The following is a 243,793-nucleotide window of genomic DNA, read 5'->3' on the forward strand; positions in this document are numbered from 1 at the left end:
CCCACATCCACACACCATCTGCATGGAAACCTTTTCCTCCCAGACAATGGACATAACGTTAGTGCAGATAGGATTGTGGGGAGAGCTTGATTGCTTGACCTATCATGAGATGATGGCCCTTCCATATATCTGACTGACTATTAACACTGTTTTGGCCTGCCTAAAGTTGGTATGGATGTTTGCTACCCACCAGTACCCACCCAGGATTTTAGAGTTAGGGTGTTTTCAAGTGTTTTCAAGTGTTTTCAAGCTGTGTTTAACTTAATCAGTGTCACTGATGCCTGATCTGTACAGTTTGTGGAAGAGCAGCCATATAACTAAATATGACTTACTGTCAGTGGAAACAAAAATATAGTAATCCTGGCTAAAAATAATATTTTGGAAATATAATTTTAGAAGAAAAATGTTTCCAACCAGTCTGCAGCACAGAGAACCAAATCATTCGTATATACAAAACAACATTCATCTAAGTTTATCAGAGAAATATGATGGAAAATATGGATGTTTCTGCTCTCCCTTCCTTTCTCTCAGTGGATAAAAGCTAAGACTTAGATAGTTAATACAGAAGAGTCCAGGGTCAGTCTGTCTTTATCTAATTCATCCTCTATGTGTGTGAGTTTGTGTGCATGCCCAAATGAGAAACACTTTATCACAGAGTCAAAATAGCTCACTGTGTGTGAGCACACGGGGTGTATTAGTGTTCCAATTATTTCTGCTGGGAGTGATTAGGCTTCGAGTCTACAGGAATCCAGGGGTCATATAGGTTACCACTCCATACTCCCCTATCCCACGCACAAATACGCACGCACACACACACGCTTATACAAACATTCCTTTCCCCATAACTCAAAGTTTTACCTTTCAAACTGCATTTTCAAATAGTCACTGCAACTCTCAAGATCTAAGAAAAACAAAAGCACGAGGATTAGAGTGGCTACTGTTTCCCTAGCAGCTAATCCTCAGCCCACACTGTGGCAACATTCGGGGGAGGTGGTCTGTTGAGGGGTCAGTGGGCAGGTCAGCAGGTCATGGTCCTGTTTGAGGTGAAGCTATGGGAGAGGATGATTGAAGCACTGACATGAAGGGACTTAAATATACAGCAAAGGGAGAGTGGGGGTGGGTGGGGGCTCTTTTTTTTCTTAACAGAAGAAAAAAGCGTGGGGTAACCCTTACAATTTAATGTTCCTCACTGTACCTCCTGGAGAGAAGACAAACTACTTACTTTGAGATAAGTTAGGTGGAGACAGGGCATGGGGGGGGGGGTAAAGAAAGACACAAAGACAGATTCAAATGGATGAGAGGAGTGAGAAGGATGTGACGGTGGATAAGGACAAATAAAAGAAGAACAGAATGGCTGACCTTTCGATTACACTGTGGTGCTTTTAAAAAGATCAGAGTGACCAAAACCTGAGATTACAACTTTAACTGCCACTCTGGCCCTGCTTACGTGCCAGCACCTTTTGATTCATAGATTTCTTCTATCTTCTTTCTTGTGTTTCTTTCTCCTTATGCACTCAAACTGACTTGCTTTCAGGTACCTGTGTGTTCACGTGAAGGAGGACAGGTTGTGCAGCAGCTGACTGAGATGACAGCATGCTCTGCATTTATGTGTGGTGAAGATACAGTGGGGAAAAATGATTTGATCTCCTGTTGAATTTGTAAGTTTGCTCACTTACAAAGAAATGACTCTAGTTTTTATAGTAGTTTCATTTTAATGGAGAGAGAGAGAGATGTATCAACCAAGAATTAAAAAAAAAACACTACACATAAAAGTTATGAATTAATTTGCATGTTAGTGAATGAAATAAGCATTTGATCCTAAAGCAAGAAAAACCTTTGTTGCCAAGCACAGCCATAAGACATTTCTTGTAGATGTCACAAGGTTCTCATACACCTCAGGAGGGATTTTGGCCCACTCCTCTTTACCGAAACTCTTTACATCCTTTAGTTTCTTGGCTTGCAGCTTTAGCTCCTTCCACAAAGTTTTCATAACATTGTGTTTTGGTGACTGGCTAAGCCACTCCATGACTTCATTGTGTGACTTTTCTTTGTATTTTGTATTTTGGGCCGTTGTCATGCTGGAAGACCCATCCACGTCCCATCTTCAGTGTTCTGGCTGAACGAAGTTCGCGTCCAAGATTTTATGGCACACGACCCCCATAATTGGACTTTGTGGTGAAGTCATCCAGTACCCTTAGTAGAAAAACAGTCTCGAAGCATAATGTTTCCACTTCCTTGCTTGACTGTGAGGACGGGTTCTTTGGGTCACACTCTGACCCACAGCACTTTCTCCCAAACATTCTCTGAATCATTTAGATGTTTACTGACAAACTTAAGGCGGGTCTGTACATGTGCATGACAAAGTACAACTGCAACAAAAACGTACATTTAATACAGCAGGGTTAAGACCTCTATCAACTTAAAGTTATGTTACTGGTTTGTTTCTTTATAATTTCAAGTATCGATGGTGTTGTGGTAAGAATTAGTACTGTTCGGCTAAGTGAAATGGAGAAAAAAACGGTATATATACACATGCACTAAAGCCTGGGAGCCTCTTAAAAGTAGCGGTGTGATGAGACAGCGATTGAAAATCCAGGTTCTTATGACTACACAATTGTCCTTGGAACATTGCTGAGTGCACACATATATTCATGTCTGTGGAAGCCAAAAACAAGTAAAGTCATGGTTGCCTTGACTGATGTCATGGTTGCAGTGGGAGTGGTGCCTGCTGACTTTAAAAAAAGAGTTTTGTCCTCTAATCTCTGGGCTATCTGGAGCAATTCAGGGCAACGAATGTTTAAAAAAAATATTACCTTAGCTTCCATAGAGACGAGTTAAAAATAAAATCAGTGTTGGCTAAGAAGCGAGGCAAAAAATCATCATTCTTGTTCTGTGTTCAAACACAATGTGTCAAGTTATAAATTATAGCCTCCACTTTGAAAAGATCGTCTACTCACGTATCTCATGTCTGTTTGCTTCCACCAGGTGTTGATGATGTACAGCTGTTTTTTTTTTTAAAGGCATGAGACAACAATGACTTGTTCGCTGCCTGTTTACTTTAAAGTACACTGCAGGGGTGTTTTAAAAACATGTAAAAACAAAAAATCAGGCTTTTAGTAACAGAAAATGGCCATTAACTAAGCTTTGCTGTATATATATATATACACATACTTGATTTTTAAAGCTGAGAAACGTTGCCATACCAAATGTTTAGCATCTTGTATTTCTATGCAACCTTTGGATGAGTTTCCAGCATGAAGTCATAATGATCTGGCCGTGGAGTGAGAGCATTTAAGGGTAGAAGTGTGAACATGTCTCGCCACACACCAGTGGTTAGATTCAAAGACACGGGGTTATAAAATTACAACCTCGTCTGTTTAGCGCATGCAACAACTGTTGCCAGGAAGAACACACACTTAAACTCACACACACGCTCACACAATAAAAACAGTGCAGTTTGATATGTGGTACTAGGTCAGTCCAATCCAAGTTGTATAGTTAGGTCCATGAGTATTTATATAATGATACTACACCACAACAGTAGGTTTTAAATCAGGAATCAAAATGTGATTAAAGTATCAACTGTAAGCTTTAATTGAAGGGAGTTAACAAAAACTTTGCACTAACTTTTTAGGAATTACAGCCATTTTTTATACCTATATAAAAGAAAAAGGATCAAATTCAACCAATAAACAAATTAGCTGTATAATATTTAAACCCTTATTTAAAGACATGTTCATATAAATGCTTAATGCTTCGCATAGATCATTTTCATAGAAATTCATTACCTCTTGGTAATTTTCACATTTTCTTGCTTGAATCATATTTTTGATATATCTTTGTCCCTCCATCACTCTACTGCCATTTTTTTGTTTCTGAGTAATATTTGTCTCTTCAAAGTAAGAAAAAAGTTTGATATCATGTTTGAATCCAGAATCACATGCAAAACCAAAATGGAATTTGGTTATTTATTTAAAAAGTGTCTCTTTTTTTTAAAACATGATTGCTTTTCCTCTGCCTCCAAAATAAAATCAAATATTCCAAGTATGACAGACAGACTTTTTTTAAAAAATTATGTCTTAACAAAATGCAAGTATTGTCAAGAAAGACTGGAGGAATCTTGTCTGGCCATGGATTCAGCTAAGTGACAGCAGAAGTAAGATGAGGTTGTTTTGGGTGTTGTAATCCAACTTTTGGCTGAGGCCCAGTGCTCACCTAACCAAAGTGCCTGGGAGGTGTGAAAGATCAGATGCTTTTATTGGCTAATATTTCACTTAGATACAGGAAAATGTAAGTAATGACTAATACCTTTATACATAAACAAATTTATATAAAAACAAGCTTAAAATGTTCACACGAAGCACACTATTCAAGCCTGGGTGAGAGTGAGTAGATAAAGGAGATGGAGGAGAAAAGACAGGAGCCTCCCACACATTACCTGGAGGCATATTCCCCCTCCTCCCTTTAATTCATTCTGTCATCCACCCTCTCTCCCTGCCTTGTGGCTTTGAGTAGTTGTCACTTTGCCTGTCACATTAGAAAGACAAGAGGGAGGATAAGTAATATAATACATGAAAGCTAATACTGGTGTAGGTCATAGCAGTTTATCAAGTGTCTGTCATCCTGAACGGCAGCTGCTAAAGAAAAAATCCTGTGATTAAAGCTCTTCATGGTGTTGAAGGGAAAATCCTTCACATTAGAGAAATATGCATGCTATTGCTCCCCATCCCTGTATATACTGTTACTTAAATATAAAACAGCTTACCTCACTCCAGTCTCACTGTCAGATATTTCAAAATTTCACAGGAGATGCATCACAAAATGTTATAATATGTATATTACTGGAATAGCAATCAAAGATAATTCCAGTTTACAAAGTAGGTAAGATGTGGTGTCAAAGTCTGCTATTTTTTAAAATTAATTAATTGTGGTAACTAATCATGGATGTGGTGTCATTGCTAAATCTAGGGACATTTGATGCTAAAATAACACAGGCTGACTATACCCAGCACTTTAGCAAAACATGAAACCCCTTTTTAATACCCAGCAATGCTACTGCACAGCAAAACAGTGTCTGCAAACAACTACCATAAGTTAAAGGAAAGTGCTAATTAGCTTTGCTTAGCAACAAGCAGCACCGATCAGTCAAACTCAGCCTAAAAGTAACAACTCTCCACCAGCCTAGAGCTCTAATGAGAAATCGTGCTTTGGGTCATTTTAATTTTGATGTATAGTGTAATTGTAAAGTTTGAGCTAGATTAAACGTGCTGTTGGTGTTTCAGCTGTTTTGCTTCAAATAAATAATAAAAAGTGATTAATCGAACCCGACTGCATATAGTTCATCACTAGAAATCTTTGAAGTGAACTGCACAGACTGGTTTCATTCAGCAAAGCGATTTGATATTTTGATATTTTGTTGTAGACTGCTCACACTTATCTGCAATAATGCTTCAATTTCAAATCATTGTTCTTAAGTTGATCCAGGACGTTTATATGTAATCTGTTACAACAGTAAGTACTTTATCATTCATTTTCATTTCCTCTTACATTTTTAGTTTTATGATCTTTTCTGTTGCTGTAGGATTCCCGGACCTAAGCAAATAGCTCAGGGATTATTCACATTCATCCTGCTGTGACCCGATAGTTTCTATATTTAACAGTGTTGAAAGAAACTTAAGATTAAAAACAAAAACTTATCAAAAGAAGTAGACTGCGAGCTCTTACAGCTAATAACACAAATGTGGTTTATAAATGGGGCCGATGACTGTGTGTGCAGGATAAAAGCAAAAAGAAAAAAGAGAAAGTGAGGGGAGTGAATAAAGAAAGAAACTGGTAGAGGTAGAGAAAGATGAGAGCAGTGGCAAGTCATCTGTGGTTCCCATGGTCCAGAGAATGAGCTGCTTGTGCTCACATGGTTGAATGTGTGTGTGCCATTAGAGTCCCCCCAGAGCGCTGAGACCAAAGGGGTCTCACTGTGACACCTATTATCCCCCGAAACATGACACACCACCAGGGAGGGAGACAAAAACAGAAAAGGCGCTTGAGCCCACATTTCACTTGTGTTATAGCGACTGCTTGCTTGAGCGCGTGTATGCAACTAAACACGCGTGTGCGTTTAAATGTTTCTGCATTTAGCAGCATCTGCTCCGTGTGTTAATGCGCACACATGCTGGCAGAAACTGTGACTGCACACAGACTGAGTTTATGTCTGTGTATGAACTCCCCGTGTGTATATTTCTGTGGTAGATGGTGAAATGCAGCAGATCACTGAACTGTGCCAGGTGTTTGCCTTGGCCACACTTCTAAGGCCTTGACACACATTTTACATAGTCCACGGGGGGAATGTTGTAAGGCTTTGGGGGGCTGTTGGTTTTGTATGCAGAATGAGCACAGTTTAAAGGAAAGGAATGAATTCTTTTCCCTTTCCACTAATTTAACTCACATGATTATACTTAGGTCATGGAACTATTGTAAATGTCTTGATGCATTCTCAATGATCCAGGAAAGTAAATCTCCAAAAGTTGATTCTGTTCATCTGGACATCCAGATGACTTCTTCAGTCTCAGCTGACTGCAGGTTTCCCCACATCTTATAAATAGTACATTTGCATAATGACTGAAACCAGCCCACTGAGGAACAATGGGCTGGGAGGTCAGTCCCTTAATCTCCCACAAAACGCTACGTCCAGATGAACAGAATCAACTTTTGAAGAACTATTGTAAATGTCTTTTCCTTTCACTTTCAATTAGATTTGGTAATCCTCTTGCATTTAGTTTAAGGTGGATTTTTTTCCATGAGAAGTCTCTGAACAGGACATATTGCACAATGAGACGAGGATAGGAGCAGCAGACACAATGTGAAAATGCTAAAAACAAAAACAACAACAAAAAAAAAAAAAGAGGCAACTCCTAGAATGGCCACTTGGAACAAGCAAGATATTCATGGTAAAATTCCCAAATTCAGGCTAAAAACATATTTAGAACCAAGTACAACACAATTTGGGTTTTTTTTTTTATCTAATGTCCCCCTTTTCATAGCTGTACTCATATGTTTATATATTATCAAAGTTAAAAGTTACAGTTTGGTAGCTGCTTGATAGCTAGTAGCCTGTTTGCTAGTCCTGATGCTTTTTTTGCTATTGGTTGTGCTGTTGTCTGTACAACAAGCCATGTTATTTGTCAGATAATAGCTAGCTGACATTGCTAACATGAATTATTATAGCACCACTGATATAGTACTAATGCTATTATGTACATAGCAGGAATTGTTATTTGTCAGATAACAGTTGTCTAACATTGCTAATGTTAGCTGCTGACCTAGCTGTTTCTCCAAACGTGAACAAGTCAAGACTGAAGCACTAATAATGTAAAAATTCATTTCTCAGAGCCCATAAAAGTTATACTTGGCAAATGCATTACTAACCACAAAAATCTGCATACAGCTAAATTATGGTGTGCTATTAACCATGTATGTAATGTTTGCATATGAAAGAACTTATTATTAGACTTAATTAAGTCTATTCAAGCCATGTTTGTGCTTACTTGTGCTCACACCAGTGGGCCTGTCATTAGCTTTGATTGTGTATTTGTTATTTTATGATAGTACTGCAATTTCTGTCTGCAGTGCAAATGAAGTGCAACAAATTGCTTTTTATGGTCACATTATGTTCATTAGCAAAATATCTTACCAAGAAACAGTTTGTCAGTAACTAATAAAAAAATAATAGAGCTTTCTTTGAACAACTTTTACTGCAAAAAATTGCTTCTAAATAAATAGTCACCATAAAAATTGACCCCAAGCTGGCAGAAAATAAGAAAGCATAATACTAATGTTTGACTGAATTGGCCCTTTCACATACATTGTGTAAAATATAGACCATTTTACTTATAACCACATACATGATATCATTAAACCACTACCTGTAGCTGACTTGTCTTCTTCGTGATGCGCAGAGAATCCAGAAAGAAGTAATCAGAGAACACTGCATCCATCACCCAGTTTGTCCAGTTTTGTTATGCTTACTTAACACAAGCAGAATAACGCATTTACAGGACAATATTTATTATACTTATGATCACAAGCAAATTATTGTCTTAGTTCAATTCTCAATACAGAACATGTTAAAGAACAAAATGTGAATTTGCTGTGAATGCATCTGTCTGTCTGCAAACTGCTCTCACTCAATCAGGAAGTGAATGACCAAACTTGGCGCACAGGTACATCTTAGGCCTCTGAAGGTTTTATCTGTGTCACATATGATTTCATCGTGTTACCCAGCAAACCCCTACCAACAAATGGCATTTTGTTAGCAGTTCAACACCTTATAAAAGCATCATTTCGCCTTAATTTAACAACATTAAAATCTAACATTATCTATATAAAATATTATGATGTCATCACATTGCCCAGCATAGCCCGGAGACCAAAGTGACATTTATGAAGCAGAGCAGGACATGGGCATGGATATGTACTATAAATGCTTGAATGTAGATATAGATGAATGTAATGTGGATTAAAAGGAAGATTGGTTTAAGGCGATGCTGAGTATGGAGCAGTGTTTCTTTCATAGCATTTTGGGATGCATATGCAATAACTGTTCCCACCTCCACACTCCAGCCACAAGGCTCTGAAGTTGAAAACACACCCTGTGTTGCTTAAAGGCTTGTGTGTGTGTTTGGGTGGGGTACGGTGGTTGTACAGTAGATATAAGTGGAGGCTGATTGGAGGGGGTCGACTTCAGACATTTTAAACCCTGGCTCCTCTCTTTCTATGGGCCCTATCAGGTTTCCAAAAAAGGCTGCCAGCAACAAAGCAATAGAGAGCCAGAAAAGAGATGGTTCACAAGTCAGAGGGGTGTAGAGTGGTTGCAGGGGTCAGCATAAAGGGGGGTAAAGTAGGTCTGGAGGGAGAGAGAAGAGGAGAAGGGGGGGAGAAAACAAGCAGAAATGGGGCGCAGTAGGAGGCGGGAACATATTTGAAAAAAAAAAAGTGAGGATGTGTAAAATCCTAACAGCGCATAAAGTTAAACTAGAATAAGGAATCGACAAATGAAAGGTAGAAATAGGTTGAAGAAGGCAGAGAGCTAAAAAAAGAAAAGAAGAAAGGTTAGAAATAAAAGAAATTGTGTCCCTTTTTTGAAAGTCAAAGTGCTGCCTGTTCATCCATTTCTTTCCCCCTCTTATTTTTCCTCTGAAGCCATCAAAATAATGGATTGTCACGCTAAATAGCCGGATACAAGAGGGCACAGGGGTTGCCTGAATGGGGGAGAGTTGGGAAGGAGGGGTAATTGTAGGAGGCCAAGAGAGGAGGGTAGTCTGGATAGACAGGGGGCGGACAGACTGATGCATTGGGAATGCTTCAAAGTCAATTTATTCGCTATTAAGGAGCGCAGCCAAAAACAACATGAAAGACGATAATCATTCTGATTCTGAGATTAGGTTTTCATCAGTTTTGCTTTCCAGCTTTGGTTTTGTGGAAAAAAATGTATCAGGCTATTTTATTTCCTTTTTTTCTGATCGACGATTATGAATTTTTGATAAAGTATTTTTCTCGAGTTTGGCTCAGACATTTGTCATGCAGCACTCTCACTACATTAGAGGCACAAGGTTTTTACAAAACACAGAGACAGTCTTTGGTTTCTATCAGAATTCTACACTTTGTTCTTATGGATACAGCTTGAATAATTTTTCAATATTTTAATCTAAAAATGTGTTTTGACTGTTGCAGATAGTCAGCAGACTTTCTTGGAGCGAATCATTTTTAAAGGATTTATAAACGTTCTGGGTAAGATAGGCTTTGAATGCACAAAACAAGATAAAATTTAGTCCATCTGTAGCAACTGAATGTCTGCATATACGAGACAAACCCTCTACCCCACCTTCTTTATTATCTATTATGCGTACATTTCCATTGATTTTCTGCAGGGTGTCCTTATCTATTGTAACACTGCCTGTTATTTGACATTTTGGCTATTTGGGAACTTCTGTTAGCCAAAAATAAATCCCCCGTCCACAAAAAGATCACGTGGTCATAAGAAATTGGTCTCTATTGTCTTCCAGATGTTTCCAAATGCTATCCAGAAACCAAAGACAATATGGTGCTACAAAAAGATATATTTTTCCAGAATAATATTCTGGTGTCAGTTGTGCATTTTTTTTTCTATATTTTAATTTTATTTATTTATTTAATTATTGGTTCTGCTTTTGCTAGACTTTGTATGGAGTTCTATTCTTTTCACCTTTGATATTACTTGCTTGTGTTTTTTTCCTTCTTTTAAAATCATGAATCACAGGGGTTCTTTGATTTATATTTGATGTATCTCAATATTGCAAAAATCAAGACATCTCAGTTCTGTTTAGTCTCCCCAATACAGTATGGCGTGCATGAGTGTTTTGACATACAGGTTTAGCTGTATAAAGCATAAAGGGAACATGAAAAAGATTGTTTATAAAAATGGTGACATACTGTAAAAGGCTTTAGGTGAGATCGTGTCAATAACACAAAAGATCTAAAGGGGCTATTAAAGTGTGAGATAAGAGAAAAAGTGTTTATTTTGCATCTGGATGGTTTCTGGAGGTTCCTGAAAGTCAATTTGCATTAAATCCATATACGGTGCTGCACCAAAAATTTCATTTTGATTGCTTCAACCGCTAGCAGGTTGCCTCAGTCACCCATAGTTTGCACAGAAGATAGCAACTCGGCTAAAAACAATAGAAGCTAATGGAGACCTTTAAAGTAAAATTTGCACCAACGTTTTCTGTTTCCAATTTACTTTTCACTTTTTAAGTTTTGCTCCAACAGAGTGAAATGGTAAGAGTTTGCAGATAAATTGGGATCTTTCATGCAAACAAAGGGGTGCCTGCAGCAACCTGCTTGTAATCAAAGCAATCACAAGAGTTTTAGTGTAGCACCCTCTTTCCAACTGATTTCACCCAGTGCCAGTGAGCAACCAGTCAAAGTTGGGATCGGGAAACACTCATTTTCCGTCACGACTGGTGGTTTCCAGATGGTCAATAAGTGCTCTTTAGGTCTGTGTCCCGTAGGCTTTAGTTGATTAACTTTTGTTGTTTCGGTTGGTTGTTGGTCAACACAGGAAGGGACGACATTCACGCAGTCAGTCAAAGGCTTTAAGACAGTACTTACATATGTCAGTCATGAGGTTGAGGTTGATGTTCTCCATGTGTCTGTGTGGGTTTCCTCTGGCTATGTAGAGCATGAACATGGATATTAGGTGGGATGCAAAATGAGAATAGTGCTTAAATATTCAGACGAAAGTCCTTTGTGAATTTATTTGAGAAAAAGGCTGACTGTGTCTTACAGTGTAGTGTCTTTTGAGTGGCCAGTATGAATAGAACACCTCTATATAAATGCCAGGCCATTCCATTCTGTAAAAACAGTATATTTAAATTCATATCATAAACATGCAATGACTGATTGAGTAATCAACTTGGAATAACAAATACTCAACTAGGAAAAACTTTGGATTTGCACAGCCCAGCTACTTTATCAGAGCCCTTTGGCACACTCATCTGAGCGTAATGTCTGCCTACAAATTCATCTTACTCCCAGGGTTCTTTTTTTACATTGTGTTCTTCACATTTGATTTTTTCAGCTTGTGAACACTCAATCAACAGAATAAAAGAGCCAACAACAGAATTTCAACTTGTCAGCATCCTAGCCAGAACGTTAATGGTACCATAATGCTGCAAATAAAAAAATGCTGTGTCCTTCCTAAAAAAAAAAAAATTGTGGTTTTCTGCTCTTTCGTGCAAATACAGCATTTTATTCTATACCTTTAATAACTTACTAACTTGCATGGATGCATCAGGGGGAATTTAGGGTTCAGACACATCCTTGGGCAAGACCAGGGTGCATCGACATGAGCGAGATCGAATCTGCGTAGATGACCCGTTCTCCCTCGTGAGCCATCCTAAATACATGTACTGAGAGCTGAGAACACTTTGGGCTATTCAGTTTCTACCTTTACTTTTGGAGACTTGTTAATGTTCACAGATGTGGGTGGAAAATTCTCACAGGAACAGTTTAAAGAAAAAAAATTGATTTAAAGGAGACACAAATTACCAACATTCCCCGCTCTCTCGTTATAAATTCTCTCACAATCTTCCTCCTCATCCTCAGGGCTCCTGATTTCCCCTGGTCTGTTTGCATATAACATGCTTTTGATTTACACCCAGTCCCCTGTGAATGTGAGTGCGGGCCTGTGTGCTCGATGTTTGTTTTTCCTCCGGCCTCGCAGTGAATGCTTGCATGTTTGGGTGCATTTATCTCTATGAATGTACATTTCTCAGCTATTCTCTGGGTTGTGAAACAGGAAGGTGAGCCTGACCACGTCCCATGGTGACGTGCTTTAACAATGTGTATTCTGCTTCCAGAAATTTGTCTCATTGGAGCAGTTGGGAGAGTTGGCCGAACATGCAGTGCATCCTCCCCCGATGCTCTGTTCTGCTATGAGAAAGATGAGATGCTGCAATACCTTTATAATGGATTGATGGTGCCTGCGGGTCTTTCAGTGATTTGAACTACAACCAAACATGGTCTCTGTGCAGACTTTCAAATGAAGATACTCCTTTTTTTTCTGGGCATTTATTCAAACGAGCATTGATTTTTCTATGTAAGGCTATGAAGCAGACCGAAGTCCTCATCAAGCAAAGGTTAGCTCTGACAAAGACCATGTGTGGTTAAAACTCAGCGCTGAAGAATCCACAGAAGAAGTATTAATCTACAGAGAATCTAGGGAGAGCGATCTTTCCCTTTGCCCCAAAACTCTTATCAAGTTTAACACCTGGTGACTTGTTGGTTCACAAAATTTATTGTTGTTTTTCACAGATTTGGATCCCGCTGAGCTTCATCTTTTTAGGGCACGCACACTTACACGAAAAAGCGGGATTTTTACGATCACACTTCAAAAGCGTTTTAGTATTTTCAGCTGTCTTCTTGTGTTTGATATCAAAAACATGGTCCACTCAGACTTAAGAATGGCTGAGAGTGATGCTTTTGCTTATTTATTATATTTGTGTTCATTTTTATGTCTCGAGGCAAGAGTTTGAGTATTATTCAAACAAGAGAATTGGCTTGCCCTTCTCGGAAGTCTTTATAGAGCTTGTTCTGAACCAAGAATTGATAGTAAACCATAGTTTTAAAAAAAACTTATAAGCATTCGCTTTAATGTTGCACGTTTACTGTTCCTTGCAGCAGGAAGGAACGGCTGAGTAAAAAGACTAGAGCTGAGAGTTAGATTTTACTGTGCTACTCTGCAACATTAAAAGTGTTTTGTACTTAACTGCAAATGTTGGCGACTTTATTCGCTATGTCAAGTACAATCGTGACATGGAGAATTGAGAGAGAGAGAAAAAAGAAAGGATCGGGGCTGAACTTTGCAAGCACTAAATATAACAAGAGCATGGGGGTTTTAAAGAAGCTGCCTCCAGCCATGCATGCTTCCTCTTCCTCTGCTCTCTCACTCTCTTGAAGATATCATCAGACCACCAAGACTAAACCTATCAGAGCATCTAGTAAATGTGTAAATCCAATAAAGGAGATAAAAAAAAAAAAACATTTTTACAAGTATGTCCTAAAACTGAGAGAAAAGAGTTCCTCCTGGTGGCTATTTTAGGACAAGCACAGATATAGTGCAGGTGTGTGTGTTAAGAAGGATAAGCACCAGACTGTTTATAGACCAAGCTGTTTAAATTAGGTTCTGGTCTTTTATGGATGAAATCTTCAGGAAACATGTGACTATTTAAAACACTAGCTGTGCCAATCTGACAAACTCTCATGCTGCATAGCATGGCTTAAATGTTGTATAACTAATAGCAAAAAATGCATGTAATTGTCAAGTATATTTAGGTACATAATTCTGTGCTTTTGTGTGAGAAAGCGCAATTTTTACTACCACAAAAAGTGGCAAAAAGACACTTTGATGAGCAATGTTTGGACTTAATTATGCCATGACAATGTCTCCAATTGCACCAATATATGTCTATATGTGTTTATTCAATGTGAAAAACCAAACAAGAAATAGGACTTATTTTCTGAAGATTAGAGCAAGTTGTTTTTGTTACAAGGACACTTGTATGGTGGGATTCTCAGAGTCATCTCCCCCAGACGATGTCCTTGCCTTACAAGGTTTCCCGCATCCACAATTCCATAAACCACATAAAGATCCGAGTATCTCTTTCTACAATCTTGTAAAACTTGTTCTCAAAGTAAAGAAACACCACACTCCATTAAAAACATCTGATGAGGAAGATTAAAACAACGAATCTGCAGATAAATATTTTATACTATTTACGTCCTCTACTATATGTTATTAGCTCAAATCTAACCAATTCAAACTCCTCATGTTCATTGTTCATAAAAGAAATCCATACATGCACAAATTAGAGCTCAAAGTTCTTTTTGAGCTTGAGAAACCACAATCACCCCTCTCAACACTCACATGAGTGCACACAGACTTCCCCCTTGGGTATTTGCATACATGCGCATGAGCCTTTTCACACGATAAATGCAAGCAGTGGCAAACAAAAGTATGGGTGCAAATGCATTAGGGCAGTCATGCAAACAAAGGCTTGTGCACTGCAAACAAGTGCACATTCCCTGTCAGTCTGTTAGACGAACGTTCTCCCTTGGCCTCCCCCTTGGACATAAGTACACACACAGCAAGGGAGTGTTTGTGCAAACTCTGTCCTCTCTGGTCTATTTCTGAGGCGATGAGAAAATGATCAAAGCTATGTGACCAGACTCCAGGAATGACCTTCTAACTGTCTCAGGTGTCAATTATTGCACACATACTGCACGCACACCTTCGTTTACTAAGACAAACGTACGTGCAAGACAGATGCAAGCTCATGCACAGGGCTTCAATCTGATAAACTCTTCTAACATATGGAAACAAAATTCTCTGGTGGGTGCGTTTTTTGTTTTTTTTTTTCCACATTAGTGTCTGTACACCATGTCCCTCCTCAAATCCCTCAACATGTCTGGGATGTAGAGATAAATTTAAGATGAGGTTGCTGCAGGGACCCTTTGGTGTCAAGTATCCCCTGCTTGCAGAGCATTTTTCTTCGCATTTTTCTTCACTTTCAGTTGCTAATTATGTCCCCTTTAGCCCATGTAACACAAAAGCATACTTTTTTAAAACGGTAAAAGACAGCTTTCTCCCTCCTTAACTTATCACTAAGCAGTAAAAGTTAATTGCATAGTAGCTATAGAACACTGCCATCAACTGTGTTGCCTTCATATAGATTCTTGCTCCCAGAAGAGATGAAACTTCACCCAGCAACAGAAAGGGGAAAACACTTGCTGTGAAAAGAGGGTGAAGGGGGGTATGACTGAAGAAAATATGTTGTTGGCAGAGCACAGCTTAGTCAATATTATGCAGCAACAGCTACTGCCATGGTGCCATGATGAAGTGATGGCATACATCCATGCACTTCACACGCACAAAAACACACACCAAACAGCAATCATCTATGTAAAACTATAACCGACATATTAGGATTTCCCTATAAGTAAATTCGGCTCATCTACTAGCTTCTGGTCAACTGATTTGATAAAAAAAATACTAGCTCTATTTTTTTGTTTTTGTTTTTGTTTGAGGGTTGTTGTTTTTTTTTTTTGGGGGGGGGGGGTGGTTAGATTTTTCATAATTAAAGACTGGTTAAAAAGTTGAGTATGGAATGCGGTACATTTCTTACCCTCATTGGCTGCCATCTTGGCTATGTAGCTAGTTCATCATTTCAACTTGATAAGGTACCAAGAACAAAACAATAACACACATTTTTCAGGTTGTGCTAGTTTTCGTTTTACTCATATTAATAAAGGCAAGAACAAGCCAATACTCAATACACAGCTTATGGCTGCGCAGTTGTTGTATGCACTACAGAGCAATCCACAACACACATTACTAATACTTCTGGTAGTCTTTGATGTTCAGCTTTTGCAGAAACATGAAGCTGCCAAGTATCTGCAGCCAACTGGGCATCCCACCAGCCATTCCTTGATACTAGTTGCTCACTGGTCTCTCACACTATCTCCCCTCATAGAGTCTTCCCACAAGAGTGATCACCTGTCTGAGTGTTTCAGGCCGCAAACCAGTGTCTACTCCACACCTACCCTAGACAGATAGATGGCTACATAGATAGATAGGTAATATAGTCTTCTCTCTATATGTTTGCATGCATGAGTGTGCGAATGTAAAGGTCAAATCTTAAGCAGTACTATAAATATTCAAAGGAGATGTGACTCTAGTCAATGTCTGCTCAAATTTCGCTTATGCACACACACACACACTCACACACTCACACACGCTCATACATATACACACACATGCACACTGCTTTAGATATTGGGTTATTGCCTAGTTAAAAAAGCCCTCGCCAAGAGCTCCATTGGTGGATCATCATTACAGAGGGGTGTTAATAGTTCTATTGAGCTAGAAGCCAACTATTTCTCACAATACTTCACGTTCTTTCAAATCTCTGATGATAACTAATGGCTCAACCAAACCAGGCCCACACATTTGCACCAGCAATGCTTTTATCCTCCGACTAAGAAATATCTTCATTAATGCACACTCAAATAGCCCGTACTGGATTCCAGCAGTTTCAGAAACCTGCCACTAGAATTTTCAAAATGCAGAATGAGATTCTTTACTCACAAATATGGACAAAAAAAATATGGACATTCTCATTTAATGAAACACTAAAAAAAAGTTTTTCAGTTTACGAATTTGGCTTAAAAGTGACAGATTGTTGTCCGGGTCACAATTTTCCTCATCTATTTCTCTATCTCCTCCTTGCTTTCTCCTTTTATGTTAGTGTTATTTTCCCTCTCTCAGGCACCAGCCCATGGGTCACAAAGCACAGAGGTGATAAATGCTTCCAGGTCACCTCTCCTGTCTCTGGAGGTCAGAGAGAGAGGGTTTCTGCAGTGACAGCAACATGATCAGTCAGCCTCAGCACCAGAGCTGAACCTCCTGACCTGCTTGGTCCCTCACTGCGACCGTTCCAACAGCCTCGTTATGTTTCTTCTCTGAGCACCATCTACAAAACATATCTAACTTAGGGTTCTCGATGTGGAGCCCATTTCCCTCAGTGGCTCTCAGTAAGGTTGTGTGCAGGCAGCACTGAATGAAAAAGAAACTGCCGTATATTTCCTGTAGCTAGTGTAAAGAAATACAACAGTTGTATCACTATTTATTAAAAAACAATAAACTCCTACAGAAATTACACCGAAATCACAATCATTTGACATTTCCAGTTACCCAAAACATTTCTATGTGGTTTCAAATGTGAATAAAAACAGACTGATCTGTTGATGATGCAAATCTCATAGACCCATATTTTATTCAGAACAGAAACACAGAAAACATATCTATTGTTCACATGAGAAAATGTATCATTTTAAGAAGTAATCCCTTTGAGTTGGATGGAACAACAAGCATCAGAAACATTGGAACAAGGCCATGTTTTTCACTGTGTAGCAATAGTCTGTAAAGATCTGGGAAATGAGGAGACCAGCTGATGGACTTTTGACAGAGGACTGTTGTCCCACTCCTGTCTGACTTAGGATTCTAGCAGCTCAACAGTCCTGGATCTACTTATCTCATGTTTGCTTCATGATGCGCCAGATGTTTTTAGTTGGTGGTTTCAGTTTCGTGTGGCTTGTTGAAATATGCAAGGCCTTCCCTTAAAAGGATGTTGTGTGGATGTCAGTATATGTTGCTCTTAAACCTGTATATACCTTTCAGCATTGATGGTGCCTTTCCAGATATGCCAGCTGCTAATTCCATAGGCACTAATGCACCACTGTACCATCAGAGGTGCAGGCGTTTGGACTGTTAACAAACTGGATGGTGCCTCCTCCCTTTAGTTTCCATGTGTTCCAAAAAGAATTTCAGATTTCATTCATCTGACCACAGAACAGTTTTCTACCTTGCCTTAGTCCATTTGAAATTAGCAGAGATGTGGACTGACAGCCTAACCTCAAGAAATGAACAGATTGCCGAACCTCTACCCATGTTGAAAACCTGCCTCTCTAAGATGCTCTTTTTATACCCAATCACGTTAATGACTTGTTGACCATTAACCCGATCAGTTGTGAGATGTTCCTCCAGCTGTTTCTTTTTAGTACCACTTACCTTTCCAGCCTTGTGTTACTCCAGTTCCAACTATTTTTGTTGAGGTTTGTTATTGGCATCAAATTCAAAATGAGCTCATATTTTTATGAACGTGAAGTGTCATTTTAAACCTTTGAAATGTTTTCCATCTTCTATTGGAACTGGGGTTTAAATTGGCAAGTAAAAATATAAACTAAAAGTAACACTTGTAAACATAAGACAGAAGACCTAAACAGACCACAGACTGAGTGACTAACTAGTAGGTCCTTTATAGGCATGATGGGAAATGAGAGCCATTGGTACAGCCTACAGCCTCAAATGTATGTCGGCTTGTTTATTTAAAAAGCCGACACCAAAAAAAGTGCAAGGCTAGAATGAAACAGCTGGTCTTTTAGTAAAGGGACAGACATTAAGTCACCAACTTATTAGTGTTTTGTGACAGTTTATTTACATCAGCAATATCTGCAAACATACAAACATTTTCTTGTCCAATCAGAATACTCGATTTCTGGTATTACTTGACAATACCTACAAATTGCTGTAGTATTTTGGGCACATTTATGAGCACATTACGATTACTGATACTCCAATGCAATTCTAAAGTACATTTTAAAAGTACAGTTTTGAGCTGAGTTAAGCTGTCTACATTATTCTACGTTGTTTGCCTTGCTACACTGCACTCTCTGTGTATTTAGCAAACATTACCAATCCTCCTCAAGCTGATCAGCTCCCCTCTCCTGCTGTGAATTGATGCCTTTGTGCTCCAGCTCCCTCCACTAAAACTAATCTAGTTGACTTTCATAACTAGTATAATCTGATTATAAGTCCCACACAGAACAATGTGGCAGAGGTCACAAACCACTTGCTGAGAAATGCCACAGGCCTGTGTTCTGACTGAGAGCATTCTCCATTAAGCAGTAGATTACACGCTCTGCTGCGTCACTGGAAAAACACAAAAGTCTGCTTAGATTCTTTATGATGATCATAACTCCTCTCTTTGCCCTGACTCCTAATGTGTCTATAAAGACTTGTGCTTTATAAACAAAGGGAAAACTGGATAGTTTTGCTTTCCTTGTAGGCTAGCGTGTAGTACTATTAAGTGGTTTTTGTTCATTAAACAGAACAATGGAGAAGGGAATAAACTTTTTCCTATATACACCAAGACATTTTGTTTTCTAATTGTTGTCTATTCGGTGGTTAGTTTTACCATAAAATAGTAATTTCACTTCATGCTGAACTTAAGTACCTCATATTCTTTTTCAGTACTTCAGATTGACTAATGTTTATGTTTAAACCAACTCTGACATGTGGTGTGTTTCTCTTACAATCACCAGAGAGGAAGGTCCTCCCTGGTTTGTTTGGGTTAGGCAGCAGAGGAATGAGAGGAGGGAGGACAGAGATGGGGCGGAGTGGGAGGTGAGGGGATGATGACAGGGGAAAGGGGGTGTGAGTGAGCGGGGACAATGCTCTGAATTTTAAAAAGGGGAAAAGAAAAACATGGGTGAGAAAGGGAGTGGAGGCTTGGCGAAGAGAAAGGAGAAAGGGTTGGTAAAGGAAAGAGAAGAGAAAGGTGGTAGTAGGAGAGAATGGGACAAGTGGGAGGGGGTGAGATGGCAGAGGAAAGGATGTTTCTGGGAGGATGGGAGTAGAAGAGGAAAGACTGGAGAAAGGGAAGGGTTGAGTCTTTGCAAAGAGTGAATAAAAAATGAAGGAATGGAAGGAAAAAATTGGGAAAGTTAGTGGGGAGAAAATGGAAAACAGGAGGAGGAAGGCACGGACCTTGGGGTTACATTCCTGAAGTGCAACGAGCCTGGTGCTGCTCTGCTGCGCAATGTAAACACAGGGCAGAGACGTGGACTGACAGCCTGTCACAGTGACTCATGATGAGAGAAAGTGAGAGAAAATCTGCTTCTGGAGAAATGAGAACGATAATGGGAGCAATAAAATGTAAAAAATACTGCCTGCCACTAGTACTACCCCCCAGCCTCCTGGCAGTAGTATCTTTAGGTGGGACAAATTCAGTGAAAAAAGGAATAAAGCACCTGGTGCTGTAGCAGCAGAAGACCACACCAAATGCCACTCTTATCAACCGATAACAACAAACTGTGGCTCAGCAAAATTGGCCAACAGAAGATTGGTCAAAAATGTTGGCTGGTATGATGAGTCTCAATTTCTGCTGCAACCGTTGGATGGCAGAGTCTGAAACTGTTATAAACAAAATGAAAGCATGGATCCATCCTGCCGTGTACAAACAAAGTGCTGTAATGTTGTGAAGGATAATTTCTTGGCACACTTTGGGCCTGTTAGTACCAACTGAGAATCACTGCTGACCTTCTGTATATATGTGCGAACACAGCGTACCCATCTCCTGACGTCTGCTCCAGCAGGAGAAAATGCACTCACAAAGCTGAATCATCTCAAACTGGTTTCTTTAAGATGACAGTGAGATCACTCTACTCAAATGACTTCAATAGTCAATAGATCACAATCAAATAGAGCATCTTCCAGGCAGTGTGATGATAGATTCACATCATAGATAGCATCTGATAAAGCTACAGAAGCTGTGTGATGCTACCATGTCATAACAGACCAAAAATCTCAGAGGAATGTTTGGAGCACTTTGCTGAAACTTTGCCATCAAAAATTAAGGAATTCCTGAGGGCTCAAGGGGGTCCAATGTGGTACTAGCAAGGTGTAACTTATAAAATGGCCACTAAGTATATAGTACTGTGTAAAGGTTTTAGGCAGGTGAGAAAAAATGATGCAAACAAAGAATGCTTTTAAAACGGCAGTATTAATCATTTATTTTCATCAATCAACAAAATGAAGTGAATGAACCAAAGTGAAATCTAAATTAAATCAGTATTTGGTATGACCAGCATCCATTCTTCTAGGTACACTTGCACAGTTTTTGAAGAAACTCGGCTGGTGGTTGTTTCAAGCATCTTGGAGAACTAACCACTGATCTTCTGTGGATGTAGGCTTCCTCACATCCTTCTGTCTCTTCATGTAATCCCAGACACACTCGATGATGTGGGGGGCACACGATCACTTCCATTACTTCCTGTTCTTCTTCATGCTGAAGATAGTTCTTAATGACTTTGGCTGTATGATTGGGGTTGTCGTCCTGCTGCAGAATAAATTTGGGGCCAATAAACAATCATTTATATTTCTGAAAGTGTTCTTTGTTTGCAGCGTTTTCTCCCTCCCGCACCTGCCTAAAACTTTTGCACAGCGCTGTAGGTACAAACTTGGTGTATATACAAAAAGACAGTTCAGTGTGACGTGTACACCATATTCACTTGCATCTCCTCTCTCAAAGACTTAATAGTGAGGGAATTACCCTATTTATGGCATGTCCAGTCTACTCTACAACACCTTTCTTGTACTGGGAAGGAAAGTGCAGACACTGATATAATTACACATTAAACACTGTTTCCTTCTTAGGCAGAAGGAAGTTAACTTTGTTTCACAGGCTATCTTAAGACAAGTGTGCTTGGGATCATGAGGTATTTCAGTAACATCCAAATGCACTTGTACACATAAACCTGAAAAAACAATCATATACATGAGCAAGAGTCAGCTCAATTTTGTGGTGCTCGTACTACATCTAGTGTCAGTTTGACTACATTGCAGCTGAAGGTGAACTTGGAGGTTTAAAGCTGCGTGTGGTGTAGTGAAGTGCGAGTGTAACTCTTCCCACAACTTCAGTTAAATTACATAACTTTTATTGGTTGAAAAGGGACACAGACAGAATTTGAAACTCTAAAAACAAAAAGAAAAGATAAATTAGGCACCGAACAAGAGTGTTTCAAGCAAATTTAGGAAATGAAAACACCCTTTAGAGAATTTTTGGTAATTCCAGGGAATGGGGAATAACAGACAGGCTCCTCTTACCAAAAACTGTAAATAGCACAAACATTTTACCGATAAATATCTTCAAGGAAGTAAAAGTTAGACTGAAATAAATATTATGCTTAATAGCATACAAAAGGTTACATGTGATAACCTGAGAACAGTCACCTGAGAAAACGTCAGAATTGTGGAGAAGACCGCAATATCCCCCATTAGGGAACGTTTAACGGCCATTTAAATAAAATACAGAAAAAACACATTTCCCTTGTATTGAACATTGCACCTTACAAGGAAATCTGAAAATACTGGAACTTACTGCACAATACACAAAATTTGCTTAAAATTACAAGTTAATCTGCACAAAATGTTCTGATTTCCAGCTTTTCTTCATCCACATTTTTTCCAGTACATGTCAGTTATTATTTCTGACCCCAATGTAGTACTATTCTATTAAAAAATAAACAAAAACAAAAAAAATCAACACTAAGATGACTGAACTTTTCTTTTTTGTTTATTAAAATAAAAAAAATATATAGTATTTACACTGTTGTTTAAAAATCTAGGGAAAAAAACATTAAAAATTGGCTACAGAAGAAATGTACAGGAGGGGATTTTAAAGTGCAGCAATGACAGTATTTTCTTTTTTTTAAATGACTCATAGTCCACAAGTGACCATTGTAGCGAGTGTGCCAGGTTCTTCCCGCAGTGGTTGGTGTAACAACAAAGTACACATATACATAGTATACAAATACAAACATACATATGTATAATTCTTCTAACTTCTTGTTTTTCGTCTATCGTCACACGGCGTCAGGAGGTATTTCTGTCACAGTTTTCCAGTATTCGACAACAACCTAACCGCACACCGCTGATAAAGTCTGTTTTTTTGCTTTTACATAGTGAAGTCAGCCATTCTCACTTTACTGACGCACTTTGCTTCACCAGTAAAAGAACAAGATATGATACTTCCTCAAACGCTAAAAGTCACAAGTGTTGAGTGTGAAATGTTAATAGCATGTAGTTCCTGGTGATGGGTCACTCACTCTTGGCGAGGCCTGGTGAGGTTATTCCTATTTTGCGTGGAACCAGCTGATCACAGTGTGTAATTGACACAGAGGAGACGATATCTGTCCCTCTAGATCCTTGAACGTGGGTTTAATGTTGTCCTTCACTGGTTCACCCCTCAAGCAGCTTCTTTTTCTCCATTTTTTTCACAAAGTGATATTTCCACCCTGGATTAAATAAAACACAGAAGGAAATAATTAGGCAGAAGGAAAAAACAAGGAAAGCGAAAGCACTATCTGTTCTAATCTACAAGCAGAAATCAAAAGTACAATTTTGATTTCTATGAAAAGTTACACAGATTACTGTGTAATCAAAGTATTATGACTACACTATTATAGACAATTAAACACTTACTTACGCCTCATTTGTATTTACTCTCTCTAGCCTCATACTGCCTCCTGAAAAACAACACAGAGCCTGCCATGAGTTTCTGCACATTTTGAGTTATTCATTCTCTTATTTTCATGTCCCTGCAGTTTTACACATGTGTGCAATTTCTGTGCTCACCTGTCCGTCTTCTCCAGCACAAAACACCTGCAATCATGACCACCACCACCAGTATACAAATGGCTGTCATAATTACTATATCAGTGCTGCGTTGATCCTGATGAGCACCTATCAATGAGAACAAATGTATCAGAATCAAGATTATTACAAAGAACCCCACATGACAAGTATTATGAAATACAGAAAAAAAAGAGTTATTATATTTAATTACCCTGAAGAACTAAAACAAAAAAGTGAACTGAACTAAAAACAAGGCATGTCTGCCTTTTCTTTTCCATGCTGGGGAACTTAAAGGTCAACTTAAACTATTTCATGAAAATGAACTGCCGAATGTTTTAACTGAATCGTTTTCCTTAAATCTGAATTAAACTGAATTCATTTCACAGAACTAACATAAGTACAAACCCCACTGTATGATTAAACTGTATGATTCTTGATTCAGGAAAACGTTTATAGCACACTCTTAGCATATGCAGAAAAGACTCGTTAATCTTTCTTTTTACATTGGGCACAGCAGTAATACTACACTACTACTGCTGTCAGTGCTGATATTGTGATGTTATCAACCCAGCAACCACAATGTATTCACAGTGTCACAGCTTCACTATTTTAACATGAAGGTAAATTAAAAACCACCAAGCAACTGATCAGAAAAGAAAAGGGAACAATCATTATAATTTAATATGTCAAAACATGACATATAGTAAAACTGCAAAGCTCTAAAAAACCTGGAACTTCCCCCACGCACCCACTCTGTTGTTGTATTAATAAACATATAGTAGGCTCAAACAAATTTTACATTTCCATAATACCTCAGTTTAAGAATAAATACAGCACGTAATTTTTATCACGTCAGTCTCAGCAGTAATTTGAGTTTGATTCTGCAGGAAATGCTTTGCTATTCAGTCACTTTCATTCGTCTTGCTGAAAAATGTAATCTAGTAGCCTCACATAAGTTTTAAAAATCTCAAAAATCACAAAAACTCAACCTAAACTGTTCTGTGTCAGCCACACAAATGCTGACAGAATAAGAGGATGTTGCTATGAAATAAAACAATAAAGGGGATATATGCCAAGAGATTTCCACTGGCTTTCAAACTTCCCAAAACTTGTCCAGTAGCTAATTGTGGGAACTACTTTGATAAAGAAATAATTGTCTTTTCTAAGATGAACAGGCTACTCACAGACTGAGAACTCATCCGAAGTGACGTCACCCACGGAGCAGCTGAACTTTATCTCCCCGTTCGAGCAGTTATAACTCACAGCGGTGGTAATGTTATACAGAAATGTACTTGGATTTGGGGAAGAGACAGACTTCACATGTTGCCATATCTGCCTGATGGTCTCATTAGTGCTGGTAACTATAGCCTGAACTATCATGCTGGATTCTGGGTATCCATTATTTGATGTACACGTTGTCTGGCAATTCTGGGTTTCCTCGCTGCAGACTGGAGGACTGAATAAAGGCCTGCTGTACTTTGCTAGAAGAAAGACACAAGGAAAGTGATATCAGCCTGGTGTTTCCAACATGTACAAAGGGACTGGCGTATATATGAATATAAACAAAGAAAACAGCTGTTTTCTTTGTTTATATTTATATTACATGCACATACTTTACACTATTGTAACGCTTCATCTTAAAGGTCTATTCACACTGACAGTCATATAAAAATGAACTTCATGAGATGAATTGAAGACATAAATACCTGTGACACTGAGGGTTATTGAGTCTTCATTAATAATCTGCTCGTCTTTGTACCGAATGTGACATTTGTATTCCCCACTGTGTGAGACCTTTAGGTTATCCATGAACACAGATGAAGTGTTGCGATCAAACTTTGTGTTGTTCCACGTTGCTGGTACTTTTTTAGATTCATAATAACCATTAACAAAGACGTTGTCTCTTTGGAGGTAAAGTAAGTCAATGTTCTTTACTGATTTACCAGAGCAGTGAAAAGTCACATTTCCACCGACCTCCCCTTTGAGAATAGCAGCACCTCCTGTTAAAAAAAAAAAACAAAAAACACAAAAACAAAAAAGGAACAGGGATGAAGTTTTAGGGCATATATCTTTTATTAAAGAAAATATCTAAAGGGAGAAATGAATGCAAACAGTTTCTATTTTAGGGCAGACATGTGTTTCCATGCGGTTTTGTTTAAGCTCCTGCAGAGTTCCGCTGCATGACGCGGTAGGCTAATTTCACTTCTTCATAAGCCCCTTTGTCTTTCCTTTTTGTGCAGAATACACGGAGAGAACTTTTTTGTTTTTCCTGTTTTGAAGTGTGAGTGTTTTTGACTGATTATCTACCAACTCGTAAGAAAACATCTCTGGCTTTAGCTTCCAGATATTCAGATTTTTCTACTAATTGCATTTTCCAGCAGTTCTGGGCTGGACTGGTAGCTGGAAACTGAACAGGGGGCATTAAAGGGACTAAGACAGGAAAGCTATAATATTCTGAAGGAAGACATAGAAAATAGTTTGGAAAATGGGGTTCCTTGCTTTCTTGGTGAGAGTCAGATGAGAAGAAATAGTCAACACTCGTGTTTATACACTAAATTTGAAGCTAAACCCAAAAACCCATTAGCTTAGCTTGTGTTAGCATAGGGTGCTGCTGTAATGGCTGGTCCAGTCATGTGGATGGCAGCTTCCTATTCATTACAAAGATGTGCGAATAGCATTGATCTACACATTCACCTTTTACAAAGAAAGGAAATCTCCTAAAAAGTTTAACTTCTTCATAAGACCACTCCATCAAACTAAGAAAAAATTAAAGTTATGTAAATCTGAGTTGGGGGAGCACACGTTTTGCTTTCTTTCCTTAGCTAGTGATGTGCAACCAAGCATAATACTGTCATATCACACATTCTTATTCATGTAATAAACAACTGGTTTCTATGTTTAACCACAATGAACGAGTGCTGCTGGCAGAACTGCTCACCTGTGACAGTGAAGGGCCAAGTCAGTGTTAGAACAAGAGATAGCAGCAGATCAAGGGAAAACCTTTGAGTTCTAGGAACACAGAAAATGGTGAATCATTAAAGTGGCACGTGGAGATAAAGAATCACACACACTTTTTTTTGCATCAGTGCCTAAAGATGGCTGAGATAGCTGACAGTAACAACAACCAGGAAATAACTGAGACAGTTCAGTAAACAACATCTGTGGCCAAGCAATGATCGTAAAACACAGATAATGAACTTGGGCCAGATTTGCTCTCTTCTGTCACCAACTTCTTGAAGCTAAAATGATCACTTCTCTTTTCAGTTCAAGTAACAACACAAGCGCACACATGAGATCAGTGGGAAGGCTACAAACTCATGTCTGGATCCATAAGCTTTCACATTAACCTTACGCTGATGCCCATAACTAGCTAATATAAATAATTAATAATATAATATTTAAGTAACAGGAGATATATAGGAGGAAACTGCTTTTAAAATTAGAACACCAGAAAATTACATTTCAAAATTTACTTCCTAGTAATCCTTTTGGGCCTTACTTACTGTAAGTCTTACAAGTCCAGTCACAACAGTGGCACATGGATATGTATCAGAGCAACAGTTAATAACAGGAACATGTGACTGGGTGTTAAAATATCAAAAGTGCCCTAACCACACGCTGCCTTGTGCTGAAATCATGATAGGAATGAATAGAAAATCGGAGCATTACTTACAGGAAAAGATACCGGCTCCAGGTGGACGCCTGTTAGAAAGACAAACTGGTTAATCACTGAAATGAAATGTAGTGTGAGATGCCATCAAGTGGCACATGTACACCTGAACACTCAAAAATAACTTGCATGCAGTGATTTCTCACCATTTACATTTGTCAGGAGAATGATAGTTTTGTCTTAAAATATCATTAATGCTACACAAGGGCGATATCAAACACCCAGTCCCGAAACCCACCCAATCCTACCCTTTCAGTGAACTAGAATCTTATTTGAAACATTTGACTGGCTCTTTACAGTCATGTTTTGGGGGAAAACAGGCTGTCTCATCCTGAAAGAACACGCCCAAATGGTTTTCAGTATACAAGAAGCAAAAGGAAAGTCCCAGTCAGTATAAGAGAGGGCTTGTTCTAAAAGGGTGTATTCCTGTACCTGCTAGGAGAAAACAACATTCTAGTTTTCTTTTACTATGCATTTGGTATCATAGGAACCAAATGCTAACCACATAAGCACATAGCTTATTACATATCCTCCCCTGTCTTATATAAATTTGGAAAAATAAAAAATGAAATATAATAAACAAATAGATCAGTTTGTTTCGTCCAACAAGAAGCACAGACTTTATTTGTTTTTGATGAACTAGTTTCACTTGAAATTGTTTCTAAAACTATTCATGAGGAAGTGATCTTTTTTTTTATGTGACTTTGCTGGCAGTGATCAGAAATCTCAGGAAATTCCCACTTGGAAAATCAAATCGGGATTGTTTCAGTTGTAGGATATGGTGTAGTAGGATAAAGCACAAAAAAAAAAAAAAATTACATATGCTTCTCTCCACATTGTCAGTAAATATCTAAAGTGAAGGTGTTTTAAAGAGGCTGACCAGTGGAAACACCCCTACCCTTCACGAGTGGCCATTTAGCAGCAGTGACTGTCATAAGTTGAAACAAAAACAGAGGGAAATCCCAAAGGTCAAGTAACTGCATGGTGTATTTGGTTTCAGGAATACTGATACAAAATGAACTGTGGAAGTGATACTAATGCAGATGGATTTCTTTTTTTTAAATCAAGGACTCAAATTAAGTGACAATTTTATCCAACTCTGATGTGGCCATTGGGGGAGGGTGGTTACATTTCCCTAATGAGACATGTGAGAGTAAGCTGTGAATAGCATTTTGTTTGATATAATGTTACATAAAATAATTTACAGATCTTTGATGTTAAAACAACAGGGCACACCTCCAAACTCTAATGCAAATTACAGTACTTACAAGTATATTTAAAAATAGAATTTCTGATTCTGTGTTGCAAATCAATCTGTGAATGTATTTTGTTTTCCTTTTTTCATTATTGTATTTGCAACTTCTGCTTTATCACTACACTGCTGTGCAAACTGAACAGCATTAATCAGCAAGGCTTTGCAGTACATGGGAATTCCCCTGACGTAATGATTGGAGAGAACACTCATTCTGCTGAGCTATTCTCATACACACATACTCTCCTCTAAACCCCTTTTGTCTTACAAATTAAAAACCTCACACCTGGTTCACACAATCAGCTGAATTCATCCAAATGGAGTTTCACGACTCATCTTCTTTTTAGATTTTTTAATCTAAATGATACTAAACAACAAGCCAGACTGTAAAGGATTCTGTGGAGTGCCTCTGTTTGTCTTCTAATGCTGACACTTTCTGCATTTGACCTTTGTTTTTCCCAGAGACAGCCAAAACACAAAAGTTACTTTCTCTTTCCTTTCTCATTCTCTTAATTATTTGGGTTCATGCATGGTGGACACACTGTTTCATACTAAAGTCGTTTTCCTAGAAAGGCTGTACAGTCACACAGACATTCAGTCGTGCTGAAAAAATATCTACATATAACAGTTTCGATATATGTATATGAATGTCTATCTGTTTATCTGTGTTAAACGCTCAGGATTTTTTTCTCTGCTTTCTCTTTGAGAGCACATCTATACTAGTCGTTACCATTACCGTCACAATTTATACTCCAGAGCTTAAACACATTTCCTGAGAAGCATTCATCCCTCTATACAGCCATCCATTTTCTTCCGGTTATCCGCATTCATTTAACTATAAAACCCTTCTCGGTTCTTTGCTAGCTTTGCAATAAGCATGCTGTCTGTGCAGCTGGTTACAAAGAGTTGTATTAGCAGTATATTTTTTCTGTCCTTGATGCAGTTTCCACTTTACCATGCCATTTTTGTTCTTTTCCATCCATCCAGCTATCCACCTATCTTTCACTTTTCCGGGGGACAGGTCGCGGGGGCAGCAGCCCTAAGAGGACGCCGAGACCTCCCTCTTTCCCCAGCCACCTCCTCCAGTTTATCCGGGGGAACACCGGGGCGTTCCCAGGCCAGCCGAGAGTTTCTGTCCTGGGTCTACCCTTGAGCCCCTCTCGGACGGCTGAACTCCTCACCGTATGTCTAAGGGAGAAGCCACCCTCCTTTCGAAGAAAGCCTATTTTTGCCATTGTATCCGTGATCTCAGTATTAGTTTCAGTTGAACACTTAAAGTTTTAACTTGTATAAGGATTCAGCTCAAGCTACAACCGAACTGTTAATTTGTTCACTGCTCCTGAGGCAAGCTAGAATAAAGCAATGTAAACACCGAGACCCTGACACACATGCCTGCACACTCCGCTTCTCTGTCACTTTCACATAGCCTCGATTGTTTACACAGCAGCTTACATTATTGAGTGACTCACATTATTATTATCATCTAGCATAAGCATGAACGATGATGGTAGCCCGAATCAATTCAAACACTGTTTAAGTATGTGACATTATCAAACTTCAAATGACGCAAACACTCACCATCATGCCGCCGTGCTCTCTGTGTTAAAATGAATCGCTAAATCAATGTAAATTCTTCAACTAGTCTGGTATGCTGAGGGGGCGGGGGGAGGAGGAGCCACATCTCAGTTCCTTTTTCATATGCTAGTAACAACTGATAGCAGTTGTTACTAGCATAAAGGCTAAAGGCATGATCACTGACTGTTTTGAAAATGTAGTTAACGATAACTAGAAAATCTAAATCAAATCGTTGCCTCTTTCACTTGGCAAAATCAACAAGCCTTATAAAGAATTACACAGCTGTGAAGATTTTGATTGTGTGTGTGTGGGTGTGTGTGTGTCTGTGCGTGCCTGCTTTTTTATGTGGTAATACAATCAGCCTAAAACACTTCCGTATGCATCAATTTCTGGCTCATCTGAACATGTGACAGAAATTCTTCTGAAGAAATCCCAAATAGTTCTCCTGGTAACAGACTGTATAAATGAGAAATAAAGAAACTAAAGAGCAAAGTTAACCTTAGTTTATTAGCCCTTTTAAGGTATTGTTCTGGCATCGACTTTATCTGCTCCACTACATGCCAGGAACTAGAGATGGCACGATACCACTTTTTTATGTCCGATACCGATACCGATATCATAAATTTGGATATCTGCCGATACCGATATGAATCCGATATAGTGTTTTTTAATCAACAAAACTGTTTTTTAAAATATCTTGCTGCATTTTGCAAGTCTGCAAGTTCATACTTAAGTTTAAAACGACAACTACACTAAAGCTATTTTGTTATACCTGTATACAAAAAAAATATTTCATAGTTCAGCAATACTGATCAATCTAATAAACTTAGACCTACACCATCCTCCCTATTCTGGTATTTTAAAGAGTACTTAGCGTAAATATTAAGCAACCTAACTAATAGGGTTCCAACTCCCAGCAACAACAAAAATAAATAAATAAAAAATAGGGAACCACCCCTCACGCGCCACCTCATGATGCTTAATCGACGTAATCAACCTTAATTTGATGCAGTGTGAAAAAAAAATGCACAGAAATCAATTATTTTTCAAGAAATATTAAATAGATTCAACATCTTTCTTCAACAAAATTGCAGACTGCACAGATGGTACCTTCCCAAAGGAAAAAGCACTATAGCTTACTAGGGTATATATATTAGACTTAATAGTCACTATATACAGTAATTGACTTCTATTCATTTTACATCAAATTAAAACTTTGTGTGTCAGATAATTATTTATTAAAAGCTAGACATTTTAAATGAGAATAAGAAAGAAAAGTATGTCTTTGTGCCCCCTTTTCCCTGTTAATGCCCTATCGGCCCCCCTGGCTAAACTTTGCTAGATCCGCCCCTGCACAGTTATCAGCTGTAGAAAAAGATCCTGGTGTAGAAAGTAATATTAAATAAATTCTAACAACAGCTTATCAAGCTTAAACGTGCTGCTGTTGTTCAGCCGCTGGTTTCCTCTTTCTGGTGCAAAGTGGGCCAAAAACAAAGATGGACTCACGACAGAAAAGCCGATCAGCTGATCATTTAAGCAGCCGGAGAGCGAGAGGCAGTCGCTTGTTAAGCTTAAGGCAGGAATGCTTTACAAACATTCAGAGATGGACTTACACACTTGCTTTACTTCTCTCGGGGATAACTTTGTCGGAGATGAAATGCCGGGTTGCTAGCGAAGCTCCAAATGCTATCCAGACCACAGGTCCCGCATGCCACAGCCGCTCTATCACGTGATGCATACTGCTCCGACATGCTAACGTTCTGAGGTGAGTTACGGTGTGTTGCAAGTTTTGTGAGGTGCTTTCGTGATATTTAATGGATCGGATTACATTTTTTATTTTTCTCCGATATCCGATCCAGTCATTTAGGTCAGTATCGGACCGATACCGATACGTAATATCGGATCGGTCCATCTCTACCAGGAACATCAGTGCGCTTCAGTCACATTTCACCAAATGTAGGAAAAGGATATTTTCTTTCAGGTTGCACAGTAACACAGACATAAGCAAGCACCCCAGTTTTATTGTTGTAACACAATAAAAAAAATCACATTTTTAAAAAAAGGCTTTAGATGAAACACCATGCGATATTCATTATTCATTATGATTTTCATTTTGAATCTTAGCTAACATGTGTAACTTTGTTTGACAGACTACAGTGAATGTTTCATTGTGCCACCTATGTGACTATGTACTTGGAAACCTATGTACTTGATGTTCGCTAAAACTGGTTAACGCACACAAACACAAAGACTGTGGCTTTCTGTGTGGCCAAGTTATGGACTTTCTCTGTGGCTTTTGACGTTTTATTACAGGCAGTGACCTGTGAGTGTACAGTACACGCCCACCTCTGATTTTTCATATCATCTCTTTGACTAACCACAAAGTGTTTCACATTGACATTATGTTTTTTTGAATTCTTGCCAACTTTTCTAGAACTTCTTTTGTTTTTCTTGTTAAATAATTACAATGTGTCTGATGACACAATTATTAGTTGATTATTTCCCCATATATGACATTTCCAGGTGGACAATTTTCTCATTTCTAGTGTATTAGAAAGGTTATTGTTTAATTTAACAAGTAAATGATAAAGATTTACACACAAAGCATTTCCCTTCAAGTGACCTTTAGCTCAATAAAAATTTTGTTCATACGAAATTATTTGGGATGTTTCTTGTAAAAGTTCTGTTTTCCTTTGCATTGACCTTTTCAAAACACGTTGGTTAGAGTGGCCTCGGTTAAAAGGGGGCGTGTCTAGCTGCGAGGAATAGGGGGAATACCCAAGATGGGCCGGCAATTTCTCACGAGGCCATGAGGTCACTGACACACCCATTTAGAGAAAAGAATTCTCCACAGCACCTGGCAAATATACTCGGATTTAATAACGAAACAATGTGGAAAAGATTTATCAGATAATGTGGGAATTTTTTAATGTATCCAGGGAAAATTTAAGAAACTGCAGTATTGTTTGTAAATGACTCATCCTTATGCTTTTCATTTAACATTTAGATGACAAACCTTTAATGAAAAGGAATATTATTTAATGCACATAAAATACAAAATACATTTTTCTTACAACTTTCATATCAAGATCTTCTACATACTACCTTGAAACTTTGTCTTACTTGCTTGGTGAAAAAGAAACGTGCTGGCAATGAGCACTATGTGGGAGGAAAGGCTCTAAGATTTGAAACAAGACATTAAACAAATCAGCTCGTACCATGTGTGAAACTCCCCTCACACCAAGCAAAGGCTGAATATCTCCGTTAAAATAATTTTACAGGCGTCCCTGCATAAAGCTGCATGTTTATGGCAACAGTATAAGCCATTTAAATGTGCTTATACTGCCTAAAAAAATGATGACCACGATTTACACATTTCTACCAGTCCAAGTCAGATCATCTAATTCCATCTCACCCCATCTCTAGCATCCTCGTCTGTCACACCAACCTCCATCACTAAATCCATTAATCTTTTATGTGGCATTCTTTTTTTCTTCTCCTGCCTGGCAGCTCAATATTCAGCATCCTTTATCCAATATATCGACTTTCCCTCCTCTGCACCTGTCCAAACCATCTCAGCCTTGCCTCTCTAACCAGACCGCTCAGCCCGAGCTGTCCCACTGATATACTCATTTCTAATCCTGTACATTCAGTTCATTCACAATGAAAATGAAAAACAATTTCAATTCTGCCACCTTCAGCTCTGCCTCTTGTCTTTTTGTAAGTGCCACCTCTCCGAACCAAACGTCACAGCAGGTCTCACTGCCCTCTTGTAAACCTTCTCTTTCACTCTTGCTGCTATCCTTCTGTCACAAATCACCCCTGACACTCATCTCCAGCCACACCCTGTCTGCACTCACTTTTTCACCCGTCTTGTGCACTGGATGGCTGACCCCAGGTATTTAAACTCATCTACTTTTGCTATTTTGATCCACCTTTCCACCTGTCTCTCTCTCATTCACATACATGTAATCAGCCTTGCTTCTACTGACTTTCATTTGTCTTCTCTCCAGCACATGCCTCCCCCTCTCCAGATTCTCTTCCACCTGCTCCCTATTCTCACTACGTATAACAATGTCATCTGCAAACATCATAGTTCACAAAGACCCCTGCTTGATCTCATCTGACCTCATACACTACTAATCAAATGTTTGGACACACCTTCTCATTTAATGTTTTTTTCTTTATTTTTACTACTTTCTACATTGTAGATGCATACTGATGATATCAGATAATGAAGATAATATATGAAGCAAGATATATGGAATTATGCAGCAAAGAAAAAAAAGATAACTCTAAAAATGTCTTATATTTTAGATTCTTGACAGTAACCACCCTTTGCTTTGTTGACGATACTGCAAACCCTTGCCCTTCTCTCAATGAGCTTCATGATGTAGTCATCTAAAATGGTTTTCACTTCACAGGTGGGCCTTGTCAGGGTTCATTTGTGGAATTTCTTGCCTTCTTAATGGGCTTGGGACCATCATTTGTGTTGTGCAGAAGTGATCTAATGAGTCCAAATTTGAGATCTTTGGTTCCATCCACCATGTCTTTGTGCAACGCAGAAAAGATGAACAGATGATCTCTATATGCATGGTTCCCACCATGAAGCATGGAGGAGCAGGTGTGGGGGTTCTTTGCTGGTAGCACTGTTGGAGATTTATTCAAAATTGAGGAACACTGAACCAGCATGGCTAACACAGCATCCTGCAGTAACATGCCATCCCATCCGCTTTGTGTTCAGTTGGACCATCATTTATTTTTCAACAGGACAATGACCCCAAACACACCAGGCTGTGTAAGGGCTATTTGACCAAGAAGGAGAGTGATGGAGTGCTGCGCCAGATAGTCTGACCTCCACATTCACCTGACCTAAACCTGATCGAGATGGTTTGGGATGAGATGGACCACAGAGTGAAGGCAAAAGGGTCAACAAGTGCTCAGCATCTCTGGGAACTCCCTCAAAACTGTTGGAAAACCATTTCAGGTGACTACCTCATGAAGCTCATCGAGAGAATGCCAGTACTCAAAGCTGTAATCAAAGCAAAGGGTGGCGGTTTTGAAGAATCTAAAATATAAAACATGTTTTGAGTTATTTCACACTTTTTTGGTTTACTACAAAATTCAGTATTCATTCATTCATAGTTTTGATGCCTTTAGTGAGAATCTATAATGTAAATAGCCATGAAAATAAAGAAAAAACATTAAATTAGAAGGTGTGTCCAAACTTTTGACTGGTAGTGTATGTCAACCTGTCCATCATTACTACAAACAAGAAAGGGCTCAGAGCTGCCCTTGATGTAGTCCCATCCCCACTTTAAACCAATGTGTCACTTATATTGTGGCACTCACCACTATCTCTCTGTCCTCATATATGTCCTGTACCACACTCACATATTTCTTTGTCATTCTTGACATCCTCATATAGTATCACAGTTCCTCTCTTGCCACCCTGATTCATCAGTCCCACTTTAGGGTCTTTGCACGTGCTGTATTAGTAACTGAGTGATTGAAGACTGAACACAAAATTGACTTGAACTCGTATAACGGAAAAGATTGCTTTAGACAGTGATTTGAGAAATGTGTGACCACAGATTTGATTGTCAGTGTTACTAGCTTCTCAGCATTAAAGATAAGTTTGCAATTTTGTAACATACTTACTTTCATATATAACAATATCTTCATTCATGATGTAAATGCGCAACGCGATATGAGCACAGTGTGTGCCAAATGAATCAACGCAGAGTCAGTGAAAGAAACGAAACTACTTACAGAAGGGAATCCCTATTTGTGAAGTGGTTTTTGCCATGTTTACAAGTATGAGTTCCTTATCCAAGACCGAAAATGGTCAGTCTAGGATGAGTAATTTATGTCTGGCAGGGAATCTTTGTCTTAAAGAAGAAGCTAACCACATTAGATAAAACAATACTGATTCAGTTAACACAGCTTACTTACATTGTTCTTAAATTAAATTGTGTGAAAATGAAAGCACACAGCAAACGTGGAGGGGGGCAGCATACACCTAACGTCTACAATGTCCCACTTTCTTTACTAAATAAGATAAACAAACGCGTCATTATTGTTTTGAATCCTTTGCAACATTATTCTTACACAGAAGCATGCTTATTTAAGGTTTCTTTCCTCAGCAACTCACACTGGCTCACAGTAGGCTACCTGACCATTTCCTAATGCTAATATAAAACCTACACTTTTTCTGCCCTCGCGGTTTCGCTCAGTTCGCTTCACAGATTGATAAGATCTTTTAGTTTGAAAATCTAAATCTGCTTGCGTAGCTTCCGGAATGTCGCCGTTGAAACAGTAGCCGAATCGCAAGTATATACTACTCTACTATTAAAGTAACAAGGCAATAAATACTATTGCATTCTAACATTTCTATGTGGTAAAACAAAGCAAAACAAACATTTAATTTAATGTGGCCGCATACGTAAATGCCGCATAAAAACTACGTAGGAATAGCTGTGTCACGTGAAACAAAATCTCGTCGTTGTTACCTGGCAACGACACTAGCATTGACGAACTCCCTTACAAACTGAGAGGGGCAATTTTGCTAAAACTTCAAACCATGGATTAAGCATTCAGAAGCTTTCGGAGTTTGGTTTCTTTTCGAGACATAACGGTATGAAACCAGATATTCTGTAGCTTGACTGTGCGCCGAAAGTGAGCCAGCGAACTGATGCACTGCACTTTAATCTACACAGGCAAGGCTAGTGTTAGCTATTAGCTGATGGTTTACTCTGCCCGTGGCCATTCCTTTGCCACAACCTGGTACTGCTGCTTTCCAGGCATAAGTCTGATTTTAAACAAAACGAAAAAAGCTAGTGGTTTGATGTGCTAACGATGTTTCAGCGCAAAAACAGCTACTAATTTAGCAGGGATGTCAGCACTGGGTCAGTTCAGCGACTCTAAATACTACCCAATAACCTCTAGCTGGACACTGAACCAGTGAATGTAAAAGGTTTCGTGGGTTTACCAACGGTAGGCTGTTCAAATAGAAATTTAGTTTGATAGTATTTGATATTAAGGCATATTTCTTGCTGGATAAAACAGCAAAAAGGCGAGATTATCCTGAATAACCATGTATATCAAAGCCGCTCGTTATGGTTACTTTTAATTATTGTTATTTTTTTATTTAGTCTCAAGATCTATGCTTGATAAGCAATACAATTGTGTTTACTCTTTAAAGACGCATTCCTTTACAATTATTTATCCCTACATTTGGATGTCTTTGCTTTCTTGCTGCCAGTATTTTAGTTCCAGCAGAAAGATGCCACATGGTTCAGATGATGTCCGCAAGAAGTTTATTCTGACCACAACTGGAAACTTCTATGGATTAAAGCCATCATCATCACTGACTGACAGCCCAGAGCTCAATAACTTCTTAGATGATGGAAATGAATTTGTCTTATCTGTCAGCAGACATGACAATGACCTTCGCTTATCAAATAAGGTAAGTTTTCTTTAAAAAAAAAAAAGTTATTAAAAGGGTCACATTACACATCGATAGTTGTTGAACTGATGCAGTGTTTAAATCTATAACATCTTTCAATCTAATCCATATTTAAAAATGAATTATCAATAAATATATTAATGCAATTAATATTTATATCTCTAAATATCAACTTAACAAAGAAATTGATTTGGGTTTGTTTTTTTTTATACATGATTCACTTTCTCCAACTTATCTGGGTGTTCATCAAAGAGGCAGCAGAAGTAGAGATGTTAGACATCCCTCTCTAGATGGTTTGATTAGTCTGCCTGTCAGTGTCCTGCTCCACTCTCCCCTCACTTGTGAACAACATCCGATATACTTGAACTTCTCCACTTGAGGCAGAAACTAATTTCCAACCTAGGGTGGGCACCTTTTTCTGGCTCTGAACTGTGGTCTCTCACACAGAGGTGCTAATTGGAGGGGCAAATAACAAAATGTTATTTGACGTTCTGTACAGTTACCTTCCATGTGTTGACTTGACGGTTTAGTGCCTTTTTAATAAAAAACAACAACAACTCCATCCTTTGACACAGATTGAAGCTGTGGGGGAGACTAGAGAGAATGTGCTGGTGTTCTTCAAGCTGCGTCCCACAGTGATCACAGAAGATAACCTTCATCACAGCCTTCTGGTTTCATCCATGCTGGAGTCTCCCATTAACACCCTCTATCAGGCTGTCAGACAGGTTTTCGCACCTGTACTGCTAAAGGTGAGTCTGTCCCTGTGCATTGAGAGGTTCCAGATATGTTACATGAAAAATCATTATCTGTAGTTAGACTAAGAAAGAAAGTGTTTTTTTTTTCTTTTTGTTTTTTTTTAACTTTCCTTTTGTTCTCTCAAGGATGAGCGTTGGCGTTCTGCATTTGACCCTAAACTGGCTGGCCTCCTGAGTGAGCTGGAGCTGGGTCTGGGTTCAGTAGTTCGCCAGTCTGGGACACAACCTTCTGCCAAGAAGGGTTGCACAGAGGAAGATGTCTTGGGTATGCGCACATATTGTTTGCAGAGTATATTTTAGCAGAAAGGGTGTTAATGAATGGTTATGGTAGTTTTTTAAATTGTTGGATTTTGGAGCGATGTAATCATATGCATAATGAGTGGTAAAACGTCTTGCGAGTATGTGTATATCATTTTGTATATCACTGATTACGTTATGACTTTTAGACATTGTACATCATATTTCTTACACTCTGCAGGCATCCTGACTCCCAGCGATGAGTTCCAGTACTGGGCAGATCTCTCAGAGTCTGCAGAGAAGAGTAGTTTGAGAGAAAGATCTCAACATTTCACTGAGCACTTCAAACCAATACAAAAGGTATGAATGCATGTATCAAGACTTACTCATTTAAAAAATGAATACAAATAAAAATGAATACATTTATATGATGCTAAATATAGTTTTTGTACAAAGGGGGGAAGGTAATTAAACTATGAGATGAGAACTGTATTCTGTTACTGTACTAAGCAATAATTCTATAAATAAGCTGGTAAAGCAATGTTATTTACAATATGACAAATTTAGACATTTAAAATCTTTAAAGCTTAGCACTATATAAGTGCTGTTTTCAACAGTAATTTGTTACTATTACATAGCTGTTAACACACCGAGAGGAAACTAAAAATGATCACTGATCTCTTTGTGTTGCCACCAGGAATACGATGGTCTCGATAGCCTGTCTATGTCTGATGTTATGGATCTGGTGGAACAGAGCAGGGACGCTCTGGATGACATTTGGAGGCAGACTGATTACGACCCTTACCCAGAGACACGCATGGTCCGCCTCATGGATGTCATCGGTAGGACTCTCAGACACACACAAACCAAAAAGGGGAAATGAGAGAAAATATTTGCCAATGACAGTACTTACTTACTCCTTATATTACAAAGTAATAATTGGCCATATTTTGGGAACTGAAACAAATGTCCTTTTTTGTACTTGCTACGCACTGCAATTACGTACTTTATGCTAAAAATAAAATGCTTACATGCTTTAGATTGCAGTGACGTACTATCGAGGTCTCTGGGTTTTGGATAATATGTTGCCAAATATACCTGTTATGTGCCTGTGAAATCTTTTTTAAATTGTTGGGTTTTTTTTAATATGCATATGCATGTAGCAACTGTATTCTTAATCTTCTTTTTGCATTTCTTTATATCTACCTGTACAAGGCGGGGCCCTGGGGAGATTTGTCCAGAGGAAGCTGAGTGGTCTTAAAATCTTTGAGGAACCATTTGTATTAGTGAGAGAGAACCTGAGAACGGGTTTTGCCATCTGTGAACAGTGGGTTGTAGCCTGTGAGCATTTAACTGGACAGGTATGGGAAGCTTCAGAAAATGAGAAAAAATAACAGTGCATTTGGAAAATATTCACAGGGCTTCACTTGTTCTACATTTTGTCACGTTACACATTTTTAATAAATCAGCTAAAATTTCACAGAAACCTTTTTCACTTTGTCATTATGGGGTGTTGTCTGTGAAATCTTCTGGTGAAAACTGAACTTAATCAAGTTTAAAATAATGATGTAACGTGACAAAAAATGGAACAAGTGAAGCGCTGTGAATACTCTCCAAATGTACTGTATGGTGTAAGAAATATATTTTCTTCAAGCTGGAAATAGTGTGTAAAATTTGACAGATACTGTTTCTTCATTTTGTGAATTAAAAGCCAGATGAAGATGATTTGTGTTCAGTCCCGGAAACCTGTTAAATTATTTTTGTTATTTTTTCCTCAGGTGTGGAAGAGACATGCCCCCCACCCCTGGAAGGGAAACAAACACTCCCCGGAAACCCTGCAGTGCCTCGCAAACAGATTGAATGAAGTAAACTGTGGCTCTGTTCCAGAACACTTCTTGTTTACTTTAACGAGAACAGGCAGAATTTTTGTTTTGTTTTGCTTGTTCTTGCACAACCTCTTTGTTGTTTGCTTTGAATACAGCGATTAAATGAAACTTACAGACACACTTTTAATAATCAGTTTCCTTCTTGCTACTTTTTTAGACGTCACATTTAGGTGGAATTTTCCCTCGCATGTTTTCTACTGAAGAACAGAACACAAAAAAGTGTAATATAAGACCAGTAAAAGAGATTGGCCCTTAAAATAAATAGATAAATAGAAAAAAATTGTTTTGGAGCTCTTGTTAAAATACATTCAGGCCTAAGTTTTGTCATTTCATAAGTTGTCAGTCTCTTATAAAGAAGACCTGTTATTAAATAGAGTATTTGATTATTTTTGTTTTTAATTTCAGAAAGGTTTTATTAATTGAAACACATGTAGCCACTATTTCCTCTTCTTTTTTTCTGACAACTATATTTTATCTGCCCTGTTTTCCATGGATGGAACATGGATGTTTGTTACTCTACACTAAGAAGTCACAAGTCATATTGTTGACTCTTGTGAGAATGGATATTGGACACTGATGTGCACACTGTACACTTTTCTGTTTATGTTTTCCAGGTTGTGACTCTACGTGTGGTTCATGAGAAGCTGCTGTGTTTGCTACCAGGAGCGAAGCAACAGGCTCTGACTGTAGAGCGTGTTTTCGAACCATTCTCTGGGCTCAACCCTCTGCATTACAACCCTTATACAGAGGTTCGATATAAAGAACTTCACGTGTCTGTGTATCTTGTTTCTGTCATCTATATGCAACTGTTGTGGATTGTGGTAGACCGAGTGGTAGCAGTTCAAGTGAATCATTGGTATTTATCACTTCTGAAGAATCACAGTTTAAACTACATTTACCACTGAATAGGCTCTGTGTGGCAGAGACGTGCTACCAGATGGCTGGGAAAGTACAGCTGAACTGGTGATAGAAACCAAATTCCAGGAAGATATTTAGTGTGTTCAGAACCAAAGAAGGAAGATAAAGACACTAGGTGGTGGAATGAGGAAGCACAGGAAAGTATTCAAAGAAAGAGGTTGTCCAACAAAAGTCAAGTCAAGTGGCTTTATTGTCATTCCAGCCATGTGCAGTGGTACAATACACAGTGAAACGAGACAACGTTCCTCCAAGACCCTGGTGCTACATATGACATATAACAGACAATCAACAGAGGATTACATAAAGTGCAATGTGCATAAATTGAAAAAACAAAACAAAAAAACAAACAAAGACAGTCCAACACCCAACAGAACAGGATGATACAGACACAAAACAGTGCAGACACAACAGTGCAATAGAAATGTGCAAAAGATTAAGTATTGTGCAAAAAGTCACTTGGTTCATGAAGGTGTGCGTGTGTGTATGAGATTCTGCAGATAAGTGATTGGTAGTGATGTGTATGAAGGTATGTGTGTGTGTGTGTGTGTCAGTCCAGTCACTGAGTGTTCAGGAGTCTGACGACCTGGCGGAAGAAACGGTTTCGCAGTCTGGCAGTGAGGGCCTGAATGCTACGGTACCTGTTGCCAAAAGGCAGCAGGGTGAAAAGTGTATGTGACGGGTGTGTGGGGTCCTCCACAATGCCGGTGGCGTTGCAGATGCAGCGGTTACGATAAGTGTCTGTGATGGAGGGAAGAGAGGCTCCAATGATCTTTTCAGCTGTTCTCACTATCCGTTGTAGGGTAGTGCGATCCAATTTTGTGCAGTTATCATACTAGACAGTGATGCAGCTGCTCAGGACGCTCTCAATAGTCCCTCTGTAGAAGGTGGTGAGAATGGATGGTGGGAGATGGGCTTTTCTCAGCTTCCACAGGAAGTAGAGATCCTAGAAAAATTGGGATTGTCAAGAAGAAGAAGAATAGTAGACAGGTAAATGAAAAAGCTTATAGTGAATTGTATGTAAGGCTGGGTGCTAAGGAAGATTAGATTGGCTTGAAAGGATGTGCAGCAGGTTAGGATGGTTAAAGATGGAGCTGTGAATGTATTTAAAAGTGACAGGAGTGTGTTAAGAAGATGAAAAGAGTACTTTGAGAAGCTGATCAATGAAGGAAATTACAGTGACAGGAATAGATAGAGAAGGAATGATCATCATCAGTGATCATGAAGTGCAGAGGATTAATAATAGCAATCAGTGCTTACTCTGATTTTTTTGTGCTTTTATAGCCTCTTTGGAGAGCAGCAGTGGCTCAGTTTGAGCGTCTAATGGCTCCATCAGAGCAGGAGGTTGCTGGCAGACTGAAGAGCTATATAGCTGATGTACAGGACAACCCACAACAGGTAGTGAAACATCACACTTCAGCTCAGATTGTGAAATATTGTGTGGGTGTGTGCTGATGAGTTAACTTACTGGATTTGCCTGAGTGTGTATTTATTTCCCAGCTATTACAGGTATTTCTGAAACATAAGGAGCTTATAAGACGTCCCACCATCCGCAAAGAACTGCAGTCAGAGAGAGAGACCCTACTGGCGAGATTACTAGACGACAACAAGGGTACATAGTACACACACACACATACATACATACATACATACATATTTTTCTCAGTTTTTGACTTTACAGTGATTTGTCTAAACACTGGAGGATAATACAAACACCTTGAATAAATCCTGTTTATGCATGCTGTATATTTATGTGACAGTGAATGCTGAATTAATGTTGTTTTAACAATGTTATTGTCCATAACAGCTGATTTTATTGTGTAAGGCTGGGAGAAAGAAATTTAGAAATGATTTTGTTTGAATAGAGCAATAAAATTCTATAGATGTTAGAGTGAATGTCCTGAGAGCAGTATGGTGAGTGTCTAGGAATGCTGGTATTAGTTCAGTGTTATATGTTAAATAATATGTCTAATATGTCTTCTCTCTTTTGGGAAACTAGGTGGTAATAAATTGTCACTTCTGATTTCTGACCCCCCCTCTTCTTCTCTTTTGGTTTTCTCAGGTCTGAAAACTGACTTTGAGACACGCTGCCATGGAAGTCCTGGTGACAAGTCTGGCCCTCTTATTGGCCGAAACCTCCCTGAGGTGGTCAACAAAATAGTTTGGGTGCGGCAGCTCCTACACAAGGTGACTGGTTCATTTACAGCTGCCAGAATGGCGATGTAGAGTATGGCACCAACATGTGAGCACACCTCTCCTAACCCTACCTTACTGGCCAAATAGCACCAAACCCAGGCTTCTCCACAGCAACCCAGACTGTCAGTGGCAGCTCATAGATTTACCTGACATTAAAAAAAACTCTCAGTCAACTTTATTGTTATGACACGACATTAATGTCAAAAATTATTGCTACTGGAACTTTTATGGCCCTACACTGTAAATGCCAACAAAATGTAAGATTTACATGAGGTACTGTGTTTAAGCTGGTGATGTACCACTTACTTTTGCTTTAATGATGAACAATTTCTTGTTCATTTACTTTTCTGCATTCATAGTTCAATCAAAATTTTCAACCTCGCTGGATGAAATGCTGCCTCCACTGTTTTTTTTACAGATTACTGTAGACACTTACTGCTATATCTACCTCCTGGCCTCCTCCTTACATACTGATGACAATGAAAAGCAATGTGAAGCAGCATTTTCAAATTTGGATTAATTGCTCCATAAGACCTGCCACTGATTTTCAGTCTAATTTTGTGTAATGAGGCATATTTCGGCTGTTTCTTCCTGTTCCCCTTTTGACAGCCACCCTTTCACTGAAACCGTTTCTGATGAGCCTTCAGAAGTCATTTGGGTCATTTGATAGTCCAGATGCATATCTCAGTTCCTGTGTCAGCTCTTTGCTGGATTTTTTCGTATTTGTTAAAGACAAGGCTTTCAGATACTGTTGATGTGCTGTAGATAATTTTAGGCCTCAACTTCTTGAATTTCCTAAAATATTCAAGTCCTCAAATTGCCCAGTTTCCTCAAAATGCCCAAAGATAGCAAATAAAGTTTTTTCCCATATGTAGACACAATGCTGGCTTATATATTTAGTTAGGTGCCTTTTTTATGCTGGAATAAGTCATAGGTCAGTGTTAGGAGCTTAAAAACATAAAAAAAAAAACTGAAAATGGTCAGGTACAAGGAGTGGACTGAAAATGAGTGAAAAAGCAGCTAATCTTTAAAGAAAAACTTTGGAAAAACTTCAGAAAGTCTGAAGAACAATTGCTCAAGACCACTTTAAAACATTTTGAGACAGTCTCATTCTTGAAAGCAAGATATAAATAAATGTAGAGTGCTCAAGACTTTTGTACAGTGCTATAAAACAACTGTTACATTTGCAGTTTTTTTTTGTTTCTAATATGTCAAATACAAAATAATTTCTGTGACAGTCAAAAGAAAATGTATTTTATTTTCATGTCTTTCATTCTTACAATAGGTGGAAGACTCTGTCCGCCTAGCTGAGGCTCTGCTTTCAGATCTCTCTGGGTTCAAAGGGTTCCTGCATTTCTGTGATGACCTGCTGGAGATTCTGAGGGCCTATGAACAAGAGCAGTTTGAGGACTGGTCAAGAGATATACTTTCTGAGCTGACTGACCCAAAGTCAGGGATCAGGTCTGTAATATTTTGACCTTAGGTTACAAAATCCTAGAAATGAAAGTGTAAAGAAGAACTTCAGTTGAAGCATCACAGAAGAGTATGTTGGTCATTAATATACAAGTTTGAAAGAGGCATGCAATTCTACAATGTTATTAAATCCTTTTGCAATTGTATGCTGTTTTTTTGTATTTTTTATTTAATCATTTAAAATACCCAGAGTGGAACGAATATTGGCTTGAATGGATGTTACATTTTGCACTTCTCTATTCTCACACCCTGTATAGTCTTCAGGCCAGTAACCGTGTGATGGAGCTGGACCATGATGATGGCAGACTCAAGATTCAGTACTCAGACAGACTAGTCAGTCTGCTCAGGGAGGTCAGGCAGCTCTCTGCCCTGGGCTTTTCCATCCCAGCCAAGATACAACTGGCTGCTAATACTGCAGATAAATTCTACAGACAAGCCATTGTCCTAAAACAGGTGAGAGCGGAAGCTAAGACATGCAATATTTTTTCTTTCCTAATTTATTTATATACATTCAGTTGCCACTTCAGTTGTTACGTGCAGGAAGTCCTGAGTTACATCCTGGGTTTGCCCATTGCCCAAAAAAGGTGCTCTGTTGGATTGAGATCTGGTAATCGTGGAGGCCATTTGAGTACAGTTTATAAAGTGCCTAATCACAACAGCAGTTGCCTCAAGGCACTTTATGTTGTAAGGTAAAAAACCCCCACAACAATCAGGTCAGGTGACCCCAAATGAGCAAGCACTTTGGTGACAGTGGGAAGGAAGAATTCCCTTTTAATAGGAAAAAACCTCCGGCAGAACCGGCTATGGCATTTAAATGATGATCAGTATTTAATATGGAGCCTAAGTGTGGCAAGAACATATCCTTCAGACCATCACACCACTACACCAGCACCACCGGCCTGAACCACTGATATAAAGCAGGATAGAGCCATGTTTTCATGTTGTTTACACCAAATACTGACTCTGTCATCTGGATGTTGCAGCAGAAATTGAGATTCATCAGACCAGGGAATGCTTTTTCTAATCTTCTATTGTCCAGACTTGTTGAACCCATGAGAATTTTAGTTTCAATTTCCTGCTACTACCTGACAGGAATGGCATGCAGAATGCTCTTCTGTTAGTAAAGCCCAATATAGCAATAAGGTTTGGTGTGATTTGTGTTCAGAGATACTCTTCTGCATACCTTGGTGGTAACAAATAGTTATTTGAGTTCCTGTTGCCTTCCTGAATTAGTCTGACAAGGTCTTTTTAGTTTGCTTGCTGGTGTTTTCTCTCTTTTAGACCAGTCTCTGTAAACCCTAGAGATGGTTGTGAAGGAAAATCCCAGCAGATCAGCAGTTTCTGAAACGCTCAGATTCAGACTTAGACTAAATTCATTGAGTTGGTGCCATGTGATTGGCTGATTAGATATTTTTGTTAAAGAGCAGTTGAGCATGTATTCCTAACATAGTAGCCAGGGTATATCTGTGTATATCTTTATGAATATCTATTGCTTTTTTTATGCTCGTACTGTTACATATTACCGTTTTCATAGGTTGCTCATTTCTACAACACCATTGACCAGCAGATGATTCCCTCTCAGAGACCTATGATGTTAAATCTTGCCCTGGCCTTTGAGCATGTCATTAAGGTACAGCACACATTTGAAAGTATTGTTTTATAATACTAATTGTATTTATTCTCTTTTCTATGTGTAATGTTATAAGAGTCAAAGTTGATGAGTTGCCAGTACCTTATATATATATATATATATATATATATATATATATATATATATATATATATATATATATATATATATATATATATATATGGTGAACTTTGTTCACCTTGAAAATTTGCCTGCCATCAATTTTGTGTCTTGACGTGGAGATAATCGGTCTGCTTGTCTTTGTAAGAATCCTCGTTCTCAGTCAAAGAAAACAGGAAGTAAGCTGCAGATCACCTGGGACAACCCCAAAGAGTTAGAAGTCTACATTGGCAAGCTGCAGGCTGCTGCTGAAAAACTCTCCACCGAAAACAGGAAGTTACGAAAATGGCACACTGACTTCATTGAGAAGGTGCTAGCAGAGACACAGTATTTAAATTTTTGGCCTTTAGTACAGTTCTTTGCAACAACACTTCCCCACTCAAATTGGAATAAGCAGCAAAAGTCTTACTATTCTCTTTGTTCTTCTCCGTATCTGTGGGTACATTTTTTAGGTCGTGACACTGATGAATGTTGACCTACTGAGACATCAGCAGCGATGGAAGGATGGTCTTCAGGAGCTTCGTGCTGGTTTTGCCACTCTGGAGGCTCAGGTATTGACTGGAGATGTCTTGGATGGAATGTGTCGCAGATGTTTTGCCTAATAGGATTTTTATTTTGTGCATAAAATATTTTTTTACAAATAGTTGCGTTGATTTGGCTATAATAGTAAATAAAAAAAATTAAAATACGGAAGTAAATATGTCTCCATGTTTTCAGCATGAAAACATTCTTATTTCAGGATAAATCATTCTGGATAAATAGTTAAAATATTTTTTGTATAGGAAATAAAAAGTGTGTGTGTGTGCGTTTGTGTCTGTAGGGCTTCAGGTCTGATGACATGCGGGCATGGCGTCAGCACTGGAACCATCAGCTGTACAAAGCTCTTGAACACCAGTATCAGACTGGGCTGGAAGCACTGAACAAGAACTTGCCAGAAATACACATTGATCTCACTTTCAAGTCAGTGCCCAAAATTTCACTTGTCCAGGTTTTGCTTTCTCTCTCTGCCCTCTAACTCTTGTCATCATTTTTCCCTTCTCTGCATTTTCTCTGCATCTGCATTTTCAACTTCTCTTGTCAATAACAGCAACTACTGACTTTTCCCCACACCTCTCACTTCTCACCCTTGGTCATATCAACAGTTTTCTCTAACTCTCTATCACTTCCTCTTTCTTCTAAAAGGGTATCATCGATTAATGTGGATTTAAGAGTAAACCGTGGAATCGTTTTAATCCTGTTCTTGTTAACAGGCAGGGCCGCTTACAGTTCTCGCCACCATTTGAGGAGGTGCGTGCACGCTATTTTAGAGAAATGAAGCGTTTCATCTCGATCCCAAACCAGTTCCGAGGGGTCAGCACCCAGGGGGAGGAGCTCATCTTCAACATCATGATTGACAGGAATGCGTCTGGGTTCCTCACGATTTTCAGCAAGGCTGAGGACCTCTTTAGTCGCCTGGAAGCTATACAACACAAGTTCAAGGTGTTTTGACTTTTATAATTACTCTGAGAGTGATTTGTTATTAACTTTCCTTTAAGAGAGCCTCTGTATAGTGTTTTATGTACAAAAAAGAAAATTTGCATGTTGTGTAACTCTTTGACACCTGGACCGGATTTGAGGCTGGTCAAATTCGGACTCGAGATTTAATAACTTCCGATCAGTTATTTGGCTCAGCACTTAAATCTTTAGTATTATCATCATCATGGTTCTGACTTGATTTTAGTTTCTTTCAGCAGCGTACCATTTTATATATGTACGTATATTTAAAATAATGAAACACTTGTCACAAGTTTCTCACTGAAGCACTGCACTGAGGAATAACTGTATTGCTGTCTTTGAAAGAATGAAACCTGGATCAGTCATTGTTCTCTTTTTTTTTTTTTTTGTATTGAAGCGCTGTTGTTTCACTGCTGTGTTCCCCTGCATACTACCATGACAGAACAGTTTATTGTCTTTTCCCTTTAGTCTGCGATCATGCATGTATAAATTGCAGGGGGAAGCCCTCCGCCCGCACCAGACTTCTCTTTTATCTCATCTTCTCTTTACTTCTCTTTTTATTTAGTCATCTATGTCTTGATGGATGATATCGTTACTGTCACCTTTAAAAATAGGAAATATGCACTGCACCCCGCCTCACTGTGATCCTGTGTGCGTGTGTGTGTGTGCGTGAGTGCAGGAGTGGGTGGTGTTGGGACAGACTGATTTAGAGAAGTTGATCGAGAAGCATTTGAGTTCTGTGCAGGACTGGGAAAGAAATTTCAAAGCCCTGAAAGCCAAGGGAAAAGAGTCAGAACGTTTACCCAGGTACACATCACGTATTAACTAATGTAATTAAACCTGGTGAAATGAAAATGATATTTATGCTTACACATAAGGACAGTAAACATTGCAAAAAGTGTATAGACTGTATTGTTATATACTGTTTATATAACTAGGTCATTCACAGATTGTTTTGATATCTTAAGTGATTTTGTTTGTTACAAGTTAATTGTTAATCGAGTCCTCTGAAGTGTTTTTCTCTGTAACAGCTTGGGAAGGTTTGTTTAATCATACCAGCAAAGATCACACATCAAATTCATAACTTTTAGAAAATGATGCACTCCAGAAAAGCCCAAGGCATTATGTTCTGTTCTCTACTAAGAATTTGTCTCACTGTCTGAGTCAGTGACCTGCTTTATCCATTTATAGTTTTACTTATTATATTTCTTTATTGGGTACAGTTTGTGCAGTTAAAAGTGAACTTACACCACAAATGTAACACTTAACAACTGCATTTCTGTCACTGGCCTCCGTTCTTTGTCAGTCAGGAGAAAGTGGACTGTATCACCGTCAACTGTGAGCCTGTAAAAGCCGCCATAGATGACCTGATTCAGAGGCTGTTTGACATGCTGCTCCTCTCACTTAGGAAATCTATACAAGGTAAACACAGACACCTTGATTTTCCTTGTTTTTTCCAGTATGTAATGTTTGTGGCAGAACGAAAACACTCTAGCCAAGCCCCCACTTTGTTTCTCTCTTTGCATCAATAAATGCTTTTATATAAAAGACATTAAGTGTATCTCACCAATGAAAAAACATTGTTTTATTTCTCTTTCTCAATTTTGTGTCTGTGTTTTGAAAATTTGTTTTCCATTTCTTCAGCTCTAAGATATCCCCTTTGCTCTCACTTTCCCTTTCCTTTTCTGTTTTCCTTTTTTGAAAGTATATTCTCTTCCTTCTTGCTTGCAGGCCACACACAAGCAATAGAAACTTTTGTGACAGAATCAATGGACGCCTTGTCCACTCGACCAGAGAGTATGGAGGAAATTGGTGCGGCTAGTGCCAAATATAACCAGATACTTGCCCGCAAACCTGAAGTAAGACACAAGCACTCCTAAACCCAGCTCGTTAGGGTTTTTTGTAAATTTCTTCCTTCCTTGTTTGTGGGTAATTTTAGAATTCAAGGTTAACTTTCATACACCTAGTAAAACATTTTGCTCCCTGTCAAAGAAATAAAAGCTTTGTCTTCCTTAATGCATTTTACAGTATGTCTCGTCATATTTCTGATTGATTTATAGCATTGGTCCTATAAGTCCACAAGGAACCGTCTAAAATTTAACCATGTCATTTGAAACAAACTGTGCTTCATGTCTATACACAGATTCTACCTCAGTTCCAATTTGCTGAGGAGAAGAACCGCTTGCTACGTGCGGTGGCTGGAGCTGGGCTGGACTCTCTCTCTTCACTCAGGGCCAAGTGGGACAAGCTGGAGCTTGTCATGGAGAGCCACCAGCTAATGGTCAAAGACCAGGTGACATATACTCATACAGACACACTTAGATCAGCTTATTGCTCCAACTGGTTTTTCAGATCCTATTTTCCTCAGAATGACTCCTTCTTTTTCATGCATGGTACTCTCTTAGGTGGAGGTGATGCGAAGTTATGCAGCCAGTCGTATCGATGTTTACAGGGCAGATCTGGAGCGGTTTAAGGCACGCTGGGACCAGCTAAAACCTAAAGATGAGATGCTTGAGACTGGTGATCATGCTGCCCTGCTTGTATGTCTTCAGACAATCAGGGACAAACAGCAAGAGTTTGAGGAGCTAGAGCTTGTGCGCACTAAGCTGCTGTACGTTTATTTTCATTCAGGTTTATTCACTAAGAGATTTAGAATGTTTAAAGTATTTGGGATTTTTATTTCCTTTATCGTGTGCCACATGAAAAACTTGTACAAGATCATTTTCAGTTATGACTCTGGTGTGAAGAGATCGCATTTAGTTCAATTACGGCCAAAAGTCTGACTCTCCTGTGCTCTCCTCAGTGAAGACTGTGCCTATTTCAATCTGGAGACTCCGTCTTTCTCTGTGGCCGAAGAGACAAAAAGAGACATGGAGGAATGCAGCCAAATGTGGGGTCTGTATGAGGAGTGGCACCAAGGGTTCTCAGAGAAGGCCCAGGAAGACTGGATATCATTCAGGTAGAGGGGGGTCATGTTTAGGGCTCATATCTAAACTTTTACGTAGAGTACTGATTATGTTTTTAATCAGTACTATGTGTTTAGTCATGTAATTGTGTGTGTTTTTTCTTTTAATTTACAGGAGTAAAACATATGTATTTGAGGAGTTTTTGTTTACTTGGCAAGAAAGACTAAGAAAACTAGAGCAACCCACTGTGATGTCTGTTAAACTACAAGGGGAAGTCGACAAATACAAGGTATATACTAGTACAGTTCAAGTAATAATATGTCGCTGCCTTCTTTTCGTATTCAATTCAAGTCTTCTTATCTGAAATATGTGTGTATGCTTTGGCTGAGTCAGATATCCAGAAAACTTATTCTGGTTCTTGTTGGAGTTTACTCAGAAAATGTCACAGCAATTAGCTGCTACATTTTCATATACAGTTTGTTTAAGTGGAAACATGACTTAAAAATGTACACAGTTCCATCCTTTCTCCTCGTTTCTCCTTTTTGAGGCAGGGTACACCCTGGACAGGTCGCCAGTCTGTTGCAGGACTAACACATAGACACAGACAACCATTCCCACTCACATTCACACCTATGGGCAGTTTAGAGTTTCCATTTAACCTATCCCCACTAACTGCATGTCTTTGGACTGTGGGAGAAAGCCAGAATACCCGGAGAGAACCCACGCAAATGAGGGGTGAACATGCAAACTCCACACAGAAAGCCCCGGCCTGATGGTGGAATTGAAATCAGGGAACAGTAAGTGCTGCCCTGTCGTACCACCATGCCACCCCCGAGCGGGAATCCCAGCAAAGGTGGGATGTTCCCTCGGGGGCTGTGACGTCTCATTTGAATCTACACGGCTGTGAGGGAAATCTTTAATCTGACTTTATAAGTGATCTAATTACAAATCTTGTTTTGTTTTCTTGTTTTTTGTTTTTGTTTCCTTTTCTTTTTCGTCTCAATATCTAGAACATGATTCCAGTGCTGAAGTATGTACGTGGGGACCACCTGTCTCAGGACCACTGGTTGGACATGTTCCGTTTACTAGGCCTCCCAAGAGGGATGACTTTAGAGAGACTTACCTTTAGTGATCTTCTTGCTGTGGCAAATACCATCATAGAGAAAGCAATGGAGCTCAAGGTCTGTACAAACACACTTTTGAAATTGTATATAAATGTCTTTTTTAGCACCCTAATCTTTAGGGAATCAGAACTCAGTAATTTTCAGTAATGGCATGATAAAGATCGTAACTGATATCTATAAAGCTGCTTTGGCCTGCATTTGTATATTTGGATTGGCCCGAGTTTCGCCTTAATCATGTGTCGTGCAACATGTAGTATACATGGGGTAACGAGAAGCGATTAACACCTCACGACCAGCTCCCGATCAAGAAAATCGCAAGAAAATCAAACCTGTTTGAAATCCTGAGGGTATTAAAGCAACCTCTCACACGGTGCACGCACAAACACAGAAATGGAAGTGAAAAAGTCAGTACATCACGACTCGAAGCTGAGAAATGTTAGTCTTCCAGGTTTTTTAGAAAAAGTTGGCATGTTGGCAGATTTCAGTGATGTGTTGGAAATGTAATGAGGCAAACGGGCGGTCCAGACGCAAAACCCAATATGACTGATGCAGAGGCGTGTGTTTTTTGTGTGTGCATGTGGTGCACATTGATATAGGATCTGAACAGTCGTGCTCAGGCGGAGGTGACGATCAGAGAAGCTCTGAGGGAGCTGGATTTGTGGGGAGCTGCAGCTACCTTCACCCTCACTGAGTACACAGACAGCAGTGGGCGCACTCTCACCCTCATCAAGGACTGGAAGGATATTGTCAACCAGGTAGATGTGGAGCACACATAAAAAAAAGACATCAAGTCAGCTGTTGTGTACAAATATAAAATGCAGATTTGGTTCACAATGCCACACTGAATCTCTGAAGTTTGACTAGGAAAGTAAATTGAGTTTTTTTTTAATTGGTTAGAGTTGACCATAAATCATTTTATGAAAAATAGTCACATCTCCTGGATGGACCTTGCACCCCTCCCTGGTTGTCTGGTTCTCTTTTATGGCCCTCAAAAATCATGTTGTATATGGTGACCCAGAATTGAAAGCAGGTTGTCTGCTATTCAGAAGGTCCATGTTTCGATCCTCAGTTCCTGCAACGCTAAATTTAAGTGCCTTTAGGCAAGATCCTGAATCATCAGTACCATTTGATGCCTCCATCTAGGTTTGCAGGTGTTACATTAAAAATGCGAGTGTAAAAAGGTACTGTATAAATTGCAGTTCATTTATTGTGAACTAAACTAGGAGAAGGTTGAACACAGAGATCTAATGTAGTTAGATCAGGTGCAGTTAGCCTATAAGAAATTGCTGGGCAGCACAGTGCTTGAGATAGTTCAGAGAAATAAGCTAGAAATTAGCTACTTACTTATAGTAAAAAGAATACAAATCGAGATTAAAACCCCTGAAATGTATCCACTTGTTGAAATTCACTAAAGAAGCACTTGTTTGCTAAGATGGAAATGATGGCCAAATAGGAAACTTTAGACATTTTGAACATTCAAGTGGCTAATGAGATTTTTCTGTTTAATGACTCCAGAGGGACAAACAGGCAAATCTTGGCACTTGCATCCCTTTTTGAGAAACAGCTTCAGTTATCTGCTGCGCTCATTCATCCTCATCTTGCTTTACATTTGTCCTGCTGTAGTTAATCTTTTGCCTGTCTAGATTGGATTGTTTTAGATGTTCTATATTGTTGACTATTGAATCTGCGATGGCCTCTAGATATAATTGAGCTTCATTATATCCTTGGATAGGGTGGCACAAGATTGCTGCTTCTTTCCTCTAGTTTAATTTATCAGAGGAAATTGAATAAGAAAAAGAGCCACAAAGGGATTTGCTGCAATTATACACTTTTTTTGTACTAAAGTATTGCTTTTAGTGATTTTAGGCTAACGTGGTTTAAGATACTTCTTGAACACAAATGTATCTGAACATGAGCCCTGAATATACCACATATGGACAAAAGTACAAGACTGCCTACACATACAGTACAGGAGCTTCTCAGCTATGGAAACCTCATCTCAGCAAACTCAGTTTTTGTGCTGATCTTAATGCCAGAGGCGGTCTGGTCGACTTACTGAGTCAACAGAGTGAGGGCGACTTTTACGAACTATGCACCTCAGCACTTGGCACTCTGACACTTTGTGGCTGAGTTTCAGTGGTTTCTGGAAACTTCCACTTTGTAGTAATGCCACTTATTGTGAAATATTTACAAGGGTAGAAATTTCACAAGCTGACTTGTTGCATCAGTGCCACACTTGAATCCAATGAACTCTTTAGAACAGGGGTCTCAAACCAAAATGGGCTGTGGGCCACTGCTGGCACTGTCATCTCATTGGAGGTCCACTTTAGTGTTCAAGTAATACAAAAACAAACAAACAAACAAACAAACACAAAAACACCCACAAATATTTCCAGAAATATAGTGTTTTGCTAGTTTTCTTTAAATGTCAAATATTGTATAACAAGACAAATCTGCAAATGTGAACGTAATTTTTTTTCCTCACTCTTAACTGAGGCCTTTCAACTGCTACTACTTTGAACTATCAAATAAACAAATTGTTACTGTCTTTCTGATCAAACGCGTGGCAGCACTTCTACTCTAATTTTGTTTGTATTTAACAAAATAAAAATGCAGACGTAAGTGTACACATTAGTTTTTGACTTCTAGTGAAAATTTTTTCTTTACAAATAACTCTCTCACTGAACCAACACAGCCAATCCCTCAACATGTTTGTACTCTCTGCTCATATTGTTTTCATATTAAATCATTTTTTGCTTTTTAAAGAACTTATTTCAACATTGCATTCAGCAACAAACAAATCATGCCTACAAAAAAAGTTCAATATGTAATTGCATTACATTTCTTCACGTCAAGTAGGAGTGACGTGGGCCACAAGTGGCCCCCGGGCCGAAAGTTTGAGACCCCTGCTTTAGAATGACCCATACATAAGGTTTGTAGAGGCTTACCAAGATAGAACCCATTGTGTCTGATTGTGAAACAGTGTTATTGTTTTTTAAAAAAATTTTTATATATAATTAGTACTTGCTTCTTTAAATGTTGCTGTCCATATTTACATGCAAATGTTGTTTCAGTACATCAGTGAAATGTTATGTCAGGCAGTTCAAATAAAAGAGCATACTTGACTCAATTGTTAGGGAGACATAGTTGACACTAAATGCCTAAATGACATCTTATGTATTAGGTATTACGTTTTCACCATTTCTCTGTCTATCTAGGTGGGAGATAATCGCTGTCTGCTGCAGTCGCTCAAAGATTCCCCTTATTACCGCAGCTTCCAGGACAAGGTCAGGTCAAGGTCTTTAAATCTATGAATAAACTTTAAGTGCTTAATTTTTTTTATGTATGGAAAAAGTACTTTTCACATACCTTTCTCAGCTTGTATTGGTACATGCAGTTTTTAAAAAACAAATTTGGTTCATTTATATATTAACATTTAATCCCTGATGAAGAAACTGTGACAAAGGTTTGAGTATTTACTCCACGTATATCCAGGTCAGTCTGTGGGAAGTTCGTCTGTCCGACTTGGATGAGTATCTGCTCAGTCTGAATGCCATCCAGAGGCGCTGGGTTTATTTGGAGCCCATTTTTGGACGAGGAGCATTGCCCCGAGAGGAAGCTCGCTTCAAACGAGTTGATGAAGACTTCAGGTACAGTGTGTGCAGCTCTGTGTAATAACACAAATGAAGCGTTTGCCCATTTAGGCACAATGGTGGCTAACACTGATACTTCACAGCAAGAACGTTCCTGATTTGGACCTTTCCTTCTGGTATTTGAATGTGCGCACTCACTACGAGTGCATGAGTTTTCTTTGGGTAGTCTAGCTTCCTCTGACAGTTGAAAGACCTCCATGTTTGCAATGTATAGAATAAAACACTATTTGACTGTGTGGTTAAATGTGGCTTGTAGTCTGACGCACTTTGAGTGTTCAGTAAGATTAGAAAACCACTATATACTACATGTGATAATATACCATAAACTACATGTGGCTTCTCTTTTGCTGACAAATAGAAACTGGCATAACTGAACATCTTCTCGCTCCGTGTCTTAGGTCTATAATGTCAGACATCCAGAGAGACAACAGAGTTGTTTCTCTGAGTTCGAGGGCTGGCATCAGAAACTCCCTCGTCACCATACTGGACCAACTACAGCGCTGCCAAAAGTCACTCAATGAGTTCCTGGAGGTGAATACGCACGTGTGAGAAGACATTTGCTTTCTTTCACATGGGTTTCAAATATCACCACTACCTAAATGTGGTTTTGTGTCTGCATCACAGGAGAAACGGTCTGCCTTCCCACGGTTCTATTTCATTGGGGATGATGATCTGTTAGAAATTCTTGGGCAGGCAACCAACCCTAGTGTCATCCAGTCACACCTAAAAAAACTCTTTGCAGGTCAGAGACATGTGTGTTCTTACATTCTGTTGTTGCTGATGATCGTTTGCATTTATCTGCTGTCGCTCTGTCTTCTGCCTGTTTTCCCCCTTTTGTTATATTTGTTCATATTGTTTGAATCATAACGGTTGTATTGGATAGTGAAGGTAGTCTGCATATATATTCCCTTTGCAGGCATCCACAGTGTTGTGTTTGATGAGCAATGCCAGCACATTGTCGCCATGTGTTCTTTGGAGGGAGAAATTGTGCCACTCAGAAATATTGTACACATTTACAGCCTTGTGGAGGTAAAGCTATGAATGTATATAAATGGATAAATAGTATTATCATTGTTGGAGGTCTAAGGAGGTACTTGTAGTATGTTTATCCTTTTTAAAAATGTATTCAAAGCAACACAAATGTGTATTCATTTTAAACGTTTTATATGCTTTTTCTTTGAACCTTCCTTTGTGGTTCTGCATAAACAGTTTTCCTTCGTTTCTAGGTGTGGTTAAGTGAGCTGTCTGTGGAAATGAAGGAGACCCTAAAGCACTTGCTGTATGAATGTGTGTCAGCAGCAAAGAAAGGGGAAGTGGACCCCTCTCGTTATCCATCACAGGTGCACACACTCATTTATACAACTGCTTTTTAAAAATATTCTTTAAAGCTTGTGATGTAAAAGAAAATACGTTTTTTTTCTCCCCAGCATTAAACAATGTTGCATTTTTTCGTGTAGATCCTGTGTCTGGCTGAGCAAATCCAATTTACTGAAGATGTGGAAAGAGCTATAAAAGAACAAAATTTGCATCAGTTGGAGTTGGAGCTTAACAGCAAATTAGAAGTCTATACCACAGTGGACACCAGCTCTGATAACACAGGTAGGGAACACATTTGTGTTTAAGCATCGGGGAAGATAAAGTATGTGTGCCCATTCAGACAGGTGTAACGTTTCCCTGGACGGCATGAAATTCTGCACACGTGATATGGATTTTATTTAACATATACGTTTAGCTTAGTGTGTGCATACAAGGATTAAAAAAACTTACAGTTAAAAGCAATTTATAACCAACATTAATGAATAAACATCAAATCTGTGATTATTACAACCAGCCAGTTTCTTTCTTCTTCTTATTATTTCCACTCCTCCCTTTAGGGATGGCCATAACAAGTCATCTTACTCTCACTCTATCCGTAGTATCTTTTTCTGTCACACAAACCCTCTGCAGGCCCTCCTTTACTTCATGCCTGAACCTTTTATGTGGATTTCCTCTTTTCTTTTTGCCTGGTAGCTGTCTTCAACGTCCTTTGCCCAACATATCCACTACCTCTCTTTTGCTCATGTCCAAAACAGTCTCAGCCTTGCATCTCTGACTTCATCTCCTATCCCAGCTGACACAGGGCGAGAGGTTGGGTACATGCTGGACAGGTTGCCAGTCTGTCACAGGGCTAACACATAGAGACCGACAACCATTCACACTGTCATTCACATCTGAAGCATATTAAAGCCAATCACCAACTAACCTAACCCTACTAACATGCCTGTCTTTGGAGTGCTTGAGGAAGCCGTAGTATCTGGACAGAACCCACACAGACACGAGGAGAACAAGCAAACTCCACACAGAAAGGCCCTGGCCAGATCCAGGACCATCTTACTGTTCGGCTTTGAGGCAACAGTAATCACCATGTCACTGTGTTCACTAGTGTTTCTACAGTTTTTCTTCCTCTAATCCAAGTATTCAGCTAAACGTAGATGCTAGCTTTAACATTATATATAAAGTGATACAATATAACTGATATATAATAGCAGGGCTACTTGAGTGGAGTCCTATGACCCCTAGTGGCCATATTGGCAATTAGAATTGCCAATATTGACTGGTTACGATCTCTGACATAAGGGTAATGCACAGAAAGACAGAAGAAGTTGTGATAAACAGGAACTACACAATGTTTTTTCCCCAAGAGGTCTTAAAATATTCACGTCTTTGCCCCACACTTGATGTGTGATTTTTCTCTCTCTCTCTGTGGTTATTTCTACAGCAAATTTCACAACCCTTATTTTAGTTTTTGACCTTTCTGTGAGAGTCCAGATAAACAATTGCTACTTAATATGTGTACTTAATCTACATCAGATACTGATCCAAATCTCAGGCTTGGTTGAATCTGTTGGGATTATGAGATGAGTGGGAAATTAATTCCAAATGAGTGTATCACTCATAGTCTCCTAGGAAGCTGCAAAGGGGCAGTAGTACGCTTTAGGCAACATATCTGACAGGCGAATTTAATGACCCGGGGATGAATATATGGCTGCATAAAGCATAACAGCCGACTTTTGCCTCAGAACTCAAATCTGCTTTACTTTTAGATTTAAACAAGTTACTCATTCATGAGATGAAAGCGCCAACAGTACCGACATTTCACAGGACATTGGCGTTCTGGGAAATGGTCAAATTCCAAATCTCTTCTGTCATTTTCTTCATGCTTAACTTCAGCGTGTGGGCTAAATTTGTAGTTGTAGAATACCTTTTATTTTAGTACAGCACTGGATTATATTATATGGAAATATTATATTCTTACATGCACACCTTTTCCATTTATGCCTGTAGCAGTTATTTCCATGATAATACATTATTAAATTACTGGCTTCTGTGTAAAAAACCAAAATATATGGCAATGTTTCTTAGAGATTTCATTAGATAGGACTGACACGCCTAGGTGGTGATGTACTGTAATATTGCAAGTGCTGTTTCTTTTAGCTGTTAAAGAAAAAAAAGGCGGCTTTGGAGTACGTAATTCACTTCTTGTGTCAGGATGGTGCCGGGGGAAGTTTTCATTTTGTTTTCTACTGAAAATGACAAGCTGTATCAAATTGGGGGCTTTTGATAGCTGAAAAGGTTATTATGACTAAACCAGTGTAAAGGCTGCAAAGGCTCATTTTGGACTATTTTGAGTGGTCGTGTCGCTTATTAGTTTTAACTTAACTAATAATGTCTTACTTTTGCTCGTTTATGATTCATTTTGAGAGGAAATGATGGATGCAGGACACCGTTGTGAAAAGGGGTTAAAAAGGGTAAAATCCCTATGTGATGTGCTTTCTTTTAACACCAGTTTGTCTCAAGTGGTTATAAAGTGCTGGGACTGATTAAAGCAGCAAAAGTAATGGCAAGAAAGACAATCTAATTACCCAGTCTGCCTAAAATGTCCATAAATGGTAAATGGCCTGTATTTGTATAGCGCTTTTCTAGTCCCTAAGGACCCCAAAGTGCTTTACACAACCAGTCATCCACCCATTCACACACACATTCACACACTGGTGATGGCAAGCTACATTGTAGCCACAGCCACCCTGGGGCGCACTGACAGAGGCGAGGCTGCCGGACACTGGCGCCACCGGGCCCTCTGACCACCACCAGTAGGCAACAGGTGAAGTGTCTTGCCCAAGGACACAGCAACTGAGACTGTCCAAGCCGGGGCTCGAACCGGAAACCTTCCGATTACAAGGTGAACTCCCAACTCTTCAGCCACGATCGCCTCATAAACTCCACAGGAAGTGAGGAGCCATTTGTTGGTGAGGCAAGACAGGATACATTTGGCAGGATACATTTGGCATACATTTGCTGAAGTAATTTGTATGCATCTCTAGCTAGGCTGACACTATTGATGCATACATGTCAACAAGACTATAAAAGATGCCTAAAAGGTGGCTTGAAGTGGTAAAAAGGAGTGTAGCCATAATTGATTTTGGGGGGTTGCTAGGCAAAAAAAATACACATATAAACAGACCCAGAAGCACCAGTGCTCTCTCTGGGCCTTTGTTCGGACTGAGGGAAAGCAGAAAATATTCCTGTGGTCTGACAGGTCAAATTTTAAAACTCTTAGAAATCCTCCAGGCTAAACAGAAAGGCCATCACTCACTTGTTGTAAGCACACAGTACAAAAGCCAGCATCCTCGATGGTATCAATGCGCATTAGTGCACAGGGCACGGGCAACTTGCCCATACTGAGAGGCCCTTTTAATACTGAATGACATGTATGTGGTTTCTTTGGCCTTTAAAAGAACATTTACTGCTTTCCAGCAATGTCTTTTTGGGGAGAAGGCCTTGCTTATTTCTGTTATATAAGCTCAAATGCTATTTTTTAATACAAATTACAATCCCCTGAAGTCAAGAACTGACACCTGTTTGAAATGATCACCGCTTTACCAAAAGAAAGAGAGAGAAATCCCATATCAAGCAAGAATGTAAAATTCAGGGTTACAGCTGCTGGTCTAATCAGTTCCATAAAACTTGAACAGTGATGAACTAAAGAGGTAATGCAGCACTGTTTTTAATGTTTAAATGTGTTGCCTGAGTCATACTGAAAAAAATCATATTGTTCATTTCAGAATTTCTCAGTTCTACACTGTGGTTTATTCAAATTCAATACACTATTGTAACAAATATTAACTATTTCCTGGCCTGGTTAAATCCAGCACCCTGCATTTACAGATACAATGCTCTTTTATGTCAGAAATGTGTTATTTGTGTACTTTTACAGGTTCTGACACCCTAAAATTTATGCATGTCTCCTTGTACAGAGTCTAGTGTCCTGCAATTGAAGCTGAAGGCCTTGATCCTGGATATTATCCACAACATCAGTGTGGTGAAGCAACTTAACCAGGCAGGAGTTACCACTACTGATGCCTGGGCCTGGAAGAAGCAGCTTCGGTTCTATATGGGGCCGGACCAATGCTGCCACATACATATGGTGGATGCACAATTCAGCTATACCTATGAATACCAGGTGTGATATAGTGCAAACGTGTTGTATATGCGTTCCTCTTTTCAATTACACAAATGGAACAAACCAAAACATTCAGTGATGTTTCCTGCACTCCAATTAATCTTTACTTGACATTTTGTTTTTCTAATTAAGAATATTAAACCACAGGAAATTAAATCTGCTTTCGTAGCATTCATTTTACAGCACATTGACTCGCAAGGGAGGAAAGCAGCAGACATTTTCAACAGCAAGTTGTGCCATCTGTATTAGTCTATTTTTACAGATGATAAATGACTGACATCATGTCTAATTTTATAACCATAACAAAAATTATTATATTCATGTGTAACAACCAAAAAAAGGAAACCAAATATCTAAATCTAGCCGAGGGTTTAATATTCAGGTGAAGCCCTATAACATTTTGTTCATTCTGTAGCTACTTTCAGTATGACCCAGGTAAGGTAGTATTAGGAGAACATGCATTTTCTTAATCCCAGTTTATATCAGTAATAATTACACTATAGGCAGGAGTTTGGGGGCTGGATCAGCTTTATCACAAGCTATTGTTAAACAGTTTTTGCAGTGTGGCAGGCTGCAGTATCCCGCTTATGGGAGCTGTTGTGTAGGTGTTAATCAATGTATTTGAACCTATTTTTTTTTACCTTTGGGGGGCACTGTTTATGCAGGGATAAGGAGCACGTGTAATACAGTGCCTTCTTGCATTTCCACTCTACAGTTTTTTACAACCACATCCAGACTCCCGTTTACTTTTCTTTTCTTTGCCCGTCCATCATTCATTTGTCACGTCTATCCTTTTCCATTCATTTCCTTTATTTTTTTGACAAGTTTGTTTCAGTCTCCATCGTGTCCCTTCACCCATATCTCTGATGCTGTCTGGCCACCATCACTTTCCTTTGCTGTCTTTATTCCTAATTTTAATCTTTAATCTTATCTCTTACTGCCTCCCAGGGGAATGTGGCTAAGCTGGTGCACACTCCACTGACTGATAAATGCTACCTGACTCTGACCCAGGCAATGAAGATGGGGCTCGGGGGGAATCCTTATGGGCCAGCCGGCACAGGCAAGACGGAGTCCGTCAAAGCCTTAGGAGGGCTGTTTGGACGTCAAGTGCTGGTGTTCAACTGTGACGAGGTGTATAGATGCTTCTGTGAAAAGCAAAAAATATATACAAAGCGAAAGCTACAACTAAAGACGTGGATACAATATATCCATGAATCACATATGTGCAGTAGTAGACACACACATACACTAACCTTTTGATTAGTCCACACACATGCACAAACAAAGTAGGATTGCAAATTGAGTACAAATGACAACGACTGCTTTTTTTTTGGTCTGTTTTCCAGGGTATCGATGTGAAGTCAATGGGACGGATCTTTGTGGGGTTGGTGAAGTGTGGAGCATGGGGCTGCTTTGACGAGTTTAACCGTTTAGAGGAAGCAGTACTGTCTGCAGTTTCCATGCAGATTCAGGCCATTCAAGACTCTCTCAAACACCATAAGAACACATCCGATCTGCTAGGGAAGGAGGTCAGAAAATAAACAAATGCAGACAAAAACAATAATGCTGAACACCAGGTCATTCTGATTTCTCAAGCCCACCTCAGTAATTTATGACACTTTCTCATGATATACAATTATTTTTTCTATTTTTTTTAACTGTCTTTCAGTCAAATCAGTCCCACAGTAAATTATTTATGTTTTCATATATGGCGTAAAAACTGGATTTGTCATAATTCAAGAAGGAACTGCTTAAACTTTACTAATGCCAGTTTTAAAAAATCATACCGGTAATATTGAGAAGAACATGTTCTTCCTTTCTTCATCCTCTAGGTGGAATTGGACCCTAATTCTGGAGTCTTTATCACATTAAATCCGGCAGGAAAAGGCTATGGAGGCAGACAGAAACTTCCAGACAACCTAAAGCAACTGTTCAGGCCTGTGGCCATGAGCAGGCCAGACAATGAGCTCATTGCTGAAGTCATCCTCTACTCCGAGGGCTTCAAAAATGGAGAAATACTGGGATGCAAACTGGTAGCAATCTTCAACCTGGCAAGGTAGAATTAAGTCATTTTTGGTTTGGATTAGGGTCAAATTGACATGCAATGTGCTTCACCTGTGTAGTTTGATGTCTGTGTTGTGTGTGATTTTTGTGTTTCACGTGTTATTATTAGACGGACTTTCCGTTTTAGCATTAATAGTATGCAGTTGCTTGATTTTTGTGGATAAATTACCCTTTCTGCTTCCCACCACTGACTGTTACAGACAATGCTACCGCCAACTGCGAGTGTGTGATGTGTAAAAATGTGCCTTTATTTCTTTCTCCAGAGAGTTGTTGACTCCTCAGCAACACTATGACTGGGGTTTGCGAGCTCTAAAGACAGTGCTGAAGGCCTGCGGCGGTCTCCTGCAGCAACACAGAAGGAATCGCAACAAAGAAAAGAGTAAGACCCCCTCTGGGTGTTTTTCCTTTTTTTTAATATAGATTATTTCTGTGAGGCATTTTTATTTTTTCTTCTCCAATATTGTGTCAAGAAAGTTTTGAGGGGGTGCCAGTATAGCTCACTGGGTTGAGCAGGCAACTCATATGCCACAAGGTTATTCCAGAGACCACGGTTTGATTTTGTACCGGGCCAATTGCTACATCCCTTCCCCCTGCTCTCCCCAACCTTTCTTGTCCACCTTCAGCCTGTCACATCATTACAATGGCTAAAAAGGCCAAAAATGTATTTTAAAAGAAAGTTAGGAGGAAATGGGTTCATTTTTGACTCAAAATCAAACTCTTTGCCAAGTACAAAGGGTCAAAACTTTAACAATGCAAAGTACTAGGATTTTTATAAAATACACTGTGTTTTATTCGGGTTTATAATTACACAACATTAATGGCAGACTTTCATTATATTCAAGCAGCACCTGATGACTTGATTAATGATTTATTTCTGTCTGAAGCAGAGGTTGTGCTAATTTGTGAAATCATTTGGTGGGGTGAGAATGAAATCTATACTTAAGAGGGAGCTGCACATAATCTGATAAATTGTCTTAAGCCACTTTAGTCAACACTGATTGAGACTACAAGTCTGAAAGTTATGGGCTGCATATTTGTTTAGCCAATTTACACATTCTTTATTCTAGTCCTACAGAGGAGTTACAGTGATGTATTGTACTTAACAAAAATAGGCATAATTAGAAAGAACATCCCTCTGGGTAGAGTTTTGAAAGTCTACTGTTGTATTCAAGACATTTCTCATCTGGAGGCTGAATTTAAACAAACAGACACACTTTTTTAGGTGTTCTTGGCTGTTGCTGTTTCTCCAGCTAACGAACTTTTTGCTATGGGCTCCTCTCACTTCCCCTGTGGGCAGCTGCTGCACAGATGCTTCAAAGCTGCCCTGGCTAATGATGACCTTGAGAGCTAAACAAAAGGCCTTAAGTTACCTCGATGCCTCATACTGGGACCACTGGTCTGTTGTTGGCAGAGGGAAACATTATGATGTGTGGTTTTCACACTTCTGACAAGATTTCCAATGAGAAATTAAAGTCAACATTTCATCCCCTGGTGTGTCACTCAGCTGGATCCAAGGGATTAGCAGTGACTTGGGGGTAATTGTGATTGGGTAAAGTTGGGCCATTTAATTAACATAAAAAGCAGCTATGTGTAAAACTTCTGCTCCTTGATGGTGAACACATATAGTATGGGATATCATCGCCTCTGTCAGTGCGCCCCAGGGTGGCTGTGGCTACAATGTAGCTTGCATATCACCAGTGTGTGAATGTGTGTGTGAATGGGTGGATGACTGGATATGTAAAGCGCTTTGGGGTCCTTAGGGACTAGTAAAGCGCTATATAAATACAGGCCATTTACCAGGCCAGGCCATCATATCCCCTCATGGTATATGTCAAGAACAGAGTGCAGGTCCTCAGATTATTATTATTATTAGTGTGAATGCTTGAAAAGCATTCACAGTATTGTTATTCGAATCTTTATTATTATTAGTGTGAATGCTTGAAAAGCATTCACAGTATTGTTATTCTAATCTTTATTATTAGTGTGAATGCTTGAAAAGCATTCACAGTATTGTTGTTGTAATCTTTATTATTATTAGTGTGAATGCTTGAAAAGCATTCACAGTATTGTTCTTCTAATCTTTATTCTATTTTATTTATTATTCTGTATTCCGTACGTTTTTTGTAATCTATCTCCTTCAAAACCGTTCAACTTAGAAAAACCATTCAAACACCGTTAGATTCCTATTCTTTTGGACAACACTGCTTCTATTTTTCTCATTTTTAACATTTATATTTTTTATTTTATTCAACTTTATTTAACAAAAATTTATAATGTATTTCAATGGGGAGACCCTTCAAATTCTCATTCAAATTCCTCCTCTTTAAACTGTATCTACTTCCACATACATTGACATAGAGCCACCATTCAAACTTTAAAACGAAGACAAGACATTCAACTATTGAACTTGTATTTATCTTTTCAATATCTATTATACTTTTTCTTCAGTTCCAGTTTAAGTTTCATGATGTTTTTTCACCCGTTTCAGAGTTTATAATGGGTGTGTATGGGACGGAATGTTGGGGCTAGAGTGAGACAGCTCAACTGCTAGAGTGAGAGGAGCAAAAAAATTAATCTTAAAATCTTTTTTAAAACTGCTGCTGTGTCCGCAGCGTTTGCTCTACAGGTATGATTTTACCCTCAAAACGTAGCCATCGCTGTCCTCTTTCATCCAATGTGTTTACTATTGTACTAGGTGTTATGGTTCTTTCGTAAATGTCACCAATGCACAGCCTCCTCCCTCCAACTCTTCCATAGACTCTAATGTTAAAATGGCTCAGAAGGTTCGTTTGAAAATCAGAAGAGCATGGTGTCTTTCCACTGTCACCACGTCCATATAATAAACTCCACAGGCATGAAAACTGAGAATTCAGTAGACTAGACATTGCTGTCACTCACGGTGAAAGAATTTTGTCAATACGACTTTTACTTTTCATTTGGGAACGATTTGTTTCGGCCTGACTTTTCTGTTCATTTTAAGCAGCAAAAGTGAGGCGCATGTCTGTGTACGTGTGTATGGAGCCATTGGGTGCGGTCACTATAGCAACCAGGCTCACACCTGCCTGCTTAACGAGCTCTGCCTGCCACTGTACCAAGATTCATCTTAAACACTTCTCTTTCAACTGCTGCTGTGTCCACAGTGTTACAGCCATCATTTTACCCTCAAAACGTCGCCATCGTTGTTCTCTTTCCAACACCGTATCTTTCAAAGCTCAGGCATTTAAACTTTTTAAACTGTGTGGATCAAAGTGGAGGGATCACATTTGAGTCATTCAGTGATTCAAAGAATATGACCTTTTAATATTCATTCAGATGTTTTCTGACTCTAAATGTTCTTTTCTCATTTCTTAGGGTTTTCTAATTTACATTTAAAACATTTTCAGTTTTTTTCCAACTCCTTCTTCTGTGTAACCTTCAGCTTTTAGCAGTTCAGCACCTTTGTTTTCAGGTTAAATTCGGGGTTTTTTTTGTTGTTGTTTTTTAATCTCATTCAATATTTTTAACTCAAAATTCAGCAATTAATTCATTTCAGTGCATACATTCAGATTCAAGCATTCACACTGCAGTTTCTTCAGAAAATGCACTTTCTAGTTATTATTATTATTATATTTTATTCTGTATTCCGTACGTTTTTTGTAATCCTACTCCTTCAAAACCGTTCAACTTAGAAAAACCATTCCAACACCGTTAGATTCCTATTCTTTTGGACAACACTGCTTCCATTTTTCATATTTTTAACATTTATATTTTTAATTTTATTCAACTTTATTCAACAAAAATTTATAATGTATTTCAATGGGGAGACCCTTCAAATCCTCATTCAACTTACTCATTTTTAAACTCTTACTACTTCCACATACATTGACATAGAGCCACCATTCAAACTTTAAAACGAAGACAAGACATTCAACTATTCAACTTGCATTTATCTTTTCAATATCTATTATACTTTTTCTTCAGTTCCAGTTTAAGTTTCATGATGTTTTTTCACCCGTTTCAGAGTTTATAATGGGTGTGTATGGGACGGAATGTTGGGGCTAGAGTGAGGCAGCTCAACTGCTAGAGTGAGAGGAGCAAAAAAAATAATCTTAAAATCTTTTTTAAAACTGCTGCTGTGTCCGCAGCGTTTGCTCTACAGGTATGATTTTACCCTCAAAACGTAGCCATGGCTGTCCTCTTTCATCCAATGTGTTTACTATTGTACTAGGTGTTATGGTTCTTTCATAAATGTCACCAATGCACAGCCTCCTCCCTCCAACTCTTCCATAGACTCTAATGTTAAAATGGCTCAGAAGGTTCGTTTGAAAATCAGAAGAGCATGGTGTCTTTCCACTGTCACCACGTCCATATAATAAACTCCACAGACATGAAAACTGAGAATTTGGTAGACTAGACATTGCTGTCGCTCACAGTGAAAGAATTTTGTCAATACGACTTTTACTTTTCATTTGGGAACGATTTGTTTCGGCCTGACTTTTCTGTTCATTTTAAGCAGCAAAAGTGAGGTGCATGTCTGTGTCCGTGTGTATGGAGCCATTGGGTGCGGTCACTATAGCAACCAGGCTCACACCTGCCTGCTTAACGAGCTCTCTCTGCCACTCTGCCAAAATTAATCTTAAACACTTCTCTTTCAACTGCTGCTGTGTCCACAGTGTTAAAGCCATCATTTTACCCTCAAAACGTCGCCATCGTTGTTCTTTTTCCAACATCTTGTCTTTCAAAGCTCAGAGATGTAAACTTTTTAAACTGTGTGGGTCCAAGTGGAGGGATCACATTTTAGTCATTCAGTGATTCAAAGAATATGACCTTTTAATATTCTTTCAGATGTTTTCTGACTCTAAATGTTCTTTTCTCATTTCTTAGGTTTTTCTAATTTACAATTAAAACATTTTCAGCTTTTTTCCAACTTCTTCTTCTGTGTAACCTTCAGCTTTTAGCAGTTCAGCACTTTTGTTTTCAGGTTAAATTCGGGGTTTTTTTTTTTATCTCATTCAAAATTTTTAACTTAAATTCAGTAATTATTTCATTTCAATGCATACATTCAGATTCAAGCATTCACACTGCAGTTTCTTCAGAAAATGCACTTTCTAGTTATTAGTGTGAATGCTTGAAAAGCATTCACAGTATTGTTATTCTAATCTTTATTAGTGTGAATGCTTGAAAAGCATTCACAGTATTGTTCTTCTAATCTTTATTAGTGTGAATGCTTGAAAAGCATTCACAGTATTGTTATTCGAATCTTTATTATTATTAGTGTGAATGCTTGAAAAGCATTCACAGTATTGTTATTCTAATCTTTATTATTATTATTATTATTATATTTTATTCTGTATTCCGTACGTTTTTTGTAATCCTATAACTTCAAAACCGTTCAACTTAGAAAAACCATTCAAACACCGTTAGATTCCTATTCTTTTGGACAACACTGCTTCTATTTTTCTCATTTTTAACATTTATATTTTTAATTTTATTCAACTTTATTCAACAAAAATTTATAATGTATTTCAATGGGGAGACCCTTCAAATCCTCATTCAACTTACTCATTTTTAAACTCTTACTACTTCCACATACATTGACATAGAGCCACCATTCAAACTTTAAAACGAAGACAAGACATTCAACTATTCAACTTGTATTTATCTTTTCAATATCTATTATACTTTTTCTTCAGTTCCAGTTTAAGTTTCATGATGTTTTTTCAGCCGTTTCAGAGTTTATAATGGGTGTGTATGGGACGGAATGTTGGGGCTAGAGTGAGGCAGCTCAACTGCTAGAGTGAGAGGAGCAAAAAAATTAATCTTAAAATCTTTTTTAAAACTGCTGCTGTGTCCGCAGCGTTTGCTCTACAGGTATGATTTTACCCTCAAAACGTAGCCATGGCTGTCCTCTTTCATCCAATGTGTTTACTATTGTCCTAGGTGTTACGGTTCTTTCATAAATGTCACCAATGCACAGCCTCCTCCCTCCAACTCTTCCATAGACTCTAATGTTAAAACGGCTCAGAAGGTTGGTTTGAAAATCAGAAGAGCATGGTGTTTTTACACTGTCACCACGTCCATATAATAAACTCCACAGGCATGAAAACTGAGAATTAGGTAGAGTGGACATTGCTGCCGCTCACGGTGAAAGAATTTTGTCAATACGACTTTTACTTTTCATTTGGGAACGATTTGTTTCGGCCTGACTTTTCTGTTCATTTTAAGCAGCAAAAGTGAGGCGCATGTCTGTGTACGTGTGTATGGAGCCATTGGGTGCGGTCACTATAGCAACCAGGCTCACACCTGCCTGCTTAACGAGCTCTGCCTGCCACTGTACCAAGATTCATCTTAAGCACTTCTCTTTCAACTGCTGCTGTGTCCACAATGTTACAGCCATCATTTTACCCTCAAAACGTCGCTATCGTTGTTCTCTTTCCAACATCTTGTCTTTCAAAGCTCAGAGATGTAAACTTTTTAAACTGTGTGGATCCAAGTGGAGGGATCACATTTTAGTCATTCAGTGATTCAAAGAATATGACCTTTTAATATTCTTTCAGATGTTTTCTGACTCTAAATGTTCTTTTCTCATTTCTTAGGTTTTTCTAATTTACAATTAAAACATTTTCAGCTTTTTTCCAACTTCTTCTTCTGTGTAACCTTCAGCTTTTAGCAGTTCAGCACTTTTGTTTTCAGGTTAAATTCGGGTTTTTTTTTTTATCTCATTCAAGATTTTTAACTTAAATTCAGTAATTAATTCATTTCAGTGCATACATTCAGATTCAAGCATTCACACTGCAGTTTCTTCAGAAAATGCACTTTCTAGTTATTATATTTTATCTATTCCGTACGTTTTTTGTACTCCTACTCCTTCAAAACCGTTCAACTTAGAAAAACCATTCAAACACCATTAGATTCCTATTCTTTTGGACATGACTGCTTCTACTTTTCTCATTTTTAACATTTATATTTTTAATTTTATTCAACTTTATTCAACAAAAATTTCCCATGTATTTCAATGGGGAGACCCTTCAAATTCTCATTCAACTTACTCATTTTTAAACTCTTACTACTTCCACATACATTGACATAGAGCCACCATTCAAACTTTAAAACGAAGACAAGACATTCAACTATTCAACTTGTATTTATCTTTTCAATATCTATTATACTTTTTCTTCAGTTCCAGTTTAAGTTTCATGATGTTTTTTCACCCGTTTCAGAGTTTATAATGGGTGTGTATGGGACGGAATGTTGGGGCTAGAGTGAGGCAGCTCAACTGCTAGAGTGAGAGGAGCAAAAAAATTAATCTTAAAATATTTTTTAAAACTGCTGCTGTGTCCGCAGCGTTTGCTCTACAGGTATGATTTTACCCTCAAAACGTAGCCATCGCTGTCCTCTTTCATCCAATGTGTTTACTATTGTCCTAGGTGTTATGGTTCTTTCATAAATGTCACCAATGCACAGCCTCCTCCCTCCAACTCTTCCATAGACTCTAATGTTAAAATGGCTCAGAAGGTTCGTTTGAAAATCAGAAGAGCATGGTGTCTTTCCACTGTCACCACGTCCATATAATAAACTCCACAGGCATGAAAACTGAGAATTCAGTAGACTAGACATTGCTGTCACTCACGGTGAAAGAATTTTGTCAATACGACCTATACTTTTCATTTGGGAACGATTTGTTTCGGCCTGACTTTTCTGTTCATTTTAAGCAGCAAAAGTGAGGCGCATGTCTGTGTACGTGTGTATGGAGCCATTGGGTGCGGTCACTATAGCAACCAGGCTCACACCTGCCTGCTTAACGAGCTCTGCCTGCCACTGTACCAAGATTCATCTTAAGCACTTCTCTTTCAACTGCTGCTGTGTCCACAGTGTTACAGCCATCATTTTACCCTCAAATTGTCGCCATTATTGTTCTCTTTCCAACACCGTATCTTTCAAAGCTCAGGCATTTAAACTTTTTAAACTGTGTGGATCAAAGTGGAGGGATCACATTTTAGTCATTCAGTGATTCAAAGAATATGACCTTTTAATATTCATTCAGATGTTTTCTGACTCTAAATGTTCTTTTCTCATTTCTTAGGGTTTTCTAATTTACATTTAAAACATTTTCAGTTTTTTTCCAACTCCTTCTTCTGTGTAACCTTCAGCTTTTAGCAGTTCAGCACCTTTGTTTTCAGGTTAAATTCGTTTTTTTTGTTGTTTTTTTTTAATCTCATTAAATATTTTTAACTCAAAATTCAGCAATTAATTCATTTCAGTGCATACATTCAGATTCAAGCATTCACACTGCAGTTTCTTCAGAAAATGCACTTTCTAGTTCTATTTTATTCTGTATTCCGTACGTTTTTTGTACTCCTACTCCTTCAAAACCGTTCAACTTAGAAAAACCATTCAAACACCATTAGATTCCCCTTCTTTTGGACATGACTGCTTCTATTTTTCTCATTTTTAACATTTATATTTTTAATTTTATTCAACTTTATTCAACAAAAATTTCCCAAAATTTCCCATGTATTTCAATGGGGAGACCCTTCAAATTCTCATTCAACTTATTCATTTTTAAACTCTTACTACTTCCACATACATTGACATAGAGCCACCATTCAAACTTTAAAACGAAGACAAGACATTCAACTATTCAACTTGCATTTATCTTTTCAATATCTATTATACTTTTTCTTCAGTTCCAGTTTAAGTTTCATGATGTTTTTTCACCCGTTTCAGAGTTTATAATGGGTGTGTATGGGACGGAATGTTGGGGCTAGAGTGAGGCAGCTCAACTGCTAGAGTGAGAGGAGCAAAAAAATTAATCTTAAAATCTTTTTTAAAACTGCTGCTGTGTCCGCAGCGTTTGCTCTACAGGTATGATTTTACCCTCAAAACGTAGCCATGGCTGTCCTCTTTCATCCAATGTGTTTACTATTGTACTAGGTGTTATGGTTCTTTCATAAATGTCACCAATGCGCAGCCTCCTCCCTCCAACTCTTCCATAGACTCTAATGTTAAAATGGCTCAGAAGGTTCGTTTGAAAATCAGAAGAGCATGGTGTCTTTACACTGTCACCACGTCCATATAAGAAACTCCACAGGCATGAAAACTGAGAATTCAGTAGACTAGAAGCTGCTGTCGCTCACGGTGAAAGAATTTCGTCAATACGACTTGTACTTTTCATATGGGAACGATTTGTTTCGGCCTGACTTTTCTGTTCATTTTAAGCAGCAAAAGTGAGGTGCATGTCTGTGTCGTGTGTATGGAGCCATTGTCACTATAGCAACCAGGCTCACACCTGCCTGCTTAACGAGCTCTCTCTCACTCTGCCAAGGTTAAACCTAAAAATGTTAGATTGTAGTAAGATTAACTTTTTCAAAAGTACAATAAGACAGATTTGACAGGGTTTTGCCACAGATTAATAGTTTGTCACTAGTTAGTATATGCCAACTAAGTAGAGCATTGTGATTGGCACAAAGGTTTTTCAGATCTGGGCAGTTGGAGTCAGTTGATGACTTCAAAATCATCCTTTCTGACTGGATAATTAAAGCTCTCAGCATCTATCGGTCTGTAGTTAATTTCCCCACCTTTTAACTAACGTTTAACTAACCTAATCTCATTTAATGTCTCTGTTTATAGTCTGTATAGTTTATCTCCCCACGAATACACTCAAAGTAGTCTTAAAATAAAACCCACAAAACAGTTCAAGATTTAATACTTTTTATTTGCTCATTTAATGCCAGTTGCCCTGTTTTTCTGTATGTCACTCATTCGCTTATACTTGGGCAAAAAGGACCAATTTTTACACTAGTATAGTGTATTTTTTCCCTCTATCTCTCTATGTCTGTCACACACAGAGACCAACACACAGACATGTATATGCTCATTATTGCTGTTCAAACTGATGGTCAAATTTCCAAGCACCACCTGAACGCCTCATCTGTTTTTAACCTATCACTGGACCAACTGTCGTCATTCCGCTTTGCTCTCTGCTGTGGTAAGTACAGTACACTCAGTACTGCAGTGTTTTATTTTTATGATGGAAAAAATACATGTTTGACATTTAAACTCACATATCAAGTCCAACAGAGTTAAAAACAATTCAAAGAAGAAAGAAAGAAAAAAGAATAACCTTCGCTATCATTTATATACGTTTATTACGTTTTGCTGTTAGCAGCAGTGCTAACGCTAGCTTCAATGCTAATGCTAGCAACAATGCTAACGCTAGCTATAGTGCTAACACTAGCCTTAGCAGTTGTTAACTGACAAAAATAATATTCCTGTGATATTTCTTGCCGGTCAGTGAGACAAAAGTAAGAAATGAGCTTTATTATTGCCATTGTGGCTCAGTTTTAACAGTAAGAGTGCTAGCGCTAGCAGCATTGCTAGCGCTAGCAGCATTGCTAACGCTAGCTGCAATGCTAACGCTAGCTGCAATGCTAACGCTAGCTGCATTGCTAACACTAACTGAAGTGCTAATGCTAGCCGGAATGCTAGCGCTAGCAGCAATGCTAAGGCTAGTAACAGTCTAACAGTAGCCTTACATAAGTGGCAATACTTCAGTTAACTAGTTTGAATTGTAAAATGACTGCTGTATCAGTTGGTGTGCTATATTACTCTATAATTACCCTGCTGACTAGAAGTTCAGTGTATCATGTCGTGTGGGCTTTGTATTTCTGTTAGTCTGATAACACTGTACAGACAACTAACGTATTATTTCTCGTTTCTTTCAGGGACCTGACTGACACTGTGCTTTGCCTGGTAGGTGTGCACATACTGTAAGAGAAGTAGACCAAAATAAAAAAATAATATGACTAATATAAGCTGTAAAGTGATGGGTTCAAACTTTGTGCTAGACCTTTTAAACACAATTTTATAATAAATACACATAAGTGCAGCTTAACAATTGGGCTAAAATATTTTTTTCGTACATTTTTGTAGTCACACTACATGTGATTAATTAATGATTCACTCAATCATATTTGTATTTAAAAATATTATTGCTGAATTTAATTAAATATTTATTCTTTTAAAAAGTGCCCAATTATGCAACTTTTTGCACATGGCAGCCGACAACAGTTTAGCTTGAATATTTGTTTTGTCCTTTTGCAGTAGTCACATTTAGTTCATACAATTACCATGTGATATAATTTTAATAAAATTATTTTTTTTTTCTTGTTTTTTGTTCAGAGTGTGTAGAAGAAGAAGAACAAGGACCAGATCTCCAGTCTTCTCTCTCACATCCCAACCCCCCAACCCCTCTATCCTCTGCCCTGCTCCACCTATTGTCTCTGCCTTCTTTCCATCTGTATTTCACTCTGTGGTTTGTGAGAAATTTTGCCAAACCAACAATCCTTTTGCGGTTTGATTTAAAGCCGTGTCTCTCCTGCTCTGTCTGTTCTCTCTGCTAAATTTTCTCTCTACCTGTTTTTCACTCTTGGCTTGCTGCTGAAAAACGCCAAGCCAACAAAGCAATAAAGAGTGCATATTTTGCCTCAACCTATGAACAAACTGAACAAACAAAGAAAAATCTGCGGTTTGATTTAAAGCCGTGTCTCTCCTGCTCTGTCTGTTCTCACTGCTAAATTTTCTCTCTACCTGTTTTTCACTCTTGGCTTGCTGCTGAAAAACGCCAAGCCATTAAAGCAATAAAGAGTGCATATATTGCCTCTACCTGAGAACAAACTGAACAAACAAAGAAAACTAATTCACGGTTTGATTGTGATTTCCCAGCCGTGTCTCTCCTGCTCTGCCTGTTCTCTCTTCTAAATTTTCTCTCTACCTGTTTTTCACTCTTGGCTTGCTGCTGAAAAATGCCAAGCCAATAAAGAGAGTGCATAATATTCTCTCAACTGAAGAACAAACTGTCAAACGAAAGACAACTGTTTAAGACAAATAAAAACTGAAATATAAAAACAAAGACAACATCTCCTGGTGTGTGCCACTCTTGTGAACATATTTTCTAGAGACTAAGAAACACTTGCAGGTGTGTGAAAATGCCAAGGAAGCAGAAAAAGTCACAAGCTGCAAAACAACGCTGGAAAAAGTTTCATGAGTTTCACAAAGTACCAACATGTGAACAAGCTGAGTTTGATTTTCCTCAGAGCTCTGCAGAAGACAGTGTGTCTACAAAGACCAATTCTGACAGTGTCAAACAGGCAGGTCAACATGTTCCTGCACATGTACAACAGGTATCTTATGCTGATGCTGTAAAGAGTGGACTGCAGCATGAATTTAATGAACAACATGAGGTGTCATGTAACCCACAGGTGGGTTATGCTGATTTTTTGAAAAGAGGCTGTCACAGTGATGTGGCAGGACCATCTCATGCAGAAAGAGTGAACCTTGAAAACCAGCCCTCTGTTATACATGTCTGTGCATCTCGCAGCCAGGCTCATCCTAAATATGGAGACTCTAGAAACAAGCAGTGCACATGTAACTCACTCACATTTCTTGCTTTCCTTCATGAGAATGAAAACATGACTACAGCTGACCTTAATCTGGTCTTGGATAAAGGTGATGTGATGTACAAAGAGGCCAAGAAAAGATTTCCTAAAAATATTCATTTGGCTACCGATGAGCTGCCAGACAAAGTTGATGCTCGCAGGTCTATGTATCATGTCAACATGACACAGCCTTCCCGGTATGGGACATTTGAAGAACCTCCAGAGGAGGCAGTAGATACCTTTCTCAGCTTAGAAGCAGGACTGAGCTGCCTGTTGTCAGATGTGCAGTATGCCTTACTGATTATGAGTGGATTGTGTATCGCAGTGTTCAGATCCACATCAGGCAAATATGGTTTCTTTGACCCACACTCCAGAACACCCAGTGGTCTTCCTCTACTACTACAGTCACGTAATCGTGGTACAGCTGTGATGCTGAAATTCACACTCCTCAGTGACATGATTAAGAGGCTACAAGATTCTTATGAAATGATGGAGATATCACCCTCTTGTAACTATGAACTGAAGCCTGTGCAGTTCTACAGTATGAGCACAGTCAACCTGAGTGATACTATCACAGACACAGTCTGCAGACCAACAGCTGCCACTGCTGTGGCACCTACTCACTCTGATACAACTGTTGATGAAGCAAACTCCTCTACTCCAAGGAGAAACACAACCACTGATCCGACTGAAAATATCTTTTGTCAAATGTCCATTTGTACGCCACTGGTGAAACAAAAAGAAGTCCACGTGACTCAATTCACATCATATGAAGATCAGAATGAACCTCCTAATATACCCACTGAACAACTATGCAGTGAATTAAGTTTCCTTCCATCAAGTGATGCTTTTTCATGTCAATCAAATGCTGCAATAAAAAATGTTGCTGCCTGTGACCTTTCTGATATAGTTTTACAAAAACTGAAAAAAGTTAATAAACAACAAAGGCACAAAATGAAAAGAAGATTAATGGCATCAGAGAAACCCAGAAATCAGAGAAAAGAAAACCAAAAAAGGAAAGAACGACAAAAGTATGCTTCAAATAAAAATTACAAAGAAAAGAAAAAATCTTGCACAAGCGAGGCATATAAAAACAATCCTGAAGTTAGACAGAAAAAACAACAGTATATGAAAAGATGTTACCATGCGAATGCTGAATTCAGAAAGAAACAACAACAGTATGTTAAAAGACGTTACTGTGAGAATGCAGAATTCAGACAGAAACAACAACAGTATGTTAAAAGACGTTACTGTGAGAATGCTAAAGTTAGACAAAAACAAAAACAATATATAAAAAGACGTTACTATGAGAATACTGATTTCAGAGAGGAGAAAAAAAGCTACATCACTAAAAGGTATCGAGAAAACTTTGAATTCAGAGAGAGACAGAGACAACTGATGAAACAACTAATGCGAGACAGGTATCAAAGTAATCTTGCATTTAGGATTATGCACAACATGAGATGTGCCATGAAAATAAAAAGGAAATACAGATGGGTGAACAGACAAACCCAAGAGAGTGACAACAGTGTGATCAACGAGGCCATATCTGTGTTCAAATCACAAATCAAAGCTGGACCATCATACCCATGTACTGTATGCTTCAAGGCTTCATTTCCAAACCAAGTACGACCCTGCACAAGGTCAAATTATGTCAAAAACCCACATGTAGTTACAACATGTTTGACAGGAAAGTTTGTTCATGTTTGTGATGAAAACTGCAGAAATGAGCAGTGCAAAGTGCCTGATGAGAGAAAGAGAGAGTGGATATGTCACACCTGCCACGATCATCTTAAAAATGGATCCATGCCAGCACTTGCTGTTGCCAATAAGTTGGATCTTGCTGATATTCCAGCTGAACTTTCTGATCTCAACATACTGGAGAGACATCTCATAGCCAAGTGCATACCATTTGCCAAGATCATTCCTCTTCCCAAAGGCAGACAAAGAGCAATTAGAGGAAATGTGGTCTGTGTCCCATCAGAGGTACAGGAAACTGTTGAAACACTACCTCGATTGAGAATTAATTCTCAGGTCATGAGAGTAAAATTGAAGAGACGCTTGTCTTACAAAGGTCATCAGCTGTTTCAGACTGTAAGCTGGTCTAAACTTGTGCAAGCACTGCATAAACTCAAGCAGATTCATCCACAGTATAAGGATGTGAGCATCAGAGATGATGCTGAGCTGTGTGATCCAACTCTTCCTGATGAAGATGATGAGGATGATGATGATGATGAAAACATGAATGAGGACGATTATGATGAGGCTGATTTAATGGAAATTGACAGCTGTGAGAAAAATGCACTGAGTGAAGCACAAAATATAAATGAACAGGACATTGACATGTTACCCTGTGATGGTGAACAATCGCATGAACAGATGAGAGATGATTCAGAGCAAGCAGATGGACTGACTAATGGTGGTTTTGCACTCGAGTCCTGTTTGCAGCCCCCTGATGTGGCTGAGGAGATATTATGTTTCAGTGAAGGAATCTACTCTGTTGCTCCTGCAGAGAGAAACAATCCAATAAGTTTTTTCAAAACACCTAAACTGGAGGCCATGGCCTTCCCTGTGCAGTTTCCTACAGGCCAAAACACACTTGATGAAAGAAGGCTGATCAAAGTATCCCCCAGTGGGTATTTCAAATCAAGACTTTTCTGCATTGATGATCGTTTTGCCAAAGACACAAACTATTTATTCTTTGCACAGTTTGTGACTGAAATACACTTGGCTACATCCAGCATGACAGTACAGTTAAGGAAGGCAAAGCCTCTGACCAGAGATGGTAGAAAAATAACCTCAGGCATGTTACAAGATAAACATGAGGTGGAGAAACTGGTGCGAAATAAAGATGCAGTGAGATTCATGCAGCCTCTGAGAGGAACCCCAGCCTATTGGGAGAAAACAACAAGAGATCTTTTTGCCATGATCAGACAGTTGGGAACTCCCACGTTCTTTTGCACATTTTCAGCTGCTGAAATGCGCTGGCCTGAAGTGATCGAGGCAATAACAAGGCAGCAAGGTGAACAAGTGAATTTTGAAGGACTCGACTGGTCAGCAAAGTGTGACATCCTGAGAAGCAATCCTGTCACAACAATGCGCATGTTTGACAAGAGAGTTGAAGCATTATTCAGAGATTTACTCTTATCTCCCGCAGAGCCACTTGGCAAAGTCATTGACTACTTTTACAGAGTTGAGTTTCAGCACAGAGGAAGCCCACACATACACTGCCTCCTGTGGGTAGAAGGTGCTCCTGTGTTTGAGGAGGATGATGAGCAAACTGTTCTTGATTTTATAAACAAATACATCACAGCTCAGCTGCCTGATCCACATAAACAACCTGAACTGTACAAAAAAGTAACAGAAGTGCAAAAACACAGTAAGAACCACACAAAGACATGCTTTAGGAGTTTAAGCTCCGGGTGCCGTTTTGGTTTTCCCAAACCACCCTGCAATGAGACAATGATCACAAGACCCAGTGAGGATGATGCACTGGAAGTAGAAACGGCAAAGAACAAGCTCAGACCACTGAACCAGCTGCTGAATGAACCTGAAACTGCTTCCATGAGTTTAGAGCAGCTCTTGGAAAGATGCAAGTTGACACATGCAGAATATGAGAGATACCTGAATAAAATGAACATGAGGAGTACGATCATACTAAAGCGTGATCCAAAAGACTCTTGGATAAACGGCTATAATCCACATCTGCTTGAAGCCTGGAACAGTAATATCGACATAAGCTTTGTTTTAGATGCTTTTGGTGCTGCAAATTATTTAATGAAATATATATCAAAAAAAGAGGGCGGGCTATCTGAGTACCTGAAAACTGTCATTGAGAACTCCCATAAGGACAGTGTAAATGAGTGCGATGAAATGAGAGCCGTCATGCAGGCATATTCAAAGAAGCGAGAGATCAGTGCACAGGAGTGTGTTGCTCGTGCATGTGGTCTTCACATGAAGCAATGCTCACGTGCTGTAATATTCATTCCAACTGATGATAATCCTGTGAAAATGAGTCGTCCCCTGTCAGTTCTGGACAACACAACACCTGAGTCTTCCAATGTTTGGATGACATCTTTGAATGACAAATACAAAGCCAGACCTGAAACACCAGAGTATGAGGAGATGTGCATGGCAGACTTTGCTGCTACTTGCAGGATTGTCTATGGCCAACAGAAAAAAGGTAAAGATGTTTTGCCCCTTCTCAATGAGATGGGGTTTGTGCAAAGGCGCAAAAACAATAAGCCTGCTATCATCAGATTTCACCGCTGCTCACAAGAAAAACATCCAGAGCAATATTACGGAAGACTGCTTAAACTGTACCTTCCTCATCGTTCAGACCACGAACTGAAAACACCATCGTTGCCAACCTATCAGGCTTTCTATGGTGCTGGCTGTGTACAGCTACCAGGTACTGACCATCTTGAGTACGTGCAACACATTGTCAAAAGAAACAGAGAAAAATATGAGAAAAACAGTGAGGAGATCGAGAGCGCTGTTGAGGAATATGAGCAGAACAGAGGTGTGACTGACGAATGGTGTAATCTGGCACCTGAATCAGATCTCGTAAGGTTGCCACTTGTTGAACAAGAAAGAGAGCGAGACAATGAAAATGAACAGGAAGATGTGCCCGACTACAGCCGTCAGGCTGATGCTTCAACAGAAGTCAGAGCCATCAGGGAACCCCCTGCTATTGATCCCACATTGTTACGTCAGATGTTTCAAAATCTGAATAAGAAGCAAGCCTGCATATTTTATGCAGTTAGAGACTGGTGCATTAAAAGAGTCTGTGCTCTAAATCCAGAGCAGTTTTTCTTTTATATTAATGGTGGTGCTGGAACAGGAAAATCACATCTAATCAAATGCATCTACTCAGAAGCATCTAAGATACTGAGCAAAGTGCCCAGATATGCAGACGACGTTGACATATCAAAACCCACCGTCCTGTTAACTGCTTTCACTGGGACTGCAGCTTTTAACATTTCTGGAACAACACTGCATTCTCTTCTCAAGCTGCCTAGAAGCTTAAAACCTCCCATTCAGGGACTTGGCAATCAGCTGGATGAAGTCAGATCAGAACTTTTGAATGCTGAAATAATCGTCATTGACGAAGTGTCTATGGTGTCAAGACATCTGTTTGCATATGTAGATGCAAGACTCAAACAGATCAAAGGGACTCGGAGACCCTTTGGAGGCATGTCAGTCATTGCTGTCGGAGACTTCTATCAGCTACCCCCAGTGCGACAGTCTAAACCTCTCTGTGTGCACGACCCGTCTGAGATCGACCTGTGGCGGGAGCATTTTCAGATGATCACTCTGACTGAGATTATGCGTCAGAAAGATGATGTTGTCTTTGCTGAGATGCTGAACAGAATTCGTGTAAAAGGAAAGTTGGATGAGCTTTGCGAAGCAGATAGAAATTTGTTGTTACAGGCCATAACTGAACCAGCCCATTGTCCGACTGATGCATTGCACATTTTTGCAACTAATAAAGAAGTGGATGCACACAACTCTTCAACACTGGCTCTGCTCCACACTCATATCATTGACATCCATGCAGATGATTATAGAAAAGATCCTAGAACTGGCAGAATGGCACTTCAAGACAGACCATTGAAAGGAGGTAAAAACGAGTTACCAGACACACTGAAAGTTGCAGAAGGAGCTCGTGTCATGCTCACCAGAAACATTGACATACAAAATGGTTTGGTTAATGGAGCTTTTGGAATACTACTTAGAGTAGTTTACTCTGAAAATGACCAACACATCATCAAGCTTGGACTTAAAATGGATAATGAGACATCTGGAAAGAATAACCGCACACCAGCAGACGATATGGTGTACATTGAGAGAGCAGAGGAGAATCTGAAGCAGAAAGGAGTGGTACGAAGACAGTTCCCAGTGAAGCTGGCCTTTGCATGTACAATACATAAGGTACAGGGTATGACAACTACATCAGCTGTTGTCTCTCTTAAGAGCATTTTTGAGCCCGGCATGGCCTACGTAGCTGTCAGTAGAGTGACGTCTCTCAGTGGACTGTATCTTCTTGATATGGAGGAGAAAAAAATATTCACCAACCCAGAAATCACTGCAGCGCTTGAGAACATGAGACAAGCCAACCTTGATGACATGATGCCTCTTCTACACGTGAGGCAAACACTGAGCAGGTCAGAGGTTTTCACCATTGTTCATCATAATACAGAGGGACTGCCAGCTCACATTAATGACATCAAAAGTCACCATGAATTGTGTCTAGCAGATGTTTTGTGCCTAACAGAAACACACCTGCGGGGCTCTTTTGTCGCAGAGAGTCTCCACTTGGAAAATTACAATTTGTTCAAACGCAACAGACACCTGTCCTACACAAACTTTCCCCAGATGGCAAACAGAAGTGGTGGTGGAGTTGCTGTTTGTGTGAAAAGTGACATTCAAGTGCATGAAAAACAGTACATCCATAATGTAACTGACCTTGAATTTCTGGCTTTAAAGGTTGAAGCACCAGTCAGTGCTCTGATTGCAGTTGTATACAGACCTCCAGACTACACTCTGAGGCCATTCCTGAAAAACCTGGTAAGCCTATTAGACTCATTGGAGATCATGGACTGTCATCCCATCATAGTTTGTGGTGATTTTAATGAGAATGTTTTATCCAGTGCAAACAAACCAATCCTGGAGCTGTTTGAGTCTAGGGGATACGCACAGGTCATCACTGCCCCTACCACAGAGAAGAACACACTGCTTGACCTAATTTTCATTTCTCAGTCAGATCGATGTCTCCATTCTGGAGTCATGAAGACCTACCATAGTTACCATGACCCAGTATACTGTGTATTGTCCTGTGATGATTCATGATCTAGATCTTTGAATACAGTAAGTAATATCTATATTTTTGAATGACTTAAGAAAGTAGAGCGATATTTAAAAGTTGACGCTCTGCATTGCAGTATAATGGTTGAATTGTTTACATAAAATACAATTACATGAATTAAGTAATGATATCAGTAAAAGATGACAATTTTATTTATCACAGAAAATCTAAAATTCACTAACAGTAACCTATAAATGTCAGAAAAATCAAATATAGCAGTTTAAAATGAATAGTGTAGGCATATCCTCTCTGCAGCCAGGCTTCAACATCCTGCCAGGCTGCCCCAGTCTCACTGTGGCTGGGAGGGAGGGAGGGTGGACCAGAGGATTGCCTACACAACACATAAATGTTCAACAGCTTCTTCATTGTTTCTGAGAGAACAATAATGACTAAAGGTTGCTTTTTAAAAAAACAAACAAACAAACAAACCTAATTACAGCAATAATGACAGTTAAGCCACTTTATGTGTGCCTCTATTTTGAAATACTATTTACAAAAATGTTATTATTTTGGTTTGTTATAAACTTTAAACTTTTTCAAAAGTATACGATTATATTTTTGGACAAATCTTTCGATGAAACATACATTTTTATGAGCTTTTATCATGTTTCGGCCAGTGCAATCATCAGGGTGGGTCTGGGTTGATAACTGCACATTTCTGGCCAGAAATGTTTCAGCAGTGTTACATAAGTAGTACATATGTAACACTTGCTTTCTGTTACCAGCTGATACCCTACATTTGTATAGACATTGGATGGTGTGAGGTTGGGGAGTTGAGTGGGGGGGGGGGGGGGGGGGGTTACGGTGGGAGCTGAGGGGGGGGGGTGTTAGGTTTCCCTTTTTCTTTTTTAAGAGAGACACAGTCCTCCTGTGTCTTCTCCAAGCTTCACATGTAAGATCCAACAGTGTGAAGCACATAGCAGCTAGAAACTGTAATGCCACAGATCAGAGAGGCTTCATCATCACCATCTTCATCGCCGTACGATCAGAGCGTGAGACTTCACATCTGGAGCACAGGAGACATTCTGTGATAAGTCCTCCTTCTAGCTTGTCCCACAAGCAGTCGGTGAGATTTACTCACAACAAAAAGGGTTAATGACATTATTTCCATGAAAACATGTATTCATTCTTTGTAAAGTGTTTAAATTGTGTTTTCACTTGACCTTAGGAGTGTTAGAGTGTATTGTAATGTCTGTACTCAGGTGTTTCCCTCTGTGATCCATCCCCATCACAGCTGAGACACTCAGGACTGAACAGACTGCACAGTTTCTGTGACCGAGCCTCCAAAACACCTTCTTTGAAACCACTCATGATAGAAGGGCTTCATATTTGCAGCAGCACTACTACAGGTATTCAGTTTATTACAGGATGTGTTTGTTTCTTAGGACCAGCTCTGAGTGCACACTACCTAACATATACACCTTTCTGTTTATTACAAACCAACTACTCTGGATCATACGGCCAGTTGGCAGGAATGTTGCTGCAGGAAAACATCCCTGGAGATCACCATCATTGTCAGACTGACTGTGCCTCCTCTGTGCAGTGTCAAGATCCTCTCTAAATGAGTGTGTAAGTTAACATTTTCATTATTTTATTCCCTTTGACAAGACAAGTATCACTGATATTTACATTTACAACTACATATGTTCCCGTTTTCTGCTCTTCTTTTAAAGTCCTCAGCTATCCTGCTTCTGTGCTGCTTGCCACACATCAAACACTGGCCGGATGACAGGGAGGATCCACTCTGAAGTCACTGGACGTGATGAGGATCATATGGGACTTCATAGTTTCACAGAAACATTGTGCTCTGTGATTACAGGTTTTAAATGGATACAATGACTGCCTCTCTCTGATCAACAGGCTAAAGGATTGTTTTCATTGTTAGTGCTCTGTACAATGTATGCTTATTTAATATTTCATCACAGAGCAAACCTTTATTTATTTAACTTTTTTTTTATTTTGTTTTAATGTTGAATTAACTGTGGGGATTTTTTTAAGTGGGCACTTGGGATGTCATATGACCAGAAATGTGGTAACTGGAATTCAACAGTATGGAAGAAAAAATCTGCTGAGAACGAAACACATACAAAAACCCCCAAGAAAATTCAAATTCATTCCATGTAATCCAATCTAAAACATTTTAAACTGCTGAACAGCAACACAAACAGTGTTAAAAAACAGTGTTAACAGAATGATTATGATGATTTTGTACCAAAGTTTCAGGTCACATGGCACACCTAGTGTGTAGTGTGGGGTATCAGCTGGTAAGTATAGGTTTTTTCATATTTGTGTCCTTAGAGTTCAGATAGATAAAGCCTTGTGTATAATAATTAGTCATAACCACAACTCAAAGTCAGGGACTAACTAATTTTGGGACTTTGTGTCTGAGCCCAGGTTAAAACAATGTGTAAAAAAGCATTTAGTGGCATGGCTGAACAATGCTGTATTGATACTTATTTATCCATGTTCACAAAAAGGACTAATGTGTTTATTTGATTATTTGCATGTGTTAAACTGTGTCACCACCTTACGCTTTCATTTGACTTTACTCAAAAATCTCTATACAGTTCTCTTTTACCACTGTGTGGACTCTGTTTACATTAAAACATAAAGAAGAATGAGTAATAAAAAGATGTGTAGACAGATTAAGTAGACCGATAGAAACAGCTGTTCAGCCATGTTCTAAGAAACCAACACAATTTAAAGGTTCAGGATTGTGGTTTTAAAAGTTGAATTTTCATGTATTTCATATCTTGCTTATTATTTTTTATTTAGTTATTTAATTTAGTTATTTTTATTTATTCTACTAGTCCTTTTCAGAAAGAAGCTGTAAAATATGACTTAAGATTTTTATGTTATTTTCTATGACATACAAAACAAATTGATGTATGTAATACTATTAAACATGATATACACATGTGTATATGTCTGAAAAACATTATGCTGTATATTAAAGTTTGTATTTTCTCCAGAATTTTTGTTCATCTTTTAAGTTCATTTCAATTAGAAGAATTTGAACTTTTAATATTCATTCAGAGGTTTTCTGACTCTAAATTTTCTTTTGTCATTACTCATCTTTTTATTATTTACATTTTAAACATGTTTAGCTTTTTTCCAACTTCTTCCGTGTGAACATCAGCTTTCAAAAGTTCTGCACTTTTGTTTTCAGGTGAAAATTTCTGTATTTTCCAGCTCATTCAGAATTTTTAACTTAACATTCAGCAATAATTCATTTCAGTGCATACATTCAGATTCAAGCATTCACACTGCAGTTTCTTCAGAAAATGCACTTTCTAGTTATTATTAGTGTGAATGCTTGAAAAGCATTCACAGTATTGTTATTCTAATCTTTATTAGTGTGAATGCTTGAAAAGCATTCACAGTATTGTTCTTCTAATCTTTATTATTATATTTTATTCTGTATTCCGTACGTTTTTTGAAAGCCTACTCCTTCAAAACCGTTCAACTTAGAAAAACCATTCAAACATCGTTAGATTCCTATTATTTTGGACAACATTGCTTCTATTTTTCTCATTTTTAACATTTATATTTTTAATTTTATTCAACTTTATTCAACAAAAATTTCCCATGTATTTCAATGGGGAGACCCTTCAAATTCTCATTCAACTTACTCATTTTTAAACTCTTACTACTTCAACATACGTTCACATAGAGCCACCATTCAAACTTTAAAACGAAGACAAGACATTCAACTATTCAACTTGTATTTATCTTTTCAATATCTATTATACTTTTTCTTCAGTTCCAGTTTAAGTTTCATGATGTTTTTTCACCCGTTTCAGAGTTTATAATGGGTGTGTATGGGACGGAATGTTGGGGCTAGAGTGAGGCAGCTCAACTGCTAGAGTGAGAGGAGCAAAAAAATTAATCTTAAAATATTTTTTAAAACTGCTGCTGTGTCCGCAGCGTTTGCTCTACAGGTATGATTTTACCCTCAAAACGTAGCCATGGCTGTCCTCTTTCATCCAATGTGTTTACTATTGTCCTAGGTGTTATGGTTCTTTCGTAAATGTCACCAATGCACAGCCTCCTCCCTCCAACTCTTCCATAGACTCTAATGTTAAAATGGCTCAGAAGGTTCGTTTGAAAATCAGAAGAGCATGGTGTCTTTCCACTGTCACCACGTCCATATAATAAACTCCACAGGCATGAAAACTGAGAATTCAGTAGACTAGAAGCTGCTGTCGCTCACGGTGAAAGAATTTTGTCAATACGACTTTTACTTTTCATTTGGGAACGATTTGTTTCGGCCTGACTTTTCTGTTCATTTTAAGCAGCAAAAGTGAGGCGCATGTCTGTGTACGTGTGTATGGAGCCATTGGGTGCGGTCACTATAGCAACCAGGCTCACACCTGCCTGCTTAACGAGCTCTGCCTGCCACTGTACCAAGATTCATCTTAAGCACTTCTCTTTCAACTGCTGCTGTGTCCACAGTGTTACAGCCATCATTTTACCCTCAAATTGTCGCCATTATTGTTCTCTTTCCAACACCGTATCTTTCAAAGCTCAGGCATTTAAACTTTTTAAACTGTGTGGATCAAAGTGGAGGGATCACATTTGAGTCATTCAGTGATTCAAAGAATATGACCTTTTAATATTCATTCAGATGTTTTCTGACTCTAAATGTTCTTTTCTCATTTCTTAGGGTTTTCTAATTTACATTTAAAACATTTTCAGTTTTTTTCCAACTCCTTCTTCTGTGTAACCTTCAGCTTTTAGCAGTTCAGCACCTTTGTTTTCAGGTTAAATTTGATTTTTTTTTTGTTTTTTTTTTTATCTCATTCAATATTTTTAACTCAAAATTCAGCAATTAATTCATTTCAGTGCATACATTCAGATTCAAGCATTCACACTGCAGTTTCTTCAGAAAATGCACTTTCTAGTTATTAGTGTGAATGCTTGAAAAGCATTCACAGTATTGTTATTCGAATCTTTATTATTATTAGTGTGAATGCTTGAAAAGCATTCACAGTATTGTTCTTCTAATCTTTATTATTATATTTTATTTTTCCGTACGTTTTTTGAAAGCCTACTCCTTCAAAACCGTTCAACTTAGAAAAACCATTCAAACATCGTTAGATTCCTATTATTTTGGACAACATTGCTTGTATTTTTCTCATTTTTAACATTTATATTTTTAATTTTATTCAACTTTATTCAACAAAAATTTCCCATGTATTTCAATGGGGAGACCCTTCAAATTCTCATTCAACTTACTCATTTTTAAACTCTTACTACTTCAACATACGTTCACATAGAGCCACCATTCAAACTTTAAAACGAAGACAAGACATTCAACTATTCAACTTGTATTTATCTTTTCAATATCTATTATACTTTTTCTTCAGTTCCAGTTTAAGTTTCATGATGTTTTTTCACCCGTTTCAGAGTTTATAATGGGTGTGTATGGGACGGAATGTTGGGGCTAGAGTGAGGCAGCTCAACTGCTAGAGTGAGAGGAGCAAAAAAATTAATCTTAAAATCTTTTTTAAAACTGCTGCTGTGTCCGCAGCGTTTGCTCTACAGGTATGATTTTACCCTCAAAACGTAGCCATCGCTGTCCTCTTTCATCCAATGTGTTTACTATTGTCCTAGGTGTTATGGTTCTTTCGTAAATGTCACCAATGCACAGCCTCCTCCCTCCAACTCTTCCATAGACTCTAATGTTAAAATGGCTCAGAAGGTTCGTTTGAAAATCAGAAGAGCATGGTGTCTTTCCACTGTCACCACGTCCATATAATAAACTCCACAGGCATGAAAACTGAGAATTCAGTAGACTGGACATTGCTGCCGCTCACGGTGAAAGAATTTCGTCAATACGACCTATACTTTTCACTTGGGAACGATTTGTTTGGGCCTGACTTTTCTGTTCATTTTAAGCAGCAAAAGTGAGGCGCATGTCTGTGTACGTGTGTATGGAGCCATTGGGTGCAGTCACTATAGCAACCAGGCTCACACCTGCCTGCTTAACGAGCTCTGCCTGCCACTGTGCCAAGATTCATCTTAAACACTTCTCTTTCAACTGCTGCTGTGTCCACAGTGTTAAAGCCATCATTTTACCCTCAAAACGTCGCCATCGTTGTTCTCTTTCAAACACTGTTTTTCAAAGCTCAGACTTTTACATTTTTTAAACTGTGTGGATCCAAGCAGAGGGATCAGATTTTAGTCATTCAGTGATTCAAAGAATATGACCTTTTAATATTCATTCAGATGTTTTCTGACTCTAAATGTTCTTTTCTCATTTCTTAGGGTTTTCTAATTTACATTTAAAACATTTTCAGTTTTTTTCCAACTTCTTCTTCTGTGTAACGTTCAGCTTTTAGCAGTTCAGCACCTTTGTTTTCAGGTTAAATTCGTTTTTTTTTTTGTTTTTTTTTAATCTCATTCAATATTTTTAACTCAAAATTCAGCAATTAATTCATTTCAGTGCATACATTCAGATTCAAGCATTCACACTGCAGTTTCTTCAGAAAATGCACTTTCTAGTTATTATTATTATTATATTTTATTTTTCCGTACGTTTTTTGAAAGCCTACTCCTTCAAAACCGTTCAACTTAGAAAAACCATTCAAACATCGTTAGATTCCTATTATTTTGGACATGATTGCTTCTAATTTTCTCATTTTTAACATTTATATTTTTAATTTTATTCAACTTTATTCAACAAAAATTTCCCATGTATTTCAATGGGGAGACCCTTCAAATTCTCATTCAACTTACTCATTTTTAAACTCTTACTACTTCCACATACGTTGAGATAGAGCCACCATTCAAACTTTAAAATGAAGACAAGACATTCAACTATTCACCTTGTATTTATCTTTTCAATATCTATTATACTTTTTCTTCAGTTCCAGTTTAAGTTTCATGATGTTTTTTCACCCGTTTCAGAGTTTATAATGGGTGTGTATGGGACGGAATGTTGGGGCTAGAGTGAGACAGCTCAACTGCTAGAGTGAGAGGAGCAAAAAAATTAATCTTAAAATCTTTTTTAAAACTGCTGCTGTGTCCGCAGCGTTTGCTCTACAGGTATGATTTTACCCTCAAAACGTAGCCATGGCTGTCCTCTTTCATCCAATGTGTTTACTATTGTCCTAGGTGTTATGGTTCTTTCATAAATGTCACCAATGCACAGCCTCCTCCCTCCAACTCTTCCATAGACTCTAATGTTAAAATGGCTCAGAAGGTTCGTTTGAAAATCAGAAGAGCATGGTGTCTTTCCACTGTCACCACGTCCATATAATAAGCTCCACAGGCATGAAAACTGAGAATTAGGTAGACTAGACATTGCTGTCGCTCACGGTGAAAGAATTTTGTCAATACGACTTTTACTTTTCATTTGGGAGCGATTTGTTTCGGCCTGACTTTTCTGTTCATTTTAAGCAGCAAAAGTGAGGCGCATGTCTGTGTATGTGTGTATGGAGCCATTGGGTGCGGTCACTATAGCAACCAGGCTCACACCTGCCTGCTTAACGAGCTCTGCCTGCCACTGTACCAAGATTCATCTTAAGCACTTCTCTTTCAACTGCTGCTGTGTCCACAGTGTTACAGCCATCATTTTACCCTCAAATTGTCGCCATTATTGTTCTCTTTCCAACACCGTATCTTTCAAAGCTCAGGCATTTAAACTTTTTAAACTGTGTGGATCCAAGTGGAGGGATCACATTTTAGTCATTCAGTGATTCAAAGAATATGAACTTTTAATATTCATTCAGATGTTTTCTGACTCTAAATTTTCTTTTCTCATTTCTTAGGTTTTTCTAATTTACAATTAAAACATTTTCAGCTTTTTTCCAACTTCTTCTTCTGTGTAACCTTCAGCTTTTAGCAGTTCAGCACTTTTGTTTTCAGGTTAAATTCAGGTTGTTTTTCTTTTTTTTATCTCATTCAAAATTTTTAACTCAAAATTCAGCAATTAATTCATTTCAGTCCATACATTCAGATTCAAGCATTCACACTGCAGTTTCTTCAGAAAATGCACTTTCTAGTTATATTTTATTTTTCCGTACGTTTTTTGAAAGCCTACTCCTTCAAAACCGTTCAACTTAGAAAAACCATTCAAACACCGTTAGATTCCTATTCTTTTGGACAACATTGCTTCTATTTTTCTCATTTTTAACATTTATATTTTTAATTTTATTCAACTTTTTTCAACAAAAATTTATAATGTATTTCAATGGGGAGACCCTTCAAATTCTCATTCAACTTCCTCCTCTTTAAACTGTATCTACTTCCACATACATTGACATAGAGCCACCATTCAAACTTTAAAACGAAGACAAGACATTCAACTATTCAACTTGTATTTATCTTTTCAATATCTATTATACTTTTTCTTCAGTTCCAGTTTAAGTTTCATGATGTTTTTTCACCCGTTTCAGAGTTTATAATGGGTGTGTATGGGACGGAATGTTGGGGCTAGAGTGAGGCAGCTCAACTGCTAGAGTGAGAGGAGCAAAAAAATTAATCTTAAAATCTTTTTTAAAACTGCTGCTGTGTCCGCAGCGTTTGCTCTACAGGTATGATTTTACCCTCAAAACGTAGCCATCGCTGTCCTCTTTCATCCAATGTGTTTACTATTGTCCTAGGTGTTATGGTTCTTTCGTAAATGTCACCAATGCACAGCCTCCTCCCTCCAACTCTTCCATAGACTCTAATGTTAAAATGGCTCAGAAGGTTCGTTTGAAAATCAGAAGAGCATGGTGTCTTTCCACTGTCACCACGTCCATATAATAAACTCCACAGGCATAAAAACTGAGAATTCAGTAGACTAGAAGCTGCTGTCGCTCACGGTGAAAGAATTTTGTCAATACGACTTTTACTTTTCATTTGGGAACGATTTGTTTCGGCCTGACTTTTCTGTTCATTTTAAGCAGCAAAAGTGAGGCGCATGTCTGTGTACGTGTGTATGGAGCCATTGGGTGCGGTCACTATAGCAACCAGGCTCACACCTGCCTGCTTAACGAGCTCTGCCTGCCACTGTACCAAGATTCATCTTAAGCACTTCTCTTTCAACTGCTGCTGTGTCCACAGTGTTACAGCCATCATTTTACCCTCAAATTGTCGCCATTATTGTTCTCTTTCCAACACCGTATCTTTCAAAGCTCAGGCATTTAAACTTTTTAAACTGTGTGGATCAAAGTGGAGGGATCACATTTGAGTCATTCAGTGATTCAAAGAATATGACCTTTTAATATTCATTCAGATGTTTTCTGACTCTGAATGTTCTTTTCTCATTTCTTAGGGTTTTCTAATTTACATTTAAAACATTTTCAGTTTTTTTCCAACTCCTTCTTCTGTGTAACCTTCAGCTTTTAGCAGTTCAGCACCTTTGTTTTCAGGTTAAATTCGGTTTTTTTTTTGTTTTTTTTTAATCTCATTCAATATTTTTAACTCAAAATTCAGCAATTAATTCATTTCAGTGCATACATTCAGATTCAAGCATTCACACTGCAGTTTCTTCAGAAAATGCACTTTCTAGTTATTATTATATTTTATCTATTCCGTACGTTTTTTGTACTCCTACTCCTTCAAAACCGTTCAACTTAGAAAAACCATTCAAACACCATTAGATTCCTATTCTTTTGGACATGACTGCTTCTACTTTTCTCATTTTTAACATTTATATTTTTAATTTTATTCAACTTTATTCAACAAAAATTTCCCATGTATTTCAATGGGGAGACCCTTCAAATTCTCATTCAACTTACTCATTTTTAAACTCTTACTACTTCCACATACATTGACATAGAGCCACCATTCAAACTTTAAAACGAAGACAAGACATTCAACTATTGAACTTGTATTTATCTTTTCAATATCTATTATACTTTTTCTTCAGTTCCAGTTTAAGTTTCATGATGTTTTTTCACCCGTTTCAGAGTTTATAATGGGTGTGTATGGGACGGAATGTTGGGGCTAGAGTGAGGCAGCTCAACTGCTAGAGTGAGAGGAGCAAAAAAATTAATCTTAAAATCTTTTTTAAAACTGCTGCTGTGTCCGCAGCGTTTGCTCTACAGGTATGATTTTACCCTCAAAACGTAGCCATCGCTGTCCTCTTTCATCCAATGTGTTTACTATTGTCCTAGGTGTTATGGTTCTTTCATAAATGTCACCAATGCACAGCCTCCTCCCTCCAACTCTTCCATAGACTCTAATGTTAAAATGGCTCAGAAGGTTGGTTTGAAAATCAGAAGAGCATGGTGTCTTTCCACTGTCACCACGTCCATATAATAAACTCCACAGGCATGAAAACTGAGAATTCAGTAGACTAGACATTGCTGTCACTCACGGTGAAAGAATTTTGTCAATACGACCTATACTTTTCATTTGGGAACGATTTGTTTCGGCCTGACTTTTCTGTTCATTTTAAGCAGCAAAAGTGAGGCGCATGTCTGTGTACGTGTGTATGGAGCCATTGGGTGCGGTCACTATAGCAACCAGGCTCACACCTGCCTGCTTAACGAGCTCTGCCTGCCACTGTACCAAGATTCATCTTAAGCACTTCTCTTTCAACTGCTGCTGTGTCCACAGTGTTACAGCCATCATTTTACCCTCAAATTGTCGCCATTATTGTTCTCTTTCCAACACCGTATCTTTCAAAGCTCAGGCATTTAAACTTTTTAAACTGTGTGGATCAAAGTGGAGGGATCACATTTTAGTCATTCAGTGATTCAAAGAATATGACCTTTTAATATTCATTCAGATGTTTTCTGACTCTAAATGTTCTTTTCTCATTTCTTAGGGTTTTCTAATTTACATTTAAAACATTTTCAGTTTTTTTCCAACTCCTTCTTCTGTGTAACCTTCAGCTTTTAGCAGTTCAGCACCTTTGTTTTCAGGTTAAATTCGGGGTTTTTTTTGTTGTTGTTTTTTAATCTCATTCAATATTTTTAACTCAAAATTCAGCAATTAATTCATTTCAGTGCATACATTCAGATTCAAGCATTCACACTGCAGTTTCTTCAGAAAATGCACTTTCTAGTTAGTGTGAATGCTTGAAAAGCATTCACAGTATTGTTATTCGAATCTTTATTATTATTATTATTATTATATTTTATCTATTCCGTACGTTTTTTGTAATCCTATAACTTCAAAACCGTTCAACTTAGAAAAACCATTCAAACACCGTTAGATTCCTATTCTTTTGGACAACACTGCTTCTATTTTTCATATTTTTAACATTTATATTTTTAATTTTATTCAACTTTATTCAACAAAAATTTATAATGTATTTCAATGGGGAGACCCTTCAAATCCTCATTCAACTTACTCATTTTTAAACTCTTACTACTTCCACATACATTGACATAGAGCCACCATTCAAACTTTAAAACGAAGACAAGACATTCAACTATTCAACTTGTATTTATCTTTTCAATATCTATTATACTTTTTCTTCAGTTCCAGTTTAAGTTTCATGATGTTTTTTCACCCGTTTCAGAGTTTATAATGGGTGTGTATGGGACGGAATGTTGGGGCTAGAGTGAGGCAGCTCAACTGCTAGAGTGAGAGGAGCAAAAAAATTAATCTTAAAATCTTTTTTAAAACTGCTGCTGTGTCCACAGCGTTTGCTCTACAGGTATGATTTTACCCTCAAAATGTAGCCATGGCTGTCCTCTTTCATCCAATGTGTTTACTATTGTCCTAGGTGTTATGGTTCTTTCATAAATGTCACCAATGCACAGCCTCCTCCCTCCAACTCTTCCATAGACTCTAATGTTAAAATGGCTCAGAAGGTTCGTTTGAAAATCAGAAGAGCATGGTGTCTTTACACTGTCACCACGTCCATATAATAAACTCCACAGACATGAAAACTGAGAATTCAGTAGACTAGAAGCTGCTGTCGCTCACGGTGAAAGAATTTCGTCAATACGACTTTTACTTTTCATATGGGAACGATTTGTTTCGGCCTGACTTTTCTGTTCATTTTAAGCAGCAAAAGTGAGGTGCATGTCTGTGTACGTGTGTATGGAGCCATTGGGTGCGGTCACTATAGCAACCAGGCTCACACCTGCCTGCTTAACGAGCTCTGCCTGCCACTGTACCAAGATTCATCTTAAGCACTTCTCTTTCAACTGCTGCTGTGTCCACAGTGTCACAGCCACCATTTTACCCTCAAATTGTCGCCATTATTGTTCTCTTTCCAACACCGTATCTTTCAAAGCTCAGGCATTTAAACTTTTTAAACTGTGTGGATCAAAGTGGAGGGATCACATTTGAGTCATTCAGTGATTCAAAGAATATGACCTTTTAATATTCATTCAGATGTTTTCTGACTCTAAATGTTCTTTTCTCATTTCTTAGGGTTTTCTAATTTACATTTAAAACATTTTCAGTTTTTTTCCAACTCCTTCTTCTGTGTAACCTTCAGCTTTTAGCAGTTCAGCACCTTTGTTTTCAGGTTAAATTCGTTTTGTTTTGTTTTTTTTTTAATCTCATTCAATATTTTTAACTCAAAATTCAGCAATTAATTCATTTCAGTGCATACATTCAGATTCAAGCATTCACACTGCAGTTTCTTCAGAAAATGCACTTTCTAGTATTTTATTATTATGGATTCCGTACGTTTTTTGTAATCTATCTCCTTCAAAACCGTTCAACTTAGAAAAACCATTCAAACACCGTTAGATTCCTATTCTTTTGGACAACACTGCTTCTATTTTTCTCATTTTTAACATTTATATTTTTAATTTTATTCAACTTTATTTAACAAAAATTTATAATGTATTTCAATGGGGAGACCCTTCAAATTCTCATTCAAATTCCTCCTCTTTAAACTGTATCTACTTCCACATACATTGACATAGAGCCACCATTCAAACTTTAAAACGAAGACAAGACATTCAACTATTCAACTTGTATTTATCTTTTCAATATCTATTATACTTTTTCTTCAGTTCCAGTTTAAGTTTCATGATGTTTTTTCACCCGTTTCAAAATTTATAATGGGTGTGTATGGGACGGAATGTTGGGGCTAGAGTGAGGCAGCTCAACTGCTAGAGTGAGAGGAGCAAAAAAATTAATCTTAAAATCTTTTTTAAAACTGCTGCTGTGTCCGCAGCGTTTGCTCTACAGGTATGATTTTACCCTCAAAACGTAGCCATCGCTGTCCTCTTTCATCCAATGTGTTTACTATTGTACTAGGTGTTATGGTTCTTTCGTAAATGTCACCAATGCACAGCCTCCTCCCTCCAACTCTTCCATAGACTCTAATGTTAAAATGGCTCAGAAGGTTCGTTTGAAAATCAGAAGAGCATGGTGTCTTTCCACTGTCACCACGTCCATATAATAAACTCCACGGGCATGAAAACTGAGAATTCAGTAGACTAGACATTGCTGTCACTCACGGTGAAAGAATTTTGTCAATACGACTTTTACTTTTCATTTGGGAACGATTTGTTTCGGCCTGACTTTTCTGTTCATTTTAAGCAGCAAAAGTGAGGCGCATGTCTGTGTACGTGTGTATGGAGCCATTGGGTGCGGTCACTATAGCAACCAGGCTCACACCTGCCTGCTTAACGAGCTCTGCCTGCCACTGTACCAAGATTCATCTTAAGCACTTCTCTTTCAACTGCTGCTGTGTCCACAGTGTTACAGCCATCATTTTACCCTCAAATTGTCGCCATTATTGTTCTCTTTCCAACACCGTATCTTTCAAAGCTCAGGCATTTAAACTTTTTAAACTGTGTGGATCCAAGTGGAGGGATCACATTTGAGTCATTCAGTGATTCAAAGAATATGACCTTTTAATATTCATTCAGATGTTTTCTGACTCTAAATGTTCTTTTCTCATTTCTTAGGGTTTTCTAATTTACATTTAAAACATTTTCAGTTTTTTTCCAACTCCTTCTTCTGTGTAACCTTCAGCTTTTAGCAGTTCAGCACCTTTGTTTTCAGGTTAAATTCGTTGTTTTTTTTTGTTTTTTTTTTAATCTCATTCAATATTTTTAACTCAAAATTCAGCAATTAATTCATTTCAGTGCATACATTCAGATTCAAGCATTCACACTGCAGTTTCTTCAGAAAATGCACTTTCTAGTTAGTGTGAATGCTTGAAAAGCATTCACAGTATTGTTCTTCTAATCTTTATTCTATTTTATTTATTATTATTCTGTATTCCGTACGTTTTTTGTAATCTATCTCCTTCAAAACCGTTCAACTTAGAAAAACCATTCAAACACCGTTAGATTCCTATTCTTTTGGACAACACTGCTTCTATTTTTCTCATTTTTAACATTTATATTTTTTATTTTATTCAACTTTATTTAACAAAAATTTATAATGTATTTCAATGGGGAGACCCTTCAAATTCTCATTCAAATTCCTCCTCTTTAAACTGTATCTACTTCCACATACGTTGACATAGAGCCACCATTCAAACTTTAAAACGAAGACAAGACATTCAACTATTGAACTTGTATTTATCTTTTCAATATCTATTATACTTTTTCTTCAGTTCCAGTTTAAGTTTCATGATGTTTTTTCACCCGTTTCAGAGTTTATAATGGGTGTGTATGGGACGGAATGTTGGGGCTAGAGTGAGACAGCTCAACTGCTAGAGTGAGAGGAGCAAAAAAATTAATCTTAAAATCTTTTTTAAAACTGCTGCTGTGTCCGCAGCGTTTGCTCTACAGGTATGATTTTACCCTCAAAACGTAGCCATGGCTGTCCTCTTTCATCCAATGTGTTTACTATTGTACTAGGTGTTATGGTTCTTTCATAAATGTCACCAATGCACAGCCTCCTCCCTCCAACTCTTCCATAGACTCTAATGTTAAAATGGCTCAGAAGGTTCGTTTGAAAATCAGAAGAGCATGGTGTCTTTCCACTGTCACCACGTCCATATAATAAACTCCACAGGCATGAAAACTGAGAATTCAGTAGACTAGAAGCTGCTGTCGCTCACGGTGAAAGAATTTCGTCAATACGACCTATACTTTTCATTTGGGAACGATTTGTTTCGCCCTGACTTTTCTGTTCATTTTAAGGAGCAAAAGTGAGGCGCATGTCTGTGTACGTGTGTATGGAGCCATTGGGTGCGGTCACTATAGCAACCAGGCTCACACCTGCCTGCTTAACGAGCTCTGCCTGCCACTGTACCAAGATTCATCTTAAACACTTCTCTTTCAACTGCTGCTGTGTCCACAGTGTTACAGCCATCATTTTACCCTCAAAATGTCGCCATTATTGTTCTCTTTCCAACACAGTGTCTTTCAAAGCTCAGACATTTAAACTTTTTAAACTGTGTGGATCAAAGTGGAGGGATCACATTTTCTTCATTCAGTGATTCAAAGAATATGACCTTTTAATATTCATTCAGATGTTTTCTGACTCTAAATGTTCTTTTCTCATTTCTTAGGGTTTTCTAATTTACATTTAAAACATTTTCAGCTTTTTTCCAACTTCTTCTTCTGTGTAACCTTCAGCTTTTAGCAGTTCAGCACTTTTGTTTTCAGGTTAAATTCGGGTTTTTTTTTTTATCTCATTCAAAATTTTTAACTTAAATTCAGTAAATAATTCATTTCAGTGCATACATTCAGATTCAAGCATTCACACTGCAGTTTCTTCAGAAAATGCACTTTCTAGTTATATTTTATTATTCTTCCGTACGTTTTTTGTAATCCTACTCCTTCAAAACCGTTCAACTTAGAAAAACCATTCAAACACCGTTAGATTCCTATTCTTTTGGACAACACTGCTTCTATTTTTCATATTTTTAACATTTATATTTTTAATTTTATTCAACTTTATTCAAGAAAAATTTATAATGTATTTCAATGGGGAGACCCTTCAAATCCTCATTCAACTTACTCATTTTTAAACTCTTACTACTTCCACATACATTGACATAGAGCCACCATTCAAACTTTAAAACGAAGACAAGACATTCAACTATTCAACTTGTATTTATCTTTTCAATATCTATTATACTTTTTCTTCAGTTCCAGTTTAAGTTTCATGATGTTTTTTCACCCGTTTCAGAGTTTATAATGGGTGTGTATGGGACGGAATGTTGGGGCTAGAGTGAGGCAGCTCAACTGCTAGAGTGAGAGGAGCAAAAAAATTAATCTTAAAATCTTTTTTAAAACTGCTGCTGTGTCCGCAGCGTTTGCTCTACAGGTATGATTTTACCCTCAAAACGTAGCCATGGCTGTCCTCTTTCATCCAATGTGTTTACTATTGTACTAGGTGTTATGGTTCTTTCATAAATGTCACCAATGCACAGCCTCCTCCCTCCAACTCTTCCATAGACTCTAATGTTAAAATGGCTCAGAAGGTTCGTTTGAAAATCAGAAGAGCATGGTGTCTTTCCACTGTCACCACGTCCATATAATAAACTCCACAGACATGAAAACTGAGAATTTGGTAGACTAGACATTGCTGTCACTCACAGTGAAAGAATTTTGTCAATACGACTTTTACTTTTCATTTGGGAACGATTTGTTTCGGCCTGACTTTTCTGTTCATTTTAAGCAGCAAAAGTGAGGTGCATGTCTGTGTCCGTGTGTATGGAGCCATTGGGTGCGGTCACTATAGCAACCAGGCTCACACCTGCCTGCTTAACGAGCTCTCTCTGCCACTGTACCAAGATTCATCTTAAACACTTCTCTTTCAACTGCTGCTGTGTCCACAGTGTCACAGCCATCATTTTACCCTCAAAACGTCGCCATCGTTGTTCTTTTTCCAACATCTTGTCTTTCAAAGCTCAGACATTTAAACTTTTTAAACTGTGTGGGTCCAAGTGGAGGGATCACATTTTAGTCATTCAGTGATTCAAAGAATATGACCTTTTAATATTCTTTCAGATGTTTTCTGACTCTAAATGTTCTTTTCTCATTTCTTAGGTTTTTCTAATTTACAATTAAAACATTTTCAGCTTTTTTCCAACTTCTTCTTCTGTGTAACCTTCAGCTTTTAGCAGTTCAGCACCTTTGTTTTCAGGTTGAATTCGTTTTTTTTTTGTTTGTTTTTTTTATCTCATTCAATATTTTTAACTCAAAATTCAGCAATTAATTCATTTCAGTGCATACATTCAGATTCAAGCATTCACACTGCAGTTTCTTCAGAAAATGCACTTTCTAGTTATTATTATTAGTGTGAATGCTTGAAAAGCATTCACAGTATTGTTATTCGAATCTTTATTATTATTATTATTATTATTATTATATATTCCGTACGTTTTTTGGCATCTCACTCCTTCAAAACCGCTCAACTTAGAAAAACCATTCAAACACCGTTAGATTCCTATTCTTTTGGACATGAATGCTTCTACTTTTCTCATTTTTAACATTTATATTTTTAATTTTATTCAACTTTATTTAACAAAAATTTATAATGTATTTCAATGGAGAGACCCTTCAAATCCTCATTCAACTTACTCATTTTTAAACTCTTACTACTTCCACATACATTGACATAGAGCCACCATTCAAACTTTAAAACGAAGACAAGACATTCAACTATTCAACTTGTATTTATCTTTTCAATATCTATTATACTTTTTCTTCAGTTCCAGTTTAAGTTTCATGATGTTTTTTCACCCGTTTCAGAGTTTATAATGGGTGTGTATGGGACGGAATGTTGGGGCTAGAGTGAGGCAGCTCAACTGCTAGAGTGAGAGGAGCAAAAAAATTAATCTTAAAATATTTTTTAAAACTGCTGCTGTGTCTGCAGCGTTTGCTCTACAGGTATGATTTTACCCTCAAAACGTAGCCATCGCTGTCCTCTTTCATCCAATGTGTTTACTATTGTCCTAGGTGTTATGGTTCTTTCATAAATGTCACCAATGCACAGCCTCCTCCCTCCAACTCTTCCATAGACTCTAATGTTAAAATGGCTCAGAAGGTTCGTTTGAAAATCAGAAGAGCATGGTGTCTTTCCACTGTCACCACGTCCATATAATAAGCTCCACAGGCATGAAAACTGAGAATTAGGTAGACTAGACATTGCTGTCGCTCACGGTGAAAGAATTTCGTCAATACGACTTTTACTTTTCATTTGGGAACGATTTGTTTCGGCCTGACTTTTCTGTTCATTTTAAGCAGCAAAAGTGAGGCGCATGTCTGTGTACGTGTGTATGGAGCCATTGGGTGCGGTCACTATAGCAACCAGGCTCACACCTGCCTGCTTAACGAGCTCTGCCTGCCACTGTACCAAGATTCATCTTAAGCACTTCTCTTTCAACTGCTGCTGTGTCCACAGTGTTACAGCCATCATTTTACCCTCAAATTGTCGCCATTATTGTTCTCTTTCCAACACCGTATCTTTCAAAGCTCAGGCATTTAAACTTTTTAAACTGTGTGGATCAAAGTGGAGGGATCACATTTGAGTCATTCAGTGATTCAAAGAATATGACCTTTTAATATTCATTCAGATGTTTTCTGACTCTAAATGTTCTTTTCTCATTTCTTAGGTTTTTCTAATTTACAATTAAAACATTTTCAGCTTTTTTCCAACTTCTTCTTCTGTGTAACCTTCAGCTTTTAGCAGTTCAGCACTTTTGTTTTCAGGTTAAATTTGTTTTTTTTTTTTATCTCATTAAAAAAGTTTTAACTCAAAATTCAGCAATTAATTCATTTCAGTGCATACATTCAGATTCAAGCATTCACACTGCAGTTTCTTCAGAAAATGCACTTTCTAGTTATTATATTTGTGTGGATGCTTTAAGCATCCACACTATTGAGTTCCTGTTTCTCTTTATTGTGTGGATGCTTTAAGCATCCACACTATTGAGTTCCTGTTTCTCTTTATTCTTTATTATTATTATTATTCCGGGTGTTTCCGTACACTTTTCGCCGTTTAACTACTTCCACAATTTTTGTGCTATTTTCACCGTTCAAACTTTAAACTATTCAGCTATTTTTGCTAATTCCTGCTACGATTTTTGCTATTTTTAACTATTATACTTTTTAAAATATTAAGCTTTTTTCCTTTAATTTGTCCCATTGAAATGAATGGGAAACTTCTGCAATTCTGCTAAATTTTGCCTGTTTTTGAAACTTAACTACTTCCTCATATTTTCACCTAGAACAACCATTCAAACTTTAAAATGTTCACAAATTATTGGGCTATTCAGGTATGATTCAGCTTTTTCAAATCTTTTACTGTTTTACTTTTATGCCTCTTAAAGTTTTGAGTTGCAAAATTGTGATTTTTCACAAAATACATGTGTTGTTATGGTTGCTATGCTCTTGGCTTCCAGTGTTCCACTGAAGGTTTTGCAATTTTCACTTCATGTCCGAACAACTTCCTGCTACTTGCTCAATTTTCACTCAACTTCCACAAATTATACATCAAAACGTAGGTATTTTTGCTGGCTTTCAGAAAATGTCACCATCATTGTTGTGGGATTTATAGAATTTTTGCAAATCTCCTCAGACTAACACAAGGTCAGAAAACTCTCCATATAAAGTGAATGGAGAGCTTGTTCAAAATCACCGCTGGATTTCTGTAATGAGAGGCATATTCGAATCGTCATATCTCCTTAACGAAGCAAAGTTAAGACATGAGGCTTGTCCCCGAATATCTTCAGACACCCCTGACGCTCACAATTCAAGAATTTCTTTCTCACCTATTACCGTTCTGAAATGAGTTGGACTTGTTTGAGGGTAGGAAATTCGTCCTTCGCTCAGATTTCTTCAGATTTCAAACTGTGGAAATGAACCACTTTTTTCTCTCGTCATAACTTTTTGTTGGATTTCCACAGAGACCTGAAAATTTCCATGATTGTTCACCAAAGCCTGCTGTCTCTTACGGTGAAAGAATGATATCGATACTCCAAATAGATTTCGAGTTAGAAAGCGTTGTTTGAGGGCAAGTCAAGGCAGTTTTTGCTTCGCTCTACTCAGTTATGGTGCATTACAAGTCAAATATCTTTAATAATTCATATTTTAATGATAAATTGTAAACACTGGAAGATTCCCCCATCTCTTCTGAACAAAACGGTGTAAGAATGACCGCTCTAGCCCCTACGGTTTGGAAATTATGGTCATTTGTTTGAGGGGAGTCCTCACTATGAGAAATAGGCTGCAATAATCCTGTGCCTCTCTGTGCTGCGTGTGTAAAAAGAGGCACATGTTTTGGCGGGAAAAAGTACACAGGCTCTCTGATTGGTGGATTCAAATTCAGCAGCTCCCAGGCTGACCTAGAAACTTACTTCTCTCTCCCTGTGCATTTTTTTGCTGATTTTTTCATTTAACAAGTATATTTGAGGGACCCTCAGCATGTTCAGCATTTTTTCAGCTGTCCATTTTGCTTTTCCAATTTTTCTGTTTAACTTATTACTATTGTGCTAAATAATACTATTTCTGCTATTTTATAAGATTTGTGCCTAATATAGTATTTCTGCTAAATTACAATATTTCTGCTTTTTATACTATTTGTGCTAAAACATAGTATTTCTACTAAATGTAGTATTTATGCTTAATCATACTATTTCTGCTTTTTATGGGATTTGTGCCTAATATAGTATTTCTGCTTTTTATAGGATTTTTGCTCAAACATAGTATTTCTACTAAATGTAGTGTTTATGCTTAATCATCCTATTTCTGCTTTTTATAGGATTTGTGCTTAATATAGTATTTCTGCTAAATTATAGTATTTCTGCTTTTTATAGTATTTGTGCTAAAACATAGTATTTCTACTAAATGTAGTATTTATGCTTAATCATAGTATTTCTATATATTTCTGCCAGGTCCCCAGGCAGCCAATCCTCTGTGAGGACTGAGAAATTCAAATTTTCAAATCAGGGCCTGCACGGCTTCCCAGCCAATCATATATGTGTCCTGAGGCATTCAAATTTGCATATTGGGGCCTTCATGGCTTCTAAGCCAGCCAATCATATCTGAGGGCTGAGGAATTCAAATCCACAAATCAGGGCCTGCACAGCTTCCCAGCCAGCCAATCATGTATGTGGGCTCCAGGTATTCAAATTTGCATATTGGGGAATTCGTGGCTTCTAAGTCAACAAGTCATCCATGTCATATATCTCTAAAAATTCATATTTTAATGATAAATTGTCAACACTTGCAGATTCCCCCATCTCTTCTGAACAAAACGGTGTAAGAATGACCGCTCTAGCCCCTATGGTTAGGAAATTATGGTCATTTGTTTGAGGGGAATCCTCACTATGTGAAATAAACTGAAAGAAGCAGGTCTATGTCTCTGTGCTGCGTGTGTAAAAAGATGCACCTGTTTTGGCGGGAAAACGTAAACAGCCTCTCTGATTGGTGGATTCAAATTCAGCAGCTCCCAGGCTGACCTAGAAACTTAGTCCTCTCTCCCTGTGTGTGTGTGTGTGTGTGTGTGTGTGTGTGTGTGTGTGTGTGTGTGTGTTTAGTGGGAGAGAGAGGACCCTGCCCTTATTTGACAGCATGTCATTGTAGGATTTAAATTGAACATAGTTAGACTGGTTGACTGGATTAGAGCCTGTGTTTGTGTGTCCCTCTGTGCATTTGTGTTTCAATAAGTTATTACTATTCTGCTAAATCATAGTATTTCTGGTACTTTTCGGTACTTGTGCTAAATACAGTATTTCTGCTAAATCATACTATTTCTGCTTTTCATAGGATTTATGCCTAATATAGTATTTCTGCTAAATTATAGTATTTCTGCTTTTTATAGGATTTGTGCCTAACATAGTATTTCTGCTAAATTATAGTATTTCTGCTTTTTATAGGATTTGTGCTTAACATAGTATTTCTGCTAAATTATAGTATTTCTGCTTTTTATACTATTTGTTCTAAATTATAGTATTTCTGCTTTTTATAGGATTTGTGCTTAATATAGTATTTCTGCTAAATTATAGTTTTTCTTCTTTTTATAATATTTGTGCTAAAACATAGTATTTCTACTAAATGTAGTATTTATGCTTAATAATAGTATTTCTATATATTTCTGCCAGGTCCCCAGGCAGCCAATCCTCTGTGAGGACTGAGACATTCAAATTTTCAAATCAGGGCCTGCACGGTTTCCCAGCCAATCATATATGTGTCCTGAGGCATTCAAATTTGCATATTGGGGCCTTCATGGCTTCTAAGCCAGCCAATCATATCTGAGGGCTGAGGAATTCAAATCCACAAATCAGGGCCTGCACGGCTTCCCAGCCAGCCAATCACATATGTGGTCTCAGGCATTCAAATTTGCATATTGGGGAATTCGTGGCTTCTAAGTCAACAAGTCATCCATGTCATATATCTCTAAAAATTCATATTTTAATATTAAATTGTCAACACTTGAAGATTCCCCCATCTCTTTTGAACAAAACGGTGTAAGAATGACCGTTCTAGCCCCTACGGTTAGGAAATTACGGTCATTTGTTTGAGGGGAGTCGTCACTATGAGAAATAGACTGCAAAAATCCTGTGTCTCTCTGTGCTGCTGCGTGTGTAAACAGATGCACCTGTTTTGGTGGGGAAAAGTGCACAGCCTCTCTGATTGGTGGATTCAAATTCACCAGCTCCCAGGCTGACCTAGAAACTTACTTCTCTCTCCCTGTGTGTGTGTGTGTGTGTGTGTGTGTGTGTGTGTGTGTGTGTGAGAGAGAGAGAGAGAGAGAGAGAGAGTGAGAGAGAGAGAGAGAGAGAGAGAGAGAGAGGCTTTTAATGGGATGATCTCATTCTAAGATTTAAATTCAATATATTTAGACTGGTTGACTGAATTGGATCTTGTGTGTGGGTCTCTCTGTGCATGTGTGTTTCCTCATGTGTACATATTTGTGATTGTGTGGCTGTAATACATTTTTTTGCAGATTTTTGTCATTTAACAAGTATATTTGAGGGACCCTCAGCATGTTCAGCATTTTTTCAGCTGTCCATTTTGCTTTTCCAATTTTTCTGTTTAACTTATTACTATTGTGCTAAATCATACTATTTCTGCTATTTTATAAGATTTGTGCTTAATATACTATTTCTGCTTTTATAGGATTTGTGCTTAATATAGTATTTCTGCTAAATGTAGTATTTATGCTTAATCATACTATTTCTGCTTTTCATAGTATTTGTGCTTAATATAGTATTTCTGCTAAATTTAGTATTTCTGATTAATTATAGTTTTTCTACTAAATCATAGTACAGTATTTCTGCTTTTTATGGGATTTGTGCTAAAACAAAGTATTTCTACTAAATGTAGTATTTGTGCTTAATCATACCATTTCTGCTTTTTATAGGATTTGTGCTTAATATAGTATTTCTGCTAAATTATAGTATTTCTGCCAAATTATAATATTTGTGCTAAAACATAGTCTCAATTTAAAATTACAATATTCATAGTTCATCACAGTGTCTCTGGTAAATCACAATATTTCTGCTCTGTTGTACTATTTTTCTAAATCATAGTGTTTCTGTAATGTTTAAGTATTTTTGGCTAAATATATTCTTTCTGTTATCTTATACTATTTCTCCTAAATTCTTGTATTTTTGAGAAGTTATCATGTTTCTGGTAAGTTACAATATTTCTGCTAAATTCTGCTATGCTATTGTATTTCTGCCAAGTATTATGTTTCCTCTAAGATATTGCAGTTCTGCTAAGTTATTCCATTTTAGCAAACTTCTTTTGCTTCTGCAAAGTTTTTACAATTTCTGCAACTTTTCAGCTTTTTCAGCTACTTTTTGCATACAGCTTCAGCTTTAAGCATCCACACTGCATTTTCGCAGGAAATGCAAATTTTTCTAGTTCTTTATTATTATTATTCTAGTTGCTTCCGTACACTTTTCGCCGTTAAACTACTTCCACAATTTTCAGCCGATTTTCACCGTTCAAATTTTAAACTATTCTGCTATTTTTGCTAATTCCTGCTACGATTTTTGCTATTTTTAACTATTATACTTTTTAAAATATTAAGCTTTTTTCCTTTAATTTGTCCCATTGAAATGAATGGGAAACTTCTGCAATTCTGCTAAATTTTGCTTGTTTTTGAAACTTAACTACTTCCTCATATTTTCACCTAGAACAACCATTCAAATTTTAAAATGTTCACAAATTATTGGGCTATTCAGGTATGATTCAGCTTTTTCAAATCTTCTACTGTTTTACTTTTATGCCTCTTAAAGTTTTGAGTTGCAAAATTGTGATTTTTCACAAAATACATGCGTTGTTATGGTTGCTATGCTCTTGGCTTCCAGTGTGCCACTGAAGGTTTTGCAATTTTCACTTCATGTCCGAACAACTTCTTGCTACTTGCTCAATTTTCACTCAACTTCCACAAATTATACATCAAAACGTAGGTATTTTTGCTGGCTTTCAGAAAATGTCACTATCATTGTTGTGGGATTTATAGAATTTTTGCAAATCTCCTCAGACCAACACAAGGTCTCAAAACTCTCCATATAAAGTCAATGGAGAGCTTGTTCAAAATCATCGCTGGATTTCTGTAATGAGAGGCATATTCGAATCGTCATATCTCCTTAACGAAGCGACTTTAAGACATGAGGCTTGTCCCCGAATATCTTCAGACACCCCTGACGCTCACAATTCAAGAATTTCTTTCTCACCTATTACCGTTCTGAAATGAGTTGGACTTGTTTGAGGGTAGGAAATTCGTCCTTCGCTCAGATTTCTTCAGATTTAAAACTCTGGAAATGAACCACTTTTTTCTCTCGTCATAACTTTTTTTTGGATTTCCACAGAGACCTGAAAATTTCCATGACTGTTCACCAAAGCCTGCTGTCTCTTACGGTGAAAGAATGATATCGATACTCCAAATAGATTTCGAGTTACAAAGCGTTGTTTGAGGGCAAGTCAAGGCAGTTTTTGCTTCGCTCTACTCAGTTATGGTGCATTAGAAGTCAAATATCTTTAATAATTCATATTTTAATGATAAATTGTAAACACTGGAAGATTCCCCCATCTCTTCTGAACAAAACGGTGTAAGAATGACCGCTCTAGCTCCTACGGTTTAGAAATTATGGTCATTTGTTTGAGGCGAGTCCTCACTATGAGAAATAGGCTGCAATAATCCTGTGCCTCTCTCTGCTGCGTGTGTAAAAAGATGCACCTGTTTTGGCGGGAAAAAGTACACAGGCTCTCTGATTGGTGGATTCAAATTCAGCAGCTCCCAGGCTGACCTAGAAACTTACTTCTCTCTCCCTGTGCATTTTTTTGCTGATTTTTTCATTTAACAAGTATATTTGAGGGACCCTCAGCATGTTCAGCATTTTTTCAGCTGTCCATTTTGCTTTTCCAATTTTTCTGTTTAACTTATTACTATTGTGGTAAATCATACTGTTTCTGCTATTTTACAAGATTTGTGCTTAATATAGTATTTCTGCTTTTAATAGAATTTGTGCTTAATATAGTATTTCTGCTTTTTATAGAATTTGTGCTTAATATAGTATTTCTGCTTTTTATAGAATTTGTGCTTAATATAGTATTTCTGCTTTTTATAGGATTTGTGCTTAATATAGTATTTCTGCTAAATTATAGTATTTCTGCTTTTTATAGTATTTGTGCTAAAACATAGTATTTCTACTAAATGTAGTATTTATGCTTAATCATAGTATTTCTATATATTTCTGCCAGGTCCCCAGGCAGCCAATCCTCTGTGAGGACTTAGACATTCAAATTTTCAAATCAGGGCCTGCACGGTTTCCCAGCCAATCATATATGTGTCCTGAGGCATTCAAATTTGCATATTGGGGCCTGCACGGCTTCCAAGCCAGCCAATCATATATGTGGCCTCAGGCATTCAAATTTGCATATTGGGGGAATTCGTGGCTTCTAAGTCAACAAGTCATCCATGTCGTATATCTCTAAAAATTCACATTTTAATGATAAATTGTTAACACTGGAAGATTCCCCCATCTCTTCTGAACAAAACGGTGTAAGAATGACCGCTCTAGCCCCTACGGTTTAGAAATTATGGTCATTTGTTTGAGGGGAGTCCTCACTATGAGAAATAGGCTGCAATAATCCTGTGCCTCTCTCTGCTGCGTGTGTAAAAAGATGCACCTGTTTTGGCGGGAAAAAGTACACAGGCTCTCTGATTGGTGGATTCAAATTCAGCAGCTCCCAGGCTGACCTAGAAACTTACTTCTCTCTCCCTGTGCATTTTTTTGCTGATTTTTTCATTTAACAAGTATATTTGAGGGACCCTCAGCATGTTCAGCATTTTTTCAGCTGTCCATTTTGCTTTTCCAATTTTTCTGTTTAACTTATTACTATTGTGCTAAATAATACTATTTCTGCTATTTTATAAGATTTGTGCCTAATATAGTATTTCTGCTAAATTACAATATTTCTGCTTTTTATACTATTTGTGCTAAAACATAGTATTTCTACTAAATGTAGTATTTATGCTTAATCATACTATTTCTGCTTTTTATGGGATTTGTGCCTAATATAGTATTTCTGCTTTTTATAGGATTTTTGCTCAAACATAGTATTTCTACTAAATGTAGTGTTTATGCTTAATCATCCTATTTCTGCTTTTTATAGGATTTGTGCTTAATATAGTATTTCTGCTAAATTATAGTATTTCTGCTTTTTATAGTATTTGTGCTAAAACATAGTATTTCTACTAAATGTAGTATTTATGCTTAATCATAGTATTTCTATATATTTCTGCCTGGTCCCCAGGCAGCCAATCCTCTGTGAGGACTGAGAAATTCAAATTTTCAAATCAGGGCCTGCACGGCTTCCCAGCCAATCATATATGTGTCCTGAGGCATTCAAATTTGCATATTGGGGCCTTCATGGCTTCTAAGCCAGCCAATCATATCTGAGGGCTGAGGAATTCAAATCCACAAATCAGGGCCTGCACAGCTTCCCAGCCAGCCAATCATGTATGTGGGCTCCAGGTATTCAAATTTGCATATTGGGGAATTCGTGGCTTCTAAGTCAACAAGTCATCCATGTCATATATCTCTAAAAATTCATATTTTAATGATAAATTGTCAACACTTGAAGATTCCCCCATCTCTTCTGAACAAAACGGTGTAAGAATGACCGCTCTAGCCCCTATGGTTAGGAAATTATGGTCATTTGTTTGAGGGGAATCCTCACTATGTGAAATAAACTGAAAGAAGCAGGTCTATGTCTCTGTGCTGCGTGTGTAAAAAGATGCACCTGTTTTGGCGGGAAAACGTAAACAGCCTCTCTGATTGGTGGATTCAAATTCAGCAGCTCCCAGGCTGACCTAGAAACTTAGTCCTCTCTCCCTGTGTGTGTGTGTGTGTGTGTGTGTTTAGTGGGAGAGAGAGGACCCTGCCCTTATTTGACAGCATGTCATTGTAGGATTTAAATTGAACATAGTTAGACTGGTTGACTGGATTAGAGCCTGTGTTTGTGTGTCCCTCTGTGCATTTGTGTTTCAATAAGTTATTACTATTCTGCTAAATCATAGTATTTCTGGTACTTTTCGGTACTTGTGCTAAACACAGTATTTCTGCTAAATCATAATATTTCTGCTTTTCATAGGATTTATGCCTAATATAGTATTTCTGCTAAATTATAGTATTTCTGCTTTTTATAGGATTTGTGCCTAACATAGTATTTCTGCTAAATTATAGTATTTCTGCTTTTTATAGGATTTGTGCCTAACATAGTATTTCTGCTAAATTATAGTATTTCTGCTTTTTATACTATTTGTTCTAAATTATAGTATTTCTGCTTTTTATAGGATTTGTGCTTAATATAGTATTTCTGCTAAATTATAGTTTTTCTTCTTTTTATAATATTTGTGCTAAAACATAGTATTTCTACTAAATGTAGTATTTATGCTTAATAATAGTATTTCTATATATTTCTGCCAGGTCCCCAGGCAGCCAATCCTCTGTGAGGACTGAGACATTCAAATTTTCTAATCAGGGCCTGCACAGTTTCCCAGCCAATCAAATAAGTGTCCTGAGGCATTCAAATTTGCATATTGGGGCCTTCGTGGCTTCTAAGCCAGCCAATCATATCTGAGGGCTGAGGAATTCAAATCCACAAATCAGGGCCTGCACGGCTTCCCAGCCAGCCAATCACATATGTGGTCTCAGGCATTCAAATTTGCATATTGGGGAATTCGTGGCTTCTAAGTCAACAAGTCATCCATGTCATATATCTCTAAAAATTCATATTTTAATATTAAATTGTCAACACTTGAAGATTCCCCCATCTCTTCTGAACAAAACGGTGTAAGAATGACCGTTCTAGCCCCTACGGTTAGGAAATTACGGTCATTTGTTTGAGGGGAGTCGTCACTATGAGAAATAGACTGCAAAAATCCTGTGTCTCTCTGTGCTGCTGCGTGTGTAAACAGATGCACCTGTTTTGGTGGGGAAAAGTGCACAGCCTCTCTGATTGGTGGATTCAAATTCACCAGCTCCCAGGCTGACCTAGAAACTTACTTCTCTCTCCCTGTGTGTGTGTGTGTGTGTGTGTGTGTGTGTGTGTGTGTGTGTGTGTGTGTGTGTGTGTGTGTGACAGAGAGAGAGAGAGAGAGAGAGAGAGAAAGGCTTTTAATGGGATGATCTCATTCTAAGATTTAAATTCAATATATTTAGACTGGTTGACTGAATTGGATCTTGTGTGTGGGTCTCTCTGTGCATGTGTGTTTCCTCATGTGTACATATTTGTGATTGTGTGGCTGTAATAAATTTTTTTGCAGATTTTTGTCATTTAACAAGTATATTTGAGGGACCCTCAGCATGTTCAGCATTTTTTCAGCTGTCCATTTTGCTTTTCCAATTTTTCTGTTTAACTTATTACTATTGTGCTAAATCATACTGTTTCTGCTATTTTATAAGATTTGTGCTTAATATACTATTTCTGCTTTTATAGGATTTGTGCTTAATATAGTATTTCTGCTAAATGTAGTATTTATGCTTAATCATACTATTTCTGCTTTTCATAGTATTTGTGCTTAATATAGTATTTCTGCTAAATTTAGTATTTCTGATTAATTATAGTTTTTCTACTAAATCATAGTACAGTATTTCTGCTTTTTATGGGATTTGTGCTAAAACAAAGTATTTCTACTAAATGTAGTATTTGTGCTTAATCATACCATTTCTGCTTTTTATAGGATTTGTGCTTAATATAGTATTTCTGCTAAATTATAGTATTTCTGCCAAATTATAATATTTGTGCTAAAACATAGTCTCAATTTAAAATTACAATATTCATAGTTCATCACAGTGTCTCTGGTAAATCACAATATTTCTGCTCTGTTGTACTATTTTTCTAAATCATAGTGTTTCTGTAATGTTTAAGTATTTTTGGCTAAATATATTTTCTGTTATCTTATACTATTTCTCCTAAATTCTTGTATTTTTGAGAAGTTATCATGTTTCTGGTAAGTTACAATATTTCTGCTAAATTCTGCTATGCTATTGTATTTCTGCCAAGTATTATGTTTCCTCTAAGATATTGCAGTTCTGCTAAGTTATTCCATTTTAGCAAACTTCTTTTGCTTCTGCAAAGTTTTTACAATTTCTGCAACTTTTCAGCTTTTTCAGCTACTTTTTGCATACAGCTTCAGCTTTAAGCATCCACACTGCATTTTCGCAGGAAATGCAAATTTTTCTAGTTCTATTTTATTCTTCCGTACGTTTTTTGAAAGCCTACTCCTTCAAAACCGTTCAACTTAGAAAAACCATTCAAACATCGTTAGATTCCTATTATTTTGGACATGACTGCTTCTATTTTTCTCATTTTTAACATTTATATTTTTAATTTTATTCAACTTTATTCAACAAAAATTTCCCATGTATTTCAATGGGGAGACCCTTCAAATTCTCATTCAACTTACTCATTTTTAAACTCTTACTACTTCCACATACATTGACATAGAGCCACCATTCAAACTTTAAAACGAAGACAAGACATTCAACTATTCAACTTGTATTTATCTTTTCAATATCTATTATACTTTTTCTTCAGTTCCAGTTTAAGTTTCATGATGTTTTTTCACCCGTTTCAAAATTTATAATGCGTGTGTATGGGACGGAATGTTGGGGCTAGAGTGAGAGAGCTCAACTGCTAGAGTGAGAGGAGCAAAAAAATTAATCTTAAAATCTTTTTTAAAACTGCTGCTGTGTCCACAGTGTTTGCTCTACAGCTGCCATTTTACCCTCAAAACGTAGCCATGGCTGTCCTCTTTCATCCAATGTGTTTACTATTGTCATAGGTGTTATGGTTCTTTCATAAATGTCACCAATGCACAGCCTCCTCCCTCCAACTCTTCCATAGACTCTAATGTTAAAATGGCTCAGAAGGTTCGTTTGAAAATCAGAAGAGCATGGTGTCTTTACACTGTCACCACGTCCATATAATAAGCTCCACAGGCATGAAAACTGAGAATTAGGTAGACTAGACATTGCTGTCGCTCACGGTGAAAGAATTTTGTCAATACGACTTTTACTTTTCATTTGGGAGCGATTTGTTTCGGCCTGACTTTTCTGTTCATTTTAAGCAGCAAAAGTGAGGTGCATGTCTGTGTACGTGTGTATGGAGCCCTTGGGTGCAGTCACTATAGCAACCAGGCTCACACCTGCCTGCTTAACGAGCTCTCTCTCTCACTCTGCCAAGATTCAGCTTAAACACTTCTCTTTCAACTGCTGCTGTCTCCACAGTGTTACAGCCATCATTATACCCTCAAAACGTCGCCATCGTTGTTCTTTTTCCAACATCTTGTCTTTCAAAGCTCAGAGATGTAAACTTTTTAAACTGTGTGGGTCCAAGTGGAGGGATCACATTTTAGTCATTCAGTGATTCAAAGAATATGACCTTTTAATATTCTTTCAGATGTTTTCTGACTCTAAATGTTCTTTTCTCATTTCTTAGGTTTTTCTAATTTACAATTAAAACATTTTCAGCTTTTTTCCAACTTCTTCTTCTGTGTAACCTTCAGCTTTTAGCAGTTCAGCACCTTTGTTTTCAGGTTAAATTTGGTTGTTTTTTTTTTTGTTTTTTTTTTAATTTCATTCAATATTTTTAACTCAAAATTCAGCAATTAATTCATTTCAGTGCATACATTCAGATTCAAGCATTCACACTGCAGTTTCTTCAGAAAATGCACTTTCTAGTTAGTGTGAATGCTTGAAAAGCATTCACAGTATTGTTCTTCTAATCTTTATTATTCTATTTTATCTATTCCGTACGTTTTTTGTACTCCTACTCCTTCAAAACCGTTCAACTTAGAAAAACCATTCAAACACCATTAGATTCCTATTCTTTTGGACATGACTGCTTCTACTTTTCTCATTTTTAACATTTATATTTTTAATTTTATTCAACTTTATTCAACAAAAATTTCCCATGTATTTCAATGGGGAGACCCTTCAAATCCTCGTTCAACTTACTCATTTTTAAACTCCTACTACTTCAACATACGTTCACATAGAGCCACCATTCAAACTTTAAAACGAAGACAAGACATTCAACTATTCAACTTGTATTTATCTTTTCAATATCTATTATACTTTTTCTTCAGTTCCAGTTTAAGTTTCATGATGTTTTTTCACCCGTTTCAGAGTTTATAATGGGTGTGTATGGGACGGAATGTTGGGGCTAGAGTGAGGCAGCTCAACTGCTAGAGTGAGAGGAGCAAAAAAAATAATCTTAAAATCTTTTTTAAAACTGCTGCTGTGTCCGCAGCGTTTGCTCTACAGGTATGATTTTACCCTCAAAACGTAGCCATGCCTGTCCTCTTTCATCCAATGTGTTTACTATTGTACTAGGTGTTATGGTTCTTTCATAAATGTCACCAATGCACAGCCTCCTCCCTCCAACTCTTCCATAGACTCTAATGTTAAAATGGCTCAGAAGGTTCGTTTGAAAATCAGAAGAGCATGGTGTCTTTCCACTGTCACCACGTCCATATAATAAGCTCCACAGGCATGAAAACTGAGAATTAGGTAGACTAGACATTGCTGTCGCTCACGGTGAAAGAATTTTGTCAATACGACTTTTACTTTTCATTTGGGAACGATTTGTTTCGGCCTGACTTTTCTGTTCATTTTAAGCAGCAAAAGTGAGGCGCATGTCTGTGTACGTGTGTATGGAGCCATTGGGTGCGGTCACTATAGCAACCAGGCTCACACCTGCCTGCTTAACGAGCTCTGCCTGCCACTGTACCAAGATTCATCTTTAGCACTTCTCTTTCAACTGCTGCTGTGTCCACAGTGTCACAGCCATCATTTTACCCTCAAATTGTCGCCATTATTGTTCTTTTTCCAACACCGTATCTTTCAAAGCTCAGGCATTTAAACTTTTTAAACTGTGTGGATCAAAGTGGAGGGATCACATTTGAGTCATTCAGTGATTCAAAGAATATGACCTTTTAATATTCATTCAGATGTTTTCTGACTCTAAATGTTCTTTTCTCATTTCTTAGGGTTTTCTAATTTACATTTAAAACATTTTCAGTTTTTTTCCAACTCCTTCTTCTGTGTAACCTTCAGCTTTTAGCAGTTCAGCACCTTTGTTTTCAGGTTAAATTCGTTTTTTTTTTTTTGTTTTTTTTTAATCTCATTCAATATTTTTAACTCAAAATTCAGCAATTAATTCATTTCAGTGCATACATTCAGATTCAAGCATTCACACTGCAGTTTCTTCAGAAAATGCACTTTCTAGTTATTATTATTATTATATTTTATTTTTCCGTACGTTTTTTCAAAGCCTACTCCTTCAAAACCGTTCAACTTAGAAAAACCATTCAAACATCGTTAGATTCCTATTATTTTGGACATGACTGCTTCTAATTTTCTCATTTTTAACATTTATATTTTTAATTTTATTCAACTTTATTCAACAAAAATTTCCCATGTATTTCAATGGGGAGACCCTTCAAATTCTCATTCAACTTACTCATTTTTAAACTCTTACTACTTCCACATACATTGACATAGAGCCACCATTCAAACTTTAAAACGAAGACAAGACATTCAACTATTCAACTTGTATTTATCTTTTCAATATCTATTATACTTTTTCTTCAGTTCCAGTTTAAGTTTCATGATGTTTTTTCACCCGTTTCAGAGTTTATAATGGGTGTGTATGGGACGGAATGTTGGGGCTAGAGTGAGGCAGCTCAACTGCTAGAGTGAGAGGAGCAAAAAAATTAATCTTAAAATCTTTTTTAAAACTGCTGCTGTGTCCACAGCGTTTGCTCTACAGGTATGATTTTACCCTCAAAACGTAGCCATGGCTGTCCTCTTTCATCCAATGTGTTTACTATTGTACTAGGTGTTACGGTTCTTTCATAAATGTCACCAATGCACAGCCTCCTCCTTCCAACTCTTCCATAGACTCTAATGTTAAAATGGCTCAGAAGGTTCGTTTGAAAATCAGAAGAGCATGGTGTCTTTCCACTGTCACCACGTCCATATAATAAACTCCACAGACATGAAAACTGAGAATTCGGTAGACTAGAAGCTGCTGTCGCTCACGGTGAAAGAATTTTGTCAATACGACTTGTACTTTTAATTTGGGAACGATTTGTTTGGGCCTGACTTTTCTGTTCATTTTAAGCAGCAAAAGTGAGGCGCATGTCTGTGTACGTGTGTATGGAGCCATTGGGTGCAGTCACTATAGCAACCAGGCTCACACCTGCCTGCTTAACGAGCTCTGCCTGCCACTGTACCAAGATTCATCTTAAGCACTTCTCTTTCAACTGCTGCTGTGTCCACAGTGTTACAGCCATCATTTTACCCTCAAATTGTCGCCATTATTGTTCTCTTTCCAACACCGTATCTTTCAAAGCTCAGGCATTTAAACTTTTTAAACTGTGTGGATCAAAGTGGAGGGATCACATTTGAGTCATTCAGTGATTCAAAGAATATGACCTTTTAATATTCATTCAGATGTTTTCTGACTCTAAATGTTCTTTTCTCATTTCTTAGGGTTTTCTAATTTACATTTAAAACATTTTCAGTTTTTTTCCAACTCCTTCTTCTGTGTAACCTTCAGCTTTTAGCAGTTCAGCACCTTTGTTTTCAGGTTAAATTCGGGTTTTTTTTAAATCTCATTCAATATTTTTAACTCAAAATTCAGCAATTAATTCATTTCAGTCCATACATTCAGATTCAAGCATTCACACTGCAGTTTCTTCAGAAAATGCACTTTCTAGTTAGTGTGAATGCTTGAAAAGCATTCACAGTATTGTTATTCTAATCTTTATTATTAGTGTGAATGCTTGAAAAGCATTCACAGTATTGTTCTTCTAATCTTTATTAGTGTGAATGCTTGAAAAGCATTCACAGTATTGTTATTCGAATCTTTATTATTATTATTATATATTCCGTACGTTTTTTGGCATCTAACTCCTTCAAAACCGTTCAACTTAGAAAAACCATTCAAACACCGTTAGATTCCTATTCTTTTGGACAACACTGCTTCTATTTTTCATATTTTTAACATTTATATTTTTAATTTTATTCAACTTTATTCAACAAAAATTTATAATGTATTTCAATGGGGAGACCCTTCAAATCCTCATTCAACTTATTCATTTTTAAACTCTTACTACTTCCACATACATTGACATAGAGCCACCATTCAAACTTTAAAACGAAGACAAGACATTCAACTATTCAACTTGTATTTATCTTTTCAATATCTATTATACTTTTTCTTCAGTTCCAGTTTAAGTTTCATGATGTTTTTTCACCCGTTTCAGAGTTTATAATGGGTGTGTATGGGACGGAATGTTGGGGCTAGAGTGAGGCAGCTCAACTGCTAGAGTGAGAGGAGCAAAAAAATTAATCTTAAAATCTTTTTTAAAACTGCTGCTGTGTCCACAGCGTTTGCTCTACAGGTATGATTTTACCCTCAAAACGTAGCCATGGCTGTCCTCTTTCATCCAATGTGTTTACTATTGTACTAGGTGTTATGGTTCTTTCATAAATGTCACCAATGCACAGCCTCCTCCCTCCAACTCTTCCATAGACTCTAATGTTAAAACGGCTCAGAAGGTTGGTTTGAAAATCAGAAGAGCATGGTGTTTTTACACTGTCACCACGTCCATATAATAAACTCCACAGGCATGAAAACTGAGAATTAGGTAGACTAGACATTGCTGTCGCTCACGGTGAAAGAATTTTGTCAATACGACTTTTACTTTTCATTTGGGAGCGATTTGTTTCGGCCTGACTTTTCTGTTCATTTTAAGCAGCAAAAGTGAGGTGCATGTCTGTGTCCGTGTGTATGGAGCCATTGGGTGCAGTCACTATAGCAACCAGGCTCACACCTGCCTGCTTAACGAGCTCTGCCTGCCACTGTACCAAGATTCATCTTTAGCACTTCTCTTTCAACTGCTGCTGTGTCCACAGTGTTACAGCCATCATTTTACCCTCAAATTGTCGCCATTATTGTTCTCTTTCCAACACCGTATCTTTCAAAGCTCAGGCATTTAAACTTTTTAAACTGTGTGGATCAAAGTGGAGGGATCACATTTGAGTCATTCAGTGATTCAAAGAATATGACCTTTTAATATTCATTCAGATGTTTTCTGACTCTAAATGTTCTTTTCTCATTTCTTAGGGTTTTCTAATTTACATTTAAAACATTTTCAGTTTTTTTCCAACTCCTTCTTCTGTGTAACCTTCAGCTTTTAGCAGTTCAGCACCTTTGTTTTCAGGTTAAATTCGTTTTTTTTTTGTTTTTTTTTAATCTCATTCAATATTTTTAACTCAAAATTCAGCAATTAATTCATTTCAGTGCATACATTCAGATTCAAGCATTCACACTGCAGTTTCTTCAGAAAATGCACTTTCTAGTTATTATTATTATTATTATTATTATTATATTTTATTTTTCCGTACGTTTTTTCAAAGCCTACTCCTTCAAAACCGTTCAACTTAGAAAAACCATTCAAACATCGTTAGATTCCTATTATTTTGGACATGACTGCTTCTAATTTTCTCATTTTTAACATTTATATTTTTAATTTTATTCAACTTTATTCAACAAAAATTTATAATGTATTTCAATGGGGAGACCCTTCAAATCCTCATTCAACTTACTCATTTTTAAACTCTTACTACTTCCACATACATTGACATAGAGCCACCATTCAAACTTTAAAACGAAGACAAGACATTCAACTATTCAACTTGTATTTATCTTTTCAATATCTATTATACTTTTTCTTCAGTTCCAGTTTAAGTTTCATGATGTTTTTTCACCCGTTTCAGAGTTTATAATGGGTGTGTATGGGACGGAATGTTGGGGCTAGAGTGAGGCAGCTCAACTGCTAGAGTGAGAGGAGCAAAAAAATTAATCTTAAAATCTTTTTTAAAACTGCTGCTGTGTCCGCAGCGTTTGCTCTACAGGTATGATTTTACCCTCAAAACGTAGCCATCGCTGTCCTCTTTCATCCAATGTGTTTACTATTGTACTAGGTGTTACGGTTCTTTCATAAATGTCACCAATGCACAGCCTCCTCCCTCCAACTCTTCCATAGACTCTAATGTTAAAATGGCTCAGAAGGTTCGTTTGAAAATCAGAAGAGCATGGTGTCTTTCCACTGTCACCACGTCCATATAATAAGCTCCACAGGCATGAAAACTGAGAATTAGGTAGACTAGACATTGCTGTCGCTCACGGTGAAAGAATTTTGTCAATACGACTTTTACTTTTCATTTGGGAACGATTTGTTTCGGCCTGACTTTTCTGTTCATTTTAAGCAGCAAAAGTGAGGCGCATGTCTGTGTACGTGTGTATGGAGCCATTGGGTGCAGTCACTATAGCAACCAGGCTCACACCTGCCTGCTTAACGAGCTCTGCCTGCCACTGTGCCAAGATTCATCTTAAGCACTTCTCTTTCAACTGCTGCTGTGTCCACAGTGTCACAGCCATCATTTTACCCTCAAATTGTCGCCATTATTGTTCTCTTTCCAACACCGTGTCTTTCAAAGCTCAGGCATTTAAACTTTTTAAACTGTGTGGATCAAAGTGGAGGGATCACATTTGAGTCATTCAGTGATTCAAAGAATATGACCTTTTAATATTCATTCAGATGTTTTCTGACTCTAAATGTTCTTTTCTCATTTCTTAGGGTTTTCTAATTTACAATTAAAACATTTTCAGCTTTTTTCCAACTTCTTCTTCTGTGTAACCTTCAGCTTTTAGCAGTTCAGCACTTTTGTTTTCAGGTTAAATTCGGTTTGTTTTTTTTTATCTCATTCAATATTTTTAACTCAAAATTCAGTAATTAATTCATTTCAGTGCATACATTCAGATTCAAGCATTCACACTGCAGTTTCTTCAGAAAATGCACTTTCTAGTTATTATTATTATTATATTTTATCTATTCCGTACGTTTTTTGTAATCCTATAACTTCAAAACCGTTCAACTTAGAAAAACCATTCAAACACCGTTAGATTCCTATTCTTTTGGACAACACTGCTTCTATTTTTCATATTTTTAACATTTATATTTTTAATTTTATTCAACTTTATTCAACAAAAATTTATAATGTATTTCAATGGGGACACCCTTCAAATCCTCATTCAACTTACTCATTTTTAAACTCTTACTACTTCCACATACATTGACATAGAGCCACCATTCAAACTTTAAAACGAAGACAAGACATTCAACTATTCAACTTGTATTTATCTTTTCAATATCTATTATACTTTTTCTTCAGTTCCAGTTTAAGTTTCATGATGTTTTTTCACCCGTTTCAGAGTTTATAATGGGTGTGTATGGGACGGAATGTTGGGGCTAGAGTGAGGCAGCTCAACTGCTAGAGTGAGAGGAGCAAAAAAATTAATCTTAAAATCTTTTTTAAAACTGCTGCTGTGTCCGCAGCGTTTGCTCTACAGGTATGATTTTACCCTCAAAACGTAGCCATCGCTGTCCTCTTTCATCCAATGTGTTTACTATTGTACTAGGTGTTATGGTTCTTTCATAAATCTCACCAATGCACAGCCTCCTCCCTCCAACTCTTCCATAGACTCCAATGTTAAAATGTCTCAGAAGGTTGGTTTGAAAATCAGAAGAGCATGGTGTCTTTACACTGTCACCACGTCCATATAATAAGCTCCACAGGCATGAAAACTGAGAATTAGGTAGACTAGACATTGCTGTCGCTCACGGTGAAAGAATTTTGTCAATACGACTTTTACTTTTCATTTGGGAGCGATTTGTTTCGGCCTGACTTTTCTGTTCATTTTAAGCAGCAAAAGTGAGGTGCATGTCTGTGTACGTGTGTATGGAGCCCTTGGGTGCGGTCACTATAGCAACCAGGCTCACACCTGCCTGCTTAACGAGCTCTCTCTCTCACTCTGCCAAGATTCATCTTAAACACTTCTCTTTCAACTGCTGCTGTGTCCACAGTGTTAAAGCCATCATTTTACCCTCAAAACGTTGTTCTCTTTCCAACATCTTGTCTTTCAAAGCTCAGAGATGTAAACTTTTTAAACTGTGTGGATCCAAGTGGAGGGATCACATTTTAGTCATTCAGTGATTCAAAGAATATGAACTTTTAATATTCTTTCAGATGTTTTCTGACTCTAAATGTTCTTTTCTCATTTCTTAGGGTTTTCTAATTTACAATTAAAACATTTTCAGCTTTTTTCCAACTTCTTCTTCTGTCTAACCTTCAGCTTTTAGCAGTTCAGCACTTTTGTTTTCAGGATAAATTCGGACTTTTTTTTTTTATCTCATTCAATATTTTTAACTCAAAATTCAGCAATTAATTCATTTCAGTGCATACATTCAGATTCAAGCATTCACACTGCAGTTTCTTCAGAAAATGCACTTTCTAGTTAGTGTGAATGCTTGAAAAGCATTCACAGTATTGTTATTCGAATCTTTATTATTATTATTATATTTTATCTATTCCGTACGTTTTTTGTAATCCTACTCCTTCAAAACCGTTCAACTTAGAAAAACCATTCAAACACCGTTAGATTCCTATTCTTTTGGACAACACTGCTTCTATTTTTCATATTTTTAACATTTATATTTTTAATTTTATTCAACTTTATTCAACAAAAATTTATAATGTATTTCAATGGGGAGACCCTTCAAATCCTCATTCAACTTACTCATTTTTAAACTCTTACTACTTCCACATACATTGACATAGAGCCACCATTCAAACTTTAAAACGAAGACAAGACATTCAACTATTCAACTTGTATTTATCTTTTCAATATCTATTATACTTTTTCTTCAGTTCCAGTTTAAGTTTCATGATGTTTTTTCACCCGTTTCAGAGTTTATAATGGGTGTGTATGGGACGGAATGTTGGGGCTAGAGTGAGGCAGCTCAACTGCTAGAGTGAGAGGAGCAAAAAAATTAATCTTAAAATCTTTTTTAAAACTGCTGCTGTGTCCGCAGCGTTTGCTCTACAGGTATGATTTTACCCTCAAAACGTAGCCATGGCTGTCCTCTTTCATCCAATGTGTTTACTATTGTCCTAGGTGTTATGGTTCTTTCATAAATGTCACCAATGCACAGCCTCCTCCCTCCAACTCTTCCATAGACTCTAATGTTAAAATGGCTCAGAAGGTTCGTTTGAAAATCAGAAGAGCATGGTGTTTTTACACTGTCACCACGTCCATATAATAAGCTCCACAGGCATGAAAACTGAGAATTAGGTAGACTAGACATTGCTGTCGCTCACGGTGAAAGAATTTTGTCAATACGACTTTTACTTTTCATTTGGGAGCGATTTGTTTCGGCCTGACTTTTCTGTTCATTTTAAGCAGCAAAAGTGAGGTGCATGTCTGTGTGCGTGTGTATGGAGCCATTGGGTGCGGTCACTATAGCAACCAGGCTCACACCTGCCTGCTTAACGAGCTCTGCCTGCCACTCTGCCAAGATTCATCTTAAACACTTCTCTTTCAACTGCTGCTGTGTCCACAGTGTTAAAGCCATCATTTTACCCTCAAAACGTCGCCATCGTTGTTCTTTTTCCAACATCTTGTCTTTCAAAGCTCAGAGATGTAAACTTTTTAAACTGTGTGGGTCCAAGTGGAGGGATCACATTTTAGTCATTCAGTGATTCAAAGAATATGACTTTTTAATATTCTTTCAGATGTTTTCTGACTCTAAATGTTCTTTTCTCATTTCTTAGGTTTTTCTAATTTACAATTAAAACATTTTCAGCTTTTTTCCAACTTCTTCTTCTGTGTAACCTTCAGCTTTTAGCAGTTCAGCACTTTTGTTTTCAGGTTAAATTCGGGTTTTTTTTTTAATCTCATTCAAGATTTTTAACTTAAATTCAGTAATTAATTCATTTCAGTGCATACATTCAGATTCAAGCATTCACACTGCAGTTTCTTCAGAAAATGCACTTTCTAGTTATATTTTATTATTCTTCCGTACGTTTTTTGTAATCCTACTCCTTCAAAACCGTTCAACTTAGAAAAACCATTCAAACACCGTTAGATTCCTATTCTTTTGGACAACACTGCTTCTATTTTTCATATTTTTAACATTTATATTTTTAATTTTATTCAACTTTATTCAAGAAAAATTTATAATGTATTTCAATGGGGAGACCCTTCAAATCCTCATTCAACTTACTCATTTTTAAACTCTTACTACTTCCACATACATTGACATAGAGCCACCATTCAAACTTTAAAACGAAGACAAGACATTCAACTATTCAACTTGTATTTATCTTTTCAATATCTATTATACTTTTTCTTCAGTTCCAGTTTAAGTTTCATGATGTTTTTTCACCCGTTTCAGAGTTTATAATGGGTGTGTATGGGACGGAATGTTGGGGCTAGAGTGAGGCAGCTCAACTGCTAGAGTGAGAGGAGCAAAAAAATTAATCTTAAAATCTTTTTTAAAACTGCTGCTGTGTCCGCAGCGTTTGCTCTACAGGTATGATTTTACCCTCAAAACGTAGCCATGGCTGTCCTCTTTCATCCAATGTGTTTACTATTGTACTAGGTGTTATGGTTCTTTCATAAATGTCACCAATGCACAGCCTCCTCCCTCCAACTCTTCCATAGACTCTAATGTTAAAATGGCTCAGAAGGTTCGTTTGAAAATCAGAAGAGCATGGTGTCTTTCCACTGTCACCACGTCCATATAATAAGCTCCACAGGCATGAAAACTGAGAATTAGGTAGACTAGACATTGCTGTCGCTCACGGTGAAAGAATTTTGTCAATACGACTTTTACTTTTCATTTGGGAGCGATTTGTTTCGGCCTGACTTTTCTGTTCATTTTAAGCAGCAAAAGTGAGGCGCATGTCTGTGTACGTGTGTATGGAGCCATTGGGTGCGGTCACTATAGCAACCAGGCTCACACCTGCCTGCTTAACGAGCTCTGCCTGCCACTGTACCAAGATTCATCTTAAGCACTTCTCTTTCAACTGCTGCTGTGTCCACAGTGTTACAGCCATCATTTTACCCTCAAATTGTCGCCATTATTGTTCTCTTTCCAACACCGTATCTTTGAAAGCTCAGGCATTTAAACTTTTTAAACTGTGTGGATCAAAGTGGAGGGATCACATTTTAGTCATTCAGTGATTCAAAGAATATGACCTTTTAATATTCATTCAGATGTTTTCTGACTCTAAATGTTCTTTTCTCATTTCTTAGGGTTTTCTAATTTACATTTAAAACATTTTCAGTTTTTTTCCAACTTCTTCTTCTGTGTAACCTTCAGCTTTTAGCAGTTCAGCACCTTTGTTTTCAGGTTAAATTCTTTTTTTTTTTTGTTTTTTTTTAATCTCATTCAATATTTTTAACTCAAAATTCAGCAATTAATTCATTTCAGTGCATACATTCAGATTCAAGCATTCACACTGCAGTTTCTTCAGAAAATGCACTTTCTAGTTATATTTTATTATTTTTCCGTACGTTTTTTGAAAGCCTACTCCTTCAAAACCGTTCAACTTAGAAAAACCATTCAAACATCGTTAGATTCCTATTCTTTTGGACAACACTGCTTCTATTTTTCATATTTTTAACATTTATATTTTTAATTTTATTCAACTTTATTCAACAAAAATTCAACAAAAATTTCCCATGTATTTCAATGGGGAGACCCTTCAAATCCTCATTCAACTTACTCATTTTTAAACTCTTACTACTTCCACATACATTGACATAGAGCCACCATTCAAACTTTAAAACGAAGACAAGACATTCAACTATTCAACTTGTATTTATCTTTTCAATATCTATTATACTTTTTCTTCAGTTCCAGTTTAAGTTTCATGATGTTTTTTCACCCGTTTCAGAGTTTATAATGGGTGTGTATGGGACGGAATGTTGGGGCTAGAGTGAGGCAGCTCAACTGCTAGAGTGAGAGGAGCAAAAAAATTAATCTTAAAATCTTTTTTAAAACTGCTGCTGTGTCCACAGCGTTTGCTCTACAGGTATGATTTTACCCTCAAAACGTAGCCATGGCTGTCCTCTTTCATCCAATGTGTTTACTATTGTACTAGGTGTTATGGTTCTTTCATAAATGTCACCAATGCACAGCCTCCTCCCTCCAACTCTTCCATAGACTCTAATGTTAAAATGGCTCAGAAGGTTCGTTTGAAAATCAGAAGAGCATGGTGTCTTTCCACTGTCACCACGTCCATATAATAAACTCCACAGACATGAAAACTGAGAATTTGGTAGACTAGAAGCTGCTGTCGCTCACGGTGAAAGAATTTCGTCAATACGACTTTTACTTTTCATTTGGGAACGATTTGTTTCGGCCTGACTTTTCTGTTCATTTTAAGGAGCAAAAGTGAGGTGCATGTCTGTGTCGTGTGTATGGAGCCATTGGGTGCAGTCACTATAGCAACCAGGCTCACACCTGCCTGCTTAACGAGCTCTGCCTGCCACTGTGCCAAGATTCATCTTAAGCACTTCTCTTTCAACTGCTGCTGTGTCCACAGTGTTACAGCCATCATTTTACCCTCAAATTGTCGCCATTATTGTTCTCTTTCCAACACCGTGTCTTTCAAAGCTCAGGCATTTAAACTTTTTAAACTGTGTGGATCAAAGTGGAGGGATCACATTTGAGTCATTCAGTGATTCAAAGAATATGACCTTTTAATATTCATTCAGATGTTTTCTGACTCTAAATGTTCTTTTCTCATTTCTTAGGGTTTTCTAATTTACATTTAAAACATTTTCAGTTTTTTTCCAACTTCTTCTTCTGTGTAACGTTCAGCTTTTAGCAGTTCAGCACCTTTGTTTTCAGGTTAAATTCGGGTTTTTTTTTTTATCTCATTCAATATTTTTAACTCAAAATTCAGTAATTAATTCATTTCAGTGCATACATTCAGATTCAAGCATTCACACTGCAGTTTCTTCAGAAAATGCACTTTCTAGTTAGTGTGAATGCTTGAAAAGCATTCACAGTATTGTTATTCTAATCTTTATTATTATTAGTGTGAATGCTTGAAAAGCATTCACAGTATTGTTATTCTAATCTTTATTATTATTATTATTATTATTATATTTTATTCTGTATTCCGTACGTTTTTTGTAATCCTATAACTTCAAAACCGTTCAACTTAGAAAAACCATTCAAACACCGTTAGATTCCTATTCTTTTGGACAACACTGCTTCTATTTTTCATATTTTTAACATTTATATTTTTAATTTTATTCAACTTTATTCAACAAAAATTTATAATGTATTTCAATGGGGAGACCCTTCAAATCCTCATTCAACTTACTCATTTTTAAACTCTTACTACTTCCACATACATTGACATAGAGCCACCATTCAAACTTTAAAACGAAGACAAGACATTCAACTATTCAACTTGTATTTATCTTTTCAATATCTATTATACTTTTTCTTCAGTTCCAGTTTAAGTTTCATGATGTTTTTTCACCCGTTTCAGAGTTTATAATGGGTGTGTATGGGACGGAATGTTGGGGCTAGAGTGAGACAGCTCAACTGCTAGAGTGAGAGGAGCAAAAAAATTAATCTTAAAATCTTTTTTAAAACTGCTGCTGTGTCCGCAGCGTTTGCTCTACAGGTATGATTTTACCCTCAAAACGTAGCCATGGCTGTCCTCTTTCATCCAATGTGTTTACTATTGTCCTAGGTGTTATGGTTCTTTCATAAATGTCACCAATGCACAGCCTCCTCCCTCCAACTCTTCCATAGACTCTAATGTTAAAATGGCTCAGAAGGTTCGTTTGAAAATCAGAAGAGCATGGTGTCTTTCCACTGTCACCACGTCCATATAATAAGCTCCACAGGCATGAAAACTGAGAATTAGGTAGACTAGACATTGCTGTCGCTCACGGTGAAAGAATTTTGTCAATACGACTTTTACTTTTCATTTGGGAGCGATTTGTTTCGGCCTGACTTTTCTGTTCATTTTAAGCAGCAAAAGTGAGGTGCATGTCTGTGTACGTGTGTATGGAGCCATTGGGTGCGGTCACTATAGCAACCAGGCTCACACCTGCCTGCTTAACGAGCTCTGCCTGCCACTGTGCCAAGATTCATCTTAAGCACTTCTCTTTCAACTGCTGCTGTGTCCACAGTGTTACAGCCATCATTTTACCCTCAAATTGTCGCCATTATTGTTCTCTTTCCAACACCGTATCTTTCAAAGCTCAGGCATTTAAACTTTTTAAACTGTGTGGATCAAAGTGGAGGGATCACATTTGAGTCATTCAGTGATTCAAAGAATATGACCTTTTAATATTCATTCAGATGTTTTCTGACTCTAAATGTTCTTAAAAATAATTTCCCCCAGGGATCAATAAAGTATTCTGATTCTGATTCTGATTCTTTTCTCATTTGTTAGGGTTTTCTAATTTACATTTAAAACATTTTCAGTTTTTTTCCAACTCCTTCTTCTGTGTAACCTTCAGCTTTTAGCAGTTCAGCACCTTTGTTTTCAGGTTAAATTCGGGTTTTTTTTGTTGTTGTTTTTTAATCTCATTCAATATTTTTAACTCAAAATTCAGCAATTAATTCATTTCAGTGCATACATTCAGATTCAAGCATTCACACTGCAGTTTCTTCAGAAAATGCACTTTCTAGTTAGTGTGAATGCTTGAAAAGCATTCACAGTATTGTTATTCGAATCTTTATTATTATTATTATTATATTTTATTTTTCCGTACGTTTTTTCAAAGCCTACTCCTTCAAAACCGTTCAACTTAGAAAAACCATTCAAACACCGTTAGATTCCTATTCTTTTGGACAACACTGCTTCTATTTTTCATATTTTTAACATTTATATTTTTAATTTTATTCAACTTTATTCAACAAAAATTTATAATGTATTTCAATGGGGAGACCCTTCAAATCCTCATTCAACTTACTCATTTTTAAACTCTTACTACTTCCACATACATTGACATAGAGCCACCATTCAAACTTTAAAACGAAGACAAGACATTCAACTATTCAACTTGTATTTATCTTTTCAATATCTATTATACTTTTTCTTCAGTTCCAGTTTAAGTTTCATGATGTTTTTTCACCCGTTTCAGAGTTTATAATGGGTGTGTATGGGACGGAATGTTGGGGCTAGAGTGAGACAGCTCAACTGCTAGAGTGAGAGGAGCAAAAAAATTAATCTTAAAATCGTTTTTAAAACTGCTGCTGTGTCCACAGCGTTTGCTCTACAGGTATGATTTTACCCTCAAAACGTAGCCATGGCTGTCCTCTTTCATCCAATGTGTTTACTATTGTACTAGGTGTTATGGTTCTTTCATAAATGTCACCAATGCACAGCCTCCTCCCTCCAACTCTTCCATAGACTCTAATGTTAAAATGGCTCAGAAGGTTCGTTTGAAAATCAGAAGAGCATGGTGTCTTTACACTGTCACCACGTCCATATAATAAACTCCACAGGCATGAAAACTGAGAATTAGGTAGACTAGACATGGCTGTCGCTCACGGTGAAAGAATTTTGTCAATACGACATGTACTTTTCATTTGGGAAGAATTTGTTTGGGCCTGACTTTTCTGTTCATTTTAAGCAGCAAAAGTGAGGTGCATGTCTGTGTACGTGTGTATGGAGCCATTGGGTGCAGTCACTATAGCAACCAGGCTCACACCTGCCTGCTTAACGAGCTCTGCCTGCCACTGTGCCAAGATTCATCTTAAGCACTTCTCTTTCAACTGCTGCTGTGTCCACAGTGTTACAGCCATCATTTTACCCTCAAATTGTCGCCATTATTGTTCTCTTTCCAACACCGTGTCTTTCAAAGCTCAGGCATTTAAACTTTTTAAACTGTGTGGATCAAAGTGGAGGGATCACATTTGAGTCATTCAGTGATTCAAAGAATATGACCTTTTGATATTCATTCAGATGTTTTCTGACTCTAAATGTTCTTTTCTCATTTCTTAGGGTTTTCTAATTGACATTTAAAACATTTTCAGTTTTTTTTCCAACTCCTTCTTCTGTGTAACCTTCAGCTTTTAGCAGTTCAGCACCTTTGTTTTCAGGTTAAATTCGGGTTTTTTTTGTTTTTTTTTAATCTCATTCAATATTTTTAACTCAAAATTCAGCAATTAATTCATTTCAGTGCATACATTCAGATTCAAGCATTCACACTGCAGTTTCTTCAGAAAATGCACTTTCTAGTTAGTGTGAATGCTTGAAAAGCATTCACAGTATTGTTATTCGAATCTTTATTATTATTATTATTATATTTTATTTTTCCGTACGTTTTTTCAAAGCCTACTCCTTCAAAACCGTTCAACTTAGAAAAACCATTCAAACACCGTTAGATTCCTATTCTTTTGGACAACACTGCTTCTATTTTTCATATTTTTAACATTTATATTTTTAATTTTATTCAACTTTATTCAACAAAAATTTATAATGTATTTCAATGGGGAGACCCTTCAAATCCTCATTCAACTTACTCATTTTTAAACTCTTACTACTTCCACATACATTGACATAGAGCCACCATTCAAACTTTAAAACGAAGACAAGACATTCAACTATTCAACTTGTATTTATCTTTTCAATATCTATTATACTTTTTCTTCAGTTCCAGTTTAAGTTTCATGATGTTTTTTCACCCGTTTCAGAGTTTATAATGGGTGTGTATGGGACGGAATGTTGGGGCTAGAGTGAGACAGCTCAACTGCTAGAGTGAGAGGAGCAAAAAAATTAATCTTAAAATCGTTTTTAAAACTGCTGCTGTGTCCACAGCGTTTGCTCTACAGGTATGATTTTACCCTCAAAACGTAGCCATGGCTGTCCTCTTTCATCCAATGTGTTTACTATTGTACTAGGTGTTATGGTTCTTTCATAAATGTCACCAATGCACAGCCTCCTCCCTCCAACTCTTCCATAGACTCTAATGTTAAAATGGCTCAGAAGGTTCGTTTGAAAATCAGAAGAGCATGGTGTCTTTACACTGTCACCACGTCCATATAATAAACTCCACAGGCATGAAAACTGAGAATTAGGTAGACTAGACATGGCTGTCGCTCACGGTGAAAGAATTTTGTCAATACGACATGTACTTTTCATTTGGGAAGAATTTGTTTGGGCCTGACTTTTCTGTTCATTTTAAGCAGCAAAAGTGAGGTGCATGTCTGTGTACGTGTGTATGGAGCCATTGGGTGCAGTCACTATAGCAACCAGGCTCACACCTGCCTGCTTAACGAGCTCTGCCTGCCACTGTGCCAAGATTCATCTTAAGCACTTCTCTTTCAACTGCTGCTGTGTCCACAGTGTTACAGCCATCATTTTACCCTCAAATTGTCGCCATTATTGTTCTCTTTCCAACACCGTGTCTTTCAAAGCTCAGGCATTTAAACTTTTTAAACTGTGTGGATCAAAGTGGAGGGATCACATTTGAGTCATTCAGTGATTCAAAGAATATGACCTTTTGATATTCATTCAGATGTTTTCTGACTCTAAATGTTCTTTTCTCATTTCTTAGGGTTTTCTAATTGACATTTAAAACATTTTCAGTTTTTTTTCCAACTCCTTCTTCTGTGTAACCTTCAGCTTTTAGCAGTTCAGCACCTTTGTTTTCAGGTTAAATTCGGGTTTTTTTTGTTTTTTTTTAATCTCATTCAATATTTTTAACTCAAAATTCAGCAATTAATTCATTTCAGTGCATACATTCAGATTCAAGCATTCACACTGCAGTTTCTTCAGAAAATGCACTTTCTAGTTATTATTATTATTATATTTTATTCTGTATTCCGTACGTTTTTTGTAATCCTATAACTTCAAAACCGTTCAACTTAGAAAAACCATTCAAACACCGTTAGATTCCTATTCTTTTGGACAACACTGCTTCTATTTTTCATATTTTTAACATTTATATTTTTAATTTTATTCAACTTTATTCAACAAAAATTTATAATGTATTTCAATGGGGAGACCCTTCAAATCCTCATTCAACTTACTCATTTTTAAACTCTTACTACTTCCACATACATTGACATAGAGCCACCATTCAAACTTTAAAACGAAGACAAGACATTCAACTATTCAACTTGTATTTATCTTTTCAATATCTATTATACTTTTTCTTCAGTTCCAGTTTAAGTTTCATGATGTTTTTTCACCCGTTTCAGAGTTTATAATGGGTGTGTATGGGACGGAATGTTGGGGCTAGAGTGAGGCAGCTCAACTGCTAGAGTGAGAGGAGCAAAAAAATTTATCTTAAAATCTTTTTTAAAACTGCTGCTGTGTCCGCAGCGTTTGCTCTACAGGTATGATTTTACCCTCAAAACGTAGCCATCGCTGTCCTCTTTCATCCAATGTGTTTACTATTGTCCTAGGTGTTATGGTTCTTTCATAAATGTCACCAATGCACAGCCTCCTCCCTCCAACTCTTCCATAGACTCTAATGTTAAAACGGCTCAGAAGGTTGGTTTGAAAATCAGAAGAGCATGGTGTTTTTACACTGTCACCACGTCCATATAATAAACTCCACAGGCATGAAAACTGAGAAATAGGTAGAGTAGACATTGCTGCCGCTCACGGTGAAAGAATTTCGTCAATACGACCTATACTTTTCATTTGGGAGCGATTTGTTTCGGCCTGACTTTTCTGTTCATTTTAAGCAGCAAAAGTGAGGCGCATGTCTGTGTACGTGTGTATGGAGCCATTGGGTGCAGTCACTATAGCAACCAGGCTCACACCTGCCTGCTTAACGAGCTCTGCCTGCCACTGTACCAAGATTCATCTTTAGCACTTCTCTTTCAACTGCTGCTGTGTCCACAGTGTTACAGCCATCATTTTACCCTCAAATTGTCGCCATTATTGTTCTCTTTCCAACACCGTGTCTTTCAAAGCTCAGGCATTTAAACTTTTTAAACTGTGTGGATCAAAGTGGAGGGATCACATTTGAGTCATTCAGTGATTCAAAGAATATGACCTTTTAATATTCATTCAGATGTTTTCTGACTCTAAATGTTCTTTTCTCATTTCTTAGGGTTTTCTAATTTACAATTAAAACATTTTCAGCTTTTTTCCAACTTCTTCTTCTGTGTAACCTTCAGCTTTTAGCAGTTCAGCACTTTTGTTTTCAGGTTAAATTCGGTTTTTTTTTTTTATCTCATTCAATATTTTTAACTCAAAATTCAGTAATTAATTCATTTCAGTGCATACATTCAGATTCAAGCATTCACACTGCAGTTTCTTCAGAAAATGCACTTTCTAGTTATTGTGTGGATGCTTTAAGCATCCACACTATTGAGTTCCTGTTTCTCTTTATTCTTTATTATTATTATTATTATTCCGGGTGTTTCCGTACACTTTTCGCCGTTTAACTACTTCCACAATTTTTGTGCTATTTTCACCGTTCAAACTTTAAACTATTCAGCTATTTTTGCTAATTCCTGCTACGATTTTTGCTATTTTTAACTATTATACTTTTTAAAATATTAAGCTTTTTTCCTTTAATTTGTCCCATTGAAATGAATGGGAAACTTCTGCAATTCTGCTAAATTTTGCCTGTTTTTGAAACTTAACTACTTCCTCATATTTTCACCTAGAACAACCATTCAAACTTTAAAATGTTCACAAATTATTGGGCTATTCAGGTATGATTCAGCTTTTTCAAATCTTTTACTGTTTTACTTTTATGCCTCTTAAAGTCTTGAGTTGCAAAATTGTGATTTTTCACAAAATACATGTGTTGTTATGGTTGCTATGCTCTTGGCTTCCAGTGTTCCACTGAAGGTTTTGCAATTTTCACTTCATGTCCGAACAACTTCCTGCTACTTGCTCAATTTTCACTCAACTTCCACAAATTATACATCAAAACGTAGGTATTTTTGCTGGCTTTCAGAAAATGTCACCATCATTGTTGTGGGATTTATAGAATTTTTGCAAATCTCCTCAGACTAACACAAGGTCAGAAAACTCTCCATATAAAGTGAATGGAGAGCTTGTTCAAAATCACCGCTGGATTTCTGTAATGAGAGGCATATTCGAATCGTCATATCTCCTTAACGAAGCAAAGTTAAGACATGAGGCTTGTCCCCGAATATCTTCAGACACCCCTGACGCTCACAATTCAAGAATTTCTTTCTCACCTATTACCGTTCTGAAATGAGTTGGACTTGTTTGAGGGTAGGAAATTCGTCCTTCGCTCAGATTTCTTCAGATTTCAAACTGTGGAAATGAACCACTTTTTTCTCTCGTCATAACTTTTTGTTGGATTTCCACAGAGACCTGAAAATTTCCATGATTGTTCACCAAAGCCTGCTGTCTCTTACGGTGAAAGAATGATATCGATACTCCAAATAGATTTCGAGTTAGAAAGCGTTGTTTGAGGGCAAGTCAAGGCAGTTTTTGCTTCGCTCTACTCAGTTATGGTGCATTACAAGTCAAATATCTTTAATAATTCATATTTTAATGATAAATTGTAAACACTGGAAGATTCCCCCATCTCTTCTGAACAAAACGGTGTAAGAATGACCGCTCTAGCCCCTACGGTTTGGAAATTATGGTCATTTGTTTGAGGGGAGTCCTCACTATGAGAAATAGGCTGCAATAATCCTGTGCCTCTCTGTGCTGCGTGTGTAAAAAGAGGCACATGTTTTGGCGGGAAAAAGTACACAGGCTCTCTGATTGGTGGATTCAAATTCAGCAGCTCCCAGGCTGACCTAGAAACTTACTTCTCTCTCCCTGTGCATTTTTTTTGCTGATTTTTTTCATTTAACAAGTATATTTGAGGGACCCTCAGCATGTTCAGCATTTTTTCAGCTGTCCATTTTGCTTTTCCAATTTTTCTGTTTAACTTATTACTATTGTGCTAAATAATACTATTTCTGCTATTTTATAAGATTTGTGCCTAATATAGTATTTCTGCTAAATTACAATATTTCTGCTTTTTATACTATTTGTGCTAAAACATAGTATTTCTACTAAATGTAGTATTTATGCTTAATCATACTATTTCTGCTTTTTATGGGATTTGTGCCTAATATAGTATTTCTGCTTTTTATAGGATTTTTGCTCAAACATAGTATTTCTACTAAATGTAGTGTTTATGCTTAATCATCCTATTTCTGCTTTTTATAGGATTTGTGCTTAATATAGTATTTCTGCTAAATTATAGTATTTCTGCTTTTTATAGTATTTGTGCTAAAACATAGTATTTCTACTAAATGTAGTATTTATGCTTAATCATAGTATTTCTATATATTTCTGCCAGGTCCCCAGGCAGCCAATCCTCTGTGAGGACTGAGAAATTCAAATTTTCAAATCAGGGCCTGCACGGCTTCCCAGCCAATCATATATGTGTCCTGAGGCATTCAAATTTGCATATTGGGGCCTTCATGGCTTCTAAGCCAGCCAATCATATCTGAGGGCTGAGGAATTCAAATCCACAAATCAGGGCCTGCACGGCTTCCCAGCCAGCCAATCATATATGTGGTCTCAGGCATTCATATTTGCATATTGGGGAATTCGTGGCTTCTAAGTCAACAAGTCATCCATGTCATATATCTCTAAAAATTCACATTTTAATGATAAATTGTTAACACTGGAAGATTCCCCCATCTCTTCTGAACAAAACAGTGTAAGAATGACCGCTCTAGCCCCTACGGTTAGGAAATTATGGTCATTTGTTTGAGGGGAGTCCTCACTATGAGAAATAGGCTGCAATAATCCTGTGCCTCTCTGTGCTGCTGCGTGTGTAAAAAGATGCACCTGTTTTGGCGGGAAAACGTAAACAGCCACTCTGATTGGTGGATTTAAATTCGGCAGCTCTCTCCCTCTGTGTGTGTGTGTGTGTGTGTGTGTGTGTGTGTGTGTGTGTGTTTAGTGGGAGAGAGAGGACCCTGCCCTTATTTGGCAGCATGTCATTGTAGGATTTAAATTGAATATAGTTAGACTGGTTGACTGGATTAGAGCCTGTGTTTGTGTGTCCCTCTGTGCATTTGTGTTTCAATATGCCTCCATATTTGTAATTTTGTAAGTTATTACTATTCTGCTAAATCATAGTATTTCTGGTACTTTTCGGTACTTGTGCTAAATACAGTATTTCTGCTAAATCATACTATTTCTGCTTTTCATAAGATTTGTGCCTAATATAGTATTTCTGCTAAATTATAGTATTTATTATTTTTATAGGATTTGTGCCAAACATAGTATTTCTGCTAAATTATAGTATTTCTGCTTTTTATACTATTTGTGCCTAATATAGTATTTCTGCTTTTTATAGGATTTTTGCTCAAACATAGTATTTCTACTAAATGTAGTGTTTATGCTTAATCATCCTATTTCTGCTTTTTATAGGATTTGTGCTTAATATAGTATTTCTGCTAAATTATAGTATTTCTGCTTTTTATAGTATTTGTGCTAAAACATAGTATTTCTACTAAATGTAGTATTTATGCTTAATCATAGTATTTCTATATATTTCTGCCAGGTCCCCAGGCAGCCAATCCTCTGTGAGGACTGAGAAATTCAAATTTTCAAATCAGGGCCTGCACGGCTTCCCAGCCAATCATATATGTGTCCTGAGGCATTCAAATTTGCATATTGGGGCCTTCATGGCTTCTAAGCCAGCCAATCATATCTGAGGGCTGAGGAATTCAAATCCACAAATCAGGGCCTGCACAGCTTCCCAGCCAGCCAATCATGTATGTGGGCTCCAGGTATTCAAATTTGCATATTGGGGAATTCGTGGCTTCTAAGTCAACAAGTCATCCATGTCATATATCTCTAAAAATTCATATTTTAATGATAAATTGTCAACACTTGAAGATTCCCCCATCTCTTCTGAACAAAACGGTGTAAGAATGACCGCTCTAGCCGCTAAGGTTAGGAAATTATGGTCATTTGTTTGAGGGGAATCCTCACTATGTGAAATAAACTGAAAGAAGCAGGTCTATGTCTCTGTGCTGCGTGTGTAAAAAGATGCACCTGTTTTGGCGGGAAAACGTAAACAGCCTCTCTGATTGGTGGATTCAAATTCAGCAGTTCCCAGGCTGACCTAGAAACTTAGTCCTCTCTCCCTGTGTGTGTGTGTGTGTGTTTAGTGGGAGAGAGAGGACCCTGCCCTTATTTGGCAGCATGTCATTGTAGGATTTAAATTGAACATAGTTAGACTGGTTGACTGGATTAGAGCCTGTGTTTGTGTGTCCCTCTGTGCATTTGTGTTTCAATAAGTTATTACTATTCTGCTAAATCATAGTATTTCTGCTTTTCATAGGATTTATGCCTAATATAGTATTTCTGCTAAATTATAGTATTTCAGATTTTTATAGGATTTGTGCCTAACATAGTATTTCTGCTAAATTATAGTATTTCTGCTTTTTATAGGATTTGTGCCTAACATAGTATTTCTGCTAAATTATAGTATTTCTGCTTTTTATACTATTTGTTCTAAATTATAGTATTTCTGCTTTTTATAGGATTTGTGCTTAATATAGTATTTCTGCTAAATTATAGTTTTTCTTCTTTTTATAGTATTTGTGCTAAAACATAGTATTTCTACTAAATGTAGTATTTATGCTTAATAATAGTATTTCTATATATTTCTGCCAGGTCCCCAGGCAGCCAATCCTCTGTGAGGACTGAGACATTCAAATTTTCAAATCAGGGCCTGCACAGTTTCCCAGCCAATCAAATAAGTGTCCTGAGGCATTCAAATTTGCATATTGGGGCCTTCGTGGCTTCTAAGCCAGCCAATCATATATGAGGGCTGAGGAATTCAAATCCACAAATCAGGGCCTGCACGGCTTCCCAGCCAGCCAATCACATATGTGGTCTCAGGCATTCAAATTTGCATATTGGGGAATTCGTGGCTTCTAAGTCAACAAGTCATCCATGTCATATATCTCTAAAAATTCATATTTTAATATTAAATTGTCAACACTTGAAGATTCCCCCACCTCTTCTGAACAAAACGGTGTAAGAATGACCGTTCTAGCCCCTACGGTTAGGAAATTACGGTCATTTGTTTGAGGGAGTCGTCACTATGAGAAATAGACTGCAAAAATCCTGTGTCTCTCTGTGCTGCTGCGTGTGTAAACAGATGCACCTGTTTTGGTGGGGAAAAGTGCACAGGCTCTCTGATTGGTGGATTCAAATTCAGCAGTTCCCAGGCTGACCTAGAAACTTAGTCCTCTCTCCCTGTGTGTGTGTGTGTGTGTGTGTGTGTGTGTGTGTGTGTGTGTGTGTGTGTGTGTGTGTGTCTGTGACAGAGAGAGAGAGAGAGAGAGAGAGAGAGAGAGAGAGAGAGAGAGAGAGAGGCTTTTAATGGGATGATCTCATTCTAAGATTTAAATTCAATATATTTAGACTGGTTGACTGAATTGGATCTTGTGTGTGGGTCTCTATGTGCATGTGTGTTTCCTCATGTGTACATATTTGTGATTGTGTGGCTGTAATAAATTTTTTTGCAGATTTTTGTCATTTAACAAGTATATTTGAGGGACCCTCAGCATGTTCAGCATTTTTTCAGCTGTCCATTTTGCTTTTCCAATTTTTCTGTTTAACTTATTACTATTGTGCTAAATCATAGCATTTCTGCTATTTTATAAGATTTGTGCTTAATATACTATTTCTGCTTTTCATAGTATTTGTGCTTAATATAGTATTTCTGCTAAATTTAGTATTTCTGATTAATTATAGTTTTTCTACTAAATCATAGTACAGTATTTCTGCTTTTTATGGGATTTGTGCTAAAACAAAGTATTTCTACTAAATGTAGTATTTGTGCTTAATCATGCCATTTCTGCTTTTTATAGGATTTGTGCTTAATATAGTATTTCTGCTAAATTATAGTATTTCTGCCAAATTATAATATTTGTGCTAAAACATAGTCTCAATTTAAAATTACAAGATTCATAGTTCATCACAGTGTCTCTGGTAAATCACAATATTTCTGCTCTGTTGTACTATTTTTCTAAATCATAGTGTTTCTGTAATGTTTAAGTGTTTTTGGCTAAATATATTCTTTCTGTTATCTTATACTATTTCTCCTAAATTCTTGTATTTTTGAGAAGTTATCATGTTTCTGGTAAGTTACAATATTTCTGCTAAATTCTGCTATGCTATTGTATTTCTGCCAAGTATTATGTTTCCTCTAAGATATTGCAGTTCTGCTAAGTTATTCCATTTTAGCAAAGTTCTTTTGCTTCTGCAAAGTTTTTACAATTTCTGCAACTTTTCAGCTTTTTCAGCTACTTTTTGCATACAGCTTCAGCTTTAAGCATCCACACTGCATTTTCGCAGGAAATGCAAATTTTTCTAGTTATATTTTATTATTTTTCCGTACGTTTTTTGAAAGCCTACTCCTTCAAAACCGTTCAACTTAGAAAAACCATTCAAACATCGTTAGATTCCTATTCTTTTGGACAACACTGCTTCTATTTTTCATATTTTTAACATTTATATTTTTAATTTTATTCAACTTTATTCAACAAAAATTTATAATGTATTTCAATGGGGAGACCCTTCAAATCCTCATTCAACTTACTCATTTTTAAACTCTTACTACTTCCACATACATTGACATAGAGCCACCATTCAAACTTTAAAACGAAGACAAGACATTCAACTATTCAACTTGTATTTATCTTTTCAATATCTATTATACTTTTTCTTCAGTTCCAGTTTAAGTTTCATGATGTTTTTTCACCCGTTTCAGAGTTTATAATGGGTGTGTATGGGACGGAATGTTGGGGCTAGAGTGAGGCAGCTCAACTGCTAGAGTGAGAGGAGCAAAAAAATTAATCTTAAAATCTTTTTTAAAACTGCTGCTGTGTCCGCAGCGTTTGCTCTACAGGTATGATTTTACCCTCAAAACGTAGCCATGGCTGTCCTCTTTCATCCAATGTGTTTACTATTGTCCTAGGTGTTATGGTTCTTTCATAAATGTCACCAATGCACAGCCTCCTCCCTCCAACTCTTCCATAGACTGTAATGTTAAAATGGCTCAGAAGGTTCGTTTGAAAATCAGAAGAGCATGGTGTCTTTCCACTGTCACCACGTCCATATAATAAGCTGCACAGGCATGAAAACTGAGAATTAGGTAGACTAGACATGGCTGTCGCTCACGGTGAAAGAATTTTGTCAATACGACTTTTACTTTTCATTTGGGAACGATTTGTTTCGGCCTGACTTTTCTGTTCATTTTAAGCAGCAAAAGTGAGGCGCATGTCTGTGTACGTGTGTATGGAGCCATTGGGTGCGGTCACTATAGCAACCAGGCTCACACCTGCCTGCTTAACGAGCTCTGCCTGCCACTGTACCAAGATTCATCTTAAGCACTTCTCTTTCAACTGCTGCTGTGTCCACAGTGTTACAGCCATCATTTTACCCTCAAATTGTTGCCATTATTGTTCTCTTTCCAACACCGTATCTTTCAAAGCTCAGGCATTTAAACTTTTTAAACTGTGTGGATCAAAGTGGAGGGATCACATTTGAGTCATTCAGTGATTCAAAGAATATGACCTTTTAATATTCATTCAGATGTTTTCTGACTCTAAATGTTCTTTTCTCATTTCTTAGGGTTTTCTAATTTACATTTAAAACATTTTCAGTTTTTTTTCCAACTCCTTCTTCTGTGTAACCTTCAGCTTTTAGCAGTTCAGCACCTTTGTTTTCAGGTTAAATTCGTTTTTTTTTTTGTTTTGTTTTTTATCTCATTCAATATTTTTAACTCAAAATTCAGCAATTAATTCATTTCAGTGCATACATTCAGATTCAAGCATTCACACTGCAGTTTCTTCAGAAAATGCACTTTCTAGTTAGTGTGAATGCTTGAAAAGCATTCACAGTATTGTTCTTCTAATCTTTATTATTATATTTTATTATTTTTCCGTACGTTTTTTGAAAGCCTACTCCTTCAAAACCGTTCAACTTAGAAAAACCATTCAAACACCGTTAGATTCCTATTCTTTTGGACAACACTGCTTCTATTTTTCATATTTTTAACATTTATATTTTTAATTTTATTCAACTTTATTCAACAAAAATTTATAATGTATTTCAATGGGGAGACCCTTCAAATCCTCATTCAACTTACTCATTTTTAAACTCTTACTACTTCCACATACATTGACATAGAGCCACCATTCAAACTTTAAAACGAAGACAAGACATTCAACTATTCAACTTGTATTTATCTTTTCAATATCTATTATACTTTTTCTTCAGTTCCAGTTTAAGTTTCATGATGTTTTTTCACCCGTTTCAGAGTTTATAATGGGTGTGTATGGGACGGAATGTTGGGGCTAGAGTGAGAGAGCTCAACTGCTAGAGTGAGAGGAGCAAAAAAATTAATCTTAAAATATTTTTTAAAACTGCTGCTGTGTCCACAGCGTTTGCTCTACAGCCACCATTTTACCCTCAAAACGTAGCCATCGCTGTCCTCTTTCATCCAATGTGTTTACTATTGTCCTAGGTGTTATGGTTCTTTCATAAATGTCACCAATGCACAGCCTCCTCCCTCCAACTCTTCCATAGACTCTAATGTTAAAATGGCTCAGAAGGTTGGTTTGAAAATCAGAAGAGCATGGTGTCTTTCCACTGTCACCACGTCCATATAATAAACTCCACAGGCATGAAAACTGAGAATTCAGTAGACTAGAAGCTGCTGTCGCTCACGGTGAAAGAATTTCGTCAATACGACTTGTACTTTTCATATGGGAACGATTTGTTTCGGCCTGACTTTTCTGTTCATTTTAAGCAGCAAAAGTGAGGTGCATGTCTGTGTACGTGTGTATGGAGCCATTGGGTGCGGTCACTATAGCAACCAGGCTCACACCTGCCTGCTTAACGAGCTCTGCCTGCCACTGTGCCAAGATTCATCTTAAGCACTTCTCTTTCAACTGCTGCTGTGTCCACAGTGTCACAGCCATCATTTTACCCTCAAAACGTCGCCATTATTGTTCTCTTTCCAACACCGTATCTTTCAAAGCTCAGGCATTTAAACTTTTTAAACTGTGTGGATCAAAGTGGAGGGATCACATTTGAGTCATTCAGTGATTCAAAGAATATGACCTTTTAATATTCATTCAGATGTTTTCTGACTCTAAATGTTCTTTTCTCATTTCTTAGGGTTTTCTAATTTACATTTAAAACATTTTCAGTTTTTTTCCAACTCCTTCTTCTGTGTAACCTTCAGCTTTTAGCAGTTCAGCACCTTTGTTTTCAGGTTAAATTCGGGTTTTTTTTGTTTTTTTTTAATCTCATTCAATATTTTTAACTCAAAATTCAGCAATTAATTCATTTCAGTGCATACATTCAGATTCAAGCATTCACACTGCAGTTTCTTCAGAAAATGCACTTTCTAGTTAGTGTGAATGCTTGAAAAGCATTCACAGTATTGTTATTCGAATCTTTATTATTATTATTATTATTATATTTTATCTATTCCGTACGTTTTTTGTAATCCTATAACTTCAAAACCGTTCAACTTAGAAAAACCATTCAAACACCGTTAGATTCCTATTCTTTTGGACAACACTGCTTCTATTTTTCATATTTTTAACATTTATATTTTTAATTTTATTCAACTTTATTCAACAAAAATTTATAATGTATTTCAATGGGGAGACCCTTCAAATCCTCATTCAACTTACTCATTTTTAAACTCTTACTACTTCCACATACATTGACATAGAGCCACCATTCAAACTTTAAAACGAAGACAAGACATTCAACTATTCAACTTGTATTTATCTTTTCAATATCTATTATACTTTTTCTTCAGTTCCAGTTTAAGTTTCATGATGTTTTTTCACCCGTTTCAGAGTTTATAATGGGTGTGTATGGGACGGAATGTTGGGGCTAGAGTGAGGCAGCTCAACTGCTAGAGTGAGAGGAGCAAAAAAATTAATCTTAAAATCTTTTTTAAAACTGCTGCTGTGTCCGCAGCGTTTGCTCTACAGGTATGATTTTACCCTCAAAACGTAGCCATCGCTGTCCTCTTTCATCCAATGTGTTTACTATTGTCCTAGGTGTTATGGTTCTTTCGTAAATGTCACCAATGCACAGCCTCCTCCCTCCAACTCTTCCATAGACTCTAATGTTAAAACGGCTCAGAAGGTTGGTTTGAAAATCCGAAGAGCATGGTGTTTTTACACTGTCACCACGTCCATATAATAAACTCCACAGACATGAAAACTGAGAATTAGGTAGACTAGAAGCTGCTGTCGCTCACGGTGAAAGAATTTTGTCAATACGACTTTTACTTTTCATTTGGGAACGATTTGTTTCGGCCTGACTTTTCTGTTCATTTTAAGCAGCAAAAGTGAGGCGCATGTCTGTGTACGTGTGTATGGAGCCATTGGGTGCGGTCACTATAGCAACCAGGCTCACACCTGCCTGCTTAACGAGCTCTGCCTGCCACTGTGCCAAGATTCATCTTAAGCACTTCTCTTTCAACTGCTGCTGTGTCCACAGTGTTAAAGCCATCATTTTACCCTCAAAACGTCGCCATCGTTGTTCTTTTTCCAACATCTTGTCTTTCAAAGCTCAGAGATGTAAACTTTTTAAACTGTGTGGGTCCAAGTGGAGGGATCACATTTTAGTCATTCAGTGATTCAAAGAATATGACCTTTTAATAGTCTTTCATATGTTTTCTGACTCTAAAAGTTCTTTTCTCATTTCTTAGGTTTTTCTAATTTACAATTAAAACATTTTCAGCTTTTTTCCAACTTCTTCTTCTGTGTAACCTTCAGCTTTTAGCAGTTCAGCACTTTTGTTTTCAGGTTAAATTCGGGTTTTTTTTTTTTATCTCATTCAAGATTTTTAACTTAAATTCAGTAATTAATTCATTTCAGTGCATACATTCAGATTCAAGCATTCACACTGCAGTTTCTTCAGAAAATGCACTTTCTAGTTAGTGTGAATGCTTGAAAAGCATTCACAGTATTGTTCTTCTAATCTTTATTATTATATTTTATTTTTCCGTACGTTTTTTGAAAGCCTACTCCTTCAAAACCGTTCAACTTAGAAAAACCATTCAAACACCATTAGATTCCTATTATTTTGGACATGATTGCTTGTATTTTTCTCATTTTTAACATTTATATTTTTAATTTTATTCAACTTTATTCAACAAAAATTTCCCATGTATTTCAATGGGGAGACCCTTCAAATTCTCATTCAACTTACTCATTTTTAAACTCTTACTACTTCAACATACGTTGACATAGAGCCACCATTCAAACTTTAAAACGAAGACAAGACATTCAACTATTCAACTTGTATTTATCTTTTCAATATCTATTATACTTTTTCTTCAGTTCCAGTTTAAGTTTCATGATGTTTTTTCACCCGTTTCAGAGTTTATAATGGGTGTGTATGGGACGGAATGTTGGGGCTAGAGTGAGGCAGCTCAACTGCTAGAGTGAGAGGAGCAAAAAAAAATAATCTTAAAATCTTTTTTAAAACTGCTGCTGTGTCCCCAGCGTTTGCTCTACAGCCATCATTTTACCCTCAAAACGTAGCCATGGCTGTCCTCTTTCATCCAATGTGTTTACTATTGTCCTAGGTGTTACGGTTCTTTCATAAATGTCACCAATGCACAGCCTCCTGCTTCCAACTCTTCCATAGACTCTAATGTTAAAATGGCTCAGAAGGTTCGTTTGAAAATCAGAAGAGCATGGTGTCTTTCCACTGTCACCACGTCCATATAATAAGCTCCACAGGCATGAAAACTGAGAATTCAGTAGACTAGAAGCTGCTGTCGCTCACGGTGAAAGAATTTTGTCAATACGACTTTTACTTTTCATTTGGGAACGATTTGTTTCGGCCTGACTTTTCTGTTCATTTTAAGCAGCAAAAGTGAGGCGCATGTCTGTGTACGTGTGTATGGAGCCATTGGGTGCGGTCACTATAGCAACCAGGCTCACACCTGCCTGCTTAACGAGCTCTGCCTGCCACTGTACCAAGATTCATCTTAAGCACTTCTCTTTCAACTGCTGCTGTGTCCACAGTGTTACAGCCATCATTTTACCCTCAAATTGTCGCCATTATTGTTCTCTTTCCAACACCGTATCTTTCAAAGCTCAGGCATTTAAACTTTTTAAACTGTGTGGATCAAAGTGGAGGGATCACATTTGAGTCATTCAGTGATTCAAAGAATATGACCTTTTAATATTCATTCAGATGTTTTCTGACTCTAAATGTTCTTTTCTCATTTCTTAGGGTTTTCTAATTTACATTTAAAACATTTTCAGTTTTTTTCCAACTCCTTCTTCTGTGTAACCTTCAGCTTTTAGCAGTTCAGCACCTTTGTTTTCAGGTTAAATTCGTTTTTTTTGTTGTTGTTTTTTAATCTCATTCAATATTTTTAACTCAAAATTCAGCAATTAATTCATTTCAGTGCATACATTCAGATTCAAGCATTCACACTGCAGTTTCTTCAGAAAATGCACTTTCTAGTTCTATTTTATTATTATCTATTCCGTACGTTTTTTGAAAGCCTACTCCTTCAAAACCGTTCAACTTAGAAAAACCATTCAAACACCGTTAGATTCCTATTCTTTTGGACAACACTGCTTCTATTTTTCTCATTTTTAACATTTATATTTTTAATTTTATTCAACTTTATTCAACAAAAATTTCCCATGTATTTCAATGGGGAGACCCTTCAAATTCTCATTCAACTTCCTCCTCTTTAAACTGTATCTACTTCAACATACATTGACATAGAGCCACCATTCAAACTTTAAAACGAAGACAAGACATTCAACTATTCAACTTGTATTTATCTTTTCAATATCTATTATACTTTTTCTTCAGTTCCAGTTTAAGTTTCATGATGTTTTTTCACCCGTTTCAAAATTTATAATGGGTGTGTATGGGACGGAATGTTGGGGCTAGAGTGAGACAGCTCAACTGCTAGAGTGAGAGGAGCAAAAAAATTAATCTTAAAATCTTTTTTAAAACTGCTGCTGTGTCCGCAGCGTTTGCTCTACAGGTATGATTTTACCCTCAAAACGTAGCCATGGCTGTCCTCTTTCATCCAATGTGTTTACTATTGTCCTAGGTGTTATGGTTCTTTCATAAATGTCACCAATGCACAGCCTCCTCCCTCCAACTCTTCCATAGACTCTAATGTTAAAATGGCTCAGAAGGTTCGTTTGAAAATCAGAAGAGCATGGTGTCTTTCCACTGTCACCACGTCCATATAATAAGCTCCACAGGCATGAAAACTGAGAATTAGGTAGACTAGACATTGCTGTCGCTCACGGTGAAAGAATTTTGTCAATACGACTTTTACTTTTCATTTGGGAGCGATTTGTTTCGGCCTGACTTTTCTGTTCATTTTAAGCAGCAAAAGTGAGGCGCATGTCTGTGTACGTGTGTATGGAGCCATTGGGTGCGGTCACTATAGCAACCAGGCTCACACCTGCCTGCTTAACGAGCTCTGCCTGCCACTGTGCCAAGATTCATCTTAAGCACTTCTCTTTCAACTGCTGCTGTGTCCACAGTGTTACAGCCATCATTTTACCCTCAAATTGTCGCCATTATTGTTCTCTTTCCAACACCGTATCTTTCAAAGCTCAGGCATTTAAACTTTTTAAACTGTGTGGATCAAAGTGGAGGGATCACATTTGAGTCATTCAGTGATTCAAAGAATATGACCTTTTAATATTCATTCAGATGTTTTCTGACTCTAAATGTTCTTTTCTCATTTCTTAGGGTTTTCTAATTTACATTTAAAACATTTTCAGTTTTTTTCCAACTCCTCCTTCTGTGTAACCTTCAGCTTTTAGCAGTTCAGCACCTTTGTTTTCAGGTTAAATTCGTTTTTTTTTTTGTTTTGTTTTTTATCTCATTCAATATTTTTAACTCAAAATTCAGCAATTAATTCATTTCAGTGCATACATTCAGATTCAAGCATTCACACTGCAGTTTCTTCAGAAAATGCACTTTCTAGTTATTATTATTATTATTTTTTAATATCAGTTGTTCACCCTAACTCTGGGGTACACCCAGAACCTATAGGAGAAATTATATTTTCCGTATGGGAATACTTTGGGGTACAAGATCCCTCAGGAGTAACTGAGGGATCTCAAAGTGTCGAGTCTCACTGAGTGAGAGGATGTCTGGTTAGCCTGCTGCCACTGTAACATGACTTCATATAAGCAAAAGAGGATGGATAGATGTTAAAAAATATATAGTTCAATCCATTGTGTTTATTGGAGACCGGACTCTTGTCCTGGTGAAGGATCATTCAACACATCATAAATAAATATATCTCAAAGGCAAAGTAAGCCTAACTGTGCTGTCATGTAACATCCAAACCACGCTTTTAATATCATCTGATTGTTTTAATCGACTAAAGTTAAAGGAGCCCAAAAGACTATTGACACTTTTAATAATAATAACACCCTTTGTCAGACTGACATATTTGGCTCATTGGGGTTATTGAAAAAGAATCCACAAGTAAACTTGTCAAAGTTTTAGCCTCTTTAGACTTCTTAACTTCTTCATCCACCACAGAAGTAGATGAACCTGTAACAGAAATCTCGACGCAGTCTCTGATAATAAAAAAAAAAAAGTAGCAACTTTTCTAAGTCTGGTTGAAAATCTACTTTTTGGAAGTGCTGAAACTGCTATACTGATAGCAACCTTTGGACCTGAGGGATAGAAAGTTTTCGAGTTGACGTAAAGCATCGGAAGATAAGGTTACAGTTAAAAATTTGACTGGTCTGGAGATGCTTATCCTTTGCTCAACAGAGATACAATAAAAGTGCTTGGCTTATCTGTGCCTCTTTGTGTGGATATCTATTGAATGCAGCCGGATAAACACCACGAGTATACTTAAACAGAAAGCTTTAGTGTCCAGCTCTTTTTCTGTGCACATGCTGCGCTTGCCCTCTAAATATTCTAGTACGGACATGCCATGAATTGACATTTAGCTCAAGCACTTTCCCTAAAAACTTTTCTTCCCTCACTTGTCTGTACTTTTGTCCTTCTGCATTCTCTCGTCCTCAAAACACTTTGCCAGAGCGTTGTTGTTTACCTCTTCAGCATTTCTTCCTCAGTTCCTGCTCCCTCCTCTAACCTCTTGTTAGCGCTCTCTTTCTCTGATACCTGGCTGTCGATGTTGCTCTCGTCCTGCTCGTTCGCAATCGGTGCCCTCTTTTTCTCACCCCAAAGGTCCCCTTCATGCCTCTTGTTTTCAATAACCTCCCACACTTCTACCTTGGTTTTACTCACCCTTTCCCAGATTCTATCATTCTTTCCTTTAAATCTTTCTCTTCCTCCAGCACCCACCTTTTATCTGTCCAACACACAAACACACACACACAGATTCACAGACACATTGTGTGAACCTCTTGTCTGTCGATGAGTCCCTGAGGTTTTTCCTTGTGTTTGTCTCTGTATGTAGTCTGGCCAAGTGCGCTTCTCTGCAGAAAGACAAGAGATCAAAAGTATTGACAGTGTCTTAAATCGTGACAAGTTTTGGTAATTAGCACATTTTTCACTGGGGACATTTGCAAGAGCAAACCAATACTAAACTTTCCTCACCTTGTTTTTATATCATTTTCTATTTTTTTTTCTTTTCATTCAGCATATTGCCTTTTTCATAGTTTATAGCTGTTTTATAGTGTTAACCATACTCTTATTCAAATATTTTTTATGCTTATCCCTGTTTTGGATTGAAATTAAATTTATATTAATTTCTTTTCTTTCTCTAACTCATTTTCTCTCTCTGTCCATCTACTTGCAGTTGAAGAGAGTAGTATGGTAGTGCAGGCCTTAAGACTGAACACAATGTCCAAGCTGACCTTTGCCGATTGCTCTCGGTTTGATGCTCTGGTGAGAGATGTCTTCTCTGGGGTTGATTTCACTGACGTGGAGGACCAGATACTAACACATGCACTGGAACAAGTTTATAAGGAGGCACAGCTTGAACTTATACCCAGCCAGGTGTGTATATGAAGAATTCTAATAAACACTATGTGAACTGATGTTGTTTGTTAGAAAGATGGTATAAGAAAATCAGAGATAGTTAAATGGAATAATTGTTGTCATTTATAGCTAAAGAAGGCATTGGAGCTAAATGAACAGCTAAGACAACGTATGGGCGTAGTTGTTGTCGGGCCAAGCGGAGCAGGCAAGTCCACACTGTGGAGGATGCTCAGGGAGGCTCTCGGCAAGACAGGAAAAGTGGTGAGTAGAGGGAGAACCTCCCCTCTTGAATTTAATGCTGTAACTGGAAAAAGTGATGTAATACAAGTCCTCTAAAATTACATTATGCACTGTCTGAGTTCCAGTGTTATTTAGCATATAAAAGAATCTAAAAAGCGACATTTTCAAAATTAAAGAAATTCTGCCTTGAGTTCTTGCCAATTCACTTTTTTTGTTTGGTAGGTGAAGCAGTACACAATGAATCCTAAGGCCATGCCCAGACAACAGTTGTTGGGACATATAGACATGGACACCAGAGAGTGGTCTGATGGCGTCCTCACCCACAGTGCCAGGAACGTGGTCAAAGAATCTCAGGGTAATAAGAGAGGGACACTGCTGGTTTGTGATTAACCAGACGTTTGACATTATTGCCCACTGAAACTGGAAAAGTGTTTGGCCATCACCAGAATCATCCAATTTCAAAGTGCTTTAATTCTGCAATGTTAAGCACTTGTGAACAAGTTTTGTATGTAAAACTTTTGAAATCAGATGATTCTTTCAGACACACCCCGTATCGTGATTAATATCCTGAATGCATGCGTTGTAAACATATGCATGTATATTTGTGTTTTCTAGAGGTGAACTCTTGGATCGTATGTGATGGCGACATTGATCCTGAGTGGATTGAGAGTCTGAATTCTGTCCTTGATGATAATCGACTGTTAACCATGCCCAGTGGCGAACGCATCCAGTTTGGACCTAATGTTAACTTCCTGTTTGAGACTCATGACCTCAGCTGTGCCTCACCAGCTACCATATCCCGCATGGGCATGATCTTTCTCAGGTCAGTCAGCCTATGCAGAAAGAGTTTTAAGCATTTATTTCTACCAAATTCCACCTTTTCAGTACTTGTCTCACTGGCATTTTACTTCCTCATATCTAAAGTGATGAGGACATTGATGTGGGTGCCTTGGTGAAGTCATGGTTAAAGGGTCAGCCAGAAGAGTGTCACAATAATCTTGAAAACTGGCTGGGCGATTACTTCCAAAGATCTCTGGACTGGGTCCTCAAGCAGGTCAGCGTCCCACTGCTACACAGTGCATGAAAAGCAGTCACATCTTTTCATTGTTCTAAATATTAAACACATCTTTTGTTTGGAACCTGACACAGTGGTGTCATATGCACTGAGCAACTTAGAGCCTTGATCAGTTAACTTCATTTATAATTACCAGTATTTATTATGATATATTTAATTGGTAACATTATGAAAGTGCAATCAAGTAACTGAAATGACTTGTGACCTTTCAGCTCAATGAACAGATCCATTTATTATTTCCTTCTAATTTACATAATCCTTACAGACTGGATTTTTCTTTTGCTCAACCGGTTTATTTGAAAATCGTAAAAGATCTTTGATCCTTACATCTGTATGCTGTTCTTTCTCTCTCCTCATCAGAATGACTTTGTGGTGGAAACTAGTTTAGTGGGCACAGTGTTCAATTGCCTGTCTCACCTCAATGCTGTGAAGGAGAGGGGCCAGTTCATCGTTGGTCTACTGAGAGGTATGGGAGGAAACCTCAACCTCAAAACACGACAGGAGTTTGCCAAAGAGGTGAGGACCTCATTTTGTTCTCGTTTGGTATCAATAGAGGTTGAATTCAAGAACAGTTTTATGTTTGGATTTAAATTGTATTCATGTCTTAATTATAACTGCTGAAAATTATAAGGATGGATAACTTGCTAATGTTTGTCTTTATGTCTTTTCACTCCTGTAGTTGCTGAGCTGGGCCAGGGAAAGCCCACCAGACCCCAGAAAACCATTGGATACTTACTATAACACTGACAGTGGTCATCTAGCAAGTTACATGTTCCAGCGTCCTGAGGGTCTCACGCTGGAGCAGTTCTCTCATACACACATGCTACCTGTGATTGAGACTCCAGGCATGCAGAGAGGTCTGCAGGGTTTCTCTCCTTGGCTCACCACACAGCACAGGCAGCCCTTCATGGTCGTAGGGCCAGAGGGTTGTGGAAAGGGGTAATTACTTCTGGATCCATATACAAAAACACATTAAAAACCATTTAGCCCTTCACAAAGCCATGATTGCTGAACAACTGTTACATTACCTTCCATTATCCTGACTTAAGATCAAATGGCATTCTGCGGAAGCAATTCACAAAGGGTATTTTTTTATTCTATCCTCATGTTAGCCTTTAGTACAAAAATCACTGGTGAGGTCAGAGTGTGCAGTGTGGTTTGTGAGACAGAGGCACTCAAATAGGAATACTCAGAATGACACAATCACATAATCAACAGTGAAATCAAAGCTGCTTTTATTCAAGACTTGACCTTTCTTGTAAAGGCACTGAAAGCTCAGAATAAAGATCAAATCTTTGGGTGTGTGTGTGCGTGCTGTTTGTGCTTGGGATTGTGTACGTGTACACATCAAGTTCTGAACTGCCCCACAAGTAATTGTGTCCCTCCCCTGGGTATAAAAGAGCAAGGGTCCCTCAGTTTGCCTTTTACACTCCACTTTTGTATCTCTCAGTCTTTTCTTTTCTCATCCTCATGCCCTGCCTCACTTTGTCTGAAACGTTACGGTGCCAGTAAGGCACGGGATTTGTCAACTTAGTCTTCTGATAAAAGTACAGATTTTCTGATAATGACTGTGCATGCCCATGAACACGTCATATTTACTTTCTTTAATTTGCCTTTGAGTCAAAGGTAAACAATTTTCTTGACGTCCCAAAAATTTATTTTTTTGATTAATGTGGCAGTAACACAGATTTCATCCTCTTATCCTTTCTTGCTGTCCTTAGATCAGCTTAAAAATGGGTGAAGCTGAACTGTTTAAAACATTTAAGCATATGGATGAACTGTTGCCATCCTCTGCGCTCATGTCTCACCTCATGTACTTTGAGTTCTTGTGTGTTTCCTGACCTTATTCTGTTCGTCCTGTTCAGCATGCTCCTGCGCTACGCCTTCTCTCGGCTGCGTTCCACCCAAGTTGCTGTGGTTCACTGCAGCGCCCAGACATCATCACGCCACGTCCTACAGAAACTGAGCCAGACGTGCCTGTTGCTCAGCTCTAACACTGGTCGAGTTTTCAGACCCAAGGACTGCGAGAACTTGGTCCTTTATTTAAAAGACATCAACCTACCCAAACCGGACAAGTGGGGGACCAGCAACCTCACTGCCTTCCTCCAGCAGGTAAAAAGACAGATAAATTAAAAAGTCAGTCAATGGCTGGATGTGTTGGAAACAGTTTTGATACAAGTGCCCACTCTCAGAAACTTAGACTGTTTCATGTCCACCACCAAGCATCACAATATATATTAACCTTTCTTTCAGGTGTTGACCTATAAGGGGTTCTATGATGAAAATCTGGAGTGGGTCAGTCTTGAGAACATACAAGTGGTGGCTTCCATGTCCACAGGAGGTGCTGTTGGGACACATTCACTCACAACCCGCTTCTCTTCTATAGTACGCATCTGCACAATAGAGTAAGTACAAAACAAGCAACATATAAGTAAATACCAGTAAAACAGCACTTTGTCATTGTTCCCATCTCTCTCCGTTTCTCTGCTTGGGCTCCTTCAAACTTGACAGTGATTCATTCTTGTTATCCTACTGTTTACTTTACCTGACTTTAGTTATCCAGACAGGGAGCAGCTGCAGACTATCTACTCAGCTTACCTGCAGCCAGTTCTCCAGCACAGCCTGGGCAGCCAGGCAGCCTGGGCCAGCACAGGGAAAACACACCAGCTGGCTGGGTCTCTTGTGCAGCTCTATGAACAGGTATTGCATTTCACAGGGTGTTCATTCAAGTTTATAACCAGGTTTGTAAAAACACAGTTTTCCTGAGATGCAAAGAGCATAAAAAAGGCACAAAGAAATCTGAGTAATTCCAGATTAAAACAGTCTCTATGTGATGCAAAATCACACTGTCCAAGTCCTTGTATTTTCACAGATATCCATTTTTAACTAATGGGTGTTAGCCAAGTTCTCTCCAGTCTTTTCAAAAGCACATTAGGTTTTCACATAATTCGTGCCGGTTTTATTACAGGTACAGGCATTACATTGTAGAGACTTGTGCATAAGATAACTTGACACTCAGAAATGTGTCCAGATGAATGCTGAGATTTTGCTTTCATGATGTTAGAAAATATCAGTTAAAGAAATCTGTTGTGTTGTTATTCGCCTTCACAGTAGCTTCTTACTGTTTTATTGCAGCCACAAATGTCAGATATTCTCAGCAATTGTGACATTTTCAAGTTATTATGCATTTGTGTACGCACTTAGGGGGGAATGTTTGTTCTGTTGCTATTTTGATATTGCTCTTCACGCCATTGGATTATTAGGATTATAAATGCAGCGTAGTGATAAATGTGGAGATTCAGGTGCTTATTTTTAATCGTGTCATCTTTTTGCATATCTAGTTTGCGGTAGATAGAAATGTGTAATGAAAAGAGGTTTTATCTGTATCTATAGATATTTACTCACAGCCACTTTATTAAGTCAAAGTCAAAGTTTGTTTATATAGCACAATTAAAAGACTAGTGTACATCAAAGTGCTTCACAATAAAACGGCAATGCGGGCAGAACAAAGAACCTTATTAGGAACACAGTTTTATCAAGTGATTGTGATGTTCAAGAAACCAGTTTGAGATGATTTGAGCTTTGTGGCATGGTGCTTTATCCTGCTGGAAGCAGCCATCAGAAGACACATACATTGTGGTAATAAAGCATGTGTACAAGGTCAACAAAGAAAATATCCCCCACATCGTTACACCACTACCATTAATAGAAAAAAACGATGGATCTGTTCTATGTTCAAAATCAATTAAGTCATTTTTCTCCCTGTTCTGATGCTCGGTTTGAAGTTCAGTATATGCCTAAATGCATCAATTTGCTGCCATGTGGTTTTTTGTGTTAACAATCAGTTAATTAAGTTGATTAATAAACTGTCTGCTGAGTGTATAATAATATAATATAATAACCCCTTTCTGTATTTTCTTCTTTCCTGTTAGGTAAAAGCCAAGTTCACAGTGGATGACCACAGCCATTATGTGTTTACACCTTGTATTCTCACAGAATGGGTTCTCAGCCTGCTGCGGTATGACCTCACTGCAGGTAACTAAAATCAAACCAAAAATAGATCGATATAAATATGTATGTGTTTTAGAAAACAGAGTAAGATTTATGAGGTTAAAATTTTTCAAATAACACGGCCCAGCCTTCTCTAAGTTAAAAACTTAGGGGACTATTTTGAGCGACTAGTCACTACACATACAAAAGCAGAAGGTTGAATTTAATGACCCACTACTAATTTCTTAGTTTATTCATATTGCTGAGTAACATTAATAATTCCATTTTAATGCCAGAATAATACAAAAAAATACAGCCCCACAGAGTTAGTTACTCGTCTGTGTTCTTTCAGCTCAGAGCCACCGTTTCTGTCTCTCACCTTTTTCCTTCTTTCTGTCGGCCTCTCTCTGATTCCTCTCTTCTCTTTCCCCAGTCCCTTTCTGCCACTCGTCTGTCTCTCACTCTTTCATCATCCTCTCCCTTTGCTGTCCTTTCATCTCTCCTTCTGTCACTCTTTCTCTCCTTCTGCAATGTGTTCCTGCTGTGATAGTGAGTCCAATCATTTATTTTAATTAAACACGTCAGCAGAGAAACTTCCCTTTTCCTGTCCTCATCAGTTTTTACTTTCTTTTTTTCTTTCTGAATTCTCTGCCCGGTTTGCTGCTTACCTTCTTTTTGGTATGTAAAAAAAAAATCCTTATTCTTTATATTTCTTCTGTGGCTGCGGTGAATTTGAGCTTGAATAAAGTCCTTTAGGCAGTGTTATCTGTGCTTCCTAGTTTTATTTGATGTGTTTTAGAGGTGATGGGTTGATACTGAGACTGGATACTGTCACAGATGCTGACATATCACTTTTACAATTTCACTAAAACATCAGTGTAAAAATGCCAAAAAAATAACATATCTTTGAGGCCATTTAAGAACATCTGTTGCCGTTATGTAGAGTATCCACAAGAGAGCACTGACAAGTTTTAGATGGATGCAGCTCGTGGAGCCCATTCTGTATATACTCAGAAATTTACAAATTATAAATTAGAATTGCTTTTTGTTTGTTTTTGTGGTCATTGCTTTTTTTATTAAACAACCAATATTGTTAATTATTCATATTAACAAATATCAATATCAGTGTTTGCCTTAAAACTCCAAAATAAGCGAGGATTTATTTGCCTTACTGCTGGTGGCGGAATCATTATAAAGTGGATTTTGGAAATCAAAAGTCATGGGAATAAAAAAAAATGCAGGAAAAATTTACATTTATTTTTTTTTCCTGTAATGGTTTTTAGAATTTAAATTGCTAGGAAAACCCCAGAGACAGAACTGTGTCTGTGTTTGTCATGTTTCAGTATTTTCAGGCACCGTTGAAACCAGTGTTCCATAGTATCACAAATCTGGCTTGTCCCTCCAGTTTTCAGCAAGTAGCACTCTGCTGTTTCGTGGGGAAATTTATTACATATGTGTGATCCAGGGAGGTGATTTTGTCATACTGAGCATTGTCAAAAACAGCCCTTTGACTCATATTAAATCCTGAGTAATAGTGTGATTATTATGAAACTAAATGCCAGGTTTAGGCAGACTAAAATTTGGATTGTATATTTAACGTATACATTTAGCTAACACCTGGTATGAGATCACCTAAATATTTAAATTATCGGGGAAGGGGGGGGTCTAACAAAATGAATAAATCTTAATTTTGTGTAAATGTGTAAAGGTCTTTTTTTAACTATATTCTGTTAAGTCTTAATTCATATATGTGTGTGTGTGTGTGTGTGTGTGTGTGTATCTCACTTGTTCCCTTTAGCTCAATCTAATGTGACAGACAGCGTGTTGGAGGTGGTAGCATACGAGGCCAGGAGGCTCTTCAGAGACCGACTAGTTTCCTCCAAAGACCTTCACACCTTTGATAACATCCTCTCCTCCATCATACGAGGGGACTGGAGCTCTGATGCTCTAGATAACATGACTGGTATGGGATGGCTGTGCTCTTACTTCTAAGTCATAAGCCAAATATTAGGTCTGACCATGAAAGACTATTACTGAACGAGGCTTTTAAGCAGTTAATGTCAATATTACTGGCTGGGCATGTCTGAATGAAAGCAGTATATGATTAGAGCCCTTTTTGACAGCTCTGCATATATATTTACACGTGGCAATATCTCTGTTAATGGTCTGTTTTGAATACTAAACTAGTAATGATTTTAATTATTGATTTTTTTTCCATTTGCTTTGCTTGCTTTCAGTGTGTCAACAGAGCCAACTCTGTGCCTAGTAGTATGTCTTATTCACTGATTGATAAAGTTCTGAGATTTCTTCTGGATAATACCAGAAGGTCATCTAGTGTTGTCCATGTTGTACACAAGCTTTACTTTGGACGCTGTGATATCAAAAAGATTAGAGTAAAAGATAAACCCCGACACTTCTGTTCCCTGAAGGAGAGGAACAAGGTACAGTACAACACATAAGTATGGGATATCACCCCCTTGCGTGTCCTGGCTGAAGAAACCTTTGTTCACGCCTTTAAAGCAGATGACGTGTGATGACATGCGCAAGGCCCTAGTAGATGAGGCCCTAGCGCTCTGAATTGTCGCTATCACACTAGGTGGCAAACCCTTAGCAATCAAGGCAAGGCAAGGCAAGGCAAGTTTATTTGTATAGCACAATTCAACAACAAGGTGATTCAAAGTGCTTTACAGAGACATTAGAAACAAGAACAAATAAAAAGCATGATTTAAAATTGATTAAAACAAGCAAATAAACTAACTAACTAATTAACAAACAAACAAACAACAGTATATAAAATCAAAACAGATAAAATCAGAACAGTAGATAAAATCAGTAGTTAAATGTAAGTTTTGAAATTTAAGCTTAAAGTGTGGATTTGGTGCTTTATTCAAATGCAGCTGAGAACAGGTGAGTCTTCAACCTGGATTTAAATAAACTGAGTGTTTCAGCTGATCTGAGGCTTTCTGGGAGTTTGTTCCAGATATAAGGAGCATAAAAGCTGAATGCAGCTTCTCCGTGTCTGGTTCTGACTCTGGGAACTGATAAAAGACCGGATCCAGATGACCTGAGGGATCTGGATGGTTCATACTGGGTCAGGAGGTCATTGATGTATTTTGGTCCTAAACCATTCAGAGCTTTATAGACCAGCATCAGGACTTTAAAGTCTATCCTCTGACGGACAGGCAGCCAGTGTAAAGACCTCAGAGCTGGACTGATGTGGTCCACTTTTTTGGTCTTAGCGAGGACTCGAGCAGCAGAGTTCTGAATGAGCTGTAGTTGTCTGACTGATTTTTTAGGTAGACCTGTAAAGATGCTGTTACAGTAATCAAGCCTACTAAAGATGAATGCATGGACTAGTTTTTCCAGGTCCTGTTGAGACATCAGATCTTTTATCCTTGATATATTCTTGAGGTGATAGTAAGCTGACTTTGTTATTGTCTTAATGTGTTTTTCTAAGTTTAGGTCTGCATCCATCACTACACCCAAATTTCTCGCCTGGTTTGTGGTTTTTAGATGTATAGATTGAAGTTCTCTGGTGACCTGTAATCGTTTTTCTTTGGCGCCAAAGACTATTACCTCAGTTTTGTTTTTGTTTAGCTGGAGAAAATTGTGGCACAACCAGTCATTGATTTCCTCAATGCATTTACCAAGAGCCTGTACAGGGCCTCGGTCTCCTGGTGACATTGTGATATATATTTGTGTGTCATCTGCATAGCTGTGATAGTTTATTTTGTTGTTGTTTATAATCTGTGCCAGTGGGAGCATGTAGATGTTAAACAGAAGGGGTCCCAAGATGGAACCTTGGGGAACTCCACATGTGATACTTGTCTGCTCAGATGTGAAGTTACCTATTGATACAAAGTATTTCCTGTTTTCTACGTATGTTTTGAACCAGTTTAGTACAGTTCCTGAAAGACCTGTCCAGTTCTCCAGTCGTTTGAGTAATATGTTGTGGTCAACTGTATCAAATGCTGCACTGAGATCCAGTAAAACTAGGACTGACATTTTTCCACTGTCTGTATTCAGACATATGTCATTAAACACTTTGGTCAGAGCGGTTTCAGTGCTGTGGTTCTGTCTAAAACCTGACTGGAAGGCATCGTAGCAATTATTCTGTTTTAAGAAGTAACTGAGCTGTTGAGAAACTGCTTTTTCAATGATCTTACTTAAAAACGGGAGATTTGAGATCGGCCTGTAGTTGTTCATTTGTGTCTTGTCAAGATTGTCCTTTTTCAGTATAGGTTTGATTACAGCAGTTTTTAGTGATTCTGGAAACACACCTGATAATAAAGAAAAGTTGACGATCTGTAACAGGTCTGACTCTAAAGTCTTTGAGACCTTTTTGAAAAAACTTGTTGGCAGGACATCTAAACAGCAGGAGGAGGAGTTCAGTTGACCTAAGATGTCCTCCAGGTCTTTGCTGTTAATAGGTTGAAACTGTTTCATGGTGTTTAAACAGTTTTTTGGTGGACACAGTACATATCCTGGATCTGCTGTTGATGTACCAATTGCTTGTCTAATTTTTTGGATTTTTTCAGTGAAGAATTTGGCAAAGTCATTGCAGGCCATGGTCGAATGAAGTTCAGCTGCCACTGACACAGGGGGGTTTGTTAGCCTGTCAACTGTAGAAAATAAGACCCGAGCATTATGGCTGTTTTTAGTGACGATGTCAGAGAAGTAGGACCTCCTTGCATTCCTCAGTTGTAAATTATAATTGTGAAGTTTCTCTTTATAAATGTCATAATGAACCTGGAGGTTTGTTTTTCTCCATCTGCGCTCAGCTTTCCTACACTCTCTTTTTTCATTTTTCACCAGTGTGGAGTTTCTCCATGGAGACTTTTTCCTTCCAGAGATAACCTTCACCTTAATGGGAGCAATAGTGTCCATTACATTTAACATGTTAGCATTGAAGCTATTGACGAGCTCATTGACTGACCCTCTGGACAGGTCAGGTGTTAATGGGAAGACCTGGTTAAAGATCTCACTACTGTGTTCAGTTATACACCGTTTTGTGATCACTGTTGTTGATATATTTGTGTGGGCTGAGATTTTACTTTCAAAGAAAACACAGTAATGATCAGACAGGCCCACATCAGACACAGTAACCTTTGAAATGCTCAGGCCTTTGGAGATCAGTAGGTCAAGAGTGTGTCCTCTATTATGTGTGGCCTCTGTTACATGCTGAGTCAGCCCAAAGTTGCCCAGAGTGTTACTCAGGTCTTTAGTCCCTTTGTCCTGAGGGTTGTCCACATGAATGTTAAAATCCCCAGCAATAATTACACAGTCAAAATCAACACAGATCACAGACAGCAGTTCACTGAGGTCATTAAAAAAGTCTGTGCAGTATTTGGGAGGCCTGTAAACATTAAGAAACACAACTTTGGATGGGGCCTTCAGCTGTAAAGCCACATATTCAAAAGACTGAAAACTTCCAGGAGATAGCTGCTTACATTGAAATGATTCATTAAATAAGACAGCAACCCCTCCTCCTCTCCTGCTCGCCCTGACCTCACTGATAAAACTGTAGTTAGGAGGGGTCGTCTCGATGAGAACAGCTCCACTGTTACTTTGGTCCAACCAAGTTTCAGTTAAAAACATAAAATCAAGGCTGTGCTCAGTGATTAAATCATTAATTAAAAATGTTTTCCCAGCTAGAGATCTAATGTTTAATAAAGCCAACTTAAGTGTTTTAGAGGTATTACTTGTCCCCTCGTGTTTGGGAGCAGTCTGTGGCACACAAGGTATGTTTACTATGTTTAAAGATCTTTTAGAGTGCAGCTCTCTGTGTTTTGACCAGGCCACATGTCTCCTGTCACCTAAAAGTACAGAAATTTTAAAACCTTCTAGTAAACAGGGTCCCAGCTTCTCCTGGGAAAAGTCATCACTGCCATAATCCTCACAGCCCGGACCCTTCACACATCACGCATCAGACTGCGGAGACAGGGCATGAAGAGGAACTAAGGGGGGCGAGGCTGGGCAATGTGACTTCGATTGCTCTGTTGAGGGTGGGGCTCGATGGCGAACCTTTGGCCGCTCTGGTGGGGGGTTTATGGGGGACAAAAAGGGATTGGGACGGGGGGTAGATCTGAGCCCAGCATTGACCCGCTCCATCATCTCCTCAGTGAATTTCAGGTGTGGGGAGGAGGGAGAAAGGGAGGGGGAGGAGGGTGATGGCCTGTCAGGGGTTTGGGGGACTGGGGAAGGTCGTGGTCCCTTGTCCTGGTCGTTGGTGTTGTTGAGAGAGTTGGAGGCAAATAGGGACCCCTCTTCTTGCCTTAGATGTCTCTCCTTTCTGAGGCTCTTCCTCAGATGCCATGGATGTCTCTCCTTTCTGAGGCTCTTCCCGGGTGGGGGCAAATGGAGCTCCTCCTCAAGGTTTCTGCTGGGCTTTGTCTGTTCTTGGAGTACTGTTTGTTCCTCTTTATGAGATAACTCCTCGTTTATCTCAGCCTTGGCACCAAGCACGGATGGATGACGTATGGAATAAAACAAGTTGGAGGTGAACAGTTTCACCCCTGACTTGTTAAAATTAAATCCATTTGCTTTGAACAGATGCCTGCGTTCCCAAAAAATATTAAAGTTGTCGATAAAATGCACTGAGTGGTCAGCACATGCTGATATAAGCCATTTATTCAGTGTAAACAACCTGCTGAATCTCTCGTCTCCTCCTCTGACCGGCGGTACAGGTCCACTGATGAATACAGCTGCATTCAGAGAGTTTACAGTATTTAATAATCCAGTAAAGTCCCGTTTCAGAACCTCCGACTGTTGTTTGGACACATCGTTTGACCCTGTATGCAGAACAATGTTTGTCACAGTTGGATATTCATCTGCAATTTGAAGAATTCTCTCCTTCAGGTTGTTGACCATATCGTTAGGAAAGCAGAGGACTTTAGTGTTCTTACCGCACATCCTTTGTACATCCTTTACGGCAGAGTCACCCACAATCAGAGTTTCAGGCCTAGCCTTTAGCTTTCCCTGTGGCCTTTCACTTTTCAATAGATTTTCAGACCTTATTTCGCTGCTTTTAGATGGATGGTTGTCCGATATAGATCCAGGGTCCTTTGATAGTGGAGCAAATCTGTTCTGCAGTTTCACATTCAGTTGTTTTGGAGGTTTGTTGTTAACCTTCCTATTCACGGTTGTCCAGTCCTGTTTCCTCCCGTATACAGGGGTAGAAGAGCTTCTCTGTCTCGTAGGAAGTGAAGGCCAGTCGGTTTCAGAGATTTCAGCTCGCTGTGCCCTGCCTGTGATACGTCCTCCCCCTTCCAGGAGACATGATTTATGTCTTGGTTTTGCACCAAGACAGTCTAAGGGGGGATTATCACTTGAGGATTTATAATAGTGCACAGAGTCTACTTTCTTGGTCATGTTATCTGTGCTCCTTAGCTGTGTACTAGCTTGCTCATCGCCATTGTTTTGAATCAAAGGCAAGGTTGTTTCATTTCCACACAGTCCATTTACCTCCACGTTTACTTCTAAGCGATGAATTTTTGTCTCCAGTACTGCAATCTTCTGCAGGAGGCTGTGGTAGTCATCTGTGGAGAGGGAAGGCATCTTGTTGCTAGTTAGCCTAGCGGTTAGCACCTTTCCAGGCTATTGAGGCTGCTCGGTGCCCAGACGCTGTAATCAGGCTTCAGCTGTGTCTAGGCCACAGACACACGGAGCGCTGTGGACAAGGTAACCATAAAATGTTGCTGTTTCTGTTAAGAACACTCTAGTCCTAATGATCTACAAGTGTCCAGAAGTTATCGCAGGTAAGCTCACACGGAAAAAAGGGAAAAAATCAGCATAAAAATCAATAAAAATCAATATAAGAAGCAAAGCATTCAAGAGCAAAGAGATGAAGCGTCCACACTCACAAAGGGGAGGAGCCTTTGTGAGTCAAGTTTAACCTCTCAGCAGGTAAGCATGAAGGCGCCACAGATCTGGGCGCGGATGAAACACTTCTCCTCCCGCCTGAGAGAGGAGATCCCTGCGGAGAGGAAGCTGCCAAGGACTCGCTGCTAGCAGGCTGATTATCTCTGCATACCACGACCTTGTGGGCCACCAAGGGGCCACTAGAAGCAGAGAGAGAGACTGCCGACGCACTCTCTCTAGAACTGGAGATATCATTTCCACTGGGGGAAATGCATACAGGAGCACATCTGGCCATTGGTGCGCTAGTGCGTCCATGCCCAAGGGTGCATCGTGGTCGATTATGGATAAGAACAGGGGGCAGTGAGTATTTACCCTGGAGGTAAAAAGATCTATTTGCGCCTTGCCAAATAGATCCCAAATCTGAGCCACTATTAAAGGGTGTAACCTCCATTCTATCACCAGAGAGAATGGAGGACCCCCCCCATGGAGAGAAGGTCTGGCCCCAGGTTCAGGTGGCCCTTAGAGACACAGCTCTAAGTGGTTGATGTGCAGCTCGTGCTGGGCTGCAGACCAGATCCCTCTCACTGATGCACCCTCACACAGCTCTCCACACCCTCTTAGGGAAGCATCTGAGGACACCATTTTGCAAAACAACACCCTCCCAATCCAAGAGCCCTGATGCAGCAGCCCGGGCTCCCTCCAAGGACGGAGAGCTAGCATGCAAGATGCGGTTACCGTCAGCCTGCTCCGGAGGTGACGCAATGCAAACAGGTGGTGAGAGAGAGTCCAGTGTTGAAACGCTCTCATCTTTAACTGTCCAAGTGGCACTATGGCGATCATAGATGACATCATGCCCAACAAATGTAATGTCTGGAAACGCAGTCTGCGTCCCAGCTGAAACTGAGCGAGGCAGCGATTAAACCAGCCACTCTGTTCTCAGACAAACGTGCTGGAAAGTGAGCATATTTCCAAACCAAGGAAAGAAATCAGCTGACTCGGGGTTAGCGAGCTCTTTTGAAAGTTCACAGAGAACCCCAGAGTCTGAATGTGTGACAGAACCAGCGACAGCTGTGTCTCCGCCTGCTCTCTGGAGCAAGCTATGAGAGCCCAGTCGCCTAGGTAGGCTAAGATGCGGATGCCTCTCTCTCTGAGGGGCGGTAGCGTTGCCTCGGCACATTTCGTAAAGGTGCGAAGAGCGAGCGACAGCCCGAACGGCAGCACTAGGTATTCGTAGGCTATGCCCTCGAATGCAAACCTCAGAAACTGCCTGTGTTTCGGGTGTATAACCACATGAAAATAAGCATCTGTTAGATCGATTGTTGCAAACCAATCTCCCGGGCCGACTGCATTCAAGAATTGTCTGAGTGTTAGCATCTTGAACCTGTACGTCCGTAGATATGTGTTCAAGACTCGCAGGTCAAGGATGGGACGAAGCCCTCCACCTTTTTTTGGAACAACAAAATAACGGCTGTACCAGATTTTGTCTGTCTCCGAAGTGGGGACCACTCGTATTGCTCTTTTCTGCAATAGCGCCTTTATTTCGTCTCTGAGTATCATGGCCGCCTCTGTGTCGACAGTCGTGTTTACGAGTCTCCGGAAACGAGACAGTTTGACCCGGAACCGGTAACCCATGGCAAAGGTTCGCAGCACCCACAGAGAGGGGGCGCAAGCGCGCCACTGAGGGAAGTGAGCAGCCAGCCGGCTGACCTGCAGCACTGACGGCGGGGCGTTGTTGCCCCTCAGTGTGTCTGCAGGGGACTGCACCACCTGCCTGACCTGGCTCATTCTGCCTGCAGGCTGAGCATTTGTGATTGTTTGAGAATAAACAACACTCTTTATTGACTGTAACATGGAAACATGTACATTCACACATTTTGTTGGATGCACCTTTTCTGGGGCACAACAATGAAAAACAGCAGGAACACTTGATGTGGTCACCTGAACATTTAACACACCTGAACAGGGAGTTACAACCTGAGGCATTTTGTGTGCAGGGGGTTTGTGCTTGGGAGAGTCAGAGTGTTAGGACATCGACTGGATAATCCTCGTCTTCAGACTCAGAAAGGAGAGGGTCATGCCGTGCGACAGCCAAGCGTCCCAGCACTTTTTCCACAAACATCACCCATCTTTCCAGGGTCAAGCGCCCGAGCTGGCGACAAAACGCACAGGCTTTGGGCTCCGTCAACGCTCTCCTAGTGTGGACGACCCCCAGGCAGACAGGGTAGGCATCGTGCTGTTTGCTGTCGTGCAAAGAGAAACCGCATCCCTCAGGAGGGACCATGCACATGTCATCACACGTCATCTGCCCTGAAGGTGTGAATAAAGGTTTCTTCAGCCAGGACACGCGAGGGCGTGATATCCATATCCATATCCATACTTATGTGTTGTACCGAGTGAATCGACTGAAAGGGAACCAGCTCACTGTGTTAGCAATAATACTATGTATTGTGTTTAATAATGTGCTTTACAGCAGTCTGGAAATCTGTGAAAAGATGTAGCTTTTGCTAGCTTTTGTCATAAAAATAGCACTGAAAACCCTTATAGAGAAAACTGGCTCGGTTACAAAGAGGCAGACAAATCTAATCCAAATCTTTAATCTAATCAGCTTGTAGATTGCCTTGTATCCCCAGTGAGGAATGCCTCTCCCAGACTGTGGCCACCTGGAAAACAGGGATTGCAAAAACAAAAATTTCTTGTGCACAAGTTGCTTATAAAGGCACAAACTACATTCGAGAATACAATTTGATGTCTGTTTGTTTGTCAACAACATTGTGCAACAATTACCCACCCTCATTTTAGGAAATCTGGTGAAGATGTGAATCATGGGCAAAGTAAAAACCCATCAAAGCTGATTGCAGATCTGGATCACTTTCTTTGAACTGACAAAATGGGCCATTTAGCCCTGATGGTGGATGCACTCTCTGCACTTCTGTGTTTCATACACAGTTGATTGCTAGTACAACACTGTCTATGCTGCACTTTTATTTTTTCTTAGACAACCTCCATGTAATTTAACATGTCCACTAATAGTCTGTTATTTTGTCTGTTTGCAGATGGTTTCTATGTGACATGGGGAGCGTCTGAGGGGGCTGTGATCACTCCTGGCCAGTCTCTGCCTCCTCATGGCAAACAACTGGGACGCCTGGACTCTACTGATTTAAAACAAGTTATACAGAAGGTACGCAGTAAGAGACTGTTGTTAGACTTGTTGGATTAACTGTGGACAGAAAGATGTGTCTACACAGTGTTACAGCAACTATAGGGATTTTCTCTTTATTCTTCTTAGCTAAAACACTGATATGGTCCTTATGTGCAAATGCGCTAATACAATAAATCATCAGTATATCAATAGCATTTTAGACAGGATAATCTGCACTAGTGTCATATTTTGCTAAAAAAGCTTAAACTTTTTACCTAATTTAAAGTAAAAGAAATGGTACTGCCACTTTGCTTTAGTAAATTTATAAACTTCTGTTTTTGTGCTTCTTTTTTCATCGTCATGTCTAACTCTGTGTTTGCATTTCTTTGTCTTTGTTTTCTTATTTTCACTTCACTGTGTTTGCTGCTGTGTACCTCCTTCACCTGTGTGTCTGTTCCTCGTTTTCCTCTAGGGAGTCGTGCTGTACAGTCGAGATAACAGGGAGCTGGATCTTCTCCTGTTCTGGGAAGTGTGCGACTTTGTGTCCAGGGTAGATCGGGTCCTAAGCAGACCTGGTGGGTCTCTGCTTTTGGCAGGGCGCAGCGGAGTGGGTCGGCACACAGCCACGTGCCTAGTGTCACACATGCACGGATACACGTTGTTTACTCCAAAAATCTCCCGTGGTTACACCCTGAAGCATTTCAACAGTGATCTCAAGACGGTAAGTGGATTTCCTTTATTAGATTTTATCTCTTTATCTGGTTCACATTATACTTTAATAAATTGCATTTGCAAAATGCTCTTAGAGATAATCACACGTTACACACTAATCCTGCAGGCTATACGGTTCCTATTCTGAAGAACTCCCTGTTGAGCATTTGTGTGTTTTTTTCAGATTGAGTGACACTTATAATTACCATTAAAAGTGAATAGTTACTGATAAAAGAATTTTCTGTCGTTTTAGTTGATTTTTATGCATTAAATCAGTACCCATTATCATATGTTGACAGATGTCTCACTTTGCGGAGGTTTAAGCATAGACTATGTAATCTCAGCTGATGGCACTATATAATATATTTGTGTGGATACTGTGTGATTAGGTGATGCAGCTGGCAGGTCTGGAGGGCCAACAGGTGGTTTTACTATTAGAGGACTATCAGTTTGTCCACCCAGCTTTCTTAGAGATGGTGAACAGCCTGCTGTCATCAGGTATGTGTTGTGTTTATTTATGCTTTTGCCTTATTTTTTTATTTATAGAAACGTGAGTTATTGGGACTCAAGAAATTGTAGCTTCATTTAAGAGTTAATGTTTAAACTGCGATTGTCACACTGCAAATCTTAAACAGTATTTGCAATATATAGCTGGACTATGGTTTTAGATGGGTTTATGTTCTGATAGAAGAAATTATTTTGACCTTTGGGTTTAGTCAGACCAGAATTTTCTTCCTGCTCACAGACTTCATGCTAGGCTAACCATCCAACCATCCCCCACTCCAGCTTCACTCTGAGCAGACAGATCTGAGTGGTTATTGGGTGATATTGTTCATCTTGCGTACAAAGTCTTGTCAAATGACTTTCAGCTCTAATTCAAGGGGTTTACCAAAAGTATTTCATTTACTGTTCAGGAATCATTTTCAGAGTCTCAAAAGTAACTGGGCAAACTACCAAAACTTTAAATATGAGCATTGTTTTTAATGTTCAGTTTCATCTGAAAAAGTGTGCCTTGTTGGGTTGAGATCAGGTAATCATTGAACATGTTCAATGATTACCTGACACACATTTCTTTCTTCTTCTTGCAAGAAGAAGAAAGAAATGTGTGTCTCCTAAAATTATAAACTATATATGAGATGTGCATTTGAATATGGATCATACACTCAAGAATTTTCTCTGTTGTAGTTAAGTTGTAGTTCTAATGTATCCTGGGGACATTTTTCAGGTGAAGTTCCAGGTCTATATACCCCTGAGGAACTGGAGCCACTCCTCTCGTCACTGAAAGATGGTGCTTCCCAGGATGGATTCACCGGACCTCTCTACAACTATTTCTCTCACAGTCAGTATTGTGGTTTTATTGACAGCATGGTCCCTCTGTCTTTCTGTTGTTCATTGTTCCTTCATTAGGGCCTCTTCTCACTGTAAACCTCTATTATATGTGACATTTAGTTACAGAGATTGTTTTTTCTGTTTTTCTCCTTGATTATATCCGACTGTGTTCTTCTGCTTCATTGCTGCGCACTGTTGTTGGTACTGTATAAATGCTGCAATGTCACAGAGGTTGCTGCTTGTGAATCAAATCAATAACCATTATTGGCAAAGTAAAACCACTAAAGAGCTTACTCCTCACCTTTTCTCTCCAACTCTGCCAGATACAAGTTAATAAAGATGCTATTATGAATATGAATATTCTTTATTGTCATTGTCACAAGTACAATGAAATTGAAAGATGTCTCCGGTCAGTGCAACATCACGAAAGATAAATACTTAAAAACTATAATATATATTGGTATTATTAGTGATAATACCAATGCCTGTCATTGTCCCACACCGTGTCCACCTTTCATCAAAGTTTCCCGATGAATTCCCTTCACCACTGTCTCACATCCCACTCAGGAATCCAGCAGAACCTCCACATTGTTCTGATCATGGACTCCTCCAACCCTAACTTCACCATCAACTGTGAGAGCAACCCAGCTTTTTACCGCAAGTGCTCTGTCCAGTGGATGGAAGGATGGTCTGAAAGCAGCATGAAAAAGGTTAATATCAGAACAGCAAGATCAAAATGGGCATTAAATCATCAGCTGTTAATAAAGCTCACGCTAAGTGTTGCTTATGAGATTAGCAATGCACATTCCTTCCAACCTTTAAAGACAGACCTGTGTAATTCTGCTCTACTAATGTCTGTTGACCTAATACAGCAGCCCTAATAATGAATTGGTTTTCTCTCATTGTTGGAATTTTAAAATTGAAAACTTTTTTTTTTTTTACTTTACAGGTTATTTTTAAAAATCAAGGTGTTGCGGTCATATTTGTGCACACACCAGTTCTTTTATAGTCACATTTGCAAATCTGGTAAACCTAAACGTGTTGCTTGTCAGATACCTGAGCTGTTGTTGGCAAAAACTGAGCAGGGAGGGGAGGAGACCGAAAGAGAAAAGGGCAGCAAGAGGAAAAGCTCAGGTAAGCACATGAACATTAAGTCACAGTTCATGAATGATTGATGATCTCTGGACTTAAAATGTTGTCAGATAGCTGATAAATGCCAATGCAGAATTGTATACACGCGAAGCTATCACCTTCACAATGTGAGTGACTTTGAAATAGGAGTGATGACAAAGTGCATTTGAGCCATTTTATAGTTGTTCATGCTGTTGGCATGATTAATCACATTGAAAAACGAAAAAATTAGAACTGGTCAATGTTGTTTAAACAAATAAATAGATAATCAGTCTCTTATTTATTTTCTATTTATCTACAGTGTAATAGTACTCACAGACTGCACAACACTTTGTTGAAGCACCTTTGGCAGCAATCAAGTCTTTTTGAGCATGATGCTATAAGCTGGCGCATCTATTTTTGGGCAGTTTTTCCCGTTCTTTGTTGTAAAACCTCTCAAGCTCCATCAGGTGGATAGGGAGGGTGTGTCGATGCATAGCCAGTTTCAGATCTCTCCAGAGATGTTCATTCGGGTTTCGGTGTCTGATTCCCTTCAGACATGAGACTCTGCATTCAGGCCAAAGAGTTCAATCTTTGTTTTGTCAGACCAGAGAGTTTTGTTTCTATGGTCTGAGAGTCTTTCAGGCAAACTCCAGGTGGGCTATCCTCTTACTGAGGAGGGGCTTCCATCTGAACTGTCTACCATAAAGGCTTTTATTGTTATTATTGTTATTATTATTATTGTTATTATTATTATTTATTTGTTTGTTTATTTTATTTTACTCATATTTCCATTTAGTCACTACCATGTGATAAATTAAGATGAATTATCTTATTTTATTAATAGTAGTAGTATCATAAGCTTATAATACTTAGACATATTTAATGGCTCTATATTTTTAGTGTAATCAGAATGACTTTATATCAACTTTTTCTCTTTGTGCATCTTTTTTTTCACCTGTGACTCTCAGGAGGGTCTGGGCAGGGGGATCTGTGCCGATTGTTCTTGATGGTCCATGAGTCATGCCGCGAACACGGTGCAACACCGAGCAAGTACATGGCCTTTCTGCATGTTTACACCGCATTATACAGTCGGAAGCAAAAGCAGCTTACTACAAGACAGCAGCATCTGCAGGTAAAATTGCAAATCTACCCTGTGATACAGAATTATAAGTAGTATGAGTTTTACTACTTCCGTAAGAAGCAACTTATTTTTGGAACAACTGATGAGAATTGTTTATCCTAGACTTGAAAATCGATAGATCTACACATAAAATAGCTCTTGATTTGACTTTTAGTGACGATAAGGGTTTTAAAAGAGCCTTGCGGTGAAAACGACACACAGCAAATAAAAGACATGGATTAGAGAAGTTATTTGGTTTTTGGAACTGTATCCAGCCCTGATAGATGAGCTTGTGCCCAGCATTCATCCTGTGTAGTATTTTATTTAAAGTTTTACTGCAGTTTTACACACTGATATGAGAAAGTACAATTACAAAGCAACCGTAAATGTTGTTGGTAAACATTGCACACACAAATTCCATTGAATCTTTAAGAGGAAACAAGTTTGACATTACTTGTAAAGTAATACATGTTATGTCTACAGGCAGGCGTTTCTAAGCTGAATGAAGCTAAAACATTGGTTGATGAACTAAAGAGGCGGGCTGCAGAGCAGAGCGAACTGCTGAGGACTAAACAACAGGAGGCAGATTCTGCCCTGCAGGAAATCACAACCTCCATGCAGGTGTGTATGTCTGTGCTGCTGGTGCATTGTCCGCTAGTGACTGTGTATTGGGATGGGTGGATGTGGGTATACGTGTGTGGCTCAGGACAGTAGTCCTGCAGGGTTTCATGTCTTTTCTAACTTATATCTATTCTATGTCTATCTATCCAACTTCTCTCCTCTCTTCTCTTCTCTGGCTTTCTTTTTCATCTGCATTGCATTATACAAAAAACTTTCTGCCTTTCCCATGGCAATATCCTCCCTGCTGTGAAGACACTATTTATTTAGTTTGTGTACGTATGTGTATTTGTTTGTTTTGTGACTTTCCTTTCATTCTCATCTCCTGATACCCCCATTTCCATTTCCTCCTGCTGGGTCTGTCTCGAGGATGGATGGTTGGATAGATGTGTGGAGGGGGAAAAGGAGATGAACCTTGTTCATTAGTTATGATATCCTTCTATCTTTCACTCTGTGGGGATTGGGTTTGTTGAGTTAGAGGGCGGGAGGAAGAAAGGAGATGAGAAACAAAAATAAGAAAGAAAAAGAAATAACTGTCAGAGGAGTCAGTTTTGCAGAGTGATAATTAAGAACTAGACTCATCCCTTTGGTCTGTAGTAGCTATGTCGCCTGTGGGGATGGAGACAGCAGGGAGAGAAGCGAGGAACACTGGAACAACGATGGGAAGAGTGTAAACAAAATAGATGGAAGACTGACTGAGGCTTGGCAAAGATGGAAATATTAAGAGAGCCGTTAAGGAAGAATGAAAATAAGGTTTGGAGCAGAAAAGGGGAATATATGTGGCATATAGCAAGACCTGGAGCCTTGACTATGGAAGAATTATAGGGATGGGAAAAAAAGCCAATGTTGGGATTAGCTTTAGATGAAAATGTGATGTGATAAAACTTTCAGGTTTGAAGAGGTCAGAGAGAGGACCTGTTGGAAAATGATACGGCCAAACATTTGTCCTCACTGCTTTTTCATCATCAGTGTCACAATATTCCTAAAAAAATCCTATAAATGTAAAATACAATACAGATGATTATATAGAAATCATATATTCAGCTGCTTACTTTCAATCCTGATTAAGCCTTTTTCCCCTAACTTCAGTACATGCTAAAAGCCTGTTTTTTAATCTAGTGTACTGAACATTTTCCTTATTTTTTGGATTTTCCAGAATGCCAGTGACCAGAAGGCAGAGATGGAAAAATTGAAAGGGAAAATGGCTCAAGAAGTGTCCAAAATTGAAGAGAGAAAAGCCAAAATCGACGACGAGCTGAAAGAAGTACAGGTAAGTGGTTTGTTGCCTGTTTTTGTGAGCATGCCCATTTCTGTAAGTTACGAGAAAACATCCCCCCTTTTCAAGGCTTGCAATCCCCATTGTGCTTATCCTTCACGTACTTGTGCATCTCTCGCTGCCTTTTCCCCTGCTGCCCTCTAGCCTTTGGTAGATGAAGCAAAGCGTGCAGTTGGAAACATCAAGCCTGAAGCGCTGTCTGAGATCCGCTCCCTCCGCATGCCTCCCGATGTCATCAGAGACATCCTGGAGGGGGTACTGAGGCTGATGGGCATCTTTGACACCTCCTGGGTCAGCATGAAGAGGTGAGAGAAAAGAGATAGGAAGAACGTGTAAAGGGATGAATAGGAAGATGAAGAGTTACCCTGTTGGGAGTAATTAAATTGATGAGGATCTTCGACACCTCTCGGGTTAGCAAAAAGAGGCATTAGGAGGTGATGAGGTGTTAGAGAATGGGTGGGAAACGAGGAAGAAAAGGGAAGGATAAACAAAGCCTTTCTGCACTGCTAATGAGCGAGTGTAGGTTGTGTGCGTATATTTGGGCGGGGTGGTGCTGGGGGTGGGGGGGCAACTGTTCATGCTTAATTAAGGAAAAAAAGGCTCATATTTTAGGCTTGAATTAACATTAAACTATCTGCTTTATGGGTTAATTTGATCTCTTTCTGATGATTTCATCTGTGTTTGGCTTTAATGTTGAACTCACACATGAAAACTCCTCTCTTCTCTAGCTTTCTAGCTAAACGTGGTGTGAGGGAGGACATAGCTACATTTGAAGCCAGGAACATCACTCCTGAGATTCGCCAGAGTGTGGAAGAGCTACTCAACAGGAACAGGGCTTCTTTCGACCCTAAGGTCTGCCTACCATAGTAGCAGAATCAGAATTAGATGTACTGTTGGAGGTTGTTATTACAGCTTGATTGTTTTTTTGTTGTTGTTGTTGGTTTGTTAGTGTGTTTGTCTTCTAAAGAAGTTATTATGGCTGTTTCACTGATTTGTAATGCTACTGTTGTTTCATTCAGAATGCAAAGCGTGCAAGTGCAGCAGCTGCTCCTCTGGCTGCCTGGGTCAAAGCCAATGTCCAATACTCCCGCGTCCTAGAGAGGATAGAGCCACTGGAAAGAGAACAGGCTGGACTTTTGGAGTAGGAAAACACACAAACACAACTCTATAAAAGACCGAAAATGCTTTCAACCTGTAAAACGCTGTATGTTTAAACAAAACAAAAAACAAGAAAGTTGAAGTTCTTGATTAAAAAAATTAAAAAGTTGCTAAGTTTTGTGAAGTAATTTTGATCTAGATTGTATTATTTTAAACAAACTTGTGATCACTGACTTCATCTAATTCTACTCAACTCTAACTCACGCTCAGTTTCTCGATGCTACACATGCAATAAATGATACATAAAGTAAGTCAATAAATCAATGCGTGTGTTGTATGTGTCCAGAAACCTGAGGAAGACTGAGAGTAGGAAGAATAAACTAGAAGACCAGCTCAGCACTGTTGGAGCCAAAGTCAATGAGTTGAAAGAGAAGTATGCATCCTTCCTTCACCAATTAATCCTTCTATACTGTGTAGTTTGGGTTTTGCTTCTGGTTTTTGCGTGCTGTTGTCTTAAATTGAGATTAGGGTCGTAGTTTCTTTTAATCTTGAACTGTTGATTTGTTGATGCGATGATGAGCCACCTAAAAATGAACAACAACAGCAACAAACATGGGCAGACATTTACCAGCATCAGTGTTTACGACATCAGAGCACAACAAAGGGTCGAACTTCACACTTTACATTAGTGTCACTGAGCTCCCTGCGCTCTGTCCTCTTTAGTCTTCAGTTTTCCTCCTCCTCATCCATGTTCAATCATACAATACAATCATCTTATAACTGAAAGATGTCCTACTTTCACTACACTCATTTTCTATATGACTCTACCTGCTGTAAATGTCATAGAGGAAGCCTCACCTGTTATATTTACAATGCATCTTATCGTCTTGGGTAAATATTACAATACATCTGCTTTCGGTTGGCTTTTCTTTCTCCTTACTTTCTCTGCAGGTTTCAGTGTCACACTGCAGAGGCAGCTAAGTTGGAGGCCGATGTGTCAAAAGCTCAGGACACGATCACTGCTGCCCAGCAGCTTATATCACAACTGGACGGAGAACACACACGCTGGAATGCACAGGTAGTTTGATGTATGGCTGTGATGATATATGTATTGGTGGGGGAGGTTATACACATTTACTCAAAAAGAGGCTCATTTGCCATGTAAGAGCAACAGGAGCCGTGAGTGTCTAAGAGCTCGTGGGTGTGTGTGTGTGTATGACAGGGGGGATGGATCCCGCTGTCTTGGGTCCCTTCTGGCTGTTTTTACTCCTCTCCACAGCATCTGTCTGCACCTTAATTAAAACACTCAATCTCTTCCTGACACGCTCGCTCGTACACACACCCTCAGTCCCACCGTCTCCCTCAAGGACTACACCAGAGAGCCAGTTTGCTCTCCACTCACGTATTACCATATACTTTCACGTGTACACACATACACTCACTTCAACGCTGTACAGTAGCTGTAGGTCATTATACATCAATACTTCTAAGCTGTTTTAGTGTTTCTCAGGAAGGGAAAACCAATGAGTCAGGTGTACACAGCTACAGTGTAAGTGAAACAGATGCAAGTTTTTAAGTAGGATGTATTAATGCAGTAGACTAGAGATCTCAAGGTCATGAAAACTTGCAACCTCAGATGTGGATATAAGTGGGGAAAAGGGTTAGCAATTAAGCCTGATGTTTAAGTATTTTACAGAGATGTGCGGGTGCGCCCGTGTTCCCCTGACATGCTATTAAAATACCTCAAAGGAATCCTGATGAACCTGGAAGTCTTTACAGCTGTGTCAGTAAAATCGGTGCAGAACAGCAAGTGTGTTCCAGGTCCTGCACTTGTGGGTTAGCATTTTTTCGTCTAGTTAAACACTTTATGTGGTCATTTGGTATTTATAACTGTGTTTAGTATTAAAGAGTCATTAGGAAGAAAACCAAACAAAAACCAAACATGTTTTGCACTGGGCCATATTAGCAACATATGAGCAATGTACCAACTTCAGTTCTCTCCTTGCTCCACCTTCTTTTCTCACATCCACGCCTTTTCTCCCGATACTGCCCGTCACTCTAATGTGATTAGTTTTTATACTTTGTTCACCTACCTGTATTTTGTCCTAGATGTCCGAGATAAAGAATGAGTTGGATACGCTCCCTGTTAGAGCCTTGCTTGCGGCAGCCTTCATCACCTACCTGTCTGCAGCTTCGGAAGACCGTAGACGACAGTGTCTGGACTCGTGGATGGCTCACTCTGGACTACAGAGTAAATATATCACTAGTTCTTTTACCACACTAGCAACAGCATATGGCAAGTCCTGTCCCAAGCAGCCTACTCAGACACCGCTGCCCACACACAACATAACGGACTCTACTGTTACAACATGGAACATACAGACGTTACAGCTCCAGGGTCTTCTCGAAGAGCTTGTTTGCCATTTAACTAAATAAATGGTAATTTTAATTTATAATGATGTTATGTTTTAATCCCAGGCTCAGAAAGCATCACAGTACTTGATAATCCTGTTTTGTGACTTTGTGTTTTTTAATGATATGATACTACATCAATAATCAATACCCCAGTAACTGATCTCCTCTTACGTTAATATAAATGCATTGAAATTGTACATGAAAAGCACTAATTATTATCTCAGTGATATTTAAACTGAGGTATGGTGACAATAAATACAAATAAAGACACAAGCCTTTTTGTTGCTTGTTTCAGAGTTTGACTTGCGATCATTCCTGTGCTCGGAGAGTGAACAGTTGATCTGGAAGAGTCAAGGGCTGCCATCAGATGATCTCTCAATGGAGAATGCACTGGTTATACTGCAGGTTAGACTAATATTTCAAATCTGCATCTACAACGTGACACAGGGATTTACTAAATATAAACACTAATTTCAGTCTCTTTTTGCCTACTTTATATAAGGATGTTATTAATACTATTTATGCATTGGCTTGCTTATTTCACATCACTGTATAAAATATTTAAAAAGACATTAAAGTACAATACAAACCCAGCATTAACATGATAAAACAAGTCTAGCTGTACCGAAAGTTGTGTCCTTGTTGCCATACGTCTGTGCTCCATTTGGTTGTATCGTGTTTGTGTGTTGTTTTTATCATCGCCACCACCAGATCAATGCACTCAAGTTGAAGGTAAGAAGTCCATCATTCATCCTCGTAGCTGTTTCCTACATAGCTAGTTTATTTATTTAGTGTTTCTTTGTCTCTCTGTTTCTCTTTTGCTTTTGTGTTTGCCTTGAAACTAGTGAGAAAGAGATGTGCTGTCACTTTATTAGGTACACCTAGAGAGTACCAGGTTGGACACCTTTTGCCTTCAGAACTGTCTTAATTCTTCGTGGCATAGATCTCGCACATCCCAGACGTGCACTATTGGACTGGGATGGTGACTGTGGAGTCCATTTCAGTCATGTGAACTCATTGTTATGTTCAAGAAACATAACAATGAGACAGTTTGAGATTATTTGACTTTTCTGACATGGCACATTGAGTTCATGCCATGTGGTTAGAAATTTGCATTAAGGAGCAGATGGACAGGTGTACCCAATAAAGTGTCTAGGGAGTATATGTACGCATACACTCTCGCAAAAATGACATAGATCATATAAAATTTTGGGGGTTCTTGGAGACATCAAATGGTCCGCTCTCTCGCTGAATGTGCCGTAACTACTTGTGGGCAAATTGTCAGTGGTTCCATGTACAAGACTTGTAGATGATTTGCCTCAGAACTGATTTGTCAGGCTCATGAGCATTCACAACCATTTTTTTCCTAAAGGCATTAGAGATCTTTTTATATTGCTGCACACTTCAGCTGGTACAAGAACAGTGGACCCTATCCGGATAGAGATTTCAAAAACACTGGTTTCAGCTTTCACTGTATAAACAAACTGTAATCATTGGTGTGTATGTGAGAGGGAGTAAGAAAGACGGCGAGAGAAAGACTCCTGTGCCTGATATAGGAAGGTGGTAAGTATGATAGCACTGTGACGGGGCTAAACCATATGCATACACACATGCAGTGCACATCATTTTCTAGGTGAGTTGTGTGCTTTATAAGTAAAACTATCCTAAAACAACGTCAGCTGAAATGTCCTGCTTTCTCCTCATTTCTGACTCAGAGTGTTGCGTGTCCATTCCTGATCGACCCATCATCCCGAGCTACAGAGTGGCTATGTACACATCTCAAACAGCACAGATTAGAGGTTATCAACCAGCAGGTAACAACACACAATCAGTAACATGTGTCGTGGAATGGAGGGTCATTAATCTGTTAGATTTTGCAAAATCCTGTGCACACACTGGTGATGTGCTTTGTTTAATTCAGTTAACCCTCATTCTAACCCGTTCTTTCTTCTTTTTCTAAGTTTTCCGTTAGACATTCTTGACTGATCAGTTTCTTCTTGTCTAATGAATCCAAGTTTCTCTTCTTTACTAGAATATCTTAATCATTTAGAAGCAAGCCTTAACCATACTTTGATCGGTCCAGGTAATGATTTTAGCAAAAAGTTATGATGATTACATTAAGTAACACTGGTGTCCATTACTTATCACTTAACTGTTACATATTAATTACTGCATTAGTGTCATCAGGTACACTGAAAACACTCATTTAATTATTTATTTTTTGTATATGTATTTAAATTGGTTGGTTTTTGCTTAATAACTTGTTAAAACTCTCTAGACGCTCTAGATGTAAATGCTTTGTTTAGAAAGAAAATATAAGATTTATTCATCTTCCAACTGTAATTTTTTTTCTTTTTTTTCTTTTTTAATCGTAATCGTACTACAACTATAATTACTCTTCCATCCACCAGATACACGAGAGAACTGTGTTACCATCCACCTCTAGAATTTAATGTAATCTCTTAGTACTGGGTGTCTGTGTGGCTTCTCTCTATAGGATAATAACTTCATGACATCCCTAGAGCTGGCAGTCAGATTTGGAAAAACCCTTATCATCCAAGAGATGGATGGAGTTGAACCTGTGCTCTATCCGCTGCTGAGGAGAGACCTAATAGCACAGGGTACTCACACATTCTCACAAGCACAAACACCAATTTCATACAAAGTTGGGCTGAAGAACTCTTTTGGGCATAATTCAGAGGCTTAAGCAACCTCAGGTTGCTGACTACTCATCTCTATCCAGGGGCTACTTTTCTGCAGCGTAGTGAAATCCCATTCTGAGGGATATTGCCTCAAAGTTTAATTAACCAATCCTGACTAGTGCATTGGGCCATCACAGTACTTCTTCTCACTCTCAAAAGCCTTACTCTGTAAAATATTAAGTAAATCAAATGGTTAAACATTGACTATTCATGTTTTATTTTATATTCAGACAAGACCTTTCCACAATACAGTCACAGTAAAGGGAAAGTTAAAAGAACTCAGCCAAAATGCAGAAGCACCCCTCATTTCTCTATAATTTACTTCAAAGTTGCCAGACTTCTAATATGTTTTAATTGGTCTTCAGTGTTTTAGTTTTGGACATGTTTTTTTTCCACTCATTTTCAGGCCTTCTATCTTACCATTGTTTTTTGTTTGTTCGGTTGCTTAACACTGTCCTGTGAATTGTTTACAGATGACTTGATACAGAACCAATTAGAAGCCTGATGCAAAAACACATCATTTGTTTACATTTCTTTATAAAATGTCTATGTCTGCCTTTATGAAATTAATCTATGAAAAATGGAAAAGATAAAATAGTTTTACAGGCATAAAAAATAATATTTTTCTGCTAAAAAAGGTGATTATTGAAGAGCTATTTGCTGAAAACATGGCATATATCAATATGGTGTAGACTTTGTCCTTAAACAATTTGAGGAAACTACAAAGCTGGTCACAAAAGATGAAGTGGCAGGCTTTAAAAAAACAGCCTACAGCAGATGAGCAGTATCATAAAGTCATGTCATCAAGAAATAGAAAAAAGTATCCGGCAAAGACCTGACACAGGACCTCAGAGATGCATCTGGCCCTTCAGTCAATTCATCTACTGTTCACTGAAGCATCAGCAGAAATGGTCCCATTGGAACGGTGGCAATTAAGAAGCCATTCTCAAGGAAGGCAAAAGGGGAGAAAAGGCTGAGCTATGCTGAATTACTCAAGAGCTGGACAGAAATCAGTGGTAACAGCTCTATAAAACACGGTGGAGGCTCTGTCATGGTTTGGGGCTGAATTTCAGCCAGTGGTGTTGTGGATCTTATCAAAGCGGATGGATTTACAAACATAGAAAAGTACCGTCAGATCTTGATCCCCCTCAATTCCTGTGGAAGCAGTTGTAGTTTGTTTAAATTTGTATGTTGCCAGCTGTAAAACCTGCTAAGGATCAGATTGTTTTTACTATGTCCCCATACATAAAACCTTAGAATTTAAATAGTGTGTACTTAATTTTTTACCAAACTGTAGATAATGATTGAAAGCCAATAGATTCAAATTAGTGTCTCAAGCCTTACATTTTGATAGTGAGTCTTGATGTCAGTGATATTAATAACTTATTAATAACTTGCTCCTGACTTACTTTTTTTTTCAACAAACGCCTGTGAAACTTTGTACCATGTCCATTATTTTGAGTGTTAGTTATATTTGAAAGAATTAATGAGCATACTGTGGGCGAGCATTACATGAAAAAGAAAAGTGTGAACGAAGGAGACGGTGGATAAATAACAATAAGTGAAAAAAGAAAACAGGTTTGCTGCATTATCACATTGTGGTACATAAGAAGTAATTGCTTTCCGTGTGTCACTTCTCATTATTTGTACAATCACAGAAATGGACCTTTCAGGTAAAGTGTGGTAGTTTCTCAGTAGGAGCTCACTTATTGATTTTCCTTGAATTACCTAGTCTTTGTTCCTTGCCTTTTTGGAAAGGCAAGAGAAACAGCAAAGAGAAAGAGCACATTAGACTTTTCAGTTTTGAGGGTTTTTTCTGTATGCATGAGAATAAGATGCTGTAGAACCCTGGTGTTGTCTCATTTAGTGTCCATAGGTTTATGCAAATCTCACACATGAGAAACATGCATTCACTAGACATAAATATCTCTTATTTTACACAAGGACTAGCCTGTATGTACATAATATGATATTAAAATCCATCCATCCACCCATTTTCTTCAGTTTAAGCCTAATGAATTCTATGTAGTAAAAATATCACCAATTAATAGTCTCAAAATCTCAAAATGGTAGTTATTTTATCCACTTAATTTTCTCAAATACTTTGCAGCTGTTGGATATTAAAATTGTCCATAGAAAAAAAACATGCAGTGCAGTCCTTTGGTCATTCCATTTTATGGATGAATACTCTTTGAAATTGTCTTACAAAATTGGACAAAAAAAAGCCCCCAAATACAGCGTGTATTCATAGACGACTGGTTTTTGAAGCGTCTTCTATAGCCAGTAATACTTTAGTTTCTCCTTTTAGTTAGTTGCATTCCAATCACATATATAAAAAACAGAGGTTGAAAACATACCTGTAAAAATGATGTGTGATTCATAAGGCTCTGAATCATCCAGGGAGAGGCGGTTCGCTATTTGAAGCAGAATTGGAAAGAGCGGGGGCAGAGACAGTATGTGAAAGGGCAAGTTATCCACTTAAAAGTAGTGTTGAACAAGAAAGATTAAAGTGCTGAGACAAAAAAATTGACAGTTCTGCACTGCGGACATCTAGACGACAGAAGGGGAAGAAAGTAGAGGGAGAAAAGTAAAAGGACGGAAGGTAGGATAAAGTTAAAAGTTGATGTGAAACAAGGTACCTTGTTAAGAGACACATTTGCACATGTGCAGGTCCTAGATATGTGGTCCAGATAGGAGACAAGGTTATTGATTACAATGAGGACTTCCGTCTCTTCCTGGCAACACGGAATCCCAGTCCCTTCATCCCTCCTGATGCCGTCTCAGTGGTTACTGAGGTCAACTTCACAACAACTAGGGCAGGCTTGCGGGGACAGGTAACCCATTCAACCAGCACACAAATACAAATGCATATAAAATGTACAATGCCAGTAATTTAAAATGTACCTATTGAGCATAATCATGTCCAATAATAACTTTAAAGTTAATAACACAAATACATGGGATATATACTTGATGTGGCCATACAGTGTGCCCACTGGCTCTTTATTTGTGTGTCTGTATGTTAGTTGCTAGCCTTGACCATCCAGCAAGAAAAGCCAGAGCTGGAGACTGAGAAAACAAGGCTACTACAACAAGAGGAAGACAAGAAGATACAGCTGGCTCAGCTGGAAGAATCATTATTGGAGGTACTCATGCTAACATATACTGTGAGGGAAATATAGACAAGGATTCTACAGGGTGGGCCATTTATATGGATACACCGTAATAACATGGGAATGGTTGGTGATATTAAAGTCCTGTTTGCGGCATATTAGTATATGTGAGGGGGCAAACTCCTCAAGATGGGTGGTGACCATGGTGGCCATTTAGAAGTCGGCCATCTTGGATACAACTTTTGTTTTTTCAATAGGAAGAGGGCCATGTGACACATCAAACTTATTGGTAATGTTGTGGTGGACCACTAGAGGGCTCCACTCACACCCAGTGTTGAGGAAGTGTGTTGCTGTGTTTTGTGGCACGATGTGTTCAGTTGATGTTGGAGAGGAATAAAGAAGGAGTGAGAACTGAGAGCTCTGTGTTGTCCATACTTACCTCCACATCGGTGACCCCTGACTCGAGCATGCTACGGGCCGAAGATAACACAGACTCCGCTTTGGATGCATCAGCGGCCGCCGGTCCTCCGCCTCCGGTTGCAGCTGTGGCGCTGAAACTGCCACTAGCTCTGTACCTATTTTAGGTGCTGATTTTCTGTGTGCTCATGGACTGCTTGTCGATGTTGCTAACAGACGTTTAATTGATGCTCTCTCGTTTTCTTCGCTACCCTGTTTTACTCGGGCCGCCGAGCCCCTGATTTGGGCTAATGTAGTGACCTCCGGGGATGCTTTTCAGCGTTTGCTTTTAGAGTTTCCATAGCTGTCTGTCCCTAATTTCTCTAGCACAGTAACGAAACACGGGGTGGAGCATTATATTCCCACGGTCCCACGGTGTTCGCATGTGCGCGCCGCCTCGACCCTGCGACACTGTCCATCACTCGGGAAGAGTTTGTAGCCATGGAGCGCCTTGGCATTGTACAGCGTTCAAACAGTGTATTGGCCTCTCCGCTTCACATGGTGAACCCAAATCGGATGGTCGGTGGCGGCCATGCGGAGATTTCCGCCGTTTAAATAATGCCACGGAGAATGACCGTTACCCCATTCCCCACATTCAGGATTTTTCGGCCAATCTCGCCGGAACCTCGATTTTTTTCTAAAATTGACTTGGTGCGGGGGTATCACCAGGTTCCCGTGCGCGCCGAAGACGTTCCTAAAACCGCTGTCATTACCCCCTTCGGCTTGTTCGAGTTTTTGCGCATGCTGTTTGGCCTGAAAGGTGCCGCCCACTTTCAGCGGCTGATGGACTCCGTTTTGCGCGGGCTGCCGTTCGTTTTTATTTACCTGGATGATATTGGTGGCCAGCTGCTCAGCGAGCCAGCACGAGTCCCATCTGCGCCAGGTTTTCCAGCGTTTGGCAGCGCACGGCCTGATCATCAACCCTTCCAAGTGCCAGTTTGGGTTGCCTGTTCTGGATTTCCTCGGGCACCGCATTTCCGTTGAAGGTGTGGTTCCATTGCCCGACAGAGTCCGGGCCATTTCGGCTTTTCCGCGTCCCACATCGGTTAAAGCGTTGCAGGAGTTCTTGGAGATGATAAATTTTTACAACCGCTTTCTTCCCAGAGCTGCCCACCTGCTCTATGCTGCCTTAAAAGGTAAAACAGACAAAGATCCCGTTGACTGGCTGCCGAACGCGTCCAGGTGTTTTCCGCAGCCAAGTCTGCGCTGGCTGACGCCGCCCTTCTGGCCCACGCCGCCCTGCTGGCCCACCCATTTCCGTCGGCGGAGATCGCGTTGACCACCGACGCGTCTGACGTGGCAGTGGGTGCCGTGTTGGAACAGCGGGTTTCAGGTCTCTGGCAACCGCTCGCCTTTTTCAGTCGTACGCTCCGGGATGCCGAACACAAGTACAGTGTTTTCGACAGGAAGTTGCTGGCCCTGCACCTCGCGACACGACATTTTCGTTTTTTCCTCAAGGGTCGCAACTTTACTGCATACGTCTACCACAAACCTTTGACGTTTGCCATGTCCAAGGTCTTTGACCCATGGAGCGCACGCCAGCAGCGGCAGTTGGCGGCCATTTCAGAGTTTACCACAGACATTCAGCATGTGGCTGGTAAGTCCAATCACGTCGCTGACTGTCTCTCACGCGTGTTGGTTTCTCCGGTGTATGTCGGCGTGGACTACGCTGCCATGAGCAACATGCTGACCCGGACGTCCTTGCCCTTCAGTCAACAAAAACTGGCCACGTGCTGGAGGACACCCCTGTGTGGGACGGCGCTCCGCACCTGCTTTGCGACGTTTCCTTTTTTTTTTTTTTTTTTTTTTTGTCTGTCCCATTTGGTTCTTTAGCCATCAGAATTGTTCTCTGAAGACCAACAAGGATACCCAATGGATTTATTTTGCCAAATGGATCATCGTGGCATTGCCGTATTGGTCCATTTGATGGACCTTTGTTTTTATTATTTATTTTATTTTATTTTCAGTTGTTACAGATGGGACAGACATGAGTGAGGGATAGGAAAGGGAGAAAGAAAGAGGAAGGAAAAGAAAAACAGAAGGGGAGAGGGACAGTGAGAAAGGGGGGAGAAAAAAAATCTCCTGGATCACCTGTTGAGAGAAAAAGAATAGAAAACAAGCAAAAAAAAAACCAAAGCAACATACTAAACACAACACCATCGCATTAATCTAGCTAAGTGTAAACAGCAGTAAATACTAAATATTCAATGTTGCTGTGCAGCACGCAGGACAGACAGTGCACAATGTGCTTTGAAGTAGCAGCCAAGAAAGGTGTAATTTAAGTCTACAAACAGTGAACACCCGTGTGCACACCTGTGTGGATCAGCGTGCTTGTATTCAAATGGTTTCCACATGTAATGGTCTGCAAAAGGATGTAGAGAGCCATAGCCCCGTCCCCCAGGGCATGAAGCAGGCATGGAGGAGATCCAGGCCCCAGACATCCAGAGGCCCAAAAAACCCCCCCCAAAAAAAAAACATCCAGAGGCCCCAGAGTGCGAGAGCCCAAGGAGGACCACTGGAGGGGCATCCGTGCCACCCTCATGGGAAGGGCTGAGGATCCCCAGACGAGGCGTCACCCAGTAGCCACCGAGCAAAAGCTAGAGGGGGCTGCATCGGTGTGTCCACCGGCTCTGCCAGCAGCCAGCTGTGCCAGAGTGAACCGAGCCGCAGGCCCAGAGGCTGGAGGCCCGAGGGCCCCCCGCACCCCGGAGGAGGCCTGACCGAGCAACAGCCGCCAGGCCCCGCCAGGTAGCCACCGGGAGTGAGCTGGTACATACCTGAGCGCCCAGCCCCGGACACCAAGAACCACCAATGCACCGAACCCTGAGGGCATCAGTCACCGGCAGGGAGTGTGGTGAGGGGAGATAGGCCTTGAAGGGCCTGGGAGTTCCCAGAGAGGTGGAGTCTAAGACCCAACCTCACATATAGACACAGACAAACAGGCACACACAGACACAAACATGCATTCCCACCCTCATGCACACATATACAAACACTCAGCACTCACCCAACGTAAGGATTGACATAAATGGACATGTACACACAATCACACTCCCCAAACATACTCTATGCCCTGGGTCCAGGTACCCTCGCCCCCAGAGGGGGAAACAGAACCCAGACCCAAGAGATGTTACCCTTCCCCCCGGGGTGGAGGCAAGCAGACCGTCCCAGGCTCTGCAGCAGCAGGGAGGCCAATCGGACAGCCAACATCTCCTCCCAGCCCCCCCGCCCCGATGGCTAGCAGAGAACGGGGGTGTGTGAAGCTTTGCGACGTTTCCACCGGCCACCCCCGACCAGTGGTTCCCCTTTCATGGCGTCGTCGTGTTTTTGACTCGGTGCATGCCCTCTCTCATCCTGGTGTCCGGGCCTCTGTCAAGCTGGTCAGCGCCAGGTTTGTTTGGCCGGACCTTCGCAAAACGGTGAAAGAATGGGCGGCGGCTTGTATCCCATGCCAACGCTCGAAAATCCACCGGCACACGCAGGCACCCCTCGAACCTTTCCGTGTCCCCGATAGGCATTTCGATCACGTTCATGTGGACCTGGTTGGTCCCTTGCCGCAGTCCCAGGGTTTCACGCACCTTTTGACTGTGGTGGACCGCACGACCAGGTGGCCGGAGGCGGTACCCCTGGCGTCCACGACAGCGGTGACGGTGGCCAGAGCATTTTTGCCCCCGTGTTTCGATACCTCTGTGTTGCCTTCAGATGACCCCAAAGATAAAAGTCTAAGGGGGTCAGATCAGGAGACCTTGGGGGTCATTCAACTGGCCCACGACGACCAATCGACTTTCCAGGAAACTGTTCATCTAGGAATGCTCGGACCTGGCACCCATAATGTGGTGGTGCACCATCTTGCTGGAAAAACTCAGGGAACGTACCAGCTTCAGTGCACAAAGAGGGAAACACATCATCATGTAGAAATTTCAAATATCCAGTGGCCTTGAGGTTTCCATTGATGAAGAATAGACCCACTGTCGTTGTACCCCATGTACCACACCAAACCATCACTTTTGTTGTTCCAACAGTCTTGGAGGGATCCATCCAATGTGGGTTAGTGTCAGACCAATAGCGGTGGTTTTGTTTGTTAACTTCACCATTCACATTCAAGTTTGCCTCATCACTGAACAAAATCTTTTGCGTGAACTGAGGTTCCTGTTCCAATTTTTGTTTTGCCCATTTTGCAAATTCTGTGCGTCGATCTGGGTCATCCTCGTTGAGATGCTGCAGTAGCTGGAGTTTGTAAGGGTGCCATTTGTGAGTAGCTAATATCTGCCAAAGGTTCGACTAATTTCACTCTCCAGTGACATGCGACGAGTGCCACGCTGTGGGCTCTTGCTTTGATCCCCTCCTCATGTGTTAACCCCTTCGACATGTCAATCGCTGTGAACAAAGAAAAACTTGTCAATAACTCATGAAAGAATAAAGTTACGTTGAAACCAAGCACACCATTGTTTTTCTTGTGACATTACCAATAAGTTTGATGTGTCACATGGCCCTCTTCCTATTGAAAAAACAAAAGTTGTATCCAAGATGGCCAACTTCTAAATGGCCACCATGGTCACCACCCATCTTGAGGATTTTTCCCCCTCACATGAACTAATGTGCCACAAACAGGACTTTAATATCACCAACCATTCCCATGTTATTACGGTGTATCCATATAAATGGTCCACCCTGTACATAATGGAGTACAAAGCTATAGGTTGTTGAGTTCATAGTATTTGGATGTTGGCAAAAACATCCTCCTAGCTGTTCTGATATTTATAATTTATTTTAGTTTGGCCATTGAATATTTCCTAAAAAAAGAAGTAATATTTGAAAAAAAAATCACCCGAATAGAAGATAAAAGTCTACATTCAAATCATGTGTTGATTGCTTCGCACCAAATCTGCTTTGGTGGTGTGCAGAAGCAAATTCAGAATTATGTCAGAGCCCAAATACCTGCGGACCTGAATGTGGAGATGATTTTCATTTCATTTCATGTTGGTGAAACCTCATTTTCTTCCAGTGTGAATGCTCAGTTTTCTCTGCACTGCAGATCTTGTTTTTGCTCCCACCCACTGATGAGGACTAAGCCTGAGGAGGGTATGGTAGACAAAATAGAACGGTGTGTACAGACTGAGCAGGAGGAGTTGCTGCTGTCGCGATCAGTTTCCCTCCCCTGAACGCTGACGCATATGTCTGATGGAGCACTTCATCATAACCAGAAGCTGTTATTGCTGAGTACTGAAGTTTAGTTCAATGAATCTGTGAAAATTGACTGACCAAATGGAAAACTTTGGATACAATGTATCCACTGGAGGGGCTGCTTTCTGATGATTTAGCCTCTGTAACTAGTGATATCTTAATCATCAGTAACTGGGCCAGTTATTCTGTATTCTCGTCATTGCAGACAAATATGAACACAACAATTACTGACAACACAGCGTGTTCATTTTGTTCTCAACACAGATAATTTAAATAGCTACAGCCAAAGCCCATTCAAACCTCCTTCTGTCCAACTACTTGAACTGCATAAAGACTAAAAACAGAAAACAAACCTTCTATCATCATCATCATCATCATCATCATCATCATCATCATCCCATCATAGTTTAAAAAACTGAAAATATCCATTGAGGAGAATGGGCAGTCTGCTTTGAGTTGACATAAAAGCAACAGTAACTCAAATAACTACTAGGCTGAATGCTCATCGCTCTTCTTCAACATTGCTAATTTGGCAGCATTATACCTGCTGCTTGTGTTAGATTTGTGCCTCACTGCTACACCATTTATTGAAATTGGCACAGGTACTCTATCCTGCAGGCATGTTTGGTCCCTCTAAGCCAGGAGGATGGCCATGACAGATGTCCACTGTGTCTTGGCATTGAATATCTCAGGCAGGCTCTGACAGATGATGTTTGCATCAACTCCAGCTGTATGCCATTAACTGAGAGGACCACGAGGTTGGCCTGGTTTGACAATACTTTACTGAGGCTGACTTGCCTTTTTCAGGGGTGTCTGCATGTAGCTCCCCTTTACCTACTCAACACCACAAGCTTGCTCAAGGCCATGCTGCTACTGATAATATCTCGAGATGAAGCCCTCAGTCCCAATAAGCATTACTTGCGGCCACAGGTTAGAATCCCTGATAATCTCCTTACCACAAGTTATACTATAGCGACTTACATGGGGCATATTGGGAACTCTTCTTCCCATGTGGTTTCAGTTCTGTCCCAGACTCTCCACGCTGCTGTGGCTGATGTCTTGACAGTGGTACCACAAAGCTCAAATCACCTAATCCTGGTTTCTAGAACATGACAGTGTACTGAAATGGCCTCCACAGTCACCAGATCACATTACAAGAGAGCATGTTGATGTGGTGGAACAGGAGATTCAATGAGCAACCATCAAATCTACAGCAACTGTTTGATGCTGTCACGTCACATGGATCAAAATCTCAGATGAATGGTTTCAGCAGCTTGTTGAATCTGTCCCATGTGGTGTACCTAATAAAGTGGCTAGAGTGTGTTCATAAAGACTGCTGGTTTAAGAAGATGTAGCCATAAGAGGGGGTGAGCATTGTGTGGACATGTCATTTTACACATATTGTAATGACAGTATAGAGCAAAACATCAAATTCTTCCTGGCCAAGTGCTTCATTCCAATGAAGATTCCTTCATTTCTTTACTTTCATACAACAGCTCAACAAAAGCTTCATGCATACAGTATACAGTCAGAGAAACGTGCACACATCAGCGATGGACATTGTGGAATTCACCCTAATGATCTTTTTTTTTTTGTCTAAGGGAAATCTGTTCACACACACACACACACACACACACACACACACACACACACCAAGATGTCAGTGCTTCAGTGGTACTAGACATATAATTATTCTTGAATTGTAGGAGCATATTTGACTTGACATTTCCATGCTCTGCTGCTTTCTCATCTATTGTATTTGAATTTATTTGAATACATTTTATCACTTGGTTTCAGAGAATAGATTCCACAGGATTTAGTGGAAGACTCTTGACACCCAATGAATGCTTAAATACAACAAAATAAATAAAAACCCCACATGATGCAAACAACTTGTCTTTTCCTTGCAACTTTTATCAGATCAAAGATTTTATCCAATTGAACTCTCTCTATGTAATTTAAATTTCTCCTTATTTCCTGCTGATCTTTTGCAACTTGTCCTTTTTTGGTTGTCAGACCTTGGCTACAGCTCAGGGGAATATTCTGGAGAACAGGGAGCTAATAGACAGCCTAAACCAGACCAAAGCAAGCAGCGCCCTAATCCAGGAGTCACTACTGGAATCACATAGGCTGCAGGCTTCCTTGGACCAGGTATTTCAACCACACACACACACACAACCCATGAAAATCCTATATACTAAATACATTTTTGGGGTTCAGTTTTAAAAGGAGTAACACTTTGGGAATCAACAGTATGAGTTATGTTGGCCTTCTACACGGATGTCATACCTTGATGTTTGTGAGGCAAACTCTGACTCTTCATAGTTCAAATGGCTGTAAGTGAAAATCGAAAAGACTGTAACTTCTAATCTTTGACAGATGACTCCTGAAAGCTTCGCTAGCTGAGATATGTTCTACTTTCCAATAAATGATTTGAGACCCTGTAAAACAGTTGCTAATTAATTATTAAAACAAGATATTTAGGTAGATGTAACATGCTGTCAATTTCACAGAATGTGTACCTAAACAAGTAAGCCAAATGTATATTAAATGTAATAAAATGAGCAATATAATGCTGCAGGCATCGGACTGCACATATGTAAAAGTGTAGGCACATTGTAAATGCATTATATACTCATCCTCTAGGGTGCAGTGTTATACCAGAACTGATTTTGCACTTTACTCTTTTTTCTTTCTTTTTTTTATGTGTGTGTGTATTTTATTATTTCTCCCCGGGTCCCATGCACCTCTTTTTTCTCTCACAGCTCCTTTCTCATTACAAGTCATTGAGTCCATCCTAATTTATCCCTCTATTCTTCCATTTTGATTGAAATAAACACCTGTAATTGCTTTTTTGCGCATGTTATGTTTTCTGCATGTCAGTGCAATTTTCTGTCTTCATCCATCCATCTGTTGTAACTCCACAACATATGTGGTCCTTCTTTCACTGTTTCCTTGTTTTGTCCCTTATTTCTTTTTGACATTGTTTTCTCTCTCTCTCTCTCTCTCTCTCTCTCTCTCTCTTTCTGTTTTTCTTTGCTTTTACTTTAGGAACGGGATGCCTACCTGCCTCTTGCAGAGAGTGCTAGCAAGATGTATTTTGTTATCACAGACCTGTCAAAGATCAACAACATGTACCGCTTCAGCCTCGCCTCTTTTCTGCGCCTCTTCCAAAGAGCTCTTCAGGCCAAGAAGGTAACTAAATACTTTTAGCTCTAACTTTAGCTAACTTTAGCTCTAACCCTTTATTGTTACTGCACAGTCATACTTTGTACAATAGTACAATGGAATTGGAGTACTGTCCCACACTGGCGGTAAAAGAAATACAAGCAGATCACCATACATAAATAATACATACATACAATACAACAAATAAAAAATATGTATACAAAAATGTATACAATGCAGCAAGAAATTCCTCACAGCTCTTACAGTACTCACTCATGTTTTAAGACACTTTTAATAATTGTGTTTAATAAACTCTTGAGGTGAAATCAGCATCAACAAAACATCTCCTTGTGACTAAACAAAAATTAGTTCAACGGATTAAAAAAAGGTTAATACCCACACTTCCAAATAGTCTCACAATCAGGGCGTAAAATTAAACTGTTTAAAATAACAGTTGACTGTTTTCAGTGTGTGTTCATGTGTTTTCAGTCGTGGCATTGTGTATTATTGGATATATGGACAATCCGTGGCTTTTTATTAATATACCAGCTAATTGATGCTTAGGCAGTTTAGTGTAGTTGATGTTTCAGTGGAGATGGACCATGTGTGTATGGATGAAATAGTATAAGTTCAGCTTCAAAGAATAGCTTTGGACATTTTGGATAATGCATTTATTTAATTTCTGGCAAAGAGTTGAGTGAGAAAGTTGACACCTCCTCTTTTCTGTCAACTAAATATGAAACTATCACCAACAGCTCATCAGCTTAGCTTAACATAGAGACTGGAAACTGTCCTAGCCCGACTCTGTCCAGCAGTAAAAAAAAAAAAAAAAAAAAAAAAAAAACCCCTCTAAACTGCTCGCTAATTAACAAGTTTTTTTTAACAGAGGGTCTCTGTGGTTGCCTGGCAACTGCTCATACACAATAGATATATATGCACACAGCTATTGGGCAGAGCTATGCACAATGCTAGCTCTGTTCAAGCGATAGCCTAAACCTCTAAATTAGCAAAGTGGCCTGGGAAGAAACGTAGAAGGAAATTTCATAAAAGCCTGTTCACTTTTTTCCAATATATAATAACAGTTCTGCTCAGTGCATTGTGTGCTCTGACCAGATAGTTCTGCTTCTTTCTTCAGTTGGCCTTTTACCTTTCGACTAGTCAGCCTCATACGTTGCCCAGGCGGTTGTTGGGCAAGTCTAATGACGTAACAACCACTAAGAGCAGAGCAACTCTTCGATTGTTCTGATCAGGCACGCACCCTCAAAGATGGAAAAAAAAAAAAAAGCGTCGCATCATTACAGATCTTCTGGGAAAGGCTGGTTCTGTGACATAGAAATTCATTTACAAACTGTTATCGGGAAAGAGACTATACGGGAAGGTCTAATTTTCTTAATTTCCATCACAGCTCAATTTACATTGATGGTAAAAAAAAAGTGGTACTTATGTAATGCATTTCTACTCAGTTGAGCACTCAAAGCACTTTCTTACTGCAAGTCTCATTGACCCAATCACACACACATTCATACAGCGCTTTTATCTACGCTTTGTAGTATTTACACACATCAGAGGGCAACTTGGGGTTCAGTAATTTGCCCAAAGGCACCAATCAGACTGGAGGACTCTGGGATCCATCCACTGTTCATCTGATAGGTAGACCCCCCAGTGTTTCATACATTTAAAAAAAACTGCTTTGCAAACTTATTCACAATAATATAAACTGCTGTTTTTGGCATGTCCAGAGTAAAGCAGTTTTGCTACTGCTTATTTTTTTTAATACATTTATTGCTCATCAGTACAAGCATGAGTGCAAGACAATATGTTTACACTGAAGCAGACTGCAAAAGATATATGGTGTCTGTAGTTATTTAAGAATATTTTGTCTAGCTCAGTTTAGTTTTGATAAATTCAGCTTAATTTACTTTGTTACATTTTTTGAAGGATCATTTTTGTGTTCTTCTGCAACCGAGTATTTCAGCCTGACCTGTACAGCTGGAGCACATCGTGCATGTATCACACTGCTGTTTCCCATCTGAGCCCTAAGCACTGTCTGATAACCAGAGTGCACACATGCATGTGCACACACATACACACCAACACACATAGAGTGGGTTGAGAGACTGAACACTAACTCTCCCAAATCCTGTGTGGGTTGTTAGAGCCAGTGCTGCCATCCAAGAATGTCACCAGGCAGCAGCTGGTCACTACTCTTACATGTTTCTACGTATGAGTGTGTATGTTGTCTTACAGTCAGCAGTATAGTCAGAATAGTGCACTGATTCATGGACTCTCTATCTTTGCATCCATTGGTTTGTGTGTTGAATAAGCAAGTTTAATTTGTCACAAAGTGCAGATGGCTTCTGAAATCTAACAAGAGAATTTTGCCCTCTCATGGCTGACAGACACACTTCTCTGTTTGCCTACATACATAGATTCACACAGTCACACTTTAACAAGCATACCCACGTGGAAAAGAAACAGGAAAGACTTGTGTTATATTTTTAAAAAAGAGTTTTTTTTCAAATATAACTATATAACAGAAAAAAAAATGTCACACACACCTTGAGTGGAAGCAGGTTACGAAGCCTAGATTAGCTTTTGCAAAGGTTTAAAACAGCAGAGATTTAGATAGGAGAGGCAGAAGGACACATACATGGAAAGAAAAACAGATGGGGCAGAGAATAAGTCCATCTGGATTTTTTTTTTTAATTATTTATTTATTTGTACTATTTCCATTTGTTTCTTTTGTGTCTTTCTCTATATGTGTTATTATCATGGTGTAATTGCTGCGCATGCACTCCAGAATAGCCTTGAGACAATTGGGTTCCTCTGATATGACAGAAAAAAAGAACACACTAAAATAAAAATGCTGTTTTCAATTATTCTACTTTTGGTAGTACATCTAGGACACAGTTATTTATTATAAAATACAGTTACAGACACTTTTCCTGCTTGGTATTAATAAAAACTTACTTTGTGACACGACATCCTTTTGTAACATGAGTTTGTCCTCTTTAATGTCCAGTGTCTTCTTCTTCAGCTCATTTATGTCTGTGTGTTTGTTTGTTTTACATTTTAGGAAGAAGAGAATACTGATGCCAGGATTGCGGCATTAGGAGCCAACTTGAAGAATATGGTTTATGAGTATGTCTGTCGGTCTCTTTTCAAGGTAAAGCACATATTTATACAGAACTACAAAGCAAACGTTGTTCGGATAATTTATTTGGGTAATTTTGGTGATTTGTATGTTATCAGTGGGTAATATATAAAACAAATGGACATGGTCATGTGGGCTGTGGCATTTAAATGATGCTCTGTTGGTACTAAGGTGTTAAAATACTAAAATTAATTAATTAATATATTATGATGCCATTTGACCTCCTTTAGCTATTTAATGTTTTCATGGTTTTTACAAAATATGCTCAAAGAAGATGGATGGATAGATAGACAGCTAACAGGTGGTCATAAAATATTAAATATATATTGTGTGATGACTTGCTTAGTTTTTTTACTTACTGAAATCTAGTTAAATTCCACTGTAGAATGAATTGACTTTATGAACAGATTATGAATGTGGGTTTGTATTCTAGTTCTATTATTCTGAATGTGAGAATTTAGATACATCTCTTGACTTGGACAAGGCACTAGTTTCACTTGTAGTAGCATATATGACATATAGTCAAGGTTTTACAGTCTACCCGGGGTCTTTACCTGCTATTATTCTAGTATATACTATACTAGTAAGAGACTTTTATGGTTTTAGACTCTTTCAGCTTCATTTCTTTCTGACTCAGAGCACACACTACAAAAACATGTATACACACAGATTGACACATGCACACAGAAATGTGGCACATTTTTGTGCTTTGTGTAATCAGTCATTTTACTCTTCAACTTTGTGTGTGCACAGCTGTACAGTATCCACTGCTGCAGCACTTCAGTAGACGGGCTTGAACTTTGCAGCTTGGGGTAAATCACTTAGACATGGATGAAGAGATGAAGCATAGAGAGGGTTGGACAGAGGTCATGGCTGTTTAGATGTCTGGTCTAAACCTGAAAAATTAACTTTGCTACACGTCAAGCTGGGTCATCATCTGGTTGGTAAAAGTACAGAATATAGTAGGTGACAAGCAGAGATGTGTTAGGAAGGTTTTTGAAGATGTGGACTATGTAAAAATGCTTCATTTTCTTTTTTGATGTATTTAGGTTATTTACAGGTGGGGCGTGTGGATGTGTTGTGTCTAACAAAACACTTGCATCTGATACAAAACAAAGTGAAACTCAGTCACAATAGTCCTGTAATTACCAGGAAGCTCTCAGGAAAGTAAACCTGTGATATCCTGCCATATCTTGGTGGGGACATGTAATTGATATAATGCTTTCCCTAGCCGCTTCCCCTAATCCTTGGCCCTTAACCATAACCTAATTGCTTTTTGTCCCTATAAGGGCTGTTGGTCCCGATAAAAATAGTAACATTCCAATTTTTGGTCCCCACAAAGATATGTAAACATGGTACACAGATGCACGCACACACACACACACACATACCAGGCTCTGGTTACCTAGGTAACATTCTAATTTATTTACAACCTGTCAAATATCAACTAAGATTATCCTTCATGCTGCTCTCTTACTGGTAGTCGCTTCAATCTCTCACCTCAAAGTTAAGAAAAGTTTACTTTGTGTTGCTCAGTGCTGTCCATAGGTCACAATGCATTTCTATTGTCTCTGGTTGCCACTGCCAGCCACTTCCTGTGTGGATGCCCCTTTGGGAGCGACAAATGAATAAATAACAACTACTTGGTCCTGACAAAACAAAGCGCTGTATAATATAATTTCTTCACTATAACTCTGGTTTTGTTGCCAGTGGTGCTTAGTTTATGGGGCGATCGTGGCTCAAGAATTGGGAGTTCGTTTTGTAATCGAAAGGTTGCCGGTTCGAGCCCCGGCTCGGACAGTCTTGGTCGTTGTGTCCTTGGGCACTTCACCTGTTGCCTACTGGTGGTGCTCTTCCTTTGTCCAACCCTCAGAGGGCCCGGTGGCGCCAGTGTCCGGCAGCCTTGCCTCTGTCAGTGCGCCCCAGGGTGGCTGTGGCTGCAATGTACCTTGCCATCACCAGTGTGTGTGAATGGGTGGATGACTGGATGTGTAAAGCGCTTTGGGGTCCTTGGACAAATAAAGTGCTATACAAATACAGGCCATTTACCATTTAGTTTAAAATGCACCCAAATTAATTTATAAATAGATTCTGGAGCCCTGTGTGCACCTCCTCTTTTGCTACCATGCGTTAGATAATCATCCAATAAATACACCCAAATGATGAATAGCTGTTCTCTGACAGACTACAATCTTTGCATCTGATAGCAGTGACATCAGCTTCTATGAATAACCCGGCTGAATTGATTAACACATTTAACCTCTTTTTGCCCACTTTATAGAGCATTGAGACTTATTACGGACAAGCATGCTAATTCTAATGTGGTTGCCCTTGCCAGCTGTTAAGTGCATGAAATTAGATTAACATAAATATGTGTGGCGGTCACAGAAGCAATGTGGGTGTATTCCACTGTGAATGTTATTAGGTGCATTGTGTGTTTGTTTATTGAGTACTGTGGTACTGTTACATGCAAATGATGAGAATTCAGTAGAATCAATAGATTTATATAATGCCAGTTATGGGCCATTTATACCACCACAGACGTAAGATGTGAGCTATATTAGAAAGTCGTGACTCATTGAAGTCTTACATTAAGCATGTTCGAAATGAAAGAACTTCTTGAGAGTTACTGGTGCAACTAAGTTACTATAATTACTTTGTTTCAAACTGGTTTCTTTTTTTAAATTTTACATGTATTTTTACTATTTGCCTTTATGTACGTACAGAATATATTTCAGTGTTATTTTTTCACTTTTATCATAGAGGGCTTTAAACTTGTTAAAAATTGTCCTATTTTACTTTAAAAGAAGGTGATTGTGCATCCTTCATCTAGTGTGTACTACAGTGGCATGAAAAAGCATTCGCCCCCTTCCTGATTTCATATTTAAAATTTAAATATTAGACAAAAATAACACAAGGGGGAACTTGAAACTTGAAACCTGAAAAATAACAATTTGTACTTTGAAGGCTCATTTCGTCGGTTTTGAAGCATTTGGCTGAATCTGAGCAGAAAGTATAGCCCTGTACATGTCAGAACTCAACTTTTATCACTAGTGATAAATAACCCCTTTTTTTCCCACCCTTTCTCTCTCTCTCTTTCTCTCCTTTTCTATCACTTCCTTTCATTACATCTGTGGCAGGCTGACCAGTTGATGTTTGCTATACACTTTGTGAAAGGCATGTACCCCGAACTCTTCCTCGAGAACGTGAGTCATTTTGTTTGTTCATTTTTAGGATTTTATTACCTATTCCAATGACAATCGATTGCTATGCTTTTTAGCTTTCAATGTGTTAATCTGAACTCTTCTGCTTGTTGTAGGAATGGGATGTCTTTACTGGGTCCATCGTAGGAGAAATGTTTAAGAAAGAGGTAAGAATTCAACTTTTTCTTGTAACAACAAGAAGACCACATATTTTTCTGTCTCTCTAACGTCTCCCCTGTCTTGGTAGGAGTTCCCTTCTTGGATTGATCAGGAGAGGCACGGAGCAGTGGCCATTTTAAAAGTAAATGCACTGATATTGAAAATAGCAAACAAAGCATACATGCTCAGCTCGGATAGAAATGGATTTTCTTTTAAAAGTTCCATGTTAACATCATCTACCGTCTGCCGCAATATGCAGCACAGACATAACAGTAGAATATTGCCTCCTGACATGAAAAATGCATTTTTAAAGGTGTTTAAATAGATTGCCAGTGAACCAGTCCTTACCAAGCTAAAGATTGGATCTATTCATCTTACATCTCTCACCCTTTTAACTTTTGCCCCCTCTCTTTTGCAGGCTACGTTCCCGGCTCTCTACCAGACCCTCTGTTTAAGTGACTCAGACCTTTGGCTGTCCTTCTTGCAGAGCTCGCACTGTGAACAAGAAATCCCATCTTCCATTGCCAAGAAGATTACTCCCTTCCAACAGGTCAGCTTTCAATCAACTTCTTTAGCTGTGAGCCACAGAATCATTGAACACCCGCATTTGTTGGTTCAAGATGAACCTTTCAGCATAGGTCACTCCTGTTTCTGCTTAGAAACTGATTGCTGTTACAACAACAGACAGCCTGCTATTTTAAACATTTTTATTTACCCTCCAGATATAATTTTTATCTACTTCTTCTTATTTTGATAGTTATTATCATAATTACTTAAAAGGATAATATGTACAAATACATAATATTATGGTACAGAAGTTATGTATATGTATATTAACTTGGCTATAGATGTAATTGTTTGTGTAATCGATTTTTGCTTTTGCATACATACAGTACATTTAAGATCTAGGTTACATAAACCTAGGACCCCAGAAAAATGTGTATTAGGTTGGCAGGTTTTTATTGAAGGTTGCTGACTGTCAACAAATGTCACAAAGTGATTGCTACACCAAAAGCTGCCTTGTGAATGCTTTGGTCACTAGCAGATTGCCGAGCTCTCCCATAGTTTGCATGAAAAATGCTGACTTGTCTGTAAACACTTGCCAAATGCCAGTTGATCACCAGAAAACTAAAAAGGGCCAGTGGGAACTTCAAAGTAAAAGGTGTGATTCACTGCTAAAACCAACATGTTTTAACAGATACAGCTATTACTGTGAAAGCAAATAGTTTCCATTTCAAGCTTGCGACACACTTTTCACAATTTAACTGTTACTTGAATATAGTTGCTGAGCACTTGCAGACAAGTTGCGATCTTGCATGCAAACTACAGGCAACTTCCAGCACCAATCACAGGGAAATGTTCAGTGCAGCACCTTTATACCTTTTTATGACCAATTTCCCTTTGCAACTACCCAAAACCTCAGACAACCGCTCACCAACCAGTTGGGGAATACAAATTACTCCTTGCAACCAGTGGCTGCCAGCAGGTTGCCAACCCTCTCTGGGCCTGTGTGACTGTAGCCAAAGTGATTGGGCAGCTTCAGATGAGGACCTCGCCCTCTAATTTCTTTTAGTATAATAAAAAAATTCTTCAATCTTTCTTTGTTTAATCCATGGTCAAATAGAAAGAAAAAAAACACCATTCCCCACCTGGTTCCAGATTGAATAAAAAAAATTACCCATTCTCAAGACAAAGAAAGACACTGGAAGCCACTTATCTGTAAAGTCAAATACATGCATTACATGCAGGTGACATACTCGTTTGCATATATATTTCATTCTAAAATATATTAAAAAGAAGATCTCAAACCCTCACCCTGTGAGTCAGACTGTGGATCTATGAATAATTTAGGGAATTACTTTTTAATACCTGACTCTTTGGAATATGTCGCATACTGCTTTGACATAAGGTTTTTGTTTTATCGGTTTGTGGGGATTTTTTTGTTTTTTTCCAGCTGTTATTGGTTCAGGCTGTCAGACCAGACCGGCTGCAGAGTGCCATGACTTGTTTTGCATCTCAAACCCTAGGTAAGTGTTTCAGATTACTACTGTGTGTTCTTTTCATATTTGCTGTGCACCTGAATATACATAAAAAATAGGTTCCCAGTTAAAAACAACAAATTCACAGTGTCTTTCATCTTTAGTGATGCTTACAAGATTTCTTTTTTGCCCTAATTAGTCAGACCAAGATCATTAAAATAAATACACCAACACTCTTTATTCTCTTCTTATGCAAAATATAATGCAGATGTTGAAAGTAAAGAAACCAAAATGTGACTGAAATGATAAACTGAAGCACATTGAAATTTATTGTGATTGCTGTGAATAATGAGATATAAACATATGAAGATGTCCTCTTTTATTCCTTTCAGTAAAGTATTTTTCTGCTTTCACTCCACTATATAGAAAGGTGCTTTGTTTTTCAAGTGCACCTTCTGCTTTCACACTCTACTCAAACAAAATATTCTCAGACAAGGCTTTTATTCAGGACTTCTAAGCCGTATTTTCCCACTTGCCATCAATGGTGTGATTTTTATAGTTTTTCACAATAGTCCTTCGCATCCTCTCTTTATTTGTCTTTCATCATTGCAAGAATGTCACTGTCCTTAAGTAAATGCCACACACACACGCACACATGCACACAAATCTCTGTCTGTGCTCTTTTTTTCATCTCTCTCTCTCCTACTGACACAGACGCATCCAAAATATCTTTGTAACTCTTGTTTTGCGTCATGTTTTCTAACACGAGGATAGCCAATACCTTAGTTTCAGACCAAAGCGTCAGCCAAAACAACCAAAACTATACTTGAATTCTCTGTTTGACCTGTGAAACCACACAGTGGAAATATTGCACTTAAGCAGTGTGATCTCTGGGTACAGCTTTGCTCGCTCTTTGAGGAATTCACTAGATTGTTGAATTTAAGGTCAGAGTTATGCACTGTCCTTGTGCTTATCTGTCAAAGTTTCCATCGATGACCCCCATGTCAAGTCTGAAGCACTCGTCCCTGTAGTTTGCTTTCTTAACCAAATATCTATCATAACAGAATGTCTGCTTGGTTGTGCAAACATTTCCAAGTCACCTTTGCACCGGTGCATTAAACTATCAAGGAATGGATGTGGACCCCTGTGGGTTTTCCATTTTCTGGCATTGTTGTTAATTGCAGATAAAAATTTTACACTGACAATAAAATCATTTGAATTCATTTCATTTTGTTGTCAGTTCCATATGATCAGAATGCAGTGAATGTCAAACATTTCCAAAATAATTTCCTAACTGAAATGTATACTCATTTGCCACTTTGTTAGGTACACCTATTAAGCTCTAATCAGTCAATCATATGGCAGCAATTTGCATTTAGGCAAATTGCTGTATGATCACGACGACCTGCTGAAGTTTAAACTGGTCATCAAAATTGTGAGATCCAGGCCTTGAAGGTAGAGGTCAGACTTGAATGGCAAGACTGCTACAAGCTAAAGGAAACCAACAGTAATTCAGATGACCACTTGCTGCAACCAGGTTATGCAGTAGAACATCACTGAATGCATAACACATCAGTCCTTGATGCAGATGGACTAGAATAACAGAAGACCACACTGCGTACCACTCCTGTCAGCTAAGACCTGCAAACTGAGGCTGCAATTTTCACAGGATCCCTTAAATTGGACAGAAGAAGATTGGAAAACCCTGCTGGTCTGAGTAGATTTGATTTCTGCTGCGTTATTCGGATGTAGGACCAGTAATCAATATGAAAGCATGGATGCATCCTGCCTTAAATCGGCAAGCTGGTGGTGTAATGGTGTGGGAAATATTTTCATGGAAAACTTTGGGCCTCTTACTAATTGACTAATTGAGTATTGTTGCTGACCACAGCCATCCCTTTATGACCACATTGTTCCCATCTTCTGATGGTTTCTTTCAACAGCTCAAATAATCTCAAACTGCTTTCTTTGAAATGTAGTGGAACGGCAGATTCTCATCATGGATGAGCAGCTGGCAAATCTGCAGCAACTATGTGACCAAATTCTCAAAAGAATGTTGTTAAATCTTTGCCATTAATAATTAAGGCAGTTCTGAAGGCAATACTTGCAAAGTGTACCTAATAAAGGGTCCGGTGTGTGTATGTATTTTCCATCTCTCTGTCTTAGTGGTGTTATTTTCTGTTGTGGACTGAGCTTATTTCTCAAACACAAGTATCACATCTGTGTATCTATTTTTATACATAGGTAGACTTTTAAAAAAAATCACTATACAGAGTTCATCTGCACAATCCTTACACGCGCAGTAACCCACTGATAACAGTGTACTGCGTGTACAATGGATGAGGTGGATAATAGTGCATGTATATTTGAAAGAGCTTGAGCGACAGACAGATGAAAAAGAAACAGAAGAGAAGAAGATTTTGTGTCTATGTGTATGTGTTTCTGGCAGTAAATCAGTATGCTAATGAGGCATGGTCTGTAATCCTCTTACAGCTAATCTCACTCAATCCCTCCAGTCCAGGCCTGGGCACTGCTCTCACACACCCAGGCATGCCTGAGTGAATACAACAGACACACACACATAGAGACTCGGTGCTTGCTCATACAACTTCTCAAAACACACAAAACCTCTTTCACAAAAATAGTGACTTTGACAGAAAGATAATGAAATTTTTATAGAAAGACTTGAATGCTCATAATGCCAAGGATTGTATGTGAGCACCGTTCTTTCACAGTCGCTCAGTGTTTCCTCAACAGCACTGTTTGAACCACAGAGAGACCAGTACTGTCCTTTTCCAGGCTCATCTTAGCCCTGTTTTTTGATAGCATGTTGTAAAGGCCAAGGTGAACTTTGCTATTCAGACGGAGGATGCTGGTCTGCAGCATGAATACTGATTACCTGCGCACGTCAAAGGTAGTTGTGTATGTAATTGTGCAGGCCCACGTTCTGCCAATTCTCCCTTACTTTGCAGAGACACATCACAAGCCATGTGGTCGGAGAACTGTTTTTCTTAGTGTTGCCATAGCGATGCGGCAAAAGGTCACTCGGCGATGTTCTCCACTAAGACCTTGTGTATGTGCATGCATGTGTACTTCAGTGCAGCAGATTGCATTTGGCAGCAGACACCAAAAGAATGTTCAGGATGGGGCAGCTGCGCCAACCAGAGAAGACAGCACTGTGCGTGTGTGTGTCTGTTTGTGTGCGCACGCTCGTATCTGAAAGCAATATCTGCTGATACTTGCACAAAAAACATCACAGAGGAATTTCTAACACAGCCACTCGTGCTCGGCGTGCCTGGATCATTGCATGTGTGTCACTATTAACCCATATCTGATATGTGATTCAATATATTACAGCGGGATTAGAGTTTAAGTATTCTCAATAAGGGGTTGCACACCACACGCACACACACACACTGATATAGTAAGAGCTTGGCTTCTCAACACCAGGGGGCTGAAAAGGTGTTCTTCTCTGTGTGGTGAATTCTGCTGCATACCTAGTACTCAATATGCATAGCACATCACCCTCCTAAACTTTCTCTCTCTGTCTTTCATAGTGTCTTCCTCTTATTCCCCATCTCCCTTTCTCCATTACCTCCTTCTTTCCACTTTCCCTCATCCTTCCCTTTTTTCTTTTTTACCCCAGACCTCTCTTCACATCACCACCCCTTTAGGTGCTGTCTTCCCCTCCTTCTCTCTGTCTCCCTGTCTATCTCATCGATGTCTCCTTCTAACCCATCTGCCCTCACCAAATACCGCTTTGCTGCTATGTACTAGCATTTCCCTCTATTTCTTCTTTCCTGCTGTGTTCAGCCCTTGCTCTATACATTGCTAGTATCCTCCCTGCACAATATATCCACTTACTCTGACTCTGAGTACCGTATCAAATTTGAACGTAATGTTGACACACATTTTACAGATCCTTTTTCTGACTCTTTTTGTCATCTTCCTACTCCCTTTTTCCTCCTCTGTGCAGCTATGAAAGAGCTCTCACCCCCTCCTCTGAATCTGCGGCGTCTCTACACCGAGACAATGGAATGGGAGCCAGTGTTGATCATCATCTCTCCAGGGGCAGACCCTTCCCAGGAGCTCGCAGAACTAGCAGCCGAAACTGTTGGCAGGGACAATTATCATGAGGTAGCGAATAACAGTATAAAATGGTAGAAGTCGCAGCAGATTATCAAGTGCAGGTGGATTTTTTCTTATCATAACAGCAAGATCACAACTATAGAATCTAGCCCATTCAATTTAGTCTAGCCTGGAATCTAGTAATATACTACACACCTTAAAGGGGAAAACAGAAGGTGCTACAAAATGTCCTGTTGCTAAATAGTTGTTGACATATGTTTATTTGGCATATAAGTCTGAGAAAAGATGCTCTTACACAGCTGAAGTAATACAATGTGGTTATTATCACAATTTAAAAGCTGAAACTCAGTGATAATCTCACTTGAATCAGATATGTGCCTAACTTGTGAGTTATTACAGTGTAGTAATCAAGTTTCATACCAATTTCTCTGTTTCTCTCTCACCCCTCCATCTCTCCCCCCACTTCTCCTGCTCTCCCTCTCTGTGTAGATCTCCATGGGTCAGGGGCAGGCTGATGTAGCCTTAGCTACACTCAGAGAATGCTCCCGAAATGGAGACTGGCTTTGCCTGAAAAACCTTCACCTTGTCACCGCATGGCTTCCCCTCCTGGAAAAAGTGAGTACTCTGTCTCAGTGAGTTTTTGTCTGTGTTAGTGCCAGAGGATCAGCCGTTAGCTTTTATCTGTGTTCATGCGTCTGAGTGAGGTTTTTTTTTTGTATTTTGAACTATTTTTTGGGTTAATAATGGTTGAACAATAGAACCTGAAAAGGGGTCAGTTAGTTAGTCTGAATAGATTATTTATTCATGGATATGAACTTGTGTCAGTCAACAGCTGGACCTTATTAACTAGCTCTGCATTAATGTAAAATGATATTACATTACATCAACGTGTGTGTGTGTGTGTGTGTGTGTGTGTGTGTGTGTGTGTGTGTGTGTGTGTGTGTGTGTGTGAGGGGGATGGCGGGGGGGTTCACTCCAGCTTGTAAGTGTTTATCTGTAATGTTACAAAACTGCTACATACAAAAACAAAGCCAAGAACACATTCTGCTGGTTGCCCAAATTTCCATATCTAAAATTACCTTCTGTCCTTTGTCTACACATACACATTTTGTATTCTGCTATTCTGCCTGCCCACAATAGACTCTTTGGTGTTGTTTATGCCGCTGTGTTTCTACATTTGTCTCTCTGGACATTTACGTGTGTGTGTCTATGTGTATATGTGTTTGGATCTTGCTTTAAGTATGTGTGGATTATCATGTTGTGATGTCTTGTATATTTTAATTTCAGGGAAGATGGGCTTTTATCTTACAATAAATAGGATTCTTTTGTGTCTTGCAAATTTTTGGTTGTTTCTTTATTTTATTTTTTCCCGGGGTTCAGTTTCATTTTTTTGTTGCTGTAGCAGGCCACATCTGTCAGATGCCAAAAAAAAAGCGATAATGGGAAGCAAAGCCCAAAGCAGACAGTTTCAAAGTTTAGCTGGTTTATTGACTCAAGGAGAGAAGATGTCATCGTGCAGAGATCCAAAAGACTGAGCAGGTTAGTCACTGGGAGAGGAGTAATTTGTAAGTCTGGGAATGATTGGTTTTAGTTATAGGAGGTTGGGCAGGCAGGCAGGTGAGTTGAGACATAGACTTCTTCAGTGAAGTTGAACAGACCTGCTCGATGGAAACAGGCGAGTTGCACTGAGTGGGGAGCCACTCTTTGGCCACTGGGGAAGTACTGAAAAGCAGGAAAACAAGAATATTACACTAGAAAATCTGCGAGAATGCTGGAGAGCCATAAAAAAGCCCGATTACCACTCTGAAGAGGCACACAACCTGGTGTCCTTAAGTAGTGGTTGTTGATAACAGTGTCGAGCAACAGGTGACCAAACCGAAGAGTGGGAATCTGAGTCTCCTCCTGCCTAACCCAACGGGGACAGTGCAGGATGATAACGGTACCATATCGAGAGGAACCACTTCATGCTGTGATTACCCCCCGTGTCTGTGTTTGTTTGTGCATAGCCTTCACCTGTATATGTGTGCCTGTGTGCGTGCCTTGGAGATAGCCAAGAGATCCCACGTGTCAGCTCTGCGCCCCCCTCCCTGAGTGTGACTTAAACCATGGCTTATTACAGCTCTCCTCTACTTCTTCTCCTAATATTTCACTTTGCATTTATCTGCTTGTTTTTCTATTTGTTTCCAACTCTATAACCCAGCCATCTTCTCACCAGGTTTTCACACCCCTCCCTAAATTTTACAAGTATAACTCTTTCTTTCCGTCTCTCCCTTTCTCTCGCTGTTTCATTGTTTCCCTCTTTGCGCAGCTACCGATGTAGTTGGGGCCTCAGCACTCGAGCTTGAAATGAAAAGCTGACGCAATGTGAGGAACGAGGGAGGCAAGGAGCGTAGGAAAGAATGGAGAAACTGAGGATGAAAATAGAAAAAAAAACAGGGAAAATGAACTGAACCGCAACATTCTAACAAGAGAGGGGGTGTGTTTTAGTATACGCTTCAGTTTCTGTAGCTTCGTCCTTTTGCTTACCGTTTCTCCCGCTCTATGTTTTCCAGCTTCTTTTTCTTGCCCATCTGTCTCTCTGGTGTTTCCTTTCTTCACTAAAGCAGTTGGCCATTTAAAGAGATGGAAATAGAGGTGGAGAGACTGCAGAGAAGAGTGGTCAGTGTTCATAATCTGAGTTGGCAGGGCAGATGTCCTCTCATTGCTGTCTACTCATATTCTTCCACTTGTGCTATTTTCTGTCTAATTTTTTACATCAGTCACTCCATCTGTCTACTTATGGATCCTTCCCTCACTCTTGCAATCAATTTGCTTCTGTCTGTATTATTCCAGTATGAGGAAACAATGGCAAAATTTGATCCACACTTTTTATGATAAATCAGATACCGCCAGTGATGTGTTTCAGAATATCTGCTGTGATGTAATTAGTAACTGATCGAAATATGATATCTGTGTCTTTACAAGGATAATTCTTATCACTGGTGTGCTGATTCAGAGCCTATTTAGTTTATCTATTTGTGCATGAGTGGTTTGGCTTTCACACTCTGGACAGTGTGGATATATTCCAACAAAGAGAGATTTTGATTTGTGAATACTAAAATAGATTTATGCTCTCTCTAGCGTCTTCCTGCTCCTGCTTTCTATCCACACATCTACACATTTTCTTTTCCTCGTTGTTTTCTTCTTGGTCGTACACCATCCTGCAACGCTATAATCTGTTGCAGTGGAATTCTGATTGACGACGCTTCAGACAGACATATGCGTAGACACACTTACGCAATACACACCCACATACAATGGGGGACATCAAGTATTTCTTCAAGGGACATCAGTTCTTGTGGTCTTTGATTTTTTTGGGGATCATGTGAGCTGTCATGAGGATGACTTGAGCTCTAAATGATGCAGAAACACATTGATTACAGTTTGACTGTATGTGTGTGTGTGTCTGTGCTTGTATGAGATCAGATGACACAAGACCCTAAGGTGCCAGCAGGCTATTTTTAACCATGAGTCTTTGAGAAAAATAGAAAGAGATGGGGAAGGAATGTAAAGGGGAGACGTGAAAGAAAGAAAGCTAGAAATTGAGAGAGTAATGGAGTCAGGAGAAAAAAAGATGCTGAAAGAAGAAAAAGAAAAGTGAATGTGAAGTGAATGGGTTTGTCATTGTGGAGAATTTATCACAGTGCAATGATTCTAAAAGAGAAACAATTACATAAAAAGACAGACGGAAAACATGAAAGGATGAAATGTATTTACTTGAAGTATACTGCTCAAAAGTCTAGTTTAATTAGTATAATTTCCCTACATGCAGCACCTTGCAAAAGTCTTGAGGCACCTCTCATTTCTTTATATTTTGCTAGGAAAATAAGTGCAGTGATTTCTTGAAATTTGCAAACATACAATATAAAAGGTCAGTATTTGGTATGACCACCTTTATTCTGTAACACAACCTGAACTATTTTAGGCAGGCTTTCTTGTAATTTCTTTAAGTAGTCTTCAGGAATAGTTCTCCAGGCTTCTTGAAGGACATTCAAAGCTCTTCTTTGGATGTTGGCTGCCTGTTGTTCCGCTCTGTCAAGATCATTCCATACTGCTTCAATAATCTTAAATTCTGAACTCTTGGGAGGCCAATCCGTGTGTGATAATGTACCAGTGTGTGTTTTTCTATCCAGCTACGATGCATCTCCAAGCTCCTGGGTCAGATCTTTGCTTATTTTTTTTCAGATTTCTTAAGGACATAACTTTCAGATCCTATCTGTGTGCTGTAGATGTAGATCTTTTAGGCCAACCATCACTTCTCTGGTCCTCTACTCCTCTCTTTTTATTTATTTATTAATCTTGGCACACCATACCAAACTGTTTAATGACACACAGCACACCAGGCTGGTATATGCCAAGTTTTCAGCTAATAGCTCTTTTGGAATCACAGTGTTTATACAAAAATACAATTTTTATGCCTGTCAAACTGTGTTTTAGGCACTTTTCAAATATTCAGCCAAAGAAATTGAAAGTAATGAGTTTTTTCAACAATATTTTGTGCCTAAAGATACAATTTAACATTGGTTCTGTGCTAAGTTATTTTTTGCATAGACACAACACTGGCGCATTTCTTGAGTTTGGTGCCGTTTTTAGACTCTTGCACTCGTTTCATCATGTCAACCACTGAGTAAGGTTTATAGTTTGAAATATTTAAGATTTGCACAGATATGTGGGTTGGGAAGCAGTGGTGCTGGATGCATGTCATAAAACTCAGATTTCAGCATTGATTTATTGGTATATATATTAATCTATTTAATGTGCACACTCTTTTTCCTCTATAGGAGCTAAATGTGCTACGGCCCAAAGCAGGCTTCCGTCTTTGGCTGACAGCAGAAGTTCACCCCAGATTTCCCCCCATTCTGCTGCAGTCCAGCCTTAAGATCACTTATGAGGTATACACACACGCACACAAATACACATCCAATACCATAAGTTTGGTGTTTTAACCCACTGCACAAATTAGAGCTGTTCCAACACATTTTTGCAGGCATTCTGTACACATGCTTACATATCCTTATACTTATTACCACTTTTTATACAGTATCTCAAATCATCCTTGGAAACAGAATTTATCTATCTGTATCTCCCCTACTCCATATAATACGCCAGGAGATACAGAAGCCTGCAGTTTGTGTGTTAGTGACGCTGCTTTAGTGCTCTGTGTGTTTCTGATTCGAGTTGTGCTCATGGGGTTAGCTGCTTCAGCAGCCAAGCATGCTGCATGAACTTCCTGTCTGTTTCCCTATTTTCATCTTTTCTTTTTCTTCACAAACACTTGGAAAAATCTGTTAGTTTACATGTGTTTATACACATTATAACACAGTCTGGCTTACTGCAATACAAAATGTCTCGGCTCCAGGGTAAGTGTTAACATTAATATCTGAAGCTATAAACTGATATATGTATGTAATATTTATTTAAATGGGTTAACTGGTTGATTTGTGCTACACCTAAACAAATATATCTAATCTACTGATTTGGTAACTTATCCAGTACATTGATCAACTTTGGCAAATTCTGTGTACGCCTTACTGGCAGTGTGCATTGTGAAACCCCCCAGATGGTGTACAAGATCTTCAGCTAAGCTGTTTATGTTTGAACAAAGTCGATGTATACTGATTGGTTTTAACTCAAATGGGCCATATTGTTGGCAGAGGAATGAAATGTTCAGAGAACTGTTTAGAGGAACAATATGTGTTGGATCATGTGGCAGATGCTTCAGCTAAATTATACCAAAACATTTATATAATTTATATTCAGTAGTTATGTGCACATGTAGTAGTTCTGTGTATAGTCTAATCTGTTCTTGCAAGAGTACCAAAGTACTCTGTGTCAAGAAGCTTCTGTTCCAGTCCTTCCTGTGGTTAATTATATGTTCAACACTGTCGAACTAAAGAATTATTTTTATATTTAATTTAGCTCTTCCTTTTTTTAATAAGTCAGTTGATGGGCTACAAATAACTTACCTTACAGTTAATAAGTGCAGAAAGGATTTTCAGCCTTCCTGCTATGATTTTTTTTCAGTGTCTCGCAGTTGTCATACTTTGCCAGATTTTTGCTACGGTCATAAGTATTTTGTGTATGAATGCATTTGTTCAAAATATTTATGTGTTTGGAGCTTAGGATGTTTTTTTATGTTTGCAATTTTAGCTTTGAATTTACATGTGAATAATGTGCAGGATTAACACCTTTCACACTTTCACTTTTCCTCCTCCAACATCTTTCTTTCACAATTCCAGGATCCTCCTGGATTAAAGAAGAATTTGCTGAGGACATATGAGTCCTGGACTCCAGAGCAGATCAGTAAAGGTTGTCTCTCGTCTCTGAAATTGATACGTCAGAGTAGAATATACATCTCTGAACTCATCATGTGTCAGCCTTTTGAGATAGCTGACAAGTAGACCTGATGCTTATATTATAAATAATCTGTCTTGTAAAATGACAGTTCACTTTCTTTGATTATAATATAAGTACGTGTTCTTGCACTAGTATAATCACTGTTTGTGATATCACTGCCTATTAGCTTTAGCAGCTTGTCATGTGAACCAGAATCACAGCTTCTGTGTTGTGACGTCGTGACTGATTGTGTGCAGGAGGTATTCTGGCCAGAGCCCAGTCTCTTTTCTGTCTGGGTTGGTTCCATGCCGTCTGTCAAGAGAGACGAAACTACATCCCACAGGTAAAATACTTAACATAATCATAGTTCTTAGTGCTTAATCGTCATGTGAGTGAGTACTCCAACCTTGTCATTGTTACTACGCACACAGCACATTTTCAAATTCCAAATCATTTGAAAATGATTTGTCCCTCTGATGAGAGAGGGTGTCTAACCCATTTAATCAAGGCGTACAAAATGATTAAACAACTTTAAAGAGGCTCTTCTGTTCAGAACTGAATGAGAACTGAAACATCTAAACAAACTTGAAGAAGTTGAGTTACCTTCTTTTTTTCAAGCTTTTAAGGACTACCATTACCTGGATGACTGAGAACCTACTCAGACACTGGACAATTAAAAATATTTGTTGTGAATAGTCAACATGGTTCTAAACTATATAAAATATAATTAACCTGATAGATGGGCCTGTAGCCGGATTAACGATTGATAAAGGATGTCACATTAGAGGGGTGGTGAAAGGTTGCTGCTATGAGTTTCTAAAATTTAGGATGACCAAAATTCATTCCCAGACCTATCAGTATCTGGAAAATACCTTTTTCAAATAGTGGTTTAAGATTAAGCCCAGTATTCAAGGAAGGCATGAAATGATGGTTAATTTAAGACAGACTTCAAACAACAAGAAATACGAAATATGTTAATATAATTAATACCTATTAAAGCAATAATAAAAAACATGAACAGATCAATTACAAATTATAAAAGAGAAAAAAGAAATGCAACATAGCAATAAAAATAATCTTTGAACACATTTTTATGTAGAAATGTTTTTCAAGAAGGGATTTAAAGCAAGTCACTGACTCTGCAAGCTTTATCTCTGCAGGCAGGTGGTTCCAAAGATGAAGGGTCACCTTTAGATTAAATCCTTGACTTTGGGACAGCCAGAAGGTACCCACCTGAGGGTCCAAGGCTCCAAACCAGCTTATATTGAATCAGCATCATTGCTGTGTAGTTCTTGGGCACAATAAATCAGTAAAATCTTGAAATCAATTGTAAAACATACAGAGATGCCATCTGTGGGACAAGGATTTTACATTAGATTCCAAAATGCATGTTCAGTGGGTTTGTAGTATTGAAGAGTATACAGTGGGAGAAATAACTACCTGATTCCCTGCTGAATATGTAGGTTTGAACATGAATGAACATTTAAAAATTGTAAACCTGAAATTAATGTGAAATAAAAACCTACAAAAACAAAAGAAATAAACAGAAAAAAGCATGACAGCTCTGTTAGGCAAACACACAAACTGAGTCTCTCTGTGTGTGTGGGTGTGTGCATGGCTGTGTGCATGTACCCATGCATGTGTAAATGTTTACATCCAGCCAATATAAGCCTTTGTAGTAACCCAGTCTGCTGGCCAACACACTGAGTTTGGTCAATAAACCCCACACTGGTGAGGCACCTGATGCTTGTCATGCATACTGCTTATAGAGCAATGTGTGTGCTATTTCTAATATAAAAGACAGTGAAGTATGGAATACTTTTGATGTTGGTGGCCAGTCGAAAGGAAATTAAATTGTCTCAACTCTGTCTTGACTCATGGCACATAGTGGAAGTAGAGCTTTTTTTAGTCCATGCGAGTTCAGAATGTGTAACGTATATAAAAGCATTTAAGCAGTATTGAAGTAGGAACACGTGCTGGATTTGAGTCCTTTGAGGTGCTCTTGGAAATGGTCATCCAGGCTCCCAAAAGAAATCCAGATAAAGGCTGGAAAGCACAAATGCCCAAACTTGAGATTTTTAGGTTAAAAATGACCATGGCATGAGAATAAAGGCATCTGATATGTTATTTAAAAGCAAGTGCTTAGAGGTATTTATCAGTATTTTATTGTTTAATTTCTGTAATCACCATTTCTATAGATAAAATCTGGCTGTTTATTTTCTCAGTTTCGGGCATTGATGTATTGAGGTCATTCCATATCACTTCATCAAATCCCTCCAAATGACGATCTCTGATTTGACTGAAAACATCTTAAGGAACGATACACTTATTAATGATAATTATACAAAATTTCAGAGCCTCAGGCCAAAAATAGGAAAATGAGAGAGAATGCCATGTAATATTAATAGAAATATTAATAGAAACTTGCATTTTGTAAAAACATTCTGGGAATGTCACACTGAAGATGGATGGAAGAATGTTTTATCTCACAACCAAGCTTTAATATCTGTTAAATAATTTACCTGATGTTGACTGTGTTTTTTTAATGTTATGCACCTTGTCTATGAGAAGCTGTAAGTAAAAAAAATAATAAAAAATCTGCCCACCCAGCCTACCCACAACAATCAGGTTTCCACAGGCCTTCAAATCTGCTGTCAGAGACTGGATATGGAAATATTCTGTAGACTTAAAGCATCCATCTTTATATGTTAACCTGAGACACTCCTGAGAGTCCATATTCATACAATCACGTACCCTAAAATATTTGAAGGACCTAGCTCAAGGAGTTTTTTTAGATATTAGAATTTTAAAATGCCAAAATCCCAAAACAGCTTTAAAACGTGTGTAAAAACACCAATAACAATTTTTTAATCAACAACTCCAAAAATGTATTTAATTCTTGTTTTTATATTTCATGTATTAAATCAGAGTTGAAGGTTTAAAATGTCTGCATGAATGCAGAAATAACCCATAAAAATAGCTTTCGTAAAGTGACAGTCTGACATTCACTGCTACCTCACACAGCTTCAGGTGTGCGGGGGAGAGAAAGTAAGCATGTTCTTGCTCTTTTCTTAATGCAGCATTGTGACTTTTGTACCCTTTTGACGTGTACAGCTGAGTACAACATTATAAAAGAAAAAACCGAAGGTGTGTATTATTATGCTTGTTCCTTTCAAATCCTAACGAAACGAGATTCACTGGAAATCAGTCTTGGCTGATTCTTACCTTTCCTTGTTTCCTCGTGTGTCCTTATGAACCAATCAACTAAAAAAAAAAAAGCTTCTTAACTTTAGAAGTGCTGGTTTGTTTGACATTAAGCAATCTGAGTACATTCTAATGAAATATAAAGATAAAAAGAGACTTCAACAAATTTAAGATGTCATTTATGTGTCAGTATATGGTACTTGATGCATTTCTCAAATTTAGGACCAATCATAGAATACCTCGTCTGCCAGCATTCCCCTTTATTTAAAATCCATTTTCCTTTCTGGCCCCCGATATTTGTTTTAGCCTGTCTGCAGTTTTCTTGTCTCTCTTTTGCTGTTTTTATCTCTCTCATTCTCTTTCTTGCTCAGTCACTGAATCTCTGGTAAGTGTTTTCATTTGAGATGGTAATGTTGTTTCTCATCCAAGAACATGATCACCTAATTACTGAAACAGTCGCAGCGCCTCTTGTCCACTCCACCATCACTCATTTTCTTCTTGCTTCATCTACTGTTCTTCTTCCCCATCTCATTTATTCTCTTGTTTTCATCCTCTTTACATGCCACTGCAAAAAATATTTCTTTTAAAAAGACAAAGGCAGTAGAATTAAAATGAAGCAAAGCGGACAGGCTTCTATTTCCAAGGTTGTGTATATTCCTAATGAAAGGGAATCTGTAAAGTTGCGTCTGTGTGTGTGTGTGTGTGTGTGTGTGTGTGTGTGTGTGTGTGTGTGTGTGTGTGTGTGTGTGTATGAATGATTAACATTTGGCCAAAGGACAACAAGCTGACTGGTTAGCTATGTCTGGTAAATTACTGATTTTATAGCACACCATCTGAAGTGCTTACAGTCAGTAAGCACAAATATAACCCATACATTAAATTAAACAGTGGCTCAATAAGCAGCATTTTCTTAATACAAAAGCCTACAAACTTGTGAATGTTGACACTTATACTGTAAGCGAATTTATTAGGCCCTGCGAAACGTGTCCCACAAAAGTCTTTGAACGCACATTCAGGCACACAATTGCTGGACAAACAACATACACTTAATCACTGAAAGATGCCCACACAGTTTTCCTCCACCTCTCACCTCATCCACCTACAGTGGGCAGTTTACAACAGGTGATTAAGTGAAGTGATGTAATCAAATTAAAAAAATAAAAATGTTTTTTCGTTTGTTTTTGTTTTTACAGAAATGGTCAGTGCTGTGAAAATGTGTGTTTTATCGACTTATTAAACTTTGTACTTTCAGTTCCATCTGGATTTTAAATTTCGATGGAGTTTTGGATCTAAATAAAGTCCAGAGGTTTTTTGTCACTTTTCATTTGTCATTTCTGTACTGACTTGTACGCTTATCTCTGATTTATCTGCAGGGCTGGACAAAGTTCTATGAGTTTTCCTTGTCAGACCTTCGTGCTGGCTTTGAGATTATCGACAGGCTTTTTGAAGGTAGGACGCTGATGAAATGTGTAAATTCAGCAGAAAGCTCTGCATTTTTGTCTGCACATGATAATCTCTTGTTTCTTTGATTGCCTTTTATGACAGTGTTTCTTTGACGACCAATTATGAAAGAGCATACCCTGGGCAATTCAGCATTCGCATCTCTGTGTTATTTACCTTCTGTGTGGACCCTGCTTTTTATTTGTGTATTTATATGTCTCGATATCTCTAAGGTGGTAAACAATTTCAGTGGGAGTTTGTCCATGGTCTGTTGGAGAATGCTATCTATGGGGGACGTATTGACAACCCGTCTGACCTCCGCATCTTGCGCTCCTACCTTGAGCAGTTCTTTTCCGCACGTCTCCTTTCATCCTCCCACTCTGCTGGACAGAGAAAAAGCAGAGGAGGATTCTTTCCACCTCAGATAAGCCTCCCAAACTCTTGTGCCATATTGGTAGGTTTTTGGGAACACTCATCATGTAACACCTAGTTGTACATATACTTTTTATTAAGATATATACGTGCATTAGAAATATATGCATCTTTAAGCTTAAGGTGAAAGTTTATATAGTTTGTTTACATCTTCATGAGCCCACGTCCAGTGACAAAGAAGCAAAAACGGTTGATTAGATTCACTAGCTGGGGTTTGTGTTTAACTTCTGTCTGGTGTTAGCTTCATTTTCGCTTGGTTTATAAAGTAGCCACTACAAATAAATGTCAGCAATAACTCTCAAGTAAGTGGTTATGTGGTTCTGTTTTTCTGCTGCTCTGCTTTCTGTTTATATTTTCTTTTCCAGAAGTTAGTTCATTCCACAGAATCACTGAGAGGTCATTTGTTTAAAAAAACAATCAATATAGAAATCTATCATTTGAATTGACAGTCTATTGCTAGAATTTAGCATTTAGCAGTGAGTGATGAGGGAGATCAGTTTAGTAATTTAGGCTTTTAAAGCCCTATTCAAGGCAAATATTTGTTGTTAAAAAACCTGCATCAAACTGTTACAAACAACACACCCTAATGAGCTCAGTATTGCATTATTAATCCCATACACCCACACAGAAATCTAACAAGCATGCCACAAGATTTTACTTTTCAATTTGATATCGTTGCTTAGAAATGGAAAAATGTATTTTGTCTTAAAGCCATGATATAAATTGGCAGAATGCTTTCATTTTCTCTCTCTTTATATGGGTGTGTCAATGTGTGACCTGTATGGGTCTGCGTGTCTTCCCAGGACTACCGCAGAGTAATAGAGAATCTCCCAGAGGATGACAGGCCAGCATTCTTTGGTCTGCCTGCCAACATAGCGAGATCCTCCCAGAGAATCGTCAGCTCCCAGGTGCACCCACACACAGCAGTCTGCCTATTCACACAAGCACATGTGTTCATATCGCCTGCAGCTCACATCAGTCTTGCATGTATACAGATGAAAAATGAAAAGAAAATCAACTCGAATTGTCTTAGCGAGGTGTTGGGTCAACATGTGTCACTAGAGCAGCTTCAGTGCGCCTTGGCACTGATCCCATAAGTCAGTGGAACTCCACTGGAGGGATGGAGCAGCAATCCTGGCAGTGCTGGCGTAGACTCCACATGATAAGCCATGTTATCTCAGCGTGATTTGACAGTGTTCCAAAGAGCTCCTTGTGATGTCAGGAATACTTGGCTTTTTCCACTTTTTCAAGTGCCGCCATAGATGTACAGTTGAGGTCAGGTGACTGTCAAAAAGTCACAATCATTGAAGTCAGTCCTCCTCTTTGATCTTCAAGCAGAAGGTGCAAAGCTTTGAGGTTAGGGTCTTTATTCTGCTGCAGCATATATCCTTCTCCACAGAGAAGCTGAGCAGAAGGTGTAACACAGTTTGGAAAAATAGAGTTCAGGGCAGTCTGGTTAAAGATACCCCTTCTCTTACTGCTAACTGTTGGGCGTTTGTTTCATGTCTGTTTTCCAATCATCCAATGACAAATACCGCCTTTGCCCACTGGCTAGGGTTTTTAGTTGATTTAAATATTTTATCACCATGAATCATATGATTGCCCGTTCGCCCTGGTGAATTATAGCAGATGTTTTAATCTATTCTACATGTATTTTAACAGAATTTTACCAGTATTCGGGTGGACAAATATGCTCGCTTTATTCACATGTATGTTTATTATTATTGCAACATTCCAAAACAATGACAACGAATGAGAATATTCTCCAGAAAAGACTCAAAAGTACCGCATGCTCATAAAAAATGCCCAGTACACTTAAGCACATACCGTACTCTCATGTAATGTAACTACCTGCAAGCTGTAAGTACTCATTTAGCTATGGTTGTTGAAAGTTTGTGGGGATAGGTTAATTGGATAATCCAAATTGCCACTAGGTTTGAATGTGCGAGTGAATGTGAGTGCAAATGGTTGTCTGTCCCTATGTGTTGGCCCTGCGACAGACTGGCGAACTGTCCAGGGTGTACCCCGCCTCTCGCCCTATGACAGCTGGGATAGGCTCCAGCACCCCCCGCGACCCTGAAAAGGATAAGCGGAAGCGAATGGATGGATGGATGTTGAAAGTTTGTTGCATGTAGAATTACGTAGATGTCTCATTTAAAACTTATCAAGCATAGTCTGCTTTTGGCCTAGGAGACGAGGGATCTGGGTATTTGAGACTCAATGTACTACGGCGCTAACTTTCACATTGACAGTAAATACAAAAACTTTTGTTCTCGTCAAGGCAACAAGTCATTGACAATTAAAAATGTTTAATATTTGGTTAATAGTTAGTTTGTAAACACTATCAGGATGTCATTAGAAGTTGCAGCTGACATTTATAAAACTGTTTATACATTCATTACACAGTATTTATTAAACATTAAAATAAATGAACCCTGGATATTATAAAGTTGAAACTTGTATTTATGATACTTTATAATTCAGTTTAAAGAATGTATGCGTTTGTTGGTGGTATGGCAGTGATAAAATCAACTGTGAACCATCTGTTTAGTTTTGATACCATATTAATATGACTTATAATTAATAAAATATTTTTCTTACATAAACTAATTGCATAAATAATAACATTGATAATATTTTTTTCCTAATTTTGTAAACCATAATTTCATTCATTTCAATATCATGTCTCATGCAAATCTCAAAATAACAATTTTCACAATATGATGATTTTTGCATGTAGTTATCATTTTAAGGAACATTTGATAACATCAGAAAGTTGACGTTTATCATCCGAACAAGTGTATGGCAATATTTTATATATTTTGCATCAGATAAGATTGATGTGTATCTGTGTTAGCTCTTGCGTTGAGCTATATAAGCAAACTCTGCAAAAGCTGCACTCAATCTGCAACTTGAGGGTTTCTAATAACATTTCAGCCGTAAATACATTTACCACTACTTCACAGATATTGAGTCTGACAGTTTGTATAGATGATTGTAGCTGATTAAAATGGATGTTTGTGTTTTTCAGCCTATGGAGCTTTGAGCAAAATCTGCATAGTAAGTTGAATCTGCCAAGTACTTTCTTCCTTTATAGAGGATGGAAAACCCTGGTGTGTATGTGTGAATGTGTTTAATGGTTTATGGTCACTGCAGATTCTGATGTAATACAGTGTAACACAGTCTCACATAAACACACAATATGTTTTATTTCAGTGTGTGTGTGTGTTAGTGTGAGTTTGAGGGAGATGAAAATCTTAAAAGACAGAAGCAGGATATAGACTGAAGGTTGCATGGCTGCATTGTTCACTGACTGTGAACATATCATTTGAATTTTGCAATATTCACATCTAATAATACAAACTATATAGTCTATGTAATATATGAATCTGTGTGTAGTGTTTGGATAGAACCTGTCTTTGGTGTTTACTTTACACATTCAGGTAATTATTTTTTTCAGGCTGAGACTTATTGATTTTTATTCTTTTACAGATTTTCTGTGAAGCAGAAAAATATGTTTTGATTTGATTCTGCCACTTGTGATATTGTGCAAATGTCGAAATGGTAGAAAGGTTGACCTATAATACATGTGAAGGAAGCTGCATAAGAGCCAGTTGTCTTTGAGGAACTGGCCTGGACTTTGGCCAGATGCTACAAAATCTATAAGAGGAAGCAAAATCCAAGATCTTTTTAACCCTAAAGGAAAGATGAAATAGTATAAATGTGACACACACACCACAATTAAACCTTGCTTGTTGCATGCACTAGAGAAAGAGTTTTTTTTTTTACAATAGCATGTTTGTTATCATTGTCGTTTGTGCAGAAAAGAACATGTATATGTTTTTCCATTGTTTTCCATTCAAGCCTGGTATCGTTGTTAAGAATTCATTTTTGAAAATAAAGATGCTTTAGTGTAAATTGGATGAGTAACCAAAACATGAGCACATATAAGGGTTCATTTATTTTAAAGAACCAAATCATTGTTTTCGTAAGAAACATGCTGATAGAACCAAAGCAAGAATGAAATGAAAATGGAATACGTGACATTGCGATGACATTACAATGAGCTCGTTTTGCTGCGTTTTTCTGTTTGTACAAGGTATGATCTTTTTAAAATCTTGCTCATCCTACATTCAAGATCATGTTCTGGGACATATCCAGAGAGCTTTCAGCTATTTTTAGATTGCTACTGCCACTTCCTGCTTTATGCCCTCTGTGATTTTACCACTGACATCAAACTTAGAGCTAGCATCATCTTCTTGTTAAAACTGACCCAAATTTCATGTGAAGGATCGTCACTGACTGTGACCAAGCGGTTTTCTGTTGAAGATTTTGCAGTTTCCAAGCTCAAAGGCAGCATTCAGTTGACCCCCAGGATGAGACTGTCAGTGTAAAGATCTACTGTATCGTCCTGAGGAGTCTGAAGGAGAACATTCAGATGATCTTATCTTGTGCCCCTTAGAGTCCACTGAAAATACTGAAGATTTTAGGTCAGTGTCTGAGATGATGACCTTCAATGTGAGATTGGCCACATTTACATCAGGTAGAGTCTCAGTCACACAGGTCTGGAGATGGTCAACATTGCATTAGGGACAAATGTCTATTCCCTGACCAGTTGGCGACTGGTTGCTGGCTGTCACTAGGAGAGATTTGCTGCACCAAAGTTCTCCTCATAATTGCTTTGACCGATAGCGTAATTCTGTGGTCGCTGGTGGTTTGCATTGAAGATCTCTACTGATACAGATACTGATTTCTCAGAAGATTTTTACACTTTGCATATCTTGTGATTTTAAGTGATTCCACACTGTCGGAGTTTACAAGCAAAAGATCCATTCATTCCAGGAGATGACCCAAATCCTTCTGGACTCGGATGAGTAAGGACATCCAGCATTTAAAAGAAAAAAAACAACAACTGTCAAATCAAACATGTGGAACTTCCCACTGTGGCGAAACCTTGTGAATAAGTGAACAGCTGAAAGTAGCTGCTGCTCCTTTTTTTGTGTCTTCTGATTGTAATTATCCTCAGTTCAACCACACGCAACCTTTACAGATTGTAAGGACAATCCCCATGTGGGTTTTAATACAATTAAATTCACTCATAGCGTGGTCTCCTGATCACTGGAACCACCAACCTAGTTTAATTCATACGACTCCCACAAGACCACTTATGTGAGTCTGTTACTGTGTCTCTTTCTCTACCTATCTCCCCCATATGTCATTGTCTCCCATCCTGGTGTCATTTGTCACTGTCACTTTCATCTTCTCTCTTTTTCTCTCCCTTTTCCCCAAAATGTGTCCCTTCTTTACTCTCACTGTATTTGAGTTCTGCTGTTAACCACATACACTAAAGAGGTCCTGGGGAAAAGTCTGCAGATTTTGTGGAAACCATTAAATATAAATGTCTAATCTTACCAATTACCTGACACGGGTTTGAAATGTCTTTACAAAAGGCTTGAGGTATGATTTCCTGCATTCATAGTTTTTATGCACAATGTCAAAGATAAGCACTTTGGATAAAACTAGCATGTGAAAATGTATCATTGTGCCATTACAACTACAATAACAGAAAAAAAAGACATTAAATGCAGAGAGATTTATTTCTCCAAATCTTGCATATACACATAGAAGCTCTCTCGTATACTGCTTCTGTTCATTTCTGATTATATATTTAGATATAATGACATCTGTGCCTTCTGTGGCATCTGTGATTTTCACTCTGTTATGCTCAATTTATCAATCAGCTTGACTTATTAACAACCCTAAACTAGAATACTGTTATACTGAAATAATGTGAAAAACTGAGTAAATTGACTGCATGAAGTTGTGTAATGTCCAGTAACTTTTTATCCCCAGACAATTATGGCAGAAATTTCAGCTTATTAAAATCTTGGTTATCTTAATATATTTAAATTACTATTTGAATCACCTTATATTTGATATCAACCTCCTTCATATTGCTGTCAATTCAATTTTAGATTAGGATTTTTTTAATCCTACCTTCATCTCCCTCTTTGATGTACTCGAACAGACATGTGTGCAAATGCACATATATACCGTTTTCCTCCTGAGCAGAGAAGATAAAACAAATGTTAGTAAAGAGTTCTCCTGGACCAAATGAAAGTCATTTATCAGACAAGCTGCTTTACTTGTAACGCAGACATAAGTGGAAACTTGCACTATCACAAAACACACACACAGACACACTGAGTCTAGATAAAAGTACTGTCCAAGATTCTAATCCTGAAGCTAAGCTTGGCTGATTAGGTATGTAAGGAGGCGTGTTTATGGTTCTCTTTTCTTCTTCTTTTTTTCAACATTACAGGGCCTGAAACAGTGTTTTGGGTTTTACATATGGGAGTCAAAATTCATGTGCCTACTTCAAATTATATGGGTGGTGTTTTAAAAAAATAGGCCGTTTATTCTTACAGGAGCACATGCAGCATACCACTGACTCTTTGTGTTTTAATTGTTTACAGGTAATTTCTCAACTGCGCATCCTGAGTCGCTCAGTCGCAACAGGTTCAAAGTTTGACAGGGAGCTCTGGTCAAATGGACTGTCACCTATCCTGAACTTATGGAAGAAACTCAACCAGGTTAGCTGTCTTTACCATTTCATATTGACTTTTTATTGACCCATTACTTTTTGTTGCCCTTTTCCTGCAAACCAAATTGGAAAGCTGCATCTGTAGCTTTTAAAGGACTTAATTTGCCTTGATTTAGTTAACTTTAAAAAGTCAAACCGTACTAATACTGCAGCATTTCTACTGTCACTGCACATCAACAACAACTAGTTGTAATATCAGAAATGGGTGGAGGTCCAAAGTGCATGACTCTGAGGCAAATTAAATAAAAAAAGGAAAACTATTGAATGATCAAAAATTGGAGAAACACACAGTCCAGTTGGCAACAAAAAAGAACAATACGTAGATATACAGGAAGTAAATGGAGAAGGGGAGAGGCAAGGCTATATGCACAGACAGGGCAGACTGTTCACATTTGAATACAATCAAAACAGGTCAACATGAGGGTCACAGCAGAGGGAAAGACCCAAAAGCAGGAAGTAAAGCCACGGTGAGACAACTAACCTTCCAAGTAAAACAGCATTACCACAAAGACAATTAAAATAACTGAAGCATGAAGACTAACATTAAACATGAAGACAGGGGACAGGGAATACAGAAGGCAGGGGGGTAATGGAAAAACTAGGAACACAAAGGGACTTAACAAAACCAACAGACAACAAGGGTCGTGACACCTAATTAAAAGTTGTGGGAAGTAATCGGATATTACTAGTGCTGTCAAAGGCTGTCACACACAGTGGCTTGCTTGGCCAAGAAGTACTGCTGTGTGCAGTTGCTTGGAGACTGGCACGTTTTCAAATTAAAAGGACATCTGCCTCCACCTTTAACAATTTAGTCACCGTGTATCAGTCTCCTCTCTCTGCCTCTCATGCTGTCAAGCACACATGCTTACTGTCTCCTCTCTCATTTACACTTATGTCTCCTCTCTTTCTGTCTCTCTTCTTGCTCTTTCAGTCTCTTGTAGATGGAGTTGTTTTGTACTTACTGAAAGGAAAATGGTTAACTGTGTTAATTGTTGCCATTATGTCACCAGCAAGCTTTCCATAGATCACAATCAACCTCTGGCTGCTTTCAATTAACTATCCCTTTGATATCAACCAACCTTGTTGTTTGACCCTCAGTGGATCTGAACTTCCCAGTGTGCCATTTAAATGCACGTACTTGCACGTGTGCATTGGTTGTGTGTGCAAACCTTTATGGTTTGTGGAAAATATGTGAGAGGTGTGTGTGTGTGGAAATGTACAGACACATTTATTTTTGGCAAATCATTATGTAGTCTGGAAAGACATGGGCAGAGCATGATACAGCAGAGACTGTTTATTTGGCTTTTTAGTTACATTTTTAAATGGAAACAATAGCTGAGCTCTAGTCAATCTGAATCCCGTCCAACCAGCTTTTTTCTTCATTGTCTGTCTTCATCCCTTGGTCCTGCTATCCTTCTCTTCCTCTCTTTTTTTGCCTCTTTCTCTAACTGAGTTGTTGCAAGGAAAGCGAAATAGAATCCAGGTATAGAGTGTGATGGTTCTAATAGATTACAACAAAATCCAAGCTTTTCTATTTTTTATTTGTATATTTTTTGTAACCTATTTGTATACTGTATGGTATACTTTGTATACAGAACACAAAGTGTTTATCTAATGTAAACAAGTGCTCAACCTCCACCCCTGTGTTTGCACTGTGTGGAGCAAGAAAATAAATTCTGTTTAGTAATATGATGTTACTGTAGGAATTTAGTATATGCATATATACAATGATCCATATGGAAATCCATAGATAATATTTTACCATTGTACTGTATAAGGGGGGAAAGATAGCATGCTAATGTAGCAGGAGTTCCTAAAGTGAACATACATCTTACTCTGAGTATTATGTAGACAATACATGTTGCAAATGAAATGAGAAATCAACATTAAGTTCCATACACTGAACTAGAACACATTAAAAGCCCCTCAGAAAGTCTTATGAACTCTACTGGGTGGAACCATCCCCTCATTCTGTTTCGATGATTGTGGTACAGAGCACTGTCATTTCACGTCAGTGCAATTTATATACAGTTAACTACAGATGAGAGCATTGTAATCTTGAAAGAGAGCACTCGTCAGAAAGAAATATTTTTTTCATAGGATGAAGGTGATCACGTTGAACAACTTCACATTGATGTACAGTGATCATTTCTGTATTGGAACAAGTAGACTCAAATAGCTATAGCTCTCTCATAGTTTCTCTCATGTCTCTCATCTATCAGGGCTCTACACTAATCCACCAGAAGGTGGACCCACCTACAGAGAGTCAGAAATCACCAGTCCTTTCATTCATTTCTCTGGAACAGTTCAATGCCATCCGCTTGGTCCAGGTGGGTAAAAACATTAGAAATGATAGCTACATTCAAACTGGGCTACCACATAATTACAGTATCCGAATACTTTTTTTTTTTTTTTTTGGGGGGGGGGGGGTTAGGTAGTGGTACCCACCGTGTTTAATTCAACATGGAGTAAAAGACTGAGACTTGTATGTAAATAAAGCTTGCTTTGTTTCTTCTGAAAAAACTGATTAAGATTAAAAGCCATGGAGATGCATAAGCTAATTTCCCTTCATTGATTGTTTAAGTATGTTACTTATCTCATGGAATAGTTTTATTCATTTCTAGACACTCACAGTTATCTGTTTGTTGGGGGGGGGGGTTTAAATGAACCAAGGCAATCAGTGGAAGCAGGCTTGATCACTACCTGCATCCAATAGCCATTAGCCTCATTATGAAACATACAGTTGTGGTCAGGATCATGTGAATGAATGTCATGGTATTTTGGGGCTTGAGTGTACAGCATATATCTTTAATGAGTTTGATGACTTTAATGATTGTATTTTTTTGCACAGTATGTACTGTATGTAAACTGTAAGTGTCATCACAGAGTATACACCAGTCTCTGGCCGCACTGAGCAAGGTCATCCGAGGGACTCAACTGTTAACTCCAGAAGTCCAGAAACTGGCCACTGCCCTACTAAATCAAGAGGTAAGACAGGCAAAAGACAGAGAAACTCAACCCTAACACTCTATGTGCTATTTTATGCTTTTGAGTACATGTGTTATCTAGAGTTTTTTTAATGTTTCTCATGATGATTTATTAAATGGGGCTTAGTGCAATAAATGTGGAATACAATTGAAAATAAAATGGAAGGCCTTACCCTGATAGTATTACAAATGCACACAGAGTCCCAAATGCTGTATGCAATGCATCTTTTAACTCACATTTATCTTAAATCTTTCTACAATGCTGCTGAAGGTTTCTAACTCTTACCATAAAATACACAGTTAGCTCTGTCTTCAGTGACAGTGACAATGTAAAGTAAAGCTTTCTTTTTACCATATTGTTTTAGAGGGGGACTGCAATTCTTTTTATTCTGTGGTGAAATGAAGGCCACAGGGACAGGCCCATACACAGTATACAGAGCTGACATGTAGACATGTAGCAAACACAATATGTATCCTTGTATGTCCTCAGGCTGAGTTGGGGACAAAGGGGATATTATGAGGTAGAGAAGAAGAGACACATCCAACCTTTCACTCCTTCTGTGTGTAATCTCCAGAGAGAAGCCTTGGGCATAATTCCTGTTTCGCTGCTTGCCTTCTCTCTCTTTTTGTATTAATCAGCAGGTTTTTTTAGTCGTATCTCCGTTGCCCTCTCGACCAGCTCCAGTCTTTATCTGTCACATTTTCCAATCTTTGATTTCCTTACATTTTCTCTATCTTGCTAGCTTTTTCTTTTAATATACAGTTATGGTAAAAGTAAAGTGCACCCTCTGTCTATTCTAAGGTTTTTATATTATCAGGACATAATAAAAAATCATGTGGTTCTTACCAGGCAAATTAGGAAAATGCAACTTCAGATAAACAACAGCAATACAACAATACAAAGGATTTGACTGTCAACTCAATGACTTCAATATGCACAGGTCCTGTGGCTTCAGAACAAGCCAAAATTATCGCCCTTCTGTCACCATTCTTGACAGTTAGTGTTTGTGCCGATATACTGTGTATGATTTTCTCCAAACAAAATTATGGCCAAACATCTCGACTTTGGTCTCATTTATTCAAAGAACAACAGATAATATTCTGAAACCTATAGAATCTATGATCCAACCCTTTTGCAGTTTCTCTGAGCATTGCACGGTGTGATTTTTGGGGGAAGTTGCTGAGATGTTCACTGATGGGAAGATTGGCAGCAATTTTGAATGTTTTCCACTTGTGAATAATCTTTATCAATAAATAGACTTTAAAATCTTTTGAATTGCCTTATAACTCTTCCTAGATTGATGGGCAACAACAAAAGCTTCTTTTAACATGCTCCAGACCAGCAAACTGCCACAACCTTTGCTTTTATAGAGGTGTTCGTTAGGGATGGGTATCGTTTAGGTTTTATCCGATACCGGTGCCAAACCGGTACTTTTGAAACGGTGCCGGTGCTCAAACAGTGCTCAAACCGGTGCTTAAAGAATGGAGAACACAAAATTGGTCCAAAAACCTCTCATGTTCAGCTGTTTTTTGTAAAAAGATAACAATGTTAGCCTTTTCTGCAGCTATGGGGCATATACAGTATCACTCTGGAAGCAGTGCTTAAACAATGGAAAAAACACAAACTTTGTTCAAAACCTCTCATGTTTAACTGTTTTCCACTTTTTCTTTGGTCATTTTAGCCTTTTTGGCCAGGGTGAAGAGAGTATCTGCCATCAAACAAGAAGACAGCCGCATGTAGCTATGATGATGTTTGCTAGTTCACCTTACATGCATTAATTTAATAACATGGTTAGCCTACTCAACGTAAATTACACACGAACAACATTAAGCTACTCACGCAGAGAAGAACGGCTGCTGCTGCCATCATCATCGTCCGTCATCATTTCTGCTACACTGGCAGGGCTAGGGGCCAGGACTCTCCTCTTCGTGTTTTTGGGGGATGTTGCATAACAGGCAACCCACCCGCAGTAGATGTGCTCGGTGTGAGGTCTCGCAGCAAGCTATCATACGGTGCATTTCTGGGCTTTTAAAAAAAACGCTATGCGTCACCAGGTGTTTCATCGGATTTGAGGTGTTACCTCCTTTGACAGTATCACAGTATCAGCTTAAAGCACTTGTTGCAGGCTGCTGAGTTTGCATATTTTGCTGTGAAGTACAACCAGACTTTTGACCGCTTCGCCTTGGACATTTTTAATCTGTAGCTCTGCTCTAAAAGAACGTACGTACCTGGGCCCGCCTACTATCCTCGGAAACGTAAAATGATTGGCTAGAAGTGTATCACAGCTCAGGAAAAAAAAGCACCGAAATAAAGCACCGAAATGTGCGCTGCTTTTCGGTCTGGTTACTACCGTTTATGTCAGAACTGGTGCCATCATGGCACCGGACACCGGTACCCATCCCTAGTGTTCGTACTTGCTGATGACCACTATGCATTGGTTTATTACCACCTTGCTGGTACTGACCCTCTTAATTGCTATTGAAACAAGAAGGGTCTACTTCGTTTTCCACACGTCTTCTACATTTTGGGTAGTTTGTTTGTTTTAATAAATGTCACTGTGTAATGTGTAATGCTTTGTAGTTCATCTCAGGTTATGTGTACCTTATAAGACCTACTAAAGACTGGACTTTTTATCATGTTCTGATATTTAAAATCTATTCCGAATTTCAAAATAATAAAATATGTTAGTGGTTTAAAAATATATGTAATTACAATTAAGTCAGTTATCAATGGGAACTGTACAAATGTATAAAATAAAACAAAGCCATTTGTTTTATAATTTATAATTATATCTCTAATATACATCTAATTTATATCTCAATTATAATTCGGTATCACAAAAACCCCCAAAACACTGTCCATCAGCTTTTAGCACACTATGGTCTAAATAAAAACTTTTTTTTTAAAGTCTGATTTCCACTTTTAAGTGTTTAACCTTTAACATTATTTACATTGTTTTCCTAAAAGATCATACCTTGTCGTCCATTTTAACTGACCTATGTAACTCCTCAGTGCTGTATATGAAACAGATGCAATCACAGTTTTTATACAAGTTTTATAAGAGTTCTGTTCAGCCTATTCTGAGCCTTTTCCTTTATGGCCTGTCTAAAGATTTAATTTCTGTAATATGCATAATCAAGATACTGTGTTTTACCTTTTTGTTAAAGACAGAAATGCATTTTGTTAGCTGTATAGATCAGGAGAATTTTTTCAGTGTCATAACTTTTTATCATAGCTTTTTTTCTTTTTTTATATTAAAAAAAGATCATTAATTTTGACCCACAATATTGTTTGAAGCTCTCTGATGTGAAGCTTCTCCCAGAGAGGGAGCATTGCTTGACAATTAAATCAGAGTTTTGCCAAAAAAGATATTGCCTAGAGTATAAAAAGGTTGTTGAACCATAGAAAAAGCAGCAGCAGCTGTTATGTTTCCTGCTGCACATTTTGCAGAAACACAAAATTCTCGGCATACATCGAATTTACTGGCAGCTAAATTTTTTAACAAACACCTGATGACTTCTGTGACCCTAGCTGGCAGTATTTTTACATCACTGACAAGAAGCCCCTGAGTGAATTGGCCTAAATGCGATTCTCCCTGCAATGCTACAGTACGTGACTATAATATTTGGTTCTAACATTATTTTAAACCTCAGTATTTTAAAGAAACTTTATCACTGTCCAAGCAGTAAGTAATTACGTATGTACAGCTTCAGTTATTTATGACTATATAAAGCCAAGGTTTCCAGGGGGGCAAACTAAACAGACAATGATATTCTTCCCTCACACCAAAAGTTCAAGGCAGTTGGCTGTCCTCCATGTGCCTGACTGAGGAGTTTTTCTGTCTCACTGTGGCCAGGTTTGGTGCTGAGAAAATCACTGTTTTGGGGGGGGGGGTTGTTTGTTTGTTTTTCTTTTCTTTTTGTTAAAGTTCTTATGTTGCGACTGGGCACTACTACTACTACAAATGTCACTGAAAATTGAACCAAACAGAAGCATTTTTACACAAGCAGAAAATTAAAATATGAGATCAGATATAGCACTGGTAAAATAAAAGCGGGTGCTTCTTAAGGTAAGGCCTTGAATTTGTATTACACATTAAATTTTTTAAATATTACTGGAAAAAATCCTAATTACATACAACAGATACACAGTTAAGTGAGCATTTAGTGTCTTTTATAACAAAACAGAATATGAATTAGATTGGAGTCTTTACAGGAAATACTGTTGCATACAATGAGCAGATCACATGGATTAATGCCATTTTGCATTTGGGCTTCTATTATAACCGACTGTTACTAATTAACCCCATTTAAATCAGAGAAGGTTAGAATGAGCTGATGATGCGATTTATGCATTTGAAAAATGCTCCATTTATGGTTGTGATAATGTAAAAGTGTAGCAGACACAGTTCTGAGGGGATCAGCTCTGCTGCCCTTTCTCTCAGCTGTGCAGTAAAAAAATAATTACATGATTGGAAAGAACCCAAACTACCTACTTTCTGATGGGGGGCTTGGGTTGTATGAGAGTCATAAGCAGTGCTGCAAGACAGAAAAAGTGTTACCCCTACCTTCATTTGGTAGAAAGAGCATGATTATCAGGACATGGTGACCGATGAGGAAATGGCTTTTTGATTAAAGGTGAAGTAATCTCTGGTATCAGTTAGATTTTCAGTACCACTTGTAGTAATTCGCAGGCCAATACTAATAATCATCATAGTAGCTTGGGTTTGTAACCAAAAAGTAGTTATTCAACATATTATCAACACATACAGTGGGGCAAAAAAGTATTTAGTCAGCCACCGATTGTGCAAGGTCCCCCACTTAAAATGATGACAGAGGTCAGTAATTTGCACCAGAGGTACACTTCAACTGTGAGAGACAGAATGTGAAAAAAAAATCCATGAATCCACATGGTAGGATTTGTAAAGAATTTATTCGTAAATCAGGGTGGAAAATAAGTATTTGGTCAATAACAAAAATACAACTCAATACTTTGTAACCTTTGTTGGCAATAACAGAGGTCAAACGTTTACTATAGGTCTTTACCAGGTTTGCACACACAGTAGCTGGTATTTTGGCCCATTCCTCCATGCAGATCTTCTCGAGAGCAGTGATGTTTTGGGGCTGTCGCCGAGCAACACGGACTTTCAACTCCCGCCACAGATTTTCTATGGGGTTGAGGTCTGGAGACTGGCTAGGCCACTCCAGGACTTTCAAATGCTTCTTACGGAGCCACTCCTTTGTTGCCCGGGCGGTGTGTTTTGGATCATTGTCATGTTGGAAGACCCAGCCTCGTTTCATCTTCAAAGTTCTCACTGATGGAAGGAGGTTTTGGCTCAAAATCTCACGATACATGGCCCCATTCATTCTGTCCTTAACACGGATCAGTCGTCCTGTCCCCTTGGCAGAAAAACAGCCCCATAGCATGATGTTTCCACCCCCATGCTTCACAGTAGGTATGGTGTTCTTGGGATGCAACTCAGTATTCGTCTTCCTCCAAACACGACGAGTTGAGTTTATACCAAAAAGTTCTACTTTGGTTTCATCTGACCACATGACATTCTCCCAATCCTCTGCTGTATCATCCATGTGCTCTCTGGCAAACTTCAGACGGGCCTGGACATGCACTGGCTTCAGCAGCGGAACACGTCTGGCACTGCGGGATTTGATTCCCTGCCGTTGTAGTGTGTTACTGATGGTGACCTTTGTTACTTTGGTCCCAGCTCTCTGCAGGTCATTCACCAGGTCCCCCCGTGTGGTTCTGGGATCTTTGCTCACCGTTCTCATGATCATTTTGACCCCACGGGATGAGATCTTGCGTGGAGCCCCAGATCGAGGGAGATTATCAGTGGTCTTGTATGTCTTCCATTTTCTGATGATTGCTCCCACAGTTGATTTTTTTCACACCAAGCTGCTTGCCTATTGTAGATTCACTCTTCCCAGTCTGGTGCAGGTCTACAATACTTTTCCTGGTGTCCTTCGAAAGCTCTTTGGTCTTGGCCATGGCGGAGTTTGGAGTCTGACTGTTTGAGGCTGTGGACAGGTGTCTTTTATACAGATGATGAGTTCAAACAGGTGCCATTCATACAGGTAACGAGTGGGGGACAGAAAAGCTTCTTACAGAAGACGTTACAGGTCTGTGAGAGCCAGAGATTTTCCTTGTTTGAGGTGACCAAATACTTATTTTCCACCCTGATTTACGAATAAATTCTTTACAAATCCTACCATGTGAATTCATGGATTTTTTTTTCACATTCTGTCTCTCACAGTTGAAGTGTACCTCTGGTGCAAATTACTGACCTCTGTCATCATTTTAAGTGGGGGAACTTGCACAATCGGTGGCTGACTAAATACTTTTTTGCCCCACTGTACATCGATCAGGCATGACATTAAGACCACTTACAGCTGACGTGATTAAGACAGATTTTCTCTTCATTATGGCACCTGTTAGTGGGCGGGATATATCAGTCGGGGTGCTTATGCTGACCCATATCCACTGCTGAAAGCCCCAGCAATGGCACATAAGTATCAGAACTAGACCATGGAGAAACGGAAGAAGTTGGCCTGGTCTGATGCATATCATGTGCATGACCTGGGTGTGTGTTCACTGCTCGCTTGGGGAGGAGGCACCAGGATGCAGAAAAAAGGAAAGCCAGCAGAGGCAGTTTGCTGCTTTGGGCAATGTTCTGGTAGGAAATCTTGGCTCCTGCCACCTACCTAAGCATTGTTGCAGACCTTGTACACACTTTCATTAACATATCAGGTAATCCCTGATGGCTGTGGCCTCTTTCAGCAGGATAATGTGGCATGCCACAAAGCAAAAATGGATCAGGAATGGTTTGAAGAGCACAACAACAACAAGTATGAGGTGCAGACTTGGCCTCTGAATTCCCCAGATTTCAATCAATTGAGCATCCAGGATTCAATTGAGTAAAAGGGGTGCCAATACAATATTAGGTAGGTGGTTATGATGTTATGTCTGATCGGTGTATATTGATTGCACTCCTGTATACATTTGGTTTGTGTCTCTGTTTTCTGCCACCCTTATCTTGTTAAAAAATAATAATTAAAACAGCATTTTACACTTATTTGTACCCCACAAATGGCAGTGACTTAACTTAAACCAGCACGTTTTTCCTCCTAAGACACTTCAGTGCAACACACACACATACATACACACACCCATCCCCGCAGCAGGAGAGTGAGTGAGTGAATGGTTGACTTGCAGCTGAGAGACATGCAAAGTCTCTTTTATTTCCATTATGGCTTTCATGCCTAAATACCACCAAATTCTCAATTCTCAGCCTCCTGCTGTGCATGTTTGTGCATGTGTGTGTGAGTCAAATCTTTGATCTCTGTTTAACGGTAACATACACGGCCTAACGTGTTCAGGAGTTAACATTCTTCTCTTGAGAAAGCTTTCCTTTCCCAACCCTGCAAACATTTTACATTTGTCTGTAACTTCCAAATTAAAACATTACAGATATTGCTGCACAGACAAGACTGTCTGTGGATCTGCAACAGTTACTTACATCAGGAGACAGACAGACAGTACTGTTTATGAACACAAGAGTATTTTTCACTTGTAAAGTTTAAGTTAGCATTGTAACAAGTCACAAATATATTCAGTATTTTTACAATATATAAAATAGTGCCTGAGATTTATCTCAGTATCACCCAGCTGTAACTGTTTTTGCATGTCATGACAGAAATTGAGGATGTCACCAGTGACATCACAGAAACTTAAATATAGATTGCATTTTAGCTGGACCACAGTGAGGATGTAGCTGGGCGCAGCGTGCCCTTCAGTGACTTACACATATTGTTAAATTTGTATTTTGAATCGTGTCAAGGCAACTCGACAGGGGCTGATGTTGCTGCAGTCCTCCTGCAGATTAACTGTGGCTTGGCTGCCAGCATGGTTAGGAGAAGGACATAGAGGCAGGTTCACATAGTGGCAGAGTAAACCTGCAGAGTACCCCTGTTTTGTTTTTGTTTGTTTTGTTTTTTAAAAAACATGGTTTACATCACTCTTTTGCTTATACTCATTTTTGTGATTTTTGCTTTTATTATTGCTTGCATTGACCTTTATTCTCTGTGCTTGTTTCCTCTTGTCTCAGTGTCCTTTAACATGGCAGAATAAATGGGAGGGACCAGAGGAGCCAATGCAGTACCTCAGAGCAGTCGTAACACGGGCCCTCGCCATACAGGTAACACGTGATGGATGGTATAGCAAAAAGACATAATCTGCTGTCTTTCTTTAGGAACCTGCTTTTCACCACAGTCACAAAAAGAATATTTATAAGAAGCAGACAAACATCTATTAACATGCTATGCAATACATGACAAATATAGTGCATTCTTCGTGCGTGGGTTCTCTCCAGATACTCTGGTTTCCTCCCACAGTCCAAAGACATGGAGTTAGTATAATTGAAAACCCTAAATTGCCCCGTGTGAATGTGAGTGCGAATAGTTGTGTGTGTCTATATGTTAACCCTGTGACAGACTGACGACCTGTACTAGATGTACCCTGCCTCTCGCCCTAAGACAGCTGGAATAGCCTCCAGCACCCCCACAACCCTGAAAAGGATAAAAGGAAGAGAATGGATGGATGGAAAAGTGCAAATGTTTTGAGGCTTAATGCTACAATGGGAAATGGGTGCCGAAATATATGGAAAATCAGTACATAAGGCAAAAAAAAAGAGTTGGCACAAAGCTCAGTATTTGTTATGGCCACCTTTATTCTGTAACACAGCCTGAACACCTTTAGGCAGGCTTTCTTGTAATTTCTTTAAGTAGTCTTCTGGAATAGGTCTCCAGGCTTCTTGAAGGATATTCAAAGCTCTTCTTTGGATGTTGGCTTCCTTTTGTTCTCTTCTCTATAAAGATGATTCCACACTGCTTCAATAATGTTCAAGTCGGTATTCTGGGAATGCCAGTCCATCACTGATAGTGTTCTACTGTGTGTTTCTACTCTCCAGGTATGTTTTTACTACACTGGCAGTGTGTTTGGGATCATTATCATGCTTGAAAATTTAAACTGTTGCCAATCAGACGCTTTCCAGATAGTATTGCATGGTGGTTCATTATCTGATAGTACTTTGCAGTGTTGATAATTACGTAAAATTTTGGCAAGATCCCAAACCCCACTGGCTGAAATACAGCCACATGTCAGAGCTTCAATCATGTATTATAAATGGCTATATACACTCACTGTTGTCCAAATTTCTAATTTGGATCCATTACTCCAAAAGACCTATTGGCACTGATTTTCAGTCCAGTAATTTAGCATACCTAAGCATTTTCTCCCTGTTTCCCTTCCTCAAGAATGGCTCCTTGATAGCTACCCTTCCACAGAGAGCAATTCTGATGAGGCTTCAGTAGATGGATCAACTGAAGGGTCAGATGAAATAGAGGACTGTGACAGTCCTGTACTCTACTTACCCAGTTCGCTCAGGCTTTTTAACGAAACTCTATACACCGTTCCGAGATATGGCACGTTTTTGGCTAATTGTTCTTTTGGAATCACCTTGTTCGTGCAAATATATGTGTTGTCTTTTTCACTTTTGTAAATAATGTGTTGGTTCTTTGCACAGGTTTATCTCTTAATGTTAGGTGTCATTTTCTACACATGAATGAATAATAGGTCAGTATTTAAGTGGCTTGACAACCAAAAAGTAACATTTCCCTGAAAATGGTCAGGCACAAGGACTGGAGTGAAACTGAGCGTAAAAGCATCCAATGCCCAAAGAAAAACACTGAAAGACCTTCAAAAAAATGTGAAGAACTATTGCTTGAGATCACTTTGAAAAATGAAAAGAAATTGTGGCTCCATAGAAGCAAAAGAAAAAGGCTTTGCACCTTAGTGTGTAACAGTTGTTATCATTTAGTTTTAATTATTTCTTCACGGGCTGAAATTCACAAGAGCCCACTACTATAAGAGCACCTTTGTCCTCAACAACACATGGTATTTTCTGATGGCCTGAGTTAAAAATTGAGATGGCCTTGAGAATCCTCTGTAGTGCTGCTCTCAACGGAAGGAGACTTAAGAAGTATAAGAGTTTTCTAATCAGCCTTTGAGGGATCCATTTAAATTCATCATGCATTTATCCTACCCAGAGCTTTGTCATTCAGCAGTGATGAATATTAACAGATTTCTTTTCTAAAAATTTTAATTCCAAAGGATTTAAAGAGAACCTCGCATTTCAGAGATCATAAAATATGAAGTGGAATTCCACTTTTTATAAACGGATCTCAAAACAACAAGAGGCCTTTAAGCTGAATTTGCGGTACTTTACGTTATGACATACAGGGTGGTCTAGGCAATGTGTTTATTAAAACGCTGCCAGAAAATTTCTTGTTGTTTTCAATAGGGGTACATAAATAAAAGGGGATTATTCTATAAAAGCAGGAGGTTCTGGGAAGTGTCAGCCTTAGGTTGGTGCCAGGAAATAAGGGTTCTGGCGGAAATTCCTCTCTATCTCCGCTCAACTGTGTCTGACTGTACTTCAATATGTTCTGGCAGACTAGAATGCACACATACACCCTCACGTTCAGAAATTATTTCTGTGTGGATGCATTTCATTATCTGCGTGGGCGAGCCTCCCTGCCTCTGTCTGTCTGCTGGCCTGCCTGTCTACCCATCTGTTTGCGTGTATGTCTGCCTGATACTCGATTTTTGTTTTTTCTCTTTTTTTTGCCCTGTCTTCTAGCCTCCCTGTCTACCTACACTCCATCTGTCTTAGTATGTGTCTGTCTAGAGGCTGCGCTGTCCTTAACTGTCTGTTTCTGCCCATCAGCACTGAGTGATATCTCTGTTTGCAGCATGTCTGTATTCTATTAGCTAATCAGCGCAATAAAGGCGGACTCTTCCAGAGCTGCAGCTGTGTGGAGCTGCTGAAGAATAAAAAGCCAACAGCACAGCAGTGCACCCAGACGAACAGGACGACCTTGACAGCACTCAAATGCTTGCACACATACAGTATATACGCACAAATAGCATGAGCAACATCAGCACAACTCGGTTCGCTTTATTATTAATGCACCCAAATCTTTCTTGGTGCATGCCTCGCTTTGATTATGTGTGCCGAAATGCGCCCGGTTGCAAGTGTGTACTTGTGTGTATGTGAAGCTAGGATTTATGCACATTTCTTCTTGACATAAAGCTCATCTCAGTTTATCTCTAAAGCCAGTGCAGACTGATTCTGTGGTAAAAGTGAATCTATTAATAAAAGAGATTGGATCTCTATTGGACAGATAAAATGTTTGCTCATTCTGCCTCCATTTGTCAGCATTTTTCTTCAGTTGACATTAAATCTTAGAACTGAAGCCAATCGGGCTTAAATAATCTTTTGTATTTATAAAGTTTAAAAGCACAGTGAAATCAGTTGTGCTCTGCAACATTTACCAGTAATAAAGTATTTTTGCTTGCCACACAATTTAATAATTTTTTTTTATCCCTTTTTGTTGTGACACAATAGATGGCCGACATCTAATCAAAGCAGATGTTGCTGAATATAGCAGACTGCATCAACATATTGGACGGGGCTAACAAAGCTCCAAGTCCATCTGTGCAGAGTTACACAAAGAATTATGTTTAACATCACTGTTTGTCTGAGTTAAGCATTTATTTTATTTTACTGTTTTTGCACAAAACCCAAGAATCTGGGAGTGTTTCCAGGATTATTTTTAAAGTTGGGGTGGCAAATCTTAATACTTGATTATAAATACAGTTAAGAAATTGCTGTAGAAAATATTCTGCATGGTTTTTGGTCTCATGCGCAGACCTTGTACAGATATACTTTGGGAAAAGCAGCACTGCACCTTGTTTTGTATTTAATTACTCTCTTACAAAGTGCTGAAACACATACTCATTACTTAAAAGAGAAGGATAGAAATAGAAATGGCATTACATAGAAATACCTTAATCAAGTACATTAAAACTGTACCTCAGAATAGTGCTTCAGTAAATGTACACCACTAACCCTGTCCACGCGCTCATAAAATGGCGTTGGGCTTTGCGAGGTTTGTGGGCGTGCGTCTGTATGTGTATTATGTTCCCATTAGTGCATAATTGGTGTTCCAGTTTTATCAGCTTGTTGATGCGGTGATAAAAAGGTGAGGCATTAAATGGTCTATTAGCCACATTAGGCTGTGCATTTTATTCTCTCCTTTGTAACCCTTTGGCTTCACTTTACAAATACACAATAACTGAGACAAAAATTACTCTGTCCAATTTAGGAACCATTCCACTGAAAGATACATGCTGGGTCCATGTGTTTTTGGACTGTGACATTATTTATTATTTTAGCTGTTCACCAAAATGTGGTCAAGTTACAGTTACATGATGAATATGAGTTTGAATCTCAACCTTTCACCTTTTATTTAAAGGTTTGAATGAAAATATTAGCGGAAATGTTTTTCTGAACAGTTCGGTGTTTTTAGAGGTTCAATATGTAATTGGACAAATCAACATATTAATAAATACTTTGTAAAAATCCTTTTCTTTAAATGATCCCCTGAAGTGTGGCACTCGTGGCCCTCCCCAAATAATGGTTTTCCTGCTGTGTGTGTGTATGTTTTTGGCCATTACTGCTGCTCCATTCAGTTGTTGTTGATCGACTCAGACCAGGTGATTAACTCTGCAGAATATTCCGCTAATTTACTTCTCAAAACCTGATGGATTGCAACTATTTGCCCCCTTCCTGATTTCTTCATTTTCTTTCGTTTTTTTAATTTTTTTCATATTTGTCACATTCACCTGTTTCAGATCATCACAACAAGCTTTAATTTTAGAGAAAGATGACCCAAACAAATATACAATGCAGTTTTTAAATGAACAAAGTCCTACGCTGTGTTTATGGAAAAGTCTAATATGTTCTTTCTGTTTTGAGGCTGGTGACTGGTTTGCATCTTGTAATGAATATGCTTCTCTTTATGGTAGACCTGGATAATGATATGTCCCCTCCTGGAGACTGTCCTTCCACTCGGCTGAATGTTCTAAAGGGTTTTTTTCATAGGAAAGGACCCTGTGGTCATCTGGCACTGTTATCTTCAGTGGATGTCTAAACCTTTTTATGTTGCGGTGCTCACCGGTGTGTCCCAAATGCACTCAATTCTTGATCTGACCACTCCTAAAGTCCCTGCTACCTCTCTGTTGGATTTGTTTAGTGTATGTAGCCTGAGGACGGCCTGTTCCTCCTGCAGTGAGTGCTCCTTTGACAGCATATTTTGGATTAACCCAAACAGCTTCCACTCTTCAGCTTATATCCGGACCTCTGACCTACCTAATTTATGAAAAAATGTAGCCCACACTTGGCCATAAAACAGCTTTATAATTATGTATCCAATTACATCTGAGCCTCTGTTTATAAAGACACCTACTGTGGTTCATGCACTTTTTGTTTGTGTTTGGTTTTTTGTTCAACCCCTCCAATTAAAGCTGTGCTACACTTTAAGCCCATAGTCATTATTTAACTGAAACTAGAATAAGCTCTGGTACACACACAAAAAAAACCCCAAAAGCACATGGATCTAACTGTATGTTTTATTTTATGAGAAGCACAAGCATGTAACGTAAACACGTTTTTTAGAATTCAAATCTGTGTCGTATTTCCATGTGACATAAAACTGTGTGACGCCTTTGTGTTACAGATTTTATGCCTGCATTATGTGTTAGCTTTGAGTCTTTATTTGTAATTTGCAAAGTATTTGGCTCATTAATCTTTGCGTCTACACGTCTCTCTGTTTCTGTTTCTCTGTCTTTCTTTTCATACAGAGTTGGGTGGAACGTGCAAATAGACAGGCACTCCTGTCAGACATCCTAGATCTATCTGAGCTATTTCACCCTGATACCTTTCTTAATGCTTTGAGACAGGAAACTGCCAGGTAACACACACACACACACACACACACACACACACACACACACACACACACACACACACACACACACACACAGGACACCTTCATAGGGGATTGAATAAGTGTATATATCAATGTTAAAAATACATATATTCATTTTGCTTTTTTTAAGGACCATGTCCTGTTCTATGGATAGTTTGGTGTTTGTTTCGTCATGGAGGAGTCCAATTGCACAAGCAAAACTACAAGTAAAGGTAAAGCCAGTCATCTACTGCTCATGCATGCAAACATCAGATCCTCACCTCCATCTACAGAAGAATATAAGTGCTATAACCAAGGTACACTGGCTGAGTGATAATTATTGGAGGAGAAGACAGCAAGAATAGATACAGATGCAGGTAAGGAGGCAGGAGTTACAAGACTGAAGAAAAAGGAGAGACTGGGGGTAAAAGAAAAGCAAAGAATTAGCCATTGTGCCAGAACTCAACTCTTTAAGAAGGGTACGTTACCCAGAATTATGCCTGATTTTGGGACATGGGGATCACTCAGCTAACCCAAACTGCACTTTTGGAAATGTGCAAAGATCCCCCTGGTGTGAATAAAGCCTTTATTAGGGACAAGGCCGCTGCTGACAGCAGCCAGCTCAGGTCTCTGGTGCGTTTTGGATATATTGTGTAATTCTAGTCCTTTCTGACCAAACAGAACTGTGCAGCACTCCTCTCAGTCATCAGTTATTCATTTTATGCTCTGATTTAAGGGTGATATGACTGTCTTTAATATAATACTTTGAGACAATACTTCTATTACTCTCATGCCAATAAAAATTGGCACAGTTTGACATGCGCTTAGTTAAAATACACAAAGAGAGAAGGAAAGGGTGTTGGTGCTGACAAAGAGGCTGCAGCTGCAGGGAGGGAAGGGGAAAACACTCAGACGTCTGACAGAGAAAGTGAAAGGATATAATTGTTGTGAAGCAATGAGCTCTCTCTCACACACACACACAAACACACACACACACAATATGTAAAAACATTTTCTGGATTTGTGTCTTGCTCTCACTCTCTGGGTTTTTCTTTCCCAGATTATGGTGATATAGTACTTGTATGTGTGTGTCTGATTTGACGCCAGAGTTCCCTTTATTGTCTGTCCTACTGTGGAAAATCCCTGAGTCACTAGACTGACTTCACTTGATGTCTCTTTCATGTAGTATGTAGCATGCTAGTTAATCTGGGAAGGGCTCCCACCAGTGTTCAGCGTTTAAGTCACAGAGTAGCTGTTTTCCCGTTGTTCCATTTTCGCGTGTCTGTTTCTCTTGTTCATCTTATCATTTGCATTTTCTTTGTAGATTGGAGGTCTCCAGTTGGAGGGTTGCAGTTTTGATGGTGTCCATCTTTGTGAGAACCAGCATGATTCTCCCAGCGTGTCAGCTGTCCCTACGTGCTACATGGCCTGGGTTCCACAGGTATGCATGTGTTCTTAAAAGAGAGAACCACACTGTGCAGCACCTGACAGTAATCATCTTAAATGTTTTGTTCAAGATTTCCAAAGCCCACAGCAACGTCGTCTTTCAAAACCCAAACATGTACAGTTTAAGCTAATAAATTGTAGAAAACAGAATTCTTTTTGTTTACATTTTAGGGTTTTGGCAGCAATTGTTTGCAATTTTATTTGAAAAGTGACACAAATGACTAGATCATTTTTTAAACAGTTACCAGGTGCTCTCATGTCAGTTGACTACTCTGTTAATGAAGTACTTGTTCTTTGACCTTGGATGTTGCGTTATGGTGGAAATATGAATTTTTATCAAAATTACACAAAGTCTGGAGGACGCTCTGGGGATTTGTGCAGATGTGAGTTTTTTGCTGTTTAGGCTTCAGTCACACAGGTAGAGCCCAGCCAAATATCTGACTGATATGGCTGATATTTGCTAACATGTAACAGCTGATAAATACTAATTTAAAAAGTAATGAAGAGACGAGAGGATCGTCTTTCAACTGCGTTAGAACATTTTTCAGTGTTGATGTTGCATAGTTTGTCCAACAGAGGGCGCTATACAGCTTCAGTGTTGACATTGAGACATGTTTATTTTTAACTTGGATTGTTAATTATTTTAGTAACAATTCATAAATAACATATGAAATAAATAACATTTGTCTGTTTGCCATATTTGTAAAAGACCGAATATTAGTATTGGTCTTAAAAATCTTCTGTCAGTCCCTAAAAAGAATTAGTGGTCATCGTCGGCCTCTCTGGCTTTTTATTAGCACTATTCATGTGCAACATGTCTTTATGGTCAGTTTTTAAAACCCTTCCACGTAACTACAGCCCACAGACTCTTGGTTTGCCGGACACCAAATATATGAGTGCTCCAGAAAAGAATCGCTCTGACTAAAATTTCAGTGTGGACGTCAAGCTTAGGTTTAAGAATTGTTCATAGCGAGTCATCCAAACCATGCAGCAGCATATTAATGTCTAAACTCATGTTGTAGATGGATCGTCTCAGGTCTTCTCTTGCTGAAGTTGGGTCAGTTTTTGGCGTCTTCTTCTTACCATGTGATTGCATTTGTCTCTGCCTATCGGGGACCCGCACATGAACGTTTATTGAGGGGAAAAAAGTTAATCCTCATCCTCCTTCTTTGCTGGGCTAAGAAATGGCTAATGATGTCAGACTTAAGAGGTTGACTGGGCTCTACAGGCTGGTCTTGAGACCTTTCGACTGGTTGGCGAGTAGTTGCTGTGAGATTGGTTGCAAAGAGGCTACACTGAAATGCGATTGCTTTGATCTCTCTTTGCGACTGATTTAACCTAGAGGCAGCCAGCAAGTTCCAGCAACCACTCGCCAACTGGTCTAGGAATTCACATTTTCCCTAGTGACCAGAGTTTGCCAGGTCTTCACTGACCAATGAATATGTTTTATCTAATCAGTTACATTGCAGTGGCAGAAAGTTGTCATTTATTTGTTATCACGTTTGTGAGATATGTCAATTTTTAATCATTTAGCATGAAACTCTGTGACTATACAGTATTTGTGCATACTTACGCTCATACACTAAATTTCTACTTCATCCTAGAACTCTGTTGCTGCCTGCACTGCAGCAGAGGAGAGTATCTGTCTGCCTCTCTATACCAGCTCTGAGAGGGTGAAGGTGGTCACGCACATCTCTCTGCCCTGTGGAGCGAACCCCAACCAGTGGATACAGTGTGGAGCTGCTCTTTTTCTCAAACAGCAGTAAGAGGACGGGATCTGGTTGTGGCGAGAGTCACAGAGAGAAAAAGGATTTTCTGTGCTCAGTATCTGACCAGGGCAACAAATAAACCAGATGGATTGTTAGCACTCTGATATGTCAGGGTAATTTTTCAGTGACGCGCATTAGCTCATAGACCAAACCTTTTAAAACACATTTGCTTTATATCATATCATTTGTATAACAGAGTACAAGGGAAAGGACCAGAGTGAAGGAAAACAGGACCAAAGAATAACTGATGCTTTCTCGGGTTGTGCTACGACACTAAAACTGAATAAAAAGCTAAAAGACAAACAGCGGTAATACTGTTAATAAACTATACATGCATTATTATTTGGATCCCAAGAAACACTACTACACTAAAACTGTCAGTAAGTCTTGCTACTTCCAGTCTCACAAGAAAATTGTGTTTATTACATATTAAAAAATGTTTTTTGCATAGGCATTGTATTCCCTGCTGTACTTTTGGACGTATTTATTCAAAATAAAGGTAAAATAAAAACCATCTTTCCTGCCTTCAATAGAATAACATTGCTAAAGTACTAAAAGAGATGTGTGTGTTTGTGCGTGGTGTTTCAGAATGGCGCTGACCCTCCGTCACATACTATTAGTAGTCAGAACTGTTTGACAGTGAACTGTACAGATCTCAGTTCACTGTGTTCTGCCTCTCCCACAGCTCTGCTGAAAGGGGCTTTACAGACATGATGCACTTCAGTGTCAGTTCTCTTTCTGTAACGCAAATACACACACATGCACAAGTTAGTCCCTAACCTCTGTGTGATTGGTTCTGAGTTGAGGTTGAACGGAGTCAGTGAAGCTGTGATGGATGGCCGCTGAGCTGCAAGTGTGGGCGTGCGATTTGGAAGGTGTGTATGGGCGCTTGTGTATGAATCCAATCATAAGCATCAAGCTTGATTGATGGCTTAATTAAGATTCCCCCCTCCCCCACTCACTTTTTCAATTTTTCTCATGCCTTTGCGCAAATGTCTGTTAATGTCAGTGTATGAAAGTGTGATCACATCTGTGTGTGTGTGTGAGGAGACGGAGAGGAGAGTTGAAATTAGGGAGGAGCGGGTATTGTGTGTGCACTGCAGTGTGACAAAATGGGAGTGAAATGGAACAGCAGGTTTAAAAAAGAGAGAGGATTGGATTTCAGCGAAACATGGCCCTCTGGGTCAGAGAGGGAGAGCGAGCGAGCGAGAGACCGACAGAAGGATGGAGGCAGAGGAGGAGAGAGGGAGGTGATGATGCAGGGACGGGAAAGAGCGAGAAAAGGGCCGTAAAACTTGGGCGAGAAAATTGAAGAGAAACAGGAAAGTGAGTGTGGCTAAGGTGACAGGGTTTGGGAGGACAGGTTAAAGGGAAAGATGGATGGAGGGAGTGAGGACAAGTAGTGAGTGAGTTATGGGGAATCAACAGGGGAGGGAGAAAGTGAAACACAGGGAGCTTATAGAAAGGTTTATACCTGCTACGGTACTGGAAACACTGCCAGTTTGTCCTGTATTTCCTTAACAGCATAAAGATCTTTAATGTTTTCATTAGATTGCACTGTAACAAGTCAAAATGGGAATCTAAAGGCTGATTATTTTCTCTCTGCTCAAAAATGAGACATTGTTGAAATTGGATTCAAAACAGTGAGCACTGTTTCACAACTCTTCCTCGCGTTTTGATGACTTCTAATCCTGTAGGCAGCGGTGGAAAATTAACATCAGTATTGCAGCAGAGGGGGGAGAAAAAAAAGGCTTTTGCCAAGGGCTTGTTTCCAAGGTAATGTGTTTACAGAGTTTTGTCTTTATCTCAAATTAGCATTCCAGGTTTGAGAAACTATTGTGATAAAACTCCTGCTGCGACGGTGTTCAGCAGCTGCCTTTGCAGGTTGTTTGTTTGGAGTTCTGATCACAAACCCACACGACATGAGTAATCCGGTGAAACGTCAGAGCAATGATGTAAACGCGGCACGCTGCAGATTCCTGCGATAGACAGATTTCTGATTTACCTCAGCAAAGCATTGTAATCCGTTTGTAAACCGCCACGTTTAGTGCGCGCATAGCATTCAAAAAACTCCCACTTTTCAATAATAATAAAAAAATCTTGGCCTTTTCTTTGCCTTTGTCTTGACCCGCCCTCCATTCTTCCCGAGCTTCCTCCATGACGTCCACAAGTGTTTGGGGATTTTCTGTGTTGTTTAAGCAACAATACAATAATGCTTATGTAAACCGTGCATATGTGAGACATAAACATTTTGTTTTCTGTCTGATAATGTCTCTAACACTTGTGGGGGGCTTTTTCGTCCAAATAAACATGAGGAAATAAACAGGAATGAACAGGACCTTGTCATTTGTTTTCCTATACTGTAAAATATACAATCAGGCCTCCTCAGATTGGAGTCAGGTTTGGTCTACGTTTAGTCTTCCTTTCACGGCGTGTCGAATGGTATTTTAACTTTTGGCATTCAGCATGCTAACCAGGCCAACATGTGTTGGCTCGCCATAAAACAAGGCTGATAAAATATCTGCTTCCCAGATTTTAAAATGTTAGAGACACTCCCTTATTGGGCACTTGCCATATTTTAATAAGCAGTACAGGACTGGAACCTTCATGGGCTTCACAATTTGATTCAGAAGTCTCACTGCGCTGTTTTCCCAGTAAACGACAACAGAAATGCTTCAGTGTGTCCAAACTCAACAGAGAGTTTTCTTCAGGGGTGGGAAGTGAGAGGAAGAAGCCAACACAGTCAAGCCGGATGGAAACATGCAGAAAATACACTGCAGGAGAGCAAAATGGAGGAGGTGTAGAGAGAGATGCGAACACTACTGGCAAGGAGGCAAGAGAGGAAAAGTGGGATCTACCTGGCAGTGAGCAAGTTCGATTGACCCAAAGGCAACAGCAGCTGAAAAATATTGTACCAAGACATGTTTGCTTAATGCACGCTCTGCAGCTGTACATATAGTGTCTGTTTATCTTTAAGCGATATTAAAGTTCCTGGTGATATGAAAAGACCACTTAATACTGTCATATTTAATGCTTTGTACTATTTTATCATAGTGTCAGATCCACTGGTTTCAGACTGGGTCTGCCACACCCCTCATCACAAATACTGCCAGTTGTTACCTGTTAATTGTCCGTTATCTGTTCAATTCCAGTGTTAGTGACTGAGGAGCCAAAGATAGTGGTTTTTGATTGATTATGTAGGATATTGAGTTTTTGTTATTAAATAGTGTGTCAGGTTGTATTTTATTATTTTGGCCCTGGAGAGCTCGACACTTCCTTTTTTATCCCTCAGCATAAACATGCCGACTGGGGTGTTGTCACCATGCCGGCGGGCGGGCAGACGGGGTGGACAGTCAAGTTTGTGGAAGTGGTAACTCGAGAACAAGGCGATTAGGATTTTGAAATTGATACCATGGATTCATCTGCTAAACATCTTGGACCAGTTAGAATCTCAGTGACCTCGACCTCAAGGTGAAGGTCAAAGGTCAAGTTTTCTTGAGCATCTGTTGGGTGTTCAGAACTGCCCTTCTGCAGACCTCTAAAAGTTATCAAACCTATCTGACATTAACTGGCCAAGAAACAGCTTGTTGATCCATTGTCCCATTCATTTTGAACTTCTAAAAAAGGGGGACTGTAGATTCAAATGTCTGTAATTCTTCAACAATTCATGCAAAAAAAAAAAACAACCCCAAAAAACCCAGAGCAAACAAACTTCTAAAACCCTTTGAATTAAAGCGGAAAGTCTGCACTTTAGTCTGCCCCATATTGATTGTTCGATTTACAATCCACTATGGTGGTGTCACAGAGGCTAAACTACAAAGGTCATGTCTTTGTCCCACACATTATGAGGAGCACTACTTACCTCATGCTAGCTTCCTCTCGTAATGGGCCTTTCCTTGCCACAGCGCTGCCATCCAAGATGAGAGTACAAGATATAATGAGACAATGTATTAGTGGTCAGCTGCTGCTTTAGCCAAGATGATCATTTCATTCCTCTCCTAATAACAACATAGGATCCCCAGAGCCCATTAAAATAATTGCAAGGGACCCACTGCGAAAAGGTTTAAGGTCTAAGTGATCTTAAATATATCTTATATATCCTATATATATATATGTGTAAAAGAAGCTCTGGCCTCGTGCCTTGAGAACAAATACAGTGTAATCATGGGAGGGAAAAAAAGTTCAGTATTGTAGCTAATGTAATTTCCTTTGATAATGTGTAGAGCCATTTGATTTCTGGAGCGACTGCACAGAACATGAAACAAACGTTTTCAAAGAGACATTTTCCTTTTTACATTTGTTTTTTATGTGCATAAAATAGTAATGAAAATTGTTCACTGTTCAGTTTTCTGTATACATTTTGAGTGGTGACCGCAGGCTGATGGTTTTCATGATTACATGCTGATGAAGGGCACGAGATGCAGTTTTAACTACTGCCAGATATCCCTGTCCCTGTCTGAAGTCCTTTAAAATCA

General features: G+C 38.6%; 4 protein-coding genes across 12 annotated transcripts; 2 read left to right on the forward strand and 2 right to left on the reverse strand.

The window, feature by feature from the left end:
* Positions 1 to 20,969: 20,969 nt before the first annotated feature.
* On the reverse strand, positions 20,970 to 30,133 carry LOC146559591 (uncharacterized). 3 transcript variants are annotated; one of them, XM_085245686.1, is made up of 8 exons: positions 29,444 to 29,482; positions 27,240 to 27,268; positions 26,505 to 26,575; positions 25,273 to 25,566; positions 24,751 to 25,047; positions 23,567 to 23,674; positions 23,414 to 23,457; positions 20,970 to 23,226 (listed from the first exon to the last, which is right to left on the reverse strand). In XM_085245686.1, the coding sequence occupies exons 1-7, from the start codon at positions 29,465 to 29,467 to the stop codon at positions 23,414 to 23,416; spliced, it is 867 nt and encodes a 288-aa protein (XP_085101812.1). In that variant the 5' UTR covers positions 29,468 to 29,482; the 3' UTR covers positions 20,970 to 23,226. The 3 variants fall into 3 exon arrangements, with proteins under 3 accessions (XP_085101812.1, XP_085101810.1, XP_085101811.1); XM_085245684.1 differs by having other exon boundaries at positions 20,972 to 23,226; positions 23,418 to 23,457; XM_085245685.1 differs by lacking the exon at positions 29,444 to 29,482 and adding an exon at positions 30,067 to 30,133 and having other exon boundaries at positions 20,973 to 23,226; positions 23,418 to 23,457.
* A 6,232-nt stretch (positions 30,134 to 36,365) lies between these two features.
* dync2h1 (dynein cytoplasmic 2 heavy chain 1) lies at positions 36,366 to 239,829 on the forward strand. 5 transcript variants are annotated; one of them, XM_085245678.1, is made up of 97 exons: positions 36,366 to 36,396; positions 37,328 to 37,531; positions 38,107 to 38,280; positions 38,413 to 38,551; positions 38,765 to 38,883; positions 39,221 to 39,365; positions 39,739 to 39,884; positions 40,302 to 40,388; positions 41,024 to 41,158; positions 42,609 to 42,722; positions 42,825 to 42,936; positions 43,387 to 43,511; positions 44,806 to 44,981; positions 45,251 to 45,446; positions 46,528 to 46,623; positions 46,892 to 47,053; positions 47,196 to 47,294; positions 47,564 to 47,703; positions 47,994 to 48,222; positions 48,917 to 49,044; positions 49,544 to 49,659; positions 49,969 to 50,096; positions 50,381 to 50,530; positions 50,643 to 50,848; positions 51,041 to 51,196; positions 51,318 to 51,432; positions 52,154 to 52,324; positions 52,864 to 53,022; positions 55,486 to 55,554; positions 55,763 to 55,917; positions 56,319 to 56,451; positions 56,545 to 56,662; positions 56,837 to 56,949; positions 57,147 to 57,260; positions 57,378 to 57,519; positions 61,215 to 61,420; positions 62,369 to 62,551; positions 62,767 to 62,949; positions 63,253 to 63,476; positions 63,748 to 63,863; positions 147,805 to 148,004; positions 148,116 to 148,247; positions 148,449 to 148,581; positions 148,842 to 149,049; positions 149,151 to 149,280; positions 149,662 to 149,817; positions 149,981 to 150,240; positions 151,167 to 151,413; positions 151,555 to 151,706; positions 151,857 to 152,001; positions 153,234 to 153,336; positions 155,090 to 155,254; positions 164,205 to 164,329; positions 164,763 to 165,011; positions 165,391 to 165,499; positions 166,227 to 166,340; positions 166,898 to 167,040; positions 167,383 to 167,464; positions 168,412 to 168,575; positions 169,047 to 169,184; positions 170,338 to 170,451; positions 170,602 to 170,762; positions 171,186 to 171,309; positions 171,477 to 171,598; positions 171,902 to 171,988; positions 172,507 to 172,633; positions 173,665 to 173,806; positions 174,266 to 174,375; positions 174,682 to 174,702; positions 175,686 to 175,784; positions 176,468 to 176,591; positions 179,343 to 179,506; positions 179,699 to 179,818; positions 187,442 to 187,576; positions 188,477 to 188,620; positions 191,670 to 191,759; positions 194,888 to 194,953; positions 195,067 to 195,117; positions 195,198 to 195,251; positions 195,528 to 195,659; positions 197,064 to 197,136; positions 201,065 to 201,225; positions 201,667 to 201,792; positions 205,998 to 206,108; positions 207,456 to 207,525; positions 207,810 to 207,895; positions 212,130 to 212,205; positions 212,430 to 212,650; positions 213,432 to 213,536; positions 219,105 to 219,221; positions 221,455 to 221,562; positions 222,119 to 222,220; positions 230,340 to 230,429; positions 235,997 to 236,106; positions 236,255 to 236,336; positions 237,428 to 237,544; positions 239,154 to 239,829. In XM_085245678.1, the coding sequence occupies exons 2-97, from the start codon at positions 37,349 to 37,351 to the stop codon at positions 239,313 to 239,315; spliced, it is 12,921 nt and encodes a 4,306-aa protein (XP_085101804.1). In that variant the 5' UTR covers positions 36,366 to 36,396; positions 37,328 to 37,348; the 3' UTR covers positions 239,316 to 239,829. The 5 variants fall into 5 exon arrangements, with proteins under 5 accessions (XP_085101804.1, XP_085101803.1, XP_085101802.1 ...); XM_085245677.1 differs by lacking the exon at positions 36,366 to 36,396 and adding an exon at positions 36,490 to 36,782; XM_085245676.1 differs by lacking the exon at positions 36,366 to 36,396 and adding an exon at positions 36,491 to 36,700.
* Positions 75,860 to 85,873, forward strand: LOC146559593 (uncharacterized). Of its 3 annotated transcripts, XM_085245681.1 has the most exons (4): positions 75,861 to 82,470; positions 84,003 to 84,117; positions 84,234 to 84,337; positions 84,442 to 85,873. In XM_085245681.1, exons 1-3 carry the CDS (start codon positions 75,934 to 75,936, stop codon positions 84,290 to 84,292), a joined length of 6,711 nt encoding a protein of 2,236 aa, XP_085101807.1. In that variant the 5' UTR covers positions 75,861 to 75,933; the 3' UTR covers positions 84,293 to 84,337; positions 84,442 to 85,873. The 3 variants fall into 3 exon arrangements, with proteins under 3 accessions (XP_085101808.1, XP_085101809.1, XP_085101807.1); XM_085245682.1 differs by lacking the exons at positions 84,003 to 84,117; positions 84,234 to 84,337; positions 84,442 to 85,873 and adding an exon at positions 82,663 to 83,061 and having other exon boundaries at positions 75,860 to 82,470; XM_085245683.1 differs by lacking the exons at positions 84,003 to 84,117; positions 84,234 to 84,337; positions 84,442 to 85,873 and adding an exon at positions 82,554 to 82,714 and having other exon boundaries at positions 75,860 to 82,470.
* Positions 158,796 to 161,268, reverse strand: LOC146559594 (uncharacterized). The gene is made up of 2 exons (XM_085244775.1): positions 160,197 to 161,268; positions 158,796 to 160,082 (listed from the first exon to the last, which is right to left on the reverse strand). The coding sequence occupies exons 1-2, from the start codon at positions 160,846 to 160,848 to the stop codon at positions 159,211 to 159,213; spliced, it is 1,524 nt and encodes a 507-aa protein (XP_085100901.1). The 5' UTR covers positions 160,849 to 161,268; the 3' UTR covers positions 158,796 to 159,210.
* Positions 239,830 to 243,793: the final 3,964 nt, after the last annotated feature.

Source organism: Mchenga conophoros, linkage group LG14 (genome assembly GCF_057382185.1).
Source record: "Mchenga conophoros isolate Kocher_MC1m ecotype Shallow Benthic linkage group LG14, M_conophoros_male_GT1.1, whole genome shotgun sequence".
In the NCBI taxonomy this organism is placed as follows: Eukaryota; Metazoa; Chordata; class Actinopteri; order Cichliformes; family Cichlidae; genus Mchenga; species Mchenga conophoros.

Coding starts and splice junctions, on each gene's coding strand:
- LOC146559591 (XM_085245684.1), bottom strand. CDS start 29,467: ATGGAAAAGAACAAAAATGGCATG. Junction 25,048..25,272: donor AATAACCCTCAGTGTCACAG/GTATTTATGTCT, acceptor TCTTTCTTCTAG/CAAAGTACAGCAGGCCTTTA. Junction 23,458..23,566: donor GTGCTGGAGAAGACGGACAG/GTGAGCACAGAA, acceptor GTTGTTTTTCAG/GAGGCAGTATGAGGCTAGAG.
- dync2h1 (XM_085245678.1), top strand. CDS start 37,349: ATGCCACATGGTTCAGATGATGTCCGCAAGAAGTTTATTCTGACCACA. Junction 51,433..52,153: donor GGGAAGTCGACAAATACAAG/GTATATACTAGT, acceptor CTCAATATCTAG/AACATGATTCCAGTGCTGAA. Junction 148,005..148,115: donor TTGAACTTATACCCAGCCAG/GTGTGTATATGA, acceptor TGTCATTTATAG/CTAAAGAAGGCATTGGAGCT.
- LOC146559593 (XM_085245681.1), top strand. CDS start 75,934: ATGACTACAGCTGACCTTAATCTGGTCTTGGATAAAGGTGATGTGATG. Junction 82,471..84,002: donor GGCCATTCCTGAAAAACCTG/GTAAGCCTATTA, acceptor TCCCCATCACAG/CTGAGACACTCAGGACTGAA. Junction 84,118..84,233: donor TTGCAGCAGCACTACTACAG/GTATTCAGTTTA, acceptor TCATACGGCCAG/TTGGCAGGAATGTTGCTGCA.
- LOC146559594 (XM_085244775.1), bottom strand. CDS start 160,848: ATGCCTTCCCTCTCCACAGATGACTACCACAGCCTCCTGCAGAAGATT. Junction 160,083..160,196: donor GGATGTACAAAGGATGTGCG/GTAAGAACACTA, acceptor TTCTGCATACAG/GGTCAAACGATGTGTCCAAA.